We start from the raw sequence: 288,358 nt of genomic DNA on the forward strand, positions 1-288,358 counted from the left end.
TTTTAAGCACATGAGGAAAGACAGAATATCCAAGCAAAATTCAAAGGTGATTAAGAGAAGACTGCAGCCATGTGGAAAATCATGTTACTACATGTGATTTAAAAACACAGATGAAGACTTAAACAAATGGAGTAATAATTTGATGTTGATTTACCCGCAGATTCAAGGATATGCTTGAACACTGCAAACTAATTCAAGGGACTAATACTGTATGTATTAGTTATGCACATTCCTTCTTAACTGGTTGGTCAGAAAGCTTCTTCCCTAGCAAAGAAATCCTTTTTCTCCACAGGAGACCATTACAGCCTCCTCCATCTCTTTGTTAGCAAAAGAGTAAATTTTGATGCCAGAAGCCCTGATACATTTTTTTCCTAACTATTTAATAGTCAATCATTTAAGGGCTTCCTAACAAAATATTTTGAAAACCAAAGCAAAAGCAAGCACAGAGTTCTCTGTAGAGCCACAACATACTTCTGAGATATTACACAAACAAATGATAAAGAGCAGATATCATTAATAAATGGTATTGATCAATATCTCTATACATTTCAAATAACTAAATTTTGAATTAACGTCTCTGTGTTTTAAAATAAGTCTACAGAGTGTGGAAATAGCTGTGGTATTTTTTTCCCACTGCTAATTATCTGTTTTTCCCAGGACAATCAAAAAATCATCTCCACTGTAGAAAAAAATATGAGATTACATGGAAGAAAATTACAATGGATTTAGAATCCAATATTCAGCTTTTAAGTTTACTTTATTGCACAGACCTTACACATTTTGACTTGACTAATTAAAGAAAAAAAAAATACATTCCAGTAGGGATACTTTTCTAATTTCAGGTAGCAAATACTAAATCATATTTGAACACAGAAGTAAAATCTCAATGAAAGCAACAACAAAAAAGTCAATTTACAAGTATTTTTTTTTCCATGTAAGTAATTGAAATTGTGAATAATTTGTGAACATATTTTATTCTGGCATATTCAAAAACTAATTATAAACTTTTAAAATCTTAGGTTTGTAAGTTTCAGTTTTGTGCCCATAAAATATATTGGTAAACTGCTCTGAGTCCTCCTCCTACTACAGCTAAGTCATATTTTGCATGCATGTGAAAATAATTATTTTCAATATTTAGATCACTTTGTCAACAGTGGAATTTAGAGCTTGGAAGGCAGCAAAAGAAACAAATAAGTGGATATATTTAGACAGCATAATCTTCTTTGTTTACATCATATATAGCAGTCTCACTTGTATCTTATGGATGCTGGTGGTATGGCAAAGCTCCAAATCCTTTTCTTACCTGAAAGTGGACATTAAAATTTGTCACTCGTAAATCAGGTGAAATACTGAAGACTTTTTCATTGGTCATATATTCAAAGAACTGAACAATTTAACTCCCTTGTTGTTGGTTTGTTGTTCGTTGAGTTGGTTTTTTTTCTCTTTTGGTACTTTAAAAAAATTATTTCAAAGTAATGAAATAATAAAATATATATATTTTTTTCTTTGGAATCTTCATATTTGTTTTTTTTTAAAGTAATATATGTACATATGCTATGAGGATACAGACACTATTTTAAAAGATGCAAGAGACTTAATGTGACCATCAGTCTTACTGTCTGGAGTATTAAAAAGGGACACATTTATATTTTGAACTTAAGTTTACTTTCATTTTTTCCACAAATGACATTGACTACAGCACTTATTCTATATGGACAGTTTTAAAAAATATCAGTTTAAAATAAGTGCAAGGCATTGATAAACAGATACAAGAGACGCCATCTGAAACAAGCATCACCCATAAGAAGCTGTCAGACAGAGTATATCCATTGGAAAGTAATATCATAAAAATCCACAACATTTTTTCACAAAGTCATTGAGATTTTGCATGCATCATCCTTGGTATTCCATCATCTGGAATAAAGCCAGTGGAAAAATGCACACACCTGGAAATCTTCAATGTATTTTCCCTCACTGGAGGCAGTAGCTGTCAGTGACTCGGCTCCAGTTCTGCGCTGTGCATTGTGCCAGGGTTTCTTTGCTCTGTTTATTAAGCTGGAGACATAGGCAACTCTAACTCTGGCATTGTAATTCTGTTTGCAATCAGAATCAGTTGTTTCAGTCAGAAAAGCCAAGCTGAAAAAGTGGCAGCGCATTGATCATCTCTCAATAACTTTTCATCCAAACTTCCTCAGGGAATCTGAGGGAGGAAAGGGACTTTGATCAGAAAGCCAGTTCCTGAACCTGCAAGTTTTTACTCAGCTCAACCATGTCATCTCCTTTTTTAATCTGGGTGTGCGTTGGATTCAATATGCTGGATTAAAAAGCAGTGGCAATAGAAAACTGAATGTGAGGATGCTCAAAAGAACAAGAATGAGATCCCTGTTGAATTGGGTTTCTATGTGCAGTTACACTATATGCAATTATGCAGAGAACTAAGACATATCTCAAGATCCACTCAAGCTGTTCTAGGCAGGAGCAGTAGTTTATTTAGATTTATAGAAAGCATGTTAATAAAGATATCTGGATGTTAACTAGTCCATTCTGTGGCCCAAAGGCAGGGTCCACTGAGAGGATGCAACAGCTGGTGCAAGCAGTACTGAGCTGCAGTCTGCCCAGCATGTCAACATCTGCTCTGATGTTAAGAGCTGAGACTTAAAGGTCTGAAAAAAAAAATTCCTTCCTGCTGTTGCTACATTTTGTTCTTTCTTGAGAAGTACAGTCCCTCATCATACTGGTAAACCTTACTGTCACTGCAGTTCATCTTTAGTTTCAGCTATCGTAGGAAATTAAATCTGGCAGAAGCACGGTCTGAAGTGCAGGCATGAGAGCATCTCATGCAGAGGTCAGCTTGCTTTCAGGCATGGCTGCAGCTTGTGCCAAATAACCTCTGCCTGGCTCCGTTCAAAAGGCAGCACAAGCCAGAGATGCTTCCCAGTCTGCAAACAGTAAAACCCAACGAAACACGAGGGTTTAGTCACACAAACTCTGCTGTGCCAGGGCCACAGAACAGGATCTGGTCAGGTTTCCTTCATTAGTACAGTTATAGTCACTCAGGAAATTAGCTAAAAATCTAATTTTCCTTCAACTTTTCCTATCTTTGGTGATCTGGGATTGATAGCTTCTTACTTTTGGATCAGATTTCTGCATTTACAGTTGAAGAAACAGGGATACATCCTTGTCCCTCTACCAAGACATGTTTCTGGCATCACAGAACTCAGCATTCACAAATTTTCAGTACTCAGACCAGAAGAAAAGGAGGTTCACAGCTTAACCTGAAGCTGGGTCCTTTTTTTTCTTTCGTTCTATATCAGTAACTGAATCTCAGGGCTGTCCTTTATGTTACTTAACAAGTGTTTTCTGTTTGATTCTGTCTTAATGTCATTTTTTTACAAAGGAGATATTGCATTCATATCCCAATTCCCTTAGTGCATTCTGAAATCTGTCCAATCAGTCATGTTTCCACATTCATAGCAGGCTGCAAATAGTCCAGGCCAGTTTGAATTACATGCCAAAATGGTACAGTATAATCACCATAACATGAACATAACATTGCTCCCAAAACTGACTGTAAACTGAATGCAAGCATAGGGAGATGCTTATTTGTTTTTCAGAAGAAAAGAAAATTATGCATGCAGATAAGGAGATAGTGCATTACCTATATTATGTGCAATAATAATGCTACCATTTGAATCTGTTCCAAGGAGTTCCATTTTACACTTGAAAAAGTAATTTAAGTCTGCCATAGCCCCTCCGAATTCTTCATAATGCTGACTTCTTTCTACTCAATAATGACATAAGACACGCCAACATCAAAATAGAATCATATAACATTCCTGTGGCAAATTAAGCAACTAACTTACATGGAAAATTAATATTAGGAGAGTAACATATTTTTACCATTTTCTAATACAGTTTTGCTGCTGGAAGTCTCCAAGGAAAGGTGCCACTCTGAATTGATGCAGCTTCTTGTGGCACAGAAAGAACTGCTCTTTGAAACAGAAGACTGCTATGTTAAGTGGCCATGAGGAGCCTAATTAACATTTTCACTCAGTACTGTTTTCTTAATCTGAGAGCCAAATCAGATTTCTATTCCAAGGCATTGCATCTAAAACAATAAATCAAACTGAAATATTGCTTGGCCATTTTCCAATGGGCTGCTAAATACTAGTTCCTCCAAAAACTGGAGATCAGAATCGCTATCAATGCAGGAAAAAAAAGTATAAGCTTTGATCTGTGAGTATATTGTGTCTACCTATCTACATTTTATTGTCTCTGTCTATCTGCATCTTCCATTCTTTCTGACAGTCATAGCCATTTTCAAATGTCTGGAAGCACTGCTGAAGAAAAAGTAACAGATAAAGATGGTGAATAATCTTAATCTAAAAAAAAAATCTTTATTTTTCAGTGACTTTAAGACATTAGTCCTCACACAAAATCCTCTAACAGTAACCCCCCAGACTTTGTATGTGCTGATTTGGCAGCATTGTGCCAATTTGCACTGACATTTAATGCATTACACTTGGCAAAATTTGGGGTGTGTGCTGGCCGTGATGTTGAGTAGGCAAGTATATGTCCCATATAACAAATTGTGTGATTGTATTTTTGTAGGTTTTGTGTTGCTTTTTATTACCTAGTATCCAGGCAGCTCAGAAACTCAACCATTTACTTTATCATTTAGGAACAACTTTTAGATTTTCTACAGTCCCTAGAGGATCTGGGGTCTTCTAAATGAATCAAGTATTTATGATAGATAAATAAATAGTGCATTATGTTTGTGATAGATGATTTTTTTTTCCCCCACAGACCTTCTGGCTTGTGTAGGAACTGAGGACTACTGTTGGATGAAAAACAGGTATTGCAATATGTTTCCTGAAGGGGGTTATACCAGAGAATGTAATGAGGGAGGACCTTTTCCATGGGTAGTCATACAACCATAATTATTTTTTTTTATATTCTAACAGTGGGAGCTTATTTGGATTTGAATATTTTTTAGATTTGAATACTAAAGAGCATTTTTTCTTCCATAACTTTCTTACTTGCACAAAATTCTACATTTCATAAAATATCTAAGGGAATTATTAAAATCTTTAATTAATATAAAAAAGCTCCACTGCCATGGATGAAATCACAGTGGGTGACATCAGCTGAAAATGTATCACAGAAATGAGATGTGGCTAATGGTTGTGAAGTGCACTTCTTTTTGCAAATTGTGGAAGACAAAAATGTGATATTTTTAGAAGCAATATTGTAAGAGACAACTTATGCATGCATGATATTAATGGCATGAGACATTAAGCTCTGAATGATTGCTTTTCCTTGCTTTGCATACCAATGCACTATTTTATACTTAACTGATATCTCAGATGGCTATCTCTTTTTCCACTCCTTTATTTATGTAAGATGTTTTCTCCTCTTTCTCTTTCACACATTTTGTTTTCTTGTTATTTTTAGGGTCTGAACATTTATTCTGGGAGCAGGTTTTGTCTGTTAGAATGAGTCATGCCCTACCTCCTTCTCTCATCCATACAAGCACCCAGGTGGAACTGAAATGTCCCTTATGTCTTCAGAGCAGGAAGAGACTCTCTAGGTAGCATGTAATTTATTTCATATAATAGAGCTCTTATCACAGGTGTACAGTGAACAACAGCTACTTTTGACTTGTTTACAGATGAGTTTGGTTTGGGTTTGTTTTCTTTTCAATCTCAATGGTGATAATCTCCACTAGATTCACACGTATGACCTGCAGACTAATGCAAAACTGTTGGGTTCCTTGCTGTTTAGTAGAACACATACTTCTTTATTCTTATATATTTTTCCCCTGTTTCTCATATTGTGATGTAAATATTGAGTGCATGGCCATACATTATTTTATAGACAGTGTGTTTTATGCCTCCATTGAGAACTTTTCTTTCATATTTTTGTTATAACAGTGAAGTTTTTGGTACCATTGTGCATTTCCTTTGTAGGCAAGTAATATTTCATTTCAGTTACATCTCTGTATTTCCTTTAAGATGAGATGTGTTCATGATGGCCATCAGTTATGGTAATTACATCACCTCTTGTAATTAGGATAGTGATCCTTTTGCTTCCTTGACACACACTCACACATGTGATGCATACATGCATCATACATACAGGGAAGTGGCAATTCCAAAAGAATATTTATTGGAATATATTCGGTAAATTTTATAATTAGGCACAGCTATTTTAATCAGTAATTTTGACTTTTTTTAGAGATACATTTATTGATAAAGCCTCACATTAAAAGTGGAGCTATTGAGAAGATTTAGAAAGTGGGTTTCTTTGGATAATTACATCAGCATAACCACTGTAAGCATAACTTACTCTTATTTTAAAATTTCAGTTCATGGCCACAATATGTAAGATAACCTTTTTTGTTCCACTTTCAACTCCCACACTTCATCAGTTTTTCTTCTTAAATTGGATTAGAATCTCTTGAGTAGAAGCAATTACCTTGATTCCTTAAATTCTCTGTCAAGGAAAGAAGGTCTCTGAAACACAAGGAAAGAAAAATCATCAGGATTGTTTTTCCTGTATTGTAAAATCTGCCAATCACTTTTCCAGGGAGGAACTGAAAGGAGGAGGAGGAGATGAGCAGAGAAAAGAAAAAACATGCACTACTGTTTGTGCTTTACATTTGTAACTTTATGATCAAAAGTCCAGAATTATAATTATTTTGAATATAAATAATTTGTAATCTTTTAGTCCTTTTACTTTGCACAGATTTTTGTGAAGTACAGTAATTTCACGACCATAAGGCGCATCGGAATATAAGGCGCATCCCCCTGGAGTCGGCAACTTTCGCAACTTTGTTGATCATATAAGGTGCACCGGACTATAGGGTGCACTTTTTTTTTGCCGTGAAGATCTGTGCCACTTGCAACAAAGTAACAAATTAGTAACGGAATCCCGCTATCTTACTGGCATGTGCTCAAATTGGAAACATTTTAACAGATTGGTGTAGCCTTTAAACGCAGCCCCAGGTGCCCTCCCTGCACCAGTGCCGGGGTGGGCGGCAGCTCCCTCCCTCCCCGCGCGGCTCCTGCTGGCCATGGCTGCCCGCTCCCACCCCCCCTCGCAACTCGACCCTCCCACGGCACCACCCCCCATTGTGGCTCACACTTCCGGGTTTGTGAATTTTGCAGCTTTGTCCATCATATAAGGCGCACCGGACTATAAGGCGCACTTCCAGGTTCGGGGGAAAATTTTAGTCAAAATGGTGCCCCTTTTAGTCATGAAATTACTGTATTCTTGAAAGCATTATTCTCAGCCTGAGTAAATTACAACAGTTTCATAGCAGATGTATGAAGTTTGTAAAGAATTTTTGGACCTTAGAGTCAGAGAAATACACTGAAATTACAGATGTATAGGGAAATACAGTTTGTAGACTTCTTATAATATACAGATTTGTCCAGTGATTCTAATTGAACTTGAGACTAAGTTTACATGAATTGCATACAAAAGGGTCAAGAAAGAGAGGTAGAAGGTAAAGCAAATGTATAACGCATATACAGCAGTTCAATGCACAAAGGGAATCTGATGAATACTTTATAAGCCTAATTTATAAGTGTACCCTGACTCCCTCAGTGTGCACTGTCTAAATTAAAAGTTTGTACATCCTGTATGGCATTCTTGTATCAACATCTCAGAGGGCTTTGTCTCATTCCTAGCAATGGAATGTGGGTTTTTTGTACATTTCACAGAGTAAAATGAACCATGATACCAAGATACAAAAAGAGAATGTGGCTGTCAACTTTGTGTTGGCTCATTTCCTTCAATTCTTATAATTGCTTAAATATCTAATACGTATGGGAATTTTGTCAGCTTAGTTAAAGGCTACTTCTAAACACTTGATGAATAGGCTGCAGATGTCACACACAGCTAATGCAGGCCAAGACAGAGCAGTGAGTTAAAAGGACTACGTCAGTGGGTGTATGATAATTTAGACCTACACTGCCTTCTCAAATAATTGTTCCTGCAGATTAAGGAGAAGAACAGACATTATTTGCTTTCTTTAAGAAGCGACAGGATAAACATCTGTCTTTATGGAAGAGTGATATTTTCAAAAGCTTAGCTTTAGAACACCTCCATTAGGAATGGTATGTTCTAAACTCAGAGTAAGTGAATTTTAACTCCTCATCCAACAAAAAAAAAAAATTAAGTAATACCTGGAAACTTACAGGTGCAAAACCTTTTGCAGGCATGATATTAAATTAATCAGGTTACGTTAATTTTTAGGTCAAAAATAAATGGCTATGTCTTGAGAAGGATTCTTGTCTTCTCAAGCTGAATCATTAACAAATTAACTAAAGCCAAGACAATTATATTAATCACTGAAGCATTGTCTGAGTAGTAGAAATTTAACTGAAAATTTGGACAAATCTGGGGTATCTGTCACCAGGAAGACTGAATCTTGTGGTGATGCCTCTAGAATGCTTCAAAAGAATAATCAAAGTAATGCCTGTAGGCAAAGGGAATAACAAGCAAGAGGCAAATGTACAGAGATTTAATGCCAAGTAAACAATGTGATTATGAGTATTCAAAGCCTCTAAATAGAGATATTTGATAATAATCTGTGGTCATTTTTTGTATAACACAGTAAATAAAATAATCTGAGAGTGGTGAGGTGATAAAGCTCCTACGGAGCAAAGGTACAGCCTTAGCAAACTAAGTCACATGATTCCCACCACAGAGATTCAGATCTCTGATCTCTCAGCTTAGGGAGCTGCTAGCAATGAAGATCCTGTAACTGGTCTGGACCATGAATTCAAGCTGCAAATTCAAGCACCTGAAAAATATAGATCTTAGAAGATCCACTAAAGAAAGTCGTATTTTATGTTTCTACTAGTGAGAGTAAAACCAATACTAATTATTTCATCAAAATGTGGAGAAAGATCCTTCAGATGAATGTTTTTGAGTCCATAACCCTTTGGAGGAAGATGACATTTTCTATGGAAATCTGTTCTACATTATTAGATTAAAATACATGAGGCAGGTACGTACTGGAGGACATAATATATGCATGATGGAATAAAAGAGAAATGTCACTGTAGCACAAAGAGGTTACTAGAGGTTATTCTCTCAAAATCTTTCAGTCTGGGGGAGGTGTAGAGGGAGGCAACTTTTATATCAAAAGGTCATTTTAGTCTAGTAGTCTAGAGCTATTCAGCAAGACAATCTGTTTTTCTCTGTGTTTGTTCCATTCTTTCAAGTCTATGTCTTTAGCACTCAAAACCATCTGGAATGAAATGTTTACTCTTGAAAGTCAAATAATTGCTTTTTCCTTCTTTAATAAATATGAAGAGATATATATGTATATGCGAAAGTAGGTATATTCTGAAAACATACATGTATATAATGCATGCATGTATAATAGAATCACTGAGGTTGGAAAAGCCTTGAGATCATTGAGTAAAGCCAGAAATGCCAAGGCCACCACTAAGTCATGTCTTTAAGTCCCATAGGTCTTTGAAATACCTCCAGGGGTGGCAATTCCACCAGTGCCCTGGGCAGCCTGTTCCAGGGCTTGACAACTCTTTCAGTGAAGAAATTTTTCCCAATATACAATCTAGAGCTCCTCTGGCTCTAATTGAGGTTGTTTCTCTTGTGTTATCACTTATTACCTGGGACAAGAGATTGACCCCCACTTCGATATGTCCTCCTTCTATGTACAGTAATTTCACGAATACAAGCTGCACCAATTTGACCAAAATTTTGGTGGAAACCCGGAAGTGCGGCCAATATTCCGGGGCGGCTAATACATTAACAAAATTCTAAAAGCTGCCAACACGGAAGTGAGAGCCCGCGGCAGCCCCAAGCCAAGCTGGAGCCCGGCCGGCCCCGGCTGAGGTGGGAAAGCCTGGCAGAGGCGGGGCCAGCAGTGTGGGGGGCGGGCGGCAGCGCCTGAGCCAGCAGGGCGGGGCAGGGGGGCGGCAGAGCCGGGTCAGTAGGGCGGGGGAGCCCGGGAGAACTGGGGCTAGCAGTGCAGGGGAGCATGGCAGAAGCAGGAAGGCCGGTGGGTGGGGCTGCCTGGCAGCGGGGGAAGCCCGGCAGAATCGGGGCCAGCAGGGTGGGGGAGCCCGGCGGTGCGGGGGCCTGCAGTGCCGGCCAGGGCGAGGAAACGCGGCGGCGGTGCAGACGGGAGGGGGCGGCCGGCGAGCAGCCCGCCGGCAGGGCTAGCGAACGCGGCGCGGCGCGGCCGGCGAGCCCGGCGGCGGGGCTAGCGAACGCGGCGCGGCGCGGCCGGCGAGCCCGGCGGCGGGGCTAGCGAACGCGGCGTGGCCGGCGAGCCCGCCGGCGGGGCTAGCGAATGCGGCGCGGCCGGCGAGCCCGCCCGCCGGGCGAGCGAACGCGGCAGCGGGGCGGTGCTGACGGGAGAGGGGGGCCAGCGAGCCTGGCGGCGGCGGCAGCACCACCTGGCCAGCCCCGCCGAGCCGTGGCGCTGAGCTGGGCCACCCGGCCCCGTCGGCAACCATGAGCGGGCCGAGCCTTCCTGGCCCCGCCCCGAGCCAGTAAAGCCCGCTATGCTGCGATCCTGTTACTAATTGGCCAATTTGTGAAAGCTGCGCACGGATTCTTGCTACGAACGAAAGTGCGGCTAATATTCGGGGTGCGGCTTATCTATTGACACAGACAGCAACATTGTCGAGGCACCGGAAGGGCGGCTTATAATCCGTGCGGCTTGTATTCGTGAAACTACTGTAGTTGCAGGGAGCAATAAGGTCTCCCCTGAGCCTTCTTTTCTCCAGGCTAAAAGACCCCAGTTTCCTCAGTTGCTGCTCATAGGATTTGTGCTCCAGACCCTTTCCCACCTCTACAGCACTTTTCTGCAATGGCTCAATGTCTTTCCTGTAGAGAGAGGCCCAAAACTGAACACAGTACTCGAGGTGTGGCCTCAGTAGTATTGAGTACAAGAGGACGATCCCCACCCTGGCCCTGCTGGCCACACTGTTTCTGACACAGGCCAGGCTGCCTTCAGCCTTCTTGTCCACCTGGGCACACATTGGGTCATGTTCAGCCACTGTCAAAGAGCACCCTCAGGTCCTTTTCCACTGACCATCTTTCCAGCCACTCTTCCCCAGGCTGTAGAGCTGCATGGGTTGTTGTGACTCGGTGGAAGGACCTGGCTCTTGGCCTTGTTGAACCTCATGCAATTTGCCTCAGCACATTCACTCATGCAGTCCAGATCCTTCCCCTTCCTTCCCTCCAGCAGATCAACAAACATCCTGCCCAACTTGGTCATCTTCAAACTGACTGAGGGTTCACTCCACCCCCTCGTCCAGATCATTGATGAAGATGTTAGACAGGACTGGCCCCAACACTTGGGTTTTTTACCCAGCAAAGAATATGCCTGTCAAAGTCATGGCCTGCCAACTTCTCCAGCGGAATGATGTAGGGAATAGTGTCAAATGCTTTACAAAGTCTATGTAGATGACATTTACAGCCTTCCCCTCATCTATTAAGCGCATCATCCTGTTGTTGAAGGAGATCAGGTTGGTCAAACATGACCTGCCTGTCTTAAACTCATTCTGAGTGGGCCTGATCCCCTGGTAGTCCTGTACATGCCATGTGATGACACTCAAGATGATCTCTATGACCTTCTCTGGCACCAAGGTCAGACCTTTAGCTCCTTTCAACCATTACTGGAGGTTGGTGTCACAGTTTTTAACATTCAATCAACGGAGACCTCCCCAGTCAACCAGGACTCCTGGAATAAATAGAAATAAAGGAAAATGGCTCAGTGGCTTACACCAACTTCTTCAGTAGCTCAGGGCAGATGGATTCCATCCAGTTCTGTAGACTTCTTCGACTGTTGGGGTTTTGTGCTGGTGCCCATCCATTTCATTTCAGCTCAGGGACAGGGAAACCCAAGGAAAATTGGTCTTACTGTTAAAGACTGAGGTAAAGAAGGCATCAATTAACTCAAGCTTTTTCTTTATTCTTTTTATTTATGTTTTCCCCCACATAAAATAAGAGGGAGATTTTCCTAAGGCCTCCTTGTATTTTTTTCTGATGTATTTATAGAAATGTTTTTTTTATTGTCTTTTATGCCAATAGTGAGATTAGGTTATAGTTAAGCTTGGGCCCTTTTAATTTTCTCCCTCCATAACCTCTTAATATCCTTGTAGTCCTTTCAAGTTGCCTGCCCCTTCTTCTAAAGATAATAAAATCCATTTTTTTTCCCTGAGTATATAGATAGTATTTATGTTGAACTAATAATTATTTATTTTGTTTATGAATTTTTATTTAATATTATATTAACCTAATTCAATTACAATACTGTGAATTTGATAATATTGAGAAACAGCAGTCCACATTCATTAAGATTTTAAATATCATTATGGATAAGCTAGACAAAATATTTTTCTCTTCTCAACCACTATTGTATGACCTTCTAATGCATTATTTAATTATATCTACTGTAATAGAAAAAAAATGAGGGGTTTGGGAGATTTTTGCTTTTAAGCAAATAAGAAAATTATCCCTGGAGCCTTTGCCTTCCCTCCCTCTGGTCACACTTTCCAGTTTTTAAAAGCAACAGCAAAAGGATTAATATTTTCATAGTGCCTTTATATTAGTCCTTGCATGAGATCACTTTGGGGCAACCCTTTCATTTACCTTTTTATTTCTTTCTCTAAACTGAGAAAATAATGATTTGTTTTTCCCTTGGAAGGCAAAGTTGATGGTTACATTGCCACCGAAGTTCTCATCATTTTTGTGAGAAGGGGTGTGTCAGAAATTCCTATTTAGACGAAGAAACCTCACAAAACCCAAAACTATGAAAATTTATTTTTAAGACATTTCCCAAGAGATCATGTTTGACACATTATACCTTAGGAGATTTAAAGCTGAAACAAATTTAGAAACGTGAGGTTGTATTTTACAGTGAAAATTTCACAATACAGCCATGTGTCCTAAAGTCCTTTAGAATGATGGTTGTCCTGATAGCTATCTTATGGTTTCCAAAAAATGATGAATGGCTTCTGAGATTTATACATCTGGTACTAAAAATGCATGAAATGTTATGCCTGGCTGTTTTTGTTAGAAGAAAACCCTTCACCTAGCAGACCTAGACACGATGTAAAAGGATATTGCAACTAAATGTTTCAATGACATGAAACATTGGAAGCATTTTTCAGCTAGGACCTAACAGTTCCTAAAGCTTGTCTTCACAAACTATAAGGCAATGTAAAATTACCATGGTCTTCACATTCAAACTACTATTTGACAAACAATTAAATATTTCCTTGAATTAGGTCTTACATGAATTAAGCATTAATTAAAAACAGCAATGACCACCATACAAAAGAACCAAACCCAAAACTTTCTAGTTTTGATTTCAACATTTTGAGAAATAATGAATCCACTACATCAATTGACAAGTTGTCCTAGCAACAACATTCCACTCCAAACATGCACACTTTCTCATTTGAATTTATCTAACTTGAAATTTAATACTTCTAGATTACAAAAACCATGCTAAATTGAAGAGCTTCTGGAAATTTCCTACATCACAGAGTTGGCACCAGAACCAGACCTAGAGCCTACTCTTCGCTTCTACTTAACATCCCTCTAAACAGGCGCAAAAGACTGGTACTCATACAAGACTGGTGCACGAGGAAGAGCCTCGAGTACAGGTGCCTTTCTGTACATTAGGAAATCTGACATGGCAAGTGCCTTCCAGCCTGGGGACCAAGGATACATCTGCTGGAAATGGGGACATAGTCCTCTCACTGGTCACCAGAGAGAAGAGACCAGTGCTGCTCCTCTGCTTCCCCTCTTGAAGAAGATATGGACTAGTACAATGGTGTTGTTCTAGTTCTGGCTCAAAAATTAACATGTCAAAAATTACCATGTCTAAAATTAACATGTCTAGACTGAAGATATTGCATGTGTGTGTGATAAAAGCTCCTGTGGGCAGCCTGGCTGTCACAGCTGTGGGAAATAGCCTCAATGCTGACGTGTACTTCTATATTCTCCGTAGCCAACCCTCACCCTGCTCAGGCAGAGTGGGACAGGCAGGATGAGTCCCTTGGCACTGCCTGTGCTTGTGTGAGGGCTCTGTGTGTCTGTCTGCATTACTGTAATTGCCACTTTACTGAACAATAATGTACTGAACAATGTGGTGTGCATGTGCAGTCTGCAGGCACCATCTCCGCTGTTGGAATAGGGACATGCCTCCTTGTCTGCAAGATTTACCAACTCCAAACCAATGTTTTTGCTTCTGCACCAAAAACTCATTTCCTGTGGACCCATTCTGTATGATCCCAAGTGTTTTCAAAGGTGTGGCTTACCAGGATAATTCATCCTGCGCAAAAGGGCTTTCTTTATGTTTAGGTGGTTCTTAAGTGGCTCAAGTCACTTTTGTTACCTATTGGTGTAAAATCCTCTTGCTTTCTTCTCAAAGATACAATCAAGAAAATACAGAGCACGTCCTCAGTGAGGGGTGGTGATATCCTGGATGGGAGTACAGTAATTTCACGATTATAAGCCACACCATTTTGACAAAAATTTTGCTCCCAAACTGGAAGTGCGGCTTACATTCAGGAGCGGCTAATATATGAACAAATTTTGGAAATTTCCCAACCCGGAAGTCCGAGTCAGCAGCAGCCCCGAGCCTAGGTGGAGCCTGCCCAGCCCCAGGGGGCGGGGCAGTGGTGGCGCAACGGCAGTGTTCCCCGGCCCTGGAGGGGTGCGGCGGCACCGGCCGGGCACGCCCCCTCCCTCCTCCTGGTGGCACCAGCCGGGCACACCCCTCTCCTGCATCCCGGCGGCAGCGGCAAGTGAGGCCGGGGCCGCTCCCTGGCAGCCACCCCGAGCAGGGGCGAGCCAGTAAACCCCGTGATCCTGCGATTTTGTTACTAATTGGCAACTTTGTGAAAGTTGCACGTGGATCCTCGCTGCTAACGAAAGTGCAGCTTACAATCTGGTGCAGCTTATATATGGAGGAAAAACGAAACGTTGCTGATACCCTGGAAGTGCAGTTTATAATTGGTGCGGCTTGTAATTGTGAAATTACTGTAACTTTGGGATGGAGATGTGCCTTGATATTACAATTAGGTTACAATGAACCAGGCTCATTGGAGCAGAGTGATTTCACCACAGCTGCAGGCTCAGCAGCAGGACATCTACCTGTCTGCCCTGGCTGACAGGTGCTGGGCCATTGTGCCTCCACACTGCTCCCCTCTCTGATCCATTCCCTCAGAGAAGCTATGGATGCAGATCCTGGGTGAGAGGAATTATCACGGAATAGCTTCTGAGTGTGCCAGCTGCATTCCCTCCAGAGAGCAGCAACTGTATTTTACCCTGTAATTTCTGTACTGTTTTAACTTCTGTTAAGGTGCAAATATAGCTTCTCAGTTCCCTCTAATTTTATCCCCAGTCCCATACCAGGAATTTAAAATTTTTTCTAAGTCTGATTTTATCATGACAAGCTCATACTAAATACCTTATTCTGTTTTGTCTTTTTTATATATTGGCACAACATTAATTTTTGTTCCAGATGTTTCCTGAACATCCTCTATGTTTCAATACTTTTGAAAATCAACCTTGACAGTGTAGAGAACTCCTCTGACACTTCTGTTATAATTCTTTGATGCAAATTACATAGACATGCTGATGGTACATCCAAATGAGAGGGAGAAGGAGAGTTTAACATCCTTCAGAGTAAATTTTGTAATGGAATTTTTTTATTGTGAACTACGAAGGGACCATATTATCTGGATATTTCCCAAAAGAGAACAGAGATACTGAAGGAAACATTTCACTTTGTCCACTGATAATCATTCTGGATTCATTATATTTTATTTTATTCCACAGTCAAACGCAAAGAAACCATGCCCCAAACAGAAAAACTAACCACATATTTTCCTTGCTTATTTGCTACCCTAAAGCTTTGGGTCCATAACTTAGAACAGAGTATTGAAATATCTTTGCCATGATGGGCATGGATGGGAGAATTCCCAGGAGGTCTCCTGATGTTCTACAGTCACAATAATCCACAGAAAACACATAGCAGAAAAAGGCACAGAGATATTAATTTCACTAAGAAGCTGAAGAGTTGCAATTACATTTTATAATGTCTTTACTTTTACATGGTGATTGTTCACAATACACTAGAATAAAAGCAAAAAAGAAGCAGAATCAACAATCCACACAATATCTACTTGGTGGATATCTTAACCCTACTCCTACATACACCTTAGACCTGATGTAGACTTTGTCTTAGGAAAAACAGCTCAAAAACATTACAGTAATTTCATGAGCATAAGGTGCACTGGACTATAAGGCGCACCCCCCAGGAGTCAGCAAAATTCGCAACTTTGTAGATCAGATAAGGCGCACCGGACTATAAGGCGCACTTTTATTTTGCAGCGAGGCTCCGCCCCCAGCTCCTCCCACGCAGTTGCTGGCTGAGGCCCTGCCTCAACCCTGTAACCATGGGCCCCCAGGCCCGCCTCCACTAGGCAGGGGCGGTGCCGCGAGCCACCGGGCCCGCCTGTACCCGGGAGGGGCGGTGCCACGGGCCCCCTGGCCCGCCTTCACCCGACAGCCATGGGTGCCCGGGCCCGCCTCCACCCGGCTGCCGCAGCACTGCCAGCTCCCCCCATGGCTCACAGCTCACACTTACGGTTTGGCAAATTTTGCAACTTTGTACATCATATAAGGCGCACCGGACTATAAGGCGCACTTCCGGGTTCGAGGGAAAATTTTAGTCAAAAGGGTGCACCTTATAGTCGTGAAATTACTGTACTTCCACTTACCCTGGCTTAATGTAGGAAAAGTGATCTTTTTTCCTCAGTGTATAATACTTGTTCATAGTTCTGAGGTGCTAACTTCTTGATATGCTGATCAGAGGGAGTATACTTAGCAATCCTGAGTTATTGATTTCCATATTTGAAGGGATAAAAGAAAATTAGGGGAAAAAGAGAAAAAGGGATAAAAGAGTGGTTTCTAAATAGATAAAATGGACAGCTAGGGTTTTAGATCTATTCTATTTACGATCCATTTTTCTGTTTGCTATTACAGGTTTGTTTTACTTTATTGTCTCTTAATTTTAGATCTTAAACAGAAATTTTTATTTGCAAGATGTACAGCCATAATTGTAAAATTAAATAGGAAAAATACCGCATTTTAGTAAATCTGACATCTTCTTTTCAATGGTTATTAAGTTGTGGAGTTATAGTTATAATATTCCTGGCACCAGTGGTCTTATAAAAATAATTACAAACCCTTTATTTAAAATGCAATATAATAATATTAAAGCAAATTTCCTTTTAAAAAGCTGAAATGCATCACTAATACTTTTCCAATATTTCAAATGCTGATAGCATTCTGGCTTGTAAGTTTTTAACTTATCACAATTATACTTTTTTGTTTGTGTTCTGTGATTAATTCCATCTGCAAAGATCACGTCTGCTGATTGTTTATGTCTGTAATCAGCTGTGCAATCAGACAACTAAAGGAGTTGAATTAACTCAGCTAGTTTGCATGCATTTCCAAAAAACCCTGCAAGTACAGGGAGGTATCATGCTATCATTAGTGAACAATAATCAAAGACTTCTCAGCTCTGCATTGGACTTTAGAAAGGGCAAGGCTTTGCAGTGGTGATGATTCTTACTCCAAGCATTTTGAATACACAGACAGTTCTACATTCCTGATGCAAGGTGCCCTGAGTACTGAAGGTGGCTCCTGACACCAAAGGGGATAGAGTGAGGTCTGAATTGCCATCAGGCCGCTCTGCAGCAGGCACATGATCACTGGTCATATGCACATTTTGCTCATGGTCATTGATACCTTTTTCCTATCTTTCTCTTGGGATAACATCATTAATGTCAGCTACTTTATGTCACAGAAGCCCTCCTAGTTTATAATAGTTTCTCTATTCGTCCTGAATGTACATGGTAAACATGGTCCATGCAATGGTTTGGCTTTGCACTTCAGGAATCCCAGTGAATTAGGTTTAATCTTCAGCATCATAAGGGATTTTTGTTCAAATCACTATGTGCTAACATACTGGGCTGTAAACTGAGAAATGGGAGGATAAGATTCATTGTAAAGCAAAGAACAAGGTGGTGTTTCCCTGTAAAAATCCTTGATATGGTGATAAATTTTACCCTTTGAAAACAAATCTCAGGTTGTTTTTAATTTAATTAACAGAATGCACATATTCTCTCTTCACTTTTGAAGTAGCTTGTGCTTTCCCTGGATATCTTTTAGGTCAGTGTCTGTTATCATAGACTGTCTAATTAATAAGTGCAAACAACCATGGGATCTTGGATTTCTTGGACTTTTTGGTTTTGAATGGATTACACAAAATTTTATCAGACATTTCTTCAGTATTTTACATTTAAGGAGAAAAGTTACTGAGCAAAACAGATAAGATCAACAAATTTTTGCTTTTTCTATGGTTGCAAACCTCAACTATTAAAATAATATTAATTTGGTAAGAATAGTTAATTTTTTTTTTTGTTATCAAGGCAAATTACATTAATTCAGATGTTTAGCCATACATTTGAAGACAGCATTTATCTTATTTCTTTTTATGTAAACTTAACAGAACTTAAAAATACCATACCAAGAATGACACCTCAGCCATGAAACTCAGCAGGGAAGATGGCATTTAATCACCAGTATTAGAGTCACAGAGGTGATGATGACTTCTTATCTTCAAAGATGAACTCATATGAACCACAGTGCTCAATCTTCCCAAACATATTGATCTATTGTTTGGAATTTAAGTATATATTAATCCTTGGTTAAAATTGAAGCACACACTAAACCAAACTGTTTATACCTGTCGGGGGGATGGGAAGAAGAAGGTAACAGGGGAGAGAGAGATGGGCTAAAAGGAGATTGCCTGCCTATACTTGTGTGATGTATAGCCCATTTAACAGAGGATTTTATGAGCTGCAATTACCCATGCCTCTCATGAGAGATATTTTTCCTTCATTCTAGCAATCCTAGTCAAACAAAAAATGTGTGTGGCACACTTTTATTCTTATCACTGTCACCAAAACAGGTAGGAAGATGTTACCATAGTTTGTTATAAATCATTGTAATCTACAGTATTTTTTAAAATTTTCTATAGAATTGTTCACATCAATTAATTGCTGATGAACTTTGCCTAGCCTGATGGCACAAAGTGGATTGGATATTTAGCTATAGAACAAATTCAGTGCACAAAACTAATGGAAGTCTTCCAGCAAAACATTACCTTCCTAAAGTCAGACATTTTTCTAGTCTTTAGTGGTAATTTGTCCTTATAAAGGTCTTAGAAACCGCACATCTGAGAAAATAATTTTATTCTCTCCTGGCTCCAAACAAGACAGGGTTAATTTTTGCAGTAGCCGGGAGGGGGTATGGCTGAGAGCCAGCTTTTATCGCTGGGGCAGGAAGAAGGGATTCTCTTGTCTAGGAAGAAGGTGTTTCTTCGAGAAAATGTGGCAGAGGGAGACATCTGATATTGTCTATTATAAGGGAGTTTTTCTGTGTGAATAATTCCTTTTCTTATACTATTTGTTATTGATATTGTTATTGCTACTGTTTGTTTTCCGTGTCTCATTGCAGTTGCTAGGAAATTGTTCTTATCTCAACACATCATCTTTACTTTTTGTGCCTCTAGTTCTCATCTCCCACCCTCTGAAGGATAAAGGGAGATGAAAATTAGGTGGAGTGAGTGATAGCATGGGTTTAGTGGGAGCTCTCATTTGGAGAATACCATTCCTAAACCATGACCACTTGCATGTCTCTGAAGTGACTATTTTGTTTGGCAGTTACTTAACTTTTATAACCAAACACCAAAAATAAACCAAACAACAGCAACAAAAAACAAAAACAAACCCCCCAAAAACCAAGCAAATCAACTAACACTCCTATAAAAAAAGACTTTTTAATAACAACCAGGTTTAAGAGAAGGAAAAATGTAAGCAGAAAATTTGTAAATTAATTAATTAATTAAGAATGCAAGATATTGTGTAAAAGTGACAAGCAGACTAGAATCAATAACTGTGAGAGCTCTCAAAGGATGGTCTCAGTCACCTTTGTAAGAACACATCTCATACACTCAGTATGTAATCCCTCCCATATAGGCTGTCCTAAATTTGCAATTTCAATTTTTTGTATGCTCAATATATCAATTAGAATCAGATACAATAGAATGACAGATTATTTATAGATTAGTTATATTGGGTACTAGCAGAGAAGATTAGAGGTGGCTATAAATCTTAGTCCACAGCTGAGGTAAATGTTTATGCAGTTAGCTTGCTGTGCAAAGGATGCTTCACGTTGGGTGCTGTTATTTGGTAAACAGCAGTCTAGGTCATCTATACCTGGAATTGTCACCTACACTATCACCAGTACTGCCAGGTCCCTTTCTGCCTGGGCACTGTCCAGCCACACCAGCCCCAGCCTATAATATTGTAGGGGGTTATTGTGGCCAAAATGCAGTAAATAGTAAAAGTGAGTATAATAGAGAAATATCCAGTTTCTTTAAAGCTTGGAAGGAGAAGAGCCAAGCAGATCTTACAACCACATCAATACAGTGAACAAGCTTTATGATCCTTCCCCTTTCCCTTCCCTTCCCTTCCCTTCCCTTCCCTTCCCTTCCCTTCCCTTCCCTTCCCTTCCCTTCCCTTCCCTTCCCTTCCCTTCCCTTCCCTTCCCTTCCCTTCCCTTCCCTTCCCTTCCCTTCCCTTCCCTTCCCTTCCCTTCCCTTCCCTTCCCTTCCCTTCCCTTCCCTTCCCTTCCCTTCCCTTCCCTTCCCTTCCCTTCCCTTCCCTTCCCTTCCCTTCCCTTCCCTTCCCTTCCCTTCCCTTCCCTTCCCTTCCCTTCCCTTCCCTTCCCTTCCCTTCCCTTCCCTTCCCTTCCCTTCCCTTCCCTTCCTTGGAGGACAGGTGTCTGTTAAGAAAGGCAAGAGCCTCTCTTGAAATGGAAAATGTAAACCTCTTCCCTCCAAATTATTATAATTTTGAAATTAAGGAGCTCTCAGGCAAAGATATGGGAATAGGAATAACAGGTTTTTACTAGGAAAGTTTAAAAAAATGCAGTAATAAAAACAAACAAAACAAAAACAAACAAACAAACAAATAAACCCAAAATAAAACCCCACCAAAACCATAAATAAAACGCAAAACACTGATAGAGTCAGAATACATCCTGACACCCCATCAGTCAGTCAGGGGGTTGGTAGCAGCCCCATTAAATGGTGGCTGCAGTCCCCCTGCAGTGACAGATGTGGGTCTGTTGAAGCAGTGCTCCTGTAGAAGGGTGCAGTTTTCCTCTGAAGGTCCAGTGATGATGTAGAAAGGGTCTGGTTTTCCTCTGGAATCCAGTGGAAAAAGGCTGCTTTGGTGTTCCAAATCTCAGTTTTTATCTAGGTAGGAAATGCTTGGATCCTCCCCCTGGCTGGAGCATATCCCAATGGAATGATGTAATGTTATCAGTCATGCAGTGGGACTCAACAGCCCATTAACAGAAGATAACTCCCTGGGGGAAGGATGAGTGTGGAAAAGATAAAGATCACTGCCCCACCTGGTTTTAACAGATGGTGATAGAATACATACTTATGGTTACGTCCTGCATTACAACCCAAGAAACTCTTCCTCTCATCAAAATTTCGCACAGGTGTGAACTTCACTAAGCATACAGCACTCTCTGCTGAGGTTATAAGGGGTATAAATTTCCTATCAGATACAGAATTGGCTTTAAGAAGAGCACAGATGACAGCTGTGCACCATCTCCTTTCATGTAGATGTCACAAAGTGCTTCGTATCAGAAGAGGTTTGCAACCTATTCCTGATACAGTTGAGTCTTCACTAGAAAGTCAGAATGGAAAGGACCTGTGCCCATTAGGCAATTTCACAAACCAAGTTCCTTCAACCAACAAAAATAACAATTATTTGATGAATGGAGTGGTTTAGAACACATGGAAAGTATTTAGGACACTACAGACAAAAAAATTAATTTCAAACATGGATTTCAGTCACATATGTACTCCATAACATTAATAAAATCATTACTAAGAGTTACAAAACAGGTTAAGGAAATATGACAGGATGAAATTTCATGATTAATAATTCTTACAGTAAGATTTGCTTTAAAGAGAGGAAAAATCCACCATGTTTTTCTGTCTCATATTGCACTGAAAAACATAAAATCAGTTGCCTAACATGTTTGGTCTGAAAAAAACAAATGCTGTTGTTTTTGCAATGTTTCAGATGCAGCCATCTGAAATAAGAACAATGTAGAGGACTGTAATGGATCAGTCTACAAGGCTGCAATCATAGACCTCCAGGAAATCCATTTTGACTTAATCAGCTTTCAAATTTTTCAGGTAAAATGTATCAGTTCTGGTTCATAGCCAAGAATGAGGACACAGTAATAAAAAGATTAAATACATTTTGCATAGTCTTCACATATTTAAATCAAAATGTTATTTTAGCAAGGATTAACACTTGTTTTCTCTCATGTTCCCTTTTCCTCTCCATTTTTTGGTACTGTAATGAAAACTCATCTCTCCCTACTTAAAAGCAGCTTATGATATCCATGTCTCTGCAGATATTCTGCAGCCAGTTAGATACATTAAATATTTCTATGTGACAAAACATTTACATTTTACAATTACATTCTGCTACAGCAAAAAGACATTCCTCAAGGTGTAGCACTCTTGAATGCCTTTCAGCATTTTCTGAAAAGGAAAAACATTCCCAAGTGTAGCACTTACCCTCTCTTTCTTCAGCGGAACTACCATGGTCCAGTGCTTGACCATGTCTCAGCTGACTAACTCAGGAGTATGAGAAGCAGCAGCTAAGATAACCACTGAGAACAATGGCTGTTCTGGTATGTCACAAAGTCACTGCTCTGCATTTCTGGCAAAGTGTACAGAGACTTTTCTTCAAGTTAAGCCTAACTGCATTTCACAGGTTTTTTTTTGTTTTTTTTTTTTTTTTTAACCTCTAAACATCATGTGCAATTAAAAAAAAACCAAAAAACTGAGAGCAGAGATAAAACTTGTGCATTTCTGAATTTGTTTGGTTAGCAGCTAGAACAACTCCTTTCATTTTCATGGTCTCAGGCAGAGAATCAGAGGAGGCTCAGAATGATTGATCTTTTCCCTACATGTTTCTACCTACACTGCCTTTGGAAAAAGTCATTGGGAATTAAACTATTTTTCAGAAATAAAATATTTACATTCTTCCCCAAACAAGCTGCATCATTTTGTGAGGAGCTGGTGGCAAGTGTATTTTTCTATCAGTTTTAGATCTGTAGATCCTACTAAATATTTCCTTTTCACAAAAAGTAAGATAGTTATTTGGACAAAGAACCTCTAGTTCCTAATGTTTTTAATTTTATCACATTGGAGTGTAAGATAACAGTTTTACCATAGGGGTTGACTCTTATTTGTAGAAACCTGTATTTCATAACAGAGTGCCTTTGCATATATTCTTGAGTTTTGCTCCTGTTAATGCAGAAAAATTTTCCTGCTATAATTGCTGCTTTTACAGTTTTGCTAAGGACAAGTGGAAGACTTTACTGATTCTCTTCTTTCATTTCATTGGAGTGCTGAGTCCTAGACGGTTTATACCATGGGTCAAGTCCTGGTCTCCAGCTCCCTTCTTCTACCATTCTGTTCCTCTCCACTAAATAATGCCCTATCTGCTACTTTTGGAATCACAGGAACTTTGGATATTAAAAATGATCTTGTCAATGTTTTATTTCATGTTCCAGTTCCATATTGCAGATTCTCTGGGGAAAGAGCCACAAAGAGAGAAGCGAGAGCTGGAATGTTCTCTCTCTCTGCTGAAGCTTGTTTTAATCACCAGAGAAAGCCAGAACCTAACATTTTGATGATGGCTTAGAGCCCATAAATCAAAGGGCTGAACAGCAGAAGAGACCAACAGGCTTACTCATTCTGCCTCCTGTCTTCTAGTATACACATATGTTTTTTTACACTGAGCTACCTGGTGTAAACACAGCCACTGGCACATGGAGCAAGTCCTCCTACTGGAATTGGCTTTCTTGGCTTTTGGGTGCTCTGGAAGTTTGAGAACTCTGGAAAGAGTTCTCAAACTCTTCAGTTTGAGTCCTTGTCCTTCTGTCCTTTATCCCAATAAGGTAATTAGACCCACAACTTAGACTTGTTGGCCAAAGAGAAGGGTAATATAAAGTGTTGATCAGAGTTATGTTTCACTTGGGACAGAGAAGTGTTCTGAGAGAACTCCTTTTCATCCATTCCACTACTTCCATTTTTTTCCATTAGTTGGAGAAAAAAAGCAGTCCTACCTTCTCAGTGCCAAAACACAGTAAATTCAGCGAAGACACAAACTGGTTAAATTAGGAACAAATGCATGGAAAAAAATAATTTGAGAAAAAAGGGTTGCTATATTTTTATCATTTAGTATTATTCTAATATCAAATAATTAGTAACAAATTTTTGATACAGACCATGGAATTGTGGAATTTATTGCCTAGTTAGTGTTTTTGGTATCTAAATTTATCTATATTAAAAAAAAATAAAGAAGATTTTGATATGGATAACCAGTATCTAGAGCTAGCAAAAAAGTAGGAAATTTCAAACTTCATTCTCTGTTTGTTAAAGGTACATATGAATTTTAAACTAGTAGAAAATAATTGCATTTTTCTTACTATGAAAGGGTTTTTTTTCTAATTTGGATTCTACTGAAGACATTTTTTGGAATATATGCAACATGAGTGATTCTGGGCAGAGGTTTCTTTGGTTTAAGTATAGCATTCTCTAGAAACACATCTAATCCAAATGAGGAATGAATATCTGAGCTTTTTCTGATCTTTATTTAGAAGGCAAATACAAAGCTTCACAGAAGTCAGACTACATTTTTAAATTAATCCTGTTCCACGGCAATGAATTTTTATTTGAATATATTCAATGAAACCCTATTTATGTAGATCTTTGCAATCTGGAAATTCTACCAAAATTAATCCCATTGAAGTTCCAGTAAAATGCAAATCCTAATTCACTTGTGAGGTAGAAAGAAATTTAATTCCCAGTACAATTGTTTGTACATCACAAACTTAACTTTCTTTTTTTCCTTTTAAAATTTAATTTCATGACTGAATTTAGCTCCATGTTGCTGTGCTGATCTTATTTTTCAATGGTAAAAACTTGATCATTAATTTTTGCATTTGTTTTCTGGAGGCTGGACCCCTTCTCAGGATATCCCTGAAGCACATGTTCTATATTAAGCCAAATAAAATTAAATGTATCCCTAAAATTAAGCTGGTGCTTATTCTTTGCTTAATAAAAATGAATTAAGCATGTGTTAACTATTTACTGGGATTGAAGTCTGCTTGCTGAGTTAGAGGATAGACTTTTTGGATTAGTTTCTAACAGTCCTCATCATAAAAACACAGATGGAGCATTCAAATGTCCTGATTGCTCACATGTTCTCATGATCTGTAGCCAGGATCTGGTATGGATTTTTTTCAGTTCAGTCAGAACAGGACTTCATCTGGAAAGCAGCAGATGGAAGGAAGGGAGGGGATCCAAGTTTTTAATCCTTTTTCTCTTTTTTTCTTTTCTGAACAGATGTTGTTGAGATGATCGAGCTACAGAACCACAAATCCAACCAAAAACTGGGTAAAGAAATATATACAAACATATGTTGATAGTTGATACATGGTTAATCAGGCAGGCTACAGTCATCTACTGCAGACATGAATATCTCCCTCCTGTATAATGGAGATGACAGGATTTTTAGGGCTACTGTAGAGGAGCGATTTCATTTTGTGTACTGTTTAGATTTCTCATTCAGTCAAGAGAAAAGCTAAAACCAGTTAAAATTAAAATTACTTTAGTAACAGTTAAATGGTTCAGCACAGGACCACGAAGTTAGTGAACAACAAGCTGAAAACGACATGGAAGAAATTTTACCAGAATGATGGGATGGTTATGGCATATGGCTCAGGTCCACAGACTTCAGTTTGGGGCCATAATGTCACTGAAAACTGTCAGGTGGGATACTAAATAAATGGAAAAATAATTGTATGTGATAGGATTTGCTGATGAGTTAAGAAGCAGTTACTTTTCCCATCATTAATTTTCATAAAGATAAGGCTGTTAAATTGGAACTATGCTGATCATACCATGGTGGTTACAAAAAAAGTAATCCTGACTTTGTCAGTGATATATTTATTGTATCTACATTTTAAAAAACAAAATTCATTACTTCGATGACAATTCCTTCAAAGTATAAATGAGACGTCTCACTTTCATTTTTTTGCAAAACTCACCGTTAAATTACATATATGCAAAACTTTGAAAAATTTACTAATTACAGCTTATTAAAGCTTCTTCTGAATAGTAACTTCCTTGTTGAAATTCAGTAATTATGAACACAGGGGATCCCAACAGGCACCTGTTTTACACTTGAAAGCTCAGAATTATTGCTCTACAGTAAAACTTCGTGCTATGTAACATAAGTTGAAGGAGGAATTATTCAGCAATAGTTCCGTTATCTTGTCTGGGAAGAGCAGAAATGGAGTTCAGGTGGGATGGCACGGGTTGCTGTCACTACACAAATAATTATGACTGTAATATCCATGGCCAAAAGAAACAATATACTATGGAAAATACTTACACGGAATCAATATTTACTCTTTTTTAAAAAAGTGCCTCCAGATCCTTAGAATGGAAAGCATTTAACTCTCCAAAGCATCATACTATATGTATAAAAAGATTCTGGTATAATTTTGGTCATATCCAACTGACCATATAGAATAAAATGTCTTTAATTTCTTGAGGTATTAACAGACACTATAAAAGAAAATAATAACGGTCTACATAAAAGAAAAATATGAGGTTTTTTATAAATACAGAGGGAAGAAAATCTAAGGAAATTCACCACAAATACAGAAGGGTCTGTCTATAATCCATTAATTTCTGTTCTGGACAAAACACCCTTAAATCTAAAACAGTTAAAATCCAAGAATGCCTGGAAAATATTTTTGTGAGGAAGACCATATATAAACATATTAAAAAAACACAAGTTCAGAGCAGCCTTCTTGTAATACAAGGAAATTATTTGATTTGATGTATTTCAGGATACTCATGAATACTCATTAGAAATGTAGGGATTTAAGTGCTGAATACAATAATTAATTTTATAAAACTGTCATAAAGCTACATAAATACTACAGCTTTAGTATATATACTTTACCTTTTAGACAAGGTAAAAGCCATTGCTTCCATCATGTCATACATGTAATTGTGGACTCCACCAAAACCTGTCTATGTATCTAGTATTTTATAAGAGGCCCTTACTCTTGTACTGACAAGATACCAGAAAGAGACAGAAGTAAGAAGGACAGCTGATAACATAAACATTTAATAGAAATTATGGTAGCCAGAAAAATACATTTTAAGTATTTATCTAAACCAAATCTGCAATTTCTGCACTTTAAAAATGCATAGTTTAAAAAACTCTCTGTAGAAAAACTGGTGAAAAACAAGGGCTCAAGGACATGGTAAGAATGGAAATTAAGGATAGCCTACAGAAAGCTATTTGGATAAAGGAGTTAGGGCCATAACTTTATCAGAATTGAAGCACAGAGACGGGATACACTTATTTCACAAGAAAGGCTACAAGAAACATGGACTATAAGAAGGATATAAAGAAATGAAAGAAAGAAGATGCAAAGCATTTTGGCTAAATTCTAAGATCATATAACCTTGTATAGCTCCTAGCAGGTGATCAAAGTATCAGAAAAGACAATGACAGAATTATGGAATAATGGAGGTTTTAAGGGATGTCTGGAAGTAATCTCATTCAATTTCTAAGAAGAAAACAAAAAACCACAGAAAGTACAACAGTGTCCCTGTCGCAAAGAAGTGGGGAAACAAAGAAAAAAGACAACACAAGTGAAATAGTTAGGTAAGTATGGTGATTCCTCAAGATTTTTGCCTTTCTATTTTTCAAATCCTGTGCTGCATTAGTGCATAACTCTAAACTTCATATAAAATGCTAACTACTATCTTCACAGTGTGGTCAAACAAAACAATTCCTCTGGGCCTGGAACCCAAGGACACCCTACAGCCAGAGGCCCCAAAAAGTATAAACAAAAGTGAATTGGAGGGGAGGAGAATGAGCTGGGGGAATATGACTTCTCTACCTGAGGCTGTAATTGGACAGTAAACCTCTGATAGCCCAAACTTATATCTGTCTGAAAAACTCATGACCATTGTCCACCTTGAGTGTAGCCTCTGGAAGGCTTTTGACTGCCCAAGGTGTATCTATTGAAGGCCTTTAATAAACACCCACTTTATTCTCCTAACTTTGAATACCCTCTCTTCTATGTAGCCAGGCCAAGGCATCAATGGGATGAGGAAAAGGATGAACACACTGACAGCAATAATGGTGTAAAAAAAATTTAATGAGATAAAAGGCAATCCAGAACAGATTTCTGATTATGATGTAAACAGTAATTCAAGTGGAAACAGAACAAGAAGCTTCCAATGCAGTTACAATAAATTGTCTAAATAGTTTCATAATATTCCCAGAAAACATTATGATGTGAATAGAACAAGGTTGGATTCACTTAACTTTGCTTTAATTTAGCATTTATCAAAAGGACATATCACAAACATTCCAGACAATTCAACAAAGATAATGTGCAAAAGACTGAGCGTTAACAGGATTTTTGTGCTCTAGTTTAGAGAAAGAGAGTAAAAGATGAAAACCAATAATAAAATCAAAATAAAATTTCATTTAACTTTTAATTTATCTCCAGTCAAGAACATGTTCATAGGCACAAGGTATCAATCATACGCTGGTAAACCAAACAGTTCTGGCTGGAAATCTTCCATGGATTTCAGCAGCAGTGTTGCCTCCTTTTTAAGATCTGGATTTAAATTTTCATCTGGAATCAAAACCGCTTGCATTCCTGCTGCCAGGGCTCCTTTGACACCCTGTGGTGAATCTTCAAACACAAGACACTGAGAAACAAAGAGGTGAGGGGAAAAAATAATGTTACTATGAACTTCTAATAGCTTGTTTTAAAAGAGAGAATGATCCTGAATGAAACTTGATAGAAAAACTAAATTTGATTATTGGCTTAGATGCTCCTAATTAGAACAAGAGCAAACCTCTCAGTTTGAACATCTGCATGGTAATTAACCTTTAATTAATTTCAATTCAAAAAACATCAATACACTTACTTATATCCCAGAAATTGGTTATCCAGATGTTCCTAAGTGCTTTTATAGGGATGTGTTTAATCACAAGCTTAAAGTAAAATTAAGCAAGTGCCTAAATACCTTTATAAGCAGGCAATTTAACTTTTCCAAGCCAACTTTACAACCTGCAAAATGGCAAAAGAGTGTTTTCACTCAAGGATATGGATGGCATTTCCTACATACACAAGGTATAGGGAACACTAAACTATCTGGGTCAACAGTAGGACTTTGGATGAGTGGAGGAAGATACTACTTATCAGAAGAGTGCTGTCAAGTCATACTCTATTTGCTTAATTCTTCCACAGCAATGATGAGAAAGAAAACAAGCAATTATATTGGAAGAATATATTTAGAGAAGAGAGAGTTTAGTTAGGTAGAACTTCTATGCCTTACAACAGTCACAATCATTCCAGACTGCAGTTTGGAAGCAAAGCTGTCAAAAACAATCATACATTATTTATGTGGATTTTATAATTTAATATCAGAATACTAAATAATAAACAAATAAGATAAATATATAAAAATAATATGGTCTGAAATTTTATGTAATGAATGACAATGTTTCTGGAGCTCATTCCAGAATTTATATAATGAAGTATTTCTTCCTGCCTCTTCCTGTCCATGACCTGCAAGTTCAGTTTGAATTTTTGGTCATGGATAACCCAAAGCAACTTTTGGCATTCAAGGATCTCAAAAATCCTGACCTATACTGATGCACGGTTTCTAACACTTCTCCAATTCATGCTGCATTCATTATGAATATTATCAGCACTTCTACTATTACTAATGCCAAAATCACTGCCACAAGTAATTTTAGTAATTGAAAACAGATGTTGGGATGGTTAGGGCAATTTTCCTCACTTCTGTTAATCCATGATCTCAGGCACATGGTGCAATTCTGAGGCTGTCCTGTGCAGGGCCAGGAGTTGAACTTTGATGATCCTTGAAAGTCCTTTCCAACTCAGAATATACTATGATTCTATGAACATACAACATCATACTGCACCTTTTAAGTTCTCACACACACAGCTATTTCACTGCAGAACATAAAGGATGCACAGTGTTTCTTCTGGCTGTGCTCTAAGGGAACCAAGTTGCAACTTGCAAAAGCTTTACTACATTCAAAGAAAAAAAAAATTCAAGATCTATTTAATATCTGCCCTATCTATGCCCATCTATCAGGAACTGTGGAAGGGGAAATAAGAAAGAACCTTCTCCTGACTTCTTTTTAAAATACTGATTCTTGCCTTTCAACATATCAGCAAACACTTGGAGTCTGTCAAGAGAAAAGTAAAAGGTGCTTTCTACCTTGCATGTAATAAAGTAAAACTTAATTAATTGACTTTTAGTGAGCCAAAGGAATCACACCAATCTCTTTTGTGCTCATTTCCTTCATACAGTCACTGCATTCCAGTTTGAACAATATGATACTTTCAAATGTTGCTCATTATCACTAACTACAAATATGTAACCAGCTGATCCTGGAAAGCTTTGTACAATTGCTATTAGAATGGAAGCATGCCTATAGGTTTTGTTCTTAACAATAGCTTAGTTCATGATCTTAAGCACTCTGAAGACAATAAAGGAAACTCTGACAGGCTTTGCTTCTTGAAGAATAAGCTTAAATGTTGCACAGAAAAGCATTATCAAGATCTTTCAGAAACCTTTTCGGATCCAGCTCATACAAAAGAATGTACTTCGCTGCTCTGCCTTGAAAGACCTAATTGACTTCCACGACGTCACTAAGCTTACTGTACAAGAGGAACCGATGATTACAGAAGGCAATATGCATAATGAAAAGCTTAACTAATTCCCTGGAACTAGACACAATTAAAACTCTTAATTACCAAAAAAACCAGGCAAATGACCCATAATTACAGTGTCTTGCATGATACAGGAAATAAGTATACTAGGTCTTCCTTAAGTCTTTCTTTCTATTGAAATTTATTGTCAACAGCAGTCACAATTTTAATGAATGATGAAAGGTTCACACACAAAATGGATTTATTAATATATAGAGATGTTATAAACTCTTCACTGTCCTGGACCACCCACACACTAAATTTAGAGATATGAAAGCAGCCAAATTCTTTCCCATTTTGCATAAGTATTGCAACATCAGCATCACTCCAACTGAGAGACAGATGAGATTTATACAGACTTCAGCTCAGATTCTGGCTGCTTCTGTGCATTATTTCTAAAACTTGTGTCACTAATCAATACTACTCCTATGAGATGTCTCAAAAGGTCATATTAATATAGGACAGTTCTCACTTTGGAATTAACCAAATGCTTAAAAAGTATAGCAAAGTATATTAATTTATATTTCACTCTATGAATCTAAAAAAAGAAAAATTAATCACTTAACCAGACGAAGAAATAGTATTACTGCAGCACCTCATTACCTCATCCTCCTACATTAAATGTAAGAATATAAGAAAAGAGTGTTACTTTGGCTCTTGGTATGTACAGCAGGCCCTCTCCACCCTATATATTGCAAAAGTCCGGATGGAATAAGTATGTGACTAAAAGGGATATCCGTAAGTATTATTGCGGTTAGTGATAACCAAGAAGACTGGAAGGATAAAAGATTAAAATCAGTTTTAAAATTAGGATTTTGGAAGACCTGTGAATGTAATATATATGCATAGTGAGTGCTTATCAAACAAGTATCCCTTGACGACATACGATACTACTATATCAGCTCCAAAACAGACTGAAGGATGAGACTAAAGATGCCATGATTTATACACACAGAATTCATCTGCAAGTTTAACACTACCATCTATTGTTCTGTAAAGAAAAAATGGAAGTTTTCATCATCTGTCCTCAAATGACACAGAAACATTTGGTATCAGAATGCGACATGTTTTAGGCTTCTTATGGACTGCATCTTATACTCTGTAACTTCTTTATTTTTAATTGATGCTTTCCCCCTTCATAATCTTATCAACTGGTCAAAAGCGTGATGAGTGATTTGTAAAATTTGCACTGTATCAATATTTGGTACCCCTATTACATTATGTATATGTGCACAATACAGTTTCTATAAGTGTTTAAGGACTATTTGAAATTTCATCTTATCTCAAAAAAAAAGCCCCGCGAGAGGCTGAATGAAGGAATTCACCAAGTACAGCCAGGTCACATGGATATCAGAATGACACTTGATTTCGGTAAACCAGAAAGTGCTCAGGCCTTTCATTTCTAACTTGCTGATTGTTCATTACCAGAAGTATTTTTAATTTTTTCTTTGTGAAAAACTAGCCCATACTATATTATTAAAATTCAAAACTAAGTAGCATTTAAGAAGTAAATTATAAGCCTCAAAGATATTACTATTGCAATGACTGTTTGTGGTTTGTTCAACAACTCTTGTAATTTTTCCTTGCTCAATGTATTTAGATTTTCAAAATAATTCCAGTACTAACCAATTGTGTTGGTCATGTGAGTGATCCAGAAATTTTCAAGAACCCTAATATAAATCAGAATATAACACGGATCCCTCCATATCCTATACAAAACGTTGAGATGCTTAAAAGGTGCTGTTTATTATCTATGGCAGGTGGTGGAAATTCACAATAAAGAGAAACAACAATTTTAACATCATAACACAGACGCTAGGCTATTTTTTCGCTCAATTTATGTTTGCTTTTTTCCTATGTTTTGATTTTCAAAATACCTGGCAAAAAGGGGAAAATGTATTTCTGGGTGACCCATTTACTATCAGAATTACTTAAACATTATTGAATTAATTCATTTTAAGCAGCTGCAATATTTGCAGTTTTGGTCTCCTACTGTGTTAATTCTCTGATGAATTAAGAAAAAACAACAATGAAATAATGTGATTAATATTTTTCTCCTAATCTTCGGATTTACACTCCTTCCAGAAATAGTTGGGAAAAATTCCAATAGTGAATACACTAATGAATTACATTTCATTTTAAGGACATGCCAATTTGACCAGCCAGGAATAACAGCAACATATTAAATATGCTGTTAAGAAAGTAATGCAGCTTAAAGCCCCACAACTTAGTTCCATTACGGAAAATGAGGAGTAAGCCAAGATGTTTTTAAATGCTATAACAAATGAATAAACTGTAAACTTAAAATCAAATGAATTAAGCAAGCACCAGAATATTCAGCATACTAACTACAGCCACTATTCCTTATGAGTCAATGATTCATATTAAGAACTGTTTGGAAATTACATGCATATATGCTTTTTAATTCAGATTTTTATTAACTCACTACTAGGAGTATGTTACAGACCAATATAATAATGCCATAAAACTTAGAAAACAAAAAATCATTTGCATAATTTCAAAAACGAAAAAATAAATTAAAAAGAAGTGTTGCATCTGCACATAATTAGATCACTCTGTGTTTCTAGCTCTTACATAAATGCCATTTTACATTTCAGAGCGCACCAGCAGTTCCTCTCTCACAAACCAGTGCACAGGACGTTATCTGAAGGAAGGCCAGAAGGAAAACAATGGTTTGGATGGAGAAGGAGGAGGAGAAATTTCATATTTCTTGCTAGTTTTCAAGACTTGATAAAATGAAAAGAAGTGTTTCTGTGAGTGACAGTCAGCCCCAGACACAGCGGCTCTGTGAGGCAGGGAGAAGGTCACATTTACATGCGGGGTTACTCTGATCATTCCGGATGGCTGGAGCATTCTTTTCACAGAGCACTGTGTGTTTAAGGACAGCACACTGGGAACTTTGTATGGTAACTTGTGTTAGAGGCTGCAAGAAATTCTCAGGCATTTCTGAAACAGTATTCAATTATCCCAGCAGCAGAGATCTAACTCAATCAACTGCAGCTTGGATTAGCCATAGAAGGGTATTGTTCCTTTATGAAGAACACAAGGCAAATACTCAAGATCTTCTCTACTGAGGCTACTCATATTGCATAACATGCTGGAGTTTTATGTCACTTATCTCTAAAAGTAGCCTAAAAAGTAATTCTGTACAACGAATTTAACTAATTAAACTAATTTGTGCTGCCCTTCCTTCCACAGAGAACTATCTTTATCAAACTCACTGCCTTCCTTGACATGTAATACACAGCACATTCAAGCAATAAACCTTGCACATAGAGTTCAGAACTGCAGAACGAAATACACTGAGAGGGTGCCTGAAGGCCATTTGGAAACACTCTGTTCAACACATGTCTAGCCAAAGCAGGCTGCTCAGGTCCTTGGCCAGGAGAGTTTTGAGCATTTTCAAGTACACTGATTCCACATACTTCCTGGACAGCTGTTCCCATACAGTGAAACCAGACCTATGGTGAAAATGGTTTTCTAAGAATCTAGGAATTTCTTGTGTTCCATCTTCTGCTTGTTTCCTACTGCATGATGACTCTACACCTTGGAGAAGAGGCTGGGCCCATCTCATGAGAAAATACATCAAAAATATAAACCAGGTACACCCAAAGGAGGAACTGGTTTGATGTATCCAAATTCGAAGCCTCAAAGTGAAACTGGAAGTAGGCAGCAAAAGTATTTCTTGAATAAGAGAAATGAACTTTTTTCCACAGGGAATGTGGACAAACCCATAGGTGTAGGCTGCCAGAGCAGGTACTATTCCTGCTTGTTTTGGGTAACTGGACACCATCACTTGCCTACAGCTGCCTCAGCAGGTGCTGCAGAAGGCACTTGATTCTCATGGAGCAAGCTAATTTTTTAAAAATCTATTTTGGCAATAGTTTGATTTTGTTCTATAACACCTCCTTGACCAGTGTTTTTTTTCTACAAAGAAAGATCAGCCTGCATAGTGAAATATATATGAATTTGATCAAAACATTATTTAATGATTGCGTAATCTCTGATGGAAGTGTTAATAACAGCCCCTATATGCTTCAGACATAGATCAATTCTTAATTTCTTCAATAAAGAGAGAAAGGGTGAGAAGAGGCATTAACCTTTAAACAGGTTTTCATTGGGAGTGCAAAAATGTCATGGAAAAGGTCCTTTTTTTTCTATTCAGTACAAGCCTCTCACTGAACTGTACACAAGTGTGTCACCAGTCTGGACTGACTTGGTGAGATATGGCTGTGTTACACTTTAACTCTTCCTGATCAGGAAGAAAAGAGCCTTTCTTTCAAAATTCAAAGCTGAAAGTAATTGTAGAAAATGTTTACGATTATTAGTATAAAACTCCAAGCACAAAACCAGAAACTATCACCTTTAAATAAAACAAACAAAACACCAACAAAATTCTAATAATTATTTTCTATATATTTCAACTACAGAAAAACAACCCCAAAACCCATTAAAAATGGCAATTCTCTCTTCTCTATATAGATTTTCAGAGGAAAGTGAAGAAGAATGTACAAAACTAAGTTGGAAAAAGTATTAACTCCTCAAGTTAAGAGGAATATAAATGTTCTTGTTGGGCAGGTTTATCCCTTCAACCTACTATCTTATACCTGGCATGCCTAAAGCTGATTGTATGTGTAAACCCACAAAATGGCTGTGCAAGTACTTATGAATATGCTCGTTCAACAGTAACCTGTGGACATTGGGTTATGGTTAGGAATGTCATAAGTCCATAATTTAGTTTTGCAACAGCAATCTAAAAAAAACAGATCTGAAATGAAAAGCCTCATTACACCAATAACCAGATCTATTTAAGTAACTGTCCTCATGATTTCAAAAGATGATTTCTCAGCCTCTTAGTTTGCAAAGTTGCTTCAACTCTGAAAGCAAATGACACTCAGAACTCAAAATTTCTTACACAAATCTCTTTACCTGAAAAATTATTTCTGTGTGCTAAATACAGTATTTCTAAAGAATTTGAAATCTAACACCAAAGTAAAAGATCAATTATAAACCCCATATTTCTACATACACTATGTGTGATATACTCTTTTTGCAGTATTTATTATGAGAAACAATCAACTAAATGGACCCACTCTCCTAACCCTGAATGAGGGATTAACTGTTAGTGCACTCAAGTTCTACTAGATCAATACAATTATTATTGATAAAAAAAAAAAAAATTAATAAGAATGTTTTATGTATTGAGAAGAAAGTCTAAAAAATTCATAATTATTTTTTGAAGATTCCAGTAGAGAAGTTGTGTTTTTCACACTGATCTCTTAGCTTGTTTTTATCAGCTTCCTTTGTTTATTTTAGAGAAGCCAATACCAGGTATTTCAAGCTATGAAAAATACAGAGAAAGAAAGCGAGTGAATATCAAGCAGTTTTATGTGAATCAACCATTAAAACAGACTGCTCCTCTAGAAAATTTTTTTCTACTGTAAACTCCAAGCCCTAAAATTTCTGTAAATAAGAAATGCAATATACTCTTAAAATGAATTCACATGTAGAAACCTATTTGAGTCTTAACCTCAAAATATTTCAACATGCTTTTGTTGAAATTCCCCTAATATGATCTAATTTTATATATATAATATAATATTTAACATACTGCATAGTAACACCTTTTAAAATGCACTGATGACACACAGTTATTCAGTTGTGCCTATTTTTCTATTAGACCAGCTCTACCAGGTAAGAGAATGCTAACAGTCACATCAAACAAATGCTCTCAGTTCTTATTTTGACTTAGGCATGCTTACAGGAAGAGTAATAGATCATTTTCCATGAAAGGAATAAAGTGTGCATATAAATGAATGCATAACAGTAAACAATGAACAAAACCAGAAAAACATGTTTATTTAACTCTGTGCATGTATGCATGTGGATAAATACATGGTGTATATGTTCTCCACACAGATAATCTCTCGCTCTGCGTCATGAGGCTTACTCAGTTTAAGATAGATCAGTAACTAACAGAGCCATGACACTGGCTTACCATGAACATTACTTTGGGAATACCAGCCATGGTATCATCAACTAGTTCGTATGCTTGTCACACAACTTCTGCCATAAATTCTTTTGGGTATTCAGTTCTTCAAAGAAACAAGTCTATCAGTATCTGGGTTCTCATTAGCTTTTGTTAATATCATTTTTATCTAAAACTTCCTCCCATTCTGTATATTTCAACCGCAAATAATGTTCAGATTCAACAGGGTATAGAGCTGACAGATGGTAGACAAATTCAAAAGGAAAACTACCATGCATTTGCCTGTAAAACAACCTCTCATGGGCAAAGTCCTCAAAACACTTCATCAGGCCACATGTTTAGGTGAAAACTACTTGTTCATCAAATACAATGATTTTATATTAAAAGTAAGAATCACTTAGTGAATCAGCTGATCTGAAGTACCCTGCATTTGCTGACCTTCATGAGTGAGTCTTTAGAAAAGGGATGAGGGCTAATTTCCGATTTAAACTGTGTCCACATCTCTGAGACTGTTTGAATTGTTACTCTAAAGCCTGCTGCCACATTATTTTGCTTTGCAATTATTAACAATTTATTGCTATGTAATGGACCCCACATAATATACACATATACACAGAAAATACGCAAATGGTATGTAAGTATTGCTTGGACTTAGAATCACATGATTCCCAGATAGCTGGTTACAGTATGGTGTTAATAATGCCAAGGTTGTGGGTTTGAGCCCTGATGGGCCATTCACTTAAGAGGCTGACGCATGTTTCTTGTGGATAACTTCCAACTCAGAATACTCTGTGAGTCTGTGACTGAAATCAGAAGCAGCTTCTGAAGGTCACCTGGGTCAACCTCCTGCTCAAGCAAGGACACCTACAGCCCAGGATAACATTCAGACAATCTCTGAGTATCTCCAAGGAGAGAGAGACTGTCACTTCTCTGGGTAACCTGCAACAGTGCTCAGTCAACCTCATGGTGAAAAAGTGTTCCTGATGCTCAGGGGGAACATCTTGTCTTTCAGTTTGTGTCGATTTCCTTTGGTTCTATCATTGGGCACCACTAAAAAGTACCTGGCTCTTTGCATTCTCCCTTCAGGTATTTACTTACATTAATCTTTCCCTGAACCTTCTCTTCTCCAAGCTCACTTTGCCTTTCCTGGCACATTGCTGGCTCATGGTCAACTCAAGTGTCCACCAGACATTGTAATTACCTTTTTTTCTGACTGCAGGAAATCAGTTGGGTTTTCTTTCCTGTTCAAAAAGGTGTAGCTAGATTCACTGGTGCAGAGATAGAAGGCACTGTAATGGAACTTCTAAATTTAAAGGTCTGGATGACAAATGTGCAAAAAATACAGACACAACTTATTGCTAAGTGACCATTAGAAAACCTATGATGAGAATATAAAACACTCCATTAGGAAGTGTCTCAGTCACCCCAATACTGACATAAACACATTTCTTCACAGTTAAGTCAAAGACAAATTGCCTTCTCTGCAAATGCCTGCAATCAAATTACAGAGAAGCACCTGAATGAGAGTTAATGTGCTTATAACACACACTTGTTTGGAAAAAAAAATCCGAGGTGTCTGCATAAACACAATCCATTCTGCTTTTCTTCTATTTAAAAACAAATTATGTGTATTTATGTATTAGTTAGACTACCATGGCATACTGGAAAGAGTGATTTTACATTGCTCTAACCATCACAACACATGACTTGAAAGAAAGTACCTCTAGTACAGTAATACAATCAGTTCAGAAATAGATGCTAAGATATTGTCAAGAATCTGGATAAACTGACAAGCAGCTGAGTGCTACAAGCAGCACTTTACTGATAACTTGGAAGCTTCAGCACCCAGACATTATATAAAGATTCCCTAGGGAAGCCAGACTGAAACAGGTGTGTCAAGGTGAAAAAGTATAACTGCCACACAGTCCTCTGAATTATATGTTCTGGTTACCTGGTAAAATATGCTGTGACTACAAAAAATAAAAGAAGATAGGCTGCCTGTCAGATGAACAAACTTTGTGATACACCACATAGGAAATGGCTCATGTGATTTTTTTCCTCCTTTTGTTTTTTTTTAAGAAGTTGTAGTGGTCTATTATATGACATTTCTATCATATTTCAAGTCTTTGCTAATTGATTCCAGCTGCTTCTAGTGAGCTATAGGTAAGATTCATCACTGAATGGAGAAAATAGATAAATAAAATAGTAAATATGTCTAAAGACTGACGACTGAAAATCTCATCCACACATAAAGACTGACTGGGATTTATGTTCTCAGTCTGGAGATCTTGAAGGTGTGGCTAGAAACATCTGTTTCATAGTCTTCAAAAGTTTGTAAGTTCTAGTCTCAGGAAGCAGAACAGTGTGAGAAAAGACACTAAAAGTTCTTTTTTCTCCATTTATCCTGCAACTGCAGAAAAAAACCACTTTGATACTTTTAAAGCCATAGAGAACAGTCTCCTCATTGACAACAAAAGTAGGAATTTAACAGGTAGTTCTACTGGATATCAAGATGATGGATTAGAATTGGAAAGAAACAATTACTCTGTCTAGAAATGCTCAACTAAGTCACATTTTAACTTTGTTACCAAAAGTAACATGAAGAAAATATTACAAAATCAAGTGACAATTGTCCTTTTGAGCTAGTTCACATAGTTACCCAGTATCTTACGCCTTGATGAACAGAGAAGTTGTTCCCCAGGAACTCAGAATGTTTTTCTCAATCAGATGTTCTTGTGCTTTGCAGTGGTAGTGCCACAGGTATCCAGCCAAGGCTCTGTTCATGTTTTTCTACTTCTCTTATAAACTAAAAAAAGTTTTTCTCTCTGTTTTAGTTGCCTTCCTGACTACCTTCCTTGAAGAAAAGGAGCACAGTTCAGGTAGGCCGAACTTAATTAATAAGAATATTTCCTTCCAAATACTCTGTGCTTATGAAACATCATATTACAAATAATTTCAATGAGCATGTGTGGAACACAAGTGCTTAAAATTGCCAATTTTTCTACAGAGAGGGATCTGTACATTTTCATATGCAGAAATGCACACATATATGTACGTATCAGTTTATATGACAGAACCGTACATGTGAAGAAATGGCAGAAACAATGAGAGCAGGTGGGGTGAGCCTGAAACACCCTGGGCCAGCTGCTCCCAGACACACCCCAGCAGTCACACACCCCCTCAGCCCACCAGAAGCTCATTCCTGTGCTGCCTGATGGGACAAGATGAGCCCCAGCAGCCCTGTGAGGCCCTGGGTCAGCCACTGTGCATGCCAGCAGCCCAGACCCACACAGACATGCCAACAGGAGAAGCTCCATGGGTCAGGGCACCCTGTGGGAATGTGAGACGGAAGGGGCTGGTGGGGTGTCAGTAGGGGCCATCTGTTCTTGGCCATTCTTGCAACAGTATGTGTAGTCTGTCCTGTCTCCTCCAACTAAACTCCATTTCTAATGGTTTTCATTAGAAAAGGGCTTAAATTGTGCACACACATGTGCATGGAGGGCTCAGTGTAAGTCCTGCCATGGGACCAGGAATCCCACATGCTCTCAGTGCAGCGGTGCAGTGATGATGGGTGGGCAAGTGAGGGTGTGAGGGAGTATGCTGGAGTAGCTGGCAAATAGGTGAAGTGCCCTAGAAGCCAGGCATGACTTTATGGGCAAAAGCAGAGTCAGTCCTGGCTCTTGGAGGAACAGGGTAGGCACAGGGCAGCCTTGGCCAGCTGCTGTAAAGAGATGTCTGTGTGTGCACAGGAGACACTCTGTGGAATGATGGAAGTGCAAGACTGGAATCCAGGAACAACTAAGTACCTAAATCCAGCTGCTGGAAGGATCCTTACTGAAGGGTGTATATAGGGTAGACTTGTATGTCTATGCAGGAAAGTGACATAACAGTAACTCCACAAGATCAAGGTTTGACAACACTGATTTAAATTCTCTACAATTGCCAGGCTTATTCATAGCTGCAAAAGTACTGGAAGGTGTCTATACCATGAATATGGGTACTTGTTGAGGAAGTACAGCATTTTAAACATTTGCCAATTAAGATAATTTTGGTTTATGTTTTCCACACAAAGAAGCGAACAAAACCCACATGAAAAAGCCATACAAACTGCATGGAAGACCCACAGACAAAGGCTTTGCAAACAAAATGAGAGTCATGGTCAATTGAAATAGTACTGAGCCCTTTGCTGTATTTATAAAGAAGTGCAAAAAGATGGTTGGCTTATTTGGTTTTGTCAGGTAACACAAGCTTTTAATATCTCTAGTCATTCAGGCCTTTGACTAAGATTTATTAACCTGTCAAACAAAAGCAATTTTACAACACATACAACTGCAGTTCATTTCAGAACATTTATTGCTCTGTAAACAGAAAATCCAGATTCTGCTTAAACAATTTATCCCTTTTCTTTCTTTTGATGCAAGAAGGAAGGCAGGGTTGTAAGAGAAATTCTAAGTGAAAAAGAAAGAAATATTTACAAACTCACTTGTACAAATACATAAAGTATAAAGTTAGAAATTTAAATAGACTTTTATGGTGACTACCCTAACTGAGAAAACATCCCCCACCTTTGGGCAGTACGGAAAGGGGTAGAGGAAACAGAGTAGGGGCACAGCTCTGCATTTACTTTGCATATTTTCTGCTATGCAGCTCAGCTTAAATGGCTCTCAGAGATGTTTAGAAAGAAGGTAGTTTATTAGGAGACTGAAACAGGACCATGATACCTAAGTGGAACACAACCAGGTTATCCAGTCTCCCTTCACAGAGAGAAACGTGATCCTAGGGAAACTAGATTCTAGGAAATGGGTTACAGCTGTTTAGGGATAGAGCCTCATCTAATAGGCTCATAAAGGGGAGGTAGCCACAGCTCCATGCCCCCAGGCCAAAGAGTAGCAAGGCTGACCATGTATCTCTCCTAGCAGGCACCAGCAAACACACACAAAAATATACATATATATATATATATATATATATATATATATATATATATATACATAAGGCTAGATCAGTGCAGTTATACTCAGCACTCCCAAGGACCCACAGGGTCATTCAGCTGCCTCATTCTCTAGTGCTCACACAATTGCACTCAGCCTGGCCACTGGATCTGCAGATGCCTGGGCTAGGCTTGCTGACTATAGCCCCAGGCTGTGGGCTGGCACCTCATTTTGCCCAGTTGCTAGCACCCAGACCCATGCTTGCTCCAGCTGCTGGCACCATGTACAATGGCCTCTGCCTGGGTCTGGTTTCTGGCCACACACACAGAGACCATAGACCAGATGCCCTTCAGCCAGGAAGAGTTAGAAGTGGAATTTGCTAACACAAGAGACACTGCACTGGTAAGGAGTTGTGCACGGCCAGACAAATGTCTGGCCTATCTACGCATCCAATGTTTTTTATTCTCTTATCCTATTGCCCTGTAATAAATCCTGATCAAACCCCAAATCCTCTTCCTCTGCATCCCATACTGAGTGCCACACCCAAGGCAGCATCTCCCCTCAATCCAAAAGGATTAATCCATCATTGATTTACCCTGACAGCACTTCTGATCAGGCTGTCCCTCCCTTTAAGAACTTAATCTGAGCTTCTGTCTACCTTTGGGACTCAGTGCTGCCCTGACCATATGGAGATGGGCACCTGATGGGATGATGACTTCTGTGACACTAGTCAGAACTATTGGGAAGATGTGATTTGGGATCCCCCACCTGCTGTCACCTCTCAGCTCTTTTGTGGGTCTGTAAACAAGCTTTTAATGCAAACTCAAACATCTGCATCTGGTAGCAGATCTTCCTTAGGATCCATCCAATTCTGTGCGAGTCTATGCATCACATGCTGCTTGATTCCTAATGTGCAAGACCAGGAATCCAAGTACCTTCTTTTACAGGTCTTTATAACCAGGGCCTGACATGCCATACACTATGCTAAATATAGAAATCAATAGAAGAAAAAGCAATGCTCAAATCAGACATCCTATTTTTCCTTTCTTCTCAATGCTGCTATTATTCCAATGTTCAGTTTGATCCTAAAGCAATACACCACAGCATGTCACAAGCATTATTATGTCTTTATACTGCCGAGTAACTGAAATCCTTTTATTAAAATACAGCATTCTGTGATGGATTTCTTCATCCTTGGACTGACATTGAGCCTGAAGCTCTTACTAGTAATCACTTTACACAAAGCTAGATCACATACTCAACTCAGACAGAGAAGCTAAGGACTCAATTCACAGATTTTTAAAAATGGTGTGAAAGCTAGTGAGATTGAACTGTTCTAGCAAATAACAGACACATTTAAAAATTTCTGAGAAAAACTACACTGAAGGCCTTTTCTAAGTATTCAACACATGGAACATTTTATTTACCATTCATCAGCACTGTATTATTTAAACAAAATCAGAGAAACAACAAAGTTATTGTACTAAATATTAATAATCTTAAAGAAAATTAAGGCTGTCACTTAGTAATATCAGCTGTAAAGAGGAGCTGTAAATATGAAGGTATCAATAAAACCATTTTCCACCAGCCTACTCAAAGTCAACAATCATCTTTCAAGAATACTTGCTCTTCAACCGATTACTAAGATGATAAGATAAAAAAAAAATCAATTGACAGGAGAAAGGGACAGTAATAAATTGTCCAAACACTTTAGAATTACTAGTTAACGCAATACTAGAATAGAATATGAAACTCTGACATGAGTGTTTCTAAAAAAAATTCTTTACTTTGAGAGACATGCCAAAGTGCACATTTGCAGCTGACTCTTCTTTCCACTATCTTCATGAGATTTTAAATTTAGACATGTAGCATCCTAAATGTTTGAAGAGTTTTTGCTGCACTGTTGTGCCTGTCACATCATCCACCAATCCTCTTGAGACGAAATGCTTAGCCTCAAAAAAGTACATGCTTTTACTATTTCAGTATATACATCATTAACTTATAGACTATTTCCTCACTCTTCATCAACACTCCCTACAAAATGCTTGAGAAAGCTGTGAGGACAAATGGGCTACTGCACACTATTAACTCTTTATTATTTATAATGAAAGTATATAGATTACTTAGTGCAGGTACAAATTCAAGTTTACATTTTCACCTCCAAGGCCCTATATTATCTTACCCACAATTACTTATGCCTTGCTTTTATTTCCTTCTACTCCCTAGACATCTTCTATCCTTTCACTTAATTGCATTCTTTATCTCTTTCTCCTACTTTCAGCTGAATGTCTTATATCATGCTGACCTCTGTGCCTTGTACAATCTTCACGCCTACATTCTTCATTCTTCTCCAGCAGTATACTTAAAAATACAGTCTTTCAGGAATCATTGGTACAAGCTCTTCTTCCTCCCTTTCTTGTTGCTGAGCTATTAACTAAAATTTGTCTTGCTTAAGTTGCTTTTGCTCCTTGTTGGACCAGGGCAGCAGAGAACACAGGTGAAAGCAGAGCTAATTTATTTCTTATTTCTATCAGGAATGACCTCTGCTAACTCTGACTCCGAGGAGAATCGAGGGACAATACTTGCTTGCCATCTAAAATAAGAAACTGGAATCTTGTTCACGAAAAAAGCTGCATTGTTCACTAATTATATGCCAATCAGTGTGTGTGTATAGTGCTTTGTTTCAACAAACGACATCTGTACTTACAGTCTTAGATGTTTACATTTATTTCATCGTGCTCCAACAATTATCCAGAGCAGGCTCCATGCCTGTGATCTAGCATACATGAATATGATGCTTTTTATCCCCTCATGGTTTAACGTGTTCTTAAATGTAAGTATGATGACCACACTGAGCACCATACAAACATCAGGAAACCAGGGAAGCATTCCCAGATGCAGTATTGGTCATAGCATGGTACAGTCATAGCATTATTCCTGACTTCTAGAACAGCTGACCACAGGAATTCCACCTTTCCAAACTTCAAACACCTACTCCACTCTTTATGGAATTATCATATGACCATTGTACTAGTTATTACTATAATTGCAAAAATATTATCTTAAAATTTAAATTGGAAATTTAAAAACTTACAACTGATATCAGTCTTCAAATGATATACTGTAGCTAATCTAAAGATTGCAAATGCATTCTACCTCAGATACATAATCATTCTTTCTAAAATGAAAGGTTCTGTTTCCATTTGCCTGCGATAACTGCATTGCTAAAAGTGAAAAGCAGAAAGTTACATATTACTGTGCTTTTTGCCCATGGTACTTTATTGAATCAGTAATATTACGAGTCTGTAATAATTCTGAAGTTCAGGACCAAAGGCAATCTCTAATATCTCCAGTCTCAGCTACAATAACGTGTTCTGGAGACAAACTGAGTAGATCACTGTGACCAGGTATCTGTTCAGGAGAAAGAAAACATTTTCTTAATGGAGGAAAACATGTTCTGGAGCAGAAGATATTTTCAGCAATGGATGAAAATCTCATCAACTAATCTTTGCTAGTCAGCAAAACCTTGAGGATTTGAAGCAACTAACTATGAAGTGAAGAAGTTATTAACATGAAAAGCCAGCTCCATTCCATGCCACTATCTTAGAAAATAGTTGTAGTGCATTTTAAAATAATTCCAGTGCTTCTCAGGGAAGTATTGACTAGTAATCCTTATCTCTATACTTGGTAAAATCTGCTGCTAACACAAACTTTTGTAGGTCATCTGGGATAACATCTGTAAGAATATTGGAGTGAAAAAGTAGTCTACTGGGCAGTCAAGTGTCAAATGAAATGAAATCGTCAAGAAATGGGGCAGTACACATTAGCTGCAGGAAAATAAATGACATATACATTTTCTAACATTTGGTTTGAATACTGGACATCACTGTAAACAGCTCAGTAAAAACTCAGAACTTGGGAGACCAGCTCAGCAAAAACTTAGAGCTTGGGTGATACTGTTTGTGTTCACAGACATATAAAGTGGTCTCATCTGGAATGTTCTATGTGCTATATCCCACAGATATTATTCTATGTTAAAATGTTTTTGATAGAAAGAGTCTGAAGAAATGCAATCGCAATGCTTCTGGAGAGAAAAAAAACCAAACAAACAAGCTATTGCCTTGCCTATATATCACTGCCCCCATCACAACAAAAAATGCCAAACACAACCTGTTCAGATGGCGAGGTTTTGAATAGACTCTAAAGAGCTTAATTCATGGAGCAAAAAATAAAAAGGGATGTGACAAGCAGCATTTACAATAATGAGTGGCAGATCAATTACTTCTTATCTTTCTGACTCATAACATATAAAAAGCTGACACTGGAACATATGCATCATATACAGAATTCATTGTCCCAGGCACACATCAGTATAAACTATAGCCTATTTTTTAATCTGTTTTTGTTAAAAATTACTTGATACAAGAGCAACAGAATTTAAGTGGATAAATTAACCCCCACTAGCTAAAAGGTGATTATTAAACTGTGATTATTAGTTGTCATCAGAGATGGTACCAAATAATCTGGACACTGAATCTGAGCATGAATAGCAATTCCTATATTTAGCATAATTTAGAAAAAAATGAAAAGCTTTTTTTTTAAAATGCAATAGGAGGGCAGCATTTCTGTCACCACTTGGAATTGTATTCTATTTTAAATCAGAATCACTTCAGTCTTACTGAAGTTTAACTTGAACCATTTCCTTCTTGGCTTTGAATTATGCTATTATTCTAAGATAAAAAGATGTTGAAATGGAAATGTTAAGCATCCTTCTTTAGCAGACAAGTCTTCATGTCTTCAGTTCTTTTGTATACTACAAGGTCTTTTATCTTTTTAACACCTATCACAATAATAATGAAAAAAAATCTCCAATACTGCTTTATGTAGTATACTTTGTAATCACCTTCTAAGTGCACTTATTTTGTGATGCAGCAATCAGTCTGAACAGAAAGCTCTGCCTTGTTTAGACTATAAATAATTTACCAGTGTTAATTGATGGTTCTATATGTAGGTTTTCTGCAATCATGCCAAAAAGACAGGCTCTTATAAAGTCTTTATCACAAAACAAATAAGAACCCCACCATGTAATACTAAGTCTCTGAAAATTACCTACAACCACATCTCCACATAGAACAAGTAATTTAAGCAAACTAAGAGGAAAAATAAACTCATCATTTAGTGCCTTAGTACACTAAAACAACACATAGCTGACTGTAGTCTTTCAAAGGTTTCCAGAGGTTTCCCCATGACAGTAATTTACAAAGAAGCAACCAAAAATATTGCCAACAATGCAATTCCTTCTTTCAGCCTTCATTCTTTGTCCCAAAACTGTTGAAAACCACTGTTACAACAAGGTCTGGGTGATTACAAAGGTAAGTCCAGATACAGAGAGAATCAGTGCACTAGATCTTATTGAAAGAGGATTTATTCATGCTTGCTATTACTCAAAAGACTTTAAAAACATTTTTTTGTGAAAATTCTTGTTAATTAAATTCTAATTATTCAATAACTGCTGTTTGGCATCTCTAAGAAAACGCTCAAGGTCTTGAAAGAAAGAAAAGATAACTCAGTGAGCGAGTTATCACAAAACAAGGATTTCCCCCTTTTTTTCCTACTTACCATGCATAATTAATATGTGATAATACCCATAATGAGTTCCCTAAAACAATTAGCAACGCATCTCCAGCGACCTGCTAATCTGAATATAATGCTTTTTGAATTTGGAGGTGCACCAGTCTCTTTGTGCTTACACACTCACCTCACGTAGAAGCAAAGAAGGCTGCAGCGCATAATTTACTATTCTGCATCACATTTCATCAAGTCCCTTAGCAGCTACTTGATACATTATCAAGACAAATGCAAGGAAAAAAAAAGTATTCCTACCTCTCCACCCCCCCAAGTAGAGTACCCCAAAGACTAAGAACTAATTATAATCGTTTTTTCCTCTTCCAATCATTAAGATACCTTCAGTGAAAGCAAACCTTGACCAGGTTACTTTTTGTGCGGAATTTCAATGACTTTTTTCATCTCCGTAAGACAAATATATCCATAAATAAACATGCACTGCAGTAAGAAGGGCAATGTCTGGAACACTTAAAAGTTAAATTACTTGCAAGACATACAACATCTCATTTTTCTTTCACAAATATATAATAAAGACTGCCAGCATGGGGAGGGGATAGGCTGGGAGAGTGGGTGAGTGCACGTGTGAACACACAAGTACACACGCTTCAGAAGGAAAGGGAGGAAGTAAAACAACCACAGGAATTGAGAGCTTGATAATTGAAAAACCCTGAATACAAACAAACAAACAATCTCCTTACTTTAATTATCTTTTAATTATATAATAGTGGCCTATTACGAATTTAGGGCAAAGATGCCTGTGTAGAGAAGTGTAGAGGACAGACTAAGCATGTTTTGTCTCAAATATTCAGTGTTGCTACACGAAAGGTGATCAGAGGAGAGGGTCCCATGGAGCTGTGGCAGTGCTGTCCTCAGCCACCTTCCTGCTCCCCTTCAAAACTTGTCCTCCGTTCCCCCACTCCAACTCATTACCTTTATGTAGCGGTATGGTGGCTTGTTTGTGAGCCAGCACCTTCTGAAGAGGGAAGAGGTTTTTAGAGTTGTGAAGTGTACTGTACACAACTAACAACTAAGGGCTTGTTAGTTGATACTTTTTTGTGGAAATGTACTGTAAGGATTTAAGAGTGTGTTAGCGAATGCCAAACATTGAGCTGGTTGCCACAGTTAAGAAGACTGTATAATAAAACATAAGAGTTCCCTGACATGTGGTCCAGTGCCTTTGTTCCACCTGAAAGAACCTATAACCAACATCACACCCTCTGCCCACGGGCTGTGACAAGCAGATCTTCAGAAGTCCTAGATTGTGAGACATGGTTAAATACCTCATGTTCTTTTCCCTACAGCTGGAAGGCAAGCTTCCTAACAACAGACTTCATCATCCAGCCTGAGAAACACAAGTAAGGGCTACATGTGTAGACTCTGTAGCAGCTGAGGAAGGCACAGGATTCAGCCAACAGGATGTTCACTGGTGTATCACAATAGAAGTACATTCCACTAGAGTGCTGTACCTTTGCATCCCAAGCTGTAAAGCTTCTAGAAATATATATAAAGACATATTGTTCAATACCTAATGACTTTAAATTGCTCAGTTTACAAGTATGATTTATTAATAATTTATTCCTTTAACTTTCTCTAGTGTTTGATATGAATAGCTTCTCCAGCAGCGAGAAGAACTCATAAAAAAAGTTATGCTGTTTATTATTTTGCAGTGCCCCGTAATAGCAGGAATTAAAGAACTAGTCCAGCAACATATACTAAATAATCAAAAAACAACATGGCCTCCAGAAATGCCTTCAGTCACTCTGCAGAACAAGAAAAGTACAGTAATTTCACGACCATAAGGCACACCGGACTATAAGGTGAACCCCCCCGCCCCGGGAGTTGGCAAATTTCGCAACTTTGTAGATCATATAAGGCACACCAGACTATAAGGTGCACTATTTTTTCGCAGCGCGCAACAAAGTAACAAATTACTGGCAGGTGCTCAATTTGCAAACATTTTTCAAAGATCAGTGTAGCCTTTAAATGCAGCCCCAGGCACCCTCCCTGTGCAGTGGGCCCCAGCACTCCCGCCCGCCCCCGGCGCCGGCTGGCACGGCTCACAGCTCCCGGCTCCCACTGCACGGCTGCTCTGCGTCCTGGCTTCCCCCCGGCTGGTGGTGGCGGCGCTTGTCGCCGCTTCCCCACGGCTGTGCCGCTTGTTGCCGCTTTGCCGCAGCCACAGGGGCTGCACTGCCGCCACTTTGCCGCGGTCGCAGGGGCTTCGCCACTGCCGCTTTTCGGCGGCCGTAGGGCTTCGCCGCCGCTTCATTTTCGGCGGCCACAGGGGCTTCGCCACTGCCGCTTTCCCCCGGTCACCTGGGCCGTGCTGCCGCTGCTGCCACTTTCCCACGGCCGCCCAGGCCGCGCTGCTGCTGCTCTGATGCCGCCGCCGGGCGGGCTCTGCTCGGGGCTGTTGGGGGCTCGCACTTCTTGTTCCCCCCGCCCCCAGGCCAGGGCCGCCCGGCTTCTCGTTTCCCCCGTGCCCGGGCCGGGGCTGGCGGCAGCTCCCTCCCTCCCCATGTGGCTCCTGCCGGCCATGGCCACCTGCTCCCGCCCCCACCTCGCGACTCAGCGCTCCCACGGCACTGCCCTCCCATTGTGGCTCACACTTCTGGTTTGGCAAATTTCGCAACTTTGTCCATTATATAAGGCGCACAGGACCATAAGGCACACTTCCGGGTTTGGGGGAAAAATTTAGTCAAAAGGGTGCGCCTTATAGTCATGAAATTACTGTAATTCAGAAATTCAGGAAAAAGTTCTACCCAAGAACCTTTCTGAACAAAGAGCTGATGTATCATGTGGTAACTGGAACAATTCCCAAGGAAGCCCAAAGGTTGGGAGACTGAATTTCTCGGGTTCAAAAGTGTGCAAAAATATTTTTTTCCAATATTTTGTCAGGAAGTAATCCACACAATGGACAAGACAAGGATAAAACTCTCTTCTGATCTGCTTTAAAAAGAAAGCTTAAGTTCCAGATTGCTGTTATGTTCTCTATGGAGAGTTTTTCTTGGCAGCGTAGAAATGTGCTGGAACTACTTTTCCAATTATGCTTTACAAAAGACTAACTGCTAGATATTTTTAGTTCCTGATAAAAAGACACAAGCTGTTAAGACTGGGCAATTTTGGATGCATACATAAAAGCAAAAAAATCTATTTCTCCAAAGAGCTAGAAAATCAGAAAAAAAAGGAGGTTCCTTGGACTTGGCATCTCATCTTGGTTAGAAGGCAGACAAGTTGAAACATTCAGTTCCCAAGCCATAGATAGACCCTTTCAGATTTCACCTCCTATCCACTTCCAACACTTCAGGGCATGTTTTACATGACACAACTAAACTAACCTGGGTACACATAAATGCTGGGACATAGTTAATCTGCCTTTTAATCACTCTACGTACAATAAGAGTGAAACCTATGTACAGTAATTTCACGAATACAAGCCGCACCATTTTGACTAAGATTTTGCTCCCAAACCGGAAATGCGGCTAATACTCAGGAGCGGCTAATATGTGAATAATTTTCTGACATTTACAACCTCAAAAGTGCCAGCCAGAGTGCCGAGCCGAGCAGCTGCAAAGCCGGCATTTTGCGATTGTTACAAATTGTTACTCTGTTGCGCCGCAGGGGGAGCCTGGCTCCCTGCAGGTAGCACGGGAGGCGGGGAGAGAGGAGGGAGAGCTCTTTCCTTCCCCTCCTCTGCCGCAGCCCGGGGGAGAGACGGGGGCGCTCCGTGCCACCATTGCCGTGGCCCGGGGAGGCGGCGGGGGCCCTGCGCCGCCATTGCCGCGGCTCAGGGAGGAGGCGGGGGGCTCCGTCCCTGCCTGCCACCATGGGGAAGCGCTGGGCCATGGTGACTGAGCCCAGAGGCGGCGGCCGGGCCCGAGTGGCCTCGCTGAGCGGCAGTGCCGGGCTGGGCCACCTGGCCCCGTCGGCAGCCCCGAGCGGGCTGAGCCTGCACAGCCCAAGCCGAGCCAGTAAACCCCACCCTGCTGCAATTCTGTTACTATTTGGCAACTTTGTTGCATGCGGGTCCTCGCTGCGAACAACAGAGCGGCTTATACTCAGGTGTAGCTTATTTATGGACAAAGAACGAAATATTTGCCAACACCCAGAGATGCGGCTTATACTCAGTGCGGCTTGTATTCGTGAAATTACTGTAATTCAAATTTGTTAAGGGCATGAACTCTGATTTTGCTGCAATACACTCAAGCAAGGTGTGTGTGCTCAGGAGCAGTGGTTTCAGCCTCTCATGGCACTGAATCAGTTGCTGTCCTACTACCTCCCAAGGTGAACCATCCCCACCATGACACACTTCTGCCATGGGAGAACCTTCTCTGTTGTGTTTGGAAGCTGGTCACTGTGTAGCACAGGATGCAAGGCCAATAGGAACACTGATAGAATACAACCCTGCAGACAAAGGACAACAAGAAAACACACCCCAGAAACACTCAAACATCCCAGACCTTCATTCAGTCTAACCACATGGCTACACTGAAGTTGGCATCAAAAAAGCAGACAAGGCAAGAAGCTCTTTATTGACTCTAACCCATCAAATGCCTAATTAATTAACGAACTGTAATACATCAGCACAGACAAGAATGTCCAATGGCTTCTGAAAAGAAAAAACAAATTTCTGCTTTCAACCTCAAAATGCACCTTCAGCCAGAAAGAGGTGTGGAGCAACACTGATCCCTCTTCATAATAAGCAGCCACTGGCATGTGTTGTATATCCCCTCTGTCAGACTACACTGTCTGAGAACAATATTGATCATCTACAAACTCTTTGTCGTCTCTCTTCCTGAATGCAGCCTAACACTTTATACTCCGACCATTACCATAACAGGCTATATCCACTGGAAAAATCAAATATTAACAATATCCTGAAACAGCTGGTAAGAACTGTGAGTCCAAGGATATAAGACAGCAGGGCTTGGGTAAATCAGAATGGTTTATACTATCAACAGCTATTTAGAAGGCTGTTTCCGATGAGAAAAAAATCGGTAATCTAGGCCTATGCAAAGAAAGACTAGAGCCAAGCTTGAAGAAACAGCCATTGATGTATATTTGAACTAAGCTGAAAAATGTCCATGTTTTTACATTTAATGGTTTTATTTCTAAAATTAAAAACAAAAAAGTGAATTGGAAACATTCAGAAAAGAGTAGAAGCCAATAAAATTGAAAAGGGATAGATTTATGGTGACTAAAACATTTGATTTGAACAGCAGGGATTCCAATTTACAGCTCAGCACACCAACTAGAATGGCTGTTCATGTCTGTAATTTCTGTACTTTAAATAAAGTACTCCTAATACATTAAACCCCCAGGTATAGACAAGGAATAACAGCAACATCACTAATTAAATACCTGCTTATCTGAAAACCATAGTGAGTAAAATATATACACTACATGCATACACTAAAAATGGAGGAGTTGAGTCGGGGAAAAAATAGAAAAAGTTTAAAAATGAAGGGGATAATACAAAAAAATGGTTTTAGTATCCTTTTTTACAAAAGTTCACAATAAAAATGTGAGTCAAATTAAGCACTAAATCACCCTTCTTTATTCTGTTTTAGTTGCATGATATAGAATAAAATTACAAAATATTTGAATGTCATAATGTTCTGAATCTACTGTTCTTTCCTTATATCTTCTAGAGCAAAAAAGTTGCAGAAAATTTCTCTTTGAACTTCTCTGTTCTATGACAAAATGCCCACTGAGACTCATAAATACTAATGCCATTTAATCAGTGTGAAAAAAATTTAATGAGCTCTCTCTAGATTTGGTACAGAGATTATTTGTAACTATGGGATCAATTAATTAATTAGAAATGGAAGAAACTGCAAAGAAATAGTGTTTTAAATTAAGGCAATGATTTGCATCACTTAGAACTTTTTAAATAGTACAGATTGACTCTTCATAAGAGAGTTATGACCATTTGTATTGCTACAATATATCCCTCTCTTTAAAAAGTGGATATAAATGGATTTACTTGCTTTTAAACTACTACTAAAGTCCTTTATTCTACAGGAAAGCTATAGGCAAATCAACCAAACTACTGGAAAGAAATGCCTTAGCCTTCAACGCCCTTAAGAAGGAAGTTAATTAATCTGCAAGGTTTTGATGACAGAAGTACAATAATTTCATGATTACAAGCTGCACTGACTATAAGCCGCGTCTCCGGGTGCTGGCAAACATTTCATTCTTTGTCCATAAATAAGCCGCACCCAATTATAAGCTGCTCTGTCGTTCGCAGCGAGGACCTGCGTGCAATAAAGTTGCCAAAAAGTAACAGAATCGTGGCATGGCGGGGTTTACTGGCTCGGCTTGGGCCGTGAGGGCTCGGGGCTGCTGATGGGGCCAGGTGGCCCAGCTTGGCGCTGCCGCTTGGCGGGGCCGCTCGGGGCCGGCCACCGCTGCCGCTGGGCTTGCTCGCCCCGGTCCAGTGGCAGGGGGGCATGGAGCCCGCTGGCACCCACAGCGGTGACAGCAGGAGGGGATGGGAGCCCCCTGCCTCTCCCCAGGCCACGGGGCCAGCAGGAGGGAGCCCCCGCTTCCCCCGCCCCATGCTGCCAGCACGGAGCCCGGCTCTACCCGCAGTGCAACAGAGTAACCAATTTGTAACAATTGCGTAAAGCCGGGTTTTACTGTCAGGTGCTTGACTCGGCACCTCAGTTTGCACTTCCGGGGTTAGAAATGTCAGAAAATTATTCACATATTAGCCGCTCCTGAGTGTAAGCTGCATTTCCGGGGTGGGAGCAAAATTTTAGTCAAAACGGTGCGGCTTGTAATTGTGAAATTAATGTATATTGGACATATGTATAAATGTTGGCATGTAGATGTCAGAAACCCTTTGATTCAGAGTCATATTTAAAATAAATTTATTTGCATACCGTTTTTGTTATTATGAAACAAAACTTCAAGATAGCACTGAAAACTTACAGTTGATATGTAAATATATATGTATAAATTATAAAAAATACACACAAATGGCCTGGTTACTATAAACTCTTTTGCATCAAAAATTAATATTCTAGTATTTCAAATTCCAAAAGCATGATTTTAAGTAATGCCAGCCCTATAAATTAAAGTGGAACAGAAAAACAGTGTTCAGCGAAAGTATTTTTTTCCCCTAATTTTTTTCCCATATCAAATCTGTGAAGTTAATCACTGAATCACAGGATGAGTGAGATTGGAAGGGATCCCCAGAGCTCATCTTGTCCAACCTCCTCTGTTGCACAGGACTGTGTCCAGATAAATTTTGAGTATCTCCACAATCTCCTGGGTAACCTTTGCAAGTGCTTGGCCATCCTCTCAGTAAAACAAAAAAAAAAAAATTATTTCCTTGTGCTTAGACAGTCTCCTGTATATGTCTGTGTCCATTGCCTCAGGTTCCATCACTGGGCATCACTGAAAAAAGTTTTCATTACAGTTCAGGTATCCATATGCATTAGTAAGACCCTATTGAGCATTCTCTTAATTCATAACACCACTAAAGAAGATGTTAAATAGGGCTAAATACACCCAGTATTCACCCCTGGAGCACACCACTAATCCCTGGTACCCAACTAGACTTGTGCCACTGATTACAACCCTCTGGGCCTGGCCACTCAGACAGTTTTCGAGCTACCTCACTGCCTGTTCATCCACATCACGTGTGAGAGTGTCACAGGCACTACTGCAGCTCAGGTAGACAACAGCCTCTGCTCTCACCGTGACCACCAGGACAGCCACTTGATCAAAGAAGTTAATCAGGTTTGTCAAGCATGACTTTCTCTTGGTGTAGCCATACTGACTACTCCTTATGGTTTGCCTGTCCTTACTGTGCCTAGACATGATTTTCAGGGTAAGTTTTCCATCCTCCTTTTCTAGGGATTGAGATGAGGCTGAGAAGCCTGTAGTTCCCTGGGCCATCCTTCTCGCCTGGTTTCAACACAGCAGTGACATTTGCTGTCTCCAGCCTTTGAGCACTTCTCCCAATGGCCACAACAGATCAAAGATTATGGAAACTGGTCTTTCAAGGATATATTTCAGATCTCTCAGCATTTGAGAGTGCATCCCATTAGGGACCCTGGATTCATTAATGTCCAGTTCGACCAGAATCCAAACTGAAATAATACCATGAAAACTATTCTTCAATCATCTAAATAAAATGTAGGAAAAAGAACACAGTGTTTTGAACAGTGTGGCTGAAATTTCTATAACATTCAAGAACACATTGTTTCTACACATGTACAGCTCCAAAAGGTTTTCAAAGAAGTTGCATCTGTGCATTTTAGGGCAGAATTTGGAATATATTAAAAAAATTAATATATATATATATATAAATACATTTTCTAGTATTTAATTTCCAGGTAATATTTTGATTACCTGACTGATTTACTTATATGACTTTGCATTGTTACAAGTGTTGGAATTTCATATGATGTTTCATGTAGCACAATATAGGAGACCTACGCTGAATTTGCAGGTTGTATCTTTTTTGAAATTCCTGTGCTATCATTTTATCATTATGTTTATTAAGTTCCTAGTTAACCAAAGACGGCAAATGAAAAGGTCAACATCTAAGAAATTTCAAGATGGATATTTATGACATCCTTCAATAACAGTAAAGTTGATATCATATCCATTTATAAATCACTTAAATACTGATCTACATGCAGAAGTATGCCTGCATAGCAATAGCCACTGGCTGATATGACACGACAGCTAAATTCTATGCCTACGTTGTATTTTTGCTAACAGTAGCAACAAAGTTTTGAAGCAAACTTGAAAGTTCTCACTTTCTCCCTGACAGTTTGTTTCACTGGGTAGTTTTGGTATGCACTAGGTTTCTCCAGCAGGCAGCTCCAGTGAAAGTTCTCTGCAGGCACTCATTAAGCAACCTCCAATATTTAAGAACACATAAAGCTCCAAAGAACTTTTATCTTGGCCTGGGATCACAGTAAATCCAATCCAATAGAAAACATTCAAATACAGTAATTTCACGAATACAAGCCACAGTAATTAGACAAAAATTTTGGTGGAAACCCGGAAGTGCGGCTAATATTTGGGTGCGGCTAATCTATGAACAAAAATGTGATATCTGCCCTTACCTAGTATCATACCAGTCCAGTCCCGAGCCGAAACAGTTTGAAATCCATGGTTTCCCGTTGTTCCGACGATGAACCAATCAGAGAACAGCTTATTGCCTGCCTGTGGATGGCGGCGTTACTGAGGGGCGGGGGTTGTTATCGGGGTGAGTTACCTCGGCGAGTTACCTCGGCAGTTCGATAAAAGTGTGTGATATTTCTCTGTACTTTTTAAAGTGTTTTCAGTCTTGTGCGGCTACAGGGCTGGCTGGGCTCGCAGGGAGAGGGCTGAGGGAGCCTCTCTCCCCGCAGGGAGAGGGATGAAGTGGGTGATCGGCTCACAGGGAGAGGGTTGGGGGAGCCGCTCAGCCCACAGGGAGAGGGGTAGAACGGCCACTCGGCTCACAGGGAGAGGGCTACAACGGCCGCTCGCCCCGCGGGGCCGCGAGGGCTACAGCGGCCGCTCGGCCACAGGGCTGCGAGGGCCAGAGCGGTCGCTCGCCCCGCGGGCCGCGAGGGCTACAACGGCCGCTCCCCCCGCGGGGCTGCGAGGGCCAGAGCGGCTGCTCCTGTGCCAGCACGGAGATGTGGCTCCGCTCGGAGCTCAGCTGCCTGCCTGCACGGCTGAGCGGCTGTTTAAAGGCAACGCAGATCCATTGGGAATGCTCGCAAAATGACCACACTATTGTTCCTGTCTTTTTCGGCTTGTAAATAAAGGGTGTGTCTTTTTTCACTTGGAAACAATGTTTCCGAGGTCGGCAGTAAGCCAGTAAGCCCCGGCGATCCCGCGATTGTGTTACTAAATGACGACTTTGTGAAAGTTTGCAGTGAACTAAAGTGCGGCTAATATTCCGGGTGCGGTTTATTTATTGACAAAGACATCAATGTTGCCAACACACCGGATATGTGGCTTATACTACGTGTGGCTTGTATTCGTGAATTTACTGTAATATATAGCATAGATGCATGGGTCTAAGCATGATGCTCTAACAACCTGTTTTGCTTGAGCCCAATTATTTGCTTATGTTAGACATTACCTCCTGATACTTGGCTGCAACCTTGCATGTTAATGATTGCTGCATGAAATCCAAACCTGTAGCTCTATTAATTCACTGCTTCGGACGAGACACTGCAGATGACACCATTACACTGCAACCGATCACAAATGTTTTGGATAGTTCCACATGTACTCTTTTCATTTCCTTCCTCCTGAGAATTCTGTGCATATGTGAATTTCCCAGACTTTAACATTTGCTACTTTTGTAGATGAAACAAAAACAAAGTTCAGCTGAATTAGCTGCACTAAGGGAATATGATGCTGTAAACTTCTTAAAATGGAAAAATATGGATTCAAACATCTATGCTCTTCTTCAAAGAAAAGTTAACAAAATTAAAAATACAAAACTACTGTTAACAATCTGTGACTTTGATTGTCTAACATACCTTTATAATTTAAAAATGTTAAGTGTTATACAGGTGTTACTATTTCTTCATGTATTTTTTCAATGCTAACACAACTAAAGGATACAAGTATCTACACAGTGTCACTGGTTTGCTGGTTTTTTTGCTTCCTTTTGGGTTGCTTTTTAATGTTTTTTCTCTTTCTAAGTATTACCACCTTGTGAGTTTTTCTGAAATAGAACCACATAGACTAAGAGTTTTAGGAAAGCTCTCTTTCTGCTCCTCCCATGAAATTACAGTTTAATTTGCCATTAACACAGCTGACATTCAATTTCCTTGGTTATGTACATTTGGTGAACATGCAAGCTTACAAATGAAGTAGATTCACATATACAGAACATCAAGAGAAATTGAAACAGAAAAAAAGTCAAACCAAACCAAAACACAAAACCAGTTTGGTTAACTCTGTTCAAGAGTAAACCACAGTGCACCAAACTTAATTCACTTTGTATTCCCAGGCAATGAAAATACCATTTAGACTCTGGGTGGAACTTGAAGTATGAAAGGTGAGGAATCTTAACTAATTATTCCATATGTATTTGTGCAGCCATCTTTTCCCCCCAATAATTCTACTGAGAGAACAATAATCACAGTCGAATCTATCTAATTTTTTTTCCTTAAAATTAGTGTGCAACGCATTTTTCTGCAGCAATGAAACTAACTCCAAAACTTCTGAACTTACATTCCACTTGGGACAGAGAATTGAGAAAAATATTCTAAGAATAAAGACAATTTAATCTAAAATAAAACGAAGACATTATTTTAAGTCTTAGTTTATGTGAAATATTCTCCCTACAGATTTTTATTTCAGAATAGTTTGCAAAGTTACATATATAAGACAGGAAAACTAAACATATCTATTGTTTGAGAAAGATTGCTCAAACTGATAGTTTAAAATCAGAAATAAAAACTATGACCTCAGAGATTTAGGTTGCTAGTGGAAAGAAAGAAATAGCTTCAGAAAAATATATGTCCTCTCACACAAAGAACTATATTTAATGTTTCGACAGTTATGAGGTAAATCAGCCATGAACATATGGAAAATAAACTGACTTATGTTTAAATAACTGTTTCCAAACTCTGAATAGTGAAGTTAAGCTTGCAGATTTATGCATACAGCAGAAAATCATTATACTTTCCTATGACTGCATGTTATCATGTAGCAAATCAGAGCATTCTGCATAACAAACTCTAGATGTAGTAGGGGGAAATCTCTCACTTCGAAAGTACAAACATCTTTGAAAACGGGGGTTGCTAATTTTTATGTTTATGTTAATCTAAGTCTTTATCACATAAAAAAAAAATTCCAAATATAGCCCAACAGAAAATTCCTAAATTTGATTTGTGCCCTCCCCCTCTTACCTTTTCCGGTGGTACAGGAGGGTTAAATCTCTTTGCACAAAGTAAAAATGGATCAGGATATGGCTTGCCACGCTTCAACTCAGGGTCATCTCCCAACACAACATGATGAAAAAGACCAAAGAAGTCCTTGTGTCTGGTAGTTTTTATCTGATATGATGCTTCACTTGAGCTGCTTGCAACAGCTATGGGTATCTTGTGTTTGTGTAAATGATGGATCAGCTTACTGACCCCTGCAAGACAAATATATACATTTCAGTTTTTATGTATATGCATGTAAGTTGGTATATATATTAATGCTTATACCTATCACATAGCATTTAGCAATACTTCAACAATGCTGAATGTAACAAACCTATTTCAAATGGTCGTTGTAAAAGAAAATTCTCACTATATCTGAAATGTTCCTTCTACACTCAAAAATCATGAAACGTTCTGTAAGTTATACACATACTTTGTCTGTTACCAAACAATGCTTTTCTCAAAATATGTCAAAAATGTCATTAACATCACAGCATAATGAGACCCAGTATAAACTCATTAAGCAATGTCCCCACATCATGTAAGTCTATTAGTTGAAATGCTAAGAGTTTGGTAGAACATTTTCTTTCATATACAGTTATGTTCCTGGAAAAAAATAATCAAAGAAGTACACTCTTCTCATTGGATTGCAAAGTTTTAATTTCTGAAGTAAGTACTCAGCTGGCTCAAACCATCCTGCAAGAGAGCTGTTTCTCTCTTTTGTAATTACTAAAGCAAGTAACACTGGGCAGAGGAGAGCAGCTGTCAGTCACGGTTGTTAATACCAGAGTTTTATCTATCAATGCTGTGAACCCAGAGTAATGAACATCTCAAGCCTAATGGGTAGAAACTGCAATCTGATCCAGTCTTCTAGGGAGGGTTAATGCAGTGAACAGTGAAAATACAACCAGTCTGTCTAAGAGGGAAACATACTTTGTTATTCAGTGCAAGTTTTCAGTTTTCTCTGAAGGGGTTTTAATGCTCCTTTGCTGAAGCATTCTGAATGCTGGATACCTTTCCCAGACAAAAAAATTAGCATTATCTAATGAAGATCAAGTGTGGATATCTGGTCTTTATCAATTCACAAGAGAAAAGCCTCCATACCTGTAAAATAATTGCAGCTGTGCTTTTTGACACGAATCCCAACTTTACTAGACACAGGATATTAGTTTCAGCTAGTTTAGGTTCAAGTAGACTCCAGCTGATTTTTGGGTCTTTGAAACAACTTGAGTACAATTCTGTTTTCATCTTCCAACTAAATTAATACTTATCCTATTTTTCATGCCTGGTTATACATAAATACAAATTCCCTTCCTCCTGATTCATTGCCATCATTATGTCTAGTCTCCACTCCCTTAAATCATGCCTATTCCTCCTTTGCCACCACAGCACCTCTGTTTTGTATTTCCCTTGTAATCCAGCCATTCAATTCTATAAACAATCATGTTATTTTTCCAATATAGTCATATGCCCACCTTTGATAATAAGGTGTGTAGATTAGTGAATAGGTGCAGCAACTAATCTACCTATCTGGAAATAGGACTTGCAGGTATGACTTTCTGCAGATTTCTCATTTTTTCTGCAGAACCTAATCAAGCAATTAATAACTGACATTTGCAGCTCCATGCTTGTATTTGAAGATGGCCTTTAAACTTTAAATACATGCACTTCTCTAATGTTAGATTTTGAGATGGACAGACGTAGCAAGCACTGCTTCTCCTCTAAGGTCAATACATCAGCCATTTAAAAGCCTTCCTATGCTCCCTTAAGCAGTTATATTACGAAAGTGCATTTTCCCAAATGATGCTACTATGTCCTCTCACTGAAATACGATGTTAAATACAAGCGAGCTTTTTATTTCAGATGGTTTATATCTTCATTCTGAATCATGTGAAGTAAGTCTATATTAAATTAATGGAAGCACTAAGAATCCTTAATGTAAAGCAGCAGTGTAAGTGTCTTTTTCCTAAAATAAAATGCATTCATTCTAAAGAATGTAATAAACTTCAATGTTTAGCAAGGCTAGCATACGTAAGTGTGGTAACATAAAGCAATCCAAAGATTACACACACAGAAGACTCTTCATGTCTCCTACACCCTTGCTATGTTATGGTTAGTTTTCTCTAAAGTGTGTGCTCTTTTCAAACAGCTAATTTTCTTCAGTCCCACTGCATCATAGCTTCAGTTCATCTCTCACTGGGTATGTTTATTCTATGTTTCTATTGGAGGTAGCCAGCCACATAAAAGCAATGTTGCAGAAATGTTATTTCTTCAGGGTTCTCTCTCATATTCCTCAACCACGTCATGATTTCAATGTGTAAATGTGTATGCATTTGTGTTTGATTTCTCTTTTTGGCTTCCCTCAATACAAGGGAGCTAAAATGCGGCTGTCCCTAATATCTCCAGAGAGAAAATATTTAAATTATTCAGAGAACATGCCACTTAAAAAAATATTATTTGCATACATGTAAATAGAGTGAGATTAAAAAAAAAAAAAAAAAAAAAAAAAGCATGGGGCAAATCAGCTGCCCAGAAAAAAAATTAAACTGCATTTGGAAGAACAGCTAGCATAACCTGACAAGCGCAAAACAGTAATAGCTGAAAAATATTTTCATTCCAGATTTGCTTTCCTCTTTGTAAAAGCTACGGATCAGGAAAATCCATTTCTGTTTGCATCAATTACCACCAGTTTAGCTCTAGACACTTTGCCACCACATCAAATTACTGACACAATTCTTGTACTAATTCAGCATATAATTCTTCATTAAGAAGATAATATCTTCCTTAGTATCTTTGTAATTTTTGTTTTAAAGAAAACATCAATAGAAGGGGAATTGAGGAAATGCTTTAAAGATCTATAAGAAACTTCCCCTGGCAAATACTGTGTCATTATATCTTCTATAGCTACAAAGATTTTTCAATGAAATGACAATCAAAACCAACCAATTCAAAACTCAACGGCTATGAAGAAGCATACTGAAAATTCCCATTATGTCCCTAACTTCTAACTTACTTGTGGCTACCATGTAAGGGATCAAGGCCCAACAGTCCCAGACCCCTCTGCTAGAATTCTTGGGACTAGCCTCCAACTCTCCTACTGAAAGCTTAGTCATACACAGCAAGAATAAAAATTAAAGAAAGATCAAAAGAATTAAGGATCTCGGGTTTTTTTCCAGCATAAGAATATACTCTAAATGTGGCACACAGGCAATAAATATCTTATGAACACAGGCAATAAATATCTTATGCAGAACCACATAAATTCTTCAAGTAGTTATGAAAAAATTAGGAATAAATATCCCCCATTGCTATGATTTATTTCCAAATGTACCCTTGTTTTCAGTCGTATCTTTATGCTCTTTAAAGAAGTTTCAGTTTGACACAGAAGCTTAATATATAATATACTTAATAGATATTAACTGCAACAGTTAAACACCAGTGACTACTTCACAGGAAAAGAACTGTAAGCAGAGTTTCGTTATAGGACGTACAAAGAAGGAGGATCAGCTTTAAATGTCAGCATCTTTAAAGTCCAATTAATCACAAATGCCAATGAAGTTAACAACTTCAAAAAAAAAAAAAAAAAAGAAAACAAATTAAACCAACAGAAAGGACCTATTTCTTCCGAGACCACAGACACATTTAAAAGAAAGAGATTGGCTCTTTTGTTCTGAAAATTACAGGAAAACATATTTTATTTTTTGAAAAATGAACTTTTATCCCTCCATTAGACTCCAGATGCGGTGTTGTCCTCTTTAGATTCAGCAGATATAATGGTGACTAATACATTGGATCAACTGGCAAACTAAAAGTAAGACATACTGAACAACAAAACTCTTGGGCTAACTGTCACATTTTCCTTCTAATTGACTAATACAAACTTGTACACCAAGACCTCAGGAAACCAAATAATGGTACATTAAAATGATCTAATTCTAATTGTTTACATGATCTTACAACACTGTTTTCTACATTATTCCGTTTAAGCTATCACATTTTATAATCAAATGACATCATGATTATTGATCATGAAGTGAAAATTAACAAGATGAAACTCCTGAAAACTAATTCAAATTGATGGAAAGCAAAGAGAAATTTTATTTTCCTTTTAGCTTTATACAAACATGATCTCTGAGCCATGCACAATAGTTTTGAACAGTGAACAGCACACACATTTTTGCTACATTTTATTTTGTTATCTCCAATTTTTGTACCATTCCTTTCTTCTATTTATCTATCTCTGAATGAAACACTGTTCTTAACTTGTACTACTTCTGCATGTCCAGATTCAGATCTATTTCTTTTGAAATGCTTTCAGAGAAAGAAGGAAAGATTATAAAACTCTTCTATTTTTTCAAATGTTAGTCTCCAACTAAACTTTTGTCTGTGTTACAGAATTATACAAGAATGTTTTTCAAGATAAGCAAGAAAGTGATCTCCATGATAAACTGAGAAAACACTTGACATAAGGAAGAGAATTATACATTCCACTTCAGGACTGAACCTTAATTTCAGTTTCTTCTGCTCCCCAACTGAATGTCTGGTGTGTTGCAAATAGGTAAACCTTATAAAGGGAAGGCCCTGTAAAATCATGGCTCAGGCCTGTTACTTTGGCTAAGCAGAAAAGGACTGTGGGAAAAAGACTGAATTAGGGGTAGAAAAACATGTTATGTAACCATTACATGTTCACATCCTGGTGTATGGTGGTTGGTTGAATTGCGTTTGCTATGATTTCAAAGTATGTAGCTGATAATGGGTTAATTGCTTAAAAAAGCCTGGTTTTTGCAATAAATAAGCTCTCCTTTGCACCTCCCTGGAGACTCTGCATCACTATGGACCCTCACTCACTCACACTGGTGTTTTTATTTCTGCTTGCAGTTGATTCATTTGAAGGCATAATACCATCATACAGACAAGCTCTGACAATACCTTAGCCTGAAAATCCACTATATATTTGATGGTCTTATACACACAGCCGAAGTCCTACAGTCTTCCAGCTTCAGGAAAACAGCTGGTTTGTGTACTGTCAGAGTGCAGGAGCAAGGTCACATAAATGCTCAAGCCTACACAGACAGCCCCCCTGTCTTCTCTAATGTCTCAATCCTAAAATGATGAACATAAGCTATATGAGATAAAGTCCTTGAAAGTAACTTCACAAGATCTTCTCTCCAGAAAAAGTACACGTTGAAAATAGGACCATAATAAGTCAAAAATCTAGAATTTATAAGGTAGAGTGTATGAAAACTAAGCTTCAAAATCCTTTCACAAACACCACAGTGTACTATAACCCTCTTGCCACTGCTTAGCTCTTCCCTGAGTGGCACCTAGGTATCAATTATGGCTTATTTCTGATTAACAGCATTTTATCCACAATGCAATCCCAGAAAGAACACCAAGAAATCAACAGGCAATACAGAAATAGCAAATGTGTGTGTATTGTTCTTAATTTATCTGAAAGTAAATATTCTCACATGGTAGGAAGGACATATAGCAGATATATCCACATTTTCCCACCCTTAAACAAAATCCAAAGAGCTCACAGGGCTTTCAGATCTGCCCCAACCATCATACATAACATTCCTTTATAATTTACAACTAATTTAGCTAAAGTGTTAACCAAGGGAAAAACATTTTGAGCAGGCTGCAAGACAGAACCCTCATATACAATAATACCTCATATTCTTCTAAATGATCACTGTCCTTATTAAAGCAATTACAGTGTCAGACATCTAATAATCTAAGAAAAAATATATTGTAGGATTACTTCATAGTTGTTTTCTTCAAAAAGTAAACACACGAACTCTGAAAACTCAAAATAGAAAATGGATACTTTAAAACTGATACAAAGATGACTTACTATGTTCAAAAGCTTCTCCACACTTTTACTCATTTAATAAAAATACTGCTTCTCATTTCCCAGAATCACAGAATAAGCTGACTTGGAAGGGTTTCACAAGTATCATGAAATCCAGCAACCTTTACTCACATAGGTCTCAAATAATTATGATTAAAGTAACAATTTTAGTTCTACCCACTGCTGCTGGGTATCCTTTGGCATAGTTTTGGGACTACAAAAATACTTTAGAAAAAGTGAGGTATTTCAAAAATTTTACAGATTGTCTTATCCCTCTCCCGAGGTAGTTAGTGGTTATTTGGTAAGTGATCCAGTTACAATCCTGTGCTATGTTTGTCTGTATTTTATAATCACAATCATTTGGTTGACAGTTAATTTTCATTGTTGAAAAGATACTCATTCTCCTTATTTAAGTAAGCTATAAAGACCACTTTCCTTTGTACTATGTAGTAATGACTACTATTAGTCACATTGATATTATTGTCAACTGTAACTATGATCCAAAAGAAAGATTTTCTTCCCAATTTTTTTTAATAATTAATGTGCTGGTTTGAAAAAATAGAGAATGGAAATATGTTACAAAGTTCTTTTTAACAGAGAACAAAAACTGTATTTCATGGGCAACCAGATCTTTCCTTATATATATATTTTATTTTATCTATACATGCTTATGCTTTCTTGGGAGGGGTAGTTGGGGGTGGTGTAACTTATTTATTTATTTATTAAATCTGACTTTTCAAGATTTCATCACTTTCTTTAATCAAAGAAAAGTTAACATTAGCATTCAGAGCTTGTCAGGTTGATTAGATTTCTAACCAATTCCATGATAATCCTTAAATTCACAAAAACAAATCTACGGCAAGAAACATTAGTAGCCTCTGAGCACTAAAAGCATTCAGCAAAACAAAACAACCTCACTTAGATAAAGAAGATGCTGCTTGTTAACTTAAGTAACAAAATTATTTTTAAATATTTTTTATGCAATCTAGTGTGCTACAACAATGGCAAGCCCATCACCAGCGCTATTAATTTTATACACTTGCTCTCAATCTTTAGGTGAAGTCAGGATTGCTGCTGTGAAGGCGACAGTGTGGCAGAGATGGGGTTACCCACTGCTCGGTTTAATTTTCATAAACGTTTTAACTTGGTCAGTCCTCAAATGGCAGTTGGACTAGATGACATTTGTAAGTCCCTTCCAACTGAAATAGTTCCATTCCATTCCATTCCATTCCATTCCATTCCATTCCATTCCATTCCATTCCATTCCTGAATCTCATGAAACTATGGAAACACAACTCACAGACCAACCTGCTTCTTTATTTGTTATGACATACTGTTTAAAAATGCTTTTTGCAATGGTATGTCATCCTTTCATTAAGCTACGAAAGTGAAGGTGGAAACCAGTAGCCTATCCCTCGCTTTGGAAGGCCATGACTATTAATAAGGAATTTTTCTTCTCATCTTACTGCTCCCTAGAAAGCATCAGAGTTCCTTCTGTTTGGAGAGACTCTATTCATCAAATTATTACTCTCATTTTAATCTGGACATACTGGCACATGCATGACCATAGAAGGAATATAGGTTTTACAAGTTTTATAAGTATAAATTTTACACAATTCAAAACCTGCATCAAATGTGTCGCTGATTTCCTGACAAAAGCATATTTGGGATGCTGTCCTTTAGGATTTGATGTAAAGGCCAAATGTTTGATATCAGCCAAACAGGAAGCATCATTCCAAGTTTGCAGCTAATTGGCTGATTTCTAGGGGGGTTACAGGCTCACTGAGCCCAGCACAGACTCACCAGAGCTTCTTACCATGAAAACAAAAACAGCAAGGAAAAGAAAAGCTCATGGTAGGAAGTCTGTGTCAAGGGCACAATATGAATCAAGGAAGCAAATTAAGCAAACTAGATTGTTGGTTCAATGAAAATGTTCAAGAAAAAAGAAATTTGGAGTGAATTGCCATTGAAATTTGATCCGTTTGCCTTTCTTCTCTTTTTGTGCTTTCTGACTGGCTTCATTTGGTACTAAAATTGAGGTATGAAATTATCTCCTCATGGCTGCAAGGGACAGTCAACGGTACTTGAACTGGAAAATAGTATGCACATCACATTCTGCACTGGCTGAAGAGGAGATGCAACAACTAAATCCCAGTTATCCTGAAAACAACCCAGGAATGGAAAATGTCTGAAAGGCATACACAGCCACACAATCCTTAAAGATCTGTGCTTTGTGATAATGATGATGGGCCAAAACCCAGAGACTACAGTGAAGGAATAACAGTAGTTTCATAACCCTGACATGATTATAGTAACTGTTGACAGCTATATAATTTGGAATTCAGTTTTTCTTACTCTTTACATATTCTAGATTTATGCAAAAGCACACCTATATACTATATATAGGTAAATATGCATGGTTTTCTTCTGCTCGTCATTCCCTCATTTTCTGACTATGCACTTCCCTGCAACATAGAAATACTCAAAATGCATTTGCAGAAACAGAAAGCTTACTGCATTACTCTTGTAGATAACAATGTCTATACTCTGACAGAAATATTTAGAAAAGCAGCCAGTGGCAGGACTGTCATTTTGTAAGTGTCATCTTGGATTAATTTCTTTCTCCACTGAATCAAAATTACCATTCCTTAAGATTCTTTTAGAACTAAAAATAAATCTAACAGTGAAAAACTCTCTAAAAGTTACCAGAAAATTCCATTAGAAATGGATGGAACTGCTTCTTAGCTGAAATTTGTATTTTGACCACAGCATGATATATTGAAGCTTGTCTGTCAGTCTGGCCATACTGAAATAGCCAAAATTCTGCCTCCAGCCACTTATGTCTCAGAGGTGTTGTATGTTAAGTGGTATGCCTGTCACAAACCCTGAGCTATGGTTTAACCCCAGCTGGACACTAAGTACTGCACAGCTTCTCACTTAGTGTGCGTGTCCTACCTGCTGGGTCAGGAAGAAGAATCAGGAAAAAAACCAACTTGTGGGTTGAGATAAGAAAGATTAATAATTAAAAGTAATCAAAGTAATAATGATAATATTAATACTACCAGTTGTACAATGAAAGGGAGAGGGGATAAGACACAAAATCCAAGAAGAGTGATGCACAGTACAATTGCTCACCACCTGATGCCCTGACCATCCGCAAAGGACAATTGGTTCCTCTCCTGAGTAACAGCCCTGGTTTATACACAGGGAATTTATGAGGCGCTATGGTATGGAATATCCCTTTGGCCAGTTCACGTAAGCTGTCCTGGCCATGCTCCCACCTGGCTTACTGTGCACTTATTCACTGGTAGAGCATGAGAGAATGAGAAATCCTTGATTTGGGGTAACTACTTAAACATCAGTGTGCTTGTTATCAACTTTATTCTTGTACTAAATCCAAAAGACAGCACTGCACCTGCTACTAAGAAAAAAATAAACTCTATCTCAGCCAGAACCAGGACAGGTTCTAACTTGACAGACGAAGAACTGCTTTGTCAATTATATATTCATTCAACTTCCACACTATCCTTAACCATCAAATACCTGTCATTTACTTGATTTAGGAATTTACAGAGCTATCACCTTTGGCAAGATCATGTGCATAGCTCATCCAGAAACAAGTGCCACTTTGAGTCACTTTTTCAAACACCATTGGTCATTGTTTAACAGTGCTTTCCACCAAATCAAACATCAAACCAATTTTTTTGACAATCTTTAGAAACTGATTGGAAAATAGAACCTCCCCTGCCTATTAACTTTCAAAAGATTACCAAAGACACAGCACTTTAGAGTCCTCTTACACTGTTAATATGACAATTGACTTTACTGTATTTACCTGTAACCATCTGAAAGATCAGTTTAGTCGGAGAACAATGCAAACTCAAAACGTTACCAAAATCTTACATCTTGCACAACGTATGCAAAAGCCCATTCTTAATTCAAGAACATTAAGTGACTGTAGAATAAATCCACAATCCATTAATGAACATCCGCGGAAGATACAAATAGACAGAATCAGATTTAAAAATCTGGTTAACTGCAGAACAGTTCTTAAAGAAACTGAATAGTAAGTAGCTAGAGACATTTTCCTCTAGTTTATTAGCTTTCATCAACCTGGTTTCCCAAAATTCATGGCAATTCAGCTTGTATCCTAGTTCACATCAATTCTACTTTAGAATATAGACTGAAAGAAGTTATCATGTGTATTTAGTTGAACTGAAAAAATAATCACTTGAACAATTTTGGTGATGATGAAAATGTTTACATGCTTTTCCTAAGATGAATTTTGCTTGTTCTGATGCCTTGAGAGGCTACCCAGAACATAGGTTACACAGTGCTAAAGGAATAAAGTAGATATTTATTAAAAATGCCTTCAAAGAATACACCTTGGGCAGTACAAGAGCCCAGCCATGGCTCCACCCAAGATGGACAATCACATATTTTCACACTTTTATAAGTTTTGGTCCATTTACATATTGGGGTTAATTGTCCACTTACAGCTTCAGGCTATGAAGTCCCATCCTCCCACACTGCTCTCCTCAATTCACTGTTGTTTTCACTTTTCGGGCCTGAAGCTGCAACAATGTCCTTGGTTCTCAGGCTGGGAAAGGATTGTTTTGTCTAACTAAACCGTGAAGAGAACTTGCTAAAACTTCATATGAAGTTTGGGGTTATATTCTAATGCAGTACAGAATCTGGTAAATATGAAAGCTTAAACTTAAGGCATCAGTTTCATCCATAATAGTCCAGCTTCAGTGAGGCCAAAATTCACTTTTTGAAGCAGGAACAGTAGAAAACTTAGTGTTTCCTTTGGTTTATCTGTCCAACCACCTTTCTAACTCAGCCACATTATCACAGTCTTCAGCAGGAATGGAATATCCATTAAATAACATCAATTACTTGTTTGTTTACAGAAACTCTTCTCTGTGCCACCTAACATTTTACCCAGTCTGTTCATCTGGCATTTTCTAAACCCAGACAAGGCTTTTTTTGTTTGGTTTGCAAAAGATGTATTTGAAAAGTCAATCTCAGAAGCTTGAGATGAAAAATGAAAAACACATCAATCCAACTTTCTTGTTTTTTTCTGAAAAGCTTAACTAGGCTTACAGTTTCAGGTGGATCTATAAGTGAGAGAGATGCAATTTGAAAAATCTTGCATATAAAAGACTTAAGAGAGAGATAACTAAGAGAGAGAACTAAGTTAGACACACAACATACTATTTCTCTAAGCTGCTGAAAAAGTCACACATTTTTTGCTACTTGTTATTTATTCCTAACATATCACATATTTTAAACTTTCATCCACTTAATGCATTATGAAGCTAGGTATAAAAAAGCACCTAAAAATTAAAATATTAATGCACTGTAGAAATTTTCAGAACAAACGAGCTCATATTCAAAGAGAAAAAATGGTAACTATTAAACATCTATGGTGACATGCAGTTATTTCACTTCTAATACTTTTCTTATAGTCGTCTCCTTCTGGGGTTCTGTTTTTTGTTTTTTTCCCATCATAAATTATTGATATTTGCTCCAGAAAGTTTAACATTGCATACAAAGTTAGCAGCAATCCTAGCTTTAAGTACTGATACGTTGCATGGCTGAAGATTTGTCTCTAAGCATTTCAAGTCTAAATGTAATTGAATACAAAAGAATGTATTTACACTACAGGTAAGATTTATCCTCTTGCTTATCATTGAAGCTACTCACTTGAGCAGCCTCCACAATCACTGGTAAAAGACACATATCTTCAGAAGGTAAGGAAACTCACGTGTCTTAGGATAACCTGAAAAACTTTCCTTCTCCACTGACACAATCAGACCCTGTACTTGAATTACAGTTTTTGGGTTAGGCAAGATTAATCTCAACAGAATCCCATGGGCCCACATCCTTTTAGATGTGCAGGCAAATGCATCCGTGCTTAAAAAAGTCAGACTATGCTCACAGCCAGGTAAAACACAGCTGCCAACAACAATTATAAAAAATTTACCAAATAGAATAGTTTACCAAATAGAATTCATGCACATGTATCTAGTCTTTTTTGTTCTTTTAAAAACATGAAAAAAAACTTTTCTCCAAGTAAACAGAGAAAATATATTCTGTCAACTTTAACAGGTAAAACATCCTTTTAAACAGGTAAATAAACAGGTAGGCTTGGGTAAATTTTCTAAAACAAGAGAAATGAAACATAATCTGTAAGCAACTGCAATCTGTGGAAAGCAGATTACAAATTTCTACTTTGTTTAGCATTTAATGAATTCCATAAAGAGTTTACAAATGGTGCAAACAAACATACCTGGCATCAACTCAGCAGTATGGAATATCTTCTCCAACTTCATTTTACTCTCCATTAAGAACTCTTCTTTGGTTATTGGAAGATCTAGAGCATTTCGGATGAACTCTGCTGCTTCTGGGGCTTGTCTACCTAGGACCAAGGATTTCACATCCCAGGTATAGGTCTTTCCAAAACGCCCACAGATCTCTTCATATACTTGTGAATAGAGACGCTCAGTATCTGGGCAAAAAAAAAAATACAAACAAGTAAGCAGCTGGTCTTGCTAAGAGACCACATAAATGGTCAGACATGAACTGCCAGGAGCCAGAGGGCACATAGCAAAGTAGATAAAATTCCTCCCTTTATTTGCAAGAGGGAACCAAGGCTTCTACTAGGACCTCAGAGGTACCCAGGTTTTTCAAGCTGTCATTTCTGCATTAAAAAAAGGTAATTTAGGGTCTCAACAAATAACTACCTGAACTTGCTATTCCATCACCTTTCTTTACTATCCAAGTTAGCAAGCAGTGTCTTAATTAAAATAGTCTATTTATACTTGCCGTGAGAAAGAAAAGAAAGGAAGGAAGGAAATCTAGTACTTGGGGGGATACCATTACATATTCCATGTAAACTGTAAAAAAAAAAATATATATCATTTAAGACTGTCTTTGAGAGGAAGCTTCCAAGTGCCTTCAAAGACATTATGGTCATTATTACAGCACTGCAGGCACCACTGGATCACAAGAGATTACTCAAGTGAAACACACTCGTATTTCCAGGGGATTTCAGACAAGGGTAAACTTCAGACTGAATTTTGGCAGTGATACTATCAGCTTATATGTCAAAGGTGGGTTTAGGCTTAAAGCTGTTTTTTTTAAAGACAAACAAACAATTCGCCCCTTCCTCCCCTCCCCCCTCTACAAATTTTTGAAAAATAGGGTCATTAACATTTAATTTAACACTAATATGGGGATGAAATGTACTTCCAGCTCTTGTCTTCATTTCAGCAAAGATCTCAAACACTGGCTTTTCTACCAGTCTGTTTATCTTTTTAAGTAGTCTCTGAGAAGTCAGCTACTGCTGTTAACCATGCTTTAATTTCCTTCTCTTGCATATCTCTGCCTTCTGTATCTCTAAAGACATGTTTATTATCATCACTTTAGAAATGAAAGGCAAAAGTAAGGAAAGAAAGAAGTTACTCTTATGAGATTTATTTAGAAAACTAGGGACTTCACTTATCAACATGTCCTTGGCCAAATAAAAATATTTTTATTGGAGGTAATAAAATAGTGAAATTATTTATGTGGATATTGTGTCACTTTGTGAATACATAAGAATTATGCAGGAGTGATTAAACTTTAAGTTTTAACAAAGATACTGTGAAGAAAACAGTCTGAAGAAAGAAGCACAGAGTCCATGAGTACATCACATGTGTCTGACAAATGCCCCCTACGTCACCACAGCAATCTGTCATCCCGAGATCAGCAGACCATTCTGATCTAAAAGCAAAGGAGAAACACAGGGGCCATTTCACCATCGTGTGAACATACAGAAGTGCAGAATACACATTCTCTGCCACCTCCCAGCGTGCCGTAGTCCACGTCTCCTTTCAGTAACTAGAGGGGATGTTGGACCAAAAGACAAAGACCCAACATACTTGTCTGGAATGTTTAGCAGAGCAGCAAAGGGTTCACAAAAAACTATTACCTTAAAAATAGAGGCAAAAACCACCCCCACCTGTACTACTCTTTGAAACATCCTTAAACAACTACAGTTAAGGGAAAATAACTACAAGTGATCTTGGAGAATCCTCACACATGCAGGAAAGGTATCACAACAGAAACAGATGTAAATGGGCTCTGAAAATTGTTAAGCTGGCTAACACAAGAAAGAAGAAAAGAAAAAAGAACAATAAAAAAAATTCTTCCATTTTGCTTGAAAATGCCAACTGGTACTTTCTGTAAGCTAGGAAGGTAAATTAAGAATATAGTTTTTAAAATTCACAGATTTCACTTTCCTTTTTTTTTTATGAACTAGTTTTTCTTCTATATCTAAGACTCACCAGGTGAAGGACATAAAATCCTTATCCTAAGTTAAAATTTGAAACTGAAAATCAATCCTTATCCTATTAAATAGTACATATCAAGCTAAGCAGAATTAAACGAAGCAAGGAAACAAAAAGTCCTAGAACATGAATATTTTCCTACGGTTCTCTACAATAATGACATGTGAATCTATTTGAAGTGAAAAGTTCAACTTTATAGCTAAAGATATTAGTTTTAATAGTCTCCTGCATTTCAAGTATTACACAGTTGACTTGTGAATTAAATTTTATTTATTTTCCTCAAAAAAAGCTTAACAATGTCCAGATTGCATAACTAAAAGCAGTCTTTTATGCAATGTTATAGTTTCTCAATGGGAAGAGCACTTATGAACAAGTTTGAGTGAAACCTATTAAAATAGGTAATGGTTTACTTATTCATACTGTGTTAGAATGTGGTTTTCTAGGTGCTGAGAAACACAATAAACCACAAACCAACCAAACAAGAATACCCCCAAATTAGTCAACACGTTTGAATCCTACATTTAATTTAAATATATCTAAGTCCCCCAAAGCAAGGTATATGCTTCAACAAGCAGGATGCCAGAGACTTCTTTCCTTTTCTCCCCTGATTAATTGTAGTTAAAATACCTGGCTTACAAAACCTTCAAAGAGATCATTTTCACTCTGCCTTAAGTCATAGCATTTGGACTCTGGACATTGACCTTTTGCAAAATTCTACATATTTGTATTGCTTGAAAATCAATATTATTTTAATTTTCATGAGTAGATGACAAAAGCATGGATGTGGACATTTTACTTGCTCAAATAGATATGCTTCACTACAGTACATGAACAAAATCTGAAATCTGAGGAAAAAATTATGCATACATACATTGTAAAATCCAACTGGAATCTGAGAAGATCACTGCTGATAAAGCTGCGTTTCCTACACACATGTATAAAAGCCAAGGACATGTTTCTTTTGATTAAAAACAAAGGAAGATCTATATGTTCCCCTAATAATTACAGAGCAGTAAATAAATACTAAATAATGATACAACTTCAAGATTTCTTATTCCTATTGAAAAGGAGGAATCTCCAAAAAAAAGGCAGGTTAGCTTTTTACCATTGTAACAAGAAAGAAACCACACACAGTTCAAAGGATTGATCCGAATTTAAATATATCAGTGAAGCATAATTTCATACTGTATAAATATACTATATAAAATAAATTATATCTAGCTCCCACACATGAATAAAACCCATTGATGAAATGAAACAAGCAAGAAGAATTAGAAGTTCAACTCAAGTGCTAATTTACTCTGGTATTTACTCTAGTATGTCCAAGACATCCACACACATCTAAAATTAAAAAGGTAACTTGGGCAAGACTCACATTTATCATGAGCAGTCAGAGGCCCTGCAGCACCCCAAGTGTTTCACACTCACACACACATTTCAGCAAGTGAATCCAGCCCCAGCTGCAAGCCTCCATCAGGAATACAAATTGAGAACACAACAGGACATATGTGGCAGTGGCCTGTCCTAATAATGGGAAGGAAAAGCAAGAATTCTCAGCTCCTGCAATTTCGAGTAAATGTATAAGCTTTCAAAATACTCTTTTTATTTCTAGCTCTCATCTCTTGAAATATCTTTTACATGGACATTATCAGCACAACATACTGTCCATCTGCTTGCTAAATTTCACTGGGAATGAATAATATTCATTCCCTAGTTGCACATCATCTTCTAGTCATTTTTATAGTGACCCTTGTTGAATATAAAAGCACAGACAGTTCCACTGGTATTGTTTAGAGTGTGTAAAAGCCAGCCACAATAAACACAAATAAAGTGACCAAAATGACAGAGGCACCAGATTACTCAATTTGTGATCTGGCACAAAAATATGCTGACATGTACTCAGAAAGACCTTCAGGTCAGTTGGCAACACACCACAGTGAATGTATGAGTGATGATCTGCTCAGATCATTGCAGAGCCACAATTAGATGTGCAGATCTACCTAGGCTGGGGGAACAGAAAACATCAAAACAGTATGTAAGCCTTATCTTTATCACTTACACATAAAGACAGTTTAAGACAGAAAATTCTGACTTCAGAATATGGAACGTAATTTTTAGAAGGCTATACACCTTCTAATTGAATATTATCACTATTCTAAAATAATCTCTAGTTTATCAAGGAGGTGAGATTAGTAGGCATGAAACCTCCTTTTAGCCATAGATAATTTTAAACACTAGTTTTGAAGTTTTGCCTGTGATTTATCCTTCTGCTAGGAGCCTAAACCATTTTAAACAGAATTTTAATTGTGCGCATTCAATATATTTCAGTAATCCAAAATCAGACCCCAGATAACTAAACTGTAGGATTTAATATTTTTTTGTTTTGTTGTGTTTTTTTTTTTTTTTTTAATAAGGGATAGAAAAGTGATCATAGAGAAGAATTTCAAGTAAAGCAACAGGTTTCTTGTGCCCATATCTGTGAGGCAGATTTCACGTGTAGAAGAGAATAATTTTCAGTATTCAATTTAGCCAAATTTAGACACAGTCATTTTTACCAATGTTTTGGCCTGAGAATGAGAAAGATTCATTAGATTTTGTCACCGTCAATACTGAATGAAGACATAGGTGACTACGATTTTGCTTTCCTATCAGTCTTTCACTTTATTCCCATAATCTCTTTAGAGTATGCAACAGTGTAAAAAAAAAGACAAATTACTGAAACACTCAGCTGGGGTACAAGAGATGAATATAATTATAAACCAGAATAGAATTATAGAAGTGTGAATTTTTCCTTTGCTTTTTTGCAACTCATTTGGTGGTATTTAGTACAGTGTAAACTGTTAACCTATAAGAAATCTATCTAAGAGCTGAAATGGAGACAACTGAGACTAGATCAATCAAGATTAGATATTTCCTCTACATATAGAGTTATAGTAAAGTCATTGATCCTTAAGCCCACCTATTTCAATATCAGCAAAATCACATACAGTTCTTCCTCTCCCCCTCCCAAGCATACAAAAGACACAGCTGAGCAGCTCACTGTGGTGTGTCAAGTCTGTGAGACTCAGGAGTAAAAAAAATGCTGCAGCACTGTATGAAAGCTAGGGAAAGGATGTCTTTCAGCTAAGTCTCTGTACTTTAAAGAGATCTCTCATCAATCTTGCCATTCTACAATCTCTCTCTCCACAGACAGCACGTGCTCTTAGCTCATTCAGTTACACAATTTAACCAATTCTTGAAATATGTGGATTTCAGCAACTGAGGATGTGAGTATCAGTGAGCCATTCAAGACATTTCCAAATGGTATGTGGACTTACCACAAATTTTAGGAAGCAGCACTGTCAAGATAAATGCCACATGGATATCCACAAACTTGCAAGGCTCTACTGGTGGTTTTGGTAAGCAGGAAAATAGAAAAGAATGGGAAACTAATGGCCTCTGAACAGCAAACTTAAAATGGAACAAGGAACATCCTCTCAACACAAAGAAGAAGTCAAAGTATTACTATCCACAATTTATAAATTACAGCTCCATCTCAAAAAAGACCCAAAAAACCCACAAAACACAAAACTAAAAATGGTCACCAAGGAAGAAATAGCCTATGTCACTGAATAAACATTTGTGCATGAGTCATTCCCCATATTTTTTTCTCCCTTCTTTCAGAGTGAATCCAAGACTTTCCTCTTCCAGTATCAGCAAATGAGACCGATAAAACCAATATAAGCAATGTAAAAGAGTAGCAAGTACACAACTGCCACCGAAACAGGTCTGAAATTGCAAAAGTTAAACCACAAGAATCACTTAAGAATTAGAGCTGAAGCCTCCTGAGTTAGCTAAGCAAACAGAAAATAAAGGAGATTTTCTTTTTCTTTCTAAATAAACAATCTATAGTATACACAGCTATCTTGCAATTTGTGTCAAAATATCAGTTTTGCACTTCCCCCTCAACATTCTTCCATTCGCACTTTCATTACTATGAAAGTTCGTTTAAAAATGCATGACTATGGTTAGCCATGATGGCTAACAGGATAACAAATCCCAGCAGTCCAACAGCTGACCTTGAAATCACTTACAGCAGCCCAGTAAAAGTAGGGATTAAGAAGGTAGGCAACAGAAATTACCTTCTGCATAACAGCCTAACTGTTAGAGCACTAGCTCAGAAAATGAAACTGAGTCTTTCAATCCATCCAAAATGCCTAAGGTTGTTTTTCTAACATACCCTGACATTTTTCATGCTATTTTGTTAGATACACATATACACTTTTATACAGATAAACAATTTATATGCTTGCACATATGTATATATAAAGCATACAGACATTTATTTTTATATATTTACTTATATAGGGTATATGAATAGAACTGTGTTTTACAGGCAAAAGTCTCTTTTAAAGAATAATACTCAGGATGAGTATTAGCCAATGAATACAAACCAATCCGGAGCCTCTAGACTTAAAGGCTCCTTAAAGGAAGGGGTTCAAAATGCTTAGTACTGAAAGCACACAAGGAAAAGGAATGTTCAATTCTTTGCTGTAGTATTCCCCCATTCCTTCCATGAACTTGTTTAGGCAGAAAAATGAAATCTAAATTTATCATCTTAGACAAACCCAGTTCACTACCATAGGAGGAAATAAGCACTTCTTTCACATATGCTCAAGTGAAATAGTTGAACCATGCCTAAATGTCAAGGCTGATGTACCCAACCAGGAAAACTGAACCTAAAGGCAGTCTGCACCACCAAATCAAGGGAAATGCTGCTGCCGTATTCACGTCTTGTACCTTTCCACTCTCATAACCACTACCACTTAAATTCATCTTATTGTTCCTGGAAGTTAAAGGAAGTTGAAGTATCGATTAAAATAAACATCAAGCACCAAATAATGGCTACTTCAAAATTATAAGCTAGTTATAAAGAACAAGTTATTCAGTAAACCATTTTGCATGATTGATAAACCATAATTTCCAAAGATAAAGAAAAAAATTATTATAATGGCTGAAAATTAAAATTGCTGCTTCCAATTTAATTGAGTAATGATTTGTAAATCATTACATTTTTGATTAGCACTTAGAAAAACTCACTGAAAAGATACATTATTAATTTTAGTAAGGAGCAGGTATAAGTCTATTCCAGAGCTTTAATTTTTGTAATCCTACTTCTTATTTTCCCTTGTACTTGAATATTAATATAAGTACACTCCAAGGTAGATGGGAACATGTTACATTGTGATTACTTTACTTAGTCCAGAGAAACATGCTGCTATTAGCTAATTCAGTGCTGTCAGTCTGTTTGCCCTTCTCTGAAAGATCCTACCATGAATTCCAGTTATTGCTAACAGGTTTAAAAAGGAAGTAAATTTGATTCTCAAACAATAATAGCTACATGAAACTGTTCCCAAATGAGTATTTGCCCCTCTGGATTTGTATTACTGGGAGAATTCTTCAATGACAGCTACAGAGGAAGCCAATTTCTCATTTTATATGCAGAGAAAAATGGTACTTCTGTGGGGAGAGGAAGAAGCTTCTATACAAATTTAAAAGACTTTTAGTTTACATTAACAGAGTAGACATATCTTAATATTATGTTGTATTCATATACACACCTTATCCTTTTTTAATGCCACAGTGAAGTGAAAGAAACAGTTCACTAATAAAGCATGCAAACTCTTCCGATGTGGAGCTGTAAACAAATACTCTGGCACCAACACAAAGAGGCACACGAAAACGTAAAGAGAATTCTGTATTTCAATTCCAGAGCATGAGGGAATCGAACTTCAAAATATAAAGGCAATATATATAACTTAATACAAAACATTATAAAACTGTACTTATTAAGCATCATCTAAGTGACAACAGCTCATTAGTTTAAAAATAGAAAATTTATTGATTCACAGAAACTGCCTGATATACTTTCTTAGGCTGTTAACCATTAAAAAACCAGAACTATACAAACAGCAGTTGATATGGAGCCTGCAAAACCCTGGTTGTTGGGTGGAAATCTACAGTTTACAGAGACACAGCTTCTTAAAATGTGTATGGAGAGACTCAACTCAGGCAACAGTTACACTGTCATTAGTATATGTATGAGTATATGAGCTAATATACCATGGAAATTTATACAAGCAATGTTCTCAACCAGAGGAGCAACTACCAGCTCTGAACACCCTATTAGCTTATAGCACATTCACAAGGAAGTTAGCCTTTCACCAAGGGGGTACTTCTCCTTGAGATGTTGCTGGTAACACAGAGCAGCAGTTCACTAGCCCAAGGAATGCAAAATAAGGTTTAAAAAGTTGTTTTGAAATGAGATGTTCCAAAGCACTTGCATAAAACCACTCCCACACAAGGTAGATGAAACCAGAAGGATTACTGTGATACCAAAGTCAGCAGAAGAACAGCCAATTGTATCTTCTTAATTAAGAGCCTGGTGGGTTAGCCCTGGGGCCAGGTACTCAGCCAAGCCCCAAGCTACTCTATCATTCTCCAACCCAGGGATATTCATCTGCAAAAAACTTCGTCAATCTCTATGCTGCTGTAAGGTTTGAAAAATTATGGTTGCCTGCCTCAAACACTGTTACCACTGAAGGACTTTGCCCATTGTGACAAACTACATAAATAAGTAATTGCTCATCTGCAACCACTGAAGATGTCTTCCCCAAATATATCTGCAGTGATTCATGGAACTTGGACTGTAAATTAAGCCACCTGATGGAAACTTGACAAAAGATAAAGGTGGTATTATTGTCTGAGTGTTATCTCAGACTAGAGGGAGGTAAAAAAAGCTGGAGGAGAAAAATATATCACTGGTAATGGACAAGGAAAACCAAGTGAGCAACACTGCTAAAATCAGCTCAGACTAAATCCGGCAAGGGGGAGATCAGCACCCTCTGACTCAAGAAACCCACTGACTCAAAACCCAGAAAGACTGAGCATGGGATTAATTAGTGTTAGAAGTGAAGGAATCATTTAACCAATAGAATAAGACAACTATGTAGCCAATGAACATAAATTCCTTTGTTTTCTAAAATGTAAAAATAATGAAAATTTTTCTACAACTTGAGGACCCTCACCACCAAGAAGCCCAGGATGAAGAAGGACCTATGGGATGCTGTTGGATCTAACGGTGGTAACTATATTCTGCTTAATCTGTCTGTTGGTCTGTCTCTCCCTCCTCTTTTTTTTATGTTTCTACCTCACATTTTACTGTTAAAATAAAATCCATACTATTGATTTTGGCACCTGATCCTGGTTGCACTTTAATTCAGATAGTGGCATCTCTCAATAATCAGATCTTAACAACTGCGCACAATTATTTTATTATAGTAGAAGTGACACAGACAACACTTAAAATATTTTGGCACATGTCAGTTACCTAAAGGCTGAAGTATTGGATTCAGTGCCCACTTTCACGTAAAATATTTTAGCTTTTAAAGCTTTTCTAAGAGTGTCACTTTCTTGGCAAAGACGAGATGATCAAGAAATCTTAACTCCCATGCTTGAGTCATACTGACCTTGTATTATTTTAGCACGTTATGACAACTTTAAAGTAGCATAGGGTCTTCAAATATCAAAATCCATTTAACCTAAATACTACTATCTCTTGTTTAAAGCAGGGGAAAAATAATACAACTGTATCAGAGATGTTTTATAAGAAGACATAAAACTTATTCACACTACAATCCTGAAAGAATACTGTAATTACAAAAAGGTTCAGAGAGAATCTCACTAACATGTCAGTGAACCCAATTCACATGAGGACTACAGGAGAAATAGAAAGCTGGAAGAAGACTCTCTGACAGTAGCTGTTAGGGTTATCATTTTAGCTATCTCAAAGGGGAGAGGCTGAATCTTCTTTTGCTAGAGAGTGGTTCTGGGCATAATGGAAATATTATGTTATGACTCTGTTTTGAGTGTGACAGCTTAGAGTTACAAGAAATACTGCTGTGTATCCTACTAAATGAAATTAAAAAAAAATGTGTTCAGAGACTCAAAGAGTGCAAGAAATTTCAGTCCATCATTTCATTCTTCCATATGAGTAATGTGATAAAAATAAAAAGACATACGGAGAACTGGACTAGAAGTCATTCCACTTTCCCTCAATCTTTCTTCCCTTCTGCCTCAGTTCTGCAAGCTGAGGTCAAAGTTTACATCTTGAGACACAAACAGCTTCACTCTGGTGGCTGAAATTTAATAAGCCTGACACGGGAGTTACTACACTGGGGTGTGCTTAGTTCTATTGTAGCAGTGCTTGCAAAAGACAGACTGGGAAATTATATGCTCAATAAGGAGATAGAAGAGATTCTTTTACTTTATTTACAAAAATAGCCTAAACTTCCTTCAGTCTATCTAAAAAGAAGGAAAAAAATAAATCTAGTAGCCTTTCTCATACAATCAGCAAAAAGAAAAGTGTCAGATTTATTTGCTGAATATATTCAACTGAGCCACCGAACTAAATGACTTTTAGGCAAAAAGTCCTATACTTTTTGACTCATTATGTTTTTAAACTGTTAGAACACATGCTAGGCATATAGTTAGAGCTGCATAACCACTTATACAGGGTAACTTACATGTTTCCTAAACGTAAAGAAAAAGTAACTATGAGGTGTACAAGTTCAATAATAATAAAACAGCCGGTCAACCAAAGACCTTTCTTTTCTGCAAGAAGTGTACACACTCTAAGCCACATCTTTTTAACAACCTCTGGATAGTAGTTTTCAAAGAGATTAAAAACTTTGCACAAGAATGAAAACCTGGTAATCCATCAACAAGCAGAAATACTTTTTTTCCTTCTATTTTCTTTTTTAATAAAAGAATCCAATTGCATAGAACAGTGCAATCAGAGAAAAGAGAACTACACTGACTACTGACTATGGCTACTGTCTACACTCTCTAATACAAAGGGTTGCTGTAGTCATTCCTTTGTCATAAGGGATTGGAGATTTTCTGCTTGTCTCAGGTTGCTACAGATCATGGCAGTATTACTCATCATTTCTGTTATGAACTTGTATCCTATACAATTTTAAAATTCTGCCATTAACAAATTTAATTGAAATTACACAAAAAAAATAAAGCTGTTTTCTTCTTGACCATACTCTCTACCCTAATTATTAATTATAGAAAATCTAGCATGTCTCTTGGGAATTTAACTATCTACACCCGACTCACAGAGGAGTTTAAGTAGCTCTTGAAACGACAATAGAAAGCATCTACTAAAGCCATTAAACTGCATCATCATCATTATTCTGTGAAAAAAAGAATTTCCTTGGTAGTCTGCAGTTGTTTCCAAGGCTCCACTATAGACGATTAAAGTGAGTAATACATTTTCCAAAATTAGACTACCATTAAGTACAGTTATACAACAGCTGTTATCATAGATAATTGTAAATTATTTTGCTGAATATATGATTTACACTGCTGGGCCTGCATTATCAATACCATTTTTATAGCATGAAGGAAGGGAGTACTACTGTTATTTAAACAGAACTATAGGCTATCGTAACCAATTCCTTTCCTTCTACCCATGGGAAGTGCAGTACCTGTAAGGTACTCCATATTGCACCTTTGATATCCTACACCACCTAGGTACTGGCACCTTGTAACCAGTCATAAATACAATCTTTCTGAATTACGTGTTTATATGATGCTCACCTCTAAGAAAAAGAATGGCATAAAGAACATGGGGTTTGGGAAAAGTTATTGATATGCACTATCATATCAGCTGCCAAGTCAAGACAATTCAAGTAAAAGGAGAATTTCAAGATGGTAGGGAGAATAATTTCTAGGAAAATCAGATCAAATCTCAGTTGAACATAAACTTACAGAGGTTTGGTTTTTTTGTTATTCTAAAGTACGCCTATTTTTCATTTACAACACAACAACACTTTAAATGAACAGGATGAGAGAAGAAAGGTACATGTAGGATCCAACCCTGAAAGAATGAATGGGTAATGAAAGTATTTTTCATATTGTGAGTCTCTTGAGGTATACTTAGGAATGTTAGACTATCAATGTAGTTTCTCATACATACAATGTTGTTTCCCACATACAATTAGAATGTAAAGCAAAGAACTGAAGTTTACAATTTCAATACACAAGATAGTATGAAGAGAAAGGCAAACTAAGTATCTACTGAAAAGTAGCCAGAGGAAAGTAAGTACCCATGCCTTCTTTCTTCTTACATACAAATACAGAAACATCTGGGTCAAACAGGAATACTTACATTATTCCCTGAAAGTTGCAACTATAAACAGAAGGCAGAAAAAGTAAAAATGAATCCATTCCATGTTGATCTACAGTATTAGAAAAAGGAATGGATTAAGATAGGAATAACTTCCACAGATTTGTGATAAATATAAGAATATTGTTTTTCTTTTTCCCCTCTTAATGGAAACTTCTAAGTCAGAACGTAAAGCCACTTCTCAATTAACCAGGGGAATGAGGAGAGAAAAGACATGTTAACAAGCAATTTAACATCTTGCATTATTGCCTGTGGGAGAGGCAGGGGAAACATGAGGATTTATATTGAGAGCACTTTAACCAGAATAATGCAGACAGGTACCAGCTACAGATCCTGAAATGCCAACTCTTAAGGCCAGGAGTTTTGATTAGGGACAAACAAGGCCTAGTTTAATAAACATAAGCCCTATAATCCAGTTTTACTGTTAGCTCTCCACTATGCTAAGAGACTTCTTCAAGAAATTTTTGACATATCTTTAGAGCATTTTTCTTTGACAACTTCAGAGTTACTGAAGAGCTGCTCATCTTAATAGTCATTTAAATTAAAAGAATCCTCTCCGTTGTATACATATACACACATGAACAGAAATCCCCCGTATCCCTAAAGCTTTGTACAGGAATTGTAGGGTTTTGTAGAGCACTGGAAAATTTCCAAACATAAGGAATATTATTTAAAAAGTTCTAGAGTGTGTGAAAGAAACAGATACCTAAAACAAAAAATGAATTGACAACACAGAAAGCCTAACACTATAATCAACATTTCAAAAACCTTCTATTTATGAAAAATATTTGACACAAAACCGATATTAACATAAAATAGCCAATCAATCATATCCATATATCCATATCTGAGAAGTGCGCATTTAGAGCAATATTAGGAAAATCTTAACAATAAATATAATATAAATTTTAAAAAATTCTAATGCTATGACACCTCCCAAGAAGTAAGCAATGCTAAGACATTCCCTGGGAGACCAAGATGCCAGATAAAAACTGCTGTATCAAGTATATTTGCATTCACATGCAAGTATAAAATCTTAGACTGTTAAGGCTGCCATTAATACATGCAGTTACACCTTGGGGTCCAATGTATCCGTTTTCCAATGTATGGGAAATCACAGGCTATTTGTGCACCCTAGGACCTAGAAATACTCATGTCATATGTTATTTCAAGTCTTGTCCCAATATATGTGCAGATTGCAACCCTTCACCACCCTGCTTTCCCTAGGAGAGGAATGGTCTGGACAGCAGTAGTGCTGCCACAGCAGACTGCAGAAAGCTCTCCTCTGATGGCTGGTCAGGGCCAGCCTGGGCAGGGGAGGTTGTGTGTGACAGGTCACAGCTACCCAGAAATTTTGCAGTGGTACAATGTGAGGTTATTGAAAGATGCAGATGTTTCTAAAAGTATGAAAACTCATGTAACAGGCAGCTAAATCACACATCCAGAGCTCTTTAAAACTTTCAATACAATTAGCAAGAAAAACTGAAACCTTTTTTTAATCCCTAAGATAGAACTATTTTTAATTTTTTTTTAATTATTATTTAAAAAATAGTACAACTGGCAATTTATGAAAAGAGGCATAAAGATGCAAAACATTTTTTTTAAAACTAAGAACCTAGAATTTTATCTTGTTACTGTTAAATCCACATACTAATTACCTGTTCTCTATAACAAGTTGCAAAAGAATGAAGGGGAATAGTTCACTTCCCTTTTGAAAAAGGTAAAGTCATGATATACAGCAAACTGTGCCGAATAAACTGCAAATCAAACACTTCAAGAAATTAAATTTTGCAATACTCTACAATTTGCAATCAACTGACACATAAAACATTTGACATTTTAGAACACACAAAACCAGAACAGCAACACTACTTCTTGCTCTTTACTCCTAGATGTCCTCATTAATGAAAAATGAGAACATTTAAATTAAAAATGGTAGAAGGATAAATATAATAAAAATATGATCTACAACAATAATAACAGCGCAAGTTACTAGGCAGCAGAATAGCAATTAGATATACACACAATACCTTAGTGGCCCAAATACTTTCATTTTACTGAGACATGTTCCCCATGAAACACTGTTTTTAATTTTTAAAGACTAGAAATTCATTACATTGTGATAAGCTCTTTATGGCTCCATCTCCCCTGAGCCATAAAGCAAAGAACATTTTGTTAGTCCAGTAATAATATAATGCTATAGAGAAGACTCAGTCCTAGCATGGAAAGATCCACCATTTCACATGGTGCAATTTTTTGTAATAACGATCCTGTAGCAGAATGCTGGCTTTATCCAAGGTTATGTCACTTTATAGATATGCATAAGTATACTCTTTGGCCCTGGACAGACAGGGACGAGGTTTCTCAAACCTCAAAGGAGATTTCTGTACGCAGAAAAAAGGAAAGAAAAATATCTTTACCACAGAAAAAATATTTAAATCAAATATGTCTCATGCTCCACCTTAAACCATTAATTTCTCATATTTCAAACTTTCTGATACACTATAATCCTAATTTTTTTTTTCATTAAACACATATTATTTTTCACTTCATTCTTCTAGTACTAGTACAGGGTTTTTTATCTCTTGTTCAGAAATGTTCTCAAATGACCAGTACCAGCATCACACTTTTAAAACATACCCATCCAAAAATTAGAATCCCACTTATTAGTGGTCAGTAATCAAATAAAAGTATATTCTATTAGTTTGAATATGTACTCTGTGTTAGCTTACATTACACACAAATGGAGCAAATAAAACAGAACATAATTTTGAAGACACAACATTACAAAAGAAGTCCTGACATAAACAAGCAATTTTCTGTATATGGTGACACTGTGAAAGAGAACCTGAGTGAACTCATATTTATGCACAGCAGACAATCCACGCCCTGAGCACGGGCTGAGCAGCTGGGCAGCAAACCCAGTGAGTGCAGCACGTGTGAGCGCACGGCTGCTGCAAAGGCCTAGCACGAGCCCATCGTCTGGAGAGCAAAGGTGACACGGGGCCCTATTACAGCAGGTCAGAGAGCACGCATTAATGAGCTGGAAGAATGAGACACTGCGACACTCTCCTATTATATAATGACAAGGGTCATGAGTAAATTCACACAGATGTTAGACAGAAAGACTGGACTGACAAATACTAAAGTGGGCTTTCCTCTCAAATGCCTCGCATTACCCTGAGACAAACTGCATGTGAAACTTATCCAAAAGAACCACACATAGGCAGAGGCAATTCAAAAACAAACAGCAGAGAAAAAAAGCAGTGTTTGGAGTGCTAACCTATAAGTGGCGTCCTGTAATGACTGAGGCATGGACTCAGACCAGCAGGGAATCTGGATAATTTATCAAAAGAAATGAGCTTGTTTTATATACTTTTCAAGGCCCAGTATTTCCCTAAATGATAATTCTCACTAGGTGACTTGTGTTGCAACATCAGCAACACACTTTCTAAATGTTCTTCTGTGGGGTGATCACGCACTGTTCACCTGCCTGTTAGCTTGGGCACCTCCTGCCCCCAAGGTCAGGTGGAGACAAACCTCTCTGTGCTGCCATGCACTTCTTTGTGCTGCCATGTGCTTCTGCAGGTGCATGCCACAGCCTGTAACTCAGTTCTATCCTATCTCTTCCCACAGTGCCCAGAAGAAATCATTCAAGAACTAGAAATAAACTTGTTTCATGAGACAGAGTCTATTAGTACTTATTTGATGACTTTGACAAAAATATGTCATGTATCTCTAAGGGAGAACGGAAGGAGGAAGAAAAGTACGAACACTTTTTAAAAAGAGACCAGCTATTATATATAAAAATAGCCTGGAAAAGTACTTGAGAAAAAGCAATATATGCTTAGAAGAAAGTTTTTCCAAAATGCAGCATCAGATATACTGCCAAAATACTACTGAATATGGTATTATAAGAGGAATAAGAAAAATATTAAAAGCTGCACAAGAACAGAAAACATACATGAGCCACAAAAGATACATTCTTCACCTGTTATTGAAGCAAAGGAAGCAAACAACAGAGATAAAAAATACAGGATGGTTTTCCCCTAAGTACCAAAAAAAAAAAACTTGGTGAAGGTTAACACTACCTCAACAAACCTTAGGTCAGAACAACGATTTTCTTATTATTGTTAATATCAAAGCTGGGGGGGTGGGCAAAAAGGGACAAGTCAAGGTCAGAAGCCTCTGAGAGAACCATTGTAAGCCAGAAAAAAATTATCTGGGTTATATAATTCTCAGCAGTCTTGTGGAAGAAATTAGTATCGATACAAAGATGTACATAAACACATAATAGGGGCAGCAACAATCATTAGCATCTGCTTCATGCCAGAGATGTCCATAATGAATGCAATAAAATTTCAAAGGAAAAGATATTTGGCTTCATTGCTCTTGTATTTTTAGTTAACAAAGCTCCTGGTCTTAAAAAGAGCAGTGGTCATAGTGTGAAAATTATCACCTCCATTAAGGTCTGTTGCTAATATAAAAGAAAAAATGTTTAAAATAATAACAGTCACCCCTCCTCCTCCTCCATTAGAAGTATAAATGCCAGTATTCAAGAGCAGGATTGTATCTCAGAGAAAATATACCAGCAGAATTCAGAGACCAGAAACCGCCCTGCCCAAATTAAGATGTTCTGAAAAACTGCACTCTCAAGAGTTCAATTAGCCAACTCACAACAAGGCTACATGAATGAATTACAGCTACTCAGAACAAGAGCTGCAGAGCTGGGTCCAAGATGGCACAGAGTGTAACTATTGCCAGTATGTAGAATAATAAATCCAGGGTTGTTAATGCTGTTTTTCTTCTTAAGTAAGAAGAAAATTGGAATACAGCACCTAGAAATTGTGTTATTATAATGGAAAATTCTATGCACCTTTTCTTTGTGTGAAATTCTGTTCCATTTATGACACCTTATTATTTACATTCAAAGCAAAATAACTGGAACTTTATACACAAAACTGTTTATGTATGCAACAAATCCTTATCATCTACAAACAGATTTGAAAATCTGCTTTTAGGCATAGGAAGAGATTAATTTTTATAAATGGTCAAATGGCTGTATGTGCCCCTAAAATCAGCAAACAGAACCTTTACACTCCTAGCATTTTCAAAACATACCTCTCCACTTACTACAGGCTCTTTATACAATTGCAAATGTGTAACAGTCAGAAAACAAAAGCCACATTATTGAAAGGGAAATTGGAAAACTCTTGGGATTAACTTGTTTTGCATGTGGTTTCTCTTTTTTTTTTTTCATTTACTTTATCACCAAATGCTTTGAGTCTGGGGAAACTAACAAATAAGCACCAAAAATACATTGTATTTGTGTGTAATTTCTGTGCAATATTAAAATCAAATCATGGATCTTTCACCTTGGAAGCATTGCTTGGTTAATTTCTCAAGAATTAAAAAATACCATTGTTAATGCTGCCCATGGCATTTTGAAATGTGGTAGCCATTACAGAAATCAAAACAAAACCCACAAACCCCCCTCTCCCCCATTGAATGTTGAACTTATCTCTGGTTCTGGATTATTCTAACCACAAATAACAAGCAACCATGTGGATGGGCAATTTGGAAATCAATCAAAGGAATAACAGAAGTCAGACTCTGGGTTAGTATATTTGTTATGTTCTTGTCAAAATTTTCCTTGCTGTTAAATTAAAACGTTAGCATTCAAGCATATGACAAATCTTATTTACTGTATTTATGGTTAGTTAATTCTCAATGAGGAGCTGTTTCACTTATGCCCAAGATTTGCTCATCAAGCATCTATAGGGTATTTTAATCTAATAATATCCTTAATCTCTTTAGTTTACTGAACACAGGGGCAAGAGAGTATTTTCCCTTCCCTCTTTGTTCCAAAAATCAGATGGAAAGTGAGAATGACAAGAAAGTAAGTTTCCACTACACAGAAGCAGAAAATAGGCTTACAAAGATTGCCAGGTTATAGCCTAAGAAGATTAATTCCTGCACTTAAGGCATAACATAGACCAATCTAGAGAGGAATGATGTTTAATTGAATTGGTGTTATTTGCTAGGATGCAGAAGAAATAGGAACCTGTTTTAAATAAAAGACAGTATGCACATAAGCAAACTCCAGCATGAAACTCTCATCAGTTTTCTTATAACAGCCATCTCCTAGGCAACTTGTGCAATAAAATGAAAGTAAGAATACATTTTTGACTTCTGACCTTGTAACAAAGAGTAGGTTAACACTGGGGAGAGAGAAAACGTTGAAATTCTTGTGAATCACACAACACTACAACAAATTTAACTGCAAGCTAATTTCTTCTACATTATAGGCCAGAAATGACCTGTCTGGCCAGCCATGCAGGAGTTGCACAAAACACAGCAGTCTTCACACAAAGGAGAGAGTGGCTATAAAAGCAGCAACTTCTGGTCCCAGTTGCCTTAACTACTTTTCATCCCTCTAGAAATGGTCACAAGCATACCTGTGCCTGTACAGTCCAACATGACTTCGAGTTATGGTGAAGGTATCTTGCAAAACTAAGCTGCTTTAGGAACCATCTCATACTTGAACACACTGACTTATGCAAAGATACTGTTTTCCAACACTAAGGGGCACTGGCAAAGATAATAATTTACATAAAACAATCCCTACTCCTAGAAGAAGTTTAAAAATACGTACATGACTAAACTTCCTATACTTCCTATATAAAGTGTCATGTTCTTTGCATGTTAGTTTAGCTCTAGCTCAGCTTTAAGTACAATGCTAAGAAACATCTTATCTTTGCAGCCATTTTCCTAAGTTCATTTGTCAGTTGGGAAAGGTTAATATTATACATGCAGTTTGTAGAGAATTTTAAATGTTTTCAGCCCCCTACAAATTTAATCACAGATCAACAAAGGCAACATATAATCCTATCTGTGTTTTGGTAGTAGGGTTGCTAGTGGCTACAATTATATAACAAAACCACTTGTCACAGCTTAAAAAGAAACCTATGCAGTAAGTTTATAAGATAGATCCTGGGGGGCATTACTCTAGTGTATATTTTGTACAAGTTAAATATACTTTTTTTTTTCACTATCTCTAGCACTGATTTTATACATTTTTACAATATGCTAAAATGCCAGGATCCAAATTGTACAACTATAACAACAGAATTTATTTAGGTATCAAATATCTCCAGTTTCTGTTGTTGCTGTTGTCAATATTATTATTATTATTGTTATTATTATTATCTGTTAACCCTGTACAATGTGTTGGATAAGCGCACATGTAAGCAAGTTCAATATTTTTAACTGTACCACATACTAGTGGTTAGAACAGTACTCTTCTGTAGGACCACATTTTGAGAAAAAAAAAATCTACTATTCTGAGCATTTAATGTTATTATTTGCTGTAGGAAATCAAGTAAAAATTTAACTTAAGAAATGCAATGCTTTAATTGAAGTGCTGGGGGGTTTTGTTGTGTTTTTTTGTTGTTGTTCGTATTGGGGTTTTTTTGAGAAAAACAAAAAGTACAACAAAAAATAAGATGTAGTTATTCCTTTTCCTCTGGTTTCCATTACACAGTGCACCACTAATCAACTATGCTAATTAATGAAGCTGCATGAGAGGGTGATCAGTCACTGGAACAGGCTCCCCCAAGCAGTCATCATGGCACCAAGGCTGTCAGAGTTCAAGGAGCATTTGGACAAGGCTCTCAGTCCAATGTTTTAGTTTTCAGAAGTCCTGCGAGGAGTTGGACTCAATGATCCATGCGTTTGGGACAGAGATGGGATGGAGTTGAGCTGCAGGCTGTGGCATGCGCCTGAAGGAGCACATGGCAGCAGAGAGCTGACCTGACCTTGGCAGGAGGTGCCACGAGTAGAGCCCTAGGGAGAGGAGCCTGCAAGCTGATAGAAGGGTGAACAGCGCGTGATCACCCCACAGGAGGACATCTAGAAAGTGTTGCTGATGTGGCAACAGGGGATAGGTCATGTAGTGAGAATTACCACGCAAGGAAATACTGGGCCTTGAAAAGTGTATAAAACCAGCTCATTTCTTTGAATAAATGATTCAGATTCCCTGCTGGTCTGAGTCCATGCCTCAGTCATTCACATTATGCATCATTTTAAGCTGAGATTTTCTGAGATAACCTGAGATATACTATGTATAGCAAAGCAGGATGCAACTGCTGCACATTAGCACAAAGTCTGTTTTTTCTGTTACAGTGGGAGTTTCCCACAAAAAAGAAGCCCAATTAATATTACCTATTAAAAATATGATATCTGGAAGTGCTGTCACATACTTCACTTATGAAATGAGCACATTGCTTTGCAGTGCTAACTTCCATGCAACTGGAACAACAGGCAAAAACCCTAAAATTCCATCCAAGAGCCCAAAGGGAAAAATTAGGTAATAAAACAATTTTAAAAATAATAATAAAAAAGTAGATTGCATTGATTAACAATGCAGATAAAAATGGTATTAGATAACCTTTGAAACAATGATACAGAAGGACTCTGAATGAAAGGGTAGAAGTATTTGCACAGGCAGTTCAGAGGTAGTAACTTTGGTATGGAAAGTAAGCTGATATATCAAGGTGTGACTCAAGGACAACTTTATCAGTCTCAATTATGTTACAGAGGGAGGGGGGAGATAAAATATCAGTTGATATACTCAGTAACATTTTCACACAGCCTTAGCATTAACCAGTAAAGTATAGGATGCAGATTCTATGGGTAACGCTGGGATTGTTTCCAAAGTCAAGAACCTTGTAAACTCCTCAGACCTCATTTATGAATTTTACACTCAAAAGATTTTGGAAATCTTTCCTTGATCAGAAGCAACTATGTCAATCACAGAAAGCAAGTTCATGGCATGTTACATCAGATGAATTTAATGCTCAATTATTCTCATCGTTTATAGATCAATTTATATTTGTTCTATAAAATCAGCAGGGTTCAGGTGAAAACATCTAAAATAGTAATCTACATTTGCAGACACTATTTTGTGGGGGAAAATTGCAACACTTGAAGCTTCAGATTCTAAAAATTGCAGTCAGCTATGGGGGCACTTAAAGTTGATAATAATAGATTTTCAGTGTCAAAACTTTTATTTGTGCTCTTTGAAAGAAAGTAATTTTTGGTCTGTTTCTGTAGCTTCTTGAAATATGTATGTTATTCATTTTATCACTTCCAGTGAATACTATGTGACACATTAAAAACTTCATAAGAAAATTATGGTGTTCTTTTTTAGGTTAACATCAATATGACTGTTTGTCTCACTCATAAGATATACAGGAGCTAGGTTGGGCAGAATGAATCTAATTTGTGTATCCCTTTTATCATTCTTTCCCCCAAAATACTCCAAATTTCTTGAAACATTTAGGAATCTTGGGAAAGCCCAAGCAGTCTCCTGGTTGCCTTTTTGCCTCCCAAGGGTCACTGCTCACCATGAAACAAATAGGTTCACCAGAAATGTTAAAGGTTTTATAGTATTCAGAAGCTGAAATATACTGAAGTCCTCTGAAATGAAGTGCACATGATGAAAATCACCACGGTAGTGTCAATTTTACTCATCTACTGGAAGATACTTGAAGAATATTTTCAGTCTAATCCCTTGCAGCTGAAAGATTTCTCAAACACAATATACACTTTATATGTAACTTTTTTAAATACAAGAAATCTTATACATGTATCATTACCAATACTGAGTATTGTCTGTGTGAAGCAGATTTCCAGCTTCTGACAGAGAGCAGTAGTAACTAAAAAAGGCTTTCCTGAAACGTCTAAGGATAAAATTAAAATAACTGGTTCTGGATTATAGAACTACACACCTGTATCCCCAGGTTATTTGAGACTCTAGTGATGAAGTTGAAAATGCCACTAACTCAATCACTGTTTTGCATAGCACAAGATAGCCATTTTTGTTTTAAAAGGTAAGTGTGGATCACCTTCACCACAGCCCTGAAGGAGGGAAAAGTGCACATTTCTTGGAAACACACAGTGCAATTCATCAGACTTCACAGCAGTCTTCCCAGAAACTGCATCAATTCAGGCTGAAACAAGGCACACGCCTTTTAAGAGTTCACCTACATCCAGAACCGCTTCCTCTGTGATAACTCACACGGACTATTTCAAAAACTAAGTCACATACCAAAATATTCCATTATTCCTCAGCAGAGGGTCCTGATTCAGAGAACAGTTAGCAGTAGACTTAAAAACTGTCCTAGTTATAGAGACTATTCAAACTTCAGCACCCAATTGAGCTGCAGCGCGGGAAGTGTCAGGTTACAAAGCAGAAAGTCTGCTGATACCAAACTAAGAGCGGACTATCAGACTCTTCAGTGGAGGCGGTAGGTGTGGAGGCTACCGAACGTTGTCCTGCCGTCCGAGGCTCGCTGCTCCCGGCCTCGGGCAGTGCCCGGGGTCCCCCAGCCCCACGCTGCCCGTTCTCCTCCATACCCCCTTTCTCTGCCTTTCAGCCCCAACCTGCCCCTCAGCGCTCTCCCCACAGCCACCCCAACCTGGCTCAGCCCTCCGCCAGCCAGAGCAAGTGCCTTATTCGCATTCAGCTCCCGGTCTGTTACTTTAAGGCGAAATCTGCCCCCGAAAGGCAGCAAGTAGCGGAAGGAGGAGAAGGCATTAATTCGTTTCCTGTTGCTTTAATCCCTTCACTCTGGTTTTAGCAGCGCCGCCCGGGGCGTTCTGGCTGCGTGCCCGGAGCGGGGAGGCCGTGAATGAGCAGCCACAGGCTGGGCCGCTCAGGCCGCGGGAAGCGGAGGGGGAAGGGAAGGGGCAGGGGCTGCTCGCCGCCAGCTACGGCCCCTCGCTGTCCCGGCAGGCGGGCCGGGCCTGGCGGCGCGGCGGAACCCACCGCAGCGGGGGCCCGGCCGTGGAGGGGAGAGGGGCTCAGGCTACGCACCCAGCAGGAGCCCGTCCATGTCAAAGATCAGGTGAGTGACCGGCTGCAGCGCGGCCGCCGAGGAGGAGGAGGCGGCCATGGCGAGGCAGAGCAGCGGAGCGCAGAAGGAGCCGAGGCAGAGGGAGCCCGCAGGCACTACACTGGCCGGGCCGGGAGCAGCGCGGGGCGGCCGGGGACGGGCGGCGGTTTTAGTAGCGCCTTGGGGCGGGCCGAGCTAGCGGGACTTTTGGTCTGTATTGTTCGACTTATAAAGCAAAGTCCATTTCTGTTCTTGGGGCTTTTGGCAGAACAGCACTTCTTGCCCAGAGAGGTTGTGGAGTCTCCCTCTCTGGAAATATTCAAGAACCATCCCGATGCAGTTCTGTGCTCTGGCATGACCGTGTTTAGGCAGGGAGGTTGGACCAGACGACCCACGGTGGTCCTTTCCAACCACAAATATTTTGTGTTTCCTAAATCCCGTTTGGTGTTGCTGGCAGGAGACAAAAGAGTTGCTCTCAGGTTGACGCATTAGACAGTGTCTCCTCTGCGTGCCTGTGTAGATATTTACAGGGGTAATATTCGCACCAGACTGTAGTTGAAACAAAAAGGTGTAAATCCGTGTAAAACTGTGAGGAAAGAGTAAAATAACGGGGAGAAAAAATCTGTGAGGAAGGAGTAAATCTTTCTCTTACAGGTTGCTGAGTGGAAGAATGGTTAATTGAAGGCTGGTTTGGGTGTTATGTGTTTTTTGTTCTTGAGCTGAAGCAAAATCTTCCTGCAGGACACGACATCTGATTTTTACTGGGCAGTTGGGAGGGAAAGAGGGCACTGAACTCACATTTTCCCTTTTGTATTTTTTCATACAGGTAACTCTCCACTGGGCATCAAGCTCATTGAAGCACCAGTTGCAGAGGCAGACATGAGAAGAGCTGTGTCAGGCTCCCAAGGTGACATGCTGGCATGAAGATGTGTACTGCTATGCCTTTCTGTGTGAGGGCACTGGTTAGTTGCAGCTTCATATAGGAGAAGCCCTGTCTCATTTGTAGGTAGGCCTTGCAGCAATTCTTTTTTCCTAACAGTGCCTTCATTTGAATTGGCAACACTTCACCATTTTAGCAAATTAGTGAGGGCTTTTAAAGCCTTAACTGTAGGTGTCATATAGCTGTATTTAAATTTTAATTTCATCTCATTAAGCATCTCAAAACCTATCCCTTGCAAGTACACTTAACCTACATTTGTATGAAGTGTAGACACAGAATTCTCATACCTTCTCCTATTCGCGAAATAAGAAGACAAATAAAATATCCTTGGCCCTTACTTGTACCTTTTGAATAATAAAACTTGACTTTCAAACAAAGTATTTTTTGAGTTTTGGGTTGGTTTTCTCTTTTTTTCTTGTCTCATTCTGATAGTGGTGCTTAGGCCCTGTCTGTGTAGGCTAGGAAAAGGATTGTGCACAGTACCTTCAATGTCTACAAAAAGTTCATGTGTAGTCATGAAATTGGTTCCTGTGTAGATTTAAGAAAATGTCTCCTGAGCTTTCAAATAATTTTTTTTGTAACCTTACAATATGTGAGTATTAAAAATGCCCATGGCTGTTTTGTTTCTGCAATAAACACTGTGCGACAAGTCAATATTCCAGTTTTGTTTCCAGCAAATGTTTATAGTTTCCTTTGTAGCACACTTAGGTGGGAGCATAGCTATAATCACTAAAGGTAAAATCGTAAATACAGTATGCCACAAAAGTGTTACGCTCTTAAAGGGAATTAAAAATAGTAATTTCAGTACTTAAAATGATAATGCTGTTCTAAGAAAAAATGTGATTCTGCTGTAAGAGTATGCACGTGTGACAAATATTTAAAGAGGATGGGTAATGATGTTGTATGACAGTGGTAGATTTATCAACTTTATAATTAGCAAATATTCTAAAAAGCTGTTTTTTAATTGTATATATGGTGACAGAGTAAAGCCTTTATTTATTACTCAATGGATATAGTTTATCTTATTACCTTGATTTGTTGTTCTAATTAGAAAAAAGTATTTGATTACAATTTCCATTGCTTCTAACCTCCTAAAAAGGGGAGAGAATCGCTATTTTTAGCATGTAAATGCCCAGTTCATCTGAGGAAACAGGGGTTTTGCAAAACTTTTGAGTATTTAAAGTGGGAATAAATCATAGGCAATCTATGTGAAAGTAGCCCACAAAATTAAAGTGTAATACAGAAACTGAATATTTTTAGGGTTAAATGGTCTGGTTTACAAATGCTATGGTACACGTTTCAAGACTGTCACGTTGCTGACAGGCTGATGACCTCAATTTTCTTTGCTTTGCTCTGGCTCATCAGTGATAATCAGTGTGATGTTAGCTTACTTGATTCTTCAAAGCTCTGTTCAAACACAGGAAAATCTTCCCAAGATAGACAACTGTTTAGGTTTATTCTATGTGACTAAGTCTTTTTACTTACAGAATGAAATGAAGTAAAAGTCCAAGCAATTCATGGTGGAGCACAGTTTTCTAGAGACATAAGTAAGAAAATGTTCTGATCTAAGTCTTGTTTGAGCTGTCTTAAATGTCTGTATCTAATGACTCGCCAGTAGTATTTGATTTTGTTGTGGGATTTTTTTTTTCTTGAAAAGGAGTGAAAATTTTGTAGTGAGAATTGTGCAATTAATTTTTTGTTTGCTACTGTTTTTCTGTTACTTATTTGAAGCTGGCTTTGAGTTACAAGGACTTCAATAACTTTAGAGTTTTGGGAAGCATAGTGTAGTTGACTTGCAGTAACTGTGAACACCGATAATTAATTGTATTCCTACAAACCTGATGTATATCTATTGAGAAACATGAACTTGGATGAAATAACAAAGATGTAATTCTATAACTGGACTTGAATCCTGGAAAGTCTGAGGAACACAACTTCATGTACATTTTTTAAATTAATTAAAATTGCTATCTGGACATACACCAAAGCAGGTATATGGTGTTACATGGTATATATTATATATATTTGGATGTCCAGGTTTTTAAACAACTTTTAAGTAACTGCCTGTAGGTAGCCCTACTTAACACCAAGCAAATCTGTTTTCTTTGGTTTCGTAATAATGTGTTAATATCTCATTGATTTTATTGTTCTTGAATGTGAGATAAAGTAAAAATACTCAGGTGCCATGGGGTTATTAAATGTGCAACACAATGTTTTATGTACTCAGTCCTCTTAACCTTTTTTTAACCTCTATGCTTGTTTGAATTTGCTTTGAGGCTGAAAGTTTTGTACATCACTGAAATGTATATGACTGAATTATTTCCTGGAGCGTAATAGCTTCAGAATATGGTTAAGTGTAGGTAGTAGTAGGTAATCCATTTCATCCAATAATTGCAGTTTCCTATTTCACTATTTCATATTGTGCTCAAAGCACGGATTTGCTTACGTATTTCTTGTGCCATTCATAGGAGCATCATGCACTATGTGTTTCACACAGAAATTACTGACTTTATTTTTCTTTTTCTGCAGGCACCTTGACAAAGAGGATAAACAGATTATAATCCGTTTTGGTTTGAATATTAAAAAAGAATCAAAAGACTTGAATAAATCCAGTAATTTAAAAGCTTTCTTAATGATTTACATAAACAGCTGTTAAACCCACTATTAGTAACAAATTACTTGGCATGACTTAGAATTAAATGTAAATTCAGGTATCAACTACGATTCTCAACAGTTGCTATAGTTAAGCCTATAAGCCTTGAGAAAATGAAACCCCTCTCAGTGCTGGATGTCACCAAACACGAGCTTTTCACCTTAAGATTATGAATTAGGTGAATTGTCTTGTTTCAGTTCATGTTTTTATAGGTGCAAAATGGACGATGACCATATGTCTTGAAGCAATTAAATAGTACCATGCAACTCCTGATCTAGGTCACGTTTCATTGATTACAAAAGGTAAAAGTGTGTATATATGCACTTTGAATCAATCACGTGTGTCTTCTCTCGGCCAAGCAAGCAGGGCTAGGAGAGTGTTTTCTAGATTTTGGTGTTGACCACCGGTTACAAGTGTGTTGATTACAAAGGCATGGAAGATGATGTGTTACACTGCAAGATAGTGAAGTGAGGGTACGTGTTTATCTCAATAAATTTAGATGAGGCACTATTAAACAACAGTGAGAGGTGAAATTCTGGGAAAGCTAACCAAGCACACAAGAGGGAACAAGAGAGTAATGCTTTGATATTTTTAGATGTCAGTTGCTGTTATTTATTGATGGGGCTGTACAACAGAGCAAAGTTTCTGAAGCTGGGAAAGGAAGCCTTAATATCATGCTTTAGGGCTGTTTTTTCTTTTGTTAAGGTCACTGAGAACCATTTACTCTCCTTTATGGATTATGACTTAGCTTGTTGACATACTTTTTGGTCTTTTAATAAAATATTGTCTGTACACGGGCAAGTTGTTCAGGTGACTAGCAGCGTCATTGTAACGAAAATCCTAATGTGCCTAATAGCTGGGTCCTGCTTAGCCTTAAACTATCAGAAAGATTAGGACAGAAGAGATTGCATCCCCTGATAAGATACGAAGTGTTGCATCCTGCTTTATTTTTCCTGTAAGATGGCTTGGTGTGTAACTTTCATTTATTTATTTAACTTCCTGTTGGTATAGGAACCTAAAACATTTGTTATTAACTTGGTTTTATTTTTTTATCTGCATGTGGATTTAATTGGTTTTTAGTTCATTTTACTACAGTTTGGTTGTTACAGATTATAGGAAAAGTTTTGTATTTGTACTGACATGTGGAATGCACATTCTGTGAACCTTTCTGAGCAAGTCATCTGTCACTTGGTTGCTGACAGTAAAGGTGAAACTGAATGCAGTCACCCTTCCAGTGGTCCTTTTCAGTCTTGTGTTCCGAAACTCAGCCTTTTCAAAGGCTGTGGTAATTAGATCTTCAGATGGAGAAGAGAGAGAAAGAATTGCGATTCACAGGGTCACAAGGTCTCTAAGCCACTGATCTGTAATGCTGCTCCATGTTCAGGTTTTTCATATGCATGTTCCCTACTTGGGATGCAGCAAGCTGTGGAGTTGAATCTCCAGAGCTCAGACATTCAGCCTACTCTGGCTGTGTGCCCTCAAAAGTTCATTCTATCCAGAAGAGTTGACTAGAAATAAATGAACTGGCCGACACTCAGCCCAGAATGTTTGCATGATCAGGGAGAGCATGCCGACAACCTGGGGAGTGCAGGGAGGCAGCTGGAGGCCAGCTATCATACAGTATTGTAGCCTTTCGTTCTTCACAGCGATTCTGCTGGTCTCAGCTTCTAGAACTATCTAGGCAGAAAAGCGATAGTACTGTGCTGATAACATATGAAGTAACAACTCTGATCGGGAAGTTGAAATGGTGGAGAGAGGAGAAAGGGCGATGCCAAGCAGAGTTAGTCAGCTTCTTGAGTCCCTGTTACAGCAGAGTTGTGTTAGACATCCAGGAGGTTCCTTACTATGGGAGTTGGGACTTTTCCTTGGCTGCTGGAGTTGATACACCTCCCAACCAAGTAATCATTCAATTTTTTTAATTGTCTTGCCCGAGAAGCTACTGTACTGCTCTCTCGTGTACAGACACTCAAATGTACTGGTAGTATATCTCAGAACATCCTCTTGTGTACAGGCAATGGCAAATACGCTCTGTGACCACTGTTGTGTAAGACACTGATTAATTTTTGATGAGGAAATAGTCCCATCACTAGGCTGTCCACTTACTTTAAGTTCATCTTATGTTTACCTACCTTAAGGAATTAGGTTCAGTATATTGTAACAAAACAGATGAGGAAATTATGTAGCTTTATTATTTTAGACTTGCAGTTGAGATTTTCTTTGTAGAAGACCTGTAACAGACACTTGTTTTCATAAAATATTTATGAAATAAGTGACACCGGTGTAAATACTGATACAGTTAGATGGTTAGATATTAGGGGTACCTAGAAGAATGCAATGAAGTGCTGTCAAGCCAATCAGGCCCTGGCTTTTTTCCCTAAGACAACTAGCTCCACTTAATCAGGTAATCTCAAACATTTCACCTTGAGCTTTGTAAGGTGAATGATTGCTTACACTGACACTGCAGGTTTTCAGGAGTCCTAGATTTCCATTTCATGTACTTGCATAGATGTAAGACCACAAGAAACATTCAAGATCTAGATGAATTCTTTCCAATAGAATTGTATAGGCTTAAAATATCTCCAAAATTATGCCTAAAATTTCCTGAATCTTTCAATGAATCTTTTTCTCTGGTAAGATATTCTGTGTTTTTCCTCTACTCTTCTATTTTACAACTTAATTTCTTTACATTTTCTTTTAAATTTTTGTTCTTTTCTATTTCTTTAAATTCTATTGTTTTAAGTTATGCTTTCTGAAGATTTTAGCATTTTGATTCTCTTCAGCATTTTATGTTGTCTGTATCCTTAGTGAAGTTCAGCATGCGGGTACATTTACTGTAGCTGTGGGATTTATAAATGACAAATAGAAGGTCATTTTTTGCTATTAGACTGCTGATATAGTCACAGATAGATCAACACCTTTGAATTAACATGAGAGTTGAATTACTGTCTTTGCCATAATTTGGTTTTGGCTGCTGCTTAGTCAGGTTGTTCCAAGCCAGAAGCTTTCGTTGCTTTTGTCCAATTTCAAATTTTCGTTATGTTTCTCTTCTATATGTAGTTTCACTAATAAGGAGGAGTCGGTATCATACTTCAGTGAAAGAGATCAGGGACAATATCTCTAGCCCATTAAGAGCTTATTACCTCTTCATACAGTTCAAAATCTCTTTACGCATTTTTAAGTATGAAAAACTACTATCTTACAAGCCTAATGAGGCAGATATCTGCAAGAATCTGTGCTACAGAATGAATTGTTGTATCCCTGTTTCAGAAATGTTGTATGTGTCATTTAGATCAGTGATTGCTACAAGCAGAAGGGGATAAGTATTATATTAATGACTGTGTTTGACAGCCTGGCTCCATAATCTGTTTTTCACTGACTTTTCCTTTTTATGCCAATAATTATTTTCTCATCTGGAAAAATTAGACTAATGCAATTTTCCAAAAACTATTAACAAGACTTTTAATATTAATATGGCTATATATCCTAATGTGCCATGCCAACATTAAGCTTATGTTGTGGCCATGAAACGGGGCATGGTTGGGGTGTATTCTGGAGTTGCAGAGCATGGAGGAAAGCCTATAAGGCTTCAGGGGGCACACAGCTTAATTTGGGATATGGCATTCTTGTCAGCAGCTTCTACCAGCATCAACTAGGGTGATGTTTATGCTGATACTTTCTGAAGTTGGTGTAAATAAAGTAAAACCTTGCCTGATTTCAATTTTTCAGTATTCGGATGATTGTTGATTCTTGAAGGACCTAATAAAGTGTGGGGACCTGAATATCCTTATGCTTTTTCTGACTTCATCACAACCAGGAAATAAAATAAATTACCTTGTAGATCAAATTAAAAATATTTTTCTTACCTGTTCAAGCCCATCTTTCTGTAAAGACCCTGTTCTGTTTATGACTCATGCTAACTGAGACCAGTATTATTTGATAGTCAGAAACTATGGTTATAGCAGCTACAAAACCTAAATCTTTATTCTTGCATGGCATAGCCAACACGTTCTTCCAGCTAAACTCCCATATGTAAGTCCTAACAAAAGTTAATCACAACCATTAAAAAAACCTTTAGACCAAAACCTTTAGACAGTGTCATAGTTCTATGCATAAAAGCCTTTGGGGCTTCCTCAGAACTGTTTAAAGTTCTCTGCAAGCCACAGATTTCACAACTTCGTATAATGACCATTAAGATACCTACATGATTAAAGAATTTTCAGAGGGAAACTTGGCGCTGTTCTTTTGGACTAAGCTGAAGAATTAAGTTTAAGCATCTTTTTTCACTAAAGGTTTGTTCATGTTCTCTAGAATCCAGTAACCCAATTTGTACAAAGTCCCTAGAACAGCAAAACCGTTATCTTTAAATTCTGGGAAAGTGTCTTTCAAAAATAACCTTCTGTATTAGCTACATTCCTAGTGTTTCACTATGATGAGAATTTAATACCCTTTGGTTCACTTTAGCTCTGTTGCTGGTTTGTTTCATTTGAATCTGAGTAAAATACAAGTTTATATTAGCAGATTTATGTGGAAGCAGAAGTATTTACATGTGCACCAGCATCCAGGCAGGCTAAGATAGCAGTGTATTGTGTTTTTTTTTTTACCAAGACACTGTACCGTAGATGAACATTTAGTGGTGTGGTAAAGTTGCATCCTAAACTTCTAAAATTTTGACGGAGATGTTTTGGTGAACTGAAACAAAGGGTTTGCCTTGCTGCTGCTCTACCTTAGCTCTAAAACTCTGCCTTAGTACTAAATTCCAGTAAATTGAGTCATGCATCATTCTTCCTTCTTTTCATCCCAAATACTAATTAAAAACTTAATATCCTTTACCAGTTAAATGAGCTCTTTTATACATATGAATATTCATAAGTAAATTGGTAGATACTGACTCACATTTGTGACCAGAAGTCCAAACTACCTTAAAAAATAGTGTTTCTAACATATTATGGAAGAAAAAAATACGGACTCTGTGTTCATATCCATGTGGAAAAAGAAACCCAAACCACACAAACACCAATTGGCCAAAATGGATACTATAATCCCTTAAGTAACATAGATCGTTGGACAATACATTACTGGGTAACATAGTACTCTATTGGCCATGGCTAAATGCAAGCCTCCCTGTTGGCATTTCAGTTTCACTCCTGCTGTAGCTTTGAAGTCAGCAAGTAATTGTCATTTTAGCACCCTTTAGTGGTGTTTAATGAAACACAGAAATGAAAACCAAACAGGCAAACTCCCTCTATTCAGTCTTCTTTCAGTACTCTAATTTGAATATGAGAGGATGTTTATTTTTACACTCATTAACTCATTGTGATCTTTTGCATACTGTTATAGTTAGAATGAATAGATCTTTATACACTGCATTTTGGTTTTCCATATCAAATGCCTTGAATTGTCATGCTAATTAGCGAAGACAAGTCTGTTTTTCATTCATTTTATCTGTATTTTTTCATACATGTTTTTGTTTTATCATTAGTTTATTCTAATTTGCATAATCACAAGGTTTTGAATTAATGTTGCTTAATGATTGTTTTAATAAAATTTACTGTAAGTGGTTATTATTACACATTTAAGAGTTGCAGTGTATGTGTGCAAGAAATGGTGTTTTGCCAGTGGATGTTGCTTCTCATCTGTTGTATCTCTAGTACTGCTTTTTTTGTCCATATACAGGGGATTTTTAATACCTTCTGAAATATTATTAATCTAAAAATATCATTAATCAAAGCGATTAAAAAGTAATTACCTATTTGTTTTAGAGAAATTGCCAAGATTTTTGAAAATTATCTTTGTATTCATTTGTTAAAGCTTTGAATAAATGCAAGACAATAGCACAGGCTTTCAAAGGCTTAAGGCTAGCATTTCCTGTTGGTATTTTAGATAGAGAATTCTTTCAAAGTTGTTAAAGTAGAATGTTATTTTAAGAGAGACAGAGGAAAAATGCAGAAGAAAGCTCAGGATAAGCTGTACAGATTTCCTGAAGCACAGAAAAATATTATTTAAACTTTGCATTTAGTCAGCTGTTCAGAAATCTTGATTCAATTTCCAAGTGACGATTTCTCACCATCATTGTGAGCTCTCAGGTTTTGCCTGGAAGCAAAATTTCATACTTAGGTTGTAAGGCTTGGATTCTGTTAAGTTTCATCAGCAGTGGTTGTCACATCTTTCTTTTCCTGATCAAATTTTCTTGTGACAAATACATAAATTGGGGTGAGGAGGACAATAGCTGAGAAGGAAGGTAATGTGTCAACTAGCTCGGACTTTTTGAAGTTTAATGAATGATTTTTCACTTTAGGGTCCTTGGGCTTTCTGAAAGCAATAATTTTCTGGGAGCACATACAGTTTCTAAGACAATGCATATTAAAGAAACCAGGATGGGCTCTAGTGTATGGTGCTTATAAAAAGTGGAAAAGTTTGAAAAACACTGATCTGAAATTACGCTTTAAAAAGTGTTTCAGTGCAACTTATCCAAAGCTACTACGTAGATATTATGTAGGAATGCTTCCCATGTGTACAGAAGGCAGAAATGTGCCTGAGATACTGGCACAGCCCTTGTTTTCCAAAAATACAGTGCAAATTCATGAAAAAGTCTAACAGGAGATCTTCAGTAACAAACTAAAACATGCATCTTTCTTAGGCATATGTATATATCCATTATGAGAACATGGTGAGATTGTTTCGTGTTAGTGAAGCAGTGTCTTATCAAGAAATCCTGTCAATCGTGTTTAAATTATCAGTGTTGTTCCTCTTCCCCTCCACCTTTCTGTTTCACTTCGTGTGACTGGACTTTGCACCCATATACTGATAAGTACACAGCCATGTTGTTTGCACAGGAGAGGCAAAAACTGAGACAATTCCGTGCTGCAAGGTAAAACACCCTTTCTACCCAAAAGTCTGTATTTTAGATACAGTTTAATTGAAAACATTGGGGTAATACGTAGTTGGAGTTAATATTCTTTCACAGCTCAAAGAAATTCTTCATGGCAGAAAGTTAGCAATTATGAGAAATAATGACATATTCAGTGTTGTCTTTTCTGCATTAACTTAATACAATGTATTTTTTGCAACAAAAAGGAAGTTGTTGAAACCATACACTCATGTCTTTAAGATACCATCAAATATAGTGGCAAATTATTTTGCAGCACAATGCACTTTGTTACCAGGTTCTGCAATGGAGTAGAACATTCCTTGCCTTGAACAGATTAAAAGGAGTATAAGCATTATTTAAATCTGAAGGCATTTTGAAGAAAATACCAGGATCTTTATGAACTAGATGATTTTCCAGCTGTGCTGCAGCAGTTTTTTTCTTAGCACTTAAACTGTGGTTGTTTAAAAAGTAATGTTAAAAGTGTATGTAATTTTGATTACAAGTCTGTTTCAAGGATCAAATGGAAATGAATTGTTAAATAGTTTGGGAGGGGGATAGGTTATGAAATAAGCTTGTAGTTTTGAACTGGTTCATGTGCAGTGTATGTAATCTGAAATAGTTCATTCAGTTCAAAGATGGAAGTAACTTTTAAAGGGATATTAAAGAAATCTAATATTTTCCTTTGTAACTTCTTACACATTCAACTTGCAAACTTGGTGTAAACGCAGCTTCTGAGGGGAGAGTATCTGTAAGAGGAATCTCTGAGATAGAGGAGAATGGCAAAGAGTAACAGAAAGGGAAAAGGTAAGGAAAAAATCATCACTTCTGGACAGGTTGTATCTGCCTGGCTTAAACAAAAAAATTGCATTTGAGTAACTATACTGAGACAAGAAGAAGGAAGATACAAGAGAAGCCTATATAACCAAAACAAGTGTTGGAACAGAATCTGACCATGTATGTATTGCTTGCTATGAAGTTTTGTAATGACTCATTAATATGTATTCCATACATCCTGTGTTCTCACAAACATGTATTTTGCTTTTGCCCTTAGGATGCTCTGTAGGTGGATTTTAGTAAGACCTGTGTTAAAGCCCTGTCAGTCCAACAGCTGAGGCTGTGCTAACACAGGGAGAGCCCCAGTCGCCAATAGGGAGCACTGTGTACTGCTGGCCCCTGGAAGAACCTGTGTTTAGGGAAGTCATGGAGGAGGCAGGCAGCGAGGCACAGCAGCACTGAGGTCAGTGTCTAGTGCGAGAGGGGCAGTGACAATAGCAGCACCTGGGCAAGCAGATTTGGAGGAGTCGAGCCACTGCATCCAAAAGGTATTTAGTCTCAGTTTACACTGATGGCACACTGATACAGGATTCTTGAGTAAGAAGGGATTTGAAATAGGGTAGAGCATGGTTTAGAAAGATTAGAATTGCTGAAGAGTTTGAGGGATGACTTCTTGATTATATGAGTAGAAGTTTGGGGATGAGGAGGAATGAAATAAAAGTAGTTTAGGTGAGAAGTTTAATTGAGAGGAGGACTACAGGACAATTGAGATGGCTTTTTAAGAATTGCTTAACAAGAATTGTGGCTATGGCACTCTAGGTTTTGAGTACACAAGTTTGAACAGCTGCAGGTATGCAATGATACTGGTCTTGGGTTTTTTTTTTTTTTGCAGGCTGGGCAAATGTTTCAAATTCCGTGCAAAAATGTCCTCTTTTTGTCTACCATGCTAAAGAATCAGTTGACTAGTCATACTCACAAGGAAATCTTAGTGTACAGAGCTCAAACAGATCTGTTTCTCTCTGTTATTGTTTATATTCTGCACTGCTGACAGAACTGAATATTATGGTGAAGAAGATTAGAAGCTATTGACATGGCTTAGTCACTTAAAAGAGCAGCTCTTACCATCACATCTCCAGGTCTCCTATAGTATTATAATTAACAACTGGGTATGTTTTCTAGTACATCAGTTGTCTAATAATAGCAGTGAAGTATTGTCCTGAAAAAAGGCATTTTGAACAGAGGAACTGATATGTTCTTTCTCATTGATGAACAGAATCCATACTTTAAAAAAATTGTTGTGTTGTACCTAAAGGCCCAAAGCAAAGGAAAACATATTTTCTTAAAAATTTATTTTAAAACATTCTCATACACTAGGAAAAGCATGTTATTTGCTTCAGAAATACTGGCAGCATGCACCAGACGAAGCCAAAAGATAATGAGACCCCTGGAGCTATTACTGAGAAAATTTCAAATGTTAATGGAAAAGCTAATGCTGGTGTACCACAAGAAAAGTTGGTCCATAAGAAAATAGTAAAATGCCTTTTCTGAATACCTTTTAGTTTATTTATGATCTTAAAATGTCACACAAAATAAGGTGAAAATGAAATAAATTGCTGTAGTTTTGAGCTACTAATAATTTTCATTTTGTCATGTTGTGATTTTGCCTCAGCTCCTATGTGCAGAAAAAAATGCTGTTCTGTTTTAACAGCATGAATTTACAAGTTTCATAGAGTTCCTATGTAAGCAAGGAGTAAAGAACTAGAGAAAAAGAAGGAGGGGAAGGAGCAAGAGTTTTCTACTTACATAGGTCAGAACAAACCCAGATACCTCTGGCTTAAATTGCTGTTTTTCTGTATTGCTGTAAAACACTATTTGCATTTCTACACTGTTTATTCAGGTATTTTTATTTTCTGTCTGTATCTATGGATCCACTTAGCCTCTTGTATTGTAGACATATATTTTTAGTTTTAGAATTATTTGCTGTTTCAGGTATCCTTCAGTTTAAGACATTCATTTTAATTTGTACTTAAATATTTTGCCAAGGTAAGTATAGTCACTTTTTTTTTAATTGATGGGAAAGTCAGTTATTCTTTTGTAGAGTTATTAAAATTAGTAAATGGTCAAATCTTTGGAATTGAGATACAGATTTGGTTAATGTATATATGTCTTGTTTTGTAAATGTCTTTGCCTTTTGTCTGGTACATTTTTTAGCAGACTCTTTTTCTATGTAGTTTGCAATCACTATGCAGCTCATCATCCTTCTTTTCCTAATTGTATAAATGTTCTTTCTAGGGTAAACATTTTCCTAGTTTGCAAGACCTCCTAATTTTATGATTGTTACATATTGTTTTCAATTTTGTTTTGCAATGATTGAATTTTATTTTTAATCTATTTTGTACTTTTATTGTTTAGTGAATAATTCTAGTGGAGTATCTTCATTAAAGGTGGTTAGAAAATTACCATCTTACTCCCCTCCTCCCCCCTTTTCTGAAGCTCTTTTTTCATTATATTACTTCGGGGGGAGCAGGGAAATAGCATAGATACAGCTATTATCTTTGTTTTAATTTTGCATTAGGTGCTAAAAATTGAGTAATTTGGAAGTTATTCTTTTAACTCAAATCAAAGTAAAGCAGTAAAAATATCTCCCAGCCCAAAAGAACAAAAAAAAAAAAACTTTGTTTTCACCTTGAAAGTGCTAAACAGGCTATTTTTCATGTTTAAAAGTAAGGGAGAACCATCTCATTTTCAAATTCCCTCATTTAAAAAAGAAAAAACCCTTTTTTTTAACCCGCCTTATTTTTCCTGCTAGAAACACTTTTGTAAAAAAAAATTCAAACAATTTCATTCATAACTATTTGCAGAATGAGGACAACATTCCATGAATATTAGTTGTAGGACAAAAGTAACATAAACCAGATTTTCCGGTTTTAGAAACTGTAGGGAAGGAGCTTGGCCTTTAATAAGCCACTGCTTGTCTATTTTTAATGTCTCTTACCCATGCAGATTAAAAGGAAGGAGAAGCTGGATTTTTATGTCCTGTGAGCCTCCTGCTTATAACAGCTTCACCATAAGTCAGGTGGTCTTAAGTTGTTTTTTGCTTAATAAGCTTTGCCATTTCTCTCCCTGGTAAAAAGTTCACTTTTAGCTCTAGATGGATTCAATAACAGCAAAGAAATGTTTGACTCCTGGTAATCAGTGAAAGTAATTTGCCATTGGATCCATTTATTCCTTTTCATTTTAAATGTGATGGGTTGGCCCTGGCTAGCAGCCAAGAACTCACACAGCTGCTCACTCACTCCCTTCCTTCCTTCCTTCCCCAGGGATATGGGGAAAAATTAGTAGGAATGCAAGTGAGAAAACTGGTGGTGAAATAAAGACAGGAAAATCCCTGTCTTGGGCAAAACCACTTGGGGAATACAAGTTAATTTATTGATAGGTAGCATAAATATTTGATTGGAGTATTGAGAAACAAAACAAAACAAAAGGATAAGCATTTAATCTTACAGGGAAAACAGTTTTCCTCCCACTCTCCCAGGTTCAGCTTCCTCTCTTTCAATTTCCTAGTCTCCACACCTTCACTCCAGGCATCTGGTCCTGCTGTGCTGCTGATGCAGGTTTTGCACAGTCCCTTCTGGGAGGCACTGGGTGGCACACAAGGTTGTAGTCAGTGCTTGGCTGTTTCCCTATGCCACTCCTTGCTCCACAGACTACAGTGCTTTTGGGCACATTCCTGATCCAGGGTGGGACACTTCCTACTGCTCTGGCCTTTTTGTTCTTTCCTCTTCCTCCTCTGCCACTGCATATCACAGCCTTTTCTCTCTGGTCCTCCCCACCCCTCCATTATTTTTGCACTTTTAAAAATATATTTGCCTAAGGGCTCACCTATGATCCGCAGTGGGTCCCTTGCAGAGTTGAGTGGAACTGTGTTCAGCACAGAGCAGCTCCTGGTCTGTCCTCACAGAGGCATCCCCTGGAGTGCCCCTCCATTGTCAAAACAACCTACCTCTTCTTCTACCTCTTACCTGACAGGACAGACATGTGCACCACTGTTCCATGATTAGAACGAATGAGTTTCCCGTGGGGTGGTGGGGGTCAGGAGCAGATGTAAGATACTTGTGCATGTGAGTGGTGTCATGACCATACTGTTCACTGTTCGTGTGACTTGCTGAACAGTGCCCATGGACAGTAACACAGACTTTTTCTTACCATGTATCAGGAAATGAAATGTCTTTTTCTTCTGTGACAAGGACCTCATGAAGGAAATAACAGGATCTAATGATCACTGGCGAGTCACAGGCTGTTTTTGTTGCCTTGTGTGTGCTGCTTGTAGGAAAGTAGGCAGGGAGTAGATACACTGAGCTCACACAGTCTGTTGGCTGGTCACCTCTGACAAGAGCTTCTTGATATGTCTTCCTGCTTGAATAAATGCTGTTCTTTTCGAACTGTGTCAAAATGAAGTTTATTTTTCCAATCAGATTTGTGACTGTAACTTAAGCACATGCTGACTGTAGCTGACTTCAATTAGAGAGTTACCAATATTCCTGTAAAATAATCATTGCTGTTGGATCAATCACTCTTACCACTCTTGTTTTAGAGTAATGAAAGAATGAAATATTTAAGATGGAATATTCATCATATTGCTACACAGTCTGGAAAGGAAAAATACTTAAATTAATGCCTTGGAAGAAAATTTTGCTGCTAATATTCATTGGAATATGTCCCCAGTTCTTAGATTTCTAGTAGGAATTACCACAGAATAAGAAACTATTATACCAGTAAGGCTGGTAGAGCACATAATACTAATTGAAAAACTTCATGTTTGTTAATTACAAAAATGTGTTTTTCTCATATTTCATGCTGAGAGCATACAGGCAACTCATCATCAGGGTGGGGTTTATTTCATGTAACTATTACTTTTGTATAAATTTAGTCTAAACTAGGTATTAAGACTTTCTAGTCTGTGGAAAAAGGTCACGCGTATCCCTTCCAAAATTCATTTATACCAATCTTAACAAGAAACTCTTAAGGTGCCTGCATGTTCCTATTAATTAAAAAGAAATTAGTTCAGACTAAATGCCTGTCTTAAAGATTGATAAATTCACATGGATTGGTTTGCGCCATGAGTGCCTATTTGCCTTGGGCCATATAGGTGCAGATAGGTACTTAAAATCTACATGGGTAAAATCACTACTGATTGAATTTAGTCTTAATTTTTCTATCTGGTACAATCAACAGTATTGAGAGTCCTTAAGTGTTATCATAGTGGTAGTATAAATAACAATAGAACTGGTATAAAAATAATGACTCTTTGAGAACAAGCTAATTCAAGTGCCTTTTTTCATTAAATGAAGCATCATTTTGGAAATAGCATAACATATTGGGTTATTATGTTGATTTGTTACTTGCTAGCTGTATGTAGCAAAGAAAAATTAACTGGCCATTTCCCTGCAATTTTCTCTGGTAAACCACTCTGTCTAGAAAAGTGATTGTAGGTAGAAAAATATGGTATTATAAAATCCAAATATTTGATCTTGGCAGGTTCCAGAAGATTATTAAGTAATTCAAGTGAGAGAGGTGGGTTTTGGTTGGGGTTGTTTGGGTTTTGATTTTTTTTTTTCTGTTTGGTTTCATGTTTTCCTCTGATAGACATTCAAAGGCTACCATTTCAGTGAAAAGGGTTTAGAAATTGCTTTCAAATTGAAAAATAAAATTCAACATTAAGTGGCTGGTTGTGTGACTGTCCCTTCAATGACTTGCAACAGGACTTAAATACCAACCTGTGCACTATCCCTATGAAGGCAGTGTGTTGGTGAAGTTGAGTGTGTAGTCCAATATTACTTTATAATTAGAACTTCTATTTATTTTTTAAAAAAAAACACTGCAATGAATATGAATGAAAACTCAAAGGAGACTAGTTTGGCTGCAGTTAGCAAAGGTGAAGATTTTGTAACCAGTCAGTGAGATGAAGCTGTGGTTTCTGTGTTGTCCAGTATAAATGGATGTAACCAAACTGTTAATTTTATATGTAAGAGTCACAGTCTTGCAGAGCTTTTCAGTCCTTATCTGCTTGCATAACTCTAAAGTGCAAAATTTTAGGCACATAAGTTCTTCCGCATGTCCATTTGACAATCTTGAAGAGGACATTGTCAAAAATAATAATTTCACTCATTCAACATCTGTGGATATTAAAAAAACCCTGACTTGACATCTTTCAACTATTAAGTAAGCTAAATATCATGGCTGAGTTTAGCTAAGCCTTCGAAGTATGTAATAAAAATCTCTTTAAATTGTTTTGGAGACTTAAATCTGTCCAGGAAGTGACATGACAAAGTCGCTTGTAGTTAGTTACTCATGATTGGCTTTTTTATTTTTTATTTTGGATAGATTTTTTGTTCTGGGGATGGTGCATAACTGGCAAATAAGATTGTTACCTGTCTTAAGGATCTTTTTATTACATTGCTGACCAGAGCCCATAACCAAAATCAACTTTTTAATGAGCATTTGGCTAATGGAGAATATTGTGAAACAGTAGCAAGGTAAAAATGTATGCGCTCTAATGTGTGTGTCTAATTATATAAGATTTTTATTGCAAATAAGATAATGATATTATATCACAACATATTTTATTATACTCTAGTCAGGTTATTATTTGCTACTAGAAAGTGTTTATTATTTATTAATGCTGCTTTTAAGTTCTGTAATTGAGAAAAAAGTAGAAAATTCTTTACAGACCATTTTAAAAAGATACCTAAACTGAACTTAGATCTGATAGGGATTCTGTGGCTTCATCTCTATTTAATTCAGATTCAATAATTATTTGAACTTAGGAAATATGATTATTTTTTTTTAATGTTTCTCCCAGCTTATATTAAGTGTAATTTCTTTCCTTCAATGAGACAACTTTTAGTCAATTAAATACAGATTTTCATATATGTATATAGTTAAGATGCAAACTGAAATATAATGAAAAGTTTCAGGAAAGCAGTTATATTACATCAAAGATTCAACAGATATTACTGACTTGTGAAAGAGGAATTAATTGAGAGAATTTAATAAATCTTAAACTGACACCAGAAAATGATCAATTACACATAATATTACTTTGCTATTTCTTAAAATTTAAAAGCTTACTATTTTTTTGTTTGTTTCTCACTAAGCTGAAGAATTTTCTCTGCAGAATCTTATGGAGGGCAGGGTTTTCTCTGTTTTGTTTCCAATGTGATTTTTTATGACTTCAGAGAAATTTTTGGTGTTTGAGCGTGCAGTTAAGAACGGTAATTTTGCTTCTTTTTTTGCATACTGCTTAAGGATAACACAGCATTTTTTAATGAGGTCAGTATCTTCAAATGTTGCTTATTTCATCAGAAAATACTGTACCTTCAAGGATAAACTATATTAAGCATTTTCTCAAAGGGTTCTGTTACATTAAAAGAGTAGTTTACAGATAAATTGCTTAATCAAAGTTAATAAAAATGCTGAGATGATTCAGTTGGGAAGAGATGTTTGAGAGACTTTCATTTAATTGTTCTTGCAAAGATGCATATGTCTGTAGTGGTCAAATGATTATCCAGCACACAGTTGGATAAATGCATCATGTGGCAGGTGAGCAACTGTCTCATGGGTCAGGTGCAAAGGGTTATAGGGAATGGGGTAACATCAGTCTGGTCACCCGTCACTAATGGGGTTCCACAAGGCTCCATCTTAGGCCCAGTACTCTTCATCATCTTCATAAACAATGCAGGACTGCAAAGTATACTAAATGAACTTGCCAATGATGCTCAGTTGGGAGGAGTTGTTCACTCCCTTGAAGGTAGAGAAGCCCTGCAGATACCTCAATAAAATAGAGTGCAGGGCAATCACCAACCATACGAAGTTCAAGAAGGGCAGGTGCCAGATCCTGCACTTGGGATGGGACAGCCCTGGGTGTACTGACAGACTGGGAAATGAAATGCTGGAAAGCAGTGCAGGAAAGGAACCTGGAGATCCTGGTCAGTGGCAAGTTGAACATGAGCCAGCAGAACCCTGGCAGCCAGGAGGGCCAACCCTGTTCTGGGGGACATCAGGGACAGCATGGCCAGCTGGGCAAGGGAGGGGATTGTCCTGCTCTGCTCTGAGCTGGGGCAGCCTCACCTCGAGTGCTGGGAGCAGTTTTGGGTGCTGCAATAAAAGGAAGACATTAAACTATTGGAGAGTGTCCAAAGGAGGATGGTAGAGATGGTGAAGGGCCTTGAGGGGAAGCCCTTGAGGAGTGGGTGGGGGCACTTGGTCTGTCCATCCTGGAGAAGGGGGGACTGAGGGGAAACCTCATTGCAGTTACGACTTCCTCAGGAGGGGAAGAGGAGGGCAGGCACTGATCTCTGCTCTCTGGTGATCAGTGACAGGACTGGAGAGAATGGACTAAAGTTTTGTCAGGGGAGGTTTATGTTGGATATTAGAAAAAGTTCTTCCCCTAGAGGAGGGTGGGACACCGGAACAGGCTCCCCAAGGAAGTGGTCGCAGCACCAAGCCTGACAGAGTTCAGAAAGTGTTTGGACAATACTCTTGGGCACATGGTGCAATTCTTGGGAATGGTCTGTTCAGGGCCAGGAATTGGACTTTGATGATCCCTGTGGGTCCCCAACTTAATATATTCTATAATTCTATGACAGCCATATCTTGAGTCAGTTATCTTGATGGGAAAAAAAAAAAAGAAAAAGAAAAAAAATGAAAAAAAAAAAGACAATTCTTTGACTAGCATTTTTTACTGAAGAAAATAAGACAATTAAAACTTAAGTATTTGGTGAAATAATGGATTTTATCTGGGGCTTTTCTTTCATTCATTTGTTCTTACATATTTTTATTTTGGGTTTTTTTAATGCTAATTGAAAATATCTGTTAGAGTCCCAAAAATACAGTTTGGAGATATGTAGAAAAAGTAGGACATGCATATGCCCCACATACATGTGTTTATGTGCATATTATCACATCTGTGTGTATATGTATGCATGTCTATAGGTTCCTATACAGTGATTAAAGTATTGTAGGTTGAAATAGGCTATGTGAAATGCAGATTCTTATTGTGGCTGTTGTTGTAGGAGATTAAGCACCTCTTGAATCTATTCAACTTATCAGCTACCTTAGAAAGGAAGAAACTACTTTTAGTTGTATTATATCACAGGGAAAATGAAGCAGAGGTTAAAACTTGCACTTACGTGCCCCATTTGCAAAAAAGAAAGAAAAATGTTGCCAGATGAATGTGAAACACAAACCTTCAAAGCTGATGCCTACTGAAGAGACATCTAAAGAGTGTTATGGAAGTAAAAAAATAAAATAAAATTGTTTCAATGCAAAAAACCAACCCAAACCAAAAGTTAATTAATTAAAAATAGACTGTAACAAATCCATGAAGGTTAAAAGATCCATGGAGAAATATTCACTACAATGTTCTCCTCTCCCAAGTGCCTTTAATGCTGACTGCCAAGAGCTAAAAGGATGTGCTACTAAAATAATTTTTTTTGCCAGGTTTTTCTTTTAATCTTTTCTTAAGCATTTGAATTGGCTCTGGACAGAGAGGAAACATTAGCTGGAAGTTTAATCTGATTTTGTGTTATCATTTTCGTGTTAGGTCTACACATGCCTGTGTTTTCACCAGGAGAAACCCTGGTGTAATACAGACAGCCCTCAGCATTCTCTGAGCTTCATTCTTCTCACGTCCTTCCCTTTTAGCTCCTTTGAATTTCTTTGCTGTTGTCTGTTCCACTCAATTTCATCCATCTGATTTTTCTTGCTTTCTATGCACATCCTTTCAAGACACATGAAAATCTGCTGCAGAAAGAGTACACCAGAGAAATCATTGTTGTTTGGATTATTTCTTTTCCCTGTTTCCTTGTTGATTGAACTTCAGGGACAGGGTATCAGGTGAAGGCAAATAACTCAGTGTGTGGGAGTATCTACAGATATTCCTTTAGAGTAGGGAAGTATTCAGCAGTATTGTTATGAGAGACGACCTTCAATAACTCAACTTTTGGCTGATTTAAAAAATGAGAAATGAAGGTATTAAATGAGGCTACCTTCTGCAGGACTTGTAAGCATCCATGCAACTCACTACATTCTGTCACCAACATATAATGTCCCCATTTTCAACATGCCCATTGCCATTGGCCTTTGAGACCTTTGCAGTCTGAACATAAGAGTAGGAACAGGTCTGGCAGCAATTTGTTCATGTCCTCTTGGGTCAATTTGGGTGTTAATTGTTCTCTTGGAATGCATGGGAAGAAAATCACATTTATTTATCTTTTCAGGGAAGAAAGGTAGGGGCTACACAGCTTCATTAGTATGGTTATTTGATGAAGGATGTGTTAGATGCATCTTATGCCGAAATGCATTTACTCTTTTAGACTTACAGTTTGTGTATTTATTTTCCATGTCTGAAATGCAGTAGATTGCTTCCCATGGGATAAACAAATTAACAGTATACTGCAGTAATAAGGCTGGGATCTTTAGAGGCTTCTGGATTAAGTCTAAGCCATAACTATTGTCACCAAAGTGTTTATAAAATGTACCTTAAGCAGTAAAAAAAATAGCTAATATACTTTTTACTGTGAACTAGCACTAAAAGAGTTAAAGCCCTCTATGCACCTATACTTTCTGGCAGAACAGCAATGATGAATTTGGGAATCAGAAGTCCCAGTCTGTTTGGATCTCTACTCACTTGTGTTAGTCCCAAATCTTCCCAGGTTCTTTCCAATCAGTTCTGTTCATTTACCATAATCATAACTCCTCAGGTCCTTCCTCCCAGACATTCTCAGTTCTCTCTCATCTCTGTTCCTCAGTTTTGTTTTCCTGTTCACTGTCATCTCTTCCAGTTTCTTTATTCCTCTACCATTTCTCCTAATTTCTACCTGCAGTTCTCATTCCAGCTGGTTCTCAACTATCATTCTTGCTATTAAAGTCAGAGTAAACTCTTCTGCCTATTTTGGCTCCTCTACAACTGATTTTACCCACCTCATTTTTTTTGTGAATCCATCTCCCTTGATGTCTAGTCTCTTTGTACCAGGTCTTTCAGTTTTGACCTCTTTATCTTCTCTTTAATTACTTTTATCTAGCATAATTCATTGATTTACAAGATCTTTCTTTCTTGACTGGCTGTCCCCATTCTCTCTGGAAATTTCTCTACCTCCCTTTTCTACTCTTTCACTTACAAATTTATACCTTAGTCCTGGTTTCTTCCACTTCTTGTCCTAGAATAATGCAGAGGGCAGGTGTGATTCATGCCTCACCTGTGTTTGGAAAAGGCTGCCTGCATACAGAAAAGACGGGAATCTTACTAAGAGACAGAAGAGAGTCTTGTGTTCTTTTTGATGTGTATGCCTGGCACAGTCCATTTCAGCCTGAAGGCTCTCAGTTTCATCCAAGGCATGGTCAGTGCAGTTTAACACAGAGATATGACAAGTTCTGATTAAGGTAAAATAACATTCATATAGTGTACATCTGCAAATACTCTGCTTTTATCATAAAAATGTATAATGATATGTTGTATTGTGTACAGTACATCCTTCTTCCTGTTTTAGGTTGTGTATGGCATGAACATTGTTTATAGAATATTGTGATATGATATCAAATATTTTTAATTGATTTTGCTATACACCCTGGTATTTATAGTGTTTGTGAAGAGCCTTTTCTTAAACACACTCCTTACGATAATTTCATAGTGCATCTCTTCACCCTTTTTTCCATAATACTTATTCTTTTCCAGAAACTACAGCTGGGTATTTCTTCCCCATTGTTGAAGAGAAATTCAGTCAATTACTTCATTTGTGGAATTTATTAACTTTTTTTTTCTGCAGTGTACCTTGGAGGTTTTGGTCCTAAATGATTTCAGATTCTGTATTTCTTGTATGACTGTTGTAGCTAGAAAAAACAAACAAACAAAAAAACCAAAACCCCAAAAAATACCAAAAAAAGAGAAAAAACATCCCCAAGCATTGTTAGCTCGTGTGATTTATTGCTATATAGTGCATGTATATATGCAAAATTGCCACTGAAGTTGTACCTAGTTCTTTATTTGTCTTTATTTAACGGCTTCATCTGTGTAAAGGAGTGGAAGGAGAAATTACCCATATACTTAAATATCAATTTTTGTTTTTAAGAAGTATGAGAGAGAAAATGTTTTAAAAAAACTTTCAAGGAAAAGGAAAGCCAACTAAAAGTATTCAATTTTTATTTTTTTTTTACTATGCAAAGTGTAATAATAAGAACAAATTAGATTACCAATCTATTTATTCTATTTTCCACCTGTTTTTACACACCAGGAAGAAGATGGGGCTCCTTTTACTTCTATTAATTTGCCAGTGTGCCATAAACAGTGTCAAAATGCACAGTGTTTCAAAGCCCAATATAATTTTACTGATGGCTGATGATCTGGGTATTGGAGACCTGGGGTGTTACGGGAACAAAACCTTAAGGTAGGGTGATAATTTGGTGGAATCATAGCTTTATATGTAGTTTTCAATGGATTTTTAAAATTAAAAATGCTAGAACATTCAGAGGTTTGATTAAGTTTTTTATGAGTAACCAAAGTTAATAACTTTTCCGGAGATTTGAATATTCAATCCTTATTTTCTTTTTTTGACCAAAGACTCAGCTAACACATTTATCCTTCTAAAAAGTTGCATTATAAACAGAGGACTGAGCAATGAACCAAATAAGGGTAGCCCTAGAGAGCTAAAGTATAATCAACAATTTTCTTCTAGAATATACATGACACAAGAAATATGAATTAAACATATTTTGAAGCACTTATTATTTGGGACAAGCTTGTTGTTAAGTAATTGGAATAAAGAGCTGATATTTGCCCTTAATTTATCTTCATACACTAGTCAATATATTAATTAAAACAAATGTTATTATACTTGAATAATGCATCAGTTAACCCCGGGATGTTTCTTGCTACCAGCTTAGATGTGGTGGTTGTGTAAACAGAGCAAGTGATATCCATCCATTGTGTTTCAGTGATGCACAGTTTTTGGCAAATTTAAATAAAACATTCAGACTAAAAGCACTATTCTGTCAAATGCTAAATGTTCTTGCTCCTGCTGATGTTAGAAGTAAAATATTCTCATAACTCAGAAAAAAATAAAATTCATGTTACAGCTTCTGGTTTTAAACAGGGAAAAATATGTACAACACTGATGCTTGGATCACTTCCCTCATGGGCACCAGAACAACCCCAGGATCTATATTCTCTGCTGGGAGAATTCAGAATTAGATTTTTGGATTATGATGGATTTTCATCTTACTGTCTGTTATCAGTAGGTGACTTTACAGATAGAAAATAATTCCATTGGAAAATTAGCGTTTCTGATTATTCAGACTTAGATGATGGGAGCACTAGTGTGCCTTGAGGTCATTAATCTCCAGGGTCAGAGAGCTATTAGAGCATGCTGCAGCTGCTGGCCAGTCTGCATTAGTAATTTTTATCTGTAGAACCAAGGACACAGGATTTCTTCCTGCAGGAACCAGTTTTAATCTACATGATGAGACAGGTCACAGACAAGTTTCCCATACAGATATGAAAGTTAGGTTGTGCCCCTGGGTCTCATATAGCAGACATAATCATGTCAGACATGTAGATATTGTTAATATAAAGCATAATACAGAGTCATAGTAATTTAACTCTCTTCTAATAGCTTATAGCACCACATGACATTATCCCTACCCCAAAAAGCTTTTTCTGGGGACAGACAGAAGAGACACCAAGTAGGGAGCAAGGAAGCGCAGCCTTTCTCTAGTCTCTCTTGCCCTCATTACTGAAGCAAAAAGGTTGTAATACTACAGTTCTGGTCAAGGAACACATTAAAAAGGGTTGCAATATTAATGTCCAGATGTTGCAGTTTAGCACTGGCCATGAAGAATAGAAGAAAGCGGGGGAAAATATTTTCACTGCAATATTACAGTATCTCTGATCAGACCCTTAATGTGAAAAAATTGACATTATGGTATTTGGAATTGCAAGCCCACCACGCTTTTGGTAATTTACATACAGTCAATTTTAACTGGATTTTCCTGATAATTCTTGCCTCAGATGCCTTGTGCTTACCATGCCTGTATCCAAATAATCATCTTTTTATATTTTTTTCACTTGCTTGTGTTTTTCCAGAACCCCTAATATTGACAGGCTAGCAGAGGAAGGAGTGACACTTACTCAGCATATAGCAGCATCCCCACTTTGTACTCCAAGCAGGGCAGCTTTCCTGACAGGGAGATATCCTGTAAGATCAGGTAAAATCCCATCACTTTATTTATATATAAATATAATATTTAATTTATAGTAAACTGTACTCAGGTTTTTTGTCTGACCTTTATTGATTTGTTTATCCTTACCAGGTTAAATCAGTCAATTTTTTTTTTTGTTTAAATACTGACAAAGCAATCTGACTGTGGTTATTTAATGCCAGCTGTGTCCTGTATCAGGTGCAACATCGCCAACCAGGCAAGGGAGGGGATTGTCCCAAACTGCTCTGTGCTAGGGTGGCCTCTCACCTCAAGTGCTGTCTGCACCAAACCTGACAGAGTTCAGGTGTTTGGACAATACTCTGGGGCACATGGCATGACTCATGGGGATTCTTGTGCAGGGCTGGATGTTGAATTCTATGGTCCCTGTAGGTCCTTTCCAGCTAAGCATATCTTGTGCTTCTCTGTGATTCTGTGAAATTCCTCTGCTATTCATTGACCCCAGGCTCTTTGCCAGCCTCCACAGTTGCATTGAGTCTGCTCCCACTGTGTTGTTGGGCAGCCGAAGTATTGAACACCATAGATGCATCTAGAAAGACTCAGTGAAAGAACCCATTGTAAATACTTATTCTCAGACATTTCTATTTCTGCTAAACCTTTTTTGTTTAGACAAAATGTTGGATTTGTATTTTGATTTTCTTTTTTTTACAATGGGGAAGTAGGGGCAGGATAGTTCATTAGGGTATTCAAGTTGCCCTTAAACTGGGAAGAAAGCAAAAAATCTCTCATCTATTTGAAATGTTATTTTTGTTCCATATCTACCCATACATAGCATGGACATGTATCCTGTGAATGCATGCATTTAATTTCTCTTACTTTTAAAGTACCTGATTCAAAGCCTATTTGAGTCAATGTTGATCTCTGTTTATTTTAGTGTGCTGGGACTGAACCTCTCAGTGCTTAGCCATGCAACTTTAACATTCCCTTAACATCATTTTTAGCAAGGATCATTATACATTAATCAGATCACTTGTTCATTAGTGATAAAACATCCTGTCCTTGCTTCTGGGAATGAAAGCAAAGCAAGACTCTGGAGCCTACTTGATACGTTCGTGCTCACTCAAATCAACTAACAAGCTTCTGCAAAAGTGCCAGCTGATATAACTTGCTAAATTTTCCATTACATCCATCTGCAAAGGAAAAATTTATATATCTGATATACAGATATATTGCTATTAATATTTACTGTAGGTAAAGTCAAAGGTCACTTTCCATTATGTTCCCTGTTCTAACTTCTGAAAAATTAGCGCTTGAACTAATTTTTTTCTTCGCTGATAGCTCTCAGACATACTTAATCATTTCCATTTCAAAAATTGAACTTTGTCTTACTTAAGTTACAAAATTTCTAAATACAGATTTCTTCCAAATATCACTGAAGAACTAGTAAAGGCTTATTACGGAAGACACTAGAATAATGATGTGGAAAAAATGCTAGAAATGTAAAACTCCTGCTAATAGAGCTGAAGAAAAAGATTCGAAAATGCAGTATTGGATGAGAGACAAGCTCAGAGAAAGGTAACAATGGAAAAAAGAGAAATCACGCTTCTTTACTTTCGTTCTGATAACTTAATGGAGTTACACTGATTTCAGTTACAAGAGCTTGAAATATGTAAAAATAAATATAAATAAATAAAATAAATATATGACTAAAGCTATCTGAAGCATTGATCAGCAGAACTATCTGGGGTGAAAAACTGAAGTCAGCATTTGAAGGGTAGGTTGAGCTCTCTTTAATAAACCAGTCTAACAAGTCTTTTTCTCATGTAACCACAAGGGATACCTGAGGGAGGATTCTGGTTGTCTACATCAGTCGTGTAACTTGGGCACTGTAATCATCCAGTTGCATAATTTAGACTTCCTGAAGATACATCTGCACAGATTTGCATAGATATTCTCTGTTCTTACTGTCTATTTTCAGTGCCAGCTCTCATCTGGAATCCTAGTAATCTAATTTTCATGAACCTGAGCTCTCAAGTTCCTCATCCTGAGAGCAGTTTATAGTGTTTCTCAGACTCTTAGTATACAGAAATTACTGTGCCTTATTTAGATATTGTCTTGTTAGCTGGTACCTGATGCTCCTTTAGTGCACTCACTCTGCATGCATTGGATGATGTGTCTTCATGCTACTTGAGCACCCCATCAATGCTGACAGCTCAAGGCACTCTATTTACAGGATCAGATTCTCTCTTGCTCTTTCTGACCTCATGACATTTACATGCCCAGCAGTAAGACTGCCTCTATTTCAATATGCCTTCTCTCAAAAAACCTTAAAGCCTTGTAGAAAACCACATATGAGGACAGGGGAAATTGTCAAAGTAGAACTTGGGAATGATATCACTTGGCTCTCATCTTCCTTCCCTCTTTATGTACAAGAAAAATAAATTATGTAAACTCAACTTCTTAGAAAATCTACAGAAGGGGCTACAGCTGTTTATGGGATGGTTGGCCCCATTGTTATAAGCTTAGAATTTTTTTCTCCACGTCTCAGTTTCTGGTGTCAATGCGGTAAAGACCTCACTCTGCTAGATGAATGATTGTATCTTCCAGTTGCAACACTTAGTGTCGGATTGTAATATGTCATTTAAGAGATGCCACCTCAGGCAAAAAAGTGCATGCAGAACTAATGAACAGAAATTCTTTCTTTGTATTATCCTGGTCTCATTCATTTTTATTGTACTTAGGAATGGCTGCCTTCTCACGAGTTGGTGTCTTCTTATTTTCTGCCTCTTCTGGGGGACTTCCTTCTGAAGAAATAACTTTTTCCAGACTCCTGAAGCAGAAAGGTTATGCAACAGCTCTAATAGGTAAAATTGTAGACATGCACAGCACTGTTTTCTTTCATTTCGGTGAAAAGAACATTACCTTCCCATACAGGCTTTTAAGGGCCTGCATTAAGCTTTTCTCCCCCACAGCATAATGAATTTATTTTTCTGGAACAGAGCTGAGCACATTCCCATGCCTATGTGAAACACTAGTCAGGTAAGTACATCTAACTCACTTATGTAGTTTATAGTCTCATTTTGCAAGGTACTGAAGAAACATGATGAACAAACTGAAAATTAGTCAAGCTTTTGAAAAGTTTTCAGTATAAATAGGAGTTTGATTACACCTGAGAGACAAGGAAGGATTGATCACAGGATGCAAGTCAGCAGTGTGGTTATTTTCATTTCACCAGTGTTCAAATTCCCATAAAGTAAGTAACATTGTACCTGGGCTACCATCTTAGTCATCAAACAGAAATGGGCATTTCCAGGAAAGTCTTCATATTATTTGGTAGATATTTAATATAAAAATGTATTTCTTTCTCATTATAAAGATAGCTCAGACAACTGATTGCAGCACAAATATCCAGTGATGGGCAAAAGAAACCATATTAGATTAATATTAAATAGAATTGGAATTAATATCATAAAAGTTAATATCATAACATTAAAGATGTTTGAATTTTTTTTCTTAATTTGGCCACTGACTTATTCCACACTGCTTATATTTTAAAAGATTCTTGTGCCATTCAACTTGTAATATATCATGTGTTTCTGTACTGAAATTGCCAGGGAATAGTTGTGCAGAGGACATCATACTGGGATATTGCTAAATTTATTTAAATGAAGTATGCATGCAATTTGTTTTTTAAATGAAACAGAAACTTACAATTTTGAGAGTAATTTTTGTTTAAAAAAACATGCTGTAAGGCTAACAATTCATGCCACTGTTCAAAAAGTCTGTATTATGTAGATATACCAGAGTCAGTGTTCTAACTAAAAATCCTACTTATAGCTATATCCTAGTCTTCAAAAGCATAAAATATACCATGATTTCCTGAAAGAATGAAAATAGAAAACCAGAAATTCTTATCAGAAGTTTACTTAGTGTAGGTGTATTGGAACCATAGTCCAAAAAATCTGTTCATAATTTGTCATGTTCCTTGTGGACTTAATTCCTATTTCTCCATATTCAATTAATTTTTTTTCCTGTTTGTAACAAGCACAGTAGTACAACTCATTTTTTTGGGGCTGACCTAGTTACTGTTCTTTTTTTAACTAGTTTTGCAGCAATATGACAGCTTACCACTTAAAACTCCAGAAGTTATCTCCATGATGCTTAATGAACGCTTCTTCCAAGTGGCCTGAATGATAGCTATGAGACCATAAAATGTAATATTACCATATCCTTACAGTATAATAAAGGTTTCCAAAAATCAAGAAGTGCATTAAAATTAGGGATAAAGCATATGTAAATGACAGAAAGAAAAATTATGTCGATTTGAAGACTAGATAGGCAGTCTGATTCACAACCAATCCATTTTCTGCTTTTGCTGGTATTCTTGTCACATTATATTGGTCTAGGTAAGGGAGACTTAGCTTGGATCAATCTAACTCAGCAGATCCCAAACAATTAATTGTCAAATCCTACACCCGTGATGGAGTGACATAAGAGTCATTTGAAGCCTTTCTGTTCCTCAGGCCTGTAGTGTCATTTCTATTTTTTTGCCAATCTCCTCTCTAAAGACATTATTTTTTCTTGCCTAGGTGCATTTTTGTTTATTTTTAATTTTTTTTCTCCTCTGAATATGTGCTTCCTTTTGTTTGATATATCAAAAAATATATTTTAGCTATAAATCTACTTTATATATACACTTTTCTACCTCATAGTTTTCCTGTGTGACATGAAGAAGGTGACAACCAATAGATCTGTCAGGAGAACACACAATCAGATTTACAACAAAACCAAGTTCTGTCAAAGAAAGCAGATACTCAGAATACGTAATATTTCATCACTGGGAAGAAATGCTGATGTTCTGTTGGAAATAGCTATTCAAAATTCCCTTAGCTATTAAAAAAATCCCCTTAAATTTGATAGATAGTATTTTAACTACTGCTATATTCAATTACAGTTGAGTAAAGGTTAATTTTTCCTCGCTATTGCTATCCAATGTGTTGTGCAGCATCCAGAGAAGTTTGAAATCCACCTATGTAACTTACCTCTGAAGCTAAAATACTAATTGATAACTGGTAGTTATTTCTTCCAGAATGAACTATTGTAATGTTTGGATGCATCACAGTAGTAAGGTGTCCAATTGAAGATTGACTGAGCCTGTGGAGTGGAGTTAGTACAACAGTTATTCATAAAATAGCTTGAAATCTTTTTCCATGTTAATATCATATGCACGCACACTTTTTGTAATTTTTGCTGTGTATTTCAAGTAAATCTATTTCCTTAAAACATAAAATATTTCTGTTTGCATCTTGCTCCACATCTTGTACCTTGCCATTTATCTGAAAAGCACAGAATCTTTGCAAAATAAATACATCATTATGTAAAAATCAGTTTTCGCATTGCTCCCTTTTTCACTATCTGAGGGAAAAATACAGGGGAACATGGATTTCTGTAGTGTCCTCAGGATTCTGTGTTCTGAAAAATGGATTTTCAAGTGAAGTTTCTTGGCTGAATGGGACTTACCTCTCACTCCCACTTGCCTTTCATTGCATTGCTTTTGCTCTGCAGAAATCTTAATTGTGGCTAACGGAGAGGGAAAAAAGCCTAGGTGTCAAATTATTATGGTACTCATAATTTACAATTAACAGCATAAATTTCACTCAAAAGCTTGGTAGAATCTGCTGAAATGCTTATGATGCTTGTGTGAAGTGTCCATTCTATGAAGCATCACTTGGCATAGAGATGAGAGCATTTCACATTGCTCTCAGATTCAGAAGGGCCCCAGAATCTAAAGCACATTACAGTAATCTGTTCAAGCACTAGCTCAAGGCAGGGGTTATTGTCACAAGGATTGAAACAAAACATGTATTGTGGACCCAGTCAACACTTGCTTTTTCAGAGCAGTGCAGGATCTATCAAAACCTTCTACCTCCCCAGCCATTTGAGAATGGCAATTGTGTCATTCCGTCACACCTGCCGATATAATTTGAACTGGGGCTTCTGTTGCTTTTCCTGCTAATCTGATTTCTACTTTGTTTGGCTTAAGTTGCTTTTCAGCAGATCTTTTTCTGAGGTCCAAGTTCGCCTTGACATTGAACAATTTGTTGTGCTTGCTAAAGTCCTTTCGATAAAAACAGGACCTGTATTTTCCCCATCCTAATTAGTTATTGCAAGGTTTTTCTATCCTGGATTGTAGTTGAGATCCAGTTAGAAAAACCACTCCATATCATAATAAGGGACCCTGAAGGCATACGTAATCTGTCTGAGTTTCTTTTTCGTATTTTCTTACTGAATTATAGGTGCTTTGAGATTAACATATAATAGCAAAAAATTTAAAATTAAAGCCCGAAGATCATTTGTGTTCATGATCATAAGCCTCTCCCTTTAAACCACTTATTTAACTTGATGACAGTTGTTTCATGCTCATTTTGTTACACTTCTGGCTTTATGATTATTCCATTAAGACACTCATCCAAGCCTAAGAGAAAAATTGAATAATTTCTTTTAAAAAATCTGCATCTTTGGGTGCTGGGAATGAAAATCAGAATTCCAGCCTTACCTAGCCCTTTATAGCACCATTATAACTTCTGAAATTTCAGTACAGTGGTGTATACTGCTTGTTTTTTTTAATTGATCACAGTAATTTTCATGGGACCATGTCAAAAGTAGTGATCACAACCATTCTGTTCACAAAAAGCAGAATACCATGTCAGGTGAGGGGCCATCTGACAGGGAAAAGTTCTGATGGAATGAGAAAGGTGTAGAGGCCTTCATTTCACTGGCACTTAAGCAGAAAATGTTTTATACCTGTTTTGATGATATACAGAATTTATTTTAAACCTAAGCCCATCAAGAGACGTATTAGGATAACTGGACTCAACTAAGTGCTCAGATTCAAGATTTCTGCTCTTTTTCCACCTTTGCTGACAGATGGCATATGACGTTCTCATCCTATACCTCAGTTCTGTTATTTGTGGAAGAGAAATAAGAACACCCAGCTAATTTGCTAAATTTAAAAAAAGCAGAACTGATCCCCATGTTCACCCTCTTTGGTACTGCAGTATCTGCATTTGTCACAGCCAAAGGAAAAAGTGCAGAATGAATATGCTATTCTGGAGACATGGGGGGGGATGTTTGAGACTTTGCATCAGGACTCCTACAGTTGTGTAGAAGCTGGGATGGTTTGGAAAAGATAAAAATTCTGTATATGCTTCTTTTTTTTTTTTTTTTCTATTTTGCATTTACTGCCATGTGTTTTCTGAAGTCTCTAGAAGAAATATTTCGAATTTCTTTTGGTAAAGTTATGGGAATGAAGACATACCATGTGTGCAGATTTTCTTGTTTATTTCTTTTACAATCACAACCCCTAAGTTATGCTGGTCATGTTTAGGTGTTTGATTCAAAAAGATTAATAAAGTTTGGCCCAGCAGTATATATTGTCATCTGCTTTGTCAAGGCCATGCTTTTTTAAAATATTCAGCACATTTTCTTGCTGAGAGCAAAGAGCATAGCTCTATCCATAATCTATCTGTATAAGCTTAACCGAATTTGATTTTTTTTTATAATTATGGATTTTGATTCAAATAACACTACCAATTAAGTGTGTTGTGCGAAGCAGTTCATAAGCATATGGTAAGAGGTTGTACCTGAGTCATAGAATAAATTATCTAGATACTTACCATAATCAGCATGATTATAGATTATATTACTATAATGCAAATCAGGCTCAGTGGTTTCTTGTGTCAGATAGTGTCCAACATTATTGCAGAATTAGAGTGATTTCCTAGTGGGACAAAATGCTGTGACAGATAGTATTTGACTGCAATTTACTTGTTACTGTTATTTTTTATTTATATGTATGAAATATATAAATGTAAAATAATCAACCTCACTCTACATATGTGTATTTTGAGGGATATTGGCAATTTCAGAGATTTTGCAATAATTTAAATAATAAATGCTTTAATAATTTCCCTATTTTTGATTTTTTCTATTTGTTACTGTTTTTTCATTCCTCTTTTGTCTCTTTTTTTTTAAACAAGTCAAATTATTTACCAGAAAAATTTCAGAAAAGTAATTTCGTATGGGTTCTTCCTCTTCAATCAGTAGCTGCTACAAAATAGTGTTTTCTTATGACAGCTACACATGCACAAAGGCTTAATTTCTGAAGTTAACTGTCTGTTAGGGCTCTGTTGCTCTTCAGTGATCTGCTAGCCCATTCAAAATTTAATGCTGTTCAGCAGCAGCCATGCCAAACTATTTTTAACTGAGATGAAGAAGCAGACATGAAAAAAAAAAAATCTTTGATGAGGGCATAAAGAAAGTTTAAATAGAAAATAGGGATCCACACAATAAATGCTGGGAGCAGGGGGATATCAATTAGACATTGACAGTTTCGTGCTTGAAATAATGCACATTAAAAGTAAGTTTGATGATTTAACTACAAAAATACTCCCTGTCCTTCTCTCTTTGTAGGAAAGTGGCATCTTGGGATGAACTGTGAAAGCAGTAATGACTTCTGTCACCACCCCCTCAGTCATGGATTTGATTACTTTTATGGCCTTCCCGTGACCAATTTTAGAGACTGCAAGCCTGGCCAAGGCAGCGTGTTTTTAAAAGGGATTCAGAAAAGCCTTGTCATCCCAATCCAAATCACTGGAATCGCCCTTGTGTCTTTGGCAATGGTGCAGTACATTGGCCTTCTCAAAGTACCCTTTCAAGCATTGGGTTACTTCTTATTAATAATCACAATTTCGCTTGTGGTTTTAATTATTTTCTTCTATCATTTTCGACACCTAAACTGCTTTTTAATGAGGGACCATCAGATTATCCAGCAACCAATGTCCTATGAGAACCTTACTCAGAGGCTGACAAAAGAAGCCATGCAATTTATTGAAAGGTAGGTTTCTAACTAAGTTGTAAGTTAATGCTGGCATTTCATAATGACAGTGCTTCTGATAATTAGTAAACAATGTGAGCTGGTGGGCATAAGGAGTATGTCATTATATATATGATCGTAGTTTTTTTCCTTTAAAAGGTGACTGAAGGTATTCTTTTTGGTAGGAATGACTCTTTGGTTTTCTCCTATCAGGTAATTTCTCTATAAATATGGAAAATCTTTTGTGGTGTGACTTAATTCTGTGAAAGCACAATACAGAGTCATAATCTATGACTTTTCTGGAATGGGGAAATGTTCTTCATCATGGATTTGATGCATCCATTAAAAGGAATTAATATGGGATTTTTTTGAAATACTGGCATTTTAGAGGACTCCACTTTTATGATAGTAATTTAGAAAATATTTAATTTTCAGAAATTAGGGTGTTAGCTTCTGCACCTGGGACACAATAACCCCAGGCACCAGTACAGGTTGGGGACTGACCTGTAAAGCAGCTCTGCAGGGAAGGTCCTGGGGGTGCTGATGGACAACAAGCTGTCCATGAGCCAGCAGTGTATCCTGGGGGCCAAGAAGGCCAGTGGGATCATGGGGGCATTAGGAAGAGCATTGCCAGCAGGGAAGTGATCCTGTCCCTCTGCTCAGCCCTGTGCGGCCACATCTGGAGAGCTGTGTCCAGTTCTGGGATTCTGAAGACAAGATAGACATGCAGCTCCTTGAGCAGATCCAACAGAGGGCAATAAGGTTGATTAAGGGTCTGGAGCATCTGTCTTACAAGGAAAGACTGAGGTAGCTGGGCCTGTTCAACCTCAAGAAGAGACGTCACTGTATATAAGAATCTGCAGGGAGGATGTCCACAGGACGGAGCCAGGCTCTGCTCAGTGGTGCCAAGCAATAGGACAAGAGGCAATGGGCAGAAACTGATGAACAGGAAGTTCCACCTGAATATGAGGAAGAACTTTATTGCTGTGCAGGTGACAGTGCCCTGGAACAGTTAACCAGAGGTGTTTCGGAGTCACCCTTGCTGGAGATATTTAAGAACTGTCTGGACATAATCCTGTGCCATGTGCTCTAGGATGACCCTGAGGGAGGTTGGGCCAGATTATCCCACTGTTGTCCCTTCCAACTTTACCCATTATGTATTCTGTGATTCTGTGGAACAAACAGGTGTTTGGAAAACAATGTTTTTAATAGCCATCATATTGGGCCACCTAAACCTTGGGTTTGCAAAACCATCCTAAGTCATAGTTCCTTTTTGCTAAGTCAATTACTTTACTGCAATTGTCACCAAAGGGCTCTTAATGGGATTAAGTCAAAAAAGTATACATTTGTATATTCTAAAATAGAAATCAATATATTTGGAGAAAAAGATATTTAATTAGTTTAAATTCTGGAACAAAATATGTGTATATATTTTTCTCCACCACTTTCAACACAATTTGCAGCATTTTTAAAAATACTAAATCAAGGTAAAATCATTCTAAGGTATAGAATTACTACTATTCTGCATGTCTATTCTGCATCCCTGAATTACTGTCCTTTAAAGTAGTGAATATATGCATATGGTGTCCTTGCTGATGAAAACATGTACCAAGAATCTGCAGCCTTATTTTCTGGACTTAATGACTGTGCAGAGCAGCTGCTTCTAACTGTTAGCAAGAAAAAATGTTTGTCTAAAATCTTGATCTCATACTACAATTTTTTATTATTTCTAACCTTATGAATTTTGATGTGGCCATTTCTACACATTATACTGAAAAAATGTTTTTTATTGCAAATTTCCTTAAATGAGTAAGTGTTCCCCACAATCAATATTCTCATAAGTATTTATACATTAACTAAACCATCTTTATTTCCTCTTGGCAATGGAGATAGATATAAAGATGCCTTGTCAGATATATTGTAATAATTTAACAGTGAAGTACTTTGTTATTACAAACACTGGAACAAACACATTTGAAAATTGTTGAGAGAGTACTTGCTTAGTGACCAAGTATTTGGTGATTTCAAAAGACTCTCAAGTACATTGACTATATGTTAGTATATTCTTCCATTATTTACATGTAAATAATGTAAATTATGTAAAGTGCCTGTAGTGATACAGTTTTGGGTATCTATGAATGTTTCACTGATTTCAGTATCATGACAATGAAATGATTGCCTGAAAATAAGTGAGTTCAAGATGAAAATCAATGGTAGAAAACTAGTAACTCTTTTAACTGTATTATTATGTGTAATGTGCAGTGTTATCATGTAGATTAGTGTTGTTATTTGACCCCAGTGTTTAGAGCTGGCAAAATAATGTATCACCTAAGTCAGCATAGCTTTGTTGACCCAGCTGAAGGTAAGTGGCTTTACATCATTTAGGCACTTGGCCCCAAATGTCAGTGTAGTTTTCAGACAACAGTGATATTAAATTGAAGTCAAGGTTAATAGCACATATTCATAATTTACAACAAACTTTGTTACAGGAGTGCTGCAATTACAGTGAGAATTGTAACCCAGACTCTTCATAGTCAGTGTTATATTAAAGAATAACCAAACATGTTAAAGTATTAAGAAGCAATTAGGGCATTTGAGCAATCTTAACTGTGCCCTTTAATCAATCCACATGCAAAGTATATGACCATAAACCTTCCTCCTGGGGATATGAGTAATTAGATTAATATTCACTGAACTGATCTGCCTCATGTATTAGCAACAAAATCAATATTTGCTTTGACACACCAGTTCTGACATGATAGAGTTCATACCTATTAATTTCAGAGCACCGGTAGACCAACCATTGCTTTTATGACTAAACCACTGACTTTGGCCGTATGTAGGTGGATGGCCACCAAGAGGCAACCAGGTTGCAGAAGTGAAGGACCACGAGGTTTTTGGAAGTCACAGTGCTTGACAGCATTCTTGTCATTCCAGTTCTTTCAGCCCTTTAGTTCAGAAATTTGCCAACCCGGAAGTGCGAGCCCGCAGCAGCCCTGAGCCGAGCTGAGCCCGCCCGGCCCCGAGCAGGAGCGCCAAACCAAGCCCACCCAGCTCCAAGCGGCAGTGCCGAGTGGGGCTGAGCCCTCCCGGCCCCGAGCCGAGCCAGTAAACCCCGCGATCGCACGATTCCATTACTAATTCGTTACTTTGTTGCACGCGGATCCTCGCTGCAAAAGAAAAGTGCGCCTTATACGCTGGTGTGCCTTATATATGGACAAATTTTGGAAATTTGCCAACACCTGGAAGTGCGCCTTATACTCTGGTGTGCCTTATACTCGTGAAATTACTGTATATTAATATACAGTAATTTCACGAATACAAGCCGCACCAATTTGACCAAAATTTTGGTGGAAACCCGGAAGTGCGGCTAATATTCCGGGGCGGCTAATCTATTAACAAAATTCTAAAAGCTGCCAACACGGAAGTGAGAGCCCGCGGCAGCCCCAAGCCAAGCTGGAGCCCGGCCGGCCCCGGCAGAGGTGGGAAAGCCTGGCAGAGGCGGGGCCAGCAGTGTGGGGGGCGGGCGGCAGAGCCTGAGCCAGCATGGCGGGGGAGCCCGGGAGAACTGGGGCTAGCAGTGCAGGGGAGCATGGCAGAAGCAGGAAGGCCGGCGGGTGGGGCTGCCTGGCAGCGGGGGAAGCCCAGCATAATCGGGGCCAGCAGCGTGGGGGAGCCCGGCGGTGCGGCGGCCTGCAGTGCCGGCCAGGGCGAGGAAACGCGGCGGCGGTGCAGACGGGAGGGGGCGGCTGGCGAGCCTGGTGGCGGCGGCGGCAGCCCTGCCGGCGGGGCGAGCGAAAGCGCCGCCGCTCGCGAAAGCGCCGCCGCTCGCCAAAGCGCCGCCGCTCGCCGAGCCAAAGCGCCGCCGCGAGCCAAAGCGCCGCCGCTCGCCGAGCCAAAGCGCTGCCGCCGCTCGCCGAACCAAAGCGCCGCCACTCGCCAAAGCGCCGCCGCTCGCCAAAGCGCCGCCGCTCGCGAAAGCGGCGCGGGGCGGGCGCGGCGCGGGGCGGGCGCGGCGCTCGCGAGGCGCGGCGCGGGGCGAGCGAAAGCGGCAGCGGGGCGGGCGGCGAGCCCGGCGGCGGCAGCCCTGCCAGCCGGGCGAGCGAACGCGGCAGCGGGGCGGTGCTGACGGGAGAGGGGGGCCAGCGAGCCCGGCGGCGGCGGCAGCACCACCCGGCCAGCCCCGCCGAGCCGTGGCGCTGAGCTGGGCCACCCGGCCCCGTCGGCAACCATGAGCGGGCCGAGCCTTCCTGGCCCCGCCCCGAGCCAGTAAAGCCCGCTATGCCGCGATCCTGTTACTAATTGGCCAATTTGTGAAAGCTGCGCACGGATTCTCGCGACGAACGAAAGTGCGGCTAATATTCGGGGTGCGGCTTATCTATTGACAAAGACAGCAACATTGTCGAGGCACCGGGGGTGCGGCTTATAATCCGTGCGGCTTGTATTCGTGAAACTACTGTATATTCATTTTCTTGTGTTTTATCTATGTAAGTTTAGTTACCTATTGCCTGTATTACCTTTATAAGTTCTTCTGAGTTAAGGGGATGGGCTTCCAAACAGTCTCTTTTCTGACTGTTTCTCAGTAATTTTCAGTTTTGTCACTTCTTATCATGTATAAACATTCTTCAGAAGGAATAGGCAAAGAAGGAGAGGCGGTGGTGTAGACCTTTATGTTAAGGAGTGTTTTGATTATTCAGAGCTTAATGATGGTAGTGATAAGTTGGAGTGTTTATGGGTAAGAATCAGGGGACAGGCCAACAAGGTAGACACCATGGTGGGGGTATGTAATGGACCACCCAGTCAGGATGAAGAGGAAGACAAAATATTATATAAGCAGCTGGGAGAAGTCTCACAGTTCCTCACAATTTGTTGATGAGTGGGGCTTCAGCTTATCAGAGCTAGAAATGCAGTGCAGTAGACAGGAAACTGTGTAAGTGGTTCTTGGAGTGTGTGGAAGACAACTTCCTGACATAGCTGGTGAGTGAACCCACCTGGGGAGGGGCCCTGCTGGACCTGCTCTTGTGAACAGAGAAATATTGGTGAGTGCTGTGGTGCCTGGAGTCTGTTTGGGCACAGAGATGACAAAATGATAGAGGTTTTGATTCCTAGCAAAATAAGGAGAGGGATCTTCAGAGCTACTACCTCAGGCTGCTGGCTGTCCGACTTTGGCCTGTGATTCTAATTAATCATTAGAATTTGTATTTTTAAAGTCTTATAATGTCTTCATAGTATAGTATAGCACAGTATAGCAATGTGATGTTGTACTTACTTTGGTCTGGTTTTTGGAGAGGAGGTATTGTATTTTATCTTCCTTATTCCAGTGTATGCATATTACAATTTTTGTTTGTTCCTTAATAGACTGAAAGAAAGCAAATACAAAATTCAGTGCCCAAAAATGGCACTGGAGAAGAATATATGCAATTACAAGTGTCAGATTCGGTGCGTGAAAACAGTTAGTAGTTTAGTTGCTTACCCTAATTGTAAGTGGGCAGGTCAGTTCTGTGTATGTTAATTCTAATTGATTTTTCCTGAGAGGAAGTGTGTTTACATGTTGTAAACTATCAGAATGCTCTGTTGGTATTACAATGTATTTGAAAGTCAAATGGATGCTAATTATTTAATGCTAAATTCAGTGTGGTTGTCATTCATACTTCTTCAGTATGTCCTTCAATGACCAGCTGCACAGAATATCCAATTTTGCAAAATGTCAGAGTCCAGTTTCTAGGGTATCAGAAATTAACAACATAAAAATACCACTCTGTGATGCAGAATACCTCTCTGATTTAAAATTCTAATGAAATTTAGTTTCTGGAAAACAGTATTTAAACACAAATGTTATTATATTTTAAAGCTGTGGTGAAGGTGAATTTGAAAAATTTTCATGCCTAGTTTTACCAGTCATACCATAAGCATAATTTTCAAAGTTCAAAATAATTTTCCTTATAGTTTACAGGAAAATAAAAATTATAGAGAGGACTTTGTGTATCTCTGTATACATATACTGTGTATGTGCACATATATTAAAAAATATAGTAACTTATAACCTGTAACAGCTCTACTGGATCTTTATACCTTTTCTCTCAGACCTCTGATTATGGCTTTTCAACACAAAGATAACAGGAAGAAGGTATCAGTTCATATAGGACTTTACTGAATCTTTAGGTCATTTAAGAATGATTAGGGACCTCACTAGTTCTGCAATGAGTGGCAGACTGAATGGTCAATGGAAGAAGTCCGTTACTTGGAGGGTGGTGAAATGCTGGAACAGGTAGAGCAGTTGTAGAGGCCTCATCCCAAAAAGTGATCAAGGATTACCTGCTGGTCAAGCCTGGGATACAGTTGGCTTATGGGCTGAAAGCGCATATTTTGCCAGCTAATGTGGAGCTTCTTGTCAACCAATACCCCCAAGTCCTTCTCACCTCTGCTCTCAACCCATTCTTCATCCAACCTGCATTTGTGCTTGGGATGACATGACTCAGTGCAGGCCTTGGCACTTGGCCTTGTTGGTTCATTGCATTCTCATGGCCCAAGAGCTTCTGCAGGCACCTTTGGGTGGTGTTCCTTCCCTGCAAGGTGTCAATTGTGCCACTTAAGCGCACAGAAAAGCAGACAGTTGCCCAAGGAGTTTTCAAAGCAGCAAGCATTTAGAGCAGATTTGCAGGAAAAAAGTTAAAAGACTCGTGTTTGAAGCACAAAGTCAGATTAGTTTTAATTGCTCTCTCACCCACTTAAAAGCTGTATTTTACAGCTCAAGCCTGAGCTGAATCCTTGAGTAGTATAAAGACACCTCACAATAAAAAAAACCTGGTACTTTGCAATGCAGAAGAGTCACCAGCAATGTGATGCTCTAAGATGTTTTCAAGATCCATTAAAAATACTCTGAAGAATATGTTATGTCAGATGTATGTAATCTCTCTAGCTACTCAATAAATCGAAAAAAACTGTGTGACTCATATGAGGATAAAAAAAATCAAATCTTTTGAAACTGTGATTCTCTGTGTTTGGACTGTGTAAAAGATAGTGGGAATACATTTTTGAAAGAGCTGTTTTTTGAAGTGGTTCAGGAGTTAAACCCTTATTGTCAAATTTCTCTCCTGCCTACTAGCTGGTATTGTCATTCCATTTTCAAGGTCACAGTGAAGGTATTTGGTTATGATTCTCCTCAAAGTGTTTTGGCAGGAGATAAATAGCTGCCTCTGATCTTTTATAGGATATTAATAGGTGAGACACTTCTCCACCCAACAGCAAACTGTCAATCAAAATCTGTCAATTTTAGTTGGAAAAAAGAGAATTATGTAGTGCCCTTTCATATCAGTCATTGATTTAATGGCTCTTCATGAAAGTTAGATCTTTCTGTGAGTTCAACAAACAAACAAAATTACAACAACAAAACAAACTTGAATTATTACACTTTGAAAATAACATTTGTAAGCTATTGATACTTTTAGCAAAGCAAGTAGGCAGTTATGAGAATGCAGTCTCTATGGCATTGGAACAAGGTATTTTGCATGAAAACTAAATTTAGTCTGGAGTGTTAAAAATATAAAATAATTTTTTGCAGTGTTTTACATTAGAATTTGTATATTAATCTCAATTCAGTGAACTGTGTTTAAGGACGCGTAATCCCAGGAATTACAAAATGCAAGTTGTAAAACAAAAATCGTCTGCCTCGCAGTAAAGTTTTCTAGTGAAAGGTCAGTATTATATTTATGTATATATTAAATATATACATATATTTGCTACTTTTAAGTATACGCCTTTTTTTTTACTTCAATTGGTGATATTTTCAGCCTTTTTAATTGTCTTAGGGATCCCCTGGTATTTGTTGCTACAGTTGTGAAAAGTTCTGACATATGTGACCTTTCAAATAGCACTTTATGGAAAGTGTGTCTTTTATATTAAGATAAAAACATTGTCTTAAATTTTTTGGATCAGTACTTTATATTAATAGGGCAATACAGGATTGATGCACAAATGTTTGTAAGTGAATTAAAATATTTTTTTATCCATTTTCCACATGAAGAATGTTGTATTTCTTCTGAGTTTCCTAAAAAAAGTAGTTTATTTTTTTTTAATGAAGAAAAAATCTCCATCAGAAGAACATTTACCAAATGAGTAATATGGTTAAAAATTTCCCATTTTGTGCTTATCTACTACTGTATATGCCAGTAGGGAAAAAAACATTAACCATGCAACTTGTGAAAGAAAAGATAAAACCAAGGAGAGAGGGAAAATGGATCATAAATATACTAGATTAAACAATATTATTTTTCTTTAAGAGGAAAGTATTAATATCAGGTTAATCTTTTCTACTAAAAGACTTTGTTTTCAAGTTCTAAATGTTAGGATTTTATTTGTTAATTTTAAAAAAATGTTTTTTTTATGAGCATGCCTGCATTGGGCCTCCCCTCTTTAAAGGGTTGATGACCCAATTGCTTGAGAAAATATATGGCCTCCCTTTGATATTGATGTGAATCACAGATATTATCCACCACAGCTTGGTGAGGGAAAATATGATAAATAAAACTGAAAGTAGTCTGCAATTAGCTGTGTACTTTAAGGTGAGATCCAGACAAGTTTTGTGCGTAGTGTTTTTGAGGTTCAGCAGATATTTACGATATGCATAATGTACTGCTGTTAGAGCACATAGCAGTAAATTTGGCTAGTACGGCACAATTTTAAGTAAAGTAGTATAAATAATGCATAAGGAGAAGTACTTGTTTGAGACTTGCTTTCACAGCCTGCTGGAATTGATCATAAATATTGTGTTGGCAGATCACATGAACAGTAAAATTTACAGAGTCTATTTATTGCACTCTTTCTTTTCTATCTGTTTACGAAATATACAGATAGAAGACAATGGAGACTTTTGTTACTTTGAGAAGAAAAATTTTTATATTAATATGGCTTTGATGTTATGTAGAGTCACACGCATACACATACAGAGCTTTAAAAGAAAAGAGATTTGGTCATACACCTTAGACCCAGTTCTCCATAACAGTTTAGTTGATCAGCTTCCAAGTCACTTTGTGAGGAAGGAAATTGTGTTTCACATAGATAAGTAGTGCTGAGGGTATATTTTCAAACAATTGTATTCAGGTTTTTAAAAATATACTTGTAAAAATGAGGAGAGGTGTTTGTATTCAGAAACTGCTGGATTCCTGCCTTAAAACAAGTCCTTTTTAAATATATATAGAAAATAGTGTTTAGATAGATTTTATCATTTATTTTTGCTTTCAGTTCAATAATAGAGAGGCGTTTTTACTGAGTGTGTGTTTATTCAGAATCACCCACTAATAAATTTCAGTATTCCTTTTCACCTTTTTTTGTTTTGTTTTTGTGTTTGTTTGTTTGTGGGGGGACAGAGAACCATTTTTTAAAAAAGTTTATTGAAGAAAGATTTATTTGTAGAAATATTATTATAAAATATACTAAGGGTTAGTGATTTTGGTTTTTTTTGTTTTCTAGGAACACTGATACACCATTTCTTCTTGTCCTTTCTTATCTTCATGTCCATACTGCTCTGTATGCTTCAGAAGATTTCAAAGGAAAGAGCAAGCATGGTTTATATGGTGATGCAGTGGAGGAAATGGACTGGAGTGTAGGTATGTTACGTGTGCTTCTAACAGCAGTGGAAGGAATTCACGATGACTTGTGTTTGTGTTCACCAAATTGAGACAAGCAATTTGTATCTACAGTGTATCTGTCATACTTGTCCTTTATACTTAGGGGAAAGAAACATTTTCGTTTAGAAAGCAAAATAATCTGAGCTTTTGCAATAGGTACTTTATTGCCAAATTTATTGTGTCCTACAAAAGCCAATTCCCTTTGACTGTGAAGGTGGTCTATACAGCATGGACTTAGCAGAGATGAGAACATCTAACCAAGCTGAGTAGTTAAATCCAACTCTCTGAGCTTCTGAGTGCACCTATTCAGATTATCCTTATAAAGCAATATATTAATTTAAAAAGTGATCAAATGATATCAGGATCAAAATGTTTTCAAATTATGTATATAATATCCATTGTTGGCAAAACTAATTCTCTAATTATTTCAGTGAGTTCTCTGAGTTACTGAAATCACTAAAATGAGGTCCACTTCTCTTTATGAAGAATAGTCAAAAACCATAAATTTACCTTTCAGAGCCATTCTCTCTGAGGCTGGAGAGGAATTGGTTCTTAAATCTGTTAACAGGCTTCCTGTATCTCTAGATGTATTGAAGTGTTTCTCTAATTCTAGAGATAATCATCTCTGAAAACAAGTAACACTTCATATTTGTAAATAATCATATGGTAGAATAGCAGTATTGTAAGCACTAAAGATGACTTTATGGTTTTCCTTCCTGTATACTCCAAGTTGATTCTCTTCTCAGTACAAGTCAATCCAAATTGGCTTTCTTCAAGAAAGCTTTTTGACTAAGTTACTATAAACAGATATTTAGCTTTGGTGCATACATGAATTATGCCAGCATGTGCAGTTAAACATGTATTCTTTGCATATTTTGCATCAACAAGTCTGATTGCAGAAGTGGTGGGCAAAAGGCAGTGCAGCATACTTAGTGATTTGTAGCGTACTTATCGCAGTATTTACAGGAATGGGAAAAACCCTTGTGGGAAATTGTGATGTGTTTAGAAAGGATTTTCAATGTAGGCTATAACAGAAAAATACTGTTTTGTAAATCATGTTTTGTAAAGAGAGAGCAGGGTGTACCATGTCTATCAGTGACCACCAGCATTTGGTCAATTGGGTACTTGCATTAGATAAAAGGATGCATGTGTTATAATTTCTGTTTGCATCCACATTGTAGCAATCAACTGGGCATTGGCTGATTTTACTGTCTGTTTTATTTCCTTTTTCTGTTGTGCAATATTTAGCTTATTTCAACCTAGTTGGTTGTTTGCTGCTGCCATTACATTTTGCTGTTTCCTTGCTGCTCCAGAGAGTGTCTCTAGGGTTTGAACAGCGAGTTGGAAAGCTGGGTAGCTGACATGCTGCTGTTTTGGGCTATTTAGAGATGCAGAGGTGGTAACAGATTGAAAACCACTGCTCTTTTCCAGAATGACCACAGGCTCTTAGAAGATGTGTCAAATAAACCAAGTGTAGGACAGATGCATGCTATTTTAAAAGCTTGGGATAAATCAGAGATGCACATGTAATGGTGCTAATATAAAAAATTAGAACAAATTTAGGTGTAGAGATACACAAGATTCCTCAGGTATTGTCCTTTCCTGTTCATTACAGGAGCATCAGGGACAGTGGAGCTAGCTTAATTGAGAAACTGATCCACAGCGAGTATACTGGTAAACTAGTTATTTCCTAGTATAAAAGTAACAATTTTTTGTTTTTCAGTTTGGATCTGGTCACTCTTTTTTCCTTAGGTCTTGTATGATCTTGCTGATGACAGATGGCATATTTGCTCCAGGATGTAGAAAATGTGTGTAGTTCCTCTGCTACTTTCTCCTCCATTATTAGCCTGATGAAAAAAAATGAAAGTTATGGCTGTCATTTCCAAATGAATCTGGAGGAATAATATAGCTTTTCTTTTTTTTTTTTTTTTGTCAGTTGAAGGGAGTACTTATTTCCATTAACATCCACTGAAAAGTCCAGTTTTAATGCATCAGCTATGTCAGAGAAAGTAGATTGATTCACTGTAGTTCTGATGTCAGTAACAAGTATGTTCTTAGAAATGCCTCTGAAGATGCTACAGTAGAAAAGTTTAAAAAAAAAGTCTAGAAAATATGAAAAAGGGAATACTGTGAGCTTTTCAGAAATGGAGATTTTATCATTCACATGACAGAAATTTGTATTTATGCATAGATGAATGTAACTTGCAAAAGCAGTAAGAACAAAATAGCCCAGATATAACAATATGCTGCAAGACTTTCTAAGTAAAGACGGCACAGCATATGAAGAAAACACAAGCGTATTGAAAACTACATTATAGAACAACGTCAGAAATCTTTGACTTTTGGTAGGAAAAATACACCAACTTTAACTGAGTTCTAAAAGAAATTTACAGTGTTTTCTGCTGACTGTGTCATGTTGTGGAAGACCCTTGTGGATGACTTTAAAAAAAGGGAGTAGAAAAGAGTAGAAGTTGCAAGTAGAAGTACTAATAGGCCCGTGATGAAAAAGACATAAAGATTGAGCAATGAAATGCAACTGATGCATTATTCCTCATTTGAGAGATCAGACGGAATCAGAAAGACTTTAGGTGCCATTTTCAAGAGAGAAAGCAAGTTTTTCTTTTAAGATGGAAAAATCCACTCAAGACTCAGAATTCTAAATACAAAACAGTTCCATTTTCATTTGTTTATTTATTGAGAAGTAGTACGAAATTGGACAATTATTCAATTGTAAGGCAATCGTCATACTAGGAGGAGAAAAACCTAAAAGACACATGAATAAAATACTTCCTTTAATATTTAATGTTTCTGACTTGTTAAACCAATACTGAAGAGTATGATTACAATCCACATCAAAAATCCAAAATACAAATCCTCTTGATAAGCCTCGGGACCATGTATGTCTATTCCTTTTTCATACTGATGTTTGTATAACAGAATTCAATGTTGAAAGCATTCACAGTTACAATGTCCCTGCATATGACATGCCTTAGAGAATTATTCTCTGGCTAATAACATTAATTTTCTTTCAGTGTAGGCTAAGCACCTTATTAATGCTATTAATTATAATTCATATGAGAGCAGATGAAATAATCTTACAGTCTAAAAATGGAAAAAGAAATGATGAATGAATCAATGAATGCACTACCTTCCTTTTCTTCCTTCCTCTATTCCCTTCTTTCATTCCTTCATTCCTGATTTGGTATAGGATGAAAAATGAATATGTTCTGAATTTGTTTTTGATGTAAATTGCATTATACTAATTTAATCTGAAACACATCACTGCAGAGTTTTGGAGCCCCCTGTAGACTTGCAAGCTGTGTGAAGACACAGTAATCCAGCACCACTTTTGCAAGTGGCTGGTTATTATTTTGTTAGCAGTAGTGGAACTACATATCATGTCTTCTTCCCTTGTAGGATAATCCCAACTGAAAGGCTTAAATATAAAAAAATCTCAGAAATTGTAGTCTGGCACAGGCTAGGTAACTGTAAAGTGGGGGCCTTGTCTGAATGTCTTTATTATATGAATGCCCTGAAAGCTGAAAAAACTGCCTCTCTCCCATGATCTTTTGACCTGTCTTAGGATCAAGTTAATAATTACAAGAAAATATTACAGTTATTGGATGTTAGTTAATTAGAAGGAAAGGAAAGGAAAGGAAAGGAAAGGAAAGGAAAGGAAAGGAAAGGAAAGGAAAGGAAAGGAAAGGAAAGGAAAGGAAAGGAAAGGAAAGGAAAGGAAAGGAAAGGAAAGGAAAGGAAAGGAAAGGAAAGGAAAGGAAAGGAAAGGAAAGGAAAGGAAAGGAAAGGAAAGGAAAGGAAAGGAAAGGAAAGGAAAGGGAAGGGAAGGGAAGGGAAGGGAAGGGAAGGGAAGGGAAGGGAAGGGAAGGGAAGGGAAGGGAAGGGAAGGGAAGGGAAGGGAAGGGAAGGGAAGGGAAGGGAAGGGAAGGGAAGGGAAGGGAAGGGAAGGAAAGGAAAGGAAAGGAAAGGAAAGGAAAGGAAAGGAAAGGAAAGGAAAGGAAAGGAAAGGAAAGGAAAGGAAAGGAAAGGAAAGGAAAGGGAAGGGGGAGGGAAGGGATCACAAAGCATCTTACATGCAACTTTTATTTCAAATATCTTAAAATGTTTGATAGAATTTTATAGGAAAAGTTGATATATTCCCAGTATCAAAGGGCTAGAGAACTACTGAACAGTGTCCAGCAATGGGTTATAAGAGAGACTAGAGCATTTTTTAAAGAGAAATCCTGTGAGAGCTGGGACTGAAGCACTATTCAGCCTGGAAAAGAGAGCATCTTACTGACCTATATAAATACCTGAAGGAAGGGTGCAAAGAGAATGGTCCCAGGCTCTTCTCATTTGTGCCCAATGGCAAGAAGGAATGGGCACAAATTGAAACATGAGCTTTCCTCTGAACATCAGGGAAAACTTTTCTACTCTTGAGGATGATCACACACTAGCATATGTTGCCATAGAGGTGGTGAAGTCTGGAGATGGTCCAGGGCTCAGCAGGCTTGGGCAAGGTAGCCTCCAGAGGGCCCTTCCAACATCAATCCTTCTGTGATTCTGCAAGATGCTGGAGAAAATAAAATCAAATCTGTTCACTAAAGTCAAATCATATTTGAAACAAAATCAAATACAACCTTTAAAAGTCAGTGTAGAGGAACAAAGGAACTCTGAAGCAAACAGAAGCCAGATACTGTTGTGATATTCTCCTCTGCTCTTCTCTAGTGTGACCCCACCTGGAGTAATGCATCCAAGTCCAGAGGAGAGACACAGAAATGGTCAGAGTTCTGGAAGCAGTCTTCTCTGAAGAAAGGCTGGAAGAGCTGAGGTTCTTTAGCTTGGGGAGCTGAGATTGTTTAGCCTGGGGAGGGAAAGGTTCCAGGGTTATTATTGCCTGGGGACTATAAAACGGTAGAGAGGGACTTGTTTCCAGTGGCTGTATTGACAAGACAAGGGGCAATGGTTTTAAACTGAAAGAGGGCAGGTTTAGGTTAGCAATTAGAAAGTAATTACTTGTGATGAGGGCAGTGAGTGGACCAGGTTGCCCAGAGAAGCTGTGAATGTCCCATCACTGGCAATGTCAGGGTCAGGGTGTACAGAGCTCTGAGCCATGTGGCAGGGAGATTGGACTAGATGATCTTTGAAGGTCCCTTCCAACCTGAACCATTTTGTGATTCTCTATTACTATGTTGATGGACAAATTTTGAGGATGCTAGTGACATCTTAAGTACATTTTCCATACAAGGAAATAATAACCCATAACCATTTTTTAAACTAAAAAAAACCTATTTAATTAAACCTTGGATATCTGAAGAAATTGAACCTTACATGAGGAACATGTATGACTTGTTGAAGCATTTGCAATACTCTGCAGCACAACTCTCTGGGGTGACATGTAGCCTATGCTGAAATACATGATGTAAAGTATACTTACTTCACTGAGGAAGGACAGTGGGGTACAATCTGGTAGGCTGTGGCTCCTAATCTCTATACCACCCATTTGTGAGATGATGATAACAAAATCCTTACATAGGTTTTATCTGGTGAATTTGTGCATGTTTAAATAGTTAATATGCTATTTATATATGAACTTGATCACATCCTCTACTTTTAATCTTTATTCTACTCTGGAATTATGTAAATGAAGGGTGTAAGTGAAAACCATTCCAATTTCATGTAAACTATTTTTAATGACCCCTGTGGCATCTTTCTCTGTTTTAGTAATACATGTACCACCACTTCATTAACAGGTGAAAATATTGCTTTCAGAAAGAAAACAAGTTACTTTGGAAAATGTAATATATTTAAGAGACAGGAAACTGAATTATACTCAAATGGCTCATAGGAAATCTTGCTCTGATGAAAGTGACATAGTCTAACACATTCACAGAGCAAAGAGAAAAAAGGAGTAATTTTTTTCACATTTTAAAGTAATTGTTTTAAACTTATAATCCTTTAAGCTCCTGAAGTTGACTTATTTTTTTTAATTAATAAATAATTAAAATTTAATTTTAATATTTATTTCAAGCTGTTCTGGCCTGAACTTACATTCCTAGAGGTTGTGTGTTGGGAGTTTTGTGGGGATTTTGTGGGGTTTTTAAAATGTTTTGTCCAATATTAAACAGTAACTATCTTCCTTCTGGTAAACAGGATAGTATTATTAAATTTCATCAGAAAACAATATTTCTTTTTTTTTACATAAAAGTGTTAATGGTTGTTATTTTGAATTCTCATGTCTTTGTATCACTTTCAGCGTTTGTATACTTTGAACCTCTATTTAGAAACCTGTTCTATATTGGAACAATTTAAAAATGTACCATAAATCTTCTGAGAATTCTGAATTATACTAAAAATCAAAATAATCATTATTAATAATATGAGAAGAAAAAAAAAGAGATAAATTCTCTTGCTTTGAGAAGAAAATGAATGAGCTACCCTTTTTGTTTTCCAAAAAAAATCCTGCACACCAAGATAAGCCTAATTTATTGTGTCTTTTCACCTCATGTAGTCATTTGTAACAATGCAACATCGATTTAAAAGATAAGGAAAGCAGGATAATGCCACATGATCAGAAGCAGCAGATAAGAACTGATCCTATCCAGCTACTGTGACACAATGTTGGCTGAGCCTGAAAACTTAAAAATAGAATTAAAAATCTGGAGATGCATACCTGATGCTGATAGCGCATTCCTTGACCTGGCTTTTCTGAATGTACGTTGTGTACATCTCAAATCTAGAAGGTTTAATATTAGGCTGGTTTTCTTATCATGAAAGGTGTTCAGCCAGCACCTCTGAAGAAGAAGGTATTCAGCCAATACAGGTACTCTGTGACTAGGATAGAATTTTCCACCCTATCTTGCCTTCTGCTCTTATCCTAGCATTAAGAAACTGTTTCTTCAGCTAAGACAGTAGTTAAGCTCTTGATGCACATTCACTCTTTAGGTCACATCTGGGAAAATTGTCAGTGTCGGTACAGATTAAAAATATTTGTGGTTCTGCCTTTTATGATATGGATGCTTTCCAGTTACAATCTGCTCTAAAACCCAAACCCATTTCATATGTCACTAAGCAGCAATGACTTTCAGTCACTACTGAATGGGACCAAATTTAAAAGGTGACTAAGTGATGAAAGACTCCTGTTTCCACTATGATAAACCTCCTGATCTACCTAATCCTCCTTAAGTCCAGTTTCCTTTTTCTATATCACATCTTTGTATACAGCAAAGCTCCTTCTCAGAACATTATTTACACGATTACAAGGCACATCTTAAGTGGCTGCTTCTCTAGCACTTTTTAATCAGTCATGTTCAAATAATGTCTTAGTACTCCATGATGGAAAAATTCAATGTAATGTAGTTTGGGGTAATAGTGCTGTGTCGTTCAAAATTTGCTGCCAGCTGCTTAAGAGGTTTCATTTCCATCTGATATTGCAGAAGTTAAATTGTCAGCACAATGTATGATAGAGCACTGTGCTTTTTTCTTTACAAAAATATAATCATGCAATGTTCAAAAATGTAAAGGCTTTCTGTTAATTATGAAGCTCTTAAAATTTGGTCTAATACAAAACCAGTGACATGACATCTAATATTGTGTAAGATCAAAATACTGTAATTGGTGAAAAAAAAATAGCTCTACTCTTAGACAAGCTAATTTCCATTAGTAAGAGAAAGCTCAAAGTCTGTTTAGATAAACTAGAAATAAGAGAGAATTCTAATGACTCCAAGCAATGAGGATAAATCCAGGTAAGGAGGAAAGAAAGTTCTATAACGAAATGTTCAACCAACCTTTTGTTTAACCTTTGCCTCTGAAGTTTAATTTTACATATAAGTGGTATGGTTGTATTTTGCTCCTTGCTTAAGGTGGGTAGGGAAAACCATTATCAGTTAGATTAAGAACACAGCAAAGCTTTAAGCCAAAACTGACCTACAGGAGTACAGGTCAATATGGACAAAGACCTGAGTATGAATACTCAGATAAAGGTTGCAATAGGGAAACAAAATGGGGCTGACTCTATTCAAATTGTAGATAGTCTCCAAAATACAGACTGGAAAAACAATTTTAAGGAAGCTGCTAAATGTTTTGCTCATGGAGGGCCTTTGCATAGCAGCCTTTTCAGCACAGATATTGGGAAGCTTACAAGAAAAATTACATTTGCACTGTGTTAGAAAAACTCCACAGTATGTTGGTAAGTCAGTCATCCAGAGCAAGGGATCAAGATGATAGAATTTACTGACTTTGGCAGAAGTGTTATTTGTCAACCTTTAACCTTCAGCCCTGAATTAGGAACATGACTTTTGCCATTCTTTTTCTTCAACATTGGATGCTGAAAACATATCTCGGTAGGTACTTAGAGAGCTTGTAATCATGGTTTTATAAAGCATGTGACTGTGCTAGTAGGAGAAGGATGCTGCTGGTAGTGGTTGCATGTCTATGAAAGAAGCCTAAACATGAAACTAAGGAACAGAGAAACTGAAAATGTAAAGGATTTTTAATCTTTGTGTTTAAACCTTCTCATCCATGCCTCTTCCTTTTACCACTAGGTAGTTTTGTAGTGGATTACCCAATACCTTAACATAGCTGATACAGCCCATAAATGCATATAAACATGCTGAAGGCACAAGCAAACGATGTAAGACTATGAAGTCAAGTACTCAAAGATAGAAAAAAGTCATTCTTCCTATGCTTGTGTCTTGTGGTACAGTTTTTTTAACATATGTTTACATGCTATTAATTTTTCCATTGGAATCCTATCTCTTATCACAGAATACCTTCTTAATGAGCAGCTTCTCAACAGTAGGTGTATTCCTCATTATTAAATATGAATTCTCGTGTTTTATTTAACACATGCTATTGAAGTTCTGTTTTGAAGGCAGATTCTTTGACATCTCTCATCTTTTCTCTGTCAGTACTTTGCTACAGTGTATAATAGATTTGCAAATAAGCATTTTCACAAAGCCTTTGTAAAATAGGGAAATCTCATAAATGTGTTTCCCAGAAGAAAAACTGAGACACAGAGATGATGTTCAGTTTTACCTACTGAGATATAACTCCATTGCTAGTCACCCACTAATCCAGGTCTGGATATGCAGTGAAGCATTAGGAATTTAATTCAGCTAGCATGACATTTGGAAGGAGGAAAGATAAGTAATTTTTTTTCACAGTCTTGATCCATGTTGGAGGCTGGAAATGGTTAGAATGTGCACCTGGACTCAGGAGCTCAGATTTTTTTCTGGTCCTGGAGATTAAGTGGTAGTTTTTAAGGATAATTAAATATATTTTCCAATATATGAACTATAATGATATGAATAGTTCCTGTTATGACTCGGGGAATGTCGTCCAGCCTTCTACCATTTTTTCATAGCTGTCTGCATATCAATTAACTGTAGAAAATACCCTAAGACTGATCATGTGCATTTCAGTTTCAGTGATGATACTGAGAATACCAGAGGTTCTTTTAAAATAATCCATGGTGTTTTCTGGAGAGAGACATGAAAATTTTTCATGCTTCTTTTGAAATGTATGTTAATTGTTTTGAGATGGTGCTGCTTAAAAAAAGGTGAGCTAATTCTGAGTGAAAGCAGTAATCATATAATAAAGCTTATGACAATATTGATTCTGTGTTGTTCATCAACAGACTGGTTCCTATTAGTGAATTTCCATGCAGAATTTCATACTGCTGAATCACAAGGCTCAAATTCCAGATGGTAATAAGCTCTTATCGATGAGGTTTGTAGAACTGCCTTCTTATTGACTGTTGCTGCTAATTTTTCAGTGGTACATTTGACTGCTAAAACAACCACACTATATAATAGGTGGGGTGGTGATACTACTAAAGTTCATATTTTTTCTAAAAAACAGTTGTTTTTATAGCATTAAAGAAAGTCTTTTTATTGCTTTCTGTATAATAAAAAAATGTAATAATGAGATAAATAACGAGTTTTTTAGGGCTAGGGCAAGCAGTAGAGTAATGATACAGTAATTAGTGAAAGGCAGGCTGGTAAAGTGGTAATTTTGCTCTGCAGCTTTTTCCCTCGCCACTTGATTGTACAAAAAGGCATTTCTATTTCAATTTAGGATGCTGTTTAAGAAAAAAAACCTAAATCTTTATTTTTCTTTTCTATCATTCTTTTCCACTACTGACGTTTGTGGTACAGGGGTTGTGTGTTTCACAGTGTATTCAGGTTATTTTTTACTAGTTTTAATGCTTTCTTTTTGTTTTTGCTTTCTTTTTACTTTGTATACGCACTTCTATTTTTAAATCATTCTCTCTCCTTATCCATGAAAATTTCTTTATAACATTTCCTTTTAGCACATTTCAGTAACCCTGAGAACACTGAACTGATTTTTTTATTACAGTCGTAAGCTCAATATCCAAAGGAACACCTGACCCCTAAGGGCTGAGTTGCTTACTAGGGATGAGCAAAAAAGGACTCCATGATAATCAAATTCTTGCCTTAGACCAGCATGAAGTTATATTCCATAGCTTTAGTGGATCTTGCAGCCTTATGATTCCACAAAGGGGAGGCAGAACATCCTCCTCTCCCTTACCCCTTTTTTTTTCTAACCAGCTTCCAGAGAAAATAAAAGGAAGAAGAAAGAGAAGAAGAGATGAATCTTCCTTTTTTAGCAAATGCCCTTTTAGCAAACTGCTGGATGGACTTGTCTATAATGTCACACCTTGCCTACAATTAAGTATGATTAACTTAGGTCCTTCAGTTTACATGGTTTTATAGTACTGGTGCCATTTCACTGTTTTGAGGGTAAAGGGTTTTGGCTCTTTAGGCTCTTGTATCTCAGTGGTTGAGATAGTTATGGGGTTAGAAATCAACCTTACTTTTATTTCTTAATCAGACTAGTATTTAAAAACAAAGTAGGAAACAATAAATAAGACAAATGTAAATGCATTTTAATCTTAAAGAATGGCCTAGCCCAGAAAAGCAGTATAGACTTTGTCTTCCATGAATTTAATGCCAGATATTTGAAAGAAATTAATAGTTCAGGATGCTTCATTATTTCTAGTAAAGTCAAGGAAGATACTAGTTGTGCTAATGTGAAAAGTACAGCCTATGCATAGTATTTCAATGTATAGTATACTGTTATGTAAAAGGTTGCAAAGTGCTTCTAATCCAGAGTTCAGTTGATTTTGACATCACAAAACCACAGAGTATACATTAAGCAAGTAATATTTTTTTAATTTGTTTATGAATCAAACACTTATAATTTATCCTTTCCATTTGGCAGATGAAAAATTGAACATGAGCCAACAATGTGAATTTACAGCCCAGAAATCCAGCTGTGTCCTGGGCTGCATCTAAAGCAGCATGGCCAGCAGGACAAGGGTGGTGAATCTGCCCCACTGCTCTGCACTTGGTAGATCCCCCTGGAATGCTACATCCAGCTCTGGGGTCCTCAGCACAGGAAAGATGGGGGCCACTCAGGGCTAGAGGATTTTGGTGAAGATGAGCAGAGGAGCACCCCTCCTTATGAAGAGAGACTGAGAGAGCTGGGCTGAGAGAGAGCCTGGGGAAGAGAAGGCTCTAGAGAGATTATATAAAGGAAAATAGATTATAAGAAAGACTGGAGAAGGACTTGATACCAGAATGTGTAGTGGTAGGATAAGGGACAAAAGTTTTAAACAGCGAAAGGTTTAACAGATTTAGATTGGACATTGGAAAGAAATATTGGACAGTGAGGGTGGTAAGACACTGGAACAGATTGCCCAGAAAAGTTGTGAATGCTGCATCACTGGAAGTGTTCAAAGCCAGATTTTAAGTAACCTGATCTAGTGACAGATGTCCCTTCCAAAGGCAGGGAGGTTGGACTAGATGATTTTTGAAGGCTCCTTCCAAACCAATATCAGGACAGAGTGAGACATAATATAACCAGTACATCCTACAGAAACAAGGTTTGAGCATCTTAACAGGGTGCTATCAGCAAAGTGCTGCTGCTATGATGGCTTTTTTACCAGTATTTTTTTAAAATAAGACTCAAAATTGGCAGTTGTCCTTAAAAAAAAAAAGCCTAAAACCTTTCTACAGGACATATCTTAAATATTCTTGCCTGATTAGAGTGAAGGTAGTCAAGCTCCATATCCTAAATTTCTTAGTCCAGCTTTTGTGTGATTCTGCTGCAGTTTGCCAATCTTCTTGTGCAATAACCTCCAGGTGCTGCTTGTAAAAAAACAAATGGCCTAGTTAAAGAGAGCTTTGAGGACCTTCTTGGCAAAAAAAAATACTGGACAATACTATTGCATTTACCTCTCAGAATGTAAACTGACTTTTGATGAGATGTTTCATTATTTCTCTTGTTATATATAAATGTTAGGAATTAATGGTAAAATAATAGAAATTAATTGTTTCAAATAGGAGGAACTGGTATATTGAATATATTACCAGGAAATCTATGCAGATACTCTATCCTGCTCTATCCTACTGTTACCATATTTGCTTGTTGAATCTTGATAGAGCCATTTCCTTTATATAGCCAGCCATACTTTTCCAGTGCCTTCTAGAGCAGAAATCTATTTTCTGGATTGTACTTCTCTCTGCATGTCATACTGAAACACCAGTGTGTTACAGAGCTATTCATGTGAAATTGAAGATTCCAAACTATACTTACTCAAAGACAGCTGTTTATTTACAAATTCTTACATTTGATTTTGTAGGTTCAGAAATTATTAGTTCATAAAAACATACATTAATAGGGAGGAGCTAACCCTCTACCTGCCTGTGTATCCATGGGAATAGCGCTATTCCCATAAGTAAGAAATGTGGTGCTTGGGGCTTTCAAGTGGCTACTTGCCATCTGTTCTTTGGAGAGTTTACCTTGGCAATAACCTCTCTCTTCCCCAAATGGTATTTAATTACAGTAAGACTAATTGGTTCAGTGTATCTATGTAAATATTTCAGCTGATCTGTGGTGTTTTTGTGAATGATCCTTCCTCATCTCACATTTAGCCTTCAGACTGATCCTGAAAAACACATCTCACTGTGATCCTTATATGCAAGGCAGAGCCCTTTCAGAATTCTGCCTTGCCTTCACACTGTAAAAATATATTGCTCCATTTTTGTAACTTCTCATTGCAAACAAAATGACACATAGCAGTCATAGTGATAAACCTTTGTAAACTCAGATTAATTAGTAATTTCACACTCATACTCATTGTTTTATTATTATATGACTGAAAATTAGAGAAAAGGCAAGGAAATGAGCCTAATGATCTCATGACTCCACCTTGTCTTAGGGGCATAAAACACATCTTGGCCTAAGCATAGTCCTCTAGTATTTCCAAACCAAAACAAGAATGGCATATTTCTCTTTCCAGGCCTCAGACCAGAAAAAGGCAGATTTTTTTTTCTTTCTCATAGGCATCTGCTATGCTACTGAATACTACTCTGAAACTTCAGCAGAAACTCTTTTTTAATAGGCTGTGAATATTTTTTCAAGAGCACTTAGCTGTATTAAGGAATCAAAGTGCCGTTTCATGAGATAGTGAGTAATCTTTTTGAGCTTGTTATCTATCATCACCTGAAAAATTATTTTCCTTCCCTTCAGAAAGGATCCTCTGGAATTTAAGTCAGCATATATTTGTCATGTTTAACACATACATATACCAGGGGAAGAAAGCACCAAATTGTAATTTGTGGCTCTCAATGTATTTTTTTTGTATTTTCTTTCCTAGATTCTGAATGTCATCTAGAGAAGACAGAGTAGAGCCTATAACATTAGTGTAAAAGTCTCTTGAGAGAATTTTTGTAGCAGGTTTGCTTTCTTATTGGTAGTAACAATGTCTATACAGAGATTTGTTATCAAGTAACATATTTTGGAGATGTGATTTCACTGTAAGCTCTGAGTGTCTAGTAACACTTAGGCACAAACATTAGAGAAGTAGGTGAATTAACAAGTGTGCATGGTGAACCTCATGTCAAGGAGAAAAAAAAGATGCATTGAGACTGAGTTAATGCACACCTATTTTCATGTTAGATCAGATTTGCACAATTAAAATCAGAAAACCAGGAAATTGAATTTGTTGAGATTTCATGATGAATATAATTCAGTCTTGATGAAACTCCTCTTTACTTTATGGTATGTAATTTATAGCAAGTGTTTAAAAACTGCTTCCAAATTCAGCAAATATTTAAAAATTTGGCTGCTGAAAGACAATAAGTGCTTATGCTCTGATGTCAGCCAATTTTTCACAGTTTGAGTTTTACTTTATAAAAGTTACAAAAATTAAATAAACAACTGGCAAATATTTTGAATTTTTTAGAAAAGTGCAGAGGATTAAAATGGGTTAATTTTTCTTTCCTGCTTTAAATTCTTCATACTTCTTCATACATTAATCTGGCAAAATGTTGTCATTATGCATTTGGTTCTAGGACCATCTAGATATTGAGTTTAAAACTGTCTGACATTAATAAATGTTTAAACCTTTGAAGACATAGGAAAGAGTTTCTTTCATTGCTCCCCATTTATTCAATCAATCACAATTGACATACATTGGAATGATCAAATACCTGAAGCCTTAAATTCACCTGACAGTCTAATTCAAAATTGAATAGTATCCCTCTGTTGTCACTACAGCTTGCCAAGGTCATGCCTAAAGAAATCCCTTTCGTAATTTGGTAGAAAACATGGGAGACCTCAAAATGGGAAATTAGATAATGTCTTTTTCATTACTAATCTTAGTTGTATGTGTGAAATGGCATGTTAGATATGTGCAGAATGAAGATGCAAATTTACCCAAAAAGTTATCACAGCTGTCATGCAAAATGCAAATGCAGAGGACCCTCCTAAAATTGTATGACCATTTCTCATATTTTAGCATTTTAAGCAGGCTAAAACTCAAGATTTGCATTAGAAATATATAGACTTATGTTCAACAGATGTGAGGTCTAAAAGTGAATTTCAAGCAATGCATTTATTAGCTAATTTAAATAGTAATAAGGAAATAGCCACTGATTAGTTACACGTTTGACCTGTAATAATCCGTCATTAGTGCTGCAGTTTAGGAAGCTTTTCCATCCTGAATTGTCTATATTGCTGCTATACTTATGGCTTTCAGACATCTTAACTCTGTGCTTTATTATGCACATGTATTTATACATATCTAAAGTATCATTCCAACTTTCATATTTAAAAAATAATTTGAACCCATATGCATAAGAAAAATAAGAGATGTGGTACTCATCTCAAGGAAAAACCTTATGCCTAAGTCAAAATTTCGTTGATTTATTCAAAGCTGCTAAGTGGTGTGCGTAGCTAATCTGCTGTGCACTATGCTGAAAATTTATCCTGAGGGTCTGAAAGACACATTATACTTATAAAACTGTACAGACAGTCACAAGTAAATTGCAAGTTTACAGCTCCATGGCAATTCAAATCCAAACAAAAAGCGAGGTCACAATGGTAGCTGACTCCACACCAATGTTGCCTTGTTTTCTGTTTAAAAAACTTCTCTGTTGTTAGCACTTCCACTGATTTACTTGTCCCAATCTGAGTCTAGGGGAATCTAACACAAAATTGTTTGATGTTCTACACACTATTGGGACATAAGAACCTCCTATCCAATTTCTAGTGGTAGGTAGTTACATCTCAGGCAATTGCCTTACCTTACTTCACATTAAAGAGAATTCAGAATTTTTGGGGCCAAATTCTCAGGATAGGTAAGCTGCATATGAAAGTCCATTCTTTCTGCTTTTGTACACTGCATGTAAATTCCACCCTCAATGTATCTAGAGCATGCACAGCTGGAGCTAGGTTGTGCCTGCACTAGACTTTCAGGGGAGGATTAATCAATCCTACCATGTTTAAAACTGCCAACAGTGGCAGGTCTGAACTGTCTTCTGAGATGGAAAAAGACTGTCAGCACACCAGAATAGACAATAAACTCACTTCAGACCAGCTTTACTATGCTTCCTTACTGAACGCCCATCTATAGTGTGAGTGCCTTCGTTGCATTCCCAGAATTCATCCTTGAATTTAGACTTTGAAAGAAATTCAGGTCACAACATCCAAGAGGGCTTTGCTATGGAAACAAATATGTTAACTGTCCATGATTGGATTTACTGTAAATATGCAATCCTGTTACAAATTAAAACAGTAAATATGGATGTGTTTTCTCAGAATCAGATGCTACTTTTTGGCAGAATCTCCTGTTGACATTGAAGATCCCACTAACCTGTCATAGCAGGAGCTAAGCATATTTGAGACTCCAGCTATGGGGAAGACTTCATTGGATGGATTGTTTCCACGGTCTAACTTAAGAAATAGTAGCACAATAGTACTGGTTCAAGGCTTTGTACTGAAGGTACACTCTACTTTCTGCAGGAAGAATCTTATAGCTTTTGTAATTAGTTATGCATCTATTTTTTGTTCTAGTCAAAGAGTCATACTACCTAGCATTCACTCTCACCTTTGTGGTTCATATGCTAATGTCCTCCTCATAAGCATCACTTGTCTTTTTAGGTGGATGTGTTCTGTTAACTGGCTAGATAATGTGCCATAGTATATCCTAATGATTTGTCCCAGAATTTCCACTCTACAGTGGTTGTGTTGTAGCTCTGAATGTTAAACAAGTTGCATGCAGCGTTTATGTACTGTTCACCATATGTGCAGCCACTTCTTGTGTTGCTGTCAATGGTTTTATTATTTTCTGTCTCTACCGCAAGTGTTTTACTCAATGGCTAGGTCTGAAAGTGATAATTACTTCCCCACTGCAGAAACAAACTGATTTACATATTTATCAAAGGGAAACTGGATGGCTGTGAGCATACCACAGGAACATTTGCATATTTATAACCTGAAATGTCCAAAAGCTAAAATTAAGATAGGGATGTCTTGATCATCATTATTAACTTGTTTTAATGCAAAGGTTTTAGTCAGTGGCTTTTGTAATTAGATCAGTACATTAGAGTTAAGTATCTTTTCTTCATCACAGAAAATCAACATGGAGATTAAAATGATTGTTAGCTTGTGAATGATGGTATGCAGAATTTGCAACATTAAGTTTTCATAAGGTGAAAATCTTAGCCTTTGAGCCCTGAAGAGATGATTAACTGTGGAAAAACCTTAAACTGCTGTAGCAGAAAGGGACTCCCAAGAGTTACTGTGTAGTAAACCTATGGGTATATAGTTGAAAGACATCAATATATTTTCTGGGAGAAATGTGGGTTTCCAAATACTTATGCATATAGCATTAATTTGTAGGATTTTATGCATTTATTCAAAGGCTTGCCACTCACAGAGGTGAGTGCCTGGAGCTGACTACAAGTTGTGATTCTGGTTAATGATGCTATTCAAAACCAAACAACAGCAGCAGTAGCAAATTCTGAACAGCGAATAAAAACAATAAAACCTCAACAACAATCAAACTGCCTCTTCTAGGCAGTGATGTGTTGGCTTATTTTCCCAGGCTGATCTACTGGAATCTTTGTTCAATAATTGTCTCAAGCTTGCCGTAAGTTTCTGGATACAAAAGAGGCATGTGAAAGTTTACTGGAGTTGGAAAAGAGTGTTACATTAAGAGGAATTTCCTTTAATGTCAGCTGTCTTTTTCTGAGACAGATCCTTAACCCTCCTTCTGAAATGTATTTTGTCTTTGAATATGGCAAACTGCTTTAAAGCTTTCCTCACAAGTAGAGAGATTATTTTTTTTCTAATGCCTAGATTACACAGAGGTATTCTGTTTCCTCTAAATTTTAAACAAAATTTCAGCAATAATCTAAATTATTTTGAATTAATACAAATAATATTTCTTTCCTATTGACTTGAAATGATGGCATGCTAATTTTTGAATAAAATGCACTATGCTTGCTTGACTAAATCTTTGAACACTTTCCAAATCACAAACACATTTGTAAACACATTGTTTTTCAGTGTCTGTGCCTTGTTTACAAATGAATACTCATTTTTTATAAACCCTGTCTCTTTCTGTACATGCATACAGTAGGAGCTTTGCATGAGTCAAAACTCAGTAATTATGATCATCATTAGCAAGGCTGGTTCAGCTACCATTCAGGCTGTGCTGGAGAAGTTGAAAAGCAGCATGGCGCTGTGTTTCCTTCCAAACAACAGTCAGTTGCTCTTCTCACTTTCACATGGCTATCACTCCACTGAAATTGGAATTTTCAAATTCAGAATGAAACAATTCTTTATAATTTTACACAGCTTACAGCAAGAATGGAGAGCAGAATAGGGAGCACTCCTCACTATATTTCACAAGAAGCTTCATTTAAATTTTGGAACACTGATGTAGTAATTAAAACAAGTAACAACGTAGTCCTCAAGCTGTTTTGTATCTTAAAAAAATATAAATGGAAAAAAAATGCCTAATGACCTAATATCTTTGTCTGCTACAATGTTAGTCACATACATTGCAGAATACATTCCTATAATGGCAGAGGTAAGAGTAGCTTGATCTGAAATTCTGGTTGCTAAATAGCTGCTGAAATTACGGAGCTCCTTCACCTAGACTGATTTTGATATTCAGAAATGTTGTCTTTTCGAATATGATATGATCAAATCAGAAAAAGAATTAACTGGTGCCATACACACAGATCAGCACATAGATCAACAGTTAATTTTTCAGAACATGGCTTCCAAGCAAGTTATTTTAATCTCTGTCCATTTTTATTGATAGTTTCCTACTCTGGGGATAGTAAGCTATAGTTGCTTTAACAAAGCCATGGTTTTCCTGATGTTTTGACCTATTATGCTGCAGTTTCATATTCTGTATAAACCCTTGGCATCCAAAAATTCTGTTGAAATTTGTATTGCTTTCAGAAGTGTGCAATAAAATTCACAGGGGACACTAAGCCAGCTGAAGCCCCATTCTTCTAACTCAAAAGCACGACTTACAACATACTTCCAATCATATTTTATAGGTGAAGCAATACAATTTTGCCACGATCACTTGCACAGACATCATTTATCTGCTCACCACAATCATTAAAGTGTGTTGCTCATGGAGTTGCATGTCTAGCACTTCAGGTACAAGTCATCTTACTACCCTTGATGTCTGATTTGAAAGCATTTAGTTTTCAGTTATTTGCCTATCTTCTCTCTTTTTAGCCAACAGGTAAAACAAGTCTTTTTACAGCTGTGATTCATCTCTTCCAAGGAAGCTAAAAGAACTGCTATTGCCTGCGAACATTTATACATAATTTTTAAATCTATCATTTCAATTCTAAAGTCTTTGAAATCAGCAGAAGTAGTGAGAGTGAAGGAGTTAAAATTACAAAAAGAAAATTTTTGTATGAAAACAGTAAAAGGTGTGTTTGTCTTGATGATAGTATTTACTTCCAAAATTTATATACTATTGAACATGAATGATAACTATCCACAGACATCTACAATGCATTCTTTGTATTTTTCTTCACTGGTTACCGTTTAGAAATACTGGTAAGTGAATGTATTACTTGTGTTAGCGGAAGACGCATCATTCAAATGCACTTAAATGTGGCTTATCTTCTGGTTGCACACACTTTGCTGTTTATTTACAGTTTTCATTCTAGTAGGTGCCAGTGTTCAAGATCAAAATAGAAATGGTTTGCTTGTGAGTGTGTTGTGACTTCCATACACTTGACAATACTGTTTTTTGAATTACCAGTATTAGTCTATCTGCACAGTAAAATGTTGCTGCTAAGATAAATTTTCATTTTAGCATTCATTAATTAAACTTAATGTAGGAAGTCCTCTGTGTTTAAAACCCATTTTGAAGGAAATTCAGTTTTAACATTGAGTTTAACAAGTTTTGGATGAGAATTTCTGTGCATTTTATATGGCTGGGGTTTTTTTCTAAAATGGGAAGCATTTGAGGGTCAGAATTTTATATTATTTTTCAGAGTGAGTCAAGTTACTCAACCTCATTAAAAAAATCACTAATGTACGCATTTAATTTTAATATTAATTTTAAAATTTCAGTTTAATTATCTGTGATAGCGACACAATTTTCATTGCTACTCATGTCTTCCCAAATTAGTTGGGAAATCAAAGTGGTCATTATTGAATGATTGCCAATGCCTTTGATCACCAGAGATTATTTAATGAGTGCCATAATATATAAATATATATGTTATATTTATAAATATACATTTATTTATAAAAATATATGTATTTCTTCATTTTGTTTAATATACAAGATTAATTTGAAAGTTCAATTTCATCATGGAACATCATGTATCTAAAAAATACTGTTGTGCACATCATTGCACATATATTTCTTTGCATAATACTGTATATTACTGTTGTCATTGTATCATAAAATCATAGCTTGATATAGATTGGGAAGGATCTGGAGGTCATGTGGCTGAATACCTACACATACATTTCCTAATTTATCTTTATGCTCTACCTTTTTATCATCGACACATTTCCAAGAGATATTGTAATCACTTTAGCAAGTACATTCTCCAAACAATTTCAGCAGCCAATGGGAAATTGCCTCTTTCTTTTCTGGCACTAAGTCCACCTTATGCAGCAAACGCATGGCTTGTCAGATGGATCTGCATGATTTTCCCTCAACCCACCAACTTCAAAATGTCAGCCTTTGTAACAGATTTTCTCAGCTCTGTTGGGAAATTTCAACTCCCACGAGGCTTCAAAATTTACATAAACAAATTCTCCTACTCTTACATTTCTTCTTTGCTCCTACTTTACAAACAAAATTAACAGGTATCCACTTATATTTAGCAGCTGATGTTCTTTTATTCATGACCTAGTAATTTGAAAAATTAAGACAGTAAACCTTTTTAAAAAGATCTTTTAAACCTTTTCAAGTTTTAGAATGACATTAAGAGGCAACTAGAAATAGCATCAATAAAATAAGGTAATTACTCCTTATCCAGAAAAAGAGCATAGCTACAGAAACAGTGATCTGAAAACCATTTAGAAGGTTCTATATTTCAAGGTTCTTATCTCATCCTCTTTGACACAATAATTGGGCATCAGATGATGAATTTATTCTTAGTGGACAGGCTAGCAAATCAAAATTAACATTCAAATTGGGCCATTCATGGATGCTTAAGTAAAAGAATAAAGATAAAATGGTTGTGAAGACAGAATTAACTTTATATGTTCTGAGATCCCTAAAGGACAGGTTCATTGGCAGGCTGATGTGAAAAATTATAGTCTTAAGCTTTGGTATTTTCCAGGACCAATAATTTTAGATTCCTAATCAGTATAAAATTCAGTGGAGTAAGTTACAGAGAGCAGCTTCACTTTCGTTCATACAGAAACATACTTCACAGAATTTGGTCTAAGTGGGTTTCAATGTAACTGCAAGGCCCTCAACAAAAGTAGTGTGAGGAGCCCTTTGTGAAAATGAAACAGGAGCTCATGGTGCCTAAGAGGTACAAAACATATTCCTGTGGATACTTTTATATGTGTGCACTTGGCTGTATTTATTACCTTACACATTTTGAGTTATATTTCTTGAGATATTAATGGCTAATTATTATGTTTCATAATGAAACCACATATACTTCAAAGGTGGTGCATACATCCTCTTTTTTTTTTTGGTCTTGCTCTAACACTCACATTGAGATTCTTGCCATACTGCCTCTATAGGTTGCTAGGCAGCAAGGCTTTACCCCCAAACTGTGAGATCTGCTCTGCATGCTGAGGCTCTTTCCTCAGTGTTACTGAATATCCTCAGTGGCTTGAATCTTCTTGCTAAGGGGTTTCCTTGATTGAGAGCAACTGCTTCCAAAAGTCGTTTGCTCTCTGTGGATTAGCCCTTTTCTCTGATGTGCACAAATCCTCTCATATTGTACTTCAAGAAGCCCTGCAGCACGTGAGTCATGGTCCCAATTGCTAGAAGCTCTGTGTGGTTGTGTCCTACTGCATGCTGAATGTGCCAATTGCTGTATATAAGAAAGTTTATGTGAAAAATGGCCTCAGAGAGGCATAAGGACACAAATATGTATACGTGCCAAGGGTAATGAAAAATTCATTTGTAGTCCCTAGCATCCAGATGAGGGCTACAAGCCTGGTGAGGGGCTTGGAACACAAGCTCTTACGAGGAACAACTGAGGGAGCTGGGGTTGTTCAGCCTGGAGAAAAGGAGACTCAGAGGTGATCTTATCACTCTACAACTCCCTGAAAGGTGGTTGTGGTCAGATGGGGGTTGGTCCCTTTCTCCAGACAGCAACTTGCTGCAGTAATTATGTCAAGACAGACACAACTGGTACCATCACCAGTCCTTTATTAAAAACTTTTCATGCCTTTTCTCAGTGGACTTCTTTCAGGCAACTTTGACTCATTTCCTCACAGGCAGCTCTACATAGCACTGACTCCTCTCCACAAGTTTCCTTCTTCCTTCTGCATGACTGGCTAACCCCAAGCCATCCCTTACCCAGCCACCTAACCCTCTCCATCCCTCACACAGCATCTTCTTACCTTGTTTACCTTCTTTACTCTTGCACAACCCCACATCCTTTACCCCCACACAACCAGCAATCTCAAATTCCACCTTATAGCAGCTAGCTCACTCTTTTATAACATCCATCCTCACTGGGCAGGCAAGGGTTTTCCACTCCTCAGTAATCAATACAGCTGTAATTCATTGAAAAGATTGCCTCATGCACTAACCTTACAAACTGTTCTCCTACACTTACAAACTTTCTACTATAGCAACTGACAGAACAAGAGGATACAGTTTTAAGCTGCACCAGGCAAGTTTAGGTTAGACATCAGAAAAAGTTCTTCATTGAAAGAATTACTGGGCACTGGAATTGTCTACCTTGAACGTGTTTAAAAAAAGACTGGACGTGGCACTCAGTGCCATGGTTTAGTTGATGGGTTAGGTTAGGTTAGGTCATAGGTTGGACTTGATGATCTCAAAGGTCTTTTCCAACCCAGTGCATTCTGTGATTCTTAAAGCTGTCCTTTGCTCTTTTTTTTTTTTTTTTTCCCCACCTAGGTCAAGTTCTGGATGTACTGGAGAAGCATAATCTGAGTGACAAAACTCTTGTATACTTTACATCTGACCAAGGGGCTCATGTTGAAGAAATCTCCAGAGCTGGAGAAGTCCATGGAGGATACAATGGCATATATAAAGGTGAGTATTTTCTGATTGTTCTTGAAAAATGTGAGAAGAAAGCATCTCCTTGGGTTTGCACCAGAACTGTCACATACTCTGTGGCCAAGGTCAAGATCTTTGATCTAATCGAAATAAAGTAAGAATGTTTGGTTTTATTCTTTTTAATGAAATTCAATGAGTCGTCTTATCTGTTTGTAAGAGATTAGTTTCTTTTCATTCTTTTACTAGGGAGAGGCTGTATAATTTGTTTTCAACTCATATTTCAGGGGTCAAGATCAAAGAAATACAGCAATTTTTGGAAAGTCATTCAAACTACTTGAAACTTTTGAGTTGTAGAGATAACAAAAGTAAATTGTCCTTAGGTCTCTGGGTTTTTTCTTTTGGTTTTTTTGGGTTTTTTTTGGTTTTTTTTTTTTTGTTTGTTTTGTTGTTGTTTTTTGGTTTGGGTTATTTTTTTAGTATTTACATAGTATCACAGAACTACTAAATCTCATAGTAGTTTAGCCTGAAAGGCATCTCCCAAGGTATGCAGTCCCAGCCTTTGAAGAGCAGGGTTAGCTATAGTATGTTGCTCAGGATTGTATCCAGTCAAGTTATAAAAATCTCCAGTGACAGAAACTTCATAGCCTCCTTGGGCAATTTTCTCCAGTGTTTGATCAAACTCACCATAAAAAAAACCCTTTTTCTTATGTTTAAATGGAGTTTTCTGTGGTTAGTTGGTGCCCATTGCCTCTTGTCCAGTCAGTGCCCCCTCACTGAAAAGAGTCTGGCTCTGTTCTGTTTACTCAGATAAGTCCCTACAGATGGATAAGATCCTGGTAAGCATTTTCCTTTCCAGGATTAATATCTCTCTCAGCCTCTCCTCATATATTGAGTGGGTCAACTGCTTAATCATTCATCACCTTCCTTAAAACTCATTCCAGTATGCCCATGTACCTTGTACTGGGGAGTTCTGCACTTGGACCCAGTGCTCCAGGTATGTCTCAGCAGTGCTGAGCAGAGAACAGGACTTGCTGGAAGCATTTTTCCTAATGCAGCTCAGAGTGATGTTGTCCTTCCTTGCCAGAAGGGCTCCTTGCTGGCTCATGGTCAGTTGGTTGCTCATTAGAATCCCCCAGTCCCTCTCTGCAGAACTGCTTTCCAGCCAGTTACTCTCCAGCCGTTGCTTTGCTAGAGGTTACTACTGGGAAGATGCAGGACTTGGTGTTTCCTTTGATAAATTTAATGGGATTCCTGTTGGTCCATTTCTCCAAACCTATCAAGTTATATTTGAATGGTAACAAAATCTTCCACTCTTGCCAGATTTATATCACCTGCAAGATTTCAAAATGGGAAAAATTCAGGCATATAGAGTAAGCAGTAATCATACAGAGAGGTTTTCAAGTAAGAGGACTCCACAGTTTTTAGTCAGTAGGTATCTGTCTGAGAAATTTTAGGAGAGCTTCAAAGGAAATGCTACACAAGAAAAACAAGGAACGCCAAAGTCACGAGGTCTGTCTATCAGATGGGTCCCCTTGGGCTAACACCAGAATGAAATCTATCTTAAATGTTAGCACATAGACCTTGCACAGTGATTTAAGTAATTAAAGAACCATATGGTTACATATCTGTAGCCGTAGGCACAGCCTGAGGTGTTTTAGAAGCTCTAAAAAATATTTGCTTTCTAGAGTGCCAGACATAAGGTACAGGATAAATTATGAGAAAGGAAAAAATACACTTGGGAATATTTCTTCTTGAGGAACTTTGATTAAATGGAGTCTTTTCTCTCAAACCTTGCAGAATTTTGTATTCATATTTACAGTAAAAAGCTTGAAATAGATCTTAACTGGATTAAGAAAAAATCTGATTGATAAGTTCAGTTGGGTAGTAATGGGACTTCTTCAAAAAAAAAAATAAGGAAAAATTGAGTGGTTTGCAGTTAGCACCTGTGCTGTGCTCACAAATGGGTTATAAAATAATCACAATGTAAGAAAATTATTACTTGATGAGAGACATTCTTAACAAAATAAAAAGACATTAGAAGACCCATGCAATTAGTTGAATATATTTTCAACATTTTAAAATACGAGTTCTGCTTTATATTCCACTCCCTCCATCTCAAAATCAATCCTTAATTTAGTAGGTATATTGTGCATAATTTTCAAAAGGACTTAAGTAGAAATGATGAATTGATTACATAACTAGCAATTTTCATACATAGGAATTTATTAATATTAAAAGTCATGTGTGAGGAAGTGTCTGTACATCTCTGACAGAGTTAATGACAGCCAGACCTGTGCAGCCCCAAGACTCAAGCACTGATATAGCAATGTGCCTAAAAAAGCAAAAGTACAATCTTTGTGCTACTTGTGCTTATGTGTGCACACACCAGGAATTTGCTTCCTGTGATGTGTAGTTTAAAATCCTGTGAGACACACACATCCTTTCTCACTCCCTGTCTCTGCTAGTCAATCTCCACTACTTACCTCTTTGTATCTGAGTGCTGTAGGAATGCAAATATGAATCAAGCCACTTAACCCTCTTGTCAGAGCTGGAGCAGTATGCTCAGCAATAATTGGTTCTGCTCTAAAATCAAAAGCTCTCAACCGATCTCCATAATTCTAACTCACTAATTTCTCTTGATACCTAGCCAAAGAAGCACCAATAATAAAATTTAAGAGGGGTTTGGAGAGTTAAGCTAGCTCTGCAAAACTCGATGCAAAAAGGGGAAATTGCTGTTTGAATTTTTATTACTCTGAATTCTAACTACAGAACATTTCACCATAAATTTGGATAGCCCTTGAAATTAGAAACCAGAGCTAACATAGTGCTTAACCAATTGCTATCATACACAGTCTGGTTTATTTCTGCAGTATTCCTTTCAGAAGACATCATATAGTAATACTGAAGTTATGGATCAAAATCTTTTTCTATGGCCTTTTTCTGATAATTGGTTATCAGGATCTGTGCAGTAAATAAAATCCCTAAGAAAATCCTAATCCTAGACAGTATAACCTTGATTTAAGATGTGAATCCTGACAATTTAGATTCTACAAAGATTCTTAACATTAATAATATAAAATTTTCTCATATAAAGATGAATTTCCACTTTGAGTCTTTCTAAAGTCTATGTATAGCTTCTATCACTTGTCCATGAGAACACAATGCTTTCATTTATTATTTTGAAATGGGACAGTTGCAAATTTCATGGAATATCTTGAGGTTTGATAACATTTCCTCATTGTTACAGCATAAAGGAGGGAAAAGTTTTAAATCTTCCCTAGAGTCGATTTGTTTTGTAAACTTTTACAGTGCCTATTGGCAGAGGCAAAATTCAGAAGATAATTGTCTCTTCCATCTCCCATGATTTTTAACTGTTGAGTTTTTACTTGTCCCTAATTTCTTGTTATTTTCCTATGGGAATTACTTCCCTTTCAAAACTGGAGTACATATACTAAAGTAGTAAGGGGCATAATACTTATTATTGTTTTTTGGTATTTTTGGAAAGGGTCACAGGCTGTTTGTTTTCTCTTTTTGTTTCCTGACTGTTAGTCAGATTTTGATTCATGACAATCCTTTGTCTCCTAACCCATGATTAATGTTCCAGTAACTTTTCCTGAAGGTCTTTGTCAAAGATCTTTCAAAGATTTAAATCTAGATACAGCTTCTAAAACAAAAAGATAGTTGGTAATTTTAATAAGAATTTCTTCTCAACAACTGAAGGCCTTCTTACTTGAACTCATGTAATACCCCTGGGATTTTTATGAGATACTATTAATATTTTAGTTAAATAAAAATATTAAAAATTAATTAATGCATTGATATTAACAATTTTATATTGAAATATGGAAATTAATAGGTATAACTGAAGTATCTTATTAAAACTTTCAATGTAATTTTTCCAGCTTTTTTTTTCCAGTTCTATTATATTTGTCTGTTGAAAACATACACATACACATATTGCTTGTGTGTATGACTTCCAGGATACCTGCACTGACTTCTTCTTAGGTGTTTTTCACTAACTGCCTCACTGAAGCATGTCCATTTGACCTAGTCACTATAACTTTCATTTAGGAGCAGAAATAAGGTTAGTTTTTCCAAATACTTCATACTTCTACTTTCAAATAAGATGAGTAGAATAAAAAAATGAATAGAATTTCCTCTATATTAGCAAGATGTATAAGATGACTGATTATAAGATGACTGATTTAAAGGAAACTGTTATATTCTTCTTTGGTACCCTGAGATTTTGAATTAAATTATTTTGTAGTAATCTCTATTTAGTTTCTCAGTGAGCAGTTTATTGAATTAGCCTCAGTGTGATATTATATATATATATATATATATACACACACACAATTTATAGCAGTAAATAATGAAGGCAATAAAAACTTCTCTACACTTTTTTCACTGTAGTATTTCACTGGTACATATGCAGACAGTACAAGTCCTTCCTCGCTATCACTTGTTGACATCTGTCCCATTTCATCACACACAGGATTTTCTGTTCAATCTTCTTACATCTTGCTGTCTTTTGGATATCTACATTTTGTCTGTAGCTCAGACCTGCATTAGAAAGTCTTTCTTTGTGCTCAGGAAGCACTTAGCACAATATAGACACTTTACTGTCATGCTGCCAGAGTGGGTCGTGAGTTCTGCTGCTAATGGAAGTGGAGCCAAACACTAAAAGAACCAAACTGTGTGAACAACATTCATTTTAATTGTTTTTTGCCTTAGAAATAGGTATTATCAAGTTATTTGTTAATATCCATTTAAAAAAAAATAAATTATTTCCTAAGGACTTAGACCCTGATTTTTAAAAAAATCTAGTACAGATCTGTGAGACCAAAACAAGAAATGAGTACCCAATATTTAAAAAAAATTATTACTGTAAAACATCTTTATATACTGCAGTAATAAGTTATTTAAGCAAGGTTTCTTGAAGCTGTAAACCTTTTCCTTCCTGTAAGCCACGGAGAAATCAAGCTGACCATTACTTTGGCCCCAGGAGTCATGCTATGGCATATGTAGTGATATTTGTTGGAGTTTACTATCGACTTGAAAGAAAGCAGTAGTTGACCTTTTTTTCAAAGGTACTGAATTTTTATATTTTCTCTGAAGTGATCCACATTTTTAACTAATCAACCCATCTTGCAATTTTGACTGAAACAAAGTATCCTCAGAGATAATTTCATTTGATTGGAAGAAATGTTAAATGAGAAACATCCAGATGAGCCATATCTATTCTATTCATTTGTACAAGAACAGCTCAGATTAAAAGTTAACAAAAACAGTACATGAAACAAGTTTAAAATAAGTAAAATAAAGAGTAAACTTGTCATTGAAAATAAATGGTTGTTTAACCATTTTGTAAAGTAGGCAATAGTAACTAGTCTTGATTGTTGATATTTTTGACACAAAGTCCAGTATAAATGGGTAGAATAATTAATATGTTTTTGTTTCTCTATCATTCAAGAGATATATTGGGTTTGTAAGCTTTGTTTTTAAAAGAATATATTAAAGAAAGAGTAGTATGGTTATAAACCAGGTGATTTAAAAAAAATATTTTAAGTAGTTTTCATCATTCATCATTAATAATGTTAATAGTGATTTATTGCAGATTTCCCCTTTATATATCATCCTTTGTAAAAGCTCTATTGCCAGAGTTCGGTAATAGAAGTCAATTTAAAACAGAGCGGGGAAAAAAAAAAGATATATTATTTTAGCTAAGATTTGAAATGAGGTTAAAATGGAAATTTGACATCATGTTGTGGATGACTGCAGAGAGTTATGTCTGTATTTTGCCTGCTCCTGCAGAGTTTTCAAGAAAGGCGAATGTAGACTGTTGTTCAATATAACACTGAAAAGTGGAACTACTCAGAAAGCGTAAATAGCTAGGCAGGAAAATACAGCCCGGTGTGTTTTGTGCTGTTTTAAAAACATTTTGAGAAGAATTTAAGAGAACAAAAATAAGACAAAGGTAGGTTGCCTAGTGTTTGCAAGACATACAGACTACTAAGCTACTTTTCTCTGTTTCTATTTTGTCAAGCCTGAGCAAAATACGAAACTAATGAACCGGGTCCTTAAATATCAAGATACTTTGTTTCAAAATAATGACATTTAGTGGATTTTTTTTTTTATTTTATTAACCATTCAGATGTTTGCTACATGTTTCAAGCATCAGTAGTAAAACCTTGATTTCTTTTTTCTTTAAGGAAAAAAGAATGCAGATATCTTGAACAAAGTTTAGCAGCTAGGGTTTTAAAGATGATAAATGTCCAGGGATTTGTAATCGTGTAATGGCATTAAGCACCTGCAGTCACTAAGCACAATTCTAATAAAAATGAACACCACATAAGCGGAGATAATAGAAGACAATCTTCTGCAATGACCTGTAATTCCTGCCCTGATTCCCTGCTACTCCCAGTCTCCAGAGATGTTAAAAAAAAATATGCTCCAATTAGCCTTTTGAAAGGAAAACAGCAGTCACTTCTTCATGGACGTAAGTGAGGAGAAAGCCCTGCTGTGGAATCCATTTTGCTTTTTCTGCCTTACAGCAGGGCATCAGAATTTGTGGAGTGTTCCTTTGTGCTTGGGTAATGTTCAATTTTTCTGTCCTTTTCTGCTGATTCAAGAAAATTGTACTGTGAACCTAGGAGCTGTGAAAGCAACTGAATATCTGGGTTTTAAGAATTGCAACATGTGTGAGAATCAGATTTACCACTTACTTTGAAATTTCTCTGTCTTCAGATTACACAGGAGACAGCAGTATAACTGGACTTTATTTGAACATCCAGTCCAGCTAGCACTCTTACTAGGTTCAGACAGGCATACAGAAATAAAAGGAACATCATACCTAAAGCTACCTAAGGAATAGATCAATCCTTAGTGTTGACTGTCTGTTGATACTGTTCAGCCGTAAAGCTGCTGTCATGTATTCACAGAATTAGGATCTACCTAATCACCTAAATCACCTCCCTGGTGTAGCTGTTCACTAAAAGTATGTTAATTAGAAGATATCTGTAATTTTATGGCCTTATGCTTGAATTTTATTCAGATTTAACAACTCTACTCAGCAGGATTTTCTATGCACTATAGCTCAGTCAGTTTATTAATCTTTCCTGCTGTGTAACACCTAATTCCCACCAAACTTTGAAAAACTTAATGGCCATTGTACAGGGCTAGAGTCATCTTTTCTACGGAAGATGGACACAGCCTATTGAGATCTACACTGATCTTGAGCCAATGATATTAACAGTTGATCAGCATACTTTTGGATGAACACTTCCTTCTGGGTGACAGGTGTTCTATGTCATACCAAATAACACTTTATGAACTTAAATCTACATTTTCTTTAGAGTTGTGTTTTGAAAATAAAATTTTACTAGAATGTAAACAAATTAGGGCATGCATCTCATTCTTGAGTTTTAGAATCACACTCTTCATCATGAGAGTGGTATTACATTTACCTCAGTGATGACAGTAAACTTTTAAGAGTTTTCTATAAGACTGATAATCCTGTTGAGATCTTATCTTGACTCTTTAAAAAAAAAGAAACTTAAGCAAATATTGTCACTTGACATAAGGCTGAATATTAGAAAGTCTAACTTTTCTGATGCCAGACTAGATGTGTCCCTGACTACTCAGTATTATGAATTCTGATAAAGCCAGTGAAAAAAATTAAGCAAAAAGCTGATATAAAAAAAATAATGTGCTAATGGTCCTTCAGTCACAAGAAAAGGAAAAGGTAAATATATACAAAAAAAGAGTTGTCTGTCTCGAAGTTACTACTTCTACAAACAGTAAAAATCCTGTATAAAACCAGGTGGATTCTGAACCCCCTTTGCTGAAATGGAAAAGATCATCGAGAAGTCAGTAAAATAGACAGCATGTATAACAAGGCCTGGGTTTAATACCAAAGGTATTGACATCTATGAGGTGTTTTGGGTGTTCAAGATGCTGGGGAAACAGAGCTGTTGAAATACTTTGCCATAATATTTTTTTCTTCTTTTTTTAATTTTTTTTTTTTTTAATTGCAAAAAGGGACATAGAGAAAAAAATAGTCCTGTAGTAGTTTTGACTGAACCATGAATTATTGTTTGATTCATTTAATGGCAGAAGTCCAACACATATATTCGTGTTTTTCCAGACATTTTAATTGTATAAAATAATCTCAATTTATTTCCAAATGTCCCTGACCGTGTTTAACCATATCCAAAGGTTTCTTTTTCAAGTGATGTATTCATTTCAAAGGTCACCCTGAACTAGTCTGCATAGTCACAACCGTGCAGAACATTGGTAATAGCATTTGCGATGCCTCTTCATACAGAGTCATGTCAATTATTCAGTAATGGTGAACATGCTGTCATAGAATAAACTCATTGCCCTTCTGTGGAAGGTGTTGGGAAGACTGGGCAGTGATGGATCTTGTAGAAACAGTAAATGACTTCAAGACACTGTTGAATGCTATCAGTTGATAGTGCATTTGATGCAACTGGTTTAGAACACCAACATTTCTTCACAGCATTCTGAAAGTTATCATCACTGAAGTGAATTTCTTTCTAATACATTGAATTGGAGAATTTAGTAACATACTTAATTTTGTACTTTCTTCTATATAAAGTCATTATGCCTAATTTTAAATAAAATATCATGTACCTTTTCTGGGTTCATGCCTCAGACATCTAGCTATATATTGTTTTGGATTCTTGTTTTTTGGTTATAGGTTCGCATATCTATGGGGGACACTATCTAGGCCAATTCCTATGTGAAGATTCCAGTAAACTGCTTTTTAATCTCCTACAACTACTTTTTTGTGTCATTTAAATGCATTTTATAAGCTCTGTTTAATACATATTAATAAATTTACAGTGAGAAAATACTACAGAAGGTAGAATATCTAGAAAATTAAGAAGAGGATAAATATGTCTAATGGAAAGATTCTAACTAGGCAGAATGTTTAATATTTGGAAATTGAATCTTATGGGATAGCATTATGTAAGAAGAAATTGATTTCTCAGCAAACAAAACTAATTTTTTCAGGTGGAAAATCAACGAACTGGGAAGGAGGTATTCGTGTGCCAGGTCTTCTCCGTTGGCCGGGAGTGGTACAGGCTGGTGCCTCTGTTGATGAGCCAACGAGTAACATGGATATATTTCCTACCATAGCTAAACTTGCAGATGCACAGTTACCCTCTGACAGGTATGCTCTGTAGCCATCTCTGTTTTAGAGAGTGTAATGAGTATTTTATACGTTCTGGTGATACCTATTAAGATAGAGGTGAGAATATAAACAGGAAACTAGTTTTTATACTTGCAATATTATATTGTCTCTTTTCATATTGACATACTTAATATTTTACAGAAACGGTGTATGTAAATACAGCTTAACTCACAGAACAAACACCAAGCACCAAAAGATAACAGAATGCCATCATAGCAATGTACTGTCAAATCAAACTTGGAATTGCTTACTAAAAGCAAAGGTGAATGTATCAAAAAAGGTTGTGTTCTGCATGAGTGAATTTGGTGGAAAACAAAACTTTAAATTACTTTAAACTTCATGAACTTAGCCTTGACCATCTTAATATCACAAAAATACATCAAAATGCCAGCTAGGCTTTTCTAACCGTTTTGTTTGGGGTTTTTGGTTTTGTTTGTTTTTTTCCTTCTCTGTACCTAGTTAGTCAAATAATTCCACACAGACTTTTGGAGCCTGATAAGAAAAACCACTGGACTTTCACAATTCATAAGATGCTCTCCTGACATGGCTATATCCCCAGGCTTTATCTTATTTGAGAGATACACAGTCTCAGTTGCAAGGTGCCTCTTCCTGAAAACTGTTGCTCTCCAAATCCAGTAAGTGGAGAAACCTGTTCATATGCATATGCTTTGAGCACATGTATGACTCACAAACAGCTTTTGAGCACAAAGCATCAAGAATCCACATGGGGAAGCCCAGTGGTGAGCAGAATCACTCTGCTAATGATTATTCATTGAGTGTTTGAAGGAAGTGGCAGAGCAGGCCAAGTCTAAGGCATGAAAGATTAGTCAGGTTGGTCCTGAGAGATGCTCTACAAGCAGTAATTCTGTCGAACCTCAGAAGCTCTGATTGTTCTTTATGTGGCAGATCTTATGCATTTTGTTTTCATATTGCTTGAGTGAATACTAAGCACTGATGTTTTCTTTGATCTCTGTTACAGAAATTCAAATATACTTGTGTAACTTCCACTTGTAGGTTGCTCCACTGTGATTCTTCGGTATTAGACTGATGCCATAAATACTGCTTCATTTTAGATCATGGACTAACTTGAAGTATTTTTGTTTCAGCAGCTGGGTTCTTATAGCTCCACTGAATTCTTCCTGAGAAATTAGAAAAAATAACATGATTCATGTTCTGTCACTGTGAGGGAGCAGGTTAAAAAGGAAGGAAGAGATACTTCTAGTTAAAGAAGATAAATTAGTAATTGGAAAGAAAAGTCTCATATATTCCTCTGAATCCAGCAGCTCTAGCAATGCTTGAGTACTGGAGTAATTTTTCTGCAGTTACCTTTTTCAAAAGGCTCTAGAACAGGAAGTGTTCAACAGACATGCATCTGTTAATGAGCAAGCTTGTAAGACAAGAGTCTGTTACTCGGGCAAGAAAACATGAAAAACTGAAAGTGGGAAAGACTGTTTCAACAGACCCCCACAGACAGGGATTCACCCAGATGGCAGTTATCAGACAAGATAACTTTCAGAATTCCAGGAAGTTTTCCTGCCCATCCTTTGAGAATAGTGCTACTCTGAATGGTTTTGTTGCATACAGTTGCTGACAAGAATTTAATCATCACGTGCAACTTAAAAAAGTAAACTTAGTACCTGTCTTGTAGTAGTTACATTAATGTGAAAAATGTTTTATATAATGGTAATGAAATGATTATGTGTGTAAAGTTAATGAAAATTAACATAGACCTCTTAATTTTTTTTATACATTTCAAAAAAATTTTGTGGGATGTTGCTCAAAATACTTGAGAAAGAATTACTTGCTGATCTTTATATCAACAAAAAGTACAGTAATTTCATGATTATAAGCCACACCATTTTGACAAAAATTTTGGTCCGAACCCAAAGTGCGGCTTGTAATCAGGTGCGGCTTATATATGGACAAAGAATGAAAAGTTGCTGGCACCCGGAAGTGCGGCTTATACTCAGTGCAGCTTATAATTGTGAAATTACTGTAATTTCCTGTTAAACTTACTGAAAAGTTTGTAATTCATACCAGGTCAAAAATGCAGACTGTGATTTCTCCCCTGCCAACTGATGTCAGCAATTCAAAGGTTTAATTTAGGGAAACAGTTAAAAGTCTAGCTTATTTTATGATTCAATTTTTTATGTAAATTGACTGACTCCTTCAAAGCATGATCAAATCGTCCAGTTGCATTTAGAGTATTTATGTGTATTTATGGCTATGTGTGTGTATGTAGTTGATAAATGCGTATTTAAACAGTTAATTTTCAAATATGAAATTACCACTTCTGTCTTAAATTCTGGCATGTTTAACATTCTGGACAGAGATATTACCACTACTTATGGGTATGCTAGCGCAGAAGAACATATTTTCTCTAGTTTTAGCGTTACTTCAGCCAGACTACTCCCAAAAACCTGAACAGGTACATGTGGAGGTCTGTATTATAGTGATTTATTCACTTATGTCTGTTCACTTTCTCAGAAGTGAAAAAAAAAAAGAGTTGAGGGAACTATTCATAATGGCAAAATGTAAAATTGCTTCCTTAGGTAAGGTAAAAATCAAAAGGATGAACACCTGCACATTTTTCTCCAAATTGACCAATTGGAGGTGGCCATTCAGATTTGGGGTTTTTTTAAGCAGCAGATGAGCAGAGTTATGATATCTTATAAAGAAAGTGAGGTTTGAGTTATTTTTCTGATTTTGAAATGCTTTCTTACTCAGGATTATTGATGGACATGATCTTCTACCTTTACTTCAAGGAAAGGTTACTCGATCTAAGCATGAATTTCTCTTCCATTACTGCAATGCATATTTAAATGCAGTGCGCTGGCATCCAGGAAACAGTAAGTAAACTTGACTGTTCACATTTTAAATATTTAATGTAATTTTTATTGCAGCTTGAAAGGAATCAGGAGGAAGCCTTGAGCTATAGTAAAAAAAAAAAAGTTGTTTAAAATATCTAGCCTTTTTCCTTCTCTTTCACTTTTGTCTTTGCTGTTACATTCCTATTCACCATTTCACTGTCATTATTTTGTTGTTATGTATTAATGTTACATATGAATGCAATACTGAGATCTATGGTATCTGAAAATATCTTTTTTTTAAACCTTGATGAGAGAGAGTCTGTGCAATAGAATGAAGCAGTCAAAGTTGACTCTTACAAAAATACACAGGTAATAGGATGGTTTGCTGAATAACAGCGCAAGTATGATGTCAGCTTGGCCATTTTTATTATCCAGATAGCAAAAGATAGAAGAATCACTGTGACAAAGTCATAATTATCTAATAAATAGATATAGTGTTATAGAGTCCTTCTTTGTGCTTTTTATGAATGACATAATTCTACTTTGTAGGCCAAGGATAAAAGCATTTCTCACTGATTTGCTCTTTTTTAACGCTCTTTTTTAATGCTCTTTTTTTTCTCGCTGTTTCTGCTAGCACCTTCCTCATTAACCAAAGCGTATTTCCCTTTCTGTAAAAATCTCTGTGCTGAATGAAGTTAAACACACATTTGTCCCATCTCAGTTGACATTGAAAGTGATGACTTGTATTACAGCTTCAAAATAATGATCCAAAACAAGCTTTTGCTTAGAATGAATTTTATTTGTTTTGGGAAAGGACTTGTTCAATAGTCAATATGCAAACTTTAAGTATTTGGAAACTCTTTCTTCTTGGTCATCTGTAGGCTGACTCTCTACCTGTCATGGACTTTAAAGTAGGAAAAGAGGAAATAGTACATATAATATTTATTTACCATTACAGTAATTTCACGACTATAAGGCGCACCCTTCTGACTAAAATTTTGACCCAAATCCGGAAGTGCGCCTTATAGTCTGGTGCGCCTTATATAATGTACAAAGTTCAGAAATTTGCCACCCCGGAAGTGCGAGCCGCGAGGGGGAGCGACCCCACAGCTGCACTGGGCTGTGAGGGGGGAGTGGCCCCGCGGTAGCACTGGGCTGTGAGAGGGGAGTGGCCCCGCAGCTGCGCCGGGCTGTGAGGGGGGAGCGACAGCCAGACTGTGCTGGGCTGTGAGGGGGAGCAGCTGCAGGGCCGTGCCAGGCTGTGAGGGGGAGTGGCCCCACGGCTGTGCCAGGCTGTGAGGGGGAGTGGCCCCACGGCTGTGCCAGGCTGTGAGGGGGAGTGGCCCCACGGCTCTGCAGCTGCCAGGTGCAGGGGGGCCTGGGGACCCACGGGGCCTCAGCCAGCAACCTTGCAGGGGGTACCGGAGGCGGCTCCTCGCTGCAAAAAAAAAAAGTGCGCCTTATAGTCTGGTGCACCTTATACGATCTACAAAGTTGCGAAATTTGCTGACTCCGTGGGGTGCGCCTTATAGTCCGGTGCGCCTTATGGTCGTGAAATTACTGTACTTTGCCTCTATGTCTTGCATTTGATAAATAATCATAAGGAAGAACCAAGCAATCAGGTGAATGTGAGCAACAATGGGGGACTAGTCTGCTGTATTTACTTGATGAACAATAACAATGTAGATTGTGAGTATTCTTTTCTCAAAGGCATTAAAATGATAAAGCCTACTCAGAACCTGGCAATAACAGTGGGCTGGCTTTTATACATTAGGTTGCTGTTGTTTAATTCCAGACAGCAACTAAGTCTGACAGAGGCTCTTTCTGGGATGGGAAAGAGAACTAGAAGGATAGAAGTGAGAAGACTCATTAATTGATATAAAGACAGTTTAATAGATAAAGCAAAAGCCACACATATCAGTACAGCAAAACAAGGAATTTGTTCATTATTTTCCATTAACAAGCAGGTGTTCAACCATCTCCAGGAAAGCTGGGCTCCATAGTGGTGGCTTGAGAAAACAGATATTGTCAATGAATATCCCTCCTTGCTTCTTATTTCTGCAGTTTTCTATGCTGAACATGATGTCATTTGGTCTAGGATATGCCTTGGGTCATTTTGGGTCAGCTGTCCTATCAGTGTTCCCACCAAGTGCTCCTTGTGCACCCCCAGCCTGCTCACTAGTGGGGTGGGGGGAGAGGCAGAAGAGCCTTGTCTGCTGACTAATAAGTAAAACATCCCTGTTATCAACACTGTTTTCAGCACAAATGCAAAACACAGCCCCATACTACCTACTGTGAAGAAAATTGCCTCTATTCCAAACAAAACAAGCACAAAGGGTTTTTTATATTCTGCCTTGTCAGTTTACATTGTAGTGAGAGCAGACAATAGCCAGGTATTCCTCTCCATTGTCTTTTGTACCAGTTCTCTGTGAGGGCTTCACATCATGTTCAGCATCTTCTGCACTTCTCTGGTAATGGGCTCTAACCCAGTTGTTCAACTAGACTGCTCATTCCTTCATTAAACATGTAATTTCTCTTCATTTCAAAGATGAACTTGTTGAAGAACAAAGCAATAACAGCTTAGAGGAGAAAGCTTAGGACTGTTAAGGAAAATGTGATGTATGTATTTATTGATGAAAATACAAGGTAATGGTGCGTATATTGTGTGTATGCACTTATAATGCATGTATCATGAGATTTATTTTCTGGGAAGTCTCAGTTTGCATGTCAGTGACATCTTGCATATTCCACTATTTTTTCTCTACACTCAAAGTGTAGGATTAGCTTTGATCCTCAGGAAAAATGCATATACCAAGAATTGAGAGGGAAACAAAATTCTGCTTAGATATTTGCTCTCTTTTTAACTCCATCACCCCACAGTTCCCTTAGTAACTCCATCTTTGCCATTATTAGATTTCCACTGTGCTTCAGTCCAAACCCCCTTTTTTTTCAGTTTAATTTTTGACTCTTAAAATATACATGAAACAGGCAAATGAAGTGTGTATTAAATTTTTGGTGATTGCACATCCACTTTCCCTTGCTTGCAAGATTCTAGTCTGACTTAAGCAGGCATGTTTCTCACATCATTCAGGGAAGGTCAGAAACTTCAGAATGAACAATTACCATTTCGCATTTATATATTTAGAGGCTAAGAATTCCTCATAACCAAATCAATACACATCTTCATTAAGTTATATTAGTTAGGTCAGTTATTGCATTCACAATGTACTTTCCCCTTCATCAGTCCTTTGAAGGAGCTTATAGAGGCAGTGTGGTATGCAATGATCTTCTGAAGCAAGTCATCAGAATTTAAACCTTGTGCTTTCTAGAGAGTCACGAGGAAAACAATCTCTTGGGTTTTTTTCTCTTTTCTTTGTCTTCCTCAGCCACAGAAATAAGCTAACAACATTTTTTCTTTGTGCCATTTTGACTCACATTTTACCTCGTGGTAGAAAGCAACACATAAAATTCTTCACATTCTGAATTTTAAAAAAAGAATTAATGAAATATCAGGCAATTTTCTTTTGCTTTCACAAACTTGTGCATACTGACACTTCACAGAATCACAATTACAGAATAAGCTGAGTTGGAAGGGACCCACAAAGATCATTGAATCCAACTTGCTATAATTGCTTTGGAAACAGCCAAGGTGTATAGTCCTAGTCCTTGAAGGATGATTTCCTGTTGTTTTGAAACCTTATAAGTATTTGTAATTTAATTTATCTGTTAAAAATACAGAGAGGAAGACATGTAAAAAGTACAGTGAATTTCCATTATCAGTACTTTTTCTGCGCAGCTGCCTGGTGTACCAGTGAAGTACCAATATATGAAAGCAACACCTTTAGAAAAAAACACTACATTTTCTTTCTTCCTAGTAGGGTGTAATCACCTAGTTTTTTTTAAGCATTCAATAATTTTTAAATCATTAGCAATTTATATTGAAAATTAAATAGATGTAGGATCTGTTTTACTTTCTTGAGCTGAGCCACCCAAAATTTTGTGTTGCTTTCTGTGATGTATGTAAGATGATACTTCGGCCTGTTGTAGGTCTGATCACATGTTCTTCTGCTTGAGCAAGTTGACCAGTACTTTTGTATTTGCTAACTTGATAATTTAGCATAAATGAGTGTAAAAAAAAAAACAAACTACGAAGAGCACTGTCTCCAGAATATTACTAGCATATGAATCAGTACTATTAAAAATGCATTGCTGTGACAACTTAATTATAAGGGGAGGATTAATCAGATAGAGAGCAAATCTATAGTTGAATGAAACTGCATCTTTCAGGTTGCACTGATTGTGTGCAAAATTTTGATTTGATAAGGAAGAAATATATTGCAATGCTGTGTAATAAATATTGAGAAATATAATGCAATACAGTCTGCATTATAAATAAATAATGATCTTCACAGTATTTTTGCACTATGAATAAAAATATACAAATGTTTCTGATAAATACTAGAATGACTTTGCTAGCAGCACATCACCTTTTCTATTTCAAAATGGTTTTAGTTATTCAGTGGAATATGTCATTCAGTAAAGAAAAGAGGAGATTTTCTATAGCAAATTCAATTGAAGCAGACTAGACTGCAAAGCCAAATTAGCTTATTGTGTAAATATAATGACTTTTAAAGACAGTAGAAATTCACTGAAAAGCTTTATATAGAAATTTACCACTTTGCTTCACTTAACAAACAAGATACATTTTGTGTTTATATTGACTTTCTTGAATGTTGTGATCTACCTCAATTACTGAAATTATTTCAATCGAATTCACCAATGAGGGATTCTTTCTGTAGTACTACAAAATTCACAGCTATTCTGATTTCTGGCTGTTGCAGTGTTCTCCAGAATCCAACAGTATTTCATTAGACATATTTTATTCTATGGCTAGCGGTTATAAGCCCTTTCTAGTCATGAATTTAAGCTTTTTCTACTGTATTTGGCTGAATTTAGCTGTAAAAAATTAAGGTTAAAAACAAACAAAAAGTAAATGAGAAAGAAATATTTTGGTTTGTGGTTTCCAGACTGCATATATAGGATAAATTTACAAAATAGTGTTTTGGGTTTTTGAAGAGTTCCCCCAGATTTAGTTTAACTAAAGACATTGGAGTCATAATAAAGAGAGGACAAAGCAAGAAAAATCTGCTTAGAAGGGCGTTTTGTAGCAACTTCTGGTTTGGACAAGTGGACAGCCTTTCTTGTGAAATTGAGTTAAAATAAGACCTGTTTCTGAAGAAATTAAATACAAGGAATACCTTCCACTATTCCTTACCTGTCAAAATCCCAATGTTATGCATGCTTTAAAAGGTAGTAAGGGTTTCCTTATAAATTAACAGACTTTGCATTATTTATGGTGCCATTCTTAGCTTAATTTTTTGTAATATCACATTCAGTGCTGATAGTTAAAAACTGTAAAATGAATTAATATGCTTAGAACACTGGCTTGTGAGCACAATATTGTACTCAGAGGAAAAACACAGAAGTTGGAGTTTAGGCAAGTAACAAAAACTGGAAAACTTCTATAAAGCTCTAGAACCAGCTTGAACTGTTTTTTTCTACAGTCAAATTCTCAGTGTGAGGGTAGGTAAATCTAGAGGCTGTCTCTAGAAAACAGAAATCCATTAATGTGTATATAAGAGAGATTTTGGAGTGTTATGTGATGCCAAAACACGTTTGTAAATGCCTGTCCTTCCTTGTTTGATCCTCTTAGTGCATCTAAGAAATATAGTTATCCAGACACCCACAAAGTAAATGAACAGTTCAGTTTGCTCTGAATTAGGAAGTATTAGAGTTTTTCCTAAGTACTTGGTATTTAAAAGATCTCTCTTAATATTGCTTCCACTTTCTGAATGTGAACAAGAAATTTCAAATAATTAATTCTCTAAAGCCTCATAAGCTGTTTTTTTATTGCCTTCTTAGTAATAACAGAGGAAATTTTTCTGCATGTTCTTTACCATAGGGTGAACAAATGCTATAGCAGCTTCATTAGTAAGATGTGGGATGTGCTTGTCATACACAGAAGACCCATTGGCAGAATCCATATCCTTGCCTAACTTTTTCCTATTCTTTCTGTGCTTCCCTGAGGTGCTCTTTCCATTTACTGTTTATTTCCCTTCACTGTGGGGAACAAAGGACTTAGAAGATGTTGTTACAGATTAGTAAAGACTCACATTGACCCTGAAAATGCCAACAGTTATAGTTGCTTTCATTGCTTAAGAGTACAAAGGAAGGTAAATTTAATAGAAGCTTGATCCAGAAATTTCTTCTTTTGCACAATATCTTCAAAGGAGAGATACTACCATGTGTCTTCCACTGCTGTCAAGGAAACATTTTGTTTCCTTACAAAGAAACGTCTTTTTTTTTAAATCAAATCTTATCACACCAGCCTTGTATCTTTTCTCAGAAAATAATAGATGAGAAAGGATAAAAATAGAAAGAATAAACATTTAAAGGAATAAAACTTTCGTATTGTCACAAAAATTCTAGATTTCTAGCTAGGAAGAATATACTTTTTTTGTAGTTGTAGTAAAATTGATGCAGGAATGTTTTTGTCTTAGTGGGCTGTTTCCCCAGTGAAAGACCATGGTAAATGTCCCTTGACAGTGGCATTATACACAGAGACTTTCAGTGATCATATCAGAGTGCTTTTTCTTCATATAAAAATAGAAATCATAACATACTGGTCTATTGAATTCAAAATATCTTGAACTAAATTAGTAATATTTTAGTGAACACAGAGAGGTTGATGGGTTTCAATGATCATATAAAGGCAAAGATATTTAAAGTAGATAATTCAGTGCTATTTAAACTTCAGTTTTAATAGTGTGTGTCAGATATTTTGTAATGCACTTGCGACAGGTGAAAAAGAAAAATTTTAACGTATTTTTTCTGTACACTCCAGAGCTAACATTTAAATAAAAAAAGGTATCTGAGCTAGGGACCTGTCTGATATATTTTAATTTATTTATAAGTTTAGCAGTAGTCAAAATAACAGCCACATAAAAGGCTAGGTAAAAATGCACTGCAACTTTCAAAAATTTATTTCAGCCTTCCAAGTAACAGTAAAAGTGAGTCTTTAACAATATCTGGAGCATTGCACTTCCAGAAATATCTTCAGTTCAATGTTGGATTTGAGCCTGCAGCATTTTGCATGTTACATTCAGAACATAGCACTGATTCATCCTAATTTTAAAATCGGATTCAAACGGCATATGTTGTCTTAGGCAATATTCTTCAAGGGAAGTAGTTAATGCATGCACAACCCACATAGATTATTCTGTGTGCCACAGCCTCTAACATCATATTATTACTCCTATAAAATAAAGACAACTATCCATTTATTAGAGAAATTCCCTGGAAACTTGACTGTCAATAGCTAGGTGACTTCTCAGTATGGCATAAAAAGACCCTGCCATGAAATAAACATAGAAAAAAACAGTGAATGCTTTCAGGCTGGGTGCACTTGGACAATACTGAGGTGGAGGCCAGTGTGCATCTGTGAATGATGTGCACTCTGTACCATGCGGTTGCTTCTAAATTTAAGTTCTGATCAGTACTTTGGACAGAAAACAGAAGCAGAATTAGTCAATAATCACTGAAACTGTTCTCAGCCTGAGAAAAAGCTCACATCTCAGTACAAAGAGTGATCTTTCTGTTGCTTTCAGACCATTTTATGCGGCCTCAAAATATCAGAGGGTACATAAAACATTGAATTTTTCAAGTATCTTTTCTTAAGGCATTTATAGTTTCCTAAAGCTAAGGTAAGGGGGGAAAAAACCCACAGTGAAACACCAAACAGATTTCTATAAGTTGTTACTTATTGTATCATCCTTAGTACAGAAATTTTGTAGTGGATTTGTATGAAAGCTTTTTGAAACTGAAAGAGACTACATTTCACTTGTAGTTTTTTATCATAGCTCTTTCAATGGCCTCCTGGTAGAAAAGCAAGCTAGGTTAAATAGTATAGAATAGGTTCCTGTACATTGTGATATTTTTCACATTTATTCAAAGTTTTACCCCCAAATTTACTGAAAATAATTCTTCAGATGCAGTTCATTCGTTTTCAAGAGAATTTTTTGGTCTTATGGTTGTGGGACTCTAAGACGAACATCTCTGAGACTCAACTACTCACTCTTCTTCAAGATTGACATTTTAAACCAAAAAAAAAAGGTTTCTAGCATTCACAGTACAAGGGGAAAGTTAGAAATCGTGGTTCACTCACAACATTAAATGTCAACAAGACTATAAAACCTCAATGAATATCATGATAATTTAGCACTTAGAATTAGCACTAATTCAATAAAGAAAGGGTGACCCTTTTAGTATTAAGAAATATTTGTCATCCATAAGATAATTTTGTCATTACCAAGTGTGTGTTAATTTTTCATGTACAGCCTGTTACCTGTCTGTTGAACATTAATTTTTAAATGGTATTATATCATAGAAGCAAGATTCTCAATCATCTCACTTGCTCAGTGAGCAGAGTAGAGTCTTCAAGACTCCACAGAATCTTCAAGATTAATTTAATTATATTATCTGGGCTCTCTTCAATGCAATAGGATTTTTACAGACAGTTTTTCTGTCTGTAAGTCTTATCTTTCTGTATGGTCCTGTTTGGTGACAAATAGAGACTGAATAGTTACCTTGGCATTAGTTCATGCCCTTGACAGCAAAACTACTTAACCACAAAGCTTTGCAGTTTGGACTCAAAACAAGTGTCTTGATTACTGTGTTGTTGATAATTCCAGTTTGAATTCTCTAACTCTTTACAGAATTGAAATTGTGGGAGGTTTTAGTTGATTCACATAGGGTCTTTTTTGTTGTTGTTTTTTTTTGTTTCTTTATAACAAAGTTCCCCTCCCATCCGTACCCAATGCCAAGCTCCAAATACTTTTATTATCTTCCAAAAGCCAGCATTGTTAATTAATCACTTGGTGAAGCTCCTAAAACAGTACCATGATGCATAAGCAGAAAATTAATTAGAGAGAGGTAATAACAAAGTGTAAATGGTTTAATGAAGATTTTGACTTCGGCTCTATGAAGACTGAAATATTGAACATGCAAGTGTGAGTAAATAAACCTACCTGAGTGAAGAATCACTTACTTATTCTCTGAAAATGGGTTCTCAAAACTCTGGAATTTTTGTGAAAGTGCTTTTCTCTACTTCTAGGATGCTCTGGGAAACATTGAAATTAGGACTCACTAGTTCTTCATGACCACAGTGTCTTAGAACTACAAATCCTTTAGTTTCATCAGGGTCTAAATCCACTTTATCCCACAGCTGGTCGTGGAGGCACTTTCATGCACTTTGTTTATTTCTTTGTCTCTCAAATTATCCCAGTCTAGCAAGTGGGAATTTGTTGCAACTACATTGCTGTTTGCTTTTGATCAGCTGTTACCTTTTTGTGTCAAGTTTGGTATAGTTGTTTTATGGAAAAATTCCTGTCTACTGTAGGTAGACTGTGGGTTTTGAGGCATTGCTATAAAAATTGAATTTGCTGTGCTGTAGAATATCCTTCTCTGTTTTACACAGCATATCTAAATTAGAAGGAAAAACAATTATTTTTAATATATGTAACTGCATCAGGTACTCTATATGATATCATAGTTTTATTGTCTTATTTCTTAAAGCCTAATGCTCAAACATAATTTTGATTCATAAATATGATATGAAAGATTTAAGATTATGACTTCCACCCACAGAGGATGGTACTGATAGCTCTGTTATGCTGAATGGTGGATTGCTTGTAGTATTTCTAATTGAAAATAATTTTTTTACTCTGAAAAACAATGTAATTGTTACTAAAACCAATTTTCAACTGTAGCCAGAGACTCTAAGACCACATACCTTTATGGTTCAGAAACAACTGCAGCTCTTGAACATTCAGGTCAGTTTTCAAAAAGCAACTTACAAGAAAGCCAGGGATTAAGTAAGATTTATCACTTTTTCCAGAGGAAATCAGTTTCATCAGTTAGGACTATTTGTATGTATCCTGTGAAGACATAAACTTATGTGCATGTATGAGGAGAAATGCATGTTTCACAGAAGTGAAGACGATTTGAATTATGCTGTGAGAGGGAAGTTTTATCTTAAAGCTGGAAATTTGCTAAAAAACCTAAATAAAAAATGGAAGCTTTTATCCTAACAGAGCTGATCAGAATAAGAAGACCAAAGGTAGAATCAAGAAAATAAAGGAGAGAAAAAAATGTAGCTATTATGTCATGCTGAAATGGAGGTTTTATATAGCTGACTTTTTTTCAAAGCAAATACAGAAAACATGTAAATATTTTTATTGGAGTCCTGTTTACCATGGGTGCTTTTAAACTTTGAAGGAAAACTTTAGAACTTCATACATTATTTTGATTTTCATTCTCTAATTTTATGTTTTGAGTAAGGGAAAGATCAGTAATCCGATGCATTCCTTAGTGGCAGAAAATTGATTATATGAATTGAAATATGAATTATAATAAAATCAAATCAATTATGACAAATGAATTATGATACTTGAAGTAGTTGGATTATGATATTTGATTTTTTCAAAATTAGCAAAAATTTTGGTTTTTTTTTTGTTTGTTTGTTTGTTTGTTTTGGCTACTGTATTCTATTGGATATCATGCTTTGACAGATTTCAGGTTTATCATGAAAATCTTTCAAAGTGCATTGATAAGTACAACAGTTAGTACTGAACACAAATGTCCAGTTTGGTTTCATGGTCAGTAGAAACATAATCAGTCTGTGGGTGGAAAAGCAACTGGAAATTGCAGAAAATCTTATGATAATACAGGTAGTTTTCTCATATGTTTCAGTTTATTCAGCTCTGCTCTAGTGAAGCTGTTGAGTCATTTAGAAGTTCTGGTCATTTCAAGAGCTCTGAGTAGCTCCAAATGCCAGGACTGTTGTGGCAACAGAAAGCTGGCATGGAAAACCATTCTGGTATTTACAGAGAGGCTGTAATAATCAAGAAAAAGATGCTGAGAAATGCTTTAACTGAATTTGGAAACATGATACTAAATAGATTATACAAAGCCTGTACCTCCTGAAAATTATCAAAGGCCTCCTTTTCCCCTCTTTTTATATTGCCAAAATATTTGAGGTCTCCAGATAGGAAGTGTTTAATATCTACCAGTGCTTTTAAATGGTGATGACACACTGATTTTTGAGAAAAAATAGCCAAACCCAAACAATAACCCTGAACTGAGTTCTGAGAAGTATATTTGAATATTTAACAATCAGCAGATAGAACTAAAAAAAAGTAAATGTGCCACTTGTACTTCGGAAAATACTTTTGAGTACATATCTTTCAAAGCATTTTAGTGCATGGGAAATGTTTGTATTTGCAACATAGAAAATATGAAAAAATCAGCACTCCTCTCTTTAACACAGCTTAAATGTGAAAAAGTTATAGATTTTATCTCTTAATCAAGAAAATTAAGTATAAATTATTTGAATGTTTAAAGTAATATTCCATTAGTGGTTGTCTTTCAAACTAAGATGTAGGCAAATGATTACAAGGACAATGTCTACATGTCAAGCGTGATAAATCTGTGTTATTGCCATGACATGGAGTAGTCAAACAGGTTTCTACCTCATTAGCATGGGAACCTTAAAGCTTGGCTGAGCCTGTCAATGCAGTCTCTGCCTGGACACACAAGAACAGTTCCTGTGATGTTCATACTTGGTCTTTTCTAACTAATTTCAGGCAATTTGTTCTCTTTGCTGACCAAATTGATCTGAGATATCTTTTTGCCATGCTGCATTGTTAGATTTTTGATATCAGTAGCTACATATTTGTAAAAGCTGTGTCAGGAGGTGTAGAGGAGAGGCTTCAGGAAGGCTTAAACTCTGCATTCTTGGACATCTGTACACATGTTGTGCAATATGTCTGTGTACAGGTATCTTACTCCTGTAAGTTTTCATCTGCTCTTGCAGAGCTAGTTGTGGAAGCAGGTAATCTTTTTTATGCTTAATGTTTTGGTCTTTTTATGTTTTAAGGGGAGTAGTGATCCAAAGTTCTGTAGTTAAAACTAGACAAGATCTGTGAGATTCAGCAGGACAGGCAAAGCTTTTGAAATGAGGGTGAAGATCTGGATGACAGCTAAATTGTTTAGCAGGTCCATCTGCCTTGTCTGACTATCACTTGAATGCACTTTGGTTGGAAGATTTCCTATTCTTTAATCCTAACTGAATTTCAGGTTCCTTTTTTTATCTACAGAGTCTAAGTGCCAAGACCTCAGTTAGGAATTCTCTTTGGGTATCAGTAAAGAGTTGAAGAGAAAGTTTAATCTTGGACATGTTCAGAGTAAATGACAGCTAGTTAGAGACTTTTGGAAATGTTAGAGAAAGTGTGTTTTAATTAATCACAAGATAAAACTGAGGTAAATGTCTGTCAGTGTGCAGTGCACTATAGTGTGAAGGAAGGATTACTGCAAACCCCTGCTGAATGCTAAACCAAACCTGGTTTACAGTTGAAAATCTTTCATGTAATCCATTTTCTTTTCGATTGCAATGGATGAGGAATATGTGTAAGGTTATTTGCCTTGTCAAAAACAACATAAAAATACTTGGAAGGGGCCATGGTAGTGAATAAAATAGAAAAACATTTCCTAGTCTTTCCTGTTGCCGTTACTATTGTCGCAGATTTTATAAGAAGTACTTTGACAAAGAAACCAGCTAAAATTGAGAGATGGAGTCTGAGTTTGCAGAACTATGAATTAAAAATTTAATGTAAGATTCAAAAACAACTACCAGTATGCAGATGTTTCTATTCCACAATATCATGTCATCATTCTTAACTGCAGTGAGAAGGGAGGGCATATATAAAATTTATATCTGTCATGTAGTGCCAAAAGCACTTTCAGTTGTTCTGAGAAAGTACAATGTGTAACTGAATGACTTCAGACTGCAAAAACAGTTTAATATTCTATTTATTTATATCACTTCTTAAAATAAGGCGTTAGAGCCCTTAAAGAAAACCATAATGTATGGCAACATACTCTTAGACTAATAAAAAGATGTGGAATTTCATGCTCAAGGATAAAACTTTCTTTGTTTAACTTGTCTTTGTAATTGTCTTGTTTAACATATCTTGGACCTCATAGTGCCACAATAAGTTATAGCAGTTGTTGGATTAAGTTTATGAAATAAGTGACCTCTTAAACTATACTTTGAGGCTTATTAGAATTATTGAATTATATAGTTAGTAAAGAAGAAAAGACCAAGCCAAAGTCAACAAACATGGTTTCTACTGCGTCATTCATAGGAGTAGTCTACCTACTGTGATCCAGAAACTGCAGGGAAAAAACCCCACCAGTATTCCTTTTGCCACTCATGTATCAAAATCTCTCACCCTTCATGACCCATAAAAATTATTGAATAGAAGTTTTAAGTAATTTTTAGGAGAGATATCCAATACTACCTGAAGTTCTAGCACTTTTGTCTTTTTTACTCAAAAATCTGTAAGAAAACTTAGCACAGAGAATGAAGGACAGTGGCTGGGGTTCCTGAGGTCCATTGCATTCTTCTAGTTTGAGATGAACTCACTCCATAGCTGATTACATCTCAGCTGAGCACTGTGGGCAGTGTGTAGGACTGTCCTATGCTGATGAATCTCTCCAGGGGGCCCAAGAGCTGGGAAGGGCTTTGTTCAAATGCTGCACCCAGGTCCATGCATCACGTAGCTCCAAACCACCTGGATTTACCTGGATATATTTAGTATGCCATGTATGCATATACATATATATGCCATAAGAAGAAAAGGCAAGAAGATGTTACCATTGAGAGGCTGAGTAACTGAGGAATGTATGTTTGGAGGGAGAGGATGTTGTTAGACAGACATGAGTTTAATCTTCAGGCAGGTAAGATGTGAATGCTGAGCCCTGATTTTTCTACAAGGTAGAAGTTTTTCTACAAGTTGTCCCTTGAACAGGACAGTTAGACTTGGTAAAACTTGATTCAAATTGTTTCTTCTTCCTTATAGGCCTTGAGACAACATTATATAATTCCTCACAGTATATCCATTAATATATATCAGTGTTGCAAAGAAATAAAATAGTTTTTTATTAACTTTTTTAATAAGCAATAGCACAGATGGCCAAAAAATAGTTTACTCATTATTTTTTGTCAAACAGTTTGAAGTAGGAGATTTGATGGAAGTTGAGCAGCATATGCAGATCCTTGCTTAAACAATTAGTTAAGCATACAGCAGCTTCACTCATAGAATACATTATACTTTGCTAAATTTAAGCATGGGGTTATTATTTTAAGCTAATGTAGGAATACTTTGTTGAACTGAAGACAAACAAGATTTAATCATCAGTAAATTCACAGGGATTTTAACATTCTCTTCAGTGCACTACAATTCTACAAAAGGTGTAGAAATGGAATTTAGAATAGACAATGCAACAGGTAATTGAGGGATGGGGGAAACCAAATGAACTGTGAGACAGTCATCTATACCAAAATCCTTATTTAAACTCCAGAAAAAGTTTGTGAAGGATTTGTATTTGAAAAAGTTAGTAGATAAAACACCAAGTGAAAAGAGCATGCCAATAAAATGTCTTTGTCTTCTGCAATAAAGAAAATGAATGATAGTAGCACAAAAGTTGCAATAGAAGACACCATACATCAAGGTGCTCTTAGAAAATACATTGTGGAGAACAATTGTGCAGTGGCAGGGGGATGAATTAGATGACAAAAAGAAAATTCACTTGAAATACCTGAAATGAGATTTTGTTCTTATTTTCTACCACTGGAACAGAAGAAACTGTACATTTATATAAGGAAGATACAGCATCTTGTAAGCAGTGTTGATGTAGATGTACTGTAGTTAGTGACTATTTCAAAGGTCATTGAGTTATCATTAAGGATAAGTAAGACTCATTTTTAAGAAGTAGGCAGAAGTAGCATATATGAACAAGGAAGGCAAGTCTCTCTGTGTTCTGGCCATGTCAGTGAAATATGTGAGTTTTGCATGTGCTTGAGAGGAGGAAATTTTAACATCCTGTGGATTGATACTGTGGGACTTTCATAAGCAACAGCACCTTGTAAATAGATATTTGATCTTAAAAACAGAATTGAGGGTAGACTAGAAAATACTGGAGAGACAAGTTCAGCTTTCTAAGCAGGGTGACACTTCATCCTGAAGGTGAGTCCAACAAAACTGTGAATGACCCTGCACTGGCAGTGGCTTCACTGACTGAGCAATGTCTTCCCGCACCTGAGCAGGAATGAGCAGAGCTGGGTGCTGGTGACAGACTCCACAATAGCCCCAGTCCTGGCGAAGTGGTGAGTCAGGTTCAAGGTCCACCCAGGGAGTGCAGTCAGGAGCAGGAGGAGATGAGAGCACAGACAGAGCTGGAAGGAAGGCTGCAGCCTAGAGACATCCAGAGACAGGGCTGGGAACTGCCACTGCTGCACCACTAAGGCGGGGACTGATGGCCTTGGGCTGAGCTGAAATGGGAATCCTGGTCCATGGGCACAGATGAAAGTCCACCCAAGGGCTGGGCAGGGCCAGTGGGGCTTTTTGGTGCCCTCAAGACTCATAACACTCATTTTTTAGCAAACTGAGGATGGTGATGACAACATGTACATGTCTACAGTGTAGATGTCTACAGCTGAGCTAACCTGAGCAAGTCACTCTCATCAAAAGAGAAACAAGCATAAGCTCTTATCCTAAACACCTGTAACAAAGATGCAGGTAAGTGTAGGCTGTTAACTAGCTTACATGAAGACCTGCACGTTGGTTGCAGTTGATCCAAAATTAGGTGAGGTGACCAGATTGTCAGATTGAATGCTAAGTAGCAGCAAAATGATGAGCAATAAATCCTATTTTAGTAACATGAATTGTAAACTGGAGATGTCTTGATACCTTTTTCACAGTCTGAAAAATAGTATTATTGTACTGAGTGACCAGAAGAACACTATGAGAATCTTTTGAAGTTGACTGGGAATTTTAGACTCAGGGAATTTATTTAGTGTATTTTTTCTTTTAAATCAGCAGAGATTCAAAAAAGGGCCTGTCTACAAATATAGATAAATAAGATAGTCATTAGAATGTGCAATAAAATGCAAAAAGTGAATTGGTTTTGGAACACAAAGCAGCATTTTATTAATGCATTAGTGTCATGAAAGAACTGACAAGAATGGTCAGAAAGATATTAAAATGCAAATCCTGACTTGAGTGGCACTGTCATAAATATCTTTAAAATCTAATTAAGAAAGCGCCACTCACTTAGCTTGTTCAATTTTCCTTTTAACACAAGACTAAAATTGTCTTTTACATTGTCTGTTAGCTATTAGCTCTCTGAGAATCTTTTTACTTTTTCTTGCAGTGATGTTGGTGATGGGGCAGCTTTTATTGTGGAAGCATAGGTGCCCCTCCACAAAATCACTTTAAAAAAACTTTGTTTAGTCTCATTTAAACCTCATTCCTTGTCCCCAGATTTTGTCTTAATAGCAACACACAGCGGCAAAGTTATCTATCAAAGAAATTGCACAAAAACTTATAGCAAAAAGTAACAAGTTTCCATAGATACATAGACATATCTTTTACTGATATTAGATATTTGCATGTTGTAATTTACAGAAAAGTTGTTTCTTGAGGTTTCCTCAAGAGTAGAAGACAAATGCTGCAGACCACCTTTATGGATTTGAGTGCTGCCATTCATGAAAAGCATTGAAGTGTCAGTGTGATATGGATTACTGTTTGTTCTCCACTGAAGGACTTGAATAGCATCAAGTATCTGATTCATAACATGTAGGTCATGGGAGAAAATTCACTTTTCCTTCAGTAATAACTCATGAGTCTTCACATTACTTACAGCACGTTTTTGTTGGGCAGAGAGCAGCCTCTTTCTCCCCTCTGAACTGTGTCCTTTTACAGTGTTTTTGTCCTTTTCCTATCTGTTTATTCCCCTTCTCTCCTTATTTCTAAGCTTCTAGTCTCACTCATAGTGAAACCCCTTTTGATGCTTTTAATTGATCAAACCCTTGTGAGTCTTTCCCTTCTGAACTCTGACCTTCACGAGGTTTTTCTGTCATTTGCCTTTTGTTTTTCAGTCTCACAAGTTCCTTCACTTCTACTATTCCCTCTAGAGAAGCCTCCTATTTTAGAAATGGGTTTGGAGGCGAGTTTTTTGTTGTTGATAACGATTTTTTAAAAGATTTTTATGGTTTCTTTCTTTCCTCCTTATTTTCTTTTTGATTAGAAATATCTTTTTGCCCTGCATGAAACATTTGAATCACTTATTAGTGTTTCTTGCTATAGTTCACTGGAACATTTTCACCTACTTGAGTATTGCAAATATTTTGTTTCCTTGCTTCCTAACTTACTTTATCAGCATCGTCTTCACTCTCTGTTTGCCCCCTTGGTTTTTTTTCCCCTCTCTCTACCTGATCTTCATGTCATGGAGGCACTGCATTCAAGGAAAGCTTCCAAAAATCTCAAATCATCTCCCGAATCCCTTCTTTGTGTTCAGTGTTTCAACCACAGCACTGGAGGAAACAAAACAAGTGTCAAGTGTCTTTTACCTAAACTACCTCATTAAGAATTTTAATTTGCTATCTTGAGCCTCATATCAGAGCAGCTGCAGTTGAATTTGGGTGACATGGTTATGGACATATTATTTGATAAGTGTGAAATAACATGACTGTCAAAAGAGAGAAGAGCATTTCTAGCATGAGCAGACACCATGAAACGGTTTGTATCAAGCTCAGGAAAATTGACCTAATCATCTGATACACATTTCTGCTCACAATATTTTAGGTAGGAAAGTGTTCCTCCTGACAAGCATGACAAATACTGTTACAGTATTTTCTTGCCTTTGCTCCGCTCTGTGTCAGTGGCAGCAGAGTTATTGTTAGGCTGAGGCAGAGCTATTTATACCCTGGGATTTGCAGTGCTCCATTCCCTACCAGCATTCCCCTACTTATTCTGGGAGAAGGAGAGAAAGAGAGAGATGAATAAAGGGAATGAAAAGAAATTCAATACTGTCATTTAAAACAATACTAACTCTACTCCTAATCATAGCAAGAGCATAAAACAAACTTGCTATCATAGTTATTTAAACTGAAATGGATCTTTTTTTGGGTTTTTTTTCCCCTTTCTGCTTCTTGTCTTATTTTCACTTCCCTTTATCCTGGTTTGGATTGCAATGGGCAGGAATATGGCTGCAGCATGGAAGGCACAAGCCAGACTTCCTATACACCAATTCAATAAACAAGTCCTTACTAAAAAAACCCAAAAAACAACAACAACAAACAAAGCAAAAAAACCCCAAACAATCAACCTGCCCCAAACAAATAACCAAAAAACAAACACAAAAAAACCAAAAAGACCCAACAAACAAACCCTGAGAATTTTAGAATTATTTTGTATTCATTGGATGACAGATTTAAGTAGCCTTTTATTAAAATGATGCTCATGTTTCCATCTAAGTCTTATAAAAGGAACAGTTAAAACATATTCATCTCATCTGCATCCACAGGACATCTTTTTGTGTTCTTTTTTCTCAGAGGAAGGAGATTCTAGCAGGTTATTGCACTTCTGAAGGGTAAAGCCTATTTTTCGCTGCACTGTACGTATGCATTTTTTAAGCTGAAAATTATGAGAGAGTCAGAATTCTTTCCTTTTTCCATCACTTACTGTCATCTGAAAAATAGCTGGAGATTTCTACATCCACTTTGTATCCAACCAAAACAAGAAAATATTCCCATTACTCTACCAAAACTCTTTTTTTTCTAATTCAAGAATTTTTGTTGCCTGAAGAACTGTGAAATCCTGTTTAGCTTTTGCATAAAGGTCTAGACTGGAGAACTGCTGGATTTCTCTGAAATACCATTACCTTGAACAAGTCCAAGAGAAAATACAAGTGAAAGAGAAAATACACCTCCAGAAATGTTCTTAGGAACAAATTCGCAATTTGTGCCAGAGTCTCTGCTGATCAGCTGATATAGAACATCCTGTGCTATGTCATTTTCATGCTAAGGTTTTTAATTCAGGATTTTGAAGGATTTTTACAATGTTTGCTCAGTATCAGGAAAATTGCAAAGTTATAATTTAACATAATTTGCAATCTTTTACTAGTTTCATATTCTGGAAAATACATGCATTTTCTAATACTGGGATAAAAACTGCTTGCATTTCAGGTGCTAAACTGCACATACATCTTTACAATAAAAAAAAATCAGTCATTCTGATTATTTTTTAATATTTTGGACTGCCTGATACTGACATTTTTAACACCAAATTTCTTGCAAATCTTCATTTTCTTCAACTCAATTTTTTTAGTCCCATAAAAAAAACTCCTTTGCTCTGTTGTCATTTATGCTTAACTGAATAAATTTTCAAAATGTTTTTTTTTCCCCAAAAGGTTGCCTAGGTGATCTAGTAACTTTATAAAAATAAAGAAAAAATAAAATGATTCAACTAGCTAAGACACTTGTAAGGAAGAGTAATTCACATTTTTCTTTGACTTTTTAAAGTAAAGAAAATGATTATTCTGTATTCTTTGGCACAGCACAAAGTTTCAGGCAACTGCAGTTACAAAATTTCTGTATTTCATTTTTATAGTAACTATGAACAGTTATTTCTTTGGTTTTAGATATACATCTGGTAACTTAAACATAAGACATGGCAGTAATTTTCATATTAATGATTTTGAGTAGTTCACTAGCATTCCATGTGTCAACAACTTATTTGTTTGACATCCAAATTTTGAAAACTTTCTGAAGAAAATAATTTATTAAATAATATATCTGTAATAATAATTTATTATTAAATTATTATTAAATTAAAGATATCATAATAACAAATAATAATTTATTTAAAAATCCTGGGAATGGGTTTGGTTTTGGCTGACACCAACTTGTCTAAAAATATTTGAAGAAATTGCTTAGGACTTCCATTGCATCTTTGTCCCATGTATTTGATTGGTATCAGGAAAATTGCTCTTTGAATCTTACAGACCTGTTCTTTTCACTCAGAAAAATTGCATCCACTTTATGAAAGAGGAAAATAACTGTCATCAATTTATTTTCTGATAGTAAAATGTATTCCTGAAGGACAGGAAAAAAAATCAAAATACAAACCAGAGATCTGAATAGATTTCTCTTTGCGTTTTGCCATCTTTGGCAAAGTACAGTAATTTCACGAATACAAGCCGCACCAATTTGACCAAAATTTTGGTGGAAACCCGGAAGTGCGGCCAATATTCCGGGGCGGCTAATACATTAACAAAATTCTAAAAGCTGCCAACACGGAAGTGAGAGCCCGCGGCAGCCCCAAGCCAAGCTGGAGCCCGGCCGGCCCCGGCAGAGGTAGGAAAGCCTGGCAGAGGCAGGGCCAGCAGTGCGGGGGGCGGGCGGCTGAGCCTGAGCCAGCAGGGCGGGGCAGGGAGGGCAGCAGAGCCCGGGCCAGCATGGTGGGGGAGTCGGCAGAAGCGGGGCTGGCAGTGCACGGGAGCCCGACTGCATAGGGGAAGATAGCAGAAGCAGGAAGCCCGGCGGCGCGGGGCTGCCCGGCGGCGGGGAAAAGCCCCGTAGAAGCAGGGTGGCAGTGCACGGGAGCCACACTGCATAGGAGAGGATAGCAGAAGCAGGAAGCCTGGCGACGCGGGGCTGCCCGGCGGCGGGGAGAAGCCCCGTAGAAGCAGGGCTGGCAGTGCACGGGAGCCCAAGGGAACCGGGGCTAGCAGCGTGGGGGAGCCCGGCGGTGCGGCGGCCAGCAGTGCCGGCCAGGGCGAGCCAACATGGCAGCGGCGGTGCAGACGGGAGCGGGGAGCCAGGGAGTCTGGCAGCGGCGGCGGCAGCAGCACCTCCCGCAGGGCAAGCAAACGCAGCAGTGGCAGTGCAGACGGGAGCAGGGAGCCTGGCGGCGGCGGCGGCAGCAACACCGCCCGGCCGGCCCAGCCAAGCCGTAGCGCCGAGCTGGGCCATCCACCCCTATCGGCAACCATGAGCTGGCCGAGCCTGCCTGGCCCCGCCCCGAGCCAGTAAACCCCGCTATGCCTCGATCCTGTTACTAATTGGCCAATTTGTGAAAGCTGCGCACGGATTCTCGCTACGAACGAAAGTGCGGCTAATATTCGGGGTGCGGCTTATCTATTGACAAAGACAGCAACATTGTCGAGGCACGGGGGGTGCGGCTTATAATCCGTGCGGCTTGTATTCGTGAAACTACTGTATTTCTGCTTTGTTCCTAAGGGTGTTCATAACTGATTAATTGATTAACTGAACGGGTGTTCTTAACCTCTTACTGACTCCCATGGAAAACCACTACATGAAAATCAAGTCTGTTTTTTCATAAGAAATAACATAAGGCTTTTCTGATTTCAAGGACTCTTAATATAGATTTAAAATGACCAGGGTTTTGTTGTGGTTGTTTCTGGTTTGGGTTTTTTTTTTTTTTTTTCCTTAGCTTGGTTTGGTTTCTTTTTTGTGTGTGCCAACATTATCTTCTGTCTTCAGCATGCCATGAGCTGCTGCTTAGATGGACTGAAAATTACATGGACCATTCACCAAGTAAATATTCTTCATACAAATCTTTAGCAGGTGTCTGGATTATTTCCATGAAATTACCACAGATCTAATTTTTCTTCCAGAGTATTATGTGTTTTTTCATGTTGCTGTCACCTAAGGCATACAAATATGAGGCATAACATTGCGTTATAGCACTTCCTATTTTAGCAGCATAATTTGTATACCCACAGGTTCTTCCCTCTTAGGTCTTTCTTCAACAAGAAAATACTGCAAATGATCAATCAATTCTTTTTGAAGGTGATGATGAAGAATTCAGGAAAATAATTATTTTTCCTCTAGTACAATTCAACAGATAATCTTGACTTTTGAACAGAATTCAGTGGAAGTTTCTCCTACCACAGCACTTAGTCTAGATAATGAACTCAGTCATGAGATTTGTGTCTTCAGCAGTCTGGGCATGGTTTCAGTGTGTCTTGTATTTTTCCTGCAGCAGTTGTTCAGTATGATTATTAGATATTCAGGAATGTCCAATCCTTTCTGGTTAACACTGTAGGTATTATTCTAAGTGATTTAAAATCACTGCTACTGCTGGTTTTTTTCGTGGTTTTCACTCAAATACTGTAAGTGCTGAACAGTTCTTTATGCAAGCCTCTTCTAGCAACAACTGATTGTTGTAAACTTACGTTGTGTCTTTGAATATCACTTAGTTATTCTCCACCTGCACTGGAACATGATGTGCTGTCTTTTGACTGATTTAACAATATTACACCACAAGATACCCAGACACTCAGACACTTAAGAAAAATATCTAAAAAAAAAAAAAATTCATTGTAAAAACAACAAAGTTACAAATTTGTGAATTAAAATGCCATATTTTATTAGCTGTTTGAGGAATTAACATAGTTATACAAATAATATGTATCATTTCATTGTACTAACCAAATAATATTGTCTTTGCTATATAGAGCTATATATAGTTCTACAGAATTTCACAACTGAAGCTTTTTCTATATTGCTAAATTATCAAAGAGCTGAATACATGTGATATCTGCTATGCATAAGATTAGCAGAGAACCTAACAATTCTGAATTAACTTAGAGGAAGAAGGAGGAAAAGACTCTATCTGATAACGAGAGTTATCTGAAAAAGGTAATTTTCAAGTGAGTAGTTGTAGTTTTCATCTGCTACTGTGTAGAAATGTTGAAAAGCATGAGTTAGAGTGTGGGAGTTGACAAAGGCTACAGAGCACACTTGAGACATAGAAAAGTCTGTCTCAGTTTATATTGGTCTGCTGCACCCAAATGATTCCCCTCAGAGGCATCTAAATTCAAGCAGGGACTAGCTCCCCAATGTACAGTGGAGAGCAGCCCTATTTAACTTGTATTTCTACACAAAGAAGGAACAATCATAGGAACACAGGAAATGACAGTAGCTGCAAACCTATAAAGCTACTGTTGTAGATTAAATTCAGTGAAAATGAATTAGAGGCAATAACGTAACTATAGCTTCTATTCACGTCAAGAACTGCTTATCAGAAAACACCAGTTAGCCATCAGTGATTAAGAAAGGTGCTTTTATAACAGAAATGGCATGCCTATCCAGTATATCACTTTATCTTGAATATATTAATATATCTTACTGAGAGACTTTTATTTAATCTCATGGCCTCTACTCATCTGTTGGACCAGTACTATTGTCTGTATGAGAGGATAAATAGCTGGGTAAAGGACAATAAAAGAAGTCTTCCAGGGAAATTGAACACTAAACAACTATGTTCATGGAAGATTTGCTTGGATTAATGGCAACCTATCTTAATTTGAAACTCTTTAGAAGTACAACTTCCTAAGTTTTTGTTTTTCTCAGCATGTAAAGGAAAGAGATATTCTGAGAACGAACCTGTTGGACAGCTCAGAGAACTGGAGAATTGCAGGAAAATGGGACTGAAATTATTTGTGAAGGATTGGGACAGGAGCATTAAGGGTGCTGCAGGCTTAGAGCCTTCCTGGTGTTTCAGAAGGGGCTTGATATACTTGGCTTTGGGGAAGCCCTAACAATTTTACTACTAACTTCACTGTGGAAGAGACATACAGCTATTTTTCTATATTACAAAGGTTTACTATCCAGATGCTCTGGACAACAAAGGTACCGTTAATTACCAGGAGATTAATTTGATCCTTGTAGTTAACCTTCTGACAAAATGAGATTTCATATCAGCTGAGAGACTGGGAGAGAGCTCTCTCTTTTTAATATCGCACCTTATACAGTTCATCAGCTTTGCTGATTAGAAGTCTGACAGTTTTTAATGTCTCCTGTTATATTGTACTGGCTGCTCCACAGCCACAGCCACTGACAGATAGGCTTCAGTTTCTGTAATGCTTAGGAAATAGGTGTTTAAAGACTGCTGCTGCTTCTCCAGCTCAACATGCAGTTCCAGAAACACTGCTGCAGTGCAGCAGATAAACATTGCACAGTAACAGGCTTTGCACTCCACAGCTCAGTGTTTTGCACTGTATAATCACGACATTCTCTAGCTGTTTATCTGATAAAGTACCATCAGCTCTCCAAAACACTAGCAGTGTCACTCAGACATGAGATGATGTCACGCTTGCCTCGTCCCGAAACCCACGCATGATTTTGCAACATGCTATATGCTGTGCATATAACTAAACCTAAACAAGTCTGCTTTGTGTGGGAAAAAAAATCATGATGCAACTTCTTTATTTTTTTCTTTTCCCTATTTCTTACCTGTATGGGCTGCTTGTATCAACTGCCATTATTATGGCATTTCCAACTTTGTATTACTGTCTGTAAGCCCGTGAGCAGACCTCGTTCTACAATGCCCTGCACCAAAAAAAGTGGCTGAAAATTTTCTTTTCAATGTCATTCAGCACAAATGTACCGTGAAAGACCAATGTGTGGTAAGACAGCTTGATCACAACTTTCTCATGTGCATGGCCTTATTGGAATTTCTTTTAACTGACATTTTAGTGGCCATATAAGTTTTTTCTGCTGATCTTCTGTCAAGTTGTTACAGTGTTGTGAATCAAATTCTCAGGTGTGGCAAGTGTTGCATGGTCTAGAATAGCACACAGTGCACTGATCAGTCAAGCCCTTTGGCTTTTTATGTTTTTACCATCCATCTTGCCAATTAAACATGTCTGGAGAGCCTGAACTAATGCTTAGTACAGAATTACATGCCTTCTCAGAATGTAAATTCTGAATCTCAGTAAATGAAAGTTATATTTTTTGGAAATACTCTGTGCATAATTTGAAAGAAATTGAAGTAGCAGTATTTGATTTTGTTTATTTTAAATCTAAGAAAACAAGAAATTCAAGTGCCAGACTAACCTTTTAAAATGTTACTGGAGGTAGATGAAGGAATGCCATCTTATATCACCGGGCCTTATCTTGCTTTTCCTTTCTTTAAATTTCCTTTCTTTTTTTTTCCCAGCAAGACTGTCCATTGCGGCTGTCACAGCCAGAGCCTTTTAAAACCTGCCATGTCCTATTGTCTGTGCCAGCAAGTCACTCAGCCTTCAAAAATCCTTCCCCTTTGCTGACTTCCAAGAAGCATTTAGAGGGTTCTCCCAGTCTAATGTGTATAATAGCCATCACCTATCCGACCCCGATTTAAGTGGAGACAAAGTGAACTGGTATTCCCCAGGCCCTGTCATTGAATTGGTTCCTAAAGGTAAAATCACTTCTAATGTGAAAAATACTGTGGAATAGAAGAGTAGAAGAAGCTGTAAAGAATCTTAAGGTCACCTACTGTCCTTTAAATCCGTGCTGTAGTCTATAACTGCAGCTTGTGACTCTTTAAACGTGTTTTTTTTTCTTTAAAAGCTCTGTGATGTAGTTACAGGAGGGCATATACCAGTTTATCTCTGCTCTACCCATCCCACATTTTGTAGTGCTTTCCATTCTGTTGTGCTGATGAGCTGATTAATAAATATTAACTACTGTAGGACACATAAATCTTTGAAAGTCTGTTACTAGGTTAACAAGCTTTCTGTGACCTTAAAATTCAACAAAATACCAAAAAAATATTTTTCACTCAGTATTTAAAAACTTGAGATGATAAAAAGAATTCACAGTAGGGTGCTGAGAAATGTAAATTACTGATGATTACAGTTTTCCAATGTTTTATAGTCTCAGGTGGGCAGGTAATCCAACATTACAGATCTCAGGTGTTCGGAAAAGTGTTTTAGGAATAAAAGTTTTATTAAGAATAAAATACAGATTTTTCTTACTGTAATTAATTATTATTATTTGTTCCATTTCTGAAGAACTGAATACTTCATACATGGCTGTAGGAAGATGGTGTGCTTCCCTGGACGCTCTGTTCTGTTTCTGCCTTTCCTGTCTGTTCTGTGATACTTGAGGAAAATAGTAACAACTTTTTTGTTCACAGCTTTCTTGTTAACTTTTTTCTGATCCTCCACCGACCTGTTTGGGAGTGCTTCTTGAAAGAACCAACTGATACTTGCTTATTCCAAGAAATAATCAGGATTTTCAAATAGTGAAAATACCAACTGAAGGGTGGACAGTTCAGTTTTCTGTACACAGAAAATTAAGCTAAGAATGACCAGTGAATGATGGTTGTCATTTTGCAAAGCAGAATGTCACCTAAGAATTGTGCTACTGTAACACTTATTTATAATTTACATTGGGAAAAATCATATAGAAGCATAAGACAGAAATTTAGCATCCATTATGTATTTTCATCACATCCCATTTAATAAAATGAGTATCCAGGTGTTTGCAATGAAAGTATGGGGCAGAGGACAATGGGTTAATACAACAAAGACAGGAAGAGAGGGAAAAGGTAACAATTAAATTATTTTGATAACCAAAATGAGAAGCAGATAGTGCCCAGCAGTGGGTAAATAATAAGTCTTGAAGAAGACTTAGTATATATTTCTGCAAACCTTCTTAGCACTGTTTATGTAAAACACAATGTTATTTGAACTATTCTATGATTTAGTTAATCAGAATTCTTCCAAGGGAATGAAATTATCATAGTTGTTTCATAAATATGTGTAGCATGAAAATCACCATGTTTTGTTATTTTTGCTTTGCTCCATCTTGTTTTAGTCTTTAAGTACGCTACAGTTTCTATTGCAGAGTGTCTGTACTGTCTTTTTACCAAATGACTGACTTCCCATGTTGGTGGAATTTCCTAAGACCAGGGTACTTCCATTTTGTCATTTTATCACTTTATCACCGGCTGTTTTGTGGCTGTAAATTGCAGGTGAATCTGTCTGGAAAGTCTTCTTCTTCACTCCAAACTTCAGTCCTGAGGACTCCAATGGCTGCTATGATTCTCACGTTTGCTTCTGCCACGGAGGATTCATTACACGACACGATCCTCCACTGCTCTTTGATCTGTCCACAGACCCTGAAGAGAAAGTCCCACTGACTCCAGAAACTGAGAGCCGTTTCTATGAAATCCTCAGGGTCGTACACCAAGCAGTAGACAACCACACCAGATCCCTGCATGCTGTTCCTAACCAGCTGTCTTGGGACAACCTTCTCTGGAAGCCATGGCTCCAGCTCTGCTGCTCATCTCTCTTCCAGTCTTGCCATTGTGACTCTGAGTCAGGAGGGAGTTCACTGCAGATGCACATGTGATAAACAAACTGCAATTCCCCTTTGGAAACTGGACCAGCAGAGTGTAGGTGTCTGACTTGAACTTGTGGTACAAGCCGTTAGAGGATTTTGTGTTGGAGGAGGACCAGTCTTCAAATACATATTGCAGTAGAAGAGAATTTCAGTCAAGAAAATGTGTCAAGACAGAGAAGACAAGACACACCTTCTCTGACTTTTGTCACACAGCCTGAAGGACATGTTGCTGTCCTCATGTACACGTGGGTAAACTTATAGACATTTTCTGTGGAGGTAATTTTCTAGACCTTCAGCTTGAACTTTTTTCTTACACAGCAAAGAATTTAGCTTTCGGTTCTGTCAATCACAACTACTTAATGCACACTTTCCTGTCCTTTTTACTAAGTGCTATCCATTAGTAGGACATAGCACTGAGTAATTGAAAACAGAGAGATAATAGTGGAGAGGTCCTCCTGTGACAGTCATTTGGTAACTGATAGATAGGTTAAGAGCAGACTTGCAACAGCTCTTTAACAACAACCATGACAAATATATAAGAAATGACAGATTGCCAACAGTCTAACTTTGAATGTGCCATAAAAATGCACAGAGCTATGGTAGTGGAAGACCTTGTGTTCATATTAAAATGATGCTCCTAGCATCCCTGCTGTCCTATTGCATGGCAGCAACCTTTGGTTCAAAAAGTGCACCACTTCAAGTGCACCCAGCTGCGTCTTGAGTGTGTACCACAAGTCTCCATATATATATATATATATATATATATATATATATATATATATATATATAAAAATATATATATTCATAACCCATAAATCCTCCAATCCCTGATGTAGGCACACCCTTATTCCAATTGATAAAATAAACTATTTGGCCCATATTTGATATTTAAGTTCCAAATTCACATAACACTATTAATTTATCTTTCACTTATTTGTCATACCTATTCTTCCATTGATGGAAATAAACACAAATAACAAAAATTTGGTCTTCCTTTAAGTATCTTTGCCATCTCTTAAGCTCTCTGAATAGTATTTATCATTTTCTGAAAATAAGCTTGGGCTTGAGTACTTAAAGCCAAATATAACTGTCTGAGTTCTTAGCAAGGTCTTGGGAAATCTACTGTCCTCAAGGGATAATTTTCGTATCCATTTTTATCTCTGTCTTATTCAGGCACATTTTCTTTCCACTCTACAGGCAAACTGTTTTCTTTGGCATATTGCAGAGGAAAAGAAGGTATCAGCAAAATACTAAAATGATTTGATGCCTGATAATAGAAGGTGACTTGCTCCTTATCAGAAAGAAGCAGTTAATTCCCACATTACAATGTATTAAAACCTGTTTGGGGCAAAAGTGATCTGTGATGATAGTAATGCAGTAACTTCAGTCAGGCAGCATTAAGGTTGTGACCTGGTTCTTGTGAGCTATTGAAGCCTTTCTTTTAAAAACATATTGTGATAAATGGTGTATTTTTCTGTCTGCAAAACCTATGCTTTATTTGATTTTTTCGTTGCAGTTTCATTCAAAATGTCGTTCTCCACAATACCCAGAAGCCTGTCCAGGGAAATGTACTTTTTCCTTTAAGTCCTATTTTTTATATTTCACCTTGTGTTCATGATCTTAATTATGTCCTCAGCAAACTCTCTGTAGGAGGCAGAGCCCTGTGACCAATATTTATCACTGAATGTACTACATAACCTTAGGAAGAAAAATGCTTCTCATTTGAATACAAATATTCTTCCATGAGAGTGACTGCCTTTCAATGTCATGGCAGAAACCATACCTCCCAAATTTTTGGTCATCACCATGTGGCCCTAGAACCCCTTGGGGCATAGCACTGGTGCCAGCATGTTCCTCCTTGCAACCAAAGGGCAGACCAGGCTGTGGCCAGAGTGCTGGAGCACCACGGTGTGGAGGGATGCTCTTTCCAATTCCCACAGCTCTGCCATGGTTTACGCAAAAGCTTTTCAAGCAAGTACTTCTGAAGAAAATGGGAAAAATATGTAGTATGTTCAGTGCTAACTCAGACAAGGGGTTTGGTGTAATTAGACCTACTTTGTTTCCACAATTTCTGGTCTGTAACCTTTACAGACATCTCAGTTTATGTTCTCAAGGACACCCACATCGGCATTTTTTATCAGGAAGATGCTGTGTTGCTATTATTTCTTTTTCTTTCTTTTTGCACGTGCAAGAATTCTTTGTTCTACTAGGCACAAAAGTTGTTCTGTGCTGCTTGATCAAAGTATAAAAAATGATGACTTTTCTACTGTTCTGATTTCTTCTTGAAAAAGAATATGAAATTTCTTTCATACCCCCCTTGGCTTTTGATGCCATCCTTCTAATCTCCTTTCTTAAAACAACCACATCCCTGAAATACTTTTCCATCTATTTCTTTGCCACTCAGTACTTCTGTTTGCTTGTTATATTGATTGTAGTGGCTAAACAATCAGAAAATTAAAAGTAGTCTTAATTTGACTTTTAGGCTCCTTGACTCTGCTGACCTCCTGCTTATTTAAGGTCCAACAAGAATTAACTTTGCATTATAAAATATAAGTAATTAAAACATACCTGAGATGCCCCAAAATATTTCTTGTTTGTGGCACAAACTTCATATTTTCAAAAATATAATTTAATATAACATGTAATACTTGAAATCTGAAATCCATTCTTACAATTTTTCCTTCAAGAAAAACTCTGTGAAGAACAGGGTAGTATTTTTCATACTCTGTGTTAATACCATGTCATTTAATACCTAAAATAAACCTTCCCTGTATTGCAAATGTATTACACCTTTCAGTACTATACCTTCTGTTCTGGAGATGGCATGTCAGATCAGGGTAATTAAAGTAGTCTTGTTTATCTGCAAAATAAAATGTGAAGGACAATATAACATTTGTGTAATGTTACTGCCTGATATAACAAGAAAAGTTTTAACAGCAGGTTATTGATGGGATATATGTGATTCACAACTTACTAACAAGGAAGGCTCAAGGAGAATGTGCTGCTCTGGTACTTGGAAACTGACTTTCAATCTATCATTTAATGAGCGCTGCTCTTGTAGCATGGTGCCTGTTTGTAGGGTATGTCAGTTTAAACTGGGAGTTCAGCTTCAGAGGGTAGCATATTCCCCTACAGTATTATTTAACAGTATCATATCCTAATTTGTGACAGAGTCCCCGTACAGCCCAGAGCAAGTCATTTAACTGATTTCTCAGTTCCTCTGCTACGCCCAGAAAAGGAAAGCAGTATTTCTGTAACTGCTGGGAATACTGAAAGAACAGAAAATGCTGAAAATGGTAAGCTGGTAAAGCTGAACTCTCTAGTACCTTCTCTATGGAAGATCCAATTTAGAAGCTGGAAAACTAGAATGTGGAAGACCCCCCTATACAAGGGTGTATGTGATACCCTTAACTTGAGGCTTGCAGGTGGGTTCTGTATGTAGTTCAGTGCATGTGGGATTGTGATCTGGAGGAGAGAGAATAGATGGCTAAAAAGATGCACACTTGGGATTCAGAGAAAGCTATATGTCACATTTTTATAATTATATTTTTTCTCTTTTTTAGCAGTCAGGAAACTATGTGGAATAATAAATAATGTTTTTCCCTCAGGGACTGGATGTCACAAGTTCTCCACTCTTAATAATAAATAGAGCTGTCCTGACTTGCCTCCAATTATGGTCAGAAAAATCAAAGGAAAAAACCAAAAAGGAAATAGGAGCTTTGGAGAGCTCACTTCAATCCAACTGAAAGTTTGCAGAGAACTAAGAGGATCTGGTCCATGTACATCACAGCTCAGTGAGAATCATCACTTGGCAGCAATCGTTTATTTCACATTGTAGTGATGTGAGATCTGGGTGTTCAGATATGTGGACAATGTAAAATGTTTCACTTAAGATAACACTTGATGTAGGAAAAAAATGGAAAAAGAAAGAAGGAAAAATGCAAGCATAGCTACAAAAAACGTATGTTCTATTAAAGTATGTTTATTAAAAATTGTTTTAATTTATGTTTTTGACATACATTACTGCAATAGGTTTTCCTTACACTAGTACATAATAGTTCTGAGCTTAAGATAGATCTTTTCATCTTCTCTATCATTCCCTTTTCCTCTGGCATTGCCTGTGCAGCATCCAAAGTATGCAGTAAGGAGCAAGAGGCAGCTACCCTGGCCATATACAGCTGTGTGGGCAGGCATGTGGGCAGGAGGAAAGGCTTAGGCAAAGCTCTGCACTGGCAACCACCAGGAAGCAAACAGTGTCTGGGGATTATCTCCAGTCTGAACAGAGATCTGAGATTAGTCAGTTGCTTAAGATGGTTAGAGCAGTACTAATAACACCAGGGCTTGGGGTTCATTCCCCATAGGGGCCATTCACTTAAAAGTTGGACTTGATAATCATTCTGGGTCCCCTCCAACTAGGAATATTCTGTGATTCTGTGAAATTGCTGGTTCCTATGGGTCTGTCGGGGGCTACAGGTGACCAGGAGGAATGAAATCCACTCTGTGGCCAGCTAACTGTGGTATGTCCAAAGGGGTCCTTTTGTGTCAGGATGTCGGGTGGAAATTTCACGATTATAAGCTGCACTGAGTATAAGCTGCACTTCTGGGGCCCACCAACTTTTTGTTCTTTGTCCGTATATAAGCCGCACCTGATTATAAGCCGCATGTTACAATACAGAGTGTGATAAAAGGTATCTATTCTATCGCCATCTGTTGAGGGTGGGGGCAGTGATCCTTATCTCAACGGCAGATATTCTGCTAATGGGCCATCCATTGAAACCAGCCAGGGCATTGTTCTTTATCTTTTCACAACCCATCCTTCCTCCAGGGAGTAATTTTCTGCTAATGGGCCATTGAATCCCACTGTGGGACTGATAAAATTACTGCATCCCATTGGGAGTTGCTCCAGCCAGGGGGAAGAGCCCAACATTTCTTACTAAGATAAAACAGAGGTTTTGGGACACTAAGGGAGCCCCTTTCTCCACTGGACTCCAGAGGAAAACCGGATTTCTCCACATCACCACTGGACCTCCAGAGGGAAACTGCACCTTCTACAGGAGCATTGCTTCAACTGAATCACATCTGTCACTGCAGGAGGATGCAGCCACCATTTAATGGGACTGCTACCCACACCCTGCCTGACAGGGTGTCAGGTTGTACTCTGACTTTGTCAGGGTTTGGAGTTTGTTTCTTTGTAGTACTGTATTTCTATTTTAATTTCCCTAGAAAAGAACTGTTATTCCTAATTCCCATATTTTTTCCTGAAAGACCCTTGATTTCAAATTTTTAATAATTTGGAGGGAGGGGGTTTACATTCTCCATTTCAAAGAGAAGTTCCTGCCTTTCTCAGCAGACACCTGTCCTCCAAACTAAAACAGCAACTTTTTGTTCTTTGTCCATATATAAGCCGCACCTGATTATAAGCCGCACTTTGGGTTCGGACCAAAATTTTAGTCAAAATGGTGTGGCTTATAATCGTGAAATTACCCCCCAGGATGCAGGACCCCTTGCCTCTGAATAGTTATACCAAGCAGACTGCTCCTGAATCATCCTACATGAGATGGCAGATCTTAGTCTGACACTCTAAGGCAGCAACAATCTCACACTTTTTTTGCTGGAAGACCAGAAGACCTGAGCCAGGCTCTAGGGACTCCCAGTTTACAGGCTGCTAAAACTGCAAATAATTCAGAGTCCTGGAAACACCCTGGGCAGATCATATGGCTTTTCCATGCTCTTTTTGGTAGCTTTTGTTTACATCAAAACTAATAAGAATCTGCCTAAAACTTCACATGTACAGTAAAGAAAGGATATTGTAAATTTTTCTTAAGACCCCTCCACAATAACCTGTGAGTTTGGTACTGAGAACAATGAGGTTTTACCAACACAAGGTACAGCAACTGACAGTTTCTTATACATATGGAAGATGCTGAGTTCCAGACTCCCCCTGGAGTTTGTGCTATACTGGTTAGTGAGATAAAGACTGGCTTGGTTATCTGTGCATCTCTAATCACACTGTCAAGGTTATGAAACATTTTTGAACTTGGGAGATGTGATTTATAGGCTTTGCAATGCTTATGCAGGATCTCCTGAATGCCTAAAAAACATTCCTTTAATGTAAATCATAGTAGGTTCCTTATGGAGATTAATGTTACCCTTATCTATTAGGAAATGGTGTTGCAGGTACTTTTCATAGAAAATAAACTATATTTGAAGATAACAAATTCGGCATGTGGGAGTCAGCTCAGTTATAAAAATCCTCCACTTTTTATTCTACTGTTATCCAATAATAAAGCCTTTTCATGCAGATAATATTTTATTGTACCTGTTTTATGTGAAAAATACTGTGGAACAGGTTAAATTATAAGGCAGAGCTCTTCATTGTGGCACTTATTTTAAGAGAATTTGATATGAAGTTGCTTTGGGTAGCAATATTTATTATAAAAAATTAGATAGAAAGCATCTCAAAAACCTTATGTACTCAAGTTGGGCTACAAGAGAATAACTTTGGTTTAATATGGTCTTCTTTGCTCACAAATGAAAAACAAAGTAATGAAGAAAAAAATCCTCAAACTTTAAGAGTAGTTTGCCTGTGCTGTTACTGGTAAAAGGAGTACTTGAAGTTTGTACTATGTGTGAGAATTTTTTTCATTTTTTTCCTTATTGTTATCTTCTATGTTATAACTCCTCCTGCCAAGCAAACTAAATACTCAAATTTAGGAAAATGTGCTGATTAGTTTATAATTGTCAGTCTTGCACTGTCATATGCAATGCTTTGGGAAGTAACTGGTTAATGCCACTCTCCTGATGACTGTTTAAACTTCAGGGAGATACTTAGTAGAGGAGTTTTAGATCCTAACATTTTCCTGTCTGATACCCATGAGAAACAGTCATTCAGTGTTGTGTCATCACAGATCAAGCTTTTTAAAAGTATATTGTTCTGTAAAAAGAACTATCTTGTACCCTGTCCTTCTCCTGTGTGATATTTACCAAAAATAAATGGAAATCGTCTCTGATGCTAAGGTTTATGCTACCAAATCACAACCCTCTTTGATTATGTTTCAAGAAAATTCAGCCAAGGAAGACCAACCCCAGCAGCTAAGCACTCTGACCTTTCTGGATTAATGACAATAATGAATACTGGAGCTCCAGCAGCTGCAGTAAGGTATATGAAATGAATGCTGCTGACACTCAGTTTTTAAGCACTCAGTACCAGGCTATGTAGAGAGTATCCAGCTTCACATATTAAACCTATGGTTGGTTTCAGCTATCTCCTGTGTTTTTCCTTTTGCTCTCCAGAGTAATTTTTGGGAAATGTAGAAATCAAGATGTACAGGCTGGGAATGAAAAAAATGTAGCTCTTCATCAGCTGATTGAAACTGTGACACTGCATGGTAAAAAATTTTAAATCCAGAGAACTAAGAAGAGGGTAAAATTCCCTAGCGGTAAGGACACTCACCTGGACTGTGATGACAGCTTTGCTATGAAACTTCAAGACTGATTAAGTGTTTTTAATCACATGGGGTACACATGTTGCCTGTGGAGCAGAGAGGGATATATCTTTTGGTTATGAAGTCACTTTCTGTCTGTGTTACTCACTACCTGACCCGGTGAGGGTAGAAGTCTTTGCTTCAGAGAGGAAAAGCTTGTACTAAAAAGGCAGGAAGTGCAGTGTACTTCTCCTTGCCCACCCTCTTTTCACACCCAGCCAGATGCTTAGGAATGCTTTGTTTTAACTGCATGTCCCATCTAGAAAAATGTCAGGGAGGAAAGGCTTGAAAGTATTATCTGTCTTCTTTGATCCCAGGCTTAGAAATGCTGTGCTTGGGCAGAGAGGACCTCATTCTTGCACTACCAGTAGTGCTCTGAAAGTAGGATCAAAGTACTTAAGTGACACAGGGAGGATGTATTCCCTGCCTGCAGGAGAATTTGGAAACCACCATAGGTAGAAATATAGTTCTAGGTCTGACATTTATTTAAGTTACAATGATGAAGATATCTGTACCTGTCTTCATTTCTACCCAGGACAGACAGAAAGGAGGTGGGTCAATCCTAGGTTGTGTGTCTGTGTGAGATTCTGTTAGTCATGTCTAATAATGCTCTCTATTTTTTTTCTCTTTTTTTTTTTTCTTTTTTTTTTTCTTAGATAAAAGAAAAAGAAGTGACACAGGATACAGTTTAAACAGCTTAAATATTTAAACATTAAACAGTTTAAACATTTAATAAAATCCAACTATACCTGTTTTTAGGGAGTAGAATCCTACTTCTTTCACCTGAAATCTTTGAAATATTTTTTAAGTAGGGAGGCATGTATGAAATTTAAAAAGATCATCATAGTCAGAATTTTGCAAGCAAATGCCTACTTTTCACTGAAAGCACTTTTTTTTTTCTTAGATAAATGTCTTTGTTTACTTGTTTGTTTCCTTGGGCTTTATTTGCATGGTTCCTCAGTTCTTGTCTTTACCATGCTCTGCAAGGAAGAGAAGAAATATCTTATTAGAAGCATTTAAAAGAAGTGTCATCATTATATGGTCAGGCAATTTGTTTTTAAGATCATATTAATAATTTTTATGCCACTTTAATTATTCTACTATGGTGAGATATTTTGATTAGAATAGAGTTTCTCTAACAGTAACTTAAGATCTTTTCCAGTTTACATTTACTTTTTACATCAGTTATGATTGTTTTGAAAGGACTTGAATTGAAGAATATTGCTGAACTTCTGGAAAAAATGTAATGACATTTAAAATACAGCTTTCAACCTCTCTACTATGGTGGATGTTTAAGTGTTAAAACATTTACATTGTTATATGCATGTGACACATTTTCCATCTTCTTGTATCTTCAGAAATACTTTGCAGCCAAGCAAACATATAAACTGCACTGAATTATGCATGAAAAAATATTTTAGGGCTCCATCTGCTAGGCATTTTTTACAGTTTTTTTCTTAAGTAAAAAATGTTTATGCTGCATTATATTAGTTATAAAACTAGTTTCAGCACCTTAATGGATTTTATTTCCTAGTATTTTGTACTATCACATGACTAAACACATACCTTGTAAGAACACAAGCAGAAAGATCCTAGTTCTGCAGGGCACTTAAATATGGTTTGCAATTTCCACTATGTTCAGGAATTTTGCTGATTGAGAACGTTGAAGACAAGATTAAATAATGTATAATATTTTGCTTATACTATCAATATCTTTAATTTATTCTAAACAAAAAACATTTTGCATGTTTTAATTGTAAGGCATTCCCAACCTATCCCATTCCATAATTTTAGGCTATGTCAATCAGATGTTTGTAAGCTTGCCTCCAGGCTTGCTTTTTTTTTTGAAAATGCAATGCAAGTTAATATTTTTTTCTGAGCTCTACAGCCAATTACTTCTGTTACTAGGATACTATTCACCATAAAGATCATGATGTAGAATGTACTAGATAAAAAAGAGTAAAAATCTGAAAGAACATTGCAAAGCTTTCTGAGAGGATAAATCCAAAGACATCGATGGTCAACTACTATCCAGCTATTAAATGCACCTTTTTACGTGGGTCAAAAGAAGCAACACTAAATCTGTTTGATTCCATTGTTAAAACAGAGGTCAAAAATATTTAAATTACAGGTGAAAGAAGCATTTTACACATGGAGATAGAAATGACCCAAGCACAGCATTAGCTGCTGTTACACTAGCTTTATATACACAGATATAAAATGCCATTGAAAGGACACCAAGTAAACTAACATACAGGAAAAATTGATTCAAGTATAAAATATATGAATTTTTTCAAGTAACCACAGAAAGATATATAAAAAAAATGTACACCAGCTCTGCTTATACTTGGATGTATATTGTATATTGATGTATACTTGGAAGTGTGTTTGAGAAATTGTGGGAGTCTGGTGAAGTTTCCACTGATTGCAGAAGGGGGAACATAACCCCCATGTTTTACAAAGGGTAAAAAGGAAGGCACAGGGAGCTAAAGATCACCCAGTCTCACCTTTGTGCCTAGCAAGTTCATGGAGCAGATCCTCCTGGAAACTTGATAAGGCACATGGAAAATAAAGAGGTGATTGGATACAGCTGATGTCTTCACTAAGGGCAAATCTTGACAAGTTTGGTGGTCACCTGGGACAGGGTTACATCATTGGTGGTTGAGGGAGTAGTGACTCATGTGATCTACCTGGGCTTGTGCAAAAACATTTTATACTGTCTCCCATAACATCCTGGTCTCCATGCTGGAGAGATGAGGATGTGATAGATGGAGACTTACAGACAAGGGATTTGCTGGGTGGTTGCACTCAAAGAGTTGTGGTCAATGACTCAATGTCCAGGTGGACACCAGTGATGAGTGGTGTTCCTCAGGGCCTGCTGTTCAGACCAGCTCTGTTTAGCATCCTTGTTGGCATCATGGCTTCATGGACTTGACTCCAGGATTGAGTGCCCTCTCATCAGGTCTGCCAAAAAAGAGCAAGCTGCCAGGTGGAGTCAGCATGCCAGAGAGAAGGGGTGCCATCCAGAGGGACCTGGACAGGCTTGATAGGAAAAAACCTTATGAAGTTCAACAAGACCAAGTGCAAGGTCCTGCATGTGGGTTGAGGCAATCTCAAGCACAAATACAGGTGGAAAATAGATTGAAAGCAGCTCCAAGGAAAGAGACTTGGCGGTGTTGGTTGACAAGAAGCTCAACATGACTGATCTATGTGTGCTTGCAGCCCAGAAAGGCAACCCTGTCCTGGACTGAATCCAAAGCTGCAGGGTAAGGTACTAGAATCTTCCCCACTGTTCTTCCCTAGTGACACCCCACCTGCACTAGAGTCCAGCTCTGGGGCCCCCAGCATAAGTAGCATATGGACATGTTGGGGTGGGTCCAGAGAAGGGTCACAAAAATGATAGGAGGGCTGGAGCAGCTCTCCTGTGAAGACAGAGAGTGAGATTTGGTGCTATTGACCCAGGAGAATTCTCTATGCAGACCTTTGAGCAGCCTTCCAGTCCCTAGAGGGTGTTAAAAGAAAGCTGGAGAGGGACTTCTTACCAGGGCATGTAGTGATGGGAAAAGGGGTAATGGCTTTAAACTAAAAGAGAGCAGGTTTAAAATATATATTAAAATTCTTTACTGTGAAGATGGTGAGACACTGGAACAGGTTGCTCAGAGAAGTTGTTGATGCCTCAGCCCTGAAAGTGTTCAAGTTCAAGGCCAGGTTGGATGAGGCTTTGAGCAACTTCATCAAATGGAAGGTGTCCCTGCCCATGGCAGGAGGTTTGAAACTAGATGTTTAAGGTCCCCTCCAAACCAAAACATTCTGTGATTCTATAAAAAGATCTGTTTGATTTGGACAGCTATGAAGCCCTGTAATTGGTGGAGGAATTCCCTCTAAATGCCTACTTTTCATACATAAATTTAATACAAAAATGACTTTGGAGGTTGCCAGAGATATGTCATATTTGTGTTAACCATAAACAATAAAACTAAACACCTAAGTTCCCCCTGCAATTCTGCTGAAAGAGAAGTTCTCAAAGCTAATTGTAGAGGAAGAAGCAATCCAGTAGTGATTTTGAAGTTGTTGTTGATCTGGGACAAGGGATATCCTCCAGCACTGCCAGCAGCTTTTGTGGTAGGTCTATTCTTATTCGCTGAATAAAATTAAATAAATAATTAAATATGAGTTCACCAGATTTATTTTGATAGGTGTTACAATAATATAACGTTACTAAATACTTAGACAAAGTAAATGTTGGGGCAGAGGAGACATATTTGAGAAATATGGTGACTGCCTCTAGTGCTGAAGAAATTATTCTCTACTTCACCTACATTTAAAATATTTTATGTTTGGAGAGGTAGCCAAGTTTTATTTGTGCTTTGTTTGTTTGTTTGTTTGTTTGTTTTGGCGGCTTTGTTGGGTTGAGTTTTTGTTTGGTTTTGTTTATTTGTTTTGTTTTGGTTTTTTTTTAATTTAATGAAAGACATTAATAGAAACTAATTCAGATTAATTGGAATAGATGCTATGATCCCAAACTGAAAATGTAATATATACACGTTTCTAACTTTGTTTAAACCACATTTGTGCTTAGGGACATGTAAGTTTGTTTTGGTATGAAACACTAAGACAATAATTGTGCATTCTCATTTCTCTTCCTCACTGTAATTCAGCTCTTTACCTACTTCCATTACAATGTAACATCATGATCCTAAGTTCTGTCAAATAACATGTCAAATATAATGCCAAATGGCTACCACTACTAAATAAAACTCCAAAGCCTCTTAAAATGTAGCTTCCAAAGGAATAACATCACTTATAATCATAAATTAATCCTTGTTCAGTTTTGTGCTTACAAGGTTAAACTGCAAACCCGCAGCTGGATAAGCTCATTTAAAAAGTCTCATTCTGTCTACATTAGCTGCACAAAAATCCTAATCTACAGCCATATGCAAAATTGAAATAATTTAACATTAGCAAAATATCAGACTCAGACTCACACACTTCTCTTACCCTTCCTGCATGAATACTGTAATCATACATTTCCTTGCACTTTTTAATGAATTATTAGCACTGACTTCCTCAGATCATGCAGATACAATATATCCAAGAAACAATATAGCCAAAGGGTGATGATTTCCTCTGGACAGATAACTGCCTAAATGGGCTGTCATCCTGATTGTTTGTTTCTGTTTCTAGCAATTCATAATTCATAGAACACAATAGAGAAGTTAGCAATGAACCCTCAAAAAACCGCCAAAAAAACAAAAAAAAAAAAACAAGGAAAGAGATCTTTCTAAAGGTTTTAGTATGTCAATCTTTCTGGAACATATGGAACATAAAATAGTGAAAAAATAAAAGTTCAGAGTTGAAGCAGAAGACTCTCCAATCTTATGCATTATTAATTGCCTTAACAAAAGTGGCATGTACTTATCAACATTAATTAAAAAATTCAAAGCATATCAATCTATTTAAGGAGTATTATAATTTGAAGCCTACCCAATGTAACTGATTATTTAGAAGGGATAACATGCAATTTTTAGTGGACTGTCTACAACTTTTACTAATCACCTTAGATGAAAATCAAGCCTAGTGATCATAGAAGAGCAGGTTTCTTTATCCATGTTTCAATATTAATTTACATTTAGTTTGGCATAACTTAAATTAATTAGAATAAATGTGCATCAAATAGTTAAGAAGTCAGTAACCTGATTTCAGCAGAAAGTTGAATTTCAGTTTCACAGAAATGCTTGCTGTATTTTTTTTCTTGTTCTGTCCATCAAGTTTATTACTCTTTATTCCATTGCAATTTTGCTCATTTTCATCATCAAAGAGAAGCAGAATTTTCTAAAGAAGAGATAAACACTGCTGCTAACTTTAAGAAGTGATTAACACAAAATATTAGGGGTGAAAATTCAATTAAGTGGGGTAATGAGGTTTTAATCACTGCTTCAGAAGAGGCACCAATGCAAATAAGTAAATCTGCAGCTAAGTTCCCTTAACTGGTGAACACCTCTAATAAAACACCCTTAAGTAATTTAATTTCATGTAAAGTCTTCTCTACTCTCCTTGCCTCACCTCACCCTTTTATTCAACAATTCTTTAATCAGGGGAACTCCTGCTAAAATTACAGCTGTGTAGTGGTACTGATGACTTTTAAGTCTTTCACTGCCCTGGCATTAGAGGGGAAGCTGGGGTGGAGGAATGTGTGTAGAGGAAGGGATTGTATAGGCATGGCTGGAGAGGTGGCTCACAAGCTGAGAGAGGAGAAGACCTACCAGCTGAAAAGTTGGTGGTGAGGCAGATAAAAAGCTGAAGGTGGGATCAAAACACCAGAACAAAATAGCAAATGCACCAGAGAAACAAAGCAGTAGTATCAACAAAGGTACTCCTTTCATTACAGTAGAGAAGATAGTAATATCTCAGCCCCAAAAAGTAAACTGAAAATTGTGATTGGCCCTCTGAATGTCAGTTTTTGTAAATAGACTTGGGCTACATGGTTTCCCAGGCTACGCAGGCTTCTTATTCCTCAAGGGTAAATGATTAATATAAATGATTAATGCATTCACTGGTAGTCATTAAACACTAAACATTTTGGAGGAAAGATTCTAGAACCTTACATACAAAATGAATTGTCTAATTTATTTAAACTAATTTATTGTTAGGAGACCTTTGAAAGCAGGTGCTGAAACCATTGTGTGTTGCTACATGTTTAACTACATTGTCTGTCCTCAGCTTTTTCTCAGTGTCCTTGTATGAGAAAGATTAAATAATACTGACCATTAAAAAGCCTTGATTTAACTTGCATAGGTATATCTGGAGATCCATGCCCGACCTGAGTTCATTTAAGATGTTGCTTGACAACCTGATCCTTTGAACTCAATCTGTACTTGATCTTGCACCTCTGTGTTGCCATGGCTCCCAGATTAAATAATGTAACTATTTTGCCCTAAAGGCACACCAACAACTATCATATTTGCAAAGAGGTCTTCTTGGTTGTGTTTGCAGGTCTGGAATACTGATGCACAAAGTCTCTTCATGCACAAGCATGCACATCATTAAGTTTCCTTTATAAACCTTCAGAATACTCTTTGGAAAAAAAAATAGAAAAGGATGTAACTGGAATTTCTAAAACTACATTAAAATAATTGTTATGGTCTCCACCCTGTTAACCTTTATGATAATTTCCACAGTAGCTGTTAAATTGCTTCCTGAAATGTGCCAGAACAGGTGACATTGACAATATGCTTTTCATTTTTCCACATCTTCAATGGCTAAAAATGATTCTAATGAATCTTCACCAAGAATTATGATCCCCTAAGAAAATACTGCCCCTATCTTTCTGTAAGATATAAGAATGGTAAAGGGCATACCATTGTCACACCATGTGAAGTGTCCTTTGGAATATCATAAACAAAATACAACATCAAATAACAATACATGTCACGTAGGAATCTAGCTGCATTAATGTATTCCTAATGTAAGCAGATTTTCTTCATGGAAAAGCATGGTAATTTAAAGAGTAGCAACAAAACATTTTTCTGTGAAAGGCTGGAGTTGCAGGAGGTGATGTCATGTAGTACTTGAAAAGTCATATTTGGTAGCTATAGAATATACATTTTAAATTATTTTTAAAAATTTACTACCCAAGTTTAGATTCAAACTGTGTGATATGCAGTCATGATAGCAAACAGTTCTCAGCAATCACAATGTTTTGAAAGAACTGTCTGTAGTGAAGATGAATATTCATCTGAAATGGGGATTTTTTTTTATTATGAAACTTTTGGTTGTGTAATTAGAGAGAAAAAACAGGTGAAATAAATTAAATTAGATTTTATTTCAACTATTAATTGTTTTGATAAAACTATTTTTTTTGATCTATTACTTTTTCTTTATTCCTTTTTGTTCTTCCTCTTTTTATTTAGAACTTTTTTAAGATAATTAAAATTTGGACTTTTTTCCCTTTTTTTTTTTTTTTTGAGAAAAGCATGAACATGTTTTAATGAAAACTTTAAATTTTGATAAAAATGCACTATCATTAGTGGAAAATAGAAGAACAATTTTACTGCTAAGTCAGTGTTGTCATTCATCCATTTTCTGTGAGTTGATGGTCTTGTGTATGCCCTAAAAGCATCATTGGAAGGTAGAAGGAAGAATGTATGTCCAACAATCAGGGATATGAGTCCATGCATCAACTCTTAACTACAGGGGTTCATTTTTCAATCACCAAGTACACCCAGCTATCTGTGACTTAACTCAGAGAGTTAAGTACTTATGTTTTGCTATATAATATAACATTCTGCTGTAGTTCAACATTGCTTAAAAAGACATCTTTCAGCCAGTTTAGGTTTTTTTTTTCTGAAGAATACAAAATTTTTTGTTTAAACTAAAGGGTGACTTCTTTTGTGATATTTATTAATGCTCTGTGAGTATTCCCTGCCCTCTGCCACTGTGAAGTGTGTTTTTTTTTTTAAAAGGCTTTGGAGCATGCATTATTTCAGTGTTCAAGTCTCGTTATTGTTCCAGTCAATGTTTCAGTAGGGCACTCTGTTATTGCCAGAGCACAGATAGCTCCCATTCAGCTCAGTGTTAGATAACACAGATCCTTGAACCAGATTACAAAAACAAAGAAAAACCATATGGCTGAGAAATTAGTCTCTATCATATGTAGTACTTTTACCACATTCATATCCTTGAATTTATAGGGTGTGCAAAGGCCTCTCACATAAGAGGTCCAAGATAGGGAGCAACTGTATTCTTCATGCTGAAGGAGTTCATCAGATATAGTAGTGATTCCTAATGATGAGAAACAAGGGACTTTGGTAGAAGTGTTTCCCTGCGTTTCTGGTGGTTTTATCCTTGCCTTGAAAAGCAAGATAGTACTGAAATAATACTGAAATAATGCTGAAAAACACTGAAACAATGGAGATGGATTTCCAAATTAAACTCTAACTATTCTGCTTTACTATGATACATGTGATCTTTTAAAGAACATCTGAAATTCAATTGTTTATCAGTCTGAGTTCCTTGCATCCACTTTTTTTGGCTGTTGATACTGTTTAAAACAGTTTATTAAGTGTAATCTACTGCCCACATCAATACTAATATACTTAGCATTAATCTTCTGCCTTGTGTTGCAAGAGCTCTGACTCTCCTCACTAGATGTTCATTTGCCGTCAGTCAAGTCATCATGACATCATGCCACTTTTATTTTTTTTTTCCCTCTACTTCAAACATGATGTGCAGGATTCCCTTATAAATGCAGCAGTAAGAACTCTGGAACTGTAAGATAAAGTTGTAGATTAGGGCTTTGGGTTTTGTGTTGATTTTTTTGGTTGGATTGTTTGTCTTGGTTTGTTTTTTTTTTTTAAATAGAATAACCCGCCAGCCCTATTCTACCTGGGACAACCGGAATTGCCTGCTCTGTCACTTTGGTAATCAGTAACTGGAGGCAAGGCTGCTTTTTCAGCCCAAAAGTCTTGTGATTTCTAGTCCTTCACACCCTTCCCCTGTTATTCTTTTCTTTACTCCCCAGGAGTAGGCCACTTTTGGACACATTCCCCAGCAAAGCAGTGTTTAGGGGCAAGGGTTGGGGGCTTTGCTCTCTCTCTCTGCCACCCTCATACTGAAGTAGGCAGCCCCAGGAATCTCCTGGCTCTTGCCCTTCGCAAAGTTTCTCTGCTTCACCCATCCCTCACATGTTTCAAGAGAGACCCCATGTGACAGAGCAGAGGGATGGGAGGGAGGAAGGGGAAGGAGAAGGTAGCTGTTAGGTGATGGGATTTTTCTCCCATCCAACCCTCTCCCATGCCCATGCCTGTCTGCCACCTCCACAGTGGAGGAGGAATACTTTGCAAGAGACCTTTCATGGACTATGTGTCACCTACAGACTGGAGAGAGACCAAAATATTTCTCACTGCAGAGTTTTGAAGTTGAGGAGGTTGGTGTTTTCCCATCACAAGGAGCAAGCAGGTCAGCAAGAGATAGCCAAATGGTGTTATTTCTTGTAGTCACACCCCGAGAATTGGCAACTTTTAAGTGCCATGTTATATTAAACTGAGCTGGCATATATTTAAGGGAATATTTGTATTGCTTTATAAAGCTATGATAGTATGTTTGAAGGGATATTAATCAAGTTAATCAAAGTATGAAAGAAACCTGAAAATGAGAACAGGAATAGGAATTGGCTTAAATATAACCAAGAGGGAATAAAGAAAAACTACTTGCTAAGAAAGATGTTCCAAAATGCTTTCTGAAATGTAAGAGTTTAAAATAACAGCTTTAGTTTCATCTCAAAAGAAGAAAATTAATTCAGATAGTAAGGGAGGCAACCCAGGCATTGATGGGTCAGAAGCCCTGTACAGCAGTTCAGGCTTGTGTTTAACTCCCCTTTCTTCAAAAAGACAAGGTGGAATGGAATCTGTGTGAATGGGAGCTTTAATTACTAATTGTTTCTTATTTCAGTGGAGTGCACTATTACACTGGGATGACTGTGTTGTGACAGTCATACTTGCACTGGTGCTAACCCAAACATAGAGGGAAACTGGATTTTCTGATAAAAGATTCCAGACAGAGAAGAGTCATTTCCCAGGTGTCTGAGAGGAGGCCATTATCTATGGAATGCAAATTTTATTTTAAGTGTGATCTCAGTAGGAAGGATGCATTTGTATGAAAAATTAGGGAAGCAGCAAGTAAAGAGAATTAAACATATACAGAATATTAAGACACTTTCAGATAAATGGAGGCATGGAGCTTTATTTTTCAGTTGCATGGTTTGTCGCTGCCCTAATTAGACAGCTGAGTGCACAACAGCTACTGGGATGTATGTATGCACAAGGAGCTAGTTTTGATATAAAATCAGAACAAAATGAAAAGAGTTAAAAAACCCAGACTCTTGAATGGTAGCCTAGAAATGGATGGCAGACTGTAGATGGGAGAGTGTGCTGAAACAGAATGCTGGGATATTGCTAGGGCTTCCAATACTTTTGTCCAATTTATACACCTGTGTTGTCTGTTTGCTGAACAGTAGGAGTTGCCTGTGATGTTGCAGCTCAGATTTCCAATGGTTCCAATGGCCTCTGGAGCTAGCTAGAATTCACTGCAGAGACATTCTTTTCCTGCATTGCCATGTTTCCTTCTCACTACAAAATCCATTGGGTTTGTTTGCAAGAACCCCTTCTAAGGACCTCAACATAAAAAATGGATTTTTCTAATAGTGAAAATTTTTTGGAATGAGTAAAAAAAAAAAAATTGTGCCATGTGATGTTGGGTGACAGTTTTAACTGAGAAGGAAGTGGGCTGACATCAGAAGTTAGCGATGGCTGTAGTGAATGGTTGCATTCGTACTATGGTGGCTTCATGTCTGCCAGTCACCATGTTGCTAAGAAAAGGGACAAAAATCTGGGCTTAGTATTGCAAATAAAACTAATGTATTTCAATTTCCCTCCTGAAGACATTCTACCCTGTGTACAAAGTGTGGGTTTTCCTGAGGATGTGTATTAGGGGAGTTGTTTCTTTTTCATTGCTGCTGGATTTCCTTCAGTCAAGGGAGCACTCATCTTCAATGATTATGATTTTTGACTTGTGCTTGAATTCCAAATTATGAGATTCAGATTATGAGATGGCTGATAGTTTTTCCATGCCATCCAAACCTGTGTCTCCTTGCTAACTTCACATAGAAAATTAATACTGAATCCTATAATAGATATACATAACTCAAATAACCTTCATGTGAGAAAATTCCTCTAATTATGTCAGATATATCCTGTATTCCCAAACTGGGTGATGAGATGCAGTATGCTAATTTGCAATAAAAACTCAAGGAAAGCTTCAGAAGGAAAGCTTCTGATTAATGAATATTGACTGCAAATGTGTGGAGGTGACTTTAAAAGCACCAATTAATTTTTTTTTTAATTTTTCAATAGTTATTAACAGTGGTCTGCATGGAATTGCTCATCTAATAATGGTAACACAGTAGACCATACCATAATCTTTAGAAGATACCAAAAGAGTCCCAGAATCCTGTGGCCTTTTGGAGACAGATGCGGTAAAAAATCAATAGTTTGTTGTTTTATATTTTAAGCTCTTGCCTCTCACTAATCTTCCTTGGTTTAGGTGCTAATATAATACATTTTCTGGTATAGCAGTTCCTGTTTTGTGTTTACAGCACCCAGAGAAAGTTATAATGGAGTTACCTTATTTGAAGGAGAATATGAATGTAAAACTGTATATACATTGACTGCAGCACTTCAGTTTTGAGTTATTCTTTTGGTAATACTTGTATACATTTTGGAGTGGTAGTAAGAAGAGAAAACTATATGAAAAATTGGTTTTAATTTTTGTAATTTTGCAGAGCACAATGTCAGTCATACCGCTCGAAAGGAGCTGTACCAAGGAAACAGTGTAGTGGTGGAAGTCTCCTGTTTGACATGTTTTTCTTTTGAAGAGAGAGGACCAAATACCTTGGAGAGTCTTAGGCACTTAGAAGTAAGTTAATTTCAGTTTAATCATATTTTCATCAATTTCAGTCCATGGAACTTTAGCATCTAAATGGCTTTGGGGATATGAGTGAAAACGACTCAACATGTTTAATAACTGTGTTCAGTCACACAGATTAACACCTATAAAATGTCTCTGGGCTAAACTTACTCAACTGCAAAGGAGTCATAATTTTACTTTATGGCATTACTTCAGAAGTTACTTTTCTTAATTAAGCAGACAACTTCATTAAGTCATAGATTTTTATGATGCCATCACAGAATCACAGAACAGTTGAGGTGGGAAGGGATCTCCAGAATTCTTCAGGTCCAACCCCCTGATTGAAGCCAAGCCACCTAGAGCCAGTTGCTAAGAACCAGGTACTGTGGTATTTTATTATCTCCAAAGATAGTGAGTCCACAATCTCCCCAGGCAATCTGTGCCAATGCTCAGTCACACAGGAAAAAAAAGGTGTTTGCTGATGCTCAGAGGGAACCTCCTGTGTTTCACTTTGTGCCTGCTGCCTCTAGCTCTGTCCCTTGGGTATCACTGAAAGAAGCCTGTACGCCTTACATATATATATTGTTATACACAGAAATGTACATTTAAAAGACAAATATATGCCCACTATTATTAATCCCAGATTTATCCCTCTTGCTACTTATCTTGTTTGGTATATCATGGAATTAATGCAATTGTCTTAAGTGGATATTTTAGAGTTTTTGTTGTGGGAAGTATAAATAAAAAATAGTTCTGATTTTTAATCTTATATGTTTCATGTTTCCTGTTTTCTCTAAGTAATTACTGTAGTAAAATAGTAATTCTGGTTCTGCAAATGCGTTCTCGAATTTGAGCTGTTTTCCCACAAATGAAAAAAAAATAATACATACTTCTATTCCAGAGCTGAGAATGCTGAAATAGGCTCCAGCTGAAGTAAGGTTATCAGCTGTACTCTAGCACTTTGTTTGGTTCCTGGATAAGAAAGCATCATTAAAGCTGTATGTTTAATGCAGCTTTTTAATTCCTGTAGACAGTGAAATGAGAGTCAGGTGCTTCTAAAGGACTGCACATAAAGTGTTTCCCTTCCTTACATACCAACACCGTTAAACTTTTCCTACAACTAGATTCAATCTCTTCACAGTTTTTGCTTCTCTTTCATGTAACTACACAAGTTTAGTTCTTGCTAGAAAATAACTATAGTATCTTTTCTTCATTTTACCATGTCCTAATCTGTTTAGGCATTTGTATCTCTTTTTATGATAATGGTTTCTGCGTGCACTTTTGTGTGTGCTGGATTTTATGGAACAAATTGTTGGTTGAAACATGCACAGCAGAATTTCCCTACAGTGTCAATTTATATGTAGCATGTTTTTCATATGCATCATTCATCCTGTGGATCAATTTGTACATGGCATCTTATGACTTTAGGATGTTAGATTTAAAATTGCCCTTCAGATTTCTCTTCTACTTTTCATCGGTCACATAGTTGGAAGAAAGAACTGTAGCACATAGTAAATAGCAACAGCTGCACTAGCAACAGCAGCAGCAACAATGCAATTTTCCTGTCCATGCCTATGATGATATATAAGATTGCTACTTGCAAAGTGCCAGCTGCTGGCACTTCTTTTCTTCTTGACTAAAAGTGAATGGAAAAAGAAAATGGAACAGATTATTTCTGTGACACACCAGTTACTTCACAGATATTTCAGCAAATGTAAGGGCACATTCCAGAGCTGAATATATTTTACCCTTGGATACATTCAATTTGTATTCATTTTAGAATTTACTCTGTTAATTAGAAAAGGTTATAAGATTAATGAGTAGTCAATGCTAATATATGCAATGGAATATAGGCTTCAGTTGATGTTTTTTTCCCAAAGAGCCATTAGAGATTAGTTCATACAAACCATGGTGAGCAGTATATCCAGTCTTTCAAAGCTGGTCTTTATGTTGCTTTGTAATCTCTGAATCATTTCTAAAATCCCTGTTAGAAAAGCCAACAAAAATCCAGCAAACCATACCCTACGGACAAAAAATGATACATTGAAACTTCACACACACTTATTGTAGAGTTCATTTTCAAGGAATTCTTTGTAAATATAGAATGACATATGGCTAAGAAACACACAGAGAATACTATAGCCTGTGAAATTACTCTTAGTTGTTAAAAAAATGTAGTATTAACTATAGTCTGAGGTTTTTTTTCCAGTTTCAGGGCATGAGACTGACCCTTGATATGTGTTCCAACCCCACCTACATCATGTTTGAGATTCATGATGATGACAGTGACCCAGAAGGGCAAGGTGCTCTCTGTAGTTCAGCAAGATCAACATGCCCAAATTTCAGCTGACAAAAAAGAAGGTCAGCCAGTGTCTTTTTTTTTGTGGCCACCCAGAGCGGGGTTCACTACAGAATGGTGTCAGGATGACCTCAAAATAGGTGATTTTCTGACCAGATCACTAGGATATAAAAAAAACTCTCAAGATTCAGAATTTTTTGAAGCTGGTAGGTGAATCATCCACTACAGATCTCATCTCCACTGTGGGTGAAGAAGAAAGAATGAAATTTCATCATCCAACCTCTTACTTTTGCTATGGATTGAAGAGAAAGGTCAGATTTTAGCTACACCTGGAATCTTCTTACGTGTCAGTCATCCTTCAGTCACCTTAATTTTTCATGACATTTTCTTTGGCTGACACTGTGGGGAAAAAAATTGCAGCTTTTCTAGTTGTTTATGAGCACAGACCCAGAAAAGAGCTCAGAAGCTCATCAACTCTCTCTGCTATTTGTAAATTATCTAGAGTTTTCCTCTGATAATTTTTCAAATGGAAAACAATTATCTAAACCTATCCTTTCCCAACAAACATATTTCTTTCAATACATAGACATATTTTAGATTTAAAAATCCAAACAAAAAACCAAAAAGGAAATATCCCCATGCAGACACCTAATTATAGGTGTCAATAATCTGAATGCCAACTCACAGGTAAGCTATTTCAGAAAATAAAATGTATACTGATACCTCCTTTTGTACTCTTCTCCATAGTTTTGGAGAATTTTTTACTGTTGTGAGAGAGTCTAAAGGGCATATCAAGAACTGTGAGTTTCACAAAATTGAAAAGTAAATTTTAGATTAATTTTTCAATTTTTATGATTTTTATAATTTTTTGAGTGGTTGTAATACATAACTTGCAGAAATTATGCAAACTAGGATTTTAGCTGCAAAAAATGCATTATGTTATTTGAAAGGAAAATCTATGGGACTCAAGAAATGGTAGCAAAAAATTCAAACAATAAATTGATCCTTAAAATGCTTTGATATCTTAGAGTTAACTTGGTTAAGGAAATTAACTTTAAAAGTAACAGAGCCCAACAAATACTTATGTAATAAATGGAATTTGATAAATAATTTAGCTTATGTAATCAGTATACCCTAGATTTCCTTAGCAAATATAAGGGATATTGAATGCAAGGGAAAAGTTCTGCTCAAGGCACTTGAAACAATATTTAAATTAATATCAGAAACAATTTTGCTTGCCCACTGATTTTTTTCTTCCCTGAGAATAAAACCTGTATTTTTCTCTTTACTTTTTGGTACAAATTATTGTGGTGAAATATAAGCTCAGAAATGTATGAACACATTTTCAGGAATTCAGGTCCACATAAATGGCTTTTAAACAAAACAATGCCCATCTTTTGAAGGCATAAAAATCTATGTGCATTGTGATCCCTTAAGTGTGCCCACAACTTCATGTGTAAAAATAGTCTTTATTAAAAACATATCATAGTTCTTTATTATATTGTTACCTCTTACTGCTTTATATAAATACAGATGGTAGAACTGTTATATTAGAAATTAAATATTAATACACAATGTGCTTTCAAAACACAAGCTTCAAAATGCAGTTAATATTTTACTTTTAGTGCTCAGCTGAAAATCCTTGTGACTTTTCAAAATAAATCTGAACAACCACTGAACATTTTAATTTATGAGTACAGGCTCCCCACATTAGTCTGTGATGACATAACAGTTAATAGATTTTGCAATATAGTTTAAAAGCATCCAAACCTACTGTCATCTGATTTATCCCTCTGCAGTGCTGTGTCACTGGTGTATTGAATGATCAAGCACAAGGTTTTTTTTAACTGGGGACTAAACTTCCACAGATTCCAGTGAACACTTACAAAAATGATCAGTTAAAAGAGGTTTTGTGCAATGTTTAAATATTTATTTGTACATTTGATTGCAATGTGGTTATACAGTCATTTAAAAAAAACTTTCCATTTTGTACTGAATACGTATTAAATGAGATAACTAGAATACCAGCTTGTTTGTAGTGGGCACAAGATAAACTAAGGCTATGAATTATTTCTTATATTTCTAAATTATATTGATTTTAATTTAAAATTCTGTTTTAAAAAGAAGATATTGAGATGTCATGCAGGTTTTAGGAGGACAGTAGAGAATATCTAATTGTAATATCTATTATTCTGTTAAGAAGATCTTCTTAATTGTCAGGTTTAATCAGAGTGTCTGGTCAGGTGAACACTGTATTCACTGCAGTGATTGACCCACTTTGTCTTTCACGAATAGCTATGCAGAATGGCATTATCAGGTGTCCAGATGTTAAAGGTAGGTATCACCACAAAACATGCAGTTAAAAGTATTGAATTATCATCCCATATTATTAGAAAACAAAAACCAAACCAACAAAAAAAACCAACCAAAACAAAAAACAAACAAAAAAAAACCAAAGAAGAAAAGAAAAGAAAAGAAAAAAAAGAAAAGAAAAGAAAAGAAAAGAAAAGAAAAGAAAAGAAAAGAAAAGAAAAGAAAAGAAAAGAAAAGAAAAGAAAAGAAAAGAAAAGAAAAAAAAGAAAAGAAAAGAAAAGAAAAGAAAAGAAAAAACCCCAGCAAGCCGACAACAACTTCCTGAATGGCCATACTTGAAAATTGGCATCTTGTACCAAAGCTCTGTTATTAGAGCTCTGAAAACAGAGCTTCAAGTTAATGGAGAACTGCTTGTACCTACACAGGAATATGCTGATCATTTTCAGTGCTTAAGAAGCACAGACAAAGGAATTCAATCCTCAGAATATAATCCTCCTTTTTGGAGATTATACATACAAGTTGTGTCATCCAAGGAAGCCCTTTCTCTCTGGTTTGAAAAATTCTGATTTTTTAAAAAATGTACCTCTGGGGAAGAACAACCAATCTGAGACATTACAAAGAGTACATGAGCTCACTTCCCTTTGTCCATTGAAAAAGGGAACAGTACAGCAGAAATTAGGATTATGACACTTGTTCCTCTATCATTTGTCTGACAGCAATAGGAGAGATCATTAAAAACCCAGCTCAAATGTAGAGACTCTAAAAAAGCAGAGAGAGAATTGAGACACAGAGAAGCACTCCAGTCTTAGGAATGACATTAAGGAATCCCAGATGCTACATGAGAAGCAGAGTTAAGGGAGGAACAGAGTTACTGGGTTCACTCTGAAAAGAACAATATTGATTCAGAGATTCAGGGGCAGGATTAACTGTTGGGCTAGGAGTGAACAGCTGTGTTCATTAAAGATTTCTGTCTCTCTTAGTCACATGCACGTACACACTTTTGCAATTTAGGTACCAGTTATTTCTGTTTCATCTTGCTGTTTGTTTTGCTCTTTCCCCAGCAGATATTTGAGAATATGGAACACAGGAATTTGATCTTTTTTGATTGTTAATATCCCATATTTTCATGTGATTACAGAAGAGCTCTGATTGAAGAGAATTCATCTCTGACAAAAAAAAAAAAACAAACAAAAAAAAGGCATTACCTCTCCTTTCATAACAGAAAACCACTGCTTATACATTTACATACATAAAGTGTTTCTGCTAGAGGCACTTAAAATTATCATGAATTCTTGTCTTTGATTTCATAAAATCTTCCCATGGCAATGCTTGTAAGTAGAAGCTGACAGCGAAGGCATGACTGGGTCCACCATGAAGCAGTATGGTCTAGCAAGTGTACTTCTAGAGAATCTATAAATGTCAAGACTGAGACTGTTAACTGTTCATCTAAGCATGTCAGGAAAGTGAGAGAGTTTGCTCTCTGAAGAGGTGCTCAATCAGCTGTGACTGGCAGCTCCTTTTTATGCCATGAATTTATAGCTTTGGGGAGTGTATTTATTTATGGTTTTTTTTTCTTTCTCCACCATTCAGGAGCCCAGCAGGACTCCACAAGGCCTCTGGCAGGACATGCCTCTGTTGTTAAGAGACTCGGTTTCAGACACTCTCAACCCAGCCGTTTCCCACTTGAGTTTGGTCACAGACATGTGGTGCCCCTTGGAAAACAGAGGTCTGGAGCTGTTCACTGTTCAGCTGAGGCAGCCCTCAGATGGCTGGGGAGCTCAAGCCCACCCTTGCAGTTTTTGACAAAGCTACATTTCTTTTGGGGAAAGCCCTGCCAGGTAGGAAGCTTAATGAGACACAGAGTTTTCTGGTATCAGTGTCAGGTATTTATTTTAACTTATCCCAAGTCAAGTCTGAAGCAGCAAAATATATTCCAAACCTGTTTCAGGTACTGCTGCTGTCCTCATCCAGAAATTTCTGATAAGGGTAGTCTTTGAACATTAATAATGTCCTGTTGTCTTCATTTAATGATTGTGCTAAATCAAAGTGCTAATATCTGAAAAAATGCTTTGAAAATGTGAGACTCTCAAATTGTCTCAACACCAAGTGGTTGTAGATCATCTAAGGATTAGAAAAGCTGTACACAAGACTCCTATGAGGCTTTATGGAGGAAACTGTTCAAATATGTCATCAAAAGACACATAATGTATTCTGAATAGAGTGCTACTAATGACTGTTGTGTATCCACATACCCACCATACAAAATGCTTAGTTCTCTAGTTAGAAAATGCATGTTGGAAGATAGCAATCTTTTGTGACGAGGAATTGTGGGCTTGATTCTTTACATTGGACTGCTGACCAAGGACATCCAGTTTTGTGCTGTTTGATCACATTGCTAATGTACAAGTTTGTTTATCACAGTAAGCATTCTCACATTGAGAAATCTGTTTGATAAAAGAAATGTCAAGCTGGTCAAACATAAAATTAATGTGTTTCCTTAAGAAGAGAGTTAGATGAAAACTCTGGACTAGGCAGCTGTGGCCAATGAAAAACATCTGCACCTGGTATGACAGAAATAGGGCACAGCTGCTGAAATGTCTCGGAGAGGAGATAGTGCCCAGTGGGACAGGGCAAACACCCCATGGTAGAAGAAGGGAGACCTGTAAGGACTGACCAATGATAATAACAATTTACACAATTTACATATGTTCTCTCTCTTTTTTTTTTTTTTTTTTTTTTTTTCTTAAATGTTTTGATACTCTTCCTTCCGGCTCTGGATCAGGAAACTGCACCATTCAGTTTTGAATGGAGCCAATGCTTGCACCTTTTTTTGAGAGTTCTTTACAGCCTTCTTTGAATTTTATCAAGGGATTTCACAGTGACCAGAATTCCCATAGTGTCTTTTCTCCACCCACCCCACATGATTCCTGTGACACACCTTTTGCATAGTGCCACCCAGGAAAAACAACTCTCTTATGCAATTGAAAGTATTGTTTCATCTTCAGTTTCTTGCTTTGCCAGAGGCCATGAGAACTTATTATGAGCAGGTGGTTGTAGCCAAAGTCCTGGACTTTGCTTTATTATTTGTGTGCATTTACAACTTTCCTGTGTGACAGTCTCATTTAGTCAGTGCTACAGGCAACCTCTGCTGTACTTAAAATATCTTTTAACAGCTACATGTAGGGAACAATCACAGGGGAAGGAAAAAAGGCATACAAAAGCATAGGAAAAATAAACTTAGAAAGGAATTGGAGCCAGAGGAATTCATGGCTGGGGTTCTTTTATTACCCAAAAGGACACATATTTTGCAGAGCATGCAGAGTCTGCATTTACTGAGTCTATTTTTGTTGATATTTTGTCTGTTGCCATTGTTTGCTTAAAATAATTTCTCAGGAGATACCTGGTTTCAACTGGCAGCAAAGTAGCTCTGAAACTGAAAAATTGGATTACTCTCTACAGAAGACAACTATTTTATAAAGCACATGAAATATCTGTGAATCTTGGCATTATATATTGGGGAGTGTGACAAGTTCCTATAAACTCACAGACACAACCAAGAAATAGTGCTCAGAAAATATTTTTCTCTCCTTTCAAACATTCAGCTGGAAAGACTGGGGGTGGGTAGTATCTTTTATGTCTTCTTCTGGTACTCACTGGAATGTTCACATTTAAAAGTTCTTTCATGTCCTTTCTTCCCAAAGTCCTTGTAGCACTTATTATCTCACAAAGTTTGCCTTATCCTCTTCCTGCCACCCTGTCACCACTTCAAAAATAGCTAAGCTAGGGCTGAGAAAAATCATTTGCTCTGTGTAATCCCAGAGTGAAGACCTTAAACTGGCAAACAGAAACCAATTTATAACCTCTTTACAAACTATCCCTTTCTCTGTTTCCATCATTTTCTGTAGATTTTCTGTGCTATAGGTGCTTATAAGTATTTTGACTGAGTGATTAGGCAGAAAGTGCAGTGTAGTCCACTTTGTCATTGGACATGCTCCATCAGGGCTGTCTAACAGCCTGCCTCTTTCTGATACTTATCTAAATCCCGATTCATTTCCTCCATTTCCCACACCCATCCTGCAGCTTTGAAATCATAGTAGAAACAAGTTTCAGGATGTCCTAGTTTCTTGAGGGAAAAAAATTAGTATTTTCTTCATCCCAGAAGTGTAGGATGGTGAGTAGATTAAAGGATTCATGTTGTCTCCATTTTCAAGATGTTTTTATTTGTTCAACATATTGGCTTACTGAGAAGCTTTAAGTGTATTAGAAAGGAAGACCTGCTCAGGAATGTAGAAAATAATGTGGTGTTCCTCATACCCAGTAGAAGAAAATATTCAATTGTATCCAGTTTGCAAAGGATGATCATAATTTTCTCAGTCTTTTTACTGTCATGTTACAAGGCAAGAATAGCAGAAATATGTGCATATTGCCCCCTATTCCAGTGCAAGAGTGCCCACACATGCCCACATATTTTTCTCATCTTTCCCTTATATATCTTACCTGAATTATAAGAAGCTTTTGCTTTCTCTGTCCCTCAATTTATTATGAAGAAATACTTTTCTACCCTGTCATAAAATCCTCCAGTAACTGTGATTTTATAACCTGGCTAAGTACTCTTTTCTGGTGCTTCACTAAGTATTCTTAAGTCAAATAATTGCCCTCTAATTCCAAAGAGAATTTTGAAAAATGAAACAAAACACCCACACAGACTTCATTGCTTCCAAGTAATTTTTACCTTACTCATCTCTGGCAAGACAATTCTAACCTACATTTAGATGTCCATAAAAAAAATATTTAAAGTTGTGCTGACTCTCATTGGCTCCTTCTACACTCAATGGAGAAAATGAGACATTTCTAGACTAATATTAATCTGCCCTATTTTAGCTAATCAGTAGGATTAATCACAACCTGGAATTTCCTACTTCATTCACTTAGCTCAAGTAAATTAAGACATAGAGCTAGAGCTTTACATTTACTCTGATAAATTCTTCCTAGAAGAGAACACAAAAAACAATGTTACTACTTAAGACTTATGAATTTCTGAATTAAAACCAATCTTATCTATGGTATCCTGAATCAGCCATTAGCATCTCAATAGCTGCTCAAACGTACAAGAATAATCTGGTATCTCACAGTCAGTTCAAGTATGAAAGCAAAACCTCAAAATGAAGAGGAAGAAATTTCTTAAAAAAAGAGAAAAATGCATAAATTAAAGTTGCCCAAGGGTTTTTTAAAAAATATATCAGTACATTAATGATGATGAGAATGGAGAGTAGATGCATGAAAATGAGAAAAAGGGAATGAAAATTCTCCTGATTCATATAATAAATGAAATAATGATCTGCTTTTAAAAAACTTAGAATTTAATTAAAAACTGAACTAAACTAAATCAATGGACTTCTAGCTGTTAAAATAAATGTAGAGTAAACTTTCCAACCATTAATGTTTTCAGAGACACAGTAGTGATGTGAGTGCCTCTAAAGTGAATGTCTACACCCTTGGATTTGCCCTTTGTCTCTACTCATCTTACTGTGCAGCAGTAGCACAAGCAGTTCAAGCCATCAGAAAGTAATGTGAAGACTTCAATCATAAAACCCCTTGGGGGACATTCAAGCCAATGACTGAAAGAAATAAGGAAAAATACTTTCTTGTGTTTCCCTTTCATGCTGAGATAAATTTGCTCACATTTTTGCAAAAACACAAAATAATATAAAAAAGTCATAGTTGTCAATCATGAAGTTAAGCACCCAGTTTTTATTTTTTTTTAATGCAAAAATTCTATTTTTTTCAAGTTCCTCTTTTCCCCTGAATCCTACATTGTTCAACACAAGAGAAATTTATACAAAGAATTAGCAAATTTTCAACATTTTCCTTTTATGCCTTGAACAAAAGGTTCCACTATATGAGAAAGAAGCTAGAGCTGCTTCTAGCCAACCCTTCCATTACCAATTTCAAAATACACCTTGTAACAAGGTTTGAGAATAAGAAGTGGAAAGCCCATTCAGGCATCTCCAGAAAAATCTCAGAAAAACAAAATTCTTTTACAGAATAAAATTTAAAAGGTAAAGCACTAATCAAGATAAATAGTCAAATACTTGCAAAATGTTACATCTGACTCAGGCTAACCCTACAACTTCTTTTTCCTATTTGTGGGTATGAGGTTTGAGCCAAAGACATCGGGGCAGCACTGGGTAAGTTAATTTGTATCTAAAATAAAAATATGTAAACACAAAAGAGGACAGAAGGAAAATACTACATACACTTTAGCAGAACTTGCTTATTATTTCTTGTTGAGTTACTAACAGTGGACACTTTTTAAAGTAACAGCCTGGCTGCATATTTTTGCAGCTCAGTGTGCTGAGAGGCGCTGAGAGGCACTGAGGCATCCTTGAGGCTGACTACTGGGAGTTCTGGAATATAAAAATATCTAGAGAAGTGTGCATTTGATTAACAAAAATAAACAGCTCAGTAACTTCTGAACTGTGAATCAACAAATGAACACTACTTAGCTGTAAAAGATTGAGTTCTAAATGAAAAAAAATATTTGCTGAATTTGTGATCACCCAGAAGAAATTTGCATTGCAGATAAGTGACACTTTGAAAGGGTCATATCAATTCTTGTGTGTGTTTCAACAGTGCTGAAGCTTAATTTATGTACTGTCATTGGAGAGAGGGAAGCGTAATGGATTTTTAATTATTCCAAGTTTCAAAGAGCAAATGGGAGGTAGTCCAGTTTCCAGACAAAGCAGGAAGAGAATTAAGAGTTATGAAGAGCAAATTACACAGCCCTGTCCTATTAATATGTTCTTGGGAATCTGGCATTCCTATATTTTTTAAAACATTTGCATTCATTTTTTTTTATTTCCTCCCAAGATACAATGCTTTATCACATTTTTAAATGGTTAACAAGGTTGCATGCACCAAATTAACTCTGGTTTGTTTACATTCCCACGTACCTCCTCACTTTTGGATAAGTAGGTTGATGTACCCTACAAAGGCAACAAAGCTCTGCTATTACAAGTAATATTTTGTGGTGTTTTTCCAGTTCCTTGACGAAAGAAAGTAGAAAGTTATTCACATACTTTGAAAAATTTCTTCATTCTCAGATCATTAAATAAGGTACATCATTAATGGGATTTTCAAGCTTAAGGTCTTTCAACAACTGCTAGTACGTAGAATAAGAATTTTCAGAGCCACATTGATATTCTGGTTCTGGAAAATTATTGCATTGGTGTGGTTTTGAATCTTAAGTATTTTTGTCCAGTAATAGCTGATTGATTACAAGGCAGATAGCAGTACTTTTCTACACCTCTTTTTATTTCTTTCTGTTTCCTAATAACATGATCCAGCACCTAAAAAAGGTCACAAAAAATCTTAATAATTTTGATATGAATTTAAACCAGCACAATGCACAGAACATTTTTCCTCCCTAAATCTACCAAAGCTCTATCACTAAAACTAATATTTAGTACACTCACTGCTGCCCCAACACACATCTTTCCAAGTCTTCCATGTTTCATTTTTTCTCCTTGCATCCTGGTTTCCACTGAATGAACATTTGACACAGGCTTTCATTAAAATAGATAAACTTCTATATATTCTTTTTTAGTTTGGTTCATCTAAATATAGAAAAAATTTGATGATTAGACAGTAAAGTTGAGCCCTGAATAGAGTTTTAGAAGATATCTGGAGATCTTACAAGAAAATATTTTCTTGGGAAATTTAAAGCTGTTCTGCTTTGGGTTATGAAACATTGCAATAAACCCTGTTAGTGTTTCATCATTTCCAGTTCCATCTGGAACCTATAAGGCAAATTTGCATACATAAAAATAAAATGTTATTTGAATATTTCAGACCTTCATTAAGGGCTTGGTCTAATTTCAGGTCTAATCACAGATGAAACTCTAGTAGTGTTGGGGGACACTTAGATTTGGACTAGTTCATATCTAATTTTCATCATTAGGAAGACTGCCTTCTCTTGGGAAAAGTCAATAATTAATAACTCCGCTCCTTTTTGTCAAGATTATTGAAAAATAAAACTAGAAGTAAATGGATTGGATTCAAATGCTTGTTAAGCCTTTTAATAGGCTTTGAAGGACTATAAGGAAGGGAAAGTAAGAATTCAAAGTCAAAAAGTTTGCATGCACCTATTGGTGATAATTCGTATTATTTAGTGCAGAAACTTCTCCATTAGAGCATAAGATTGCTTGTGGACTTTCCAAATGAGTCTCTATATGGTAGTGACAGCTATGCTTCAACCATAAAGGAAATAAAATATGTTTTTATTACTGTGTTAAAATTTTTGAAATAGATTGGTTCCATTGTTTTTTAGAACATTACTTCATTGTGTTTCACAGCAGAAAAATTCACACTGGGACCTTTTGAACAGCCCTGGTGTCTGGAGAGCTTGGGTACAATTTAGAGGGCTTGCAATTGAGCTGTCTGGGAATCCACAGAAGGAAACCCACTACTTCCATTATTTTGAGTTATTAGTGTTTGATTCCTTTATTTTTCTAATACATACACAGTGTGTAACAGTTGATTTCTTTTCTCAAATTAGATTTAACAGTAAATGATAGCAGTTTCACAGAAATGTTCATATACCACAGAGACTATGACCACATCTGCTATCAATAACATAAAGTAATATCTGGGACACTCCAGAGGCTACTAAAAGTGGAAACAACACCTACAGTATTGAGTTCTCAAACCAGAAAATTATGAAATGGTAACATCATAAAATCCACCTCTGTGAGTAATGGCAGACATGGATACAAGTCTCAGGCTCAGCCTTAAATATAATCTATTACTGCTGTTCCTGCCATTCCCTGGTGGCGGCTGCTGCACTCTGCAGGATGGAGAATGCAAGCTACCACAAATGTGTGTTTGCCACTGTTGGTAGACTGTGAGAACAACATATAAAAAAGGAAATCAGACCAGTGCCATCCTTCCTGGGGAAGTTTTCCCGGAGGTGTTTCAGCCTGCTTTGAGAGAAAAGTGTGAGATGACCTCTCTCTGTTTAGGAAATAGTGGTGGAGGTTGGGCCTGGTGAAGTTCTTTGGGAACAGAGAAAAGAAAAAATAGTTAGCTTCTTTTAGGGTCCAAAATTATAGCAGATAAGTGTGGTGCGGAGTAACTAATAATAACATCTATTTCAAAAATTATTTTTCAATCAAAAGAAATATTTTTTTATCAAGCAAAACCATAGAATCTGAAGGTGAATGTATTTATGCTTACTTCTGAACATTTTTGTAATTTTCTGCAACATTACACTTAAAAAAGATAGTTCATGTGGCTGGTGATTGCCAAGCCCTCTCAGTTGAAGTCCTGCTCTTACTAATGCATCAAGCATTTACCTTGCAGGTGCATAGAGACTAGAAAAATAAGGACCAGAATAATGCAGTCAGTATGGACTGTTAAAAACAGCAGCACCTCCCACCATGTCGTCGCTAACCAAGCCTCAGAGAGGTGAAAATTGTTTCCCTATACAAATACTTGTTGCCACAGAAATAAGGCTGGGAGAGCTCTGTGAATTACATTACCATCATGCACAAGTTTTAAAATAAAAGCACTTATGAATAATGAGCAAGTTCTCTCAAGTCCTGACTTGAAAACCCTGAACTTCTGTGATGCAAAAAATAAAAAGGACAAACATTTAAAAATGGTGCCACAAAAGTGTACTGAGAGATACCACAGGCGCTGAATACTGTTCCCAACGCAGTGACATAACTGGCTTGCAAACATGCAGTTATCTTATAAGGAGCTGCCAGTGAGAATGAGTGATGAGAACAAGTCACGAGAATGAGTAATGAAGAATTTCATCAAGATTAAGACCGGTTTTTTGAGATACATAAGTGTGGCGGATGCCAGTTTGCTTTTCTGATCTGGTGTTTTCCAGGCCATGTGTGGCCTCTTGGGTACTGTTTTGTAAGGTTCTTCTAGTAAATTGTGATGGGAAAAAGGCCTTTGGCATGGGTCTTCCACACCCTTTACATATACTTGGTTTACTGGATGATGTGTACTGAATACTTGTGCCGCTTATCTTCAGAAATCATGCAGTCTGATCCTGAAAGCCAGCACAGTTCCACTAATGGGTGTAGTTGTGGCAAAGCTCTGTCATCTCCTCTGGTTATATCACTGCTGTGACAAGTGCAATTTTTTTTCTTTTCAGCAGCTTGATCAGGTTTATTCTCCTTTAACTAGTTTCAACCTAGTTATGTTACTTTAACTAAGGGGGGTTCTCTTACTGACATCAAGAAAATTGATGAGAGTTAAATTGCAGATGAAATACTTGTGCCTGTTAGATCCACAGATTGAGGGTTGAGACTGCCTAAATAAAAAAGTAAAAAATAAAAATAAGGAAAAAAGGAAAGAAAATAAAAGCCTTTGGAAATATGTCAAGTAAAAAAAATATGTTTTAATTTTCTTTTTGTCATCACTAGGATTAACCAAAGGCACCAAAGATCCTTATGACATATGATTGACAAAGTTTTTGTCTTTCTGTCTGCACTCAGAAAAACCTCAAACACCACAAATGAATGTATTAAGTCTGGTTTTTGACAAAATTTACAGCATGATCTGAAAGAGCATTTATTAAAAAAAAAAAAAAAAAAGATTATTTTCTGACCAAGGTCCATATCCCTGCCTGGATATCTTTGTTCTGATCAGGACATAGGAACAGACATCAGGGTCAAGAAGCTGTCACATCAAAGTTGTTTTCAGTGTGTTGCAATTACAAATTCAAAGAGAGATGCTATTACAGCAGAATATATTTAATCATTTCTATATCATGGTATGAACAGAGAACACATTTTAAAAGTCACCTAACTGAAAACCTAGAGGATTCGGTAATCTATGGAAATATTAACAAACAAAAATACAGACATTAAAATTCGTAATCAAAATCTCATGAACAGAAATTTACAGGAAATTGTTTAACACCAGAAACATGATAAAGCACACTGAAATTAAATAGGTGGGTGTCGGTGGTGTCTCAGGAGCTCGAGATGACCACCTGAGTATGGTAAAAGTCTCTGTTTTCCAGCCCGAGCACCAGAGAAAGAGTCAGGAGTCATCTTCTGTAGTTTCCAGAGGTTGTTTATTTTATCTTATCTAGCAAATTCTTTCCCTGACCAGCTGAGGTCTGCTCAACAGATCAGTCCAAGGCACACTGCCCACCTTCAGGGTGGTATTATCTTTTTATAATATAAATTATTATAAAAAATTATACATTATTTACAGTTATCTTCCAATACCTATCACTTATATTGTACAGTTTAGTTCTACTCTAAACCAATCTAAAAGTGCCAACATCACCCAGAAGATGGATGCTAGGAAGAAGGAGAAAGAAGGACACAACATGCCCAAATTCCTCCATCTTGACCCCGGACCATTATTCCAAAAAATCTTTAAAATCTACTTTTTCATCTTGTGATAAACTAACTTATACTCTACTTATTTTTTGTGGCTTGTAACTCTTCGTGCAAAGGTGGTAATTTTTCCCAGGGGCTAAAATCAAAGGCACAGGGGTCTTGAGCTCTGTGCCAAGACTTCTGAGCCCCCTGCCAGGGTCTCAAACCATCCAGGGCAGCCAGAGGGATGTCCTGGGCCCCCGCAGGTGAGATTAAATTAATTAAAGCATCTTAGAGACCATTTTGTTTTTTTTTTACTTTGCTGGGGTGAACTTTGTACCACATCTGTAAGATGGGCAGCTCTTTCATTTTACATCACTGTGTGTGTGAAGCTGCTGTAGAAAAAGAGAGAATGCAAGAACCCTCCTTGCAGCTCAGAAGGCAGAGAGGTTTCCACTCTGTGGTGGTGTACAAGCTCCAGAACCTGCCATTTCTGCTGCTGTCCACACAGTAAGATCTGTCAGTAAAATCTGTTAACATCTGTTTCTGTTTCCCCCAAGAAACGTTTATAGTCTGGGGAAAACAAAAAGAGCCATAGAGTAAATTTCCACGTGTTCTGACTTTTCTTTCTGTGGAGTGGTGCTCTCAGTGGGTTGGAAATGATGTAGATCCTGTTTTATTGAGATTAGAGTGTAACGCTAACCAGAGGATCACAAAGAGGTAGCAACAGCATTCTTTAACTGAAGGAACTCCTTGAAGAATAGACAGCTCTGTATAATGAAATTTAAAGTTATATGTCAGTGAAATAGATTTAATTCCAAAAGTCTCTAAAAAGTTTCTTAGAGTTAGGAAGCAAACATTTCCATTGCTTTAACATAATCTGACAATAAAATTTTGTATTAAACTGAAAATTTGAAAAATTTAATCAGAAGATTTTAACAGAAATCTGGTTCTTGAAAGTCAACTGTGATTAAATCGATGTTAAGGAGCAAAGTCTTTGACAAATACCTCTGACAGCTAATTATTATTTTGCTCAAAAGTTTCTTCTTTCAAAGCAAGGTCAGTGCAGGAGGATATGTGAAAATGAATTAAAAGAATGAGCTGTCATTTGCCATTCTTTGCTGTAAAATTAACAGTATGCATTTATGTCAAGGTTATAACAGCACAAATGTAATACGTTACATAAGCATCTTGATTCATTTAATGGTAAACTTTGCAGCAAAAGTGTCCACCCCCTAGACCATAAACTGCAATCATGAGTAGCACTTATGTATTTTAGGTTGTGGAATGGATAGGAGTATGGGGTAATGCATAGCCTAATATACATACCAAAGTAGTTAGACAGTGGTTGTTTATGTTGTTGACATTGTTTAAGTTTAAAATCTGTCATCAGCCTAATGTGTACTCATATTTGAGTGATACAAAGAGAAGGAGTAAGCATTTTACTTTACCATAGGTTCTCTTGAGAATTATATAGGCACATATTCATGTACATGTGTGATTCCTTCTAAATGCATGGATTGAATCCTTTGTTCTGTGAAGTCATTGAATCATAGAATTATTAGGGCTGAGAGGGACCTTAAAGATCCTTTAGTTTCAACTCATCTGCTGTGGGGAGGGAACCTTCCACTATGACCAGGTTGCTCAGAGCCATATCTTGCCTGGCCTTGAAAACCTCCAGGAATGGGGTATCCATAGCCTCTCTGGGCCACTTTTTGCAGTGCCTGCCTCCCTAAGTAAAGAATTTATTCCTAATATCTAATCTAAGACTGCCCTTCTTCAGTTTAAGACCCTTCTCCCTTGCTCTATCACTACATGCCCTTGTGGAAAGCCCTCCTCCTAAAATAATTAACTAGTTTCCATTTTTAACTCTTTAAATATGAATGAATAAATAAGCTCAACTTTTACCCATAGACTTCATCAGTACCCTGAAGAAAAGAAAAATGCTCTTAATAATATGCAGAATTGCAGTATTAACTTTTGGGAATTTTTGCACTGCTGTAAATTCTGTAAAGGGGAATGTAATTGTTAGATCTATTAACATAAAAGATTTTGAATGAATGGCAGCAAACAAGATTTGGTAAGAATTCTCCTTCTCATTGATTCTCTTTGTCCCATTAACTCTTTTGTTTGAACAAGTGAAGATGTGATATGTTTCCTGACAGTATCATGCAAAAAGGCTTAATTTCATTCCATCACAGGTAAATAGGTTGTTACCTTGAAAAAGGTTGGGTGTTTTTGTTGGTTTTTTTGCTTTTTTTTTTTTTTTTAAGATGAACAAATAGCAAATAAGTAGGTTGAATCCTTTAAAATTTCATACCTGACAAATACCTCTTTATCTGGTGCAAAACATAATGATAAATAGTTTATTTCACTAAATATTATGGCATCACATTATACAGAAAATGTCAGAAAGAATAGTTAAATACATGCCACTAATGAATAAAGATATAAGCTGCTGACCCACTGAAGTAGCACATCTACAAAGCTATGAAATTTTTTGGCATTGACATTTTGTCTATCACATTCAGAGTGGCATCACCGCACCTTAAGATGTCTCCAATATAGGTGCAACATTTATTGAATGGTATCTAGACCTTAAATTTGTCGAGATTTACTCAATGGCAACTGTGGCCTCCAGAGGTTAATTCATTTCACAGTAAAGCTGAATGTAGATTTGCTCAGATAACTGCATCCCAACCTCACATGCCTAGTTATTCTGCTGTAAAGGAGACCCACACATGTTACTGATTTAAAGATCTGTTACATGTAAAGATCTGTTTTCTAAATGCACCTACCACTCTTGTTGTAGCAATCACAAGATCTTCTAAGAAAGGAAAAGTGGAATGCAGAGAACATCAGATTTCTTTTTTTTAGCTTTTTGACAGTAGCCAAGCATAATTTCATACTATTAGTCATCTTGAGAGTGACAGCTGAAAAAAATGAGAATACATGTCTCTTTGCTTTAGTGCTAGTTTATATCAATGTATTAAAGTAGGTCAACAGCAGAATTCACACTTCAGATTGATGAATGTAAGGAAAAGAATAAAATGAACTTTGGAACTTGAATGATTGACAAAATATAATTTCAACAGAGAGAATAAGGAGAAGTTTCAGTGTAAGGTTGTATAAAATAACTATTATGTAAAACTCTTCTAAAGTACTTTTTCTTGGACAGCTTTAATCCCAAACTTTCTTTTCTCTTAGACGGTGACAATGCAAAATTTAGGAGAATGCTTCATGTCTCACACAAGAAGTAAAGGATCTTGTCAGCCACAGCCGTGTGAGGCCCGGAGTACAAAGGTCTGTCTCATAAACAGAATGCAATTAGCTTTTGTATTTGCTGCTTTGTGCTTAAAATAAAGGATAATGCTAGATTGGAACATTACATTTTTAAGCAAATACAAAAATTAATCAGCTTAAAAGGAAGGCAAATATAATGGATTTATCAAATGAATGGTTATCCTGCAGGAAGCATTTTACTGAAATTTGTGTATATTTCTCTTTTTGAATATCCTTTTTGTGAGAATGTAAAGAAATTTAACAATGTAAATATAAAGAAATCAGTAACAAAGAAAAAATATCATGAAAAAAGAAAACAATTTCAAAAAGAATTACTAACATATCTAGGACACAAGGTATTTAGTACTGGAACACAATCACATATTGTACATATTTTATGTGGAATTTAATATAGGTATGTGTGTTTCTGTGTATGCATTTTTATTCTTCCTTAGATGTACCACACAAATTTCATCCTTTTAAATTGCATGAAAGAAAGATAATAGAAACAAGAAAGGAAATATATACTTTCATGGAAGTAAATGAAGCAATGACTAGAACATAACGAGGCACTAAGTCAGAATTATTTTGCTGAGATAAAAGTTTCCCCAATGGAGAGAAAACATCTGGTACTTAAGAAGCAGGGTTCTTGATTTTGTAATCTCTTCAGCCATTCAGAGATCTTTTGGCATCTCTAAATGACAGAAAATGATCAGAAATACCAGACTGACTATCCGGAATCAATATATACTGTGAACAGTGAAAACTACCACAAATTAAATAGAAGCATGCCTGCTTACAGAGAAGCAAAAAAAAAAAAAAAAAATAGGTTGAAGAAATATTGTTTGCATTTACTTTATGATCACATCTGCATTTTGTCCACTCATACAAAATATCCTCCTGGCATCCTATTCAGACTCTAACTTGAAAAGCATTGATTATTTTGGGTTAGAAGCTGAAAGAATTTGAAAGAATAACTTGCATTCTGAGGAAAGAGGACTCATTGTAGGTGTAACTACACGGGACAGATCTACAGTTTGGTTCTCATCTCTGGTGTGAACAGGGCATCAGAGAAGAAGAGGGAAAAGAAGATTTCCTAGTCCAGAAAGTTGTCTCCAGTTACAATTATTAAAGATTGCTTATAAACAATCATTTGTGAACTGTATGGTTATGTCTAGATCATTTAAATACAATATAAGATTGTTGTGCTATTGTTATGTTTGGTTGTATCCTATTATAGGAACATTATCAAAATAGGGACAGCTTTTTCTTTATCTGAGATGGTTATGAAAGGGAAAACATCCCAGTATGGTGAAATGATGCAAGTCCTTCACAGCTGTGGGCTAGAGATAATCTAGGAAATTGCAAGTCATTCAGACTTTTGACAGCTGATGCAGTGATCCATGAAATAGCCCAAATCTATGCTAGTAAGATCCTGCATTCCCCAAAAGTGAGTGGCCATAATCAAGCTGTGAGTGGGCTGTATTCCATTCCTGCTATGAACCACGACTGGAAATTGTTCAGGAGCCCATTAATGGACAGTGTCTGCCAGAAACCAGATGGACCCAGATTCCTGGGCTTGGGCAGGAAACTGTTCCAGGGACTGGTCATACAGACATACATGGGGGCAGCTTTCAAGACTCGTGCATCTGCTGTTTGCTTTGTCAAAATCCCCCAGTCTGCTGCTGATGACTTTTATTTTTTACTTTTCTCCCATCATCTGGCTTGCACAAAATCTTTGTGGATCCCTTCTCCATTTCTTCAGCTCTTCTACAAGTTTTTGTACTGTTACTGCTGCCTTCCTAGCCTATGTACATGTCTGTAACATTGCCTCTGCTGGTACTGCTTATCATCATTTGCCACTGAACTTGGGTTCCACTCAGCAGAACTGCACCACCATGTTGGGACCCTGGATGATCCCAAGAAACTCCAGTCTCTACACAACTAGTCAGTAGTCCAAAGCTGTTTCTGGCCTTGTATGAAACAATTTAGTTTTAATCTGTTAGCCAAAATTATTTGGCAAAGTTTCATGTTGCATCACACTTCATGTCAAGACTAGCAGGGAAGGACCTGACTGAAAAGCTCTATCCTAGAAGAGCATTAAAAAATTAACATTGTGATTTGGAGCAGTCAAAATAAACTGGATATCTGAGCAAGCGAAACAAGCTGAGTGCCTTAACTGTGCTAGGAAAACAAAAATAGGAATAAGCCCTTCCTGTGTCACATGGTTTTTAGCAGGAGATATGCCCCTAAGTCAGCTTAGGCATAAACACTGTGTTTGATGAGCCTTAGATCTTATTTATGGGCTTTCCCAGCAGTGTGACTCATCAGGATCTAAGTCATTCTTTTTGATCTCGATAGATTTGCTCTGTCTTTAAACTGTTAGATTGCCATTTTATGTTATGTACTTATGTGAGTTAGAAACAGCAGCAGAGGAAAACAATCAAATTTTATAAAAAAGCCTATCAGATTGTACCAGTGAACCTAAACTATACTGAGGATCCTGTTGAAATAAACTGGCATCTTTGCTCTGCCTTCTGCAAAATCAAAGGCTTAAAATGAAAGTGTCTTCAAATAACACACAAAATAATTTACATGAACTGGCAGGGTTTTTCTTATCCACATAAGTCCATCTGTGCAATACAGAATATGACAGAAATAAAAATTGTAAGGCAAGGAGGTGAAGCTGTCTATCCACCACATCAATGTTCAGGTAGTAGGCCACCTGAAGCAGCACATGAGCAATATAAAGCTTTGCCTATTAACTTGGTGAGTATAGTGGAACACCTGTCCACTGAACTTCTTATAGCATAGACTGGCAGCAGGCTGTCATGTTTGTGGTTATCCACGTTCATATCCATAAAGGAGTTTGAGAAACTCTCTTTTATTAGATCATAATTGTTTGCGGAATCATTTTGTACACGGCAAACTCCATAAATCCTTTCCTTTCATCCTGTTATGGAACTAGTCTCTGGCTTTCACTCATTTCAAGACTAGCACAAGAATTCCTTAGTAAGTGTTCTACGAATGGCTGAAATTGGAAGAAGGGCAGGACAAATGGCAAATTTACATGAAAGCTTTTGGCTCCAATTGTCCATTTGGTTCTGCAAGTCATAAAAAAATATTTTTCAGTCCGTGTTACAAAGTGTTCTTTGACCTGTAGGGGACACAGAATTGCAGTTCCAGAAGTAACCCTGCATGACCATTTACCAATTTATGGGACAGACCATAGAGTTGTTAGAACTGAGTGTTCTGATCAAACTGATGATCTCATTTGTTGAGGTGTCTTCTTCACATGTAGAGCATGTATGATCATTTCTTAACTTTTTAGACACACAGACAAAGGATTGCTGAAGTCTTCTCCTCCTGTAGTAAAGGTATATACTTTGAATTTTACTTGAAATAAGCACTTCCTTTTGAATTTGAAAACTGAAAGAAAAGCTGTACCTTTTTTTATTCTGCTGTGCCTAGTTACTATGCCAAGAATCTACTCACACTCCCCTGTACTTTACTATGAGAACAGAGGGAGACCTTCCATTTAAATGACATTATTTCCTAGGAAACTTGTTTTATTATTTAAATGCCTTCAAACCCCATGAAACATCTACAGTTTGTACAATTTAACTTTTTGAAGAGTCTTGTGACCTTGAGGCAGATCATCAATGCTATGTGTTGTGCTAGAATTGCAGTCTATTTTAAATGCCTTAAATGCTAAGGATGAAAGGAAGCATTATATTTTTGTATAATTTTTTTATATATTTTGAGTGCTATATTGGTTTAGTTAAATATAATGAGCAGAGATTGGGTTTTTTTTACTAGACAACTGAATATTTGTTTAACTTAATTGTTGCTCCCATCAACTCTTGTTTTAGCTAAACAAATGTAACACGATAACTGAACAAAACAATGGTGAGATGATAATGTGGAATTCATTGCCATTTTCTGAGTAATGAAATACATTCTTCAATGCCAGAAAAATATGTAGTCTAAAAATCAAGAGTATATTTTTCTTCTAAAAACCTCACAGAATTCAGAGACAATGTGAAATATTAAAAAACAAAGCTATATGTTTTGCTTATATCTATGTTGTTATTTTCTATCTTTTTAAAAGGCAGATGTGATCACATTGAATAATACCTTGTGCCTGAGAAACCCATCTATGAATTAATTTATGGCTGAATATGCTTACTGACTAATCACTCAGTTCTTTCCTTCTTAACCATTGCATGATAAGGCTTTCCATTTATTTCACTTCTAATTCAAATAGACATAAGTTTATAATCTCATTCTGCAAAACTTCAGGAATGCATTTCTGTATAATTACAGAATAAGCTGAAATAGAAGAAACCTTCAAGGCTCATAGAGCTCCTGGCCCTGCACAAGACCATCCCCAAGAATCACACCGCATGCCCCAGAGCATTGTCCAAATGCTTCTTGAACTCTGACAGGCTCAGTGCTGGGGAGCCTGTTCCTGTGCCCAACCACCCTCTGGGTGAAAAACCTTTTTCTAATGTCCAGCCTAGACCACCCATGACAAAACTCAGACCCTGTCACCGGTCACCAGAGAGAAGAGATCAATGCTCCTCCTCTTCCCCTCATCAGGAAGTTGTAGCTGTAGTGAGCTCTCCCCTCAGTCTGGTCCAGGCTGAAAAATCAAATGCCTTCTAATAAACTTTCTTAAGGCACTTCTGGGAGGTGATTTGAGACAGCCAGCACTGCGTCACCATGGACAAGTCCTGTCTGACCAATCTAGTGGCCTTCTATGATGGGGTGACTGCAGGAGTGACAAGGGAAGGACTACAGCCATCATTTATCTGGACTTCTGTAAAGCCTTTGACACAGTCCCCCAGAAGATCTTGCTCTCTAAATTGCTTGCTTTCTGTCTCTTGTGAATTTAGTTGATTTTTAAGTGTCTAGGTGGAAGAAATTTTTTTCTAGAATTTCAGACCCTGATGAAGAATTAAAACTCCACTTCCAAGATATATTTTTGTCATAGTGTTCTCTTGCATTTCAAGCTAAACTTGCCTTGGCCAGAGGCTTATTTGTCTCTCCTGAGGTGAATTTCATGTTGTATCCTGGATAGCATTTTATATCAACCTTTTACGCATACAGACAAAAATAAAAACATGCACTAAGTGACCTCAAAGCTTCCCAAAATTCTTTAACCAATCCATTTGTTCACTACACAAAGGTACCTTAAATGTTTCCTATTCTTGTCTCAGTGAACTCTGAGGAGGAGAGTAGCTACTCTTTTTCAGATCAAAAATATTTCTTTTTGTCATTTAGGCCTCTTTTTGTAATTAGTGGTGAGTACTTTTGGAAGATATGTCACTTCTGAGCCTCACTGCTGTTGTTATAAATGTTTCTGCCCCTTGGCTGCCACTGGAAGCAGATGGTAGGCTGACAAGATCTATTTAAGTTCTGAGTGCCTTGAAGGAAGTAAAAGCAGTAAATGAAGGTAATTTGAAGCACAGGGAGTATCAATCATACCTTCATCAGCATAATTGTAAAACTAGGTTTTGGTCCTGGAAGCAAAACTTCTCACACAGGAATCTGTACCTGATACCCTCATATGTAGTGGTATGCTGTCAAAGCATCTCCAGTGCTGATCCTTTTCAAAAAAACCCAAGTGTTCCAAGCCTTTATCCTTCCTGAGATTAAAGAATGTGTGTGTGTAGCATCAACAGTCCCTTCAGCCCAGTATGACAGTCTTGACAATGAACATAAGATGATGACCAGAGAAAAGCATAAGAACAGGGGAATAATATATAGGAGTTTTACCCAATAATCATTTATTTTCATGGATTCCTCCAATCGTTTAGGTATTTCTTAATACTGGTAAATTCTACTGCATGGTTCTGATAGGAACCACTGCAATCTGCTGCTGCAATCACACACCTCTTAGAAGACCACCTTTATCATTTTTTTTTAGGGCTGTTGGACAGTGATCACCACACGTCAATGAAATGCAATTGTCTGTGAGATGCCCAGATCTCTCCTTTGGATACAAGGAGAAACCAGCTTTGGCTGGGTTTCAAGCAGACTTCAATTAGTTATCTGAGGATATGAATTTTATAACTGACACTTGCTTTTAGAAGACAGAGTACTGCCAAGTGTTGAGTTGTCTGTCAGGGCCAATTTACACAAGATATAGGAGTAATATTATTTAGTGTTATAATGGTTGGGTATATGCCCCAGGAAGACTTTACCAAGACACGCGGATTTTCCCAAGGTTATGACAAGCAGCAATAAAAGCCAGTTTCACATTTGAAGGTGTCACTACTAACAGACTAGCTCAAGTCTAATATCAGAAATCCAAAACAATTAATCTGAATTTTCCAGCATTCAATGAACAGCTTTTTTGCCTTTTTCAGAAATCCTTTAATTAATTAGCTCAAAAGCTAACATATTCATCAATGGGAAGAAAATCCAAAACGATAAACAGGATAATACTACCTAAATCCTCATGCAATTATGAATTTATAAAATTGCACTCAAACTACAATATTGTCAGTTCTTGCTGAGTGGCAAAGCCCATTTTGGGCCAAACTGCTGTTACAGTATGCCCACAGTTTCTTACCCATGTTTCAGTCATGCTGTTCCTTTAGCCATTGCTTGTTCTGCTCCTGCATGCTGATCATTCTAGGTAGCCCAGCAGAGACACAAAGAGATTTTTATTTTGCACCTGACCAAATGTGTAATTTTTCTGAATAAAAAATACAGTCTGTTGGCTCACCTGATATGCTGATTGTGATCAGGATAAAAGACACATATACAAGATTCTTGATTTCTTACTAAATTCTCATTATTGAACCTTAGTGCCACAGACTATTATTTGAAATTACATGGCCATTTATGATGTGTACTTTCAGCTATTGTTGATGAATTAGATTTTCCCAGGAAATTGTAATTAGAGATTTTCCATCGTATCACAATAAGGCTCTTTTTTTAAATTATAACAATGCCTGTTAATCATAATAAAAATCAAAATATGTAAAATAGATTTTTTATTACGTATTGCTTCCTTAACCTTTCTTCTCTAGTCAAAACCAACACTTTTTTGGGATTTTATCTGGAATTCTTGATGAAGAAAGCAGAGGAAGGCTGGAAGTTTTGTTCTCGTATTATATTACAGCTACCAGGCTACACAAGATACTCTTCTTTGATGCTATTTACTCATTACCCTCCAGCTGAGAACACAAAAATGTTTTATTAATTCATTTTTATAGAGCTGGAAAACTAGAAACACTTATTATCAAGAAAATGTGTTAATAATATTTGGGAAAAAATTAAATAAGCATTATCATTGTTACTCATAAATTGAGAAAAAATAGAAACTTGCTTACATTACACTATGCCTATATTTCAATTTTTGCCCTAAAAATGGCAAAGCCTAACCAGAGTAAAAGTATTAATTATAATATATGTATTTATATATAAATATATATAAAAGTATTAACTTTTGCATTTGTTTTTTAGTATGAAAAGGAAAATTTATTTTCATTATTTCAATAAGAGAATATTAAAAAATTACTCAAAATAGAACCAATACTTTTATAGAACATAAAATAATATGACATTTCAGAAGAATAAAAAATGTTTAAGAATATTTAACAGCTACATTACTTTTTACTACATAAGTGTACACATACATTCTTAAGCCAGTTTTATGTTACTTGCCAGCTTGACCAGTTACCTGGAGATCTTGCTAAAAGATGGAAGAAACCTGGGTCAAAAGAACTTATTCAATTACTGCAATAGCTTCATTTCCTATGAAAGAAAAAATATTTTACATGCTTTTAATTAAGTTAAAAGGTCAAAAAATTTAAGACTACAGCTATGATCAGTTGATAAAGAAAGGTAAAAAATGTGTAACATCAAGGTATATACACACATATAAGACAAAATTTAGTTGGACTATAGTAAAATGCCTAAAAGTGGTGCCTCTGACATGTCTGTACTCTGCAGAGGCAAGAGAGCAATTAGAACAAGCCTTCTCCTCATCATATGATTCCAAGGAGAAAGGATCTCCACACACAGCTCTAGAGTAACTCCGTCAGATGTGCACATTTCATACTTCACTGCTCCCTGCAAACATGATGTGGATTAATTTTCGAAGAGCAGGTTTGTGTGGCCTTGTTCAAGGAAGGAAAAACCTTCTTAGACAAGTTCTGCTTTTTGTTCTTGGAATGAGGGAGTAGGATGGAAGGGCATAAGGAAGTCAAAATCTGGCTCTCAAATATAAATTTTTACTGTTGAATCTAGCCTTTTATAGTGACCTCGATGTAACTGGACTAAAACATTGCTTTGAGGATGATTCTCACTTGAAATTTCTTTTGTTATAGTCATTGCATGAGCCAGCCATCAAAAAGCTCAAATTAACCATGGGAAAAAAGGGAATACATTACAGAAAAACAATTTGAGTGACATAGTGCATTGCTTCACCTGGCCAAAGTGCTGAATAGTTAAATAGAACTTGACAGTCTGGGAAAAATATATTGAGAATGAGGTAAAAATCCTGAGACTAGATAAAATTCTAGTTTGGTTAATAGAATTTTATGTGATTATAAATATGTTCAGGATTAATTTTCAGGTAGTTTTTGTTGAGAATTTTTTATTGGAAAGGCTCAGTAAAGAATCACGCAAACTTTTGAACTGCAAATTTTGGCTGCATTGAAAACAGGAGCTAAAATAAAAACTACTGTTTGGAACTAATTACAACTCTAGTTGTCAATTAGGTTGGTAACTTGTCTTATTTTAATCCTTGTTTTAGGGTCAGAAGGCTACATGATTTGTCTATTTAAAACAATTTAAATCATAATTTATTAAAAGTATCTTGGGTCTTGCGCTTCCTCTATGATTTTTAAGTCTAAATAGCTTTCACTGTGTGCATATAACTCCTTAAATATATCTTCCCATCATATACACCACCTTCCTGTAGGTCTTGGAATGATTTTATGATACTGTATCCCCTACTTTTCCTAAATAAGACAAAGTCTTTATTTGTTAGGGGTACTAATACAGATGAGACTTTTGCAGTTTCCAAGTGTCATTATATTATTCTTTAAAATATCAGCCAGAACCATGCTTATTGCATAACAAACATCTGAAATATAATTAGGAGACTACTCCAAAGAGCTTGCTTTGCACCTCGGCAAGTTAATGATCCACGGAAAACATCCTTTACACTCGGGGATTATAACCTGGAATGTCCCAAAAGTTTTATTTGGAAAATGGAGGCAGATGAAGCCTGGGAATCTTCTACACCTCTAAGTATAAAGCAATAGATTTGAAAACAAGGAAAAACACAACTCCTTTTACCAGGCCTTAGCTTTCCCTTCACTGGATAGTACTGAAAATCACAAGCTGAAGTCTATTCAGAGAAAAGAATACTGTTAATTCTATATCCTTCCTTAGGAGGCATTCCACTCTCCAAGAATTCACAAAATATTGAACCTGCCAGAGAGCAGGACATGTGCAAGACTGACTAGACCAACAGTTGTTATCTATCAAGGAAAATTCAAATGTTCTGGTATATAGTCTCAGTTTTGTTGTTCACCTGTACAGTCTTTCAGAAGTAGAGATAATAGAGCAAGGCTTGCTTAACCCAGGAGAAAGTACAGTAGTTTCACGAATACAAGCCGCACGGATTATAAGCCGCACCCCCGGTGCCTCGACAATGTTGCTGTCTTTGTCAATAGATAAGCCGCACCCCGAATATTAGCCGCACTTTCATTCGTCGCGAGAATCCGTGCGCAGCTTTCACAAATTGGCCAATTAGTAACAGGATCGCGGCATAGCGGGCTTTACTGGCTCGGGGCGGGGCCAGGAAGGCTCGGCCTGCTCATGGTTGCCGACGGGGCCGGGTGGCCCAGCTCAGCGCCACGGCTTGGCGGGGCTGGCCGGGTGGTGCTGCCGCCGCCGCCGGGCTCGCTGGCCCCCCTCTCCCGTCAGCACCGCCCCGCTGCCGCGTTCGCTCGCCCGGCTGGCAGGGCTGCCGCCGCCGGGCTCGCCGCCCGCCCCGCTGCCGCTTTCGCTCGCCCCGCTGCCGCTTTCGCTCGCCCTGCGCCGCGCCTCGCGAGCGCCGCGCCCGCCCCGCTTTCGCGGCGAGCGGCGGCGCTTTGGCTCGGCGAGCGGCGGCGCTTTGGCTCGGCGAGCGGCGGCGCTTTGGCTCGGCGAGCGGCGGCGCTTTGGCTCGGCGAGCGCCGCTTTCGCGAGCGCCGCTTTCGCTCGCCCCGCCGGCAGGGCTGCCGCCGCCGCCACCAGGCTCGCCGGCCGCCCCCTCCCGTCTGCACCGCCGCCGCGTTTCCTCGCCCTGGCCGGCACTGCAGGCCCCCGCACCGCCGGGCTCCCCCACGCTGCTGGCCCCGATTATGCTGGGCTTCCCCCGCTGCCAGGCAGCCCCACCCGCCGGCCTTCCTGCTTCTGCCATGCTCCCCTGCACTGTTAGCCCCAGTTCTCCTGGGCTCCCCCGCCCTGCTGGCTCAGGCTCTGCCGCCCGCCCCCCACACTGCTGGCCCCGCCTCTGCCAGGCTTTCCCACCTCTGCCGGGGCCGGTCGGGCTCCAGCTTGGCTTGGGGCTGCCGCGGGCTCTCACCTCCGTGTTGGCAGCTTTTAGAATTTTGTTAATAGATTAGCCGCCCCGGAATATTAGCCGCACTTCCGGGTTTCCACCAAAATTTTGGTCAAATTGGTGCGGCTTGTATTCGTGAAATTACTGTATAGCAACTTTACAGTCCCTAGCAAGTTAACATTAGCAAACTGTGATCACAGAAAACATTTGATATTTAATACATTGTTCAGTTAATGATCCCTGCTGGCAGCAGACCCAGAATGAAGAATGCTTAATGGATGTAGGTAACTCCTGCTGACCAGCTCTGTGAAAGATATGTGGTGATGACAGCCCTTAAGTGAAAATAGACATATGCATAATTTTCAGGACCTAAAATGTCTAATGGGAAACCACACCAGGGAGGATAATTCTCATAATTATAAACCTGTTATGTGAACTTTGCATAAGTAAACCTTATAGAGAGACATAAAAGCAGTTATTAGGAAGATTCTGTGAGTAAACAGTAGCAATGTTTATGGTTAAATGTCTCCCACCCTCCTTTATTACCTTATTCTGCCAGTTGACACCTAATGAGGTATATTTTATGCTTTGCTAAGACACCTCACAGTATAATTGCTACTCTATGTTTCAACATCACAATAATTGGCACCAGTTTTAAACTCGGTGTCCTTTATGGTGTCCTGGATGCCCTACTATTTAAAATGTCATACTAAATCAATTTCATAAAATCAGAATAATAGAGTCACAGATTCACAGAGTGGTTTGTATTGGAAAGGACCTTCAAAGATCATCTATTTCAACTCCCCTGATATGAGCAGAGACATTTTTCAATAGATCAGATTCTTTGAAGGCCACATCCAACTGGTCCTTTAACACTTCTATGGAGGGAGCATCTGTGGCTTCTCTGGACAAAATGGGCCTATATCTTACCACCTTTACCAAAAAGTTTTCCTCTTGCATCCCCTCTATACCTATCCTCTTTCAGATTAAAATTCTTGTCCCTTGTCCTGTAACTAGAGATCCTGGTAGAAAGACTGTCTCCATATTTCTTATAAGCTGTTTTATAATAGAAATCAAACGTGTCAATTTGGTCTCATTGCGCATCTTTTTTTCCAGATTAAACAAACGCACCTCTCTCAGCCTCTATTCATGGCCCTCCTCTGGACCTACTTTAACAAGCCCACCTTTTTCCTGCGATGAGGACTTAAATGCAGAACTCCAGGGGGAATCTCACCAGAGCAGAGTAAAAGTGCAGAATCCCCTCTGTCACCCTACTGGCCATGCTGCTTTTGGCACAGCCCAGGCTCCAGCTGACTTTCTAGGCTGCAAGCACACATTGCTGTTTCATGCCCCAGTTTTCAGCTACCAATGCCTCCAAGTCCTTGTCTTTAGGACTTCTCACAATCCATTTACCTCCCAGCTTATATTAATAGTGGGGATTACTCCATTGAGGTAGAGATCTTCAAATCTGGTTGTGTTGAAGTTCAGAAGGGTCACATGGACCTGCTCCTCAAGCCTTTCAAGGTGTCTCTGGATAGCATCTCATCCTTCAAGGGTATCAGCTGCCCACGCAGCCATCTGCTAACTTGCACTCAATCCCACTCTCTATATAGTTAACAAAGATACTGATCCACATCAATCCCAGTACTGCTCCCTGAGGGACACTGTAGTAATTATGTCAAGATGGACACAGTAGCATCATTACCAGTCCTTTATTAAAAACTTCTCATGCCTTTTCTCAGTGGACTTCTCTCAAGCAACTCCACACAGCTCTCCTCTCTTTCTCCCTGCAAGTTTCCTTTTCCCTTCTACAAGACTGGCTAACTCTGTCTGTCCCTCACACAACCTTTTTATCTTATCTGTTCCTTGCATGATTGCACATCCCTTACCTCCTCACAGCACAGATAGCAGACTGCAACTGCAACTATAACTTACTCTTGAGCAGCTAGCCCACTCTTTTATAACCCCCATCTTCATTAGGCAGGCAAGGCTGTCTCCACTTCTCAACAATCAGTACAGCTGTAATTCATTCATTCAAAATTGCCTTCTGCACTAACCTTAGAAATTATTCTCCTACAGGACACCACTTCTTACTTATATCTGTCTGGACACTGACCTGTTGATTGAAACTTTGATGTGGTCATCCAGCCATTTCCTTATTCTTAACCTCTATTTCTGATAAAGATTTTGAGTGATTTGGAACCTCGGTCCCTTTCCCTTGGGAGAGGGAAATCCATGTCATCAAGATTAAATAAACCTTATACTTTGAATATTTGAGTTCAAAATGTAATTTGTGCACAAATATTTGCAGAAAGTTATCACAAAATTGCAATGCAACCATAGATGTGACATTTTGAAAGAAATGTGTCAGCATAATCATTCAAATGCATATTTAAAATTAAAGGGCTTTGCAAATTTTTATAATGCTTGTACATATGTCTGCATTTTGTGGTTTCCGTCTTTATGTATGTCCTAGTTTCAGCTAGGGTAGAGTTAATTTCTTCTCAGGAGCCATAACAATGCTGTATTTGGTATTCGGAATGAAAAGTGTTGATAACACACAGATGTTTTGGTCTTTTGCTAAGTTGTGTATATAATAAATCAAGGACTTTTTCTTTGTCTCATTCTCTGCCAGTGAGGAGGCAGCAAAAGAAATGGGAAGGGATCATAGCTGGGAAAGGTGAGCCAAATTAACTAAAGGGATATTCCCCACCATGGAATGTCGTGCGCAGTATATAAACTAGGGAAAATTAGTCAGAGGGGAGGTGGATCTGGGTTTGGGAACGTGGGTCTAAACAATTGCATTGTACATCACTTGCTTTTCCCCTAATTATTATCATTAATAGCATTATTACTGTATTTTTGTTTTATATTATTAAACTGCTCTTACTTCAATTTACAAGTTCAGCTTTGATTCTCCTCCCCATATCACTGTGTCAGATGGGGGAGAGGTGAGAAGAGTGAGTGGCTGTGCAGTGCCTAATTTCCAGCTGGGCTTAAACCACAACAATGTACAATAGTCCAGGTTTCATATAATAGGATCTTGAAGTTAAGATGTATGATTGATGTTTAGGCTCTTAAACATAAGACTTGGTTTTCAAGGAACATTCATTAAACACAAACCAGATATGCTGGCTCCTCACATCAAAAAAATGTAGAACTCTCCTAAGTGTTTAATGTAAAGTAAATTTTAGAAAATTGCCTCTATAACTCCAAAATAAGCTGTGTACTGAAATCAGCCTTTCATGCCTAAATTTTAGAACCACTGAGCTAAGAAAATCAAAGCTAGGTAATGCCTTTGTAAGGATGCTTTTGCACTGTGAAAAAAGTTGTTATTACAAGATCATATGTTAAATTTAGAGCGGAGTGTCTTTATATTCCACCCTTTATAATCACCATATGTTTATCTCCCTTATTTTATTTGGTTCCTTAACCAATGTTTGCTTCTGGATTTTTCTTCAGCATTCATCGCTACTGGATTTGGGAATGTAAACCTTTTTAATGTATTACCCTAACTCTTCTGTCAAAGCAGTTCCATTTTGGACTGGAAGAGAAGAACAAGTAAGATAAATGTGAAAATGTTGTGCAAGATCAGGTCCCTAGTCTGACATTCCTAGTATCTGTTATTTACAGAACGCTTATCACCAAATGGCACTTCTTATGTCCAAAACTTAGCTGTAACTCGTTGCTGTTTATTACTGTTACTGAGTAGCAGGTCCATCAATTAGACACCAGATCATCAACCTTAGCATTCAGAAAATAAGAAACACACAATAGTGATCATCTATGAAGAGACAGATTAACTGACTTGACATAGGAATTTTCCATAGAATCATTTGTTTGCTTTGACTAATGAGACCTTTTCTTTCTGCTTGCAATCACATTAGTCACTCAGTATGCTCTTTCTAAATACAGAAACAAGAATCCTGCAATCAACAGCTTTCTTTACCACAAATGCTGACTTTTTGACACAGGAGATCCACTCTGTACATCCAATGAAGGTAAAAGAAAATAAAAACTAGAAGGCAATGATATAAAGGGAGGTCATGTAAAGGAAACCTCCATTCTATTATACTTAAGGGATCATAATATCTTGACAGATTTTAACAGGAGGATGGCTGAGATGTCTACTCTGATATGCTTTGCATGGGTAGAAAACATTTCTTAATATACCTAAAAATCAAACTGGCAAACATAGATGTGATCAAAATGGTACGCATTTTTAGGCACAGAACTTAGGAGAGATGAGTCACCTTTCACAGGTTTCTCTAGTCTCTTTATTTAGTCATACTAGAGAAGTTGGAGTATAGATTGAGCACCTTTGTTATGACCTTGAAGAGAAACAAAAAAAAAATACTTTTATAAAAAATGTATCCTATATTTTGATGATGCCATTGTTATAAAGTCATTATAATAAATGTATTTTGATTTTTACATTTATGCTATTATTTCTGCTGTTCATTGGGTAAGTTATAAATTTCAGTATACTGTTAATTGATAGCAATTTACTCATAACTGTAATTTCGTTATTGTCTTGCTGTCACTTCCTTACCATGTAAACTGTAAGAAAACTCATAGACTTCCTTTGATACATTTCATTTTTGGAAATCTGATACATTTGTACACTCTTCTCTTACATAACTGAAGGGACGGAACATATCTAAAAATGAGACATCTAAATAATACAGGACATTCTAGCACATACTTGTCTCCCACAGAGCACCTGTAATCTTATTTGCCATGAGCTTTCACACTCCTGTCCAAACGATGAGCACTGTCTCAGAGCTTGGTCTCACCAGGCAAAAATACAGTGCAGAGAAGGAAAAGGAAAGTCTGATATGAAATGTGGGGATACTAGGGAGTAAGAGAAAAGATAGATAATGAAATCTTGGCAAACTATGGCAAATATCCCATGGAAAAAAGAGTCTTGCATTGCAAGGAGACTGTTGGAACCCAGAAGCCTGGGAGTTTTGAACTTTCTGTGCTTTCTGACACTGACCCCCAGGAGAGCATTGATTTTGACCTGAGGCCTTGGAGAAGGCTTCCAAATCTGAGCGATGGAGTTAGAGTCACGGGTGTAGTTAAAATGAGTGTGTCATTTCACATGGTAAAAGGTTTTGAATTTGGAGTTTTAAAATATAGTAATAAGTATAGGACTTGAGTGTTGGAGATTCTTGAGTGTTGTCTCTTTCCTCCATCTTCATCATGCTTTCAGGTAGTAGTTTTTAGTTAGATAGAAAATCCTGCACTGCGGGTCACAGGTGTTTGGTTAAGTCAAAAGTATAAATAATATAAGTGTTAGCTTGTGATTAGACTTTAAAAGACCTTGTAACTAGCTAGTTTCATCTCCATTTTGCTCACTTTTAGCTAGTAGCTAGAAGTGCTATAAAAACTCTCTGTACTTTAAATAAGATTTAATAAACAACCAAGTCCAAATGAAAAATCTGTCTCCTTTATGTTTTAATCCTGACTCTAAGACAAAAAAACTCCATAAACACAAGCCACAAATTAAGTAGTGCAACTAACCCATTGCAGGAGACAATTCTTGCAATAATTTATCTTTATGTATGTTTAGACAAGCTTTTGCAGGTGAAAAGGAGCCCATCCTACTTAAATCTTGAGCTAAGTGAAAGTGGTGTGGATGCATTGCTGCATAGCTGAGCCTGAGTAAACACTTTGTCTTGTCAGCAGGATTTAGCACTACACTAAACCAGGTGCTATGGTAACTGCATAGTGTACACACCTTTCCGGACTAAGCAAGCATTTTGTAGAACAACCCAGGGACTCAGTTACTGCAAATTTGCACACAAAGCTCACATTTATCTCCTCATAAATTTATTTGTGTTGTTAATATTTTATCTACTTGTGAGAATTACATACACCAGTATAGTGAGTGACCTAAGGTTCATGGGTCTCGATTTCAATAACTTTCTACACCACTGATTTTTCAACTGGTCTTAGTCATTTCACCATGTTTGGGTTCCTCTAGAAAATGGAGGAAATAATTTTATTCTGAAACTCCAGGCAGGAAGAACATCGAGGGTTTGTGAAGGTTTCAGATACTAAAAAGGGAGTTCTTGTAATAATTTAATAGATTTTTATCCATTTTTCTTAGTATCTTTCTGAAGAATATTTATTTTAGAGTGGCAAAAGTAATGGAAAGACAATAAACTAATGTTAAACAAATCTTTAGGAGAAAATGAATGGTCCTGATAATAAAGTGTGCAGTGGTGTCCCAGTGGTGGACACCATCCCCATATACAGGGATGAGCAGCCACATGGCCGAGCATGACGTGGTACAAGTGTGTGATGCATCACAGAGGGGAAGTGGTGGGAAGACAGAGCCTGAAATTCCTTGTCTCCTTTCAGTTAGTGCTGTATTTGCAAACCTCCTGCTGAGGGGGTAAAGCCTGGAGAAAAATGCTCGTCTGACACAACTTTATCACTTTTTTGTATTATATTGGGTATTACTCAACATCATTGTGTTGCACTCATCACTAATTTTTTGGGGTTTTTGTTTGTTGGTTTTTTGGTTTTGTTTTTTGGGTTTTTATTGGGGTTTTTTTTTTTTTTTTTTGTTTGGGGTTCTTTGTTTTGTTTTACTTTTTTAAAATTGAAATAATTAATTTTGTTTTTCCATAGTGGTCAGCTGTATGATTCTCATTCTTTGTTAGTTTGAAAACATTCCCACTTAATCCATTCTCCATATTGTATTATCTGTATATATTATTGCAAATACATGAAAAATTCTGACTTACGGAAATTATTTCTTAAGGATAATGCTTTAATCCAACGCACCTTGGAAATACAACCTTTTAAGAATTGCCACATGCTGTGGTTTTGAATTTTTTTTATTTTTGCTTCCAAGAAAGGAGTAGAATCCAGGGGGTTTTATGAGGCACATAGAAGTTAGATGTAGTATCTTACTAAATTGAATATAATTGGGGCACACCTGTCCTTTTAAGACTCTCAAAAGAGCACTGTGCCTGTCAGACACAGTCTGTGATTTGTCAACTAAACTAATTTTATTTCTCATTAATGGATTTTTTTTCAGTGATTAAGTTAAATTCCCTAAACACTATTTTCATTGTTTTTTCCAGGGAAAAATAAATATTCATTTCCTTAGATATTTTTTTATTGGCAAATAAAATTATACTTTCTATTCATCTACTCATTTAAAAATGCCTATTTTCTTCTACAGATCCATTTTCTTTCTTTTGTCACTTCCCCTTTACCCTATGTTTTATTCTCTATACATGAACTCCTACTAAGGCTTCTTCATCTTTGTTACTAGGTTATCCATCACAGCTGCCAGCAATTCCACCTTTTTTTTGGCAGTTGGCCTCCATCCCTTCATTCTATTATTAGATATTTTTGCCTTCTCAAGTATTAGGCACTCACCACATCTAAAAGACACTGATGTACCTAGCAAAAGAAAACATTATTATGGCTGAGATTATTTTCCTGCTAAACAGAATAATTATCATAAAATCCAGAAATTTCTCTTTATTCCCATGGCAGATTCTCCCATAATTGTGTGTGTGTGTATATATATATAATTGCAGTCTATTTTTTGAGAAATTTAAAAATATCAAGGTAACAGAGAAATATAGTAATAATACAATGATAAGAACAGAGAAAACAAAACATCCTGTGGCCATACAGGCATAGTTACTTTTAGACAAATAGTTCCTTGCAATCCCTCATGAAGAATAGCTATTCTCTTTGTCATCCACTCTGATCTTTTCATTAAATACTGAACACAAAATCAAACTCTTCAACAGGATTCACAGAAGAAAGTTATTCTAGAACAAAGTGGAAAATAGAGATTTTTTTTTTTTTTTTTTGGTTAGCCAGAGACTCAAATTCAAAGCTCAAATTTGCAGTCATTTGACAGTGTAACACCATTCAGAATCTGTGATAACTCAAAATCTGCTTTGTTGGCAGTGGCTACCTGTCTGTTATTACTTTGTACCACATTACTTTCACCAACTCTTTTCCCTTGGAAAAAGCCTCTAATATCAAAAACAGTTCCATTCATTCCGAATCCTTTTGGCTATCAGCCTCAAGAAGCTGGTGTATCTAACAAAGTGCCTCCTACCCAATAAATGAAATATGCACTTTATCACCTGCCACCAGACCTCAGGACCTTTGTTACTCATCCATATACATCAGGACAAAACGGGGAAAAATGCCCAGCTGTCTTTGGAGAAATCTATCCTGGGTGACCAATTTGTTCTCTAGATAAAAGAGAGGTAAATAAAGGGATAATAATGTGTTCTTTAAGAGAAAAATATTGGAAAGCTCTGCTAATGTATAGGCTCTAGTTTGTTACTCAGATAATCTAAGAAAATGGGTGTCAAAGATCTTATTTCCATAATTTATGTGTTTTCAACATTTCCCTCTAGCTTCCAGTAACTCCTTATCATCAGTTTTAGTTCAAGTCTGGCATTGTTCAGGATATTGCTGCTTAGAAAGAGATGCAAATTCCTTTGGTACTTCTGCAAGTTTTTCTTCTTGTCCACTGGTGAAGCATCAGGGAAGATACAATTGCATTGCTAGCATTTAGTATTCTGCCTGATTTGCTTAACTGCATCCATTTGTTCATTAACTTTATGAATATTTTTAAACAGCAAACAAGGAAAGAAAAACTGCCAAGACTGTTGCCAATATAGCTTACCTTTTACATCAATTTTTTTTTCTGGAAAATGTTATTTGTCATTCTTTTATGAATTTAGGAACCCCAAGGAATATTCTATCAAACTATAGGTTACAAGATTTTACTTTTCTCTCACAACCTGACATAGATTTGCTTATAAGAAGAAATAAAAGGTGGTGTATGCATTCTCAAAAATGTCTGCATAATCTAAAATATGAGGAATGTTAAAATGGAAGCAAACCTTTACACTCATTCCTGGGGAGTTCTACCCCTTACTATCTTCTGACCCCAGTAATACACATGGGTTGCTTCAGCACATTACTTATTTGATTATCTCAACTATTTACAAGAGTTCAGGTTAAAAGTTTCAAGTTCATCCAGGATTACAGAAGGATTCCTCAATATGTTTTTATTGAAATATGATCAATATGTCTCAGTTTAGGCATGGTTAGATGCTTAAACAATCTATTGAATTAGCATACTACCTGTCTTCTTCCTGCATTATGTGATTTGTATCAAGATATGTTTCTTGGTTTCATAATAATTCACAAAGTACATCTCATTAAAAAAATCGAGGAGATAAAATAGCAGATCATATTACAATTTACTTAACTGTAGATAAAGTAGTAAATCACTGATAATACTGCAATATTAAAGTAAATTGATGAGATTACTTTAAAGAATGCTTTCCAATGTTGATTGATTTAGGCTTTGGAGCACCCATTTTGCTTCACATCTCTGAGATTTATAGGGTCAGTCTACCACAGATTGCTGTAAGAGCAAAGAGATTAAGAGTCTGTCATTTCCAAAAGGATTTTTGGTTTGCAGTGTCTGTATGTCTGTGAAAGTTTAGCCTGATAAGACCTAAAAGTTAGCTTTATATCACACTTTCCTGTTAAAATAACCTTTTGGGTGCTGAGAAGTTGGCCATCTCTTTGCGTTAAAACTGCCCACACACTGTCATTGTCACTATTAGAATATATTTCAGTGGTATTTCATTACCAAGGAAAAGTTGATTTTTATGAACAGTAATAGAAAACAGTCACAAGGCACCCCATCAAACTGGTTAAAATTAATCATGCGCAAAGCATTCCTCCAGATTCCATGTGTTCCTTGTATATACCAACATTATTATCAAGGTTTCCCAGATCCAATGAAAGCAAATCAATAATTCATTAAACTTGTAATCTGGTATTTGGAATGACGAGTAACACTTCTCTCACGTTTCTCTGAGGAGAAAAGAAAATGTTGGTTCAGGCACTGCAACACCTCAGTTCGGGCACTGAGTCAACATAGAGCACTAATGCATGGGTGGAAGAAGTTCTGATGAGAAGGATGTGTGCTTTTTGTATGTATAAATGAAGGGTCATTCTCTTCATTTGTGGCACTTGTCTGTATAACAGATTTTTAGAATGCTTTCACAGAAGTCAATAAATGAGTTTGGGTTTCATTTCATGTAGTATCCATACAGACAACATTGTTTAAATTCTGTCAGTTCATTAACTGTCCTTTAAAACTCATGTGAAAGTGTTTTCCTCCCTCTCTGCTTCTTTTACATGTTTGGCATGCCAAAGTAATGCATATCTTAGTTATTTGAAGTTTTAATACAGCAGTGAAAATCTCCTTGTTAGCAAATACATGCAACTACTTGATTGTCCCGTTCAGGAATCCTTTAAGCAACAGCTGTAAGTTAAACCAGAAGTTAAAATCTATAAATAATTTATACAATTCTGTGGCACAGATAAATTAGCATTGACACTGTCCTTGGTAATTGTCTGAGATGTCTCACTGTGCCACTTTTATGGAGTACTAAATTACTCATAAATTCTTCTTTTTACTGTATGTTTTAAAAGTAGGTTTCACTCTCTGTTAAAGGAGACAGATTGGAACATGTGGACATTTTTATTTTAATCTGGTAAGTAATATAAGGAAAGTAAATTCTTGCATGTGATATACTGCCGTGATTTGCCCGGATGATGACACCTTCTGATGGATGGATGAAAGCAAATTGTTCTTTAGTCCCATTCTGTCTTAATTTCTTTTTGTATTGGGAAAGCTAACCAAATATTTTTTTATAAATGCAAACTGCTATAGTATTTTCTTTTATTTTTTACTCATTTTCTGATGTGGAAAATTAGGCCACTAGAAAGCAGACTGAGATCAATGCGTTTCAATATGCAGCATGAAGCAACTTTCTGAAAGTAATATCTCTTATTTAATAACTTGAGCTCAGTAGTGGAAAGCTGATGTCTACTTTTAGAAATCTAACTATTACCCCTGAAGCAGTTACACAATCTCTGATTTAAAACATGAAAACATTTCCAGACACAAAGATTGCTGAGAAGTAGGCTAACCCTTTGTGAGACAGCCTTTGAACACTGGTGCTGTGTCTCTGACCACCAGTTAGAATAGTTGCATTTTAAATTGTCACTACTTCTTAAAGGAGGCAGGTAGTGAAAGGATATTTTTTCATCTTGTAAGATTTATTCTTGTTCTTCACTGAAAAATTAGATAAGAATTAATTAAATGTTATTAAACACTATCCCACTTCCAGAGATCTGTTGCAAATTGTTTATCCATTCCCCATATGTGAGGCAGAAAGCAAACGTTGCTTTGAGATCAGACTGATATAGCCTACAAGGATTGATTTTTTTTTTTTTTAAATAACCTGTCTTTTTTTCAGCAATAGATTTCCTAGAGTCATCTGAGGATCTGATTGTGAAGCAGATGGTATTTTCTTTCCAAGGCACATTTTGGCCTTTGGGATAAAAGATTTAAGAAGGGAAAAGTAGTTAGTGTGGGGAAGCAATTGCAACCAGAGAAGAAAAGAGTGAGAATTTGTGAGAGAAACAGCCCAGCAGACACCAAGATCAGTGGAGGAGGAGGAAAAGGTTGTCCAGGTGCAAGTGCAGAAATTCTCCTGCATCCAATGGAGAAGACTTTGGTGAGGCAGCTGTGCCCCTGCATGCAGTGGAGGTCCATGGCAGGGCAGAGATCCACCTGCAGATGGAGGAACTGCAGGCTGGAGCAAGTGGATGCCTGAAGTAGGTTGTCACCATGGGAAGACCATGCTAGAAGAGCTTCCTGGCAGGACCTGTGGCCCCATGGGGAAGGGAGACCATGTTGGAGCAGGTTTGGTGACAGGGCTTGTGACCTTGTGCTGGAACAGTTGTTCCTGAAGGACTGTACCCCATGGAGAGGACCCATGTTGGGGCAGTTCGGGAAGAGCTGCAGCCTGTGGGAAGGACCCATGTTGGAGCTCATGGAACACTGTCTCCCGTGAGAAGAACCCTGGGCTGGAGGAGGGTGAGGCTGTGAGGAGCCCTCCCTCTGATCTGAAATGAGTGATAGAAAGGTGTGATGAGCAGACAGCAGCCCCCCTTTCCCAGCTCCTCGAGCCTATGAGAGGAAGAGGCAGAGTAAACCAGGAGTAATCAGAAGCCCAGGAAGAAAGGAAGGAAGAGGGAAAGATTTTTTTAAAGTTTGTTTTTATTTCTCAGTATCCTTCTCTGCTCTGATTGGTAATAAATTAAAATTATTTCTTTAAATAGAGTCTGTTTTACCAATGCCACAGAAGCCCAATATATGTATATGCTATTATCTATATGTTAAACTGGCTTGCATGTCTTCTTAGGGATGATACCACATAGAAGGAAGTAATTCACATTGTGAAATAATTCGAGGTTTTAAAGTTTGTAGTTTGGTCATTAGAAAACACGTGACTAAAACCCAGTGCTACTGGAAAAAACGAATTATATCAACCTTATATTGTAATCACTTCAGGATGTGAATGCAAATAATTTCTAGCCAACCACATGCTATCTATATTTAAATACCATTTTAATTTTTAAAATCTTTCTAAGTACTTCAAATACTAGTTAGGTACCCTAAAGTATAGATTTGCCACCTGTTCAGAACCTCATACATGAACAAGTACGTTTTATCATTTTGTGGGAAAATAGTAAAAGTAGATGTGATTTCTGTTACATATCAAAATGTATTTTCTGTTGCACTGTGAAATGAACTCCAGGACTGAGATTATTTTGCTCTTACAAACAAAATATCCAATTTCTCTTATTAAAGGAAAAGGATAACATTTAATGTTTTTCATCTTGCTATCCTCAGGATAGCAGACCTGAAAGGTCAACAATGAAACCACTTTCTAATAAAAAGATGATAAAATAGTCAATAAAAATGGAAATCAATGAAGGCCAGAGCACATTCTCCTACCCACTGGTTTCTCTAGGCACATAAAACTATAGCACCTGCACAAAGTTTTCAAATCCTCACAGAGCTCTGCATTGGCCAGAGGGGGATCTGTGCTGGAGCCAGCTGGAATTGGCCCTGCTGCACATGGGGGAAGCCTCTGGCAGCTTCCTACAGGAGCCACCCCTATAGCCTTCCCCTGCACTCACCCTCTAAAAAAAACCAAGCTTGCCATGTAAATCCAATAAATTACAACAGAAATGCTGAATAGTATAGAGAAGGAAACACCTGTTATAATAAGAAACACTCATTGCAAGCAGGTAGCATTTGGCTGTTCTCCTCCTGTGGTCTTTAAGGTTGGTTGTGGGACACTTATTCATCTGTCTACACCAAAGCTGTGGAAAATCTCATCTTAATCATCAATTTTGCTCTCTGAATATACAGACCAAACAAGATTGTGCAGAGCAACTTGCACTTTTTTTTTACCTATTTCATCCTCCTGTGTGCCAAGTCCACTTTCCAAGGTGTCTTACAGCTGCATCTCTACCTGTTTATGGTGACTCACCTAGTCAAATCTCCCCATGCAATGTGCAAGCAGTGGGATTTGGACAGGTAATTTCAGTGCTATAATGGCTATGGGTGCACAGAAATCTTTTCACGCAGTCCAGCTTTAGCTCTTGAATAACACACCATGAATTCCCGCCCAAGCAGTATTATGTCACTGTTAAGAATATCTAGGCAGCAAGTGAAAAATCTGGCATTGATAATTTCTTCCTTTTCCCTCAAATATCCACAGAAAAATTGAATGACTGTGATTTTCAGGCCTCTCTTTGGTTCGCTTTAAGGATGAAAATTCTAGGGGTTTTAAAAAAATAAGCATTTAGAAAGCATTACAGTCTACAACAGCCTTAAAGATCATACCCCAAACTACCATAACATATTTCAAGCTCCCCTCCCTGCTTATGCCTTACAGGATTATCTAAGAGAAAAGTGGAGGGGAGAGGGAATAGAATTCCAATCAAAGATGACACAAGATTGTATTCATGACAGGACTGCAAGCTGTTGTATCAACAAAAGCACAAAGATTTTGGAAGTATTAGCAATGTCTGGATTTGCAAAATGCACTTTGCTATATGGCCACTGCTAAATGGCATGTTTGCACTGAGAAGTTCTACTTCTACACAGAGCACACCTGAGGAATGTAGGTGTGCTGCTGAGAACGTGGTGAAGAAAGAAAAACACAAACAAACTGAACTGCAGTAGTGATATGCTACATAATTGCTTTTTCAAGATTGAGCTCCTACCTGGTTAAAAAACAAAGTTCTATTAATCATAAATCCAATAATGTTATTAGAGGACCATAGTTCAAGTTTTAAATCAGCTGTTGAACACCATTACCTTTAAATTTTTCTCTTCTTCTCACTTGTACAACTACATTGAATAAAATAGGGTCTTCTGGGCATATTTTACACTCTATGAGTGTATTATACTCCTTATCATCTTGAAGTCTTGAGAATTGTTTCTGTTTAAATACACTTACTTCATTTGATTTAATTTATCCACCAAATCTTTTCATGATTGCTTGATAACATCCAAAGACAAAAAGTCTAAAAGCTAAAGCTATACTAAATGCATGGAATAAATAGAAAAAATAAAAGTGTTATTTTATTTTTAAGGGAAAAATAAGACATAGTTGGCAGTGACTCTCAGCACAAAAGATCATTCTAGTGGTAGATATGATCACAATATCGGAGATTTTCTACATTTGCATTGATCTTTAAACAGTTCTGTTTTAAAAGTCATAAAGATAAATTTAACATCTACCTTATCTGTACATTTTTATGTATTACTTTCTTTTTCTCTAATAAAATGTTATAATCTTGTTCCAGTCATTGAAAGTTACTCATGCTAAAGCATTTTTACTACAGTCTGTGAATTTACTAGTTTATAACATGCTGTTCACTAACACTTCAAAGCTGCTAAACTGTATGATACAGACTTTTTATTACTTGTTCTGTTGACAAAAATTTACTACAGACACCTTATTTTTTAATGTCATTTTGATGAAGTATCATGCCATTAATTTATGTTTAATGCAGGTTTCCTCAGCATATAATTAATAAGCATGAATACACTTTGGTGAAGAGACTTTCAGACCTCCATAGGAATGGCCACTTACAGACTGCAGCCTGGTAAATAAAAGCTTCCTTGTTTCTACTTTTCATAAATGAAAGAGTTTTCACAACAAACTTCAAGCGATTTTCAATTCCAGATCAATTTCTCCCTATATTACAGTTATCAAGCTTCCTCAGCATGCTCTTCACCATAGAGTAGAACTTTGCTGTGTCCATGGCACTTTTTAAATGACTGGCATATAAGACTCCTACAAGTCCAGTGTATCTCAGTCCTGTTTTCTCCACAAACTACACAGAGAAAACAGCTTTGGACCCACATTGAAAGACTGGACCTCCTGATCTCCTGCACCATTCTCTGAGCCTGTGAAATACCAAAACACTAATGGTAAGTGCTGTCATGAGTGTGAAAAAGAATTAAACTGAAATTCCTACAGATTTTTTAATAGGGTCATGAACTTCAATGAAAGCTTTCCTACAGCTGGGGTATCTGTAAGATCTTCTCTCCGTATGAGTTCACTAAGCTGCTCAACACCATGAGAGTTTCAAATGTAATGTCTGTCACAAAGCAAGCAGAGAGGTGTTCTCCTCAGTGTGGCTCTTTTACTAGTTGTTTCTCAGTGTAACTCGCAATATGAAGCTTCAGCGGAGTGGATTTGGATGCTATCAGGTTCAACAACTGGCCTACACAAAGATGCTTCAGTTTCCTCCCACTTATTCTAAAATGCCAGCCTCCCCTGATGACATGAAATTCTCTTAGGAAGACTAGATAAAGGAAAATAAGTGAACCTGTTTGAAAGTAACTTTAATAAATTATTCTAAAGGTAGATAATGGTACTGTCAAATTGCTTTCTGTTGCCTATATACCTCCTGCCTAGGAATGGAAACAGGAAAACTTAAAATTACTAAAGATTGCATTATTAACTGCAGGTGGCAATAGAGTAGAATCTAATCGATGATTAATTTCAATGAATTTCAATGAATTCAGAACAGGAAGCAAGACCCATTAATTTTGTTTAGCGTTTGATTAGCTGTTTTTGCTTGGTTCTAATTTTGTGTTTTAATTTTCCATAATCAGCACTTAGCTGTCAGGATGACAGGTGGGTTTAGGAACTAGACAATTAAATTAATAAACCAGTTACTTGGACTTATTTGTTTATCTATGAGATATCTGGCCTCAGAAAGTACCATCTTCTCCAGTACAAAGAGACAGGAAAGATTAAACAGTCTGGAATCAGCAGTGTACACTGTTTCATGCTGTCTGAAAATTTTGTATTTTTTTTATCCAAATTTTAAGGCTTTTTGTTAAAAAAACAAATGGCCAAGTAATTTAGGAATAGAATGAAAATTAAGAACAGCATTCTCTCATACTCCAGGCTTTTGACTAGTTTTTCTTCATTTTCTTCAAAATAAGGTTTTCTAACCTCACACTCTCAAGGTCTTTCATTGTAAAGGAAGCAAGCCTTTGTTTCTCAAAGGATGAAAAGCTTATGTCAACAGCTCTTTAGAATTTATTGAATTTGAATAGTCTCAGTGAAATGTTTTCAATTTGATGAATGATAAAGATGCTTGCTTAGAATTGGTTTTGGAACATTCTACTGGGACCGACTGTTCTTATCAGATGGATTTTCTAATTATTCCAAGTTTTTGAAAGACAAGTAAAATTTTACTACTAGGTACACACAGGAATAAGTTAGTATAATTGTTGACTAAGTAGACTATATTAAAAAAAAAAGTATTTTCTCTGTCCATGTGTTTCTACAGGTATTTGCATTCATATTGCAAAATTTAGTCGGACTGGGACCCTACAGTGTTACGCAGCACAAGTGCACGTATTTAGAAAGATTTTATAAGACAAGGAGCCATTTACAGTAATATTAATAGACTATTACAGGAAATTTCTTCTTTTGCTTTTGAGATGGTCATCTCAGCACAAATTTATCAGAAAGATCAGAGAATAAATGCCCATTTCACTGCAGACTGAACTCATTTGTTACCCTTCTGCTCCCGTAGCATGGTACCTGCTGTTGAAATGCACTTCAGGCTGATTCAGATCCTTTCCATCTATCATCTTTTCTGGCTTTCTTGTGAGGACACTCACCACACTTCACTATTTCTGTCTATGGCAAAGGCACATCTATAGAATGGTCAGGGTATGCTGTTGGGAATTACACAGGAGAGTCACTCTGGGCTGCATTTTGGTTTGTTAAACTTTTACAAGAAATCTAGCAAACTGTTTCAATGGCAGTTCTTTTCCTGGATACCATTTACTTTCTATAGACCCTCTAGAAAGAGATCTTTCAGGGTCTTGAATGTTTAATTACTAGAAGAATACATTTGGTTTTGATAAAACTTAATGTAAATAATCTCAGATTAAATTTAATATTAATTAGAAAGCAGCTCTCTGCACCCTAAGTTTTTATTAAGGGTGATTTCAAATGCTTTGGTTTTCTAAAAGAATGTGGTCAACATCACAAGGCACCTGTGCTTGTGATAGTGCAGCAGAAGGAAATGCCAGCAGAAATTCAGGTTCAAAATTGTTTCTGTTGCTGCAGTAGCTGTTTGTGACAGATGGTTATTTCTGAACATCAGTGTTGTGACTCTCAGGTTTGGTCAGGGTTTTTATGCACCTTTTGCCAGAGCTGTAGGAATAAATTTTATCTGTGCCTCTATTGAAACTGTTTTTTCAGGGGCGATGAAGTTTCTTCCCAGACAACCTCATCTTCTGATAGACTGGGCAGAACTGGTGCCCTTTGAAGCTACTCTGAACCCACTGTTGGAAAAATCAAAAAAATGAACACACCACTTTAAACTGAGGGATGATGAAAAAGAGCTGACTGAGGCTTTGTCTGCACTGCCTTTTGTACAATGGCTCAAACTCAGGCTTGGTTTTGAAGGAAGGCTCCATCAGGCTCTGCCAACACATCACTACCTTGCATGAATCTTATTTCTAACCCATCCACAGTGCTCCCCTGCCCAGTTCACCACCAGGCAGCCTGTTCCTGTCCTGCACCCTTGATCCAGGTTTGGAGGTAGAAATGCAGTGCAGGTGTTCAGTAGATTGGGCTTCAGCACACAGCAGTGTGGTGCAGCCAGCTCCAAGCTTGTGTGGTGGGAGAGACACAACCTTGCAGTCTGTGCAGAGCAAACAAGGGAAATATTAATGATTTCATGAGCTACGTAGGTCAAATGCTATATTAATAATGGATTTTAAAACTAACCAATGAGGCAGAGGGATGAGTTAATAAAAATCATTTAATGCCTCTGACTGAGGAATCTGAAGAAGGCTGGCTGATAGAACAAACAAAAGGTCAACAGAACTTTAGAACCATGATGGAAGGATACATCTTCATTTTGTCTCCAGGTTTCCAGGTACAGGATATTTATGTTTACCCAATTTAAAATCTTATTTTTTTCTCTTTGAAGTAAGCTGGATTGAATTTTACTTCAGAGATTGTTTCAAAATAAAAAAGTAAATGGAAAGCAATTAGTAAGAAAAGTTTTCATGTACTCAGGGATGATAAAGACAGCAGGTCAAAGACAAATGCAGCAGAAAATTCCACATAATGTGTTTCTGCTGTAGCTTTCAGGTAAAGGTGAAGCCAACAAAATGCAAAATGGATTTATATAGTACAATGTCAAGCTGCCAGTGAACCACAAATAAAATCCTATTAGTATAAACAAAGAGGATACATGAACTCAGGTTTTTAATGATAGGGTCTCTGCTCTTGGACAATGAGCAAATGACAGTCTAAAGCAGATTTAGTAAATAGATTTATATGAAATACATTTAGTTAGAAGCTGTCTTCCACCAATAAAATAAATAATTCCATTAGCAAATGCTCACTCACCTTTATTATGTACAAATAGTTATATCATCAATACACTCTGCACTAAGAATTCATCTGTGTTGTCTTGCTAATAAAAATTCTTCTCCACTGGTACAGTGCTCCAGATTGCAAAGAACATCAGTCAGCAGAAGTGGTTTACAAATCAGACCTAGTGGGGCAAAGCAGTTTATTAGTGTGAGTCTCATTCTGCGCCATGTAGGATTACCCGCATGCAACACTTGAGCAGTAAACATTTCCATTTGCAAAGGGTGATGAAAATAACTTCAGCAACTTCAGTACTGAAGTTACCCACGCTTACTGCACCACAGTAATACTCAGCACCCTCATGTTTAACCTGATGGCAGTCAATAGGGCATAGCAGTGAAGAAGGGAGATGACATGACTGAAACACAAATAGCTGGAACAGCTTCCTGCCTGTGTTCTGGTAGGGTGTGGGATATTTTCCAACCCAGAAAATAGCCTTAGTAATGCACTTAAAGGTAGCCTGACAAAAGCCCTGGTTAATGTACAGTCGAGAAAACTTTGAAATGAACTTAATTAGATTATATAGTCATTTTCTATTTCAAACTTCCTCAGCTTTAGGGCATTGTGTAAAATTACTGAGCTTTTAGTAAATTATTTCAAACATGCTTTGCTGCATTTTTCATTATGCAAAATATATCTCATGTACCACTGCATACCATTTCAGCTCATTAATTCAGGATCACTTTAATATTAGGAAGGATTGTTCTCCCCACCAGTGAAAGAGAAATCCTGTCCACTTTTTCCAGTGGTTGACAAAGAAATAGATTGCCAGCTCATTTTTTTTCCTTGTGAAATTCCATAAATATCCCTATATTCTTTCTGTCATGATTGCAGGGAGTTTCTAACATGCAGGGGAACATTCTCAAATAAGAATTGAACATGGTTTCCAAATGATAATGATATAAAATAAATGTGATCTTGTAATTTTTGCTTATTACTGGTTTCAATTCATAATGTGGCAACAGTTTGCTACATTGTTTTGCTACCTCATTTGTAGTAATAGATGTGTATAATGGTCAGTGACCTCCTACAAGAAAATAATTTGAAAGAATATTGTTCTGCTCCAAAAAGGATTTTTAGATGTTAGTGTACGATGATTCCCTTTGTTAGATTCTTTTCTGAGTTCTTCTTAGACAGTGACTACTTACAGAGGACTCTGTATGCTGAGAGTTTGGGTCTTATTTTTTCTACTCAGAATTTATATTAATATTTGAGAATCTCTCTCTACTTTGGACGTTTCACCAAATTTGCTTGTGGGAGAAGCAGATACCCATTAGAATTTGGTTCAGTACAGGTTTGGACTTAATCCAATAGGTATTAAGCTTAAATAGCAATGTTTTAGTAAGATAATGTAGGGTATTCCACCTGGCCTGTAGATTCCACAATAGAGAGATTAAGTCTCCTATAGGTCCTGTGCTGTGTCTGCCAGACTGTACAGACTTCTTGGCTGGCACTACACCTGTGTGTTCAAGTCTAGATGTCCAGGTGTGAGCTAGAAGTTCCCCTCGTACCCACCACAGGTCTGGTGAATACAGTCATTGGATTGTAGAAAGTTATTTAACTCATTTGTCTGTAGATGCTTATATTTCACGTCATAGCTCTCTTGAGTTCATTAGACAGCTGAGCACAGATGTTACCAGAGAGTAGTATTATTTTGTTTTATATTATACTGGACCAGCTGATTTGAAACACCTGCTTATCTTCATATTTTCAAGCAAAATTTTCGTCAGATGTGCTGACCTCTTAATTTGATGTTGGGTTTAGTATCTGTTTTTTGTAAACTATTAAACAGAATTATGAATCTTCAACAGACTTGTTTTTCTGGTTCTGATTTGAATCAAGCCAGGATTCTGTTTTCTTTTATATGTCTCTTGGAAATACTTCTTCCTATTTGATTGGCCCAAATAGACAGATTTGCATGTTTTTACTATCTTTGTGTTCTGTGTAAATTTTCCATATTAAATTGGTGCTGGCTCTTCAAACTGCTGATTGAGTTTGTTTTGCTGGGACATTACACTGTAGTTTCAAAATGTGTGGTGATAAGCAATGTGCTTTAATATCTTGCAGATGTTTCTAGCTAAAGTTGGAATTTTTCCTCTTTAATTTATGACAGGTTTAATTAAAACACTTTCCTTTGGTCTAATCATTATAATGTTAGTAATTCTAAGTTACTGCTTGAGCTCCTGTGTCACGTTCTGGGCACTACTTAAAAAAATGTCTTTCCATTTATGGAACATAGGGGTTATGTTTTATAGGTACTTGCCATTTATGATTTTAGAACTGGTGGCTTCTATTAACTCTGGCTTCTTTGTGTCATCCTCTAATTTATTTTCGTAGTCTGTGTTTGTGCAGCTAGAGTGTTTATTTATCTTTCAGGTATTTTTCTTCTGATCTTGAAGAGTCAATAAACACTGTTTTCATTTAAAAGATGGAAACATTTCTTCAGGCTTCTCTTCCAATATTTTTTGTCTCTTTTATATTCCTGCTTTTGGAGATTACGTATTTGACCACATGTTGCTACCTAATTGCCTTTTTTTACTTTCATATTTGCACTCTTTTTGCTTCTAAGCAAAAGCTAGTGATTTAAGATGATGTACAAGCATTCATAAAGAAAACCAGCCAGCCATTCACTTCCCCACATTCTTCATGCCCTTTTAAATACATGCAAGCATATCCAGTAAACTGTTTGTTTGAAATGGGGACAGGGTTTGGGTATGTTAGTTTTTCTGCTCCATTACTCAGCTGGAAAAAGGAACAAACAGGTACTTATTTACTTTCTGAGTTTTTCTTTGCTTGCACCTCAAACTCAGATTTACTCAGGGCTTCCAACATGATGGAACCAAATACATTTCCATGCTCTAGTGTCCGTTTTGCAGTGGTAACCTTGGGCTGCCTGGGAATGATTTCTTAACCTCTAAATTTCATATTTCATTGGTCAGCAGTAGCATCAGTTGATTTGCTCAAATAAAATTCTGTCTTGGTTTTGGCTTGGATAGAGTTCTTTTTTTTCTTGGTAGCTGAAAAAAAAATAAAAGAGGGGGGAGGGGATAAATGAAAGAGTGCTTTAAAGAGAAAGTGGAGGTAGCACAAAATGATCATGGAGAAAACAGCCTTTCCTTGCCCTCACATTTTTCCAGGCTATATTTAGCAATTTTATGTAGTAATCCTACTTGTAAAATGTTACAGAGAACCTGCCTTATGGGATCATAAAGTTCAGGAGTTTGGGTGATTGACTGAATAAAGCAGGGATGCTAATTCCTGGGACGTGCATTGTGGCACAGCTCCAGAAGAGCAGGCTGAGAGTGGGATGTAGTGCTGTGGCTGGGCAGTAAGCCAATGAACTGCATCATTGTCATTGCAGATGAAATAATAATTATTTGTGATAGCTTGCTAATCAGTGAAAGCATGGAAAAGGCTGCTGACAAGCACCATCAAGGTAATTAAGGTGAAGCATTGAATTAGCATAAATTTGCACTTGGATCACTGTTCACAAGATACTGTCTCTTGAAATAGACTTGGCTGGTTTTAAGATGAGCACTAAATCAAAGCAAAGGAGTGCAATAACTGCACAGATCAATAGTGCTTACAAAATACAGATGCACCTTACATAGGCAATTATCTAAAGAATCTATTGTCCTAATCAAAGGATGATACTCAAGTTACTTTTTCAAATTACCAAATAGTCCTAGTTAGCATATGCCATTCTGGTTGTAGCTCTTTAATGAACACAGAAAAATCATGAAGATGAGATCTTTGGAAAAGACAACATTTGATTATTCACTTTTCTTTAAAAAAAACCCCAAACTCTTAAATGAGGACAGCTGAAGGTATCATTCCTCATATTATTTTGACATACATATGCAAGCTGCAAATGTGATCCTCTGATGATCTCATTGTCACTGTCTCCGAGGGAAGGTTAAGCTCTAGTCCTTCAGGTTTCTATGCAGGTTTCCCGAGTACCAGCTACCAGAGTAATTCTGGTGATCAGGCCTGCAGCCAGAGCTCTGTGGTCTGCCTTAGCTCCAGTTCTGTGATTCTTTTCTCTCTGGGAAAGAGCAAGGGGTCTCTTGACAGTGCAGTCTCCTAAAGGAAATAACATTTTATGTAAAACAAAGGACTCTGAACTCTCAAAGCATGCATGCAAAGAGCAAAAATCTGGAGTGTACACATCTATTCACTCTTCCCTAAGGTTTATTACCTACTGGAAAAACCCTGCTGAGACTTCTGAAGTCCTTCTTTCTGTCAACATTTCTCTACAGATCTTTCTGACAACTCATTTTCCGCTCTCCTTTTTTCCTATGCTTTTTTTACAGCTTTTTTTTTTTTTTCTTCCAGGGATGATCATCTTATTAAAAATAGCAAATAGGTTTTATACTAATTATGTAATCAATCCTAATTTCTGAATATTTGGATTTAGATTATATTGTTGATTTCTCTGATTTTGACTAACATCATTGTACAGGAAACTTCCTCCTTGCTAAGCATGTAATATTGATGCTCCTAGGTATTTCAGAATCGATATATCAAAATGCAAATATTCTGTATGTGTCATGAGGGTAATCATATATACACATGAAATAATAATTCAGATGCTAAATAATTTTAGCCACCCAATAGAATTTTTTCTATTGCCTACTTGTGCTCTTACCTCATCTTCTACCTACAGTTATGCCGCCTAAAATTAAAAGGCTACTAAAATTGTAATCTGCTGTAAGGTTCTTGCAGCTTATTTATTTATTACCTCTTATTTAATTTCTGACTTATGCATGATTATTCAATAACAAAGTTGTAAACCATGCTGCCATGTCTTTTTTTTTAATTTTAGTAATGCAAATTATTTTTTACCTAGATACAAAATTTTAGTAGAAATAAAATGTATTTGTCTAGTACAGAATGTGCTTGGCATGTTTTTATGTTGTACTTATTTAGAAATATGATCTCTTAAAGCTGTTGCTCTGACACAGCCATGGAGGATGTAGAGTTTGCTTTTGCAGTGCAGCAATAAACAGATCCACTTAGTTACCAGAGATTTTATACTAAGACAGATCTCTTGGCATACTGCATTTGTATTCCAGGCAATTCCAATGTAATTATTTGATTAAGAGCAAGTCTCATTATTGTATATAAGAACATTCCATGGACAACTCTCCTGGTGATGCACACACTGTACATGTCCTTAAAAGTGTCATCTGTTCTGACAATTTTTTCACCTCTTTATTGATAAATAAATCAAGCTACTTTACAGAATATTGGAGAATTAGGTCATTAAATACATACCAAATGCTGAAGCTGCCTTCCCTACTATAAATCTGATGATCTTATCATATAAATATAACTCAGAAGTCATATCTCAGGCAAATGTAAGAAGTTTGTGAGAATTTTGATAACACTAGAACTATTTTGGAAGTTCTGGTTTGAATGCCTGGCCCCAGTAAATCTATAACAAATCCACACTGCTTTCAGCATGGCCAAAGTTTCACTGATGGTATTCGGAATTATTTCTTTAAAATTCATTCATTTAGCTTTTTGAACCCAGGATATCTTGGTCTTTTTTTTTTTTTTTTCTTTTTAATTTTTTTTTTGCTACTGGAATGAGATGTGGCGAGGAAAAGAAGAGAAGCTAGCATAAAATATACATAACAAAAGTGTGCGTATTTTTCATAGGGATTTTTTAATGAGGGATTAGTTACATAGGAGCTTTAGGGATTAATTAACCAATACCTAATTAAAGCAGGGTTCTAAAGTGGATTCTCTGTAAATCTGAAAGTCATGTTGAAGGAGAAAAAGTAGAAAAATTAAATTATGTGCAGTGATGTAAAGTAATGGGTTGTTTCTAAACCGAGGTAATATGTTAGATCAAAAAGAATGGGGGAAAAATCAGGAAAAGAATCTAGAAAAGTGGGAAGAGGAGGTTGCTGCTGACTCTTAATTGCTTTTTATTTTAATAGATAAAATAACTTATTTTTCTGGCCCATACTTTGACCTATGTTTACAAACTGCACATTGAAAAGTCATCTGTCTGTACAGTGAGGCTCCTGTAATGCAGCCCTGAGTGTCTTGCTGTGTTTCTTCTTGACTCACTGGGGATGGGGGAAAAGACACATAAGAGGAGGCAGTGATAAAGAAGTCTACTCCCATTACTGCCCTTGGTAATCTTCATTTCTGTGTATTATCCCGATTCTTGTATCAGTTTCTCTGACCTGATATTTTCACTGCATATTCATTCCATACACTCTGTGCTCTGGTGCCTTCATTTAGAGTATTTTTGAGCACAGCCACTTAGAATTTCACAACAGTGAAAATAAGATGTTTTCTTAGAGGCGTAACATGGAAAACACAATGACAGTAAGATAACATCGAATTGCATTTTGATTTTTTTACTATTTTCCCAAGTAGCATGTAAAATAGAGTCAGGATTTTTGGGGACAAGGGAGGAATCCTGCATGGTTTTAAGTTTTTCATTTTAAAAGTAGGTTCAACAAAAATTATAAATCCAGATTATAGTGTGGGTCCCTTTTTTTTCTTCCTTCCACCAGTCTTAAAGTTAAAATGAGCCTTAATGCATTTTTATTTAAATCTCCTATATAATATTGACTATAAAAATTCACCTTGTAATACCTTCATTGAATCTAATAATTTTTGGATGAATAAGTACAGATTTTACATAGATAGTCTTAGCTCAAAAACTTTTATGAAGGTGTCTCCATCATTTCTCCAGGGAAGTTTCTCAAAAGGTTAATCACTGTTAGAATATGTCCTTCTTCCCTTTTGAATTTGTCTACCTCCCATTTTAGCCCTTGAATTTTTTAATGGTTTTGGAAATTCATGGTCAGGAGGTTTTGCAGCATGGTCAAACACTAAATCTTTGTCAAGGTCATTGCTTCTTCCCAGGATGTTCAATAATCTTTTGTCCCCCCATATTTATGTCTTTTCCTCTGACTCTAGGAAAAATGGTAGCAGACAGAGGCCATTATTCCTCTTTGACTGTGACCCTCTTAAAAATGGTTTGCCTCAATTCAAAAATGCCCCCCTGCTTTTATCTCTCACTTCACCAGTCCTTGGTAGTCTATAAACCGTGATGGAAAATTGCTTATATTTTCTTCACATCTCTGATGGACACATTGAGTTGCATTGGATTGAGGCTCTATGTTCATTCTGTGATTTCCTATTAGTGATTACAATTTGTTATCCACCAGTTATCACTTTGTCATCTATTGACTAAGTGCTACATTGATCTTGACTAGTGCTAATTCCTTTAATCAGAATGTTGTGTGGAAAAACCCAGTTTTGCTGACCACATCAAAACCCAATAGAACCTGACTCTTTTCATCATAATTGACTAAACCAAAAATATATTTAATCAAATGAAAAATCTGTTGTTTACTGTAGTATTTATCTGATTGTATAGAACAGTCACAGGCTTGGGAGTACTGTTTGCACTGAAAAGTGCAATCCCAACAAAACTACTGTGATCGTGCCTCTGTCTAATGTAATGTGTTATATCCCTCTGGAATCAACACAGCACAGCTTTTCCTGACTAAATACAAGAGGAACATATTGAGCTGAGAGAATATGTTCCATAGATTTAAAATTAGAGAATGTACATTATCTGTGGTTGAGAAGTAATGCCAGGTTGTGTTCGGCATATCTTGTGTTGTTAAATTTCATAAATAGAAATGTAGTGGCTGCCACTCCAGGAATCTTGGTTACCTTTTACTACTGTTACTTCAGAAAATGGGATTTTAAAAAATGTTCTTTGCAGCAGTACCTTCTAGTGGTGATGTATGTTTCAAGGACACAACTATCTTACTGCAGTTGAATCAGAAAACTCAAGATATGACACTTTTCTTTTAAATCCTCTTAAATAAAATGGACTTCAAACCAGGCATTTGGTGAATTTTTTCCATTTATTTAATTATTATTCTCCCTTAGAATTCAGAATATTAGAAACAGTATTGTAATTTTCTCCATAGTCAATGATCAAATTCACAATCATAGTCAAAAGTTCATGTTTAGCACATATCAGTGATAACTATAATTTGTTACCTATCTGGATAAAAATCCTTTACACAATGCAATGTCAAGATTACAAGATAATCCAACCCTGAATAAACTACACATAATCTTATTTCCCATGCCTTGAAGGCAGACTGTAGAATTATATTGAAGTACATTTGAAAGACAATGTCAGTATTTGTCTTTGACAGAATTGCTTAAATCTACATAAACAGATTGAAGTAATTGAAACTGGTTGAAAATTTCCAGAAAATATTTTTTTCAGTGATATACAGCAACTAAATTAATTTAAATACTCCATGAGTATGTATAGATAACGTTTCTTTTAACCCACAATTTATTTTTAAATCACATCAGTAAGAATTAAATATGCTATTTGCTATGTTTAATTTTTACTATTTTATTTTAGCATTAAAGAAGAAGTCAAAACACAGCCAGAATTACCTTTTCAGATTCACTGCAAGTGTCACAATTGCAATGGTCAACAACAGAATGAGGTTAAGAGAGGTACTGGCACAAAACTAGGAAAAAACCTCTACCACTTCTCTGAACACCTGCTGGGGGTATATATGTATTTTATGACTGATTTTTGATCCCACCCTTTAGGGGAGCTCAGTTGTCAAATTTGCTATAGAAGTTCAGGAAAATTATCAACACTAAAGTTGATCTTTAGGGAATGTTAAATTTTAAACAACCAATACCTTTATAAAGAAAGCAATATTCATTCCCTTATCCACTCTTGGTAACTACCATAATCACAGTGCCACCTTTGTTTTTGGTTTTGTTTTTCATACTCTGAGACCAAACTGCTCTAATTTGAAATAGACCCTTTGATGAACTACTTCACAGACAGAAAATTCACTCCTACCTACCTGTCACTCCCAATTTCCTAAATTGATACTCCTACAGAACAGTGAAGGACTCCCCTGAAGTTACCTCCTTTCATGAACTTCAGGTTAAGGTGTGTCTGAAAAGATGGCTGAAGGCAAAATCAGAGGAAACTGAGAAGTTATATTCACATCCTAACAGGAACTATAACAGCACAGGAATTATAGGATAAAATACAGTTACTGGTCCCTGGAGGGAATGCAGCTGGCATGCTCAGAAGCTATTCCATGATAATTCCTCACACCCAGGATCTACATCCATAGCTCCTCTGAGGAGGATGGATCAGAGAGGGGAACAGTGTGGAGACACCATGGCCCAGCTCTGTTGAAATCCTTTCAGGGAGGAGAACTCAATGGTTCCTTGCAGCTGAGAAATGGCCCAGCACCTGTCAGCCAGGGCAGACAGGGAGATGTCCTGCTGCTGAGCCTGCAGCTGTGGTGAAATCACTCTCCTCCAATGAGCCTGGTTCATTGTAACCTAATTGTAATGTCAATGCACATCTCCATCCCAAAGTTACCCCCATCCAGGGTAGGATCACCCCTCACTGGGCATGTGCTCTGTATTTTAGTGATTGTATCTTTGAGACCTAAGTGAGAGAATTTTGCACTAATCAGTAACAAAGATATGTATTACTAGAGTCACTCAAGCTCCACCTAAATAAAAGAAATAGTATAAAAGTAAGTTGATAATGGGGAAAAGTTAGAGAAGACTCCATCATAGGTGTTGGGATCAGCTGATGGGCTGAGACTGTCTTCTCACCCATAGGAACACCTGTTGGGTAAAAACCATACTCTGTGCTCTGAATATTTCATTGGGGATTATAGCTTGTGTATGTATTACTTTGAATGTGTTTTTGCAGTCAGATATTATCACCAGCAATCCTCAGACCTTAACCTGTCACAATTTTCTATTAATAAAGAGTGTTATTCCACAAACTGTTGATGTGAGTCCTTCATGGGTGCTGGCAGTTGTTGGCAGTGGGTAACACACTTGAGTAAAGTGGAAGACCCACTAAGGGATTATAACATGGGAATACCAGCTGAGGAGTTTTCCTTATGATTTGGTGTGTCCCTGAGTAAGTCAACTGAGCCACCCTCTGAACCAGCAGAATCACTCAGTGAAGGGTCCCCATCATGGGATGATGAGAGGCTGGTCAGGCACAGGGATCTCTGCTCTCCTGTGGCACTGACAGACAAAGCAAATACTGAAGGTTGAGTAAATCTCCACTCACTTAGGGTTGAAGTAATCTCCCCTTTTCATGTGAGAGAGCATAAGTGAAACAATTAAATATTTAAAGTAGTTTGGAACAAATGGAGAGGGAAGTTCAAACCTGAGCAATTGTATCAAAATACATAATTAAATAGATTAAGGCAACATGGTTTTTATAAAGAGTTAAGGGAAAACCAGTGTTTTTTTAATACATGTATCTGGATGTAAGAGTTAAGTGAGTAACTGTGGTAATGCTGCAATCAACAGGAAAAAGATCCTTTTCCTAGGATAGTACTTCCAGCAACTGTAAGCTTTAAACTGTAGTTTTAAAATTTGTCAATCAAACATACCTAAAAATAACTGTTATCCCCAGAAAATTTGCGATTTATAAGATGAAAGAAACATTGTTGACATGTAAAGCAGTTACTTGCATTCACCTTCTGTGGATTTCTCTAAAGAATTCTGTCATATCTAGTCTTCAGCTAGTATGAGCTGGGGACATGTGTTCTGTTCTAAAAGAAAATATCGTCTCTAACATGATCAGTGAACCAGATTTTTATTTAAGTACAAAACATTCATGGTCTATAAACTAGCAAAGTGCCTTTAAATTACCAACTTGAATAAGTACTTTGCAGAAGCAGAGTTCTAGCATTAGCAGCTGTTAGCACAATGTGAATGAACAGATAGCAAAAGATTAGACCTATTTATCTGTATTGTTTCCTGTTTAGAGTAACACTGCTATTGGTAATTTCAAGGAGCTTAAGGGAAGTAAGAGTGAGAAATAAAATACAAGGGTAGAATGGAATGATAATAGAATAATGTACAGAAATTACTCATAGGACAGAAAGCTATGGTGATGGCTTTGAATATTTTTTTATTGTTTGGAGGATTTTTGTCAACAGGAAGGACATCCATTGCCCATGCTAATAGATAAACTAGTTTTGTTATGAGTCAAAAAAACCCTAAAAACCAAACCAAACCAAAAACATTACAAGGGTTAGATATAGATGTTACAAAGAGAAAATAATGTAAAAGGTTTATTGATATTTGAACAGTAAATGTCAGAAAAATACTGAAATTACAATCATACATAAGAGATATCATATTTCTAGTTCCTATGAAAACTAGAATGATTCCAAAAGCTTTTGGAATGTTATGAGGAGGACTGGAAGGTTATAGATGTACTCTGTATTTCTTCACCAACCAGGTGGAAAAGTGGGTAAAACTGAGGTATACAGAACATTAATTTCCAAGTTGTTAATTTTAGAATAGGTGCTTTGTAGCCTTTGTACAAAAGACATCATTAAAAAGCGATTAATGTTAACACAGTATTTTGTTTACAGTAATAAGATTGCTATCTACTGAGCAATTGGATAATTATAGCAGTTGTGATTATTGGTTGCACAGATGGGAGGGTTTAAAAGAAAATTACCTGATCAAATTCTGTTATTGAATTTTAATTCACCTTCGGATATTTTTCTTTTCTGTCTGAAACACATAATCCTTGTTACTCAATTTACTTTAAAAGGTAGGAGCTTGTACAAACTCTAAGAATTTGGGTGGAGGAGTGGGGCTGTCAGTCAATGAAACTTATTTGTGCTTCATATTACCCAGCCTAATATGGACAACTGAAAATGAGGATGGACATTTTTCTATGTCAAACATATCAGTGACTGAAGTGAAAAAAAATCTTTAAAAATCACAGACAAACACAGAATCTTGAAGTGGCTGAGGCTGGAAGAGACTTTTGGAGGAAACCTGGTCCAATCCTGCTGCTCAAACAGGGCCACTTGAAACACATTGCCATGACCATGGCCACACAGCTTTTGAATATTTCTGAGGAGAGAGACTCAACCACCACCTCTCTGTGTAAACTGTGAACTGCGTGGAAAAAAAAAAAAAGGAAAAAAAAAAGAAAAAAAAAATGAAAAGAAAATTTCCTGATATTCAGAGGAAACCTTCTGTGGTTAAGTTTCTGTCCATTGCCAGTGCCTGGCTCCATCCCCTTTGCACTCTCCCTTGAAGTTTTTTTATATATGTCTAAGATCCACTTTCATCCTTCTTGTCTCCAGGCTGAGGAGCTCCAGCTCTCTTAGACTTTCTTCACATGTAAGATACCTGGTACCTTAATTAACCTTGTGGCTCATTTGCTTTCTTTGCATCAAGAGCCTGTTTCTAATACATATCCAACCTGGTGTCCACCGGGACTTGCAGGTTGTTTTCTTTTTTTGCTGAGCTGCTTTGCAGCTGGGCTACCCCCCAAATACATTGGTGCCTGGGATTGTTCCTCTTCGCACTCAGAATTTCCTGAGTTTCCTGACAGTCCTTCCTTCAGCTATTGAGGTCCCTCTGGATGGTAGATATCAGCCACTGCTCCCAGTTTGGTGTCACCTGCAAATCTGCTGAGGGTACACTGATCCGTCACCCTTGCTGCTATGAAGACGCTGAACAGGACAGGATGCAGTAATGCAGTACTGACCCCTGAGATACACTGCTGGTCACTGGCATCCAACCAGACTTGTGCTGCTCATCACCACCATCTGACCTCAGTGAGTTTTGCCAATGTTCAATCTAATTCTCTGTTTGCTCATCCATCAGCAGCTCCTTTATGGAACTGGTACAGGAGAGTGCCACAGGCACTACTGTAGTCCAGGTAGACAGCAGCCTCCGCTTTCACCATGTCCACCAGGCCAGTCTTTTCATCAAAGAGGTTTACCAAGTTGATAATACAAGACTTCCCATTAATGAAGCGATGCTGAGTGCTCATCATAGTTTTCTTGTCTTTAATGAGCCTGGAAAGGATTTTCAAGACTAACTGCTACAACACCTTTGTAGAGATCAAAGTCAGGGCGACTAGCTTATACCTCTCTGAATCCTCCTTCTTGCCCTTCTTGAAGATAGCAGTGACACTTGCTTTTCTCAAATGTTCTGGTGCTTCTCCAAGTCTCTCTGATGGATCAAAGATTATAGACAATGGCCTTTAAATGATTTCTTCTATCTTCTTCAGTGCTCATGGATGCATTCCATCAGGGCCCATGAATTTATCTTCCACCAAAAGTATGTGAAAACAGAACTTCCTGGAAGAATAAGTTTGCTGGCTTGCACATTTTCTGGATTGTGCATCTTTTACTGTCTGTGAAGATGTCTTATTAATTATGGTTGTCTAGCAGAATTATCTGTTTCCCAACATTGTTTACAGACCTCAGATTAGGTCATTTGACCCAGTGTGCCAAACACTAAGCAAAATACACATTAAATACCTGCATCTTCTAGTCCAGGACATCTCACAGAATCCAATGTATATAGTTCTAAAAGTATTAAATGCTTACAAATATTACTGACTTCCCTTAACTTTTGATTTCTACATTGTTTAAGTACTGCAAAATAATATAGCATTCTCAAGAGAACAATCATACTAAAATAGAAAATTACTCATGGTTAGTTCTGGTTTGTGTCTTTATTCTGACTTTCTGAAATTAAAGGATTGTGAAATAGGACAATTAGATAACAAATTAGATAAAATAATGCTTATTGTCATTATTACTACACCAATATATTTCAGACACAAACCAAAACTGATGCTTAAGGTAGAATAAATACTTAGCTATATTATGGCTAGCAATAACAAATGCACACATTTGTGGGTTTATGTACAATATTAATTGATTAGTATTTCATAAATTTATTGGATTGGCATACTGGAAGACTTTCTGAGTGTCCCAGATATGTCCAGCATTGCTCAGACAATTAAGGTAACATATGTTTTAGCCTCATCTATATGTTTTTAGCTACATTCATGAATAAGGAAGACTTAGACATATGTTTTTAACACCATAAATTGTCCATTCATATTTTCAGTAGCAAATAAATGGCTTGGAAGGAGTAAGAGTAACTCTTAGTGGTCCAATAGGGAAGAAACCAAACCAACCAAAAAACTCACTACAAAACAGAAGGCCAAAAAACCCTGAAAACAACCCAAGGTTTTAGTTGCACAAAGTGCCAGCCTTTGGAATAACCTTCCCCATTCCCATATAATAATTGTTTCTCTAAAACCAGCATCTAGTTGAGGTTTTGTTCATTTCCACTTTCTGCAAAATAGTCTTCTAAACAAAATACTATAAACAGGATCAAAATGCCTAGAAGTCATGTCTTTCCCTACATGAGACATTTTCAAAATAATTTGGTGTTACTAGGAAGTTTTGGCATTCAAAAAAGGACAAAATTGTCTCAGATATTATTCAAGACACCTGTTAAGGGGCTCCTCATCTGCATTATTAAATCATAGGTGTTCCCTGTAGAAAACCACCAAAGCCCAGGTTTCATGGATCACAAGCCTTAACAAAACAGTATTTGTTATGGTCATATCACAGAGCCCAGCTGGAGAATCAAAATGATAAACCATGAAAGGACAAGAGCATTTGTTCAATTCAATGCTCAGCTGTATGCAGATCTGACAGTGTTACTGTTAAACTATCCTGTCTCAGATCCAAATGGCTAGGTAAACAAAAACAGAACTCAAAAAGGCACACGAGGTCTTTCCTTGTTCTGAAACTTTCTTTCAGAATAAATGTGAGATGAATAACAGTGATAAAGGCAAACATTAGAAACACTTTATGTGCAGTGTGCAGAGCATGGAGAAAGAGAAGATACACCAGTTAAACCATGTTTGGAGAGACATGAGCCAGAGTTTATCCTTCATCTTTGGCTCATTAATTGGTTTCCCACATTGGCAGGGAATAGAACTGGATTTCAGAGTTCTACATCTAAATATTGGGCTACTGAATTTACAAGTCAGATAAGTCTCCTCTAATCTTTGTTCAAAGCGCTGCCTGGCAGTGATCTTCTCACAACTGTGAGATCCCTGTGATTCTGCAGAAGCAGTGTGGATGAGAAGAGACAACAATCCTCCAGACTCTGGATCACATTAGCTGTCTGGGTGCAACCATTTTAAAAAGAAACCATTCGAACAGCATTGAAAATAACCCTGTGTGCTTTCACTGACGAAGGTTCGTATGCCTGAAGATTTGGTACTATTACAGGGATAAGAAGCACTTAAACAAAGAAGTGGAGGACTTTGGCTGTGAATTTGCAGGGTCATAAAAACCAAAGTCTAAGATTTAGGCAAAGTAACCATTCTTACATGCTAAATCAAGATCAGAAAAGCCAGATGTGATCCACTATTCTGAAGACATCTCTCCATAAAAGTATTTCTCTTCAGATGAAATTTCCTTTGAAACCTGATGCTTGGCGTCTGCGAATTTGGTTCTCCAGTTTGTGTCTGTCCATGTGCACTGAAATATGAAGGTGTGACACTTCACCTGATGTGCTGTTTTCCACACTGGAAACACTTTGGTTTCTTCTGACTTTAAAATGTTAACCCCAGAACTGAAAAGTGAGATCAACTCACTCTCTTGCTAACCACAGATTAGAGCAATAGCCCAAGGCATCTTAAAGTGCTTTGTTGCTATACATTGAAACAAATGTTTCTGGCACTGACTGGTGCCTTAAGAACAGTAGCTAACACTTTGTCATTTGAATTTCATAACACCCCCTAGAATCAGATGAATCATTTTGCATTGATTTTTCCAGGATGCAAGCCTATATATATGTAACTCTCAACTAGCCTAGAGAAGAATGGGAGGCAAAGTGGCTGCTGTTCAGGTTGACTTATTTCTGACAGACAAGAAGAAGAACAGGAAACTTCTCTCAAACCTCTATTGGTTTAAAATCAAAGTCTATTTGAATAACACCATCATGAATCCCCAGAATACAAAATGGTGCCATTATTAGCATAGACCATATAACAGCAATTGTTAGTAATAAAAAAAATTTCTTCATTTGATTTCCAAATTTTCCCTTTCAGGTAAAAGGGAAAAAAGTATGTGATGTTGCACTATAAAATTTAAGGCAGCTCAAGAGTTAGAAGCTAGTCAGACACACTGAAACACAGAAAAGTAACAGGCATTTATATTTAATCGATCCTATTGAGCCAAGAACAATATTTTAGAGAATACCTCCATTGTTCTGTGACAGAGGTGTTAACCGGGTGAATGGGATCGATCAGTGATGAGATTAAATGTAAATTGCTATTAAAGGTCTGCTACCAGCTGAGCAACTAAAAGAGAGAACTGTGATTAAAGGGATATGGTTACCCAGCTGAAAAAAGATTTGGGTCCTGCTTCTGAAGACTACTGATATATTTGCCCCATTTTCCCAGGCATATAAAAATTACTGAAAAAAATGGCAATACTACTGTTCCCTCATGGACCTGGAAAATGAGAACTTGCCCTCCCTGTTGTGAGGAGTAGTAGGTGAATATAGAGTACTGTAATTCACCATTTCAAACTCTGTAATGCAAGCATAGGAATCGGCAGCTAGAGGGAGGGAGAGCCCAGAATTCTCCTTTTACGTAGATTTCACATAAAAATTTCCTGCCAAGGAAGATGACAAAAAATTTTGGTGCATCTAACCACACAAACACATGAGTTCCTCAGGTTCTGGTGTGCCCTCTGAAGAGGTATTAGTCGGAGTTTCCATCATCTTGCATATCCCAAGCCACATCTTGACAGTCTGCTAGATGATCAGCTTCATAAACTTTCAATCAAATGTTTAAACTAACTTGGCTTATTTTCCCTGAAGTAGACTAGGGAGTGATCAAATTATTATATCAGCTGGCAAATCTGAGGCAATGGTAATCCTCAACCAATCACTCTCAGGGGCAATCAGACAAGTGATGGCCTGGAGCTGATAAACTTCTGTCATGGAGTAGCTGGAGCCAAAATAGGACAGTAGTAGTTTAATTTTACTTGTTGATGTATACAATTTAAAAAACAACTCAAACCTTTATTTGGACACTTTTTCTTGTATGCTCAATTTATAAATTAGCCACAACAGAAGAAATATTGAAAACAAACAAAATTTTATGTCTGAAATCATAATCTGATATTTTGCTGGGAACTGCAAAGAAGTCTTCAACCTCAAATTCACCATCTATGATTCACTTTAGTTTTGATCAATACAAACAGCTTTTCTGCAGAAAAGATGCTGAACTGGATGGACAGCAGATCTTTTTTAGGACATTCACAGCATTTTTTTATCAGCAAATGTATTAATCATGAGGACCATTAAGAGAAAGCTGTGTCACATCCAAGATAAGTCAAGGGATAACAATTGAGGCATCCAGAGAAAAATTAGACAATCAGTCCTCCAGAATGACAACAGTAATTGGATGATATAAGTCCCTATCTACTAAAGAAGGAATTAAGGAGAGTAAAAAATAATAATTTTTTAGAGTCTTATAAATTTAAATTTTGTTTCAGAAGGGAAAAGTTCCAATGATTTAACTATTTTGTCAAGATAAAATTTTACTTCAGCACCAGAAGACCTATTCCAGTCATCAACTATTATGATAAATGAAAGTGCAACATCTCCCATGACTGAATCAAACTAGACAATTCCTTGTATTTCTTTCACTCCTAAATATTTAGAACCTATAGCCTCTTAGATCATAAAGAACTGAGTTCTTGTCTGCTTTGTCTTAAACGCAAACAGTAATCTATGACTGTAAAGAGAGGGGAAATGGGGACAGGCGTGTATGTCACTTCAGACAATGATCAGCTAGAAATGTACAGTAGTTTCACGAATACAAGCCGCACGGATTATAAGCCGCACCCCCGGTGCCTCGACAATGTTGCTGTCTTTGTCAATAGATAAGCCGCACCCCGAATATTAGCCGCACTTTCGTTCGTCGCGAGAATCCGTGCGCAGCTTTCACAAATTGGCCAATTAGTAACAGGATCGCGGCATAGCGGGCTTTACTGGCTCGGGGCGGGGCCAGGAAGGCTCGGCCTGCTCATGGTTGCCGACGGGGCCGGGTGGCCCAGCTCAGCGCCACGGCTCGGCGGGGCTGGCCGGGTGGTGCTGCCGCCGCCGCCGGGCTCGCTGGCCCCCCTCTCCCGTCAGCACTGCCCCGCTGCCGTGTTCGCTTGCCCGGCTGGCAGGGCTGCCGCCGCCGGGCTCGCCGCCCGCCCCGCTGCCGCTTTCGCTCGCCCCGCTGCCGCTTTCACTCGCCCTGCGCCGCGCCTCGCGAGCGCCGCGCCTCGCGAGCGCCGCGCCCGCCCCGCGCCGCGCCCGCCCCACCCCGCGGCACTTTCGCGAGCGGCGCTTTCGCGAGCGGCGCTTTCGCTCGCCGAGCGCCGCTTTCGCGAGCGCCGCTTTCGCTCGCCGAGCGCCGCTTTCGCGAGTGCCGCTTTCGCTCGCCCCGCCGGCAGGGCTGCCGCCGCCGCCACCAGGCTCGCCGGCCGCCCCCTCCCGTCTGCACCGCCGCCGCGTTTCCTCGCCCTGGCCGGCACTGCAGGCCCCTGCACCGCCGGGCTCCCCCACGCTGCTGGCCCCGATTCTGCTGGGCTTCCCCCGCTGCCAGGCAGCCCCACCCGCCGGCCTTCCTGCTTCTGCCATGCTCCCCTGCACTGCTAGCCCCAGTTCTCCCGGGCTCCCCCGCCATGCTGGCTCAGGCTCTGCCGCCCGCCCCCACACTACTGGCCCCGCCTCTACCAGGCTTCCCCACCTCTGCCGGGGCCGGCCGGGCTCCAGCTTGGCTTGGGGCTGCCGCGGGCTCTCACTTCCGTGTTGGCAGCTTTTAGAATTTTGTTAATAGATTAGCCGCCCCGGAATATTAGCTGCA

General features: G+C 37.3%; 2 protein-coding genes across 5 annotated transcripts; one reads left to right on the forward strand and one right to left on the reverse strand.

The window, feature by feature from the left end:
* Positions 1-28,413: 28,413 nt before the first annotated feature.
* Positions 28,414-95,523, reverse strand: LOC116992462 (pseudouridine 5'-phosphatase). The gene is made up of 4 exons (XM_033052131.1): positions 94,811-95,523; positions 71,657-71,875; positions 59,490-59,719; positions 28,414-28,993 (listed from the first exon to the last, which is right to left on the reverse strand). Exons 1-4 carry the CDS (start codon positions 94,887-94,889, stop codon positions 28,817-28,819), a joined length of 705 nt encoding a protein of 234 aa, XP_032908022.1. The 5' UTR covers positions 94,890-95,523; the 3' UTR covers positions 28,414-28,816.
* On the forward strand, positions 94,737-201,696 carry STS (steroid sulfatase). Of its 4 annotated transcripts, none has more exons than XM_033052128.1 (12): positions 94,737-94,841; positions 95,656-95,835; positions 97,257-97,316; positions 118,355-118,507; positions 120,202-120,323; positions 123,017-123,139; positions 128,748-129,171; positions 138,619-138,755; positions 161,698-161,835; positions 170,839-170,998; positions 173,747-173,868; positions 200,559-201,696. In XM_033052128.1, exons 4-12 carry the CDS (start codon positions 118,362-118,364, stop codon positions 200,936-200,938), a joined length of 1,752 nt encoding a protein of 583 aa, XP_032908019.1. In that variant the 5' UTR covers positions 94,737-94,841; positions 95,656-95,835; positions 97,257-97,316; positions 118,355-118,361; the 3' UTR covers positions 200,939-201,696. The 4 variants fall into 4 exon arrangements, with proteins under 4 accessions (XP_032908019.1, XP_032908020.1, XP_032908018.1 ...); XM_033052129.1 differs by lacking the exon at positions 97,257-97,316 and adding an exon at positions 117,288-117,506; XM_033052127.1 differs by lacking the exon at positions 97,257-97,316.
* Positions 201,697-288,358: the final 86,662 nt, after the last annotated feature.

Source organism: Catharus ustulatus, chromosome 2, assembly GCF_009819885.2.
Source record: "Catharus ustulatus isolate bCatUst1 chromosome 2, bCatUst1.pri.v2, whole genome shotgun sequence".
In the NCBI taxonomy this organism is placed as follows: domain Eukaryota; kingdom Metazoa; phylum Chordata; class Aves; order Passeriformes; family Turdidae; genus Catharus; species Catharus ustulatus.

Excerpts from the sequence above, each read along its gene's own strand:
- LOC116992462 (XM_033052131.1), bottom strand. The coding sequence starts at position 94,889 with ATGGCCGCCTCCTCCTCCTCGGCGGCCGCGCTGCAGCCGGTCACTCAC. Across the intron at positions 71,876-94,810 it reads CATGGACGGGCTCCTGCTGG|ATACTGAGCGTCTCTATTCA; the intron begins GTGCGTAGCCTG and ends TTTTTTGCCCAG. Across the intron at positions 28,994-59,489 it reads CTCCTGTACCACCGGAAAAG|TGTCTTGTGTTTGAAGATTC; the intron begins GTAAGAGGGGGA and ends TTTGTTTCTCAG.
- STS (XM_033052128.1), top strand. The coding sequence starts at position 118,362 with ATGGGGCTCCTTTTACTTCTATTAATTTGCCAGTGTGCCATAAACAGT. Across the intron at positions 123,140-128,747 it reads TTATGCAACAGCTCTAATAG|GAAAGTGGCATCTTGGGATG; the intron begins GTAAAATTGTAG and ends CTCTCTTTGTAG. Across the intron at positions 138,756-161,697 it reads GGAAATGGACTGGAGTGTAG|GTCAAGTTCTGGATGTACTG; the intron begins GTATGTTACGTG and ends TTCCCCACCTAG.